Consider the following 216,178-nt stretch of genomic DNA (forward strand, 5'->3'; position numbering starts at 1 on the left):
CTTAAGTGTTCTTACCACACACCAAAAAATGATAACTATGTGAGGTGATAGATATGTAAATTAACTTGATTGTGGTCATCATTTCACAATGTATATGTATGTTCAAACAGGTGCTACCCTATCCCAGTCCATTTTTTAAGGTCCTCACCATCCAAGGAAGCTGGCCAGGTCAAAAGAACAGGGATCCCAGTCAGAGAGCACCGAGGCCTGGCTCAGAGATGGCCCAGTCAGCACTAGGTGGGCCCCCCCTGCTGTAGTAGAATTGCCCCAGTGCCCAGCCTTTGACCCTCTGTATATAGGTCATGTGACTTGAGGCCATGCTGTGGTTCAGGTGTGACCAGTCATCCAGGTGTGCTTCCTGTGACCGCTGAGCAATTCTGTGTTGTAGACAAGACATCTGACATCCACTTGACGTGCATTCCCTTGTTTAATCTTCACAGCTACCCTGAGAGACCCGTGAAAACTTAACCCCATTCTAAAGATAGAAAACCAGAGTCCGAGAAGAGTGGTGACATCCTCCGGGGACAAACTCAAGATGGGGGCCTGGATGTAGCTGATTCAAAGGCCTAATTCTTATCCACTACATGTGTGTGTGTGGGGGGGGGAGACCCCAAAGGGAAGTTTTATAAGGGTCTTACCTAATTCTATTTATGGCAACCATGGCAATGGCCATTATTGGATACTTAGGGTTTTACAACTGTTGCACCGTCATGAAGGTTGGTGTAGTTAAACATTCCTGCCCTTAGAGCATTGTCCAAATCTTTTATGTCAGGCCTGACCTGTGGGGGTGCAACGGATAGAGCCTTGACCTGGAATGCTGAGGTTGCTGGTTCAAAACCCTGGGCTTGCCTGGTCAAGGCACATACAACAAGCAAGCAATGAACAACTAAAGTGAAGCAACTATGAGTTCATGCTTCTCACCCCTTCCCCATGTCTCCTCACTCTGTAAAATCAAAAAATTAAATCGTATATAAAAATAAAAAGGTATAAACAAATCTTTTACTTCAGGAAAGCCCCAGGAGCCGCACTAGTGGCATTGAAGGCACATGTGCTTTCGAGGCTCTTAAGACTGACATTTATCAATTGCCATGTCACTTTCTAGAAGGACTAGTCCCATGGAGACTCCTCCTGGCAATGCCAATGGAAACACTTCCTCACAGCTGGTTCTGTCCACTGGATCATCATGGGAGGTAATGAGCACCCCATCCCTGCAGGAGTTCAAGTAAGGGCTGCTAGGGTCAGGAGGGAACTTGCATTGGTTGCAGGTGAGACTTGAGCATCTTAAGGGAACTTCCAAGTTTCTGAACCTCTTGGACTAAGACTGAAAGTTCTGATTCTCTTTCTCTTTTCCCTTCCGAGTTCCCCCACCGCCTTTACTACTTCTGCTTATGCTTTCCCCAGGTATTTGCATTGTTCCCAGAGCTGCAACCCACGCATTTGCCTCCTGAACGGGGGTGCTCAGTGTCAGGCTGATCTGGCCTTCTGAGTGATGCAGGACCATGGTGGTGGAGGGAATTCACTTGGTGTCCTCCAGACCTGGGTGCAAAGCCTGTCTCTGCCACTTCCAGGTGGGTTGCCTCAAGGACAGGTCGCCTTATCCTCCTAAATCTCAATTTTCCTCCTCTATGTAATGGTGATCACAGTAACCTTCATGCCACAGGGCTATTAAATGGGACAAACATGGGAACACTCACTATAAATTTAAGTTTATAATAAAGTCATTATTTCTTTTCATTGGTTCAGGGTTTGTTCATAAAAGGTTAGGACAGGACCTGCTTGCACGTGATGCTGTAGGCCACTTTCCACCCAATGGGAGTTGAGGGTCCTTTTTCCGCCTACCTGTAAAATATAGCTCCCTTTTGATGCTTATTATGTTGCCTAAATATCCTCTATTCATCACCTCTTGCATTTTCCAAACACAGACGCATCAAGAGCTTGGGGCTTTATCCAGGGCTGTTTCATCATGCAAGGACCCCATGAGTTAGGCTCTATGGTCGTCCCGTTTGACAGGGAAAGAAACTGAAGCTCAGAGAGTCTAAATGTCTACCAAAGGTCAAAAAGGACCCTGATGCTCTGAGATTCCAAACATATTAAGCGGGGAATTAGAAGTATGCTTTCTTTAAAGGTGTGAAACTTCAGGTGTGGAGGGCAGGGAGGAAGGTGGAACACCACCTGGAGGGGGTGGCATTTGAGCTGGGCCTGGCAACATGCGTAGGAGTCCATTAGGTGGAGGAGGAAAGGGCTGACATGGGGGCAGAGGACTCAGAAGGAGCAGCGGTGTGGCCATGTGTAAGTAGCAAGGTGTTCAGAGAATGGGGATCATTTCCGGGGCCAGAGCAGGAGACGACGGAGGTGGAGGTAAAAGTAAGTCGGAAAGGGGCTCGAGGGATGGAAGGCGAAGGGCCTCAGACGCCAGGCTCGGTCGGAGCGGAGCCTCAGTCCTGGAGGCGAGGAGGAAGCAGGCAGATTTAGAGGTTGTAGGATTAGATGCGTGCTGGGTGTGGGCTGGAGGAGCGGCCTGAGAGGAGGCGTTGGCTTCCAGCCTCATCACCCTGGTCCAGCCCTCCTCCCACCCCCGTGCTCTCCCCACGCCAGCGGCAGAAAGGACGCAAGTGACCAGAACTGCCCCAGGAGCCTGGGAAAGTAGAGGATCACTGTCATCGGTCAGGACGAGATCACTAACTTCCCAGTCTTGACCTATTTGCCTTATTCCTCTTAAAAGCGATGCAGCTAGAGGGAAGTGCTCAACCCAGTTAAGCATTTCAGTGAGGTCAGCTGGATATTTGTGAGTAAGACGGGACCCTCCCCACGTGGGACCTTCTTCAATACTCCTTATCGCCATCCATTACTAGGCATCTTCTTGCCTATCCCACCTTCGGGAATAGAACCCCTTAGTTTCACCCTCTAACTTCCCCTCTCCCGGTCTCCTGTTGCCTTTACCCGTCTGGTTTCAGCTTCGCTTCTGCTTAAGCGGCGAAAGCAGAACCTATGAGCAGAGGGATCAGAGGACCGTTCAAGTGTTAGACTCTCCGGATCTCCCCAGGTGCATGTGCCTTTAAGCAGGGGCGGGGCGAGTCCAAGGGGACTTGTCCACGGGCGGGGGAGGTGTAAGGGGCGGGGCCTGAGCGGGGCGAGCCAGAGACTAGCTCCCGGATCAGCTCCGGACGCTGCAGAGGGCGGGGCGCCCAGGGCCGACCGTGTCGGGGCGGAAGGTCGGGCGGAGCCGGCCAGCAGGCGGACTGGGAAGGCCGCGAGACCCCGCAAGGTCGAGTTTGGGGGGTTATGGGTTCGAGGCCCAGCCCGAGGTAAGAGGAGCCTGCGTCCCTGCTAGGGCGCCGCGGGAGGACCCGGCACCCGGAGTTCAACTTCTCAACATCTTTGGGGATTGGGAATCTGAGCACGTTGTTCTCGGGATATCGCACCTACAAAGTGCAGCCTCAGAGGTGGTGGCTGCCGCAGTTTGCTGCCCCCGCATCTTCCTATGAGAGCTGCAGAACTTCCAAGCGTCTGAGCGCTGGACACCGGACGTGCGCACAGGTGGGCGCTCAGTTAATACCTCCTGTGAATGAGTATGAGAAATCCGCGAGCAATAGAGAGGAGACGCGTGCGGATCCTCAAGTTGGGGGCACCAAAGGCGCGAGCATTGGTTGAACCCTATTGTATGCTGATGAGCCAGCATTTGTCTCCATTTTACGGGAGAATTAGAAGCTCAGAGAGGTGAAAGGATCTCCCCAACGCCACACAGCTCGTGTCTGGCACTGTATTGGAAACCTGGAGTCTCCTGTTGCTGGTCAGCGCTTCCAAGTCGGTGACAAGTGAAGCTCAGGAGAACGACAAAAGAGGTTAGAGTCAACAGGTTAGGAAAGAGTGCTGGGATCGGCCTCTTTTGTCCCCTTCTCTCCCCTACTCTTTTTCACGGCCTCCTCCCCCTGCCAGGGGTTGAGAAACGCCGTGCAAAAGATTACACACACACACACACAAAACCAAAAACGTTTTCTGGGCTTTTTTCTTGATGGCAGAAATTAGACATCCTTATATACAACGTGTGGAAGAGCTAAAAGAAGGAAATTAGTGTACCAAGGATTTTATTTTCTTTTTCAGCTTAATTTCTTCAGAAGAAAAATGAAGTCATTTTCCCCTTGGTGTTGAGGGATAGGCAGAGTGCAGCGGAATTTGCTAAACGCCTGTGTGGCTTTGAGCAATTCGCTTGCCTCTGGGCCTCGATTTCCCTATCCAAGACACGGTTGGCTTCGTGACCTCCTTGCTGTGTGACCTCAGACAGTGTAAGGAATTCCTCTGACCCCAGCTCACTCCTTTGTAAAAGGGGTGGGGATAACAACCTCTCCAAGTTGTTCTGAGAACTAGATGAGGGAGGCAAGTCCGGGTGGCTGAGAGTGAGGAAACACCTGGCTCTGTGCCGGTTTGCTCATCTGTAAAATGGGAGTAACAGCAGTGCGCCCTCTAGGCGAGTCGTGGGGAATTAAATGAAGTCAGCGGTGTTAAGGGCTTGACTCATTCATTATAAGACAAAGAACAACAAACAGCATTGCTTAGTAGTCTCAAACCGGTGTGGCCCAGAAGCCAAGTCCCCTCCCAAAAGTATGTTTTTTTTCCTTCTGAGGATGTGCAGAGTCCCCAGCACTGCCCACTTCCTGTATTTATCTAACCCAGCTTGCCCCTGGAGGCAGCAATCTCTGGATTCTTTTATTTATTTATTTTTTAAAGATTTTATTTATTGATTTTATAGAGAGGAGAGAGGAAGAACAGGAAGCATCAACTCATATAGTTGCTTCTTGTCTGTGCCTTGACTGGGCAAGCCCGGGGTTTCAAATGGGCAACCTCAGCATTCCAGGTCAAGGCTTTATCTGCTGCGCCATCACAGGTTAGGCAATATCGGGATTCTGAATCTCAGGACAGCCCCTTCCAGCCTCCACATTCTGATTTCAGGCTAGGGGGGAGGGCCCTGGGTTTCCATGGGTACGTTACTGGGGCACTGGAAGAAGGGCCTATCTAATCTGTTTGCTGAATAAGCTGGTTGGGAGGGGTGTGGCCTGGGTCCTTCCAGCAGCCTCCATCCAGAATGTGGGTTTCTACATTGGTTTTCCTTTGGTAAGGGAAGGAGGGGGGACTTTTTCCCCAGTTGAAAAAGTTGTCAGGCCCCTCCTGCTGGGTCTTGGGGTCTTCAGTGACACTGTTCCTCCTTCTTACTCCCAACCTGCAGGTGGCTGGAGCTGCTAGCTGTTTGGAACTGAAACACTGCAGAAGAGGAAGCAGAGGGTGAAGGCCAGGCCCGGTGGGGGCTGATGGCCAACAGGCAACTGAATCTGCACTGGGTGTTATGTTTGCTCTGTGTGCTGCTGATGGTGGAGACAGGGTCCCGGGCCAGTGACCCATCTTCGGGGGCCCACACCAGCCCCCCGTTTCCAGCCTCAGGTGTGAACCAGACTTCTGTGGTAGATGTGAGTATCCAGGTGGGAAGCTGGCATAGGGGGGTGTATTTATCCAGTAAACAAATATTTATTGAGCATCTACTATGTCCTAGATACTAAACTGAACAGTAGAAACAAAGTCCTTGCTGTGTTGGAGGTAACAGTCTCCTGGGAGGTCAGATAAAGAAGTAAATATGTAAAGTTCATGTGGTAAGATGCTGCAAATAATGGGGTCAAGTGGTATTGGGAGATGGGAGTGTAAGGGGGGATATATTTACAACTCTTTCAGATTGAGTGGTCACAGATGGCTGCTATGAGGAAGTGACCTTTGAGCAAAGCCCTGAATGAAGAAAAGGAACCACTTGTACAGACATCTGGGGGTAGAGCATTCCAAGCAAAAGAGAACAGCACATGCAAAGGCCCCGGTGCAAGAACAAGCTTAGTGTGTTCCTGTAGCAATAAGGAGGCCAGAATGCCTGGAACAGAGTGAGGGGAAGAAAGTTAAAGAGATGAGGATGGAGAGGTAGTGGTGGCCAGATTATAAAAGGCTTTATATTGCTGAGGCTAGGAGCTTAGATTTTTTTTATGATACTGGGGAACCAATTGTGGGTTTTAAGCAGCAGGATGTAAATATCAGAGTTTATCTTTGAAGGATCTCTCTGGCTTCTCTGGGGATGATGGATTGAGAGGGGTGAGAGTGGCAGCAAGGGGACCAGTGGGGTGGCTGTCTCCTTTAGCTATCCAGATGAGTGATGATGGGTCTGGGAGATAGGAAAGAAGTGGTAAGACTTGGGATAAATGTTGGAGGCACAGTAAGTGGGATGTACTAATGAATTAGATGGTGAGAGAAAGAGAGGAGGCGAGGATGGCTTCAGATTCCTGGCCTCAGCCATTGCGGGGATGGTGGTGCAGTTGACTTGGGCGCACAGAGTGGGAAGCAAAGGGGTCCTTTGGGTAAGAGGCAAAATGGCTTCCTCCTGGAGCAGGGAGGGTATAAGGCCATTGTGAACTTGCATCATTTCATTCTGTAAGGGGAAGAGAGGTCACAGTGGTGAGTGACTGAAGGCAGGGGACCACAATCCCCTCCAGCTGCAGGGAGCTCAAGTTCTGCCTTGTATTTTCTTCAGGGGGAGAAGGTAGTCACATTCCTCCCCACGTGTACTAGCGGGCTTAGTGTTTAGCGCCCACAGCAACTTTATGGGGCTGCAAAATGCTTTCATGCCCACCCTCTGAGGCAGGTGAAGAGTTAATGACACCATTTTACAGATGGCAAAGTGGTTTGTGGTTACTGTGGTTACAAAATTGCCTGCTGTATCTTGGGGGCAGGAAAACTGGGGTTAACTGTAGTTTGTGCAAGAGTTTTGCTATGCGCTATGGAGCACTGTGCCGAGCTCGCCAAGTCCGCCCTCAACCCCCAAGATGGTAATGATTACCTCTGTGCTATATAGATGAGGAAACTGAGGTTCAGGGGGAGGAAGTTGGCCACAAGGGAAGGGACAGAATCAGGAATTGAACTTGTGGCCACCTCGTGCTGAATTCACGCCTTTGCCCTGTAGTCTTCCACCTCCCAGGACAGATGCGGCAGCTGCCCCTCTGGAAGTCCCGCCAGTCTCTGGGCCGCCACTGTCCAGGGAGCCTGCAGGCTGGGAAAGGCCACCTGCTCCTCACCTGGATCCTTTCTGAGCAGTCATCTATTCAACAAGTGTTAATTGAGCACTTACTATGTGCCAGGATCAGTGCCACATGCTGGAGGTATAGCAGGGAGCAGAGAAACACGGTCCCTGTCCTCATGGAGCTCACCCTCTAGCGAGGGACACGAATGAGCAACACATTAACAAATAAACCAACAGGATAATTTCTTTCTTTTTTAAGACTTTATTATTAATTTTAGAGAGAGGAGAGTGAGAAAGGTGGGGAGGAGTGGGAAGCATCAACCCATAGTAGTTGCTTCTCGTATGTGCCTTGGCCCGGCAAGCCCAGGGTTTCAAACTGGTGACTTCAGCATTCTACTGCACCACCACAGGTGGGACAATTCCACTTGGTGGTGAGGACATAGAAAACAGAACAGGGATGTGATAGAGTGAGATGGGGAGGGACAACTATCAAGGAAGGCCTGGGTTTTCTCATCTGTGAAATGGAAACAATTGTATCAACCTCTTAGGTTTGTTATAGGGACTGAGTGAGTTGATGTGTATAGCAAAACAATTACGATGATCTACTGTGTGCCCTGCACTGTGCAAGACTTTGATGGGAGAGGCAGGAATTAATCACATCTGTGATCCTACTGGGGGATTTCAAAGTCCTGGGTGATGAGAACTTATAAGTGGGGTTTCTGATGGGGGATGGGGTAGTCAGGGAAGGCTACCTGGAAGAGGCATTTTGGCAAGTAAGAACTGGAGGGTGAAATGTGGATTAGCTGGGGGGAAAGCAGAGCGGCTTACCAGGCAGAAGGAACTGCACAGGAAATAGGTAGAGTGGGTTCAGTGTTGCAGCCATAGAGAGCCAGTGATCAAGGGATGGGGAGATGGCCAGAGGGTCGGAGACAGGAAATTTCACCTGCAGTTTGATGTTGGTGAGAGTTCAGAGTGGGCTTGTGGAGAAGGTGGAAGTGTGATTGGCAAAGCTTTCTAAAAAAATTATGGTAGCCTGACCTGTGGTGGCGCAGTGGATAAAGTGTCGACTTTGAACGCTAAGGTTGCCAGGTTGAAACCCTGCACTTGCCCGGTCAAGGCACCTACAAAAAGCAACTACTACGAGCTGATGTTTCCTACTACTCCTGCCCCCCACTTCTCTCTCTCTAAAAAAAAATTGTGTTAAAATGTACATAACCTAAAATTCACCATCTTAACCATTTATAAGTGTACAGCTCAGTGGCATGGAGGACATTCACACTGTTGTGCGACCATCACCACCAGCCATCTCCTGAACTTTTTTTTATCTTGCCGGACTAAAACTTTAAACCCATTAAATAACAACTCCCCGTTTCCTTCTTCCTTTACCCCCTTGCAACCACCATTCTGCTTTCTGTCTCGATGAATTTAACTCTTCCAAGTACCTTATACAAATAGAACTGTTGTCTTTTTGTGACTCACTAACTTCACTTAGCACAGCATTCTCAAGGCTCCTCCACGCTGTAGCACATGTCAGAACTTTCTTCCTTTTTCAAGGTCGAGTAATATTCCATTGTATGGATATGCCACAATTTGTTTATTCCTTTATCTGGCGATGGACTCTTGGGTTGCTTCCAAACCCTTTGGCTCTTGCGAATAATGCTGCTGTGGACATGAGTGTATAAATATCTCTTTGAGACCCTGCTTTCACTTCCTTCTGGTACATACCTAGAAGTGGATTTGCGGGCTCATATGGTCATTCTACTTTTAATTTTAGGGAGAACGGTCGTGTTGTTTGGCATAGCAACTACAACATTTGACATATCCACCAACAGTGCACAAGGGTCCGATTTCTCCACACCTTTGCCAGCACTTGTTATTTATATATTTATTTTAAGCAGGGACTTTAAAAATTTTTTTATTGATTGATTTTATAGAGAGAGGAAGGGAGAGAGAGACAGAGAAACAGGACATCGATCTGTTCCTGTATGTGCCCTGACCGAGTATCGAACTGGCAACCTCTGCACTTCGAGATAATGCTCTAACTAACCAAGCTAACTGGCCGGCGCAGTTATTTATTTTTAATAGTAGTCTTTCTAATGGATTCGAGGTGGATTGATGAAGTTTTTAAACAAAAAGTGTAGGAAGGGAGAATGTCTAGGCTGTTGAGGTGCCTGTAGAGAATTTTTATAAGGGTTTATTTGAGCCAAACTGATGACATATTTGGGGAGCAAGATTTTAAATGCTGTGGATCAACGGTTTTGACTGGTGTACAGCAAGAATTTTTAAAACATGCAATAGCTGTCTATTTAATTTTTTTTAGATTTTACTCATTTTTAGAGATAGAAGAGAGGGTTGGGGGAGGAGCAGGAAGCATCAATTCCCATATGTGCCTTGACCGGGCAAGCCTGGGCTTTCGAACCAGTGACCTCAGCATTCCAGGTCGACGCTTTGTCTACTGCGCCACCACAGGTCAGGCACCACCTGTCTATTTAGTCAGAAGCACTGAACTCTTTTCCCCTTAGATTGTCAAATTTAAAAGAGAGAGAGAGAGAGGAACCAGCATAATAATAGCCAACCAGTATTTAAAATATTGCCAAAATTGCCAAAATGTATCACGGAGACATGAAGTGAGCAAATGATGTTGGAAAAACGATGTCGATAGACCTGCTTGGCGCAGGGACAGACCTCAATCTGTAAAAAAGCGCAGTATCCACGAAGCACCCTAAAATGAAGTATGCCTGTAAATTCTCGTCTCGTCTCTGGGGTGCTTCTGGAGGCACCCTGACTAGGATCTGCTCTGACTCAGCACTTTCACTTCTAGAATCCTCTCTGACAAAATATTCTAGCAAGTGCTCCAAGAGTCACGTGCAAGGACGTTCACTGTTGGAATCATTGGAAAATTAGACACACCCAAATGCCCACCAGCAGGGAAATGTTAGCTCTACTGTGTGTCGTTCGTAGTATGAAATACTATGCTGCTGTTAAAAAAAGCCTATGGTGAGGCAAGGGGGTGTGATAGTAAGAATGGGGGTTCTAGAATCTCATATGGCCTGCCTTCCAACCCTGACTCCACCACGGTGTGGACCCAGGACACTGTCTTAGTCTCCTTATCTGTATGATGAGCATGATAATAGTCCCTTCCTCTCAAGGTTGTTGTGCAGATTGAGATACATGAATTTATTTAAAAAAAATTTTATTTATTAACTTTTGAGAGAAAGGGAGAGACAGACAGACAGACAGACAGAGAGGAACATCCATCTAGTCTCATAGGTGCCCTGATGTGCTTGAACCAGCAACCTCTGCACTTTGGAACGATGCTCCAAACAACCGAGCTACCCAACTAACACTAGGGCAACTGAGATACACTTAGGTTCCTAGCACTGTGCCTGGCATCTAGAAATCACCCAGAATATTTTGACTTTTGTTGCCCTCTTCATCATTGTGTATCAATATATTAGTATATGACATATATGTAAAGAAGTTAAAGCAAATTGCAGAAAAAAGAGATTTCTGTAAAATAAACCAAACTGTAAAATAGGATATATGTCATATATGTATGTATATATACACACACACATATATGATCTATATGTGACAAATATATATATATGACATACATATACAGTGGTACCTTGAGATAAGAACAGACCAACATATGAATTTTTTTTAAGATACGAGCTGTGCCTCAGTCCATATTTTTGTTCGAGATCTGAGCGAAATTCCGAGATACAAGTCATGATTCGGGAAGCTGCCACTAGTTGGCGCGTTGACTCACGGGTCCAGTATCGGCAGTTTGATATACGAGTTGACTGACTTACGAGCTCGGTTACAGAACAAATTAAATTCGTATCTCAAGGTACCACTGTACACAAATGTCATGGAACTGAGCAATGTCTGTAAGGGTACGCTTCAAACTGATCACGGCAGGACCTCTGGAGAGAGGCTCGATTGTGGAGGGCAAGGATCAGAAGGGGAAATTTAGAAATCTTTGTATATTATCTGTTTTTGTTTGAAACAAACATGTACTCACGAATTGCTTATGTTCATTTCAAACAAGTTTATTTGATTTAAAATACCGTAAATATTTCAAAATTAATTTTAAAAAAATTAAAGTATGCAGTTGGTACCTGGAGAGAATGGGAGGCTTAGAGGCCAGCCTGAAGGAGGTTATCGTGGGCTGCTCGGACGGGCCTGGTCTAGCTGTCCCCCTCTCCCTTTCTTCCTGCAGTGTCGTGATGTGTGTGGCCTGAACGCTTCTGACCGCTGTGACTTCATCCGGACCAACCCTGACTGCCACAGCGAGGGGGGCTACCTGGACTACCTGGCAGGCATCTTTTGCTGCTTCCCCCCCAGCCTCCTCCCTCTGGCCATCACCCTCTATGTGAGGCCCTGCCTCAGGGAGCTGGTGGGCAGGGCTGGTGGCCCCTGCTGGACTTAACGCTCCCTTCCCTCTCCAACCACCCCCCACCAGGCTTTCTGGCTGCTTTACCTGTTTCTGATTCTGGGACTCACCGCCGAGAAGTTGTGAGTTTGGTCCTGGACTCATGTCCAGCTTGTAGATGGGCAAACGAGTCTTGGGAGGTTGACATTTGGTCAACCCCAGGTTTGGGGGGAGGGTAGGAGCCTGGGGTCACTTACTTTGGAGTCCTCACCATTTGCCTTTTCTCCGTAGCTTCTGTCCTAACTTGTCAGCTATTTCTACTCTGTTCAAGCTTTCCCACAATGTGGCAGTATCCTTTTGTCCAGATCCTGCACCCTGGGGGGTAGGGGGTGGGGGGTGGCTGGGGCACAGGGTGGCAGCACATGGCCCAGGACAGACCCGGGCAGGCTGGGTCCTCTGCACCGACCCCTCCTTGACATGCGCACCCATGGCGTCACCTTCCTGGCATTTGGGAACGGTGCACCCGATATCTTCAGTGCCGTGGTGGCTTTCTCGGACCCGCACACGGCCGGCCTGGCCTTCGGGGCATTGTTTGGTATGAGGGGCCCTGGCTATGGGTGGCAGGGCAGCAGGAGGAGGCGCAGGGTGGGCTGAGCCTGACATCCTGTCCTCCAGGCGCGGGCGTGCTGGTGACCACCGTGGTGGCAGGTGGCATTGCCATCCTGCGCCCCTTCACGGCCGCCTCCAGGCCCTTCCTCAGAGACATCATTTTCTACATGGTGGCCGTGTTCCTGACCTTCACCGCACTCTACCTCGGCAAGATCACGCTGGCGTGGGCCCTGGGTGAGCAGCCATAGGGCTGGGGCAGGGGCATCCTGGGGCTGACGGGTTGGGGGCCCAGGGGGACAGAAGGGAGGGGCCAGCAGGGCACAGATCTCCTTTGGTTCAGGGGACAGAAACTCTACCCAAGACAGCTAGAATGAAAAAGAGAACATACAGTTCGGATAACTGGTGGGGCAGGGCAGAGCCAGGGGTGATGTTCAGAATTCTCACAATTTCAAATCCTAACAAGCAGTAGAGCCGGGATGCTAACTGTGGGCATCGGCTATCAGCAGCATACACAGTCCCTTCAGATGGTTCAAGGAACATGGGTGGAGGCACAGTTGGCAGAGGGTTAAGGAAACCAACAAGGTAGTCTGAGATGCACAGGGACCCACAGCAGCGGCAGCCGTTCCCCCTCCCAGGTCTGAACAGGCAGGGAGTAGGATGGCTAGAGCCTAGTGAGGACTGGAGGCCCGGGGCTAGAGCCATCCAGAAGAGCAACAGGGTCGCCTTCCGCAGGGTCACCGGCTAGAGAGGCAGCAGGGTGTGGAGGGGGCGAGGAAGGAATAGCCCAGGCGGGCCCTCTCTGGCGGCCTCCTCACACGCTGCCCGGTCCCCGTGGGCTGGAGCCACCAGAGCTCCGGGCTGCAGCCTGCGGTCTGCGGGGCTCAGCCTCCCGGGGCACAGAGTGGGACGCTGACCCTCAGCACCTGAATGGGGTTTGGGGGCCCCTGTGTGTCAGGCATTATGTCCGTGATGGCTGGATTGTTAGAGTGCGGGGTGGGAAGGGACAATGGCTCAAGGAACCTCCAGGAAATGGCCATTCACTGCTGCCACTGGGCTGGGGAACACAGAGCCACCACTAGCAGGCACCAGCAATAGAACTGCTAGCCCTTGTTCTCTGGGCCCTACAGCCAGGGTGGCACTGATGACACAGCCTGCACCCTTGTCTGCAGGTTACCTAAGCTTCTATGCATTCTACGTGGTCACTGTGGTTCTCTGCACCTGGATCTACCGATGGCAGCGGAGGAAGTCCCTGGTCTACTCCATGCCAGCTACTCCAGGTAAGGGTCTGTGTCGGCCCCCCCAGAGAGGGCCATGGAGGCTGTCACCCTCCACACCCTCCCCTGCCGCCTTTTGTCTCCGGAGGCCTTGGCCATCACCCCTCACCTCTGTGCTTTTGCTACTCCTTCTGCCAAAGGCCACCTGCGCCTGCACCTGCATGCTTTTTCCGGGCTGGGGAAGCTCCTGATCTGTTCTCTGTCCAAGTTTACTGGTTATAACTTTGTCTTTGAAATGTTTTGTGAGTTAGACTTTCTCACTCTGAGAATTCCTGAGCCTGCGTGGTGATTGCTGAGAAATCCAAAATGCAGAGAGCCTGGCCCCTTGCACCCTGAAAGCTGCCCAGAGCAGCCCTACCCTGGCTGTGGAGGGTCTGGGCCGGCTGGCTGGCTCATGTGACACCCTCCCCTCTGTCCTACAGAGATGCTGTCAGATTCTGAGGAGGATCTGGTGTCTTCTGCTACCAACAGCTATGACTACAGTGAGTCCAGGGCTCTGTGGCTAGCTGGGTGGGTGTTCCCGGGCTGGGTAGGTGGAGAGGTGAGTCCAAGGCCCTGTGGCCAGCTGGGGCCGGAGTTCCAGGGCTGAGTAGGTGGAGAGGCTCCAGGCACCAGGAATGAGGGTCAAGGCTGAGCAGTGGGCCAGGCTCCTCTGCCCCCCTGGCCAGGTATTGGGTTTTCCTCCTTCCGAGGGCTGGGAGGACTGAAGGCGGGGAGACTGTCCTGGAGGCTGAGCCAGCCCGAACCCCAGTCCCTCCCTGCCTTGCACACCCAGGGGAAGACTACCAGCCACTGCTTTTCTATGAGGCGACCACGGCCCAGATCCTGGTCCAGGCCCTCAACCCCCTGGATTACAGGAAGTGGAGGAGCAAGCCGGCATACTGGAGGGTCCTCAAGGTGTTCAAGGTAGGAGTGGGGACCCTGGAACTGGGCTCCTGGCTTCATGACAGTGGCCACTCAACCTTCTCTAACTTAGTGAGGGGGAGGGAGGCCTGCTGAGAGCCTCTCAGAATTATATAACGTGGGACTTGATGGGGACACTGAGTCATTGAGCTTGGCTGATGGACCGACCTGGGACGCTGTCCCTCATGGGAGGAGCGCATCTGCTCAGGAACAGAGAGAGGGTGAGGGTAGAAAACGGGCTGGCGTGAGGTGGGCCACGATGACTTCCCATGAAATCACCTGTTGCTTCCTTGGGCTGAAAGTCCCCTGAGGCCCGGATATGAGCAGGGGTACCCAGGCTGGTGTACATCAGGCACAGCTCCAGCTGCCTTCCACTCACCAGGACCAAAAAGTCGGTTGTCACACCTCACAGCCCTTCTCCCGGACACAACCTAGAAGCCTCCATCGTGTGTACAGTTTAGGCTTCCTCAGTCCCAGGGAGCAAATAGTGAACTATGTTTGTACCCCACAGTGGCTCTGGCTGCTTCACGACCTTGGGCAAGTCACTTCACCTCTCTGAGCCTCTGTTTCCTCCACTGTAAAATGGGGATAATGATACTACCTCTCTTCTGCAGTGGTTGTATCAGCAAGTTATTGCTGCAACAAAGCTGTGTAATGAAAGGCCTCGGAATCTCACTGACTGATGAAGACAGTATTTAGGTTTGTAGGGTGACTGTTTTCAGGCCATAGTCAGTGTTCAGGTCTGCTCCACATCTTATCCTGGGGCCAGGGGGTACTTGGGACCATGCTGTCTTTTTGGAGAGACCAAGGAAAGTTTCACAAGCACATTTTAAACCTCAGTTCACATCACATTCACCAACAGCCCTTTGGTCAAAGCTAGTGACATGGCCAAGTTCAACACAGAAGGGACAGGAAACTACATTCTGCAACATTCTAGTCATTTCACAAAGTGTGCAGGTATTTGATTCAGTTACAGGAAGGGATTAAAGAATTGGAAATAGTATCCAGCCTACCACAGTTGTTGTAACAATTTAATATGTGAGAAGGGCTTAGTGTCATACCTAGCATATAGTAAACACTCCTTAAATGTTATTACTGATTTAGTTACTGGGTAAAAACACAAGATGTGGAATCTTTCAGAGCTGGCCCTGTATCCTAGCTGCATATACCCGCTGTGTGGCTTCAGAGAGGTTCCTTAACCTCTCTGAGCCTCAGTTTCTCCATCTGGAAGGTAGGAAAATAATAATTCCTATGCATCAGGTTGTTGTGAGGATTCGTGGATGAGGTGCTGTGGTTGGCTGAATAATGCCCCCCCAGATGTGCCTGTCCTGATCCCCATAACCTGTGGGTTTGCTACCTGATGTGGCAAAAGACTTTGCAGATGTGAAGGAACTTGAGATGGTGGGATTATCCTGGATTATCTAGATGGGCTCAGTGTCACCACAAGGGTCTTTGTGGGGAAATAGGAAGTCAGAGGGTGACCCCAGAAGCACAGCTTAGCATGGCATGGGGCCAGGGAATGTGGGCAGCCCCCAGGAGCTGGAAAAGACAAGGAAGCAGGCTCCCCTCCAGCCTCCAAACAGAACTCGGCTGACACCTTGCTTTCAGAACGTCCGCCCTCCAGAGCAGAAGGGGATAAATCTGCAGGGTGGGGGCTGTCCATGTGGCATGTGTTACGGCAGCAGTGGGAGCCTAACACAGGCTCTCAGCCGGCCTGCACACACAGATGGCGCTTCTGCACAATAGCCCTGTTCTTGAGAAACAGAGCTGGTGGAGCCAGCCCAGATGAAGGTCCTCCTGATGACACCTTCCTGCCTTCTCAAACTGGACAGCTGCCCGTGGAGTTCCTGCTGCTCCTCACCGTCCCCCTGGTGGACCCTGACAAGGAAGACAGGAACTGGAAACGGCCCCTCAACTGCCTGCAGCTGGTGATCAGCCCTCTGGTCTTGGTCCTGACCCTGCAGTCGGGATGCTGTGAGTATCCCCTCCACTTGGCCAGCCCACGTTCCTTCTCTGAGCTTTCTTCTCAACCACACAGGGGGCCCCAGGCCAGCAGCAGAATCCTGGACATACAGCAGGCACTTAATACGTGCTTGTGCCTGTGCCGTCAGGGACTCCAGCCTCCTAACAGCCAGCTGGTCCAGTCTTGCGGGCTCCAGATGGAGGCTGCAGCCTGGTGACCCTTGGACCAAGTCCAGCCTCTCTGGCTTGTTTGCCTAGATTTTAAAAATGGAGATTTCACATCAAAACCCTGGAAAGTTTGGGCTTTTTTAGAAAATTGGGGCCACATTCCTGGAGGCAAATGGCTCGAGCTGAGGATGGGCACCCTCCCTCTCCCCTGTGGGGATGCCTGCCATCTGCTCCATCACACGCCCCTCCATTGCCTATTAGGTGGCTTCGGTGTGAGCCGGCTGGTCCCTGCCACATTGGAGTTTTCTCCGTCTGCCCAGGGGGGCTTTTCATACCTGTTCTGGGTAGAGCAATGCCTGTCTTGCCAGGTGTGTTCTAACTCCTGCAGCTCAGGTTTTTCCTGTTGTCTAACTAGTCTCATGCAGCCCATTCCCGTCTCTGTCATTGGCATTACTTGCTCTGACAGTGTCAGGATGAAATGGCTGTCAAATTCCCTGTGAGTTTCTTCCCTGATTTATAGGGGGACACAGGCAGCCAGGGAAAGGGGAGTTGGACAGTGTGACCCAGAGCTGAGAAGGGCGCCCCCTAGGGGTTGCCAGCTGCCACTGATGTTTGCGAGCCAATGAGCCGGGACTAGAGGAACAACAAAGGAAAGCCTGGTTGCAAGTTCCGGATGGTCCAGCCATCCGTTGCCTTTAAGATCAGTACCGACTCCATAGTGGTGAAAGGGTGGTGTGTGGAGAATTCTTGAGTGGCCTGCCTTCCTGCAGGGTTCCTTCCCTTTATTCTTATATGAAGCCTCTAGAACCTTCATAACTTTATGATGAATTCGTTTCCCCAAACCAATCCTGCCTTATCAGGAGAATAGGTGCTGGGCTCCAGAATTAGTGGGTTGGGTTCAGCTCACGGAGCGATGCCCATCCATTGGTAATGCCTGGCTGGAAGGAGCTGCCTTGAAGTTCAGTTGGACAGAAGCATCATGATTGATTAATGATGTCTGCCATGGGTGTGGTATAGGGTAGCAGTGGTAAGTCGTCTTAGCTGTCCGCACACTAGTTTCATAACAGAAGGCTGGAGAGGGTCTGTTTTTCATGTGTCTGTCTTATTTCCTATATGACTAGATTGAGGGCAGGAGCTGTGTCTAATTTCTCTGTTCCCCAAAGTGCCTAGAACAGGGATGGGCACCTAGGAGGGATCTGTCTTGTATCCAAACAATTGAGTATAAGTGGGTTTTATTCATAAGTCTCACCCCCCAGACCTCCTCAGTCATTCTGGGGGGCCTCTAGGAGGAGGTGCCAAGTTGAAGTGGTGAAGAGTCCCAGCTTCCTTTCTCATCCCTCTGCAGATGGTGTCTATGAGATAGGCGGCCTCTTTCCTGTCTGGGGTGTAGTGGTGATCACAGGCACGGCCTTGGCTGCAGGGACCTTTTTTGCCACATCTAACAACGAGCCTCCCAGGTTTCACTGGGTAAGAATCCTGGGGTCTCCAAGCTGGGAGAGGGGACACTGAGGTCTTCCAGGCAGATGTCCTCTCTGCCAGTCTGGGGTAGTTAGGCCAGTAGTCAACATTCTGCAAGAACAGGTCTTTAAAACCACATTTGAGAGTTACTGTACCGATTCAAGGTCCTCTTGTGTGTGTGTCTGTTTTGGTAACAGCTTTATTTTATTGAGATGCAATTCCTATACCATAAAATCTGCCCATTTGAAATGTACATCTTAGTGGGGTTTTTAGCACACTTGACCCTTGAACTTATAAGTGGACCCACACAGTTCAAATCTGTGCTATTCAAGAGTCAACTGTATTCTCATCCACAGTTGGGAATCTGTGGGTGCCAGGAGCTGGTTGTAATTATATGCAGATTTTGGGCTGCAGGGCCCCTAACTCCTGGGTTGTCCCAGGGTCAACAGTATATTCACGAGTTGCACAATCATCACCACTGTCCATTTTCAAGCATTTTCATCACTCCAAAAAGAAAACCCAGCAATCACACCCCATCACCCCTCTTCCTCCATCCCTTGACCACTGGCAACCTGCTTTCTGTCTCTATAGATTTCCTGTTCTGGACATTTTCTATAAATGCCATCCTATACTATGTGATCTTTTGTGGCTGGCTTCTCTCACTTATTAGCAAAATGTTTTCGAAGTGTATCCACATTGTAGTATGTATTAGTAAGTATTTTTCATGGCTGAGTAATATTCCATTCATATGGGTATAGACCATTTTGTGTATCCATTTACCTGTTGATGGTCGTTTGGGTTGTTTCTGCTTTGGGGATATTATGAATAGTGCTACCCTGAACATTTGGTAAAAAACTTTGTATGAACATAGGCTTTCATTTCATTTGGGTGTATTTTTAGGAGCAGAACTGCTGGGTCAAATGGTAACGGTGTGTTGCCCTTCTTGAAGAGCTTCCAGACTTCTGCCACACCAGCCAGGATACACCTGGGTTCCTAATGATCTCATTCCAGTGACAGAATGAATGATTTGGTCTCTGTGGGTGTCTTTTTTCCCATTCTGTTTGTTCTGCAGAATGCAAAAGAATTTTTAGGCAATTTGTCCAGAAACAAAATTTACTTAAAATTGTCATTTTTTACATTTTTTTTCTTTTTTTTTTTTTTTACATTTCAATTTTTATTGATAAAAGTGGTTTTTATTTTTAGAAACTGAATGGATGTACCAACCCTAGGGGGGTCGAATTTTCAACACGTTGATCATTTAGAGCAGTGGTTTTCAGTCAGCATTTCTTCCCAGTCTTTGAAGTCCCGGCACATGCTCCTACAGGGACTCACCTTGAAAACATTGTGCCACATGAACACGTGGTCGCAAAGGACCATGTATTGTATAAATAATGAGGCCATTTATATGACATGTCTAGAATGGGCAAGTCCATGGAGACAGGAAGCAGAGTGATGGGGCTGGGGTGAAGGTCAGGGGGATGGGGTGTGAGTGCTAACAGGGGGTTCCTTCTTGTGATGGGTGACATTTGGTCCATAGACAGGAAATCCGATGAAAGCTTTGTGAACCTAGTCTTCACAAAATGGTAATATTGAGCTAACATTTTACTGATTACTATGTGCTCGGCTCTAATTTCTTTACATTTGTTAACTCTTTTTATGTTCGTGACAATCTCATGATGTAGGTATTATTATTATCGCCCCATTTTACAGATGAGTAACTGAGGCTGTGTCCCTGTTGGGGGCCGGCCTTGGTCCCATTTGCACACGGTTTTCCTCCCCAGATCTTTGCTTTCCTGGGCTTCCTGACTAGCGCCCTGTGGATTAACGCAGCTGCCACCGAGGTGGTGAACATCTTACGGTCCCTGGGCGTGGTCTTCCGGCTGAGCAACACTGTCCTGGGACTCACGCTGCTGGCCTGGGGGAACAGCATCGGAGGTGACTCAGGGCCGAGCGGGGTGCTGGGATGAGCAAGCCACTTCCCTGCCCTTTACTCACCTAGCCGGAACTGCGTGTGGGCTGAAGGATCCTAGGCACTTGACATGCCTGCACATGTCACACATACATACATACATGCTTCCCTAGCTGCAGATGCCAGATAGGGGTGGCCACGTTGTGCGCTGCATGAGAGCATCCAGAGAAGGGGTCAGGGGAGCCGAAATCTAGCATTTCTTTCACTTACCTTTGGGGCACCTTTTCCTAATTTGCATGGAGATTGTGTATGAGCTAGAGCAGACGTGACTGGGTGAAAAATGGGTGGTGGCGTGTCACACCCACAAAGTTGCCTCTGCTGAGAAAGAAAGAATGGGGTTAAAGTAGGGGTCCCCAAACAACGGCCCACGGGCCACATGCGGCCCCCTGAGGCCATTTATCCGCCCCCGCTGCACTTCCGGAAGGGGCACCTCTTTCATTGGTGGTCAGTGAGAGGAGCATAGTTCCCATTGAAATACTGGTTAGTTTGTTGATTTAAATTTACTTGTTCTTTATTTTAAATATTGTATTTGTTCCCGTTTCATTTTTTTTACTTTAAAATAAGATATGTGCAGTGTGAATAGGGATTTGTTCATAGTTTTTTTTTATAGTCCGGCCCTCCAACGGTCTGAGGGACAGTGAACTGGCCCCTGTGTAAAAAGTTTGGGGACCCCTGGGTTAAAGGAATCAAGGAGGGCATTGTGGCCTATCCTAGCAGCCAGTCGGCTACTGCTGGATCCAGGGCGCGCTTTATCTGTGTTTGTTGACTGAATATCTCTGGGTAGGAAGGAAGGCGTGAATGACCAGGAAGGGCCTGGAGCAGCCACTCCCCCCTCAAGGTCTTCTCTCTTTTCCCTGCAGATGCCTTCTCAGATTTTACGCTGGCCCGCCAGGGCTACCCGCGGATGGCGTTCTCAGCCTGTTTTGGTGGCATCATTTTCAGTATCCTTCCTGGTGCTGGTGGCATGGGCTCTGGAGAGCCACGGGTGTGCTCTGCTCCCACCCTTTCAGGATTGACTCTCACTGGTACACCTGGGGCAGGTGACGTGGCTGCTGGAGCCTCCTCTTCCTTGTCCATAAAATGGGATTATGGAGAGGACGGACCTCAGCAGGGTGGTTGTGAGGATTGGATGAGGCAACCGAAATGCTTGGCACCTGGTAAGCACCGAGTGGTTGGCAGATATTGTCAGGGTTGGTATTATGAGTAGATGCCCCCACGTGGAGTGGATGTGTGCCCAGTGGACCGCCCTTGCTTATAATTCATGGTCTGTAGATGTCAGAAGTCAGCAAACTTTTTCTTAAAGGGCCAGAAGTGAAATATTTGAGTCTTTGTGGGCCGTAAGCTCTCTTTGGCTGCTGTTGCTGTCCTGTGAAAATAGCCACAGGCCATACATGCACAAATAGGCGTGCCTCTGTCCCAGTAAAACTTGATCTAGAAAAGTGAGCAGGGGGCCGATTGGCCTGCGGGCAGGCTCAGCCGCAGGCAGCTGTGAAGAAGAAAGCTTCAAGACCAGACAGTTTTGGGTTCCGGTCCCAGCGCTGCCACATGCCCAGGTGGCCCTCGAGGCTTTGCACACATTTTTGCTATCTCTGTGAACTGGTGTGGTCAGCACATGGCCTGTATCCAACAAGTGATAGATGTTGCTGGCTAGTTGCGATGTTCTTTAAAAGCACTAAAATGCTGCTCCGCCCGAGCCCCTGTGGGTGGGTGAGCTGAGGTGCGGGCATGGTCAGAATTGGGGACCGTGCAGGGGAACCCGCCCTTTGTAACTCCTAGTGGCCCATTTCCCACTGAGACCTGTTCCTGACTGTGGCCTCTCCTGACCTCTCAGGTTGGGGTGGGAAAGAGGGTGCCCCTCCTGGAGCCATGTTCCCTGAACAACCGTGGAGGTGGCCTTGATTTGCTCCATCACCGGTCCCCCTGTGGACGATGGGCAGCTACTTCATATCACCTAGCCTCAGTTTCTCCATCTGCTGAGTGCTTACCAGGTACCAAGGATTTAAAAATATTTTTTATTGATTGATTTTAGCAAGAGAGGAAGGAGAGAGAGAGAGAGAGAGAGAGACGTGGACATTGATCTGTTCCTATATGTGCTCTTACTGGGGATCAAACTGGCAACCTCTGTGCTTCGAGGTGATGCTCTAACCACCCAAGCTATCCAGCCAGGGCATTACTGAGCATTTCTGTTACCTCATTCTATCCGTACAGATTGACTGCTAATGCCCACTGGACATTAAGCTTCTTAGGGGCATTAAAACTGGCCAGGGTCTCTCAGGGAGGGATTTGGGGCTGGGGTGGGTAGGTCCTAAAGAAAGCAATGGGCTCTGTGGTCGGGGTTCTGGAGTGGTTGTTCCAGTGCATTTCCTGAGCCAGGCGGCAGATGTCCTGGTGGGCGTGGGACTGGGCTGCCTGCTCCACATCTCCAGGGGCCACACAGAGGTCAAGGTGAGTGGCCAGACGCCTCTCCAGGGGCCTTCCTTACGATGCACTCTCCCTGTCTTGCCCTGGTCCTATGGACGGGAGACCATTCACACCTGAGCACTTTACCCTTCCCCAGAGAGACTGGTCTAAATCTATGACAAGTCTGATTTGTAGACTATCTTTAAATAGTTTGAATGAAAGGTTGGGGAAAAAAAATGTATTCCTTACAAATTCACAGAGTAATAAGATGTAGCATTGCAGGGTGGGGCAGGAAGTCCCTGGATTCGAGAGTAAGTCCCATTAGTTACATCTCTTGCTATATGACGTTTAATGAATAGACATCTCTGAGCCTCAGTTTCCTCACCTGTGAACTGGGGTCGATGACACCACCCCCCACCATGGATAAGCACGTATGAGGTAAGGGCCAGGCTGAGCACCTTATTCCAACACTGCCTGCACAGGATGGGGTGGGAGAGAGAATTACTGTATTTCCCCATGTATAAGATGCTCCCCATCTATAAGATGCACCTTAATTTTGGGGCCCAAACTTTAAAAAAAAATGATGACAGAAAGTTATTGGACTCAAGTTTTATTCATCATAAAATTCATACAACTCCTCATCCACTCAAAAAAGTGGAAATGCAAGTAAAAAAAGCTACAACCACTGTATAAGATGCACCTAGTTTTAGACCCCAAATTTTTCAAAAAGGGTGCATCTTATACATGCGGAAATATGGTAAGAGGCCATCTGTTGAAGACATCCCTAGACTGGGGGAGCCCAGCAGGTTTGGAAAAGGTTGGAGACACATGGAAGGGCAGAGGTCTCAGGCTTCCAGAGTGTTTGAGACTATCTCTGGGGGCAGGGGTGCCAGAGACCTCCAGACTGAAGCATTCCAGGGTGTGGGAACTGGATATTTGCCTTTTTAAGTGAGCTCTCTGGGGCCTAATGAAGGAGGTAGGACACTTGAGGGACACTGTTAATAGGTGGAAAATTCAGAGCCTGCCTCTGGCCCAGGCAGGTAATGGAATGGCTGGTGAGCCAGGTGGGCTTCCTGTGGCCAGGTAGTCTAGATTCTCTAGAGAAGAAGGGAACAAGGCTTCCAGGTGACACACCTGTCAGAATGGCATTCATTACAAATCAACACACAGCAAGGGCTGTGTTGAAAGGTATGGAGGAAAGGGAACCCTCCTGCACTGCTGGTGGGAATGCAGACTGGTGCAGCCACTGTGGAAAACAGGGCGTTTCCTCAAAAAATTAAAAATGGAACTGCCTTTTGACCCAGCCATCCCACTTTTAGGAATATATCCGAAGAATCCCAAAACACTGATTCAAAAGAAGATATACACCCCCATGTTTATTGCAGCATTGTTTACAATAGCCAAGATCTGGAAACAGCCCAAGTGTCCATCAATGGACGAGTGGATAAAAATGCTGTGGTCCATATACACAATGGAATACTATGTGGCCATGAAAAAGGAAATCTTACCTTTTACGATGGCATGAATGGACCTGGAGATTATTATGCTGAGTGAAATAAGCCAGGCAGAGAAAGAAAAATATATGATCTCATTTATATGTGGAATCTAGTGAGCATGGTGAACTGAGGAATGGAATAGAGGCAGAAGTGGGGTCATCACAGGAAGCAGAGGGACAGCTGTCAGAGGGAAGAGGATGAGGGGATGGGATCAAACAAGGTGAAGGGATGAGTGAAATTATATATACATAACACAGAGATACAGATAGCAGGACAGCAAATCCCAGAGGGTTGGGGGGCAAGAGGGGTATAATGGCACGTTGTTGGGGGGTAAGAGTGTTATATTGAGTGGGACACTTGAATCCATGTTAACATAATAGATTTTAAAAAATTAATAAAATAGCCTGACCAGATGGTGGAGCAGTGAATAGAGCGTCAGACTGGGACACGGAGGACCCAGGTTCAAAGCCCTGAGGTCACCGGCTTGAGCGTAGGCTCATCTGGTTTGAGCATAGCTCACCAGCTTGAGCCCAAGGTCGCTGGCTTGAGCAAGGGGTCAGTCTGCTGTAGCCCCCGCGGTCAAGGCATATATGAGAAAGCAAACAATGAACAACTAAGGTGCCACAACGAAGAATTGATGCTTCTCATCTCTCTCCCTTCCTGTCTGTCCCTATCTGTCCCTCTCTCTATCTCTGTCACAAAAAAATAAAATAGCCTGACCAGGCAGTGGCTCAGTGGATAGAGCATTGGACTAGGACACTGAAGACCCAAGTTCGAAACCCTGAGGTTGCCGGCTTGAGTGTGGGATCATACACAGGACCCCAAGGTTGCTGGCTTAGGCAAGGGATCACTCGCTCTGCTACAGCCCCCTGGTCAAGGCACATATGAGAAAGTGATCAGTGAACAACTGAGGAGACTAAGGAGCCACAATGAAGAATTGATGCTTCTCATTTATCTCCTTCCTGTCTGTCAGTCCTTGTCTGTCCCTCTTTCTGTCTGTCTCTGTCACACAAAAAAATAAAATAGAAAATAAAAGGATACTAGGTGAACTCCCCCCCCCCCTTTTTTTAAATTATTGATTTTAGAGAGGAAAGGAGAGAGAAACATCTATTCCTGTATGTACCCTGACCCAGGGATCGAACCTGCAACCTTTGCGTATCAGGATGACGTTCTAACCAACTGAGCTATCTGGCCAAGGCGAGCTTTCTCTATTTAAAAATATTGCACAGGGCAGACTGCACCCCGTGCAAGGCAGCAAGTTTGCTTCTCCTATCCCAGTATCTACTCTGAAGGACTGGAATTCAGAGACCAAACAGGAAGATTAAGATAGGGAGGGATATAGCCTAGGGCAGGGGTCCCCAAACTACGGCCTGCGGGCCACATGCGGCCCCCTGAGGCCATTTATCCAGCCCCCGCCGCACTTCCGGAAGGGGCACCTCTTTCATTGGTGGTCAGTGAGAGTTCCCATGGAAATACTGGTCAGTTTGTTGATTTAAATTTACTTGTTCTTTATTTTAAATATTGTATTTGTTCCCATTTTGTTTTTTTACTTTAAAATAAGATATGTGCAGTGTGCATAGGGATTTATTCATAGTTTTTTTTTTATAGTCCGGCCCTCCAACGGTCTGAGGGACAGTGAACTGGCCCCTGTGTAAAAAGTTTGGGGACCCCTGGCCTAGGGGATGGTGTTAGGGCTCAGCCTGTGAAAGCACTTGGACCGTCCTGAGGCTGAGAGATGGCGCTGTTGATGGGAACAAAGTCCCCCAGCTCTTTCTCCTAGCCTCTAGGTCTTGAATAGACTCTTGTGGCTGACTGGTAATTAGCAGCGGACAGGAGGGCCAGCCTTTCACAGTGGCCACTCCCAGAAGCAAATTGCTACTTATCCTTGCTTGAAAAGTTTGCTTTGCTCAAAAGTAAACACCCTCCCAGCAGTTTCTGTTTATACACTCCTTGTGTTTAATGGCTCCTTTCATTATTGATGCTCGGGCAGTTCCAGATAATGGAGCTGTAGGGTGGGCCCCCTGAGGGGCCTGTGTGTGCGGGTGCATGCCAGCATTCCAGCACCTTTGAGTTGTTTAGGGAAAAAGAAACTTTCCTGTTAATTGAGACATCAAGCACCCTGGAAGGTCATGGAGGGACGCTGCTCTTAACCACTAACTCGTAGGAGCCCAGTTTTCGGGTTTGATGGGCAGGTCTATATGTATGTATATGCACAGTGAGCGTGTACATATTTGTCACTGTGTGGGGAGGCAGGACAGGGTATCAGTTAGGTGCTGGGACTTCCAGGTGAGCTCTATTACTTACTAATTACTCAGCTTCCTCATCCGGATTGGTGAAGGGCTACCCTTGGGGTGGTCGGGAAGGTGAAGGCTGTGAGTGTTAAGTCCTCATGTATGTTAGCTATATGCTAAGTCTAGAAGGAAGAAAAGGAGGGTAGGGGCCTGGCCTGTTGTGGTGCAGTGGATAAAGCATCGACCTGGAACGCTGAGGTCACCGGTCCAAAACCCTGGGCTTGCCTGGTCAAGGCCCATATGGGAGTTGATGCTTCCTTGCCCTGCCCCCTCTATTCTCTCTCACTAAAGTGAATAAATAAAATCTTTAAAAAAAAGTAGGGCAGGGACAGTTTCACTTCTTGTTGTATTGGTGTTCTAGGGCTGCCCTAACAAGTTAACCACAAGCTATGTGGCTTACAACAGTGAAGGTCAGGGTGAAGGCATGCCACCCCCAGGGCGGGTCAGTTTGGTTGTTGGGTGTGGTGACTCCTCTCCCGTGTTCCCGCCCCAGCTGGAGCCCGACGGACTGTTGGTGTGGATCTTGGCCGGCGCCCTGGGCCTCAGCCTCGTCTGTTCCCTGGTCTCGGTCCCGCTGCAGTCCTTCCAGCTGAACAGGACCTATGGCTTCTTCCTGCTCCTCTTCTACGTGACCTTCCTCCTTGTGGCCCTGCTCACGGAATTTGGGGTGATTCGCATGAAAAGTGAGTGAGGCCGTGTCTGAGTCCCCCTGGTGGTCGGAAGATGTCACTGCAGGCAGTGCAATGGAAGATGATGATGGAAGCCGCCTGGGGCCTGCACAGCAGGGAGTAGGGCTGCACGGGGCTGCTCCGTCCCTGCTGACGGTTCCCAGGCTGACGGTTCCCAGGCGCTGCTGTGTGTGGGGAGATCAGTCCTCCTTTCTGGGACTGGAGACGGGACTTCACTGTGGGTGGACGGGAGACGTCCTTGAATTATCTCGAGCCTCTTGAAGGTTGGGGTTTGGGGTGGAGGGGATGACTGGGTGCCTTCCAGGCTGGTATTGGAAGACTTGTGAAGTGTTCCAGGCTGGAGGCAACTACAGAGGCCCAGCCCCTCCCCACAGGTGTGTCTTCTCAGGGCTCAAATGGCTACCAAGCCCAGGTGTACGGAGTTGGAGCAGCTGGGGCCTGGTGGACAGAGCGCCTTGTGGGCCTTGCCCATTGTGGGCTAGTTCTAGAGCTGCACCGTCCAACAGAAACAGAATATGAGACTCACACCTAATTTTGAATTTTCTAGTCACCACATTAATAGGGCCAAAAGAAACTGGTGAAACTTTCATGGTCGTATGTCACTGAACCCAGTGGCTACAGCGAGTCAGCCTGCGGCGCTGGCCCGGTTCACGGCTGCCATACTGGATGGCACAGCTCTAGACTGGACCTGTGGGACCACCCACGGCTGCCAGCAAACTCAGTGCCCTGCATCTCAGGCCTCTCCAGCTGCAAAACAGGAGAGTTCTGCCCTGTGCCTACCTAGGGGGGAGCCCTGGGCCGGGTTCCAGTGCCTGCAAACTGGGGGAGGACAGGAGACCCCAGCCCCACCTGCTGTTAGTGACCTGCTTCATTAAGCAACTGAGTATTTTGCCCCATTGTCTTATGCCAGCAGTAAACGGACTCGTCCTTTTTTCCATTGAAAAAGTTATTAAACAGTTCAAGTATACAGAAAATAACATACAGCTCTCACCAGTTCTTCCTTTCCTGGGTCAGGTGATGGGTGGTTGGTTCTAGGACTGAAGGATTTGGGGTCTGATTTATCAGCTTTAGGGCACGTCTAGGGGTAGGGCTGAGGTGGGGTTGTGGATGGGACCTCCCCACACGCCTACACTACCTGAAGCCACAGGATGGCACCTGGCTGATGTCACGAGGCACAGCCACACTTACAAAGCAGAGGCGCTTTTATTAATATGCCAGAAGTCCAGAGACACAGTGGGTTCTCTAGGTAACAGATCACCAATGTACAAAACCGTACAGGGTTGTTCCTGCTATCCATACAAAATGATTGTCGCGTGGTGTGGAGTAAGGCTGGGGGGGGGGGAGCGAGGAGAGGCCGGATGGCGTCCCACCCAAAGCATGGCAGAGGCACAGGGCCATCAAGGCCATCGACAGGTTTGCTCGACCCAGGACAAGTTAGCGAGTCTCAGGATGGTTTCACTCAGCTGTGACATGGGAAGTGAGGGCACCTGAGCTGGATGATGTCCTGGGTCCCTCAGAGCTCACAGCCCTGGGTGACACTCGTCCCCAGCTCCATGAACGGGATCAGCTATCCTTAGCCTGACAAAGGTGCTGGCCGGCGGCTGGAGTCTGGCCTGTCAGTAGTAGGGGCCCTCTTGCATTCATCCTGTCCAAGCTAAAACAGGGCCTTTCCCAGGACAGGGTGAGGGCTGGACCGGACCCCCTTTCCTGGTACCAGCCCTCACACTGCAGCTCCTCAACGCCAGTGACCTCCAGGTGCAGAGCCCCTGAGCGCAGAGGAAGGGACTAGAATGAGGCTCCTCGAAGTTCTGGTTGGGAGACACCTGTTCTCTTCTAGAAGCTGCCCCTCGACTCCTGCTTCCAAAATGCTCATTTTAGTACACAAAAGCTACAAGGCACACAACTGTGCAAATGAAGTTCCTTCTCTGGACAGAGGAAGGGTTTCTGGCCTGGGCTCGGTGCCAAGTTGCCCGTCATGGCTGCTGGCCCTCTGGAGACAGAGGATGACGTCAACCTCCTAATCCCTGTGGGAATCTGGTTCCCAGTGATCCCTGGTTTCCCCAAGGGGCTGTGCTTTAAAAATGAGAATGCCCACATTTCTCCTCTGGGGAGGGACAGGGCTGTGCAGTGTTGGCTGTGGGGATCAGGCTTGGCGTGGGGAGCTGGGTGCTGTACCCCACAGCTCAGGCCCTGCCCTGCTGGGAAGAGGACAGGGAGAGGGAACTTCGGCCCATCTGCCTTCCTAAGTCTCAGCGGCTGTGGAGGCAGCCAGAGAGCCGGGGTTGGACCAGGATGGCCAGTGGGGGGGTGTCCCGATGTCCCCGCCCACCCCTGCACCCCACCACCTTGGCCTCCTGCATCATGAGGGCTGCCGCTGGGGAGAGCTGAACCAGAACCCCCTTCTCTGACCCCGCTTCTGCCGGGGAGCTGCCCACTCCAATCGCGCTTTGAACGCCTGGGGTACCGATGGAACACGGGGAACTGCAGCTTCACCTGAATCTGCTTCTGCATCTGCATCAACCATTTGTTCAAGTGAGACCGCGGGTGCACTGGCCCAGGGCGCACGGGTTTGGCCACGGAACTGCTGTGGGCGGCCCGCAGGGTGTCTAGGCTCTCCACCCCCAGCAGGGGAACCTAACGCACATGTGCGGAGGATCTGTATGTCGTCAGCAGGATCCTGAATTCACCGAGTCTTTTTCGCTTGGACAGGACAGTCCCAAGCAGAAGGGAATGTCCAGCCCATTTCAGGAGCCAGCCTCCTGCTCTCTCCCCTCCTCCTGCTGGGCCTGGATTCCAAACGAGGCTCTGTTAGGATTGTCAGCAACACAAGCTGGAACCGAACCAAAGGGGGTGAAGGCCAGGCGGCGTATGGAGCCAGGGCACGGTGCTGGCTGGGGTCTGATGGCGGGGCATGACACGCCTTCCGGTGCCCCTTCCCACTAGGGCCTGGGCACTGCTCCCCCCAGAGGAACGTCTTATTTCATTATCAGAGACGTAGAGACAGGAACCCCAAGGACGTAGGGTCTCTCCTTCGTAAGTGGTTCTGTCCCTCGAGTAAGACCGTGCCGTGGCCACGGGAAGTGAGCAGGGGAGCTGTCGGCTGGGACGCGGGTCCGAAAGCAGCGTCAGGAAGATGGTGTGGGTGTGGATGTAGCCTAGGAGGGCTGGCCCACTTTGAAGACAAGCCCTCGCAGGTATCGGCCGAATCTATTCCAGTGGTGTTCTTGGGAATGGGGCCTTCCAGAGCTTTCTGGGCTAGGAAGAGCTCCTAGGGGCCTGACTGCCCCCCAAACCAAACTGACCTCTGAGGTTGAGGAAGACAGGGCAAGGTGGTGACAAACCAAACCCCATCTTGTCTGTGTCTTCCCTTCTCTCTATAAATAGGTGCATATATGTGTGAATGTGTGCACGTGTATCTCTGCACAGGTTATGTCGAGACGTCGTAGTAAAATAACACTATTGAGTTATTGCATAGAAGAGCTGGCTCGTGTGCGCTGCGGCTAGGTGATGGTCTGGGAGCGCTGGCGGCTGCCTGGGTGCTGCTGGGCGGCAGGGACACCGATGCCGCTGAGCTGTTCCTCCTGCTTCCGGGCGTGTTCCTCGTACCACTCCTAGAGCGCGGGGTAGACGGGGAGCTGAGTGGGCTGCACCCCTGCCGGCCAACCCCGCGCCTCCCTCCGGCCTGACAGTCACCAGGCCAGGCCGTGCTGTGACCCTCCAGCCCCACCCAACACGGGGACTGAAAAGGCCCCCTGGTCCCCAGACCCGCTGGGAATTCTGCATGTGGCCCCAGATGAAAAAATGACAGTAGAATCGCCCCCTAATTGATTAGAGGTTTGCCAACCACCTTGCAAAGTGGGCTTGGCATGTGTCAGATAGTGACTATCACCCTCTACTTGTGAATGCCGTCTTTTGCCCCCACCTCGCCTCCTGTTAGCCCTTCTGAGCGGAGCAGGGCTCGCGTCCTCATTGGATGCCTGAGAAGACCAAGTGGACGGGCTGCAGGGCTGTCTAACTCCCTCCAACGCTGCCAAGAAAGCAGCTGGGGGGGAATTAAACCACTTACCCGCCTAAGGCCATCACCGTCAGACATTTTCAGAGACATGGGGAGGCCAGTAGTCAAGGAGTTAAAAAATACACAGTATTTTTTTTTTTTTTGTATTTTTCTGAAGCTGGAAACGGGGAGGCAGTCAGACAGACTCCTGCATGCGCCCGACCGGGATCCACCTGGCATGCCTACCAGGGGGCGATGCTCTGCCCATCTGGGGCATCGCTCTGTCCCAACCAGAGCCATTCTAGCGCCTGAGGCAGAGGCCATGGAGCCATCCTCAGCGCCCGGGCCAACTTTGCTCCAATGGAGCCTTGGCTGCGGGAGGGGAAGAGAGAGACAGAGAGGAAGGAGGGGGGAGGGGTGGAGAAGCAGATGGGCACTTCTCCTGTGTGCCCTGGCCGGGACTTGAACCCGGGACTCCTGCATGCCAGGCCGATGCTCTACCACTGAGCCAACCAGCCAGGGCTACACAGTATGTTTTGAAAGCATTTGAACCACAGAACTCTACAGCTTAAAAAATACCGAGGCAGCCTATTCTGTGCCCCCTCACTTTATGGAGGGGAAACTGAGGCTGGGAGTGGGTGGACAGGTGAAGACTGCCCCCTCCACACAGGTGAAAGGGCCGAGTGACCTGCCCAAGGTCACCGAGCCAGGAGTCAAACTCAGGGTCCTCGACACTGAAGCTCGTTAGTTCCACGTCCCCGTGACGCCCAGTTCAGGGAGCCACTGTGTATCTGTACCCCTTGTGTTGTCACAGAGACTATGTGAGTCACTTTGGTGAACGGCCGCCTCCCAGCCCTTCGGGTGGGGACACTGGTCATGACTGTCCCTGTGAAACAGGGTTTCCAGCTGTGAGGATGCCGGGAAACAACAGTCATGCTGGCCGGTGAGGGAGACCCCCCTTGAGGCCTGGGGCCCGAGGTCCCTGGGCTGGGAGGAGAGACCCAAAGCTCGTCAGCTGGTGGCCCATGGGCCACAGGCTCTGTCTGGGCCGCAGAGTGCCAGCCATGTGCTGCTCTGCAATGTTTTACTCAGCCGCCAAAGTGGGGAGATGGGGATATTTTGCAAGAAAAAAAAAAAAAAAACTGACCTCCCTTCTCTTAACTGAGGAAACACCCAGTCAGAAAGGGACCTGCGGGCACTGCATGCCTTACTTCCATCAGCAATGTTTGCCGACCTGGGAAGAGGCGGTCCCCCTGCCCGTTACATCTCCTGCTGTGTGCGTTTCCGAGGAGGAACACAGGAGGCTCTGGAGGATGCACAAGTGGCCATGGCACATATGAAAGACCCAACAGGAGAGGGGCCTAACAGGGGGCCAGAGTGGGGGGCAGAGCCGAGGGCACCCCCAAACCTGACCCCACGAGCCCCGAGGGCACCCCCAGACCTGACCCCACGAGTCCTGAGGGCACCCCCAGACCTGACCCCACGAGCCCCGAGGGCACCCCAGACCTGACCCCACAGGTAGCGGTCCCAGCCTGTGACCCCGCATCCCCGCAGAGTCTTCCCCGCTACTTAGGATCGGGCCGGAGCGCAGCCCCGCTCAGCAGCAGGCCCGGTGCCAGGCGAGGGCTGGGGCGGCGTGGCGGAGCTCCTACCTGAATCTCCTCTTGGTACATCTTCAGGCTCAGGTCGCTTTTGGTCCTGGATCTCCGTCCCAGAAACACCACAGTGTTTTGCTGTGGAAGGAAGAGCAGAGGCTGCACCCACCGCGCAGGCCTCGCCTGCTCCTATGCTTTTGCTATGATGCCACCCCAAAGTGTCACCAAAACTTGAGGACGATGGGGGCAGGACCACACTCGGCTACAACCCGCCCCCTCACCAGACGGGGCCTGTTGCGCCTCACCTCGCTTCTCTCCAGCTGGGAGAGGACCTTGAGCAGCTGGGGAACGTCTGGGGCGGCCCCCCGCACCTCCTGGTACAGCCTGAGGATGCTGAGCAGCTCGTCCTTGGACACTTCCTTCTCCACGGTTATGCCACCGTCCACTGTGCGGGGGAGGGAGTCTGCGCTCAGAGCCCCCAGTCTGGCCTGTTCTGGGTCGGCCATCCTCCCTGCTGTCCCTACAGGGGTCCTAAGGTTCCCTCTCTGGGGGGCACTCCTGTCCTTCCCCTCCGTCGCTGTGGGTGTGAGGCTCCACGGTCAGGCCAGCAGCTCACAGGGGACAGGGTTATGGGAGGGAGTCTCCAAACAGAAAGAAAGTGGTCAGACAGCCTGACACAGCAGAGATTTGGAAGCAAGTGACAGTGGGATGCGGCAGTTCTGATGGAGAAAGAGTGTGGAAAGAACACAGGACCAGAACGCAGACAGCTGGGCAGTCTGGGAGAGGCGAGGCGGCTCCGAAAGCCAGGGCCCCGGGCTGCAGGGTGAGTGCCGTGGGCTCAGCAGTCTGCGACGTTCACACCCTTTCTGCCCAGGGCTGTGGTGTGAAAAATTATTTAGAAACGTGAAGGTAAGATAGGAACTAAAAGGAGGAACCGGTGTGGGCCAGAAGCCCCTAGGAGAGAGGAACAGGTATGACACTGGCTGTCTCTGCTATGTGATTTTTCTTACAACTATGACCTGTATTGTTTTTACTTAACAAATGAGATCAACAGCATGTTCCTGTCATTTGAACATCAATGGAAATGAGAGATGTAGAAAGACAAGCTAGACTGATGAGCTGAACTGTTGGGAGGCTGGACAACCAGACAAGACAGACAGATAGATGGACAGGCTGAGAGACGCTGCTGCACAGACCTTCCGAGTCCTGGTTCTTGCGGCTGAAGTTCATTCGGAAGACAAAGGCCTCGAGGATGAAGGCGACGATGATGGTCATCACCACCTGGCCAGCACAGAGGGGGTTGGAAGGAAGGATGGAGGAGCATGAGCGGCTTCGGGCCCCACACCGAGCAGAGCCGGTCTGACGGGACCCCAGCCCTCTTGTCCCTGAGCTGTGCCCAGTGAGCAGGGGTGGCTGGAGGCTCGGACGATGAAGCAGGGAGAGTGTCTGTGGCCCCGGACCTACCATGGTCACGATATAAAACGTCATGAAGTAGAGGCGGCTCCAGTGGGAGGTCTGAGAGGTGACGCCTTCCTGGGGACAGAGGCAAACGGCCAGTGAGCGAGCACCTGGGTGGGGGTGCGGGGTGGGGATGTGGGGTAGGGCCAGGTGGCCATCAACTGAGGCTGGTCCATGGCCCAGCCCCGCCAGGCTTCCTACAGACCCTCCCTGATTGCTTCCGGTTGTGGGAGACACAGGAGGGACACCGCGGTCCCCAGATCTAAAAATTCCTCTGTGCTGCACAGGCCTGGACGGCCCCCAGGACTAACAGTCCGGCCTCAGTCAGGGGGGCCCGTGGAAGAGTTTACGGAATTTAAACAAAAACCAACCACCCGTGGCACACTGTTCCTTGATTGAAAAGGCTCTCCACGGTGGGGGCGGAAGGACAAGACCCAGAGGCTAACGGGAATCTCCTGGCTGCCAGGAGCAGTGTGGGGAGCAGGGGCAAAAGCCCAGTCCAGCTGAGGGGGGGCCCCCTGTGGAACCCCAACCCTGTGCCCCCCAAGGCCCCCCTGCAGGGAACGGGAAGAGCCATGGACCCCATGCTGGGCAAGGGGACACCCAGAGCTGGCCCCAGGATGGTGGGAAGACATCCCCAGGAGCTGACCAAGGCCCTTACCATGATGATGTACCAGTTGTTGACAACTGTGAGCTCAAACAAGGTCACTGCCGCAGGGAAGGGAAAAAGAAGAGCATCTTGATCAGCCCACTTTTTCTAAGTCAGTTAGTTTCAAGTGGCCTCTTTCCTGGGTCCCCTGCACCTAAGTGATGGTGTCCCCACCTGCCAGCGTGGGCTGTGAGCTCCAGAAAGATCAGCCACGGCCCTCCCTGAGCACCCGCCCCACAGGGGGCACTGCCATCTTGCCTGTCCCCCAAAGGGTGTGCCCTTTGCCTGAGCAGCACTGGGGGGGGGGGTTTACGGGGAGAGAGCACACAGACCTTCCTCGGTACAGATCCGGGGTGCCACGAGGCTCTCCCCTCCCTCGAGAAGCTGTGTCTGTCCAGGCCGCTCCCCTCCCCCTGTCCCCACCCTTCCACAGGACCCAGGAGCAGAGCTGTGTGGCCTGATCTCAGCAATGCAAGGGCACTGTGGCAGGCTGGTGTGGCTGGGACCCACCCGGTGACTGTGGAGTTGAGACCAGGGGCCTGCATCAGGCTGAACCCCTCCTAGCAAAGCATGAAGCTCTTCCGCTCCCTGACACTGAGGATGTATTAGAAGAGGAATAAAGCTGGTGGCTGAATGAGCCCAGGACCAGGCCTGGCCTGCGCCCCTACGGCCGGGCACAACACACGCTCCCCCGGGCCAGAGAGGACTCCAGGAAGTGTGGCAAACAGCCGAGGGCAGCGAGGGGGGAGGGGGAGGCAGACAGCTCTGCTCTACCACCCATGAGACCTACAGTGACAAGGGCCCAGGGAGTGTCCCTCCTGAAATTTCTGTACTCACCAAAACTGTTCAGGATGTTGTCAAAATTATTGAGATAATAGTAGCCATCCTCCACAATGGTCCTGTTGTCCACAGTGTGATTGAGCCAGCGGTAAGCATCTGCCACCGTACTTGTGCTGGCCAGGGAGACAAAAGGGCAGAAGGGTGGTCACAATACAAATGGTCACCTGGACAGTGGACAAAATGTTTACACAAACCCAGGTCTGACCAAGAAGCACTGTCCTGGTGGCTTGGAGGAAGGCAGAGGTCATGGGGGGTTGGCTCCCTATACTCTATCCCTGTAACCACAGACCTTCCCACAAGTCCGTATGTCATGCTACGCGGCCGCCCCTGGAGAGACGTGGAATGAAGCCATGGGCCTCCAGCCCTTGGCCCAAAGGGTGAGCGAATGGAGGCCTGGAAACTTGCTCAGCTGTCCTCACTGCAGAGACAGCCCTGCTTCCAAGTCCCTCACTTAGCTACTGCACTGAACCAGGCCCTGGGAGCCAAGCAAGGTGACTCTGGGGGCTCGTAAGGGTGCTGTGGCCCAGAGAGGCGTGCCCCTGAGGACCCTCAGGCTGAGAGGGCCCTGTTAGCCGGGGTGAGGTGGGCATGCCGTTGGGCTCTGTTCCTTAGGAATACAGGCCGCCCGGACTGGACCGGGCCGGGCCAGGGGCCCTGGGGTGCACTCACTTGCAGCAGTTGGGGTAGAGGATGCCACAGAAGAACTCCATGCCCACGATGGCGAACGAGTAGTAGAAGATGAGCAGGGTGAGGCCCAGGCTGGGGAGGAGGGGGAGAGGGACAGGGTGACTCGGGGCCAGGCCGGAGAGCCCGCCTCCTCCGGCAGCCGGCCTCCTCAGACCCCTGAGCTGACTGGTGGAGAGCCATGCCCCTGGCCAGGTGTGCCACCTGGGAAGTGCCTGCAGGGAAGGGGCCTGGTGATTCAGGTCTGGGGTAAAAAAAAATGGCTCGAAGGAGGACTCTCTGAACAGATGCCCCGTGACCAGAGATTCACCCCTTACCTGTGAAGGTAGACTCACAGGTGACCCCTTACCTGTGAATGTAGACACAGGTGGTAAGTGAGTTGACAGCTCCCTGCCCTCCCTACTAAATATCTCAGACGGGTCAGTGGAGGGATGTGGTGCCAGGGAGACCTGTGGTGGTCAAGAGTTCAGTCTCCTTGAAGACCCGCCAGACCCCCCATTTCAGTCCTTTCGGGACTCCTCTCCCCCCACTACCACCCCACCGCCAGCCCCTAGGGGGTGCAGGCCTTGGCGCCTGGCCCTGGGGCCTGGAGGCAGGGCAGTACCTGGCCATCCGGGGCAGCAGCTCGAACATGGTGTCCAGCACGTTGCGGTAACGCTTTTTCAGTTTGAACAGCCTGAGCGAGGGAAGGGGGCCAGGTCACTCAGATGCAGGGCATGGCCGTAGCCCGCCCTCGCATCCACCTGACCGCTGACTGCCCCCACTCAGGTGACTCACGCCCCTGGGGAGGGGCGGTGGTGGCCCCAGGACATCGGGGCTGGACAGACCTGTCCCTGAAGGGACACAGGGCCATGCTGTCAGCCTCTTCCTCGAGTGAGGAGGGAGCAATGTGGCCGTTCACCAGTTTACAAATGCAGCCAGAGGGCTCAGAGCAGGCGAGCCTCGCTCAAGACTCTGGCACACCCGAGACAGAGGGGACAGAAGCCCCCACCGCAGAGGAGCCCGCAGTGTGGTGGCTGGCGGGTAAAGAAGGGTGGCGGTGTGGGGAATTGAAGCGGACATTTCCCTGGCTGGCTGCCACCACCAGGGCATGGCAGCAGTTTCTGCTACAGAGAGATGCCACCCAGGACCAACCCACACCTCCCCTCCCCCCAGGAAGGACGGGACGGGACGATGGACACGTGTAGGACCGCAGCTGGACTGTCAACAGGAAAACCAGTATCCTGAAGATACAAAGAGCTCCAGATCCCTAACAGTGAGGGACCCCGTCCCCGGGCCATGCTTTACTGAGTCCCTACAAGGGTCCCTGGGGAAAAGATCAAATGAGGGTTTTTCTTGACAAGAGGCTTTTCCAGAAAAGCAAGGGGGGGGGGGGCATCAAAAGTCCCTTTGGACCCTCAGAGGCTGTGCCTTCTGGTTTAGGACTGTGAGGTAAGGACATGTGTTCTGTGGCCACAGAGGATAGCACCACAGGCCAAGTTCACCTGGGCCGTGTTTCCCTTCCACAGTGAGAGGTGACCGGTCCCCGGTGACATGAGGAGACAGTGGCCCCTGGCTGCTTCTGCAGGGGGCACTGCAGTCTCTGACCCCAGGCCTATGAGTCTTCTGGCTCGTTCCAGTCACTTCCCAGACCAGCCCCCACGCTTTCCCCGGCCTCCCCCTGCCCACCTGTCCCTGACCCCAGCTCTGCCCGTTACCTCAGCAGCTGGAGAGGACGCAGGACTACTATGAAATAGAAGGGCTCCATGTTGAAGGCCAGAGCCAGCAGTCCCAGGAAGGCGAACACCGTGACAGAGAAGTCGAACCTAGAAGGAGAGGAGCGCAGTCCCGTGGGCCTGCCCCGGCCTCCCCCCGCGCCACACCGGCCTTCCCCACCCTGTCTCTGCACGCCCTGCCAGGGAGCCCGCCAGCCAACCAGAGCAGGGGCGAGAAGCAGGGGCGTGCCCGGCAGGGGCCCGCTCCTGAGGATTCTGAGGTCGGCGTGGCCAAATGCCATCCCAGCACACGTCTCAGGGTCAGGAATGCCCGGCACCCCCAGCCCCGAAGGTCCTGCACCGGTCCAACAGCAGACACTGGCTACACCGGCTACACTGGCGACTGCCGACCCTGATGGGGCCACTGAGGGCAGCAGCACCGGAGACCAGCGAGCCACAATCCCAGCAGAGGGTCTCTCTGCAGCTCTGCACCAGAGCCCTGGACTGTCTGCCCGGACTCTTCCGCTGAGTAACTTGCTTCCCCTCACAACCCAGACCTCGGGAGGGTAGCCTGACTTCACGGGTGAGTTAACTTGAATGGACAGTGAGTGACCTCTTAAGGTCTCAGTGGAACAAGAAGGCCCAAGCGAGACGGTGGGGCTTCCTTCTCTGTGGGCAACGTGGTTTTCACGGCAAAAAGCTTAGTCGTGCTGGGGATGGTGTGGAGGTTAAGTGACCGAGGAAGAGCCCCCAGCCTCAGGGTCCTCAGAGGCCACGTGCAACAGGGACAGGCGTGGGTGGCCTGAGAGACGACGAGAGCCCGGGGAGTCCCAGAGCCGCAAGCAGAGCAGCGGGAGAGACTCCGTGACAGCAGACACGGACACGGTGTGTGTGCTGTGGGTGTGGTGGGCGGGGGGAGGGGTGGTGGCTTCGCAGGCGTCTGAGACAGAGCTGAGACACACGCTCCCCACTTACAGATTCCATCCGGAGGACAGGTATTCAACAGGGCCCAGGCCGGCCACCTGCAGGAACAGCTCCACCCCGTAGACTGCGGACAGGAGCAGGCAGTGAGCAGCATGCCGACACCCGGACTGGCTCAGCTTCCTCTCAGAGACCCTTCCGAGGTCTCCAGCCACCCTCCCCCGCAAAAGGCCGTCTAGACGGCCATGTCACAGCCCTGCCCACTGGGGGGAAGGCAGGCTCCAGGAGAGGGCCGGGTCCAGATGCCAATCATCAGGGGCCACTGGCTAAGAAGAGAGGCGCTCCCTCCTCCACCCCGCTCTGGGACTGACCCAGACATCCCTCCTTCCATCCACCCAGCAGCTATTTCCTGCACCTTTCCCACGCCAGGCCTTGTGAAGGGGCTGGGCATGTGAAAGGGACCCACGCAGTGCGGTGCCCACTCCCACAGAGCTCTGAGTGGAGACAGAGGGAAGGCTGCGAATGGGTCATGACGACCCAGTGTGCTCAGGAATACAAGAGGAGGAGGAGGAGGAGGAGGAGGAATGTCCTGCATGCCGAGGAAACATCGTGCAAAAGTAAGCAAGGGCATGGGGCACTCGGGAGCCAGACACTGGTCAGGAGGGCTGCAGCGTGGGGTACGGGTGGCAATACTGGCAAAAGGGGAGGCCAAGGAGAAGGCTGAAAGGACCCCGTGCGGCCAGGCGTGGTGAGCACGCCCAGAATGGAGACTGGATCCGGAGGACGAAGGAGGACCGTGAAAGAGTTCGAAATGGGGGCGGGGTGAAACCAGACCTTCCCAAGCACCTTTCCCATTCTAGAGCCACGCACATTCTAGCCAGCGGGTAAGACAAGCCACGTCAGAGACTCACTAGTAAGGAAGACGAGGTAACTCCAGGGCACGTGCTTGGAGAAGAAGTTCCCATCTGTAGGACAGAGGCAGCAGCTCAAGAGGCAGGCCGGGTGGGCCCACAGGACGGGCCAGTCCCCCTGCCAGGCTCACCTTTCAGCATGAAGGTCTCCACGAGGACCCAGATCCCATTGACTGCCACCACCAAGTCTGCAATAGACAGGCTCATGAGAGACAGAGAAAGCAGAGGCGGGCATGGAAAATCTACAGGTCACAGCCCTGGTTAACTTCCGGGCAGCTCCGGGAGGTTCTAAGGGCAGGGCCACTCCACACGCTCTTGTGACAGGTGGCTTCTTTCCACTTGGTGCTTTCCTCACATGAGCTAAATCAACTGGTGGTTTCGCTGAGAAACAGCCACGGATTTCTAAATAACACCCTCTGTGTCAGTAGGGATGCCAGTTCAGATGTTTCAGTGAAACTGACAGGTTATTCTAAGTCAGTATCAACCGTGGACAATATACAAAGGGTTTGGGGGTTGAGAGTATTTGTTTTTCTGGAGAGAGGTTTCTGATTTTAAAAATGACCGCACAGCCTGACCTGTGGTGGCGCAGTGGATAAAGTGTCGACCTGGAAATGCTGAGGTTACCAGTTCGAAACCCTGGGCTTGCCTGGTCAAGGCACATATGGGAGTTGATGTTTCCAGCTCCTCCTCCCCTTCTCTCTCTCTGTCTCTTCTCTCTCTCTGTCTCTCCCTCTCCTCTCTAAAATGACTAAATAAATAAAAAAAATTAAAAAAAAAATGACCACACAGTTAGCAAAATGCCTGTGCACCTGGCCTTTCACTAAGCAAGACCACTGTGTGGAACTCATCCCAGGGAGACAAGTGGCAAAATCACAATGCTACATGCACAGAAAACTGGCCACTTGATGATGGCAAAATGCCAAAAAACAACCTAAACAACCAATAAGGTGCCAGTTGAATAAACCATGATGCCATCATGAAGAGCTGTCCTATCGACTATAAAAAGAAACAAGAGACATCTCTGAGTATTACTAGGGAGTGGTCTCCAGGATATATCATCAACTGAAAAAACCAAGGTGAAAAAGAAAGTACACCAAGTAGGCTATCATTTATTTAAGGCAGGGAGATAGGCATACCTATGTACATATTTAGAGGTGTTTTATTTTAAATGGATGAATAAGGCATAATAAAAGTTACCCACTGGGGGAGGTGACGAGATGTAAAGGAGACTTCTTTGAATCTACCTTTTTTTTTTGGGCAGATCAACTTGGAACCATACGAAGCAAAATTAAATGTAAAAAGCAATCTCTAAAATGTTAAAAACAAAATGAAACAAACCTAAATGTGTATTTAGTTTGTGACAATACCCACACGAACAGGATTCTGACTGTAATCCCTGGAGTGGTGTTTCTGGTGATGATATGGGTGGGGTTGTGTTGGGTGGTTTCTTGGAGGATGCTATGTGTGTGCTGTGGGATAAAATGGATGAGTAATTGTATCGGTGTTGCTGTAAACCAGGATGTTAAGGCTGGGAGTCTGGATAGGAAAGGATGACCAGGTTAGGTAGCAACCCTATAGTCCTGAATTTAAACTAGGAATATCAAGTTAAACTCATAATACAGTTTATCTTTTAAAACACCAAAACCCCACCTCTGTCCAGGGAAAAGACCTAGAAATAATAACCAACCCTAAGCAGTGAACACCTCCAGCATCTCAGGTTGTGGTCTCTAACACCACTTCCCACTAAAAGCACCAGCGCACCTTAGAAAGACGGACTCCAATCAAGCCCCTAGATTTGTACTGTCTAAGAGAACTGTGATGATGGAAATGTCCTCATCTGTGCTGTCCATCGGGGGTCATTAGCCATCAGTGCATCTATTGAGCACTTCAAATGTGAATACTTTGGGAAACTGAATTTTAAATTTTCACAAGCTGAAATTTTAAATAGCCTCCTGTGGCTAGTGGCTGCCACAAGGGACAGTTCAGCTCTAGAGAGTACTGCTGCATTACAGGAAATAAGTGACAACAGGAAAAACAAAAACAAGACCAAGGAACAAACAATCCTGCTTCTTCAACCACATATTGCAAGAGGAAGGAAAGAGATGGGCCCTGGCCGGTTGGCTCAGTGATAGAGCGTCGGCCTGGCGTGCAGGAGTCCCGGGTTCAATTCCCGGCCAGGGCACACAGGAGAAGCGCCCATCTGCTTCTCCACCCCTTCTTCTCTCCTTCCTCTCTGTCTCTCTCTTCCCCTCCCGCAGCGAGGCTCCATTGAAGCAAAGTTGGCCCGAGTGCTGAGGATGGCTCTATGGCCTCTGCTTCAGGCACTGGAATGGCTCTGGTTGCAACAGAGCGACACCCCATATGGGCAGAGCATTGCCTCCTGGTGGGCATGCCGGGTGGATCCCGGTCAGGCACATGCGGAAGTCTGTCTGACTGCCACCCTGTTTCCAGCTTCAGAAAAATACAAAAAAAAAAAAAAAAAGAGATGGAGGAGGAACCTACAGATTAAAACAGCTATAAGGGACAGCCACCAACCTTACTCTGTGGTTCTGGACTTTGCTTCCAAAAACTCCCAGTCTACAGAGGGTACAGTGAGCCAGAGCGAGGGTGTGGGTGCACAGGAAAGACTGGCCATTGGATGGTAACTGTTTAAGCTAAGTGAGGGGTACATGGATGCTCATGATAGTCTCTCCACTTCCATATTTGCCTGGAATTTTCTATAATGAAAAGTCAAAACCATGACTGCAGAACTAATCAATCCCTCGGCTCTCCACTTTCCGGAAGAATGAGACTTGGGAGGAAAGGGGCCCAGAGCTGTGATATTTCGCACTTACACATGAAATACTGAAAGGCTTTGGACTTCACGAGGATGTTAATTCCTGTTGGAAGAGGGGAATTGTTAATGTCGGAATCTTCTTGTGCAAGTACACACTCCCCCACCACCTACTTCATGCAAGTGAGCAACCAGGGTATTGATGCCCAGGAGTAAAAAAGGAAGGGCTGGCTCTGTGAGTGACACAGACACCCGGACACAACTGCACGGACAGCAGCTGCTCCGGGACAGCCTGGGCAACCCGGAGCTGGGACGAACAGCTTGAAGCGTTGCTGACCACTGCTGAAGCCTCTGTTACTGCTGGCCTCAGCCCGGGGCGATGGATTCATCCCCTTGAGTAGCCATCATCCCAGTAGAATGAAAAACCCTCCAGAGACTATGGAATAACAGCTGTGCCCAAAAAAGAATCCATCATCTTTACTCGTGTTCATAATGGCCTGGAACCAGTTTCAGGCTTTTTACATGAGCAACTCCCCTGTGAGCTAACCACACCCCCCACGTGGAACTGCACATCTGCCATTTAATAAAGGGAGGCCTATTAGGTCAATAATATGAGCACGCCAATTTTAATTTCTTGAATTTTATGCTATGCAAGGGATCCTCTGCACAAGGTATATACCCCACCCCAGGAGGATGAGCAAAATACACTATTAGATAAAAAGGCAGGTTTCAGAGCAGGATATACAAGTGCAATCCCATGACTGTTTTTAAAAGGCACAGGAAAAAAAATAAACATCAGAAGGAAACGCATTAGGAAATGAACACTAGTTATCTCTGGGTGGTACATTTTCCTTTTCTTCTAATTAGCAGGCTTGGTCAATTTTCTTTAACGAATGAAATGTCCCACAGATGTCTTTTGGTTTGGTTTTTAAGTTACCAATTTCCTTCCTAGTCCAACACTTATTTCCCTGCCAGGGTAATCACACTCTTTGTCTTATCTACACACACACACACACACACACACACACACACGCATGCACGCACACACACTCTTCCTTTGCTCCTCTGTGGTCTCTGTCCCCAGCTACCAAGACACCATATTTGGGTGAAGCTTACCTTTGAATATGAGAAATGCTGTCCTGGGAAGCTCATCAAACCAGTGTTCTCTATTTTTCTTTGCCTGGCCAGGGAACAGGGCCATGGGAGAGGGTGTTAGGACCAGGGACCAGAACCTCACTTTTGGGGGGTCAGGGTGCCACGGTCCTTCCCTGCTCACCAGCCTAACTTGGGGAACAGTGAAAATGCTCAGGGATCTAAGTAACAACAGGCCACCAACGGCCACTGAGCCGGTCCATGGGCCGTGCACGTACATTATTGTAATATAATCCTGAAAATAACGCTGTAGGTCGGAACTGTCGTTAGCCCATTTCCCAGGTCTCCCTGCAGCGCCCAGAACTGAGCTGGTCCAGCCCGGAAGACCTGCGTCTGGGTGCCTCTCGGCCTCATCCCCCCGTGGAGCACCTGCCCGTCCCTCTCCTGCCTCGCACGTGTCCTCACCTTCCACTTCAAGGCGGCAACTTCGTAGATATCATAAAAGTCCTTCAGGCTGTCACAGTAACACGAAAAGGCAAAAAAGTCAGAATGCCTCCACAAAGCTTCACCTCTCCCACCTGCCTGGGGTCACCTTTAAGGGGAGTCCCAGCACCTCAGCACCCAGGAGACCCTCACCTGTAGGCATTTTGATCTCCTTCTCTCCGGAGCTAGGAACACGTATTCCACTTAGTCTACACGGAGTGACAGCCTCACTCCCCCTGGGTTACTATAACTCAGAGGTCCCCAAACTTTTTACACAGGGGGCCAGTTCACTGTCCCTCAGACCATTGGAGGGCCGGACTATAAAAAAAAACTATGAACAAATCCCTATGCACACTGCACATATCTTATTTTAAAGTAAATAAAAAACAAAACAGGAACAAATACAATATTTAAAATAAAGAACAAGTAAATTTAAATCAAGAAACTGACCAGTATTTCAATGGGAACTATGCTCCTCTCACTGACCACCAATGAAAGAGGTGCCCCTTCCGGAAGTGCGGCGGGGGCCGGATAAATGGCCTCGGGGCCGCATGCGGCCCGAGGGCCGTAGTTTGGGGACCCCTGCTCTAACTCGTACATAGACGGGGACTGAGCCTCCGCTGGCCGAGGACTTAAGGGAACAAACGGCTGAGAGTTCAGCCCAAACAGACCTTGCTCACTCTTGTCTCTATGGCCGACCTGCTTCTTTTCAAATTGAAAACAGGGTTTGGGTCATCAGCAGTCAGAACCAGACTGCGCATGGGGATCTCGGGGTGTGTATGTGTGTGTGCCTCTCTGTGGATCCGCTCACATGCAACTACCTGACCTCACGCTCAGCTCGAAGGTGAGCAGCTGGGTCAGTCTAGTTCACGATCCAATAGTCCTTTTTTGTCATGTCATCTTGAATTAACTTTGGGTGGGACTTCTGTCACTCGCAGAGGGCATCCTGACGAAGACGGTCTACACGTGTGAGAATCTCGAGGAAAAGGCAAGTCTCTAACAGGCTCTGCCCGCCTACCTCCCGGCGCCTGGCCCAGCTCCCTGTCCTGACTGCCTCAGGGGGCCACAGCGCCCCCACCTGGCCTGAGCTCTCACCTGAGCAGAGGTGTGCTGCTCTGATTCAGGGCCTTGAAAGTCAGATAGCGCTCGCCAGCACTCATCCGGGGCTTGTAGAAGCGCATCAGGCCCTCAAACTGCCTGTAGGAGATGCCGGCAGGGGTCTGGGGGAGGGGACGGACAGCAAGGTCAGCACAGGGAAGTGCAGAGCCCAGACGCCCCTGCCCCTGGGGGCAACCACTCAGGGGGCATCCAGCACAGCATGGAACTCAGGATGCCCGGCCCCTCTTATCCTCCCAAGGGCAGAACTCCACTTTCTAAAGCTTCTGGCCCTGCCATGCCAAGGGGCTGCCCGGAGCCAGAGATGGGGAGCAGGGACCCTCGCCCTCCCCACCCAGCTGCTGCTCCTCCCTACCCTCTGGCTGATGAGCAGGCGATAGGCGTGCTGGATGGCGGTTCGCTTATGCAACAGCAAAGACTTGAACTTGCGTTTCTCGATGTCATTGAAGGTGTCAAACACCACGGCCAGAAGCTGTGAGGGAAGAGCAGAGAGACCTGGCTCCCCTGCGTGGCAGAACCTCTGCCTCCAGAGGGCGCTCTTCTGCAAACCCCAGAATGGGCGTGGGGTGACCCTCCCTCTAAGTGACTTGGTCTCTAAGTCTCAGCAGAGGAAGGCCATGCATGGCCTGGGCAGTTTTGTACAGTGAGAAGAAAGCAGGGACAAGCATGCTGGGCTCTACGCCCACTTCAGCTCACTACGACGACCGAGGACAACCGAGGACTGGGGAGGCCATGTGTCCATCTTGTGCCCTCCCGACCTCGGAGCAGGGAGGAGCATCACTGCCAGATGCTGCCTCCAACTCCATCCCCCTGTTCCCTGTCCTGGGAAGTCACAGCTTCAAACACTGGCCCCAGGAACCAGGGGAATGAGGGGGCCTGCCCTCTAGGGCACAACATTCTGGAACTGCCAAACTCCAAGGTCAGCATATTAACAACACAGCCTGCATTACCAGAGGGCCATGGGGGAGGGGGAGGCAGGATCTGAAAAATGCCTTTTAGGAAGCACTTCCTTTTTCTTACAAAAATATTTTGAGGGAAACACTCTTGTCCTTTTGCATCCCTTCAAACTGGCCCCCCTCCCATTTTTTCCCCTTTAGATCAAGATAAGTTCAGCAAACCCTTGTCTGTAAAGAGCCAGAGAACAACTATTTTAGGCTTTGAAGGCCAGATGGTTTCCGTTGAAACTTTTCAATCCTGCACTGGAGCACGAAATCAGCCACGGAGGATGCGGAAACAAATGGGCGTGGCTGTGTGCCAATAAAACTTTATTTACAAGTGCAGGCTGCAGTCCTGCAGACCCCTAACCTGGGTTTTCACAAACTAAAATATATCAATTTCACATGGTACATCTTTATAATCCTAAATTATCGACAGTACAGAAGAACTATAGTGAGTATGAAGAGATACCCAACATATTTCTTTTTTGGTTTTGAGAAATTAAAAGAAAATTTTTTCCTGTTTTTAAGACTTGCAAATTTTTAGATTTCACAGGTCTACCGGGCCTGACTAAGAGGACTAGGGTGAGAATGCTCTTCAGAAGTATAAAAATACAAGACTTGATAAGAGCCTCTCCCTGATGGTTCTGGCAATGACAGGTGATCTTGGCACTGGCCTAACGGTGACCGGCTGATGGCAGGAACATGCCTGGTGGCCAACCAAGCCTCCTCGAACACCTCCGAAGTTCCCAGGGTGCACGGGGACGTCACAGTCTCCTCAACAGAGTGTGTCCTGTATAGGATTTCTGACGGTTCGTGATCAGTGGGGTGGAAATACGCAAGGTGTTCCAGGATGTGGGTGCCGTGAGACAGAGTGGTTAGGAAGAGCAGGGTTTGGAATCAGACCGGATCGCCGGGCCACCCCGAGCCGTGCAGCGTGGGCACGGCACTCTACCCGTGACCCTCCGGTTCCTCATCTACAAACTGAGAATCGTACCAGGACCTCTTGCGTTACATCCTTCACTCCACTTTGCACGGTGCCTGGGTTGGGCTTAGTCAGTGCCAGCTTTTATAGTTATGTGTTTGCTAGAAGAATGAAAAAGTCCCAGGGGAGCCCTGGCTTAAACTCCAGCACCATCAGCAGCAATGACGGTAATAACCCAGGAGGCCGCTACTGCCAGGGTGTTCCCCGCCACACCACACTGACGACATCCGGGACCCCCGGCTCCCGCTGACAGCAGCCCCTCCTTCCCCATTCCCACAGGCCCAGCACTGCACTGACGGCTCCGGCGGTGCGTAGGGCATGGTCACTCACCAGGTTCATGATGAAGTACAGCTCGATGGAGAGGTACACGATGAAGAAGACACAGGACCAGGGGTTCTGGGCGTAGGAAGGCATCATCACGTCTGGGAAACTGAATTTGCAGAGCGTCACCCGCCGGGCCCCGTGTCTGCCTGCCTCGGTCTTCTCTAAGGACGTCTCTCTTTTCTGCCTTCCCAGCCCCTGCCCACCTTCCCCGGCTCCCAGGCCACGGCTTCCAGTCGCCAGGCCTCCCCCATTCACTCCTCCCAGTTCCCCCAAGCACCTGTCTGGGCTGAGAAGAGAAGACCCTGGGCACTAGCAGACGACAGGAGTCAAAGCCGAGCCCCGACTTACTTGGCTGTGGTCAGAAGGACGAACAGACTGACAATGCTGCTCTCCAGGGTGCTGAAGTACTGTCCGGGGAAAGGAGGCAGAGGACATGCTGGTGCCAGCCCACAGGCGCGCCCCGGCCTGGAACAGGCCGCGATGGGCTGCCTGGAGCATCTGCCCATCTCCCTCCCAGAGAACCCCAGAGGGTGGCTGAGAAATGAGCAAACAGGGAATAAGGACCCCGCCTTCCTGAATTCTCACTTCTGGCAGAAGCGGACAACTGACTGTGGGGCTTTTCTCCAAGAGAATCACATTTGCACAATTAGCTTGGCTCTCCTTCGTTGTAACTGCCACCAAAACGTTCCCATGTTCCAAATCTGATCCTGGAAACGTGGTTCTCAGGATGGGAAAACATGCCCCTTAATGCTCAGGGAAGGAACGGCTCAAATCTGGGTGCCAGGGACTTGCAGGGGCCACAAGCTGTGATGAGAAGCCAGGCAGGGCCTCCCTTCCTAATGCGGCTAGGGAGTCAGTCCAGCCATCATGTCAGAGGGGAAAGGCCTCACATAAAGGAAGAAACAGATGAAAATGGTGATTACTTACGGGGTCTGAAGGATTAGAGGAGAACAAGTAGAAACCTATAAGGCAGTAGAAAATAAATTGAAAAGAGGGTTAGAGTAGAGGTCCAAAACCCAAATGTCAAAGGGATTGGACCAATAAACATGAATGAGAGCAGTGGGCAGAGGGGGAGCAACAGGGAGTGGTGGGGACTGCGGCACTCAGGGGAACACATGTTCTGTCTAAATGGAGCAGGTGGTTACCAGGCACTGAGTAAATGCAGCTATTTGGACATGTGGCCTGAGTGTCACTAGTCTAGTATAAAAACGCTGGAAATCTCCACCTAACCTGGCTGGCACAGTGAATAGTATCAACCTGGAATGCGAAAGGTCGCTGGTTTAAAACCCCAGGCTTGCCCCATCAAGGCACATACAAGAAGCAACTACTACTGTGAGTTGATGCTCACCACTCCTCACCCCACATTTCTCTCTCTCTCTCTCCCTCTTCTGTCTCTAAAAATCAATAAAATCTTTTTTAAACACTGCTGGAAATCTGTATTTTTGTATAAAACTCTAATTTTAAGACGCTGGCTCAACATTTATACACCAAACAAAACTGAACCATAGGCTGGATTGGAATCCAGACTGCTAGTTTGCAACGCTGGTTTTGAGAAAGTAATAATTCCAAAGGGACTCCATTGTTCCTCTGTAGCCAAGGATCCGGGAGTGGAAACACCACTAATTTCCTCCCTCTGGGGGTGGGCTTTTTTCCTGAGACCCTGAAATCCTATGGGAAAAGCGAGAAAGTCGGCCCTTGGGGGAAGTCAGCCCCTTGCAGCACAAAGAAAGTTGCACCGAGAGTGGGTGGAGGGGACGTGAAGAGGGAGCCAAAGGCTCAGGACAATCAGTCACGAAGGCGTGGGGGAGGTCCTAGACTAGAGTCAGTATTATGGTTCCACTCCTCTCCTTGCCAGGACTAGAGAAGGGACCTCAGGCTTCCTCACCGTGTTCCGGGATCCCCACTATCTCAGCCCTGCATCTGGATGGGGTGCCGCACCAGCACGTGCCCTTATCTGAAGAGGCAAGGCCTCCTCACAGCTAGAAAGACTGTGGTCTTGCTTTTGTATCCCATGATGCTGCAGTGTGCAGACCCCAATGTCCTCCACACATAGAAACTCTCACACGTGTCCGTTAGGACACACACGAGTGTTCACTGAAGGGTGACTTGTGATAGTGAAAAACGCCCACTAACAGGAAAGCAGATAAATAAATCTGGGTGTACTCATTACACTCCAGTGAAAATGAGCGAGTGGCACCGACACACATACACACGAATAAACCTCATATACGTAGTGTTGAGCACAAGGCACCTTGCAGAAGGGGACACTCACATTACATAACCATTTATGCAGATTTTTGAATATGCAAAGTAATAATAGAATGTATGTGTTGCTTAAGGAAACATAAAGTGAATCTACACAGGCATGCATGGCAATGCTCATCTCTGGACATGGGTACCTCCATGGGGGGAAACTGAGATCATGAAAGGCTACAAATGGGCTTCCATTTTCTTTCTAAGTCTTCATTTCCTGAGTTGGAGTCCCTGGGTGTTTACACCATTTGTAAAACCTTTCTGAATTCCAGAACTGCCAGAGCAAATTTTTCTCCCTCTGCGACTTTGCTCTTAGAGCCCGCCAGGTCCTGGGGCGCAGGGAGCTCACCGAGGATGGCGAAGATGATCATGAAGAAGAGGAGCAGCAGGAGGATGTCCATGAAGGGCGGCAGGGACTGGAAGATCTGCCGCAGGTTGCTGGGGAGAGAGGGGCAGGGAGGGGTGAGGCGCAGCCCAGGGCAGGCCCCGAGGATGCTGTCTGGGACTTCTCAGGGGGCACGAGCTTATCGAGACCGGGGTCCTGTGCTCCTGACTCACAGAACACTAAATACCACTGCATCCTGGCTAGTGATATCACACTTAGTGTTGTCCTGGAAGACTTGCACTCAGCAGGTGCCAGGGAGACCAGAGGCAGATGTAGCACAGACAGCCACCTCTTCCTGCCTCCAGAGCGCAAGCGGGAGAGCGCCCTGCACTGGGTGGGAGCAGCAGAAGGCCAGGTGCGTGGCTGCAGGTGCAAAGGTCAGCTTCCATGAGAAGTGAGATGCATGAAGACAGTTCAGGGCCACCTGGTCCTTGGACACTTGCATCCAGCTTTAAGGATGGGCACACAGAATGAATTGCTAGCTCATTCTTATCAGCTGTACCCCACCAACAGATGTTCCAGATGGAGTCTTCAAAGCTGAGTTTAACTCTAGGCCGATGGTCTGGTTTGAGTGCAGTCCCCTGGTGACGGGGGATGTCCCGGGACAGCCTGCAGAGTCATGTGGACTTTATGCTAAGTTGCCTGTCTTAGGCGCTGCCACTGCTGTGTTCGGGCAGATGATGTGCTTCGAGAGAAGAGCCAGCCCCAGAGAGTTGTAAGATGGGAAAGAGCCCTGGGCCTGGAGTCAAGACACCTAAACTTCGGCTGGAATACCACCTTCCTCTCGGTGTGGGTAGAATGGCACGGGAAGTGAGTGTGCTTAGAGTCTACCAATGTGCAGAATGGGTCTTATCACTACTTGACTCACTGGCTCCTGCTCCACCGGCCCAGAGTTCCAGGCCAGGCCATGATAGCGACTATCTGAGCAGCTCCTCCCCCAGGCCTTACCGCCGGACGCCACCGCAGTACCGACAGTCCACCAGGAAAATGCAGCGCAGTGCCCGGGTCACCCGCACGTGGGACGTCTGCCGCACCAACACCACGATGGCCTCGACGAACTGCACCACCAGCACGGAGGTCTGGAGGTGGATGAGCACAGAGCACCGTCAGCTCCTCCTCCCAGACCCCCTCCCGAGTACCCTGAACTCAGGGCTGGCTACATACTGCCCACTCTGGTCTCAAGAGGCCTGTCCCTTGTCTCCAGCGCCCTTCCCCAACAGCAAGCAGCCCCTGGAGAAGAGCCCTCGGCTGCTGGCACAGATGTGTGGTCCCAGGAGGATGTAGCCAAGGGGGATGCCCCCAGCAGCTCGTCGGATGGCATTCACAGAGCAAAACTGCCAGCGTGCCTGGCCCCATCTACCAACCCCCTGCCCTTGGCTCTCCTGACTGCGCCATGAAGACCTCTGAGGTAGGTCTGTCGTGCGCCTTGACGCCCAATTCCTCGGGCACTTTCTCTGGACAAGTATGTATGCTTTTACGCTGCAAAGGGCCACTCTGACACATTCCTACTTGTGCCTCTCTCTGTTGCACAAGAACGTGGACGATGCTGCTTACAGATCAGCGTGGGTTTGAATCCCATCCTCTGCTGGATGTGAACTAGGAATAGTAACGCATCTCCAACAAAGGTTGCTGGGCCATGCTTCGCATGCTCCAAATACCGAATCACATTAGCGACTGTCAGCATCGCCCTGACCTCCAGGGCACGGCGAGGACGGGGACCCAGGGTTACGCTTCTGAGTGCAGGGGGATTTGGAACTGAACTGAAGAGACTGGCTCGAGGGGGATGTGGGGGGAAAAGCTGCAGGGAGATGGACATGTCACCTTGACCATGGTCCGCCTGTGCCGGACGAAGGTGTGGAGGCCCAGCCACCGCAGCTTCATGCAGAGTTCAAATACAACCACCATCAGGGCGAACAGCTCCAGAGTCGCATGGACCTGCAACCAAAGGGTGTGGAGGCGTGCCATCACCCCCCCCCCCATCCTCCCTGCTGGCGACCACACCTGACTGCCTTTTCCTCTGAGGCTGGAAAGAGCGGGTGGGACTACTAGCAGGTGTGGTGCCCACCTGCAGCCAAGCTGAGGCCACTGGTCCTACATGAGGCAGTCAGACGGCACCCTCCCTGACATTTCCGCGTGAGCCAGAGTCACAGAGACGGGAAAGTGCATTCACACCACAGGCGACCCCCACGCAAGACCAGTGAGTGAGTCATCGCTGCTCCCTGAGGCTTCTAGGACCTCTCAGGGCCTCTCTACTCTTCTAGAATGTTCATTATTCAGGCTCACATTAGCCCGTGTGACAGTTTCTGGTGCCTGACCCCAGAGAGCGGTGGCTCCCGGCCATCCAGACACTCACATAAATGCCGAGCCGGAGCGCAGGGACAGCAGGGGCCTCGCACAGGGACAGCAGCAGCAGCAGCAGGGCCGTGGACAGCTCCATCAGGTAGAAGAGATGGTTGTGTGCAAAGAGGTAGGCCGCCAGCGCTTTGGCGTTCTTGGGGTGGGTGAAGAACTTGTCATTATTCTCACCTTCCTGAAGAAACAAGAGCCATGTGGGCGGGCACGCCCCTGAGACACAGCACCCAGGGTGTGCCGTGGGCCGGGGAGAAAGGAAGGGCCTTGGCAGGTCACAGAGGAGTCCGGCCGGAGCCAGATGCTGATGGGAATATAAAAGTATCATGGCCACAAAGCTGCGCACCTTCTAGGCACCCCCTGGCTGCTGATGGGCCTTTAAAGACTTGCCGCTTCCTAAAAACCTCTTGGAGGAAGCGAAGATTTAAAAGTCCAGAGAAAATAGAGAAGTGGGCACAACTGGGCCCTTTAGAGGCCAAATTCTCACAAATATCTGTAGGACGTAAAGACCGGGGGAGGGATTCTGGGGTACACAGCACGGCTTCCTCACTCCTCCCTGGGTAACGGTGAGAAAGTTCCTCCATCTCTCTAGCTGTCAACGAGACAACACTAGCCCTTCCTCATACAGCTTTTACAAGACACTTAGGACAGTGTCTGGAACACACACTAGGTGTTTAATAAATGTTTAAGTAGAATGAATCATTTCTGCAAAAGGTCATCTCTCCAGGCCCCAGCCCAGCCAGGTGACAGTCCAGTACCTGGGAAATGAAGAAATCTGGCCTTTACTGTGGTTTGCAGAGTAACTTTGAGCAAGTCACTTCCCTGAAGCTGGATACGTCACTACCCTCATTACCAAAAACATTAAAGCAAACCACAGACTCGACAGGGGCAGGCCCCACAAAGGGAACAAACGCCCCGGCAGTCAGAGGGCAGGCCGGGCAAGCCACGCTCACAGCCCTGTGATCTGCGTAGGGCTGTGGTTTCCGCTGCCGCCGCCAGGGCCGGAGGGACACCCACGGTGGCCTGGACGCTTCTGGTTTGGATTACTAAAGAATGCAATTCTGGGGGGAAATGTCATCCTACAAACAGCCAGGGATGAAGGTCTGGCTAGAGGAAACCCTGACATGGAGGGCTCAGTTTTAACTCTTGGACTTGGAATTGCCACAGAGGAGCCAGAAGGTCTCCAGCACGAAGTGAAATATGACCCATGTCCCCGGACTCTGATCCAGACTCCCGAGGAGAACACTGGCCTAGCTTCCTGGCTGCTGATCACGAATGAGATTAAGAAGAATAAGGAGGCGAGCCAGTTGTCTGCGACCTCTAGGCCTTCGCTCTGGGCTCCCTGGGGCGGAAGTCCACCCAGTAAACAAGAACTGCCTCAGACACGCTGTAACTGCTGAGCATGTGGCTCCCGAGGGTGAGTTCACGGATGAAATTTGGGAAGAGGAGAAACTGCAGGGACCAGGTATCCTCAAAGTGGCGAGGGGCCGATGACCCAAGCATACCGGCAACCTGGTTCCGGCTCTGTGCCGCAGCTCAGCGGCAGAGCAGAGGAAGGGAGACCATCTGACAGCAGCTGGACCTCCCTCCAGAAACAGCTGCAAGCTGCTGCTCACGGACACCAGAGTTTGGCTTAGATTAAAAAAAAAAAAAAAAAAAGATGTATTTTTGGCAAAAAAAAACAACAAAAAACATTCAAGTAATACACAGGATCATAAGGTTGTAAAACCTACATCAGCTAAGGATAAAATCACCTTTAATACTGAGATAAAACAACTTTCCAGATGTGAACGACCAACTGTGCAAACACACAAACATATACAGATATCTGCTGCCATAGGTACATGCATGTACCTCTGTACCTGTTTACATGTGTGCATATGTAAATGTTACTGAAAAATGATCATACTATTAACGGCTGTTCTGTAACCTTTTATTTCCCCACAACTTCATGGCTCATTTCCAAGTGGATACATGTGGTAGGGTGTAGAAATGAGGCAACAACATCTAGAAGAAAGAACATTATTTGGAGGCTAGATGGACACGGTTTAAATCCATGCTCTGCAACTAACTAGCTGGGTGGCTTTGGACCCATCGAGCCTCTCTCAGCCTCAGCTGCTGGGCTATAAACAACCCCTTCAACGGGTTGTTAGATCAGCAAGTGCCCACTTAACATTAGATATTTTTATTTCTGATATTCCCCTCCTGCATAAGGAAAGAAGCAATGATCGGATTTCTGAAGTCCCCCAGGCCATTCTAATTCTGGGTCTGGACCCGTCCCACACTCTCTTCTAGCACCTGTTCAGCCTCAGAGAAGGTGACAGCGCCCAAGGCGCCTTGGGTGGCCCAGACAGATGAAGAGGCATGCCTGAGCTTGCTACGAATCAAAACTCATTGTTGAGGAGCACATCAAAGCATTGAAACTTGTTTACAAGAGTTACAGTAACATGTGGAAAAAAGCAAGCTGTATACAACCATAGATACCACAGGACTAGAATCACCTTAGAAAACACAGAAAGCCTGCATGTGACTCTTCAAATAAATAATGTTCACAGCGCCTGCCTTAGGGAAAGTTTATTTACATCCCCTTCATACCTATACTTCTAGTAATGAGCATGTATCACTTTTATAAGAAAGCCTTATTTTTACTAAAAAACAGAAAAACACCCAAGCATGAAACAGGAAACACGAAAGCAGCAGAAAGTTAAACAGGAAGAGGAATAAGGTCTCTACATTTCCCACGCTAGGTCAGCACCCTGCTATAGCAGTAAGTATAGAAAGAAGACGTCTCTCCTGAGAGAGAGAGGCAGAGAAGGCCGCAGGGGTAGGTGGAACCACAAACGGGGGTCACCGGACAAGCCCATGTACATTGCCCTGCACAGAGAAGCTCATGCAAAGAGAACCAAAGCCAGGACTGAATTTCTGGGCATCCAACAGAGCCCCAGTTCCGCTCCTCCACCAACGGGTGCCAAGAAAGGCCCAGCTCCTGACCCAGAGAGCCTCACCTGGAGGTAGACTGCTGCCTCTTGATAATTCATCTCCCAGTTGTGTCCAGTGGGGCTCGAGGGGAAACTCTCAGCCTCTGAGCTCAGGCTGGGGGCCTGGGAGTCCTGCACGGCGCAGCTGCCTCCATCTGCATTAGAAGAGGAGAGAGGTTCATTTACAGCCCAGGCTTGAAAGAAGAAAGACACCGTTCACCGGAAGAGGCTGGCAGTCACCTCCCATGCCCCTCCGTGTATACCATTACTTAGAAGTCAGAGCTCCACCCCCCACCCCACCCCCATCCTAAGACTGCAAGAATTAGTATGGCTAGTTAAAAATGTGCTCCTTGCCTGACCAGGCAGTGGCACAGTGGATAGAGCGTCGGACTGGGATGTAGAGGACCCAGGTTCGAGACCCCGAGGTCGCCAGCTTGATTGAGCATGGGCTCATCTGGTTTGAGCAAAAGCTCACCAGCTTGAACCCAAGGTCGCTGGCTCCAGCAAGGGGTTACTTGGTCTGCTGAAGGCCCGCGGTCAAGACACATATGAGAAAGCAATCAATGAACAACTAAGGTGTTGCAACGCGCAACAAAAAACTAATGATTGCTCAGTGGTAGAGCGTCGGCCTGGCGTGCAGAAGTCCCGGGTTCGATTCCCGGCCAGGGCACACAGGAGAAGCGCCCATCTGTTTCTCCATCCCTCCCCCTCTCCTTCCTCTCTGTCTCTCTCTTCCCCTCCCGCAGCCAAGGCTCCATTGGAGCAAAGATGGCCCGGGCACTGGGGATGGCTCCTTGGCCTCTGCCTCAGTCGCTAGAGTGGCTCTGGTCGCAACAGAGCGAGGCCCCGGAGGGGCAGAGCATCGTCCCCTGGTGGGCAGAGTGTCGCCCCCTGGTGGGCGTGCCGGGTGGATCCCGGTCGGGCGCATGCGGGAGTCTGTCTGACTGTCTCTCCTGGTTTCCAGCTTCAGAAAAATACAAAAAAACAAACAAACAAACAAACAAAAAACTAATGATTGATGCTTCTCATCTCTCTCCATTCCTGTCTGTCTGTCCCTGTCTATCCCTCTCTCTGACTCACTGTCTCTGTAAAAAATAAAAAAAATTAAATTAAAAAAAATGTGTTCCTTTCCCTTATTAAGTGAAAACAGCAAGTGCAGAAGAGCACACCCATCTTTTGTGTGAGGAAGGGAGGAAACAAGGAAACACACAGCTATCCTCGGGAAAGCGAAAGGAGAACTCAATGCACCTGGGTACCTACAAATGAGGTGGGGCACCGGGTAGAAGCGTTGCTCAGAGGGAGTGATCTTTCTGTTTACTTTTTATTTTTTGTATTTTTCCGAAGTGAGAAGCCAGGAGGCAGTCAGACAGACTCCCACATGCACCCGACTGGGATCCACATGGCATGCCTACCAGGGGGCAATGCTCTGCCCATCTGGGGCATTGCTCCCTTGCAACTGAAGCCATTCTAGCACCTGAGGCGGAGGCCATGGAGCCATCCTCAGCGCCCGGGGCCAACTTTGCTCCAATGGAGCCTTGGCTGCAGGAGGGGAAGAGAGAGACAGAGGAAGGAGAGGGGGAGGGGTGGAGAAGCAGATGGGCGCTTCTCCTGTGTGCCCTGACTGGGAATCGAACCTGGGACTTCCACACGCCAGGCCAACGTTCTACCGCTGAGCCAACCAGCCAGGTCTCTGTTTACTTTTGACTTTGGAGGCATGTGAATATTCATGGAACATTCAAACACGGGCAGCTGCTGGAGGGCACAGCAGGTGGGATGGGCAGGGCCCACAGGGTAGACCCCACATGCAGGGTGTTAAGAAGAGCGACTATTTTGTATAAGAGGAATTCAGAGCAGAGCCTTAAGTAGGAAAGAAAGAAAAAATACGACCTGAACTGCTGAGGGGAAGAATGGACTTGGTTCCGGGCTTCTACCCACTCAACCTTGCACTGGCTCAGAAAACAGACCTTGGTTTGCTGACCAGATCCTGACAGGCAAAGCCTGAGAGCTGATTTGCGGCTCTTATGTGGGGAGAGGGCTGCAAGGCCCTAGGTGACAAGGGAGATGAGGGACGCTGAGGGGCTTTTCAAGGAAGCCACGGTTGATTTCAAAGAGCCCCCTTTACCAGGCCTGAGCGGCGAGGCAGTGTGCATTTAGCAGGACGGAAAGGGCGCTGATGGATGGCGGGGCCATGGCCCTCCCGTTCCTTTCATTTGCAGCCCTCATGCAGCGGGGACAGCTTTACAGCCAAGTCCAGCAGCACTCGGAGTGTGCTGCATGTGCGGGGGCTGGGCACCGTGTGGGTCCCGGTCCCCTCCCCCTTTGCTCCTGGAGAAGTGGCCAGAGAGGTGATGGACACGCTCCAACTCCCAGGTGCTTCGCTGCTGCAGTTACGAGGAATGCTGAAAGGCCTGGGCCTCCCAAAGGGAAAGGACAGTTATGGTCTGTAAAACAGAGGACGGCAGGAGGCCCATCAGAGGCCAGGGGGCCACCTGACTGTCCTCTAGTTCAGGGGGGGAGGGTGTCCAGAGCAGAGGTCCTGCGTACTGGGGAACCCACCCTAGGGGCTTCCTCAGATGTACTCCCTCAAAGCAGGTGAGAGCTGCGGGGGACTCCCCACTTCCCTGGTCACCCCTGGGCATGAAGTCCCAGGGAATGGTCTGTCCCCACAGCCCCACTGAAGCTCACTGAGGCTACCCAGGTCACCTGCCTGGGGAGTCTCAGAGCCCCATGACTGTAAGCACCCACCTGCCCTGGTGACCTGATGCCCTTCTACCCTGATCTGCTCCTGCCCACCTGGGCCGACTGTGCACTTCCTGGGAGAAAAGGCCCCCTAGTAAATGACTGGTGCTGGCATCTTTTGGCACGTCCCTGCTCAGGAACAGTCCTGGCCACCAACGCGGTCAAGTGGGCTCTGACCATAGCACCCCGGGTCCAGCCCCATCCTGTGAGCTGGACCGGCTCTCACACTGGTGACTAACAGAGATAATGGAAGAATCGGCACGTATGACCTAGGACTTTGGCACCGTCCTTACCCAGCGCACGGCAGGGTCTTCGAGGAGAGCTGGGAAGGCAAGAGAGGAGCATACCACAGAGGCCCCGCTCCAGGAAACAGGATGACCTCAGCATGGGGCTGTCGGGGGGCTGGCCCTCCACCACCTCCTCCAGGAGGATGACAGCTGGCCCGGGCCTCTGCATGTCCACCTTGGCAGCGGGCCGGGAACGGAGAGAAGGAAGAAGGGAAAAGACACACAGCAGGCCGGAGGGTGGCAGCTGGCCGGAGGATGAGGGGAGCCGTCTTCTTGGCTCTCAGGCGAGCCAGTTTCTCTGCTTGCAGGACGTTTCAAAAGGGCCAGACGAGGCTGACCAGGAACAGAGGAGGCTGACCAGAAACATTCTTGGCACCTGGGAAGGTCCCATTCTGCCTTCGGGGCAAGTTCTCAGAAGGGAAACATCTTGTTCTGCACTTTTGGTGCCCAGGGCAGAGAGCACTCATGTGAAAACTAGTCAGTGGCCTTTTCAGGCCCCTAGACCTTAACCACTGAAGGTTATGCAACACCCACCCATTACCTACCCTCTCTGAATCCTGGCCATCAGCCCATGGAGGGGAACTAATAAAAATCACGGGCAGAAGAAAGAACTGGGGGGGGGGGGGCAAACTGACAGGCATCAGGATTCAAAACAATAACAGAGATTGCTTCAAAGTGTGAGAGAGCAGCTCCCCATCCAGAGGACGGGCAGACAAACCAGGATGACCTGTTTGCACAGATGGTGACGCTGATGTAACAGGGCCCAGACGCTCCCTGCAAAACAGCTGGCTGCTTTGCATGCAGCCTCTGAAACGGCCCTGCGGGGAATCCGAGGTTTCCGTTCGCTGGAGCACAGCATGCAGCAGCATCCTGGCGCTGCTGGGTAAATAGAAACAGTTTCCATATGCTGGCCATAAAGCTGCACCAGTGAGGGAAGGGGAGGAGAGGAGCCAACAGAGCAGGGGCTCCTATGACCCCCCACCCCCCACCCAGCAAGGGCAGGGTCTGCTGGACTGGGTAAACCACTCTGGGGCTTCCTTTGGGGCCCAGGGCAGGAGGCTGCTTTGGATAAAAGGCCTGTGAGCTCCTTCTTCGTAGGAGGCATCTCTGAACAGAAAGCACACAAGGCAATGATTGATCTGGGCCGGCTTATACTGAGGACCTGGCCTCCGTGCAATCCTCCCTCCCTTTCATTCTCTCTTCTGTGTACACAACCTTACACATCTTTAAACACACACACAAACACACATGCGGGCACAATCCGGCACATCCTCTTCAAGACAAAAGGTAGCTCTGTTCATCCAAGTTCACTCACAGCTCTACCCCTCCCCTCCCCCAGTTCACGATCTAATCCCCCAGAGCCTCAGTTTCTTCATCCATTAACTGGGACCGGTGCCAGCCGTGCTCCGGGCATGGCAGAAACAAATGCCAATACCCACAAAGCGCTCAGGGCCCTCTGGAAACCGGTGCCCACCAGAATGACAACAAGCAATCGCCCAACCATTCGCCAGTTGTCGCTGAGAGCCCCACTCCATGGGAAAAAGCTTGAAAGGGACAGGAAAATAAGCCAGAGTGACACTGACAAGTTTTCCAGGCGTGGCATACCCACACTGCTTCCAAGCTGGCTGGCTCTGCAAAGGCGCCCAGACAGAAACCGGGCGAGGGGCACTCTGCCGAAGGAAAGCGCACACGCTTCCTCCTGCTCGGGCCTCCTCCTGCGGGCGACTGGTTGCAGGACGGTGTTGGCCCACATCACGCACGCACATCAGTAACGGCTGCAAACCCAGGGCCGAGCCCCGGCCAACATCCCGACTTCCAGAAAGGCGAGAGCTGGCACAGAGCCCTCCCTGTTGAATTGCTGGACTCAAGCCCAAAAGCCATCCTGTCCAAGGCACAGACCAGAGGCGGACAGGGAAAACGAAAAGCTCAGCCAGGCCGGCCCAGTGGGTCAAGCACTGCTCTAGAAGGAGGAGGTCTGGTTTGGAACTGGCCAGGATAATGCCCGGCACCACCTCCAACTTTGTTTCTGGCCAGCTGACAGGGATCAAAGCGGCCAAACCCAGAGGGGTTCGCTGCAGATATATGAGGCTGGCGTGGAAGGGTCTAGGACAGGCTGGAAAGCTGAGAGCAGGGAAGGCAGGAGAGGCTGGGAAGATGAGCACCCCTTAGTGACCCCGGGTGGCGATCGCTGCCCCTGGGGGCCCACCCCCACACTGGCCGCACAGGAACCTCGCCTCCTGGGACTGCAGATGTGACCTTGAGAGCAGCTCTCTAGTCTTCTGGAATCACGCGGTAAATTTGGGGGAGCACAAGGGGAGGGTGGAGTTGACAAAGGCTGACTGTCCAGATGCCAATAAACACGGTTTCATTTGAGGAGACGTTTACTCAGCACCTACTGGACACCAGGCATTGTGCTAGCTGTCGAATTTCTGAAAAAGTAAAACCATGACTTTTGTCCTCACGGGGTGACTCACTATCAGGGGACGAAAGAAGGAATGTGATTCCGATGCATGAAAGTCATTTGTTCGTTACAACAGCCTAGGAGAGGACATAACAATTGCTACCCTCCACAGGGGCTGATGGAGGGGGCTGATGGACGGAGGCAGGGAGGGAGGCAGGGAGGCAGGCAGGCAGGGAGGCAGGGGTGATGTCTGTGCAGGCTTTTGGAGGATGAAGGATGAAGAGGCGTCACAAGGTGGATGGGGCTGGGGTAAGGGTACATTCCAGAGACGAGGAAGGTCATACATAAAGCACAGAGAAGCAAACAGCCGGACATGTTTGGGCATCCAGAATGTTCAGTAATCTTAAAGCTTAAAGAGCTGGAGGCAAGGCCACCATTGTGGGAATGGTAACAAGAACTATAGCTCACCCTCAGCCCTCAATGTGCACCAGACAGAGTCCTAAAGGTCAAAAAGCCCCATCCACCAGAGACTGATAATCACCTCCAATTTACAGAGGGGGAAACTACAGCCCATAGAGGCTAAGTGATATGCCCAAGGTCACAGAGCACTCCACCCTCTTTCCCACACCTGCGGGAGCAGCTTGTAACTGTGAGCCACATTAAGGAGAATGGACTTGAACCAATGGGTTCTAACAGCAGGACATTCTGACCACGCGCACCCATGGAAAACTCGTAGCCAAGGTGGTCAGTCTTGGTAAACATCGTAACGCCAACTACAAACATCCTGCTCAGGCAAAATGCAAGTTCCTCTTTCCAGGGAAGCCGCAGTGAGCTCACCTTTACCAGGAGCCACAAGGTCACTTCTGTCGTTTAATCCTCCCCACCAGCCTTTGTATGAAGAACCGAGCCTTGGCACACCCTCCACTATCTCTCTGGCCACGGCAGAGAGAGGACAAGCGGTCTGCAGATGCCTACAGGCAATTGTGTGGTGGGGAGGTCCTGATTTCCACCTTCTCTACTCTGTGCCTTTCAAGGCTTAACTTGCCATTGCACTTCCTGCTCCTGTGCCATCAGGTTTACTGTGAAACACAAGCCTTCACTCTCCTCACTCACTCATCACGCAGTATTTATTGAGTACCTACCATGTGCAAAGTGCTTCTGACGCTTTGAGGAAAACATTTGTAAAGCTACGCACATCTCAAAGGCCCTATGCTTCACACACACGTGTGCGCGCACACGCACACATACACACACACACACAGAGGCATGCAAACTCCATTGTTTACCCAGTGAAGAGCGCAGCACCTGTGCGAACATCTGTCCGTGTTCACTCGGAAGCATCAGAAATGCTAATTGTGGAACACATGGGGATGGAGACGGGAGCGGCAGAGGAGCAAATGGAGATGGAAGGCATTTTTCACTGCACACGGGTACTCCCTGGGCCCCTGCGTGGGGTCAGAAGACCCAGCAGTGCTAGAGGATCAAGGCCGGCCCTGAGCCACTCTCTGTGCAGGCTACTGACGTGTCCTGCTGGTGCTGTCCACTCAGCGCAGATCACAGGTCCGCTCTAGCCCCTACCTGGGAGCACCCAGGGCCTGGCTGGACCGGGTTTCCAAGAACATTGGCCACGCCCCAGCGTCTGGATCTTCTACTCAGAAAAGCAGAGACCAGGAGGCACGGGGCCTGGGGGAAGTGACAGTTGGGAGGAAGTCTATGTCCTGCAGAGAGCTTCATGGCCAAGGTGTGCCGCTATTCCAGGGCCCTGGGCTTGCTGGGCCGGCACTGCCCCCAGAGGAGCCGGCAGGGGCTGGAAAACCTGTCACTGGGCTCAGCCTCTTCCTCCTCCTCCTCCTCCTCCTCCTCAGTCGAGGGCAGAAGGCAGCCCAAAAGAGGCCTCACGAATAAAGAGAAATATGAAAAACTGAGAAGCCATCCTCAAAAGCAGGCAGAAGACGGAGCTGCTGGCATCGAATCACCTCTGCCGCGCTCCCCAATGGAGGTCAAGGAAATTACCGCAATGGTCCCCCATTTTCCACAACCAGGTCCTTAGGGAAATGCAAAAACCGGCTAAGGTCCCTTAAGCAGAAGCCAAAGACTTGAATAAAAGGAAGAGGGAGCTCAAGTCCTCGATTCAGTGTCAGATTACTGACTCAGGGGCTCTGGAAAGGGTGACATTACTACTGTGTTGAAAATGGAACCCTGATACTTTTACTGTTATTTAGAACTTCCACTTCCTGAGTTGGTCCTCTGAGATGTTCTGTGGAATTTCCCACTTAATCTTTATGTCAACCCTGAATGGAGACACTCTTATGCCCATTTTACAGATGAAGAAACTGTGGCTCAGCTCCTCATTCAAGGCTGCACAGCCCCCAAGAGGTGATGCTGGAAATTCAGCCCCATCCTTTGCTACAGATGGAGAGACCGGAAAAATATTAGAATGCTGTTGAGTGTCCACATATAGAATCACTCCCCCAACATACACATTTCTAACAACCTGAGAGTTCTCCCAAGCCATCTCCAGATTTGTGAGCCTGACACACCCTGGGACAGGGTCTGATCTGACAGGAAACAGCACAAAATGACATGCAACAAAGACCAAAGGGAGCCAACGGGCCTGGAGGCGGAGGGGGCTTTGGTTCTGTTAAAATCTGAGCCCTTGTTGAGGCGACCAGTCTGGCTCCAGTGTGCGCAGTAAAAGCTGTGATTCCAGACAACGAGGCAGGCCAGCCAAGTGTGAACAGCCGAGCCTGCAAGAAGAGGGGACCCTCGAGAGCCACAGAGGGAAGACATCACGCCTGTCAACGACCACCCACAAGTGAGAGCCAACGCATCCGGCAGCTTGGAGTGGCTCCAAGCCATTAGCCGGCACGGAGCACAGTCGCTCTGCCCGAGCTGATGTTCAGCAAGAGCTAAAAGAATAAGGGGGGGGGGGGGACCAAGCTAACAGAAAGAGAGATTAACAAGACAGAAAGGCGGCCTGCGAGGGACAGGGTGGTGGTGGGGTGAGCTTAGACATGAGGAAAGGAGGGAGTCAGCCTCCCAGGGCTGAGACGGCAGTGACAGGGCACATGTGGGCTCCTGGAGAGCCGCAGAGCCCTAGAAACAGCAAAAAAAACATCCACAAAGTAGGCGGCTCCTAGAGGAAGCAGGGGCCAGGCCCTGCCTGGGCTATTTCTGACCTGATCACATGTGCATGAGTCAGGGTCCCTGTCAGCCCAGATGGCTCCAGGGGTAGGCCAGGCCATGAGTGACAGAGTCACTTGGGACTCCCGCAGGTGTTTTTTGGAATCCGGTGACTCACTCCCAGATATGTTACTTGATGTCTTTTTATTAAATGCCCAGGCTGTGTGCAGAAAAAGACACGGTCCCTCCCTTTGCTAAACTCATACCAGAAAGAGGCATGGTTATATAACACATCAGGACCCAACACCACAGCAGCCATGAGGCGTGACCTCAGATGGGCATCAGAGAGGCACGAGAAGGAAACCCACACACAGGTTAAACCTTGATGGAAGGGAACGCGGTGTACAAAACCCACCTCGGCGCTGGAGGGGCCAAGGGGCATTAATCACCCTATGAAAGAACGCTGTGCCCAACTCAGCCCTCTTGCCCATGTTTTAAATTATCTACTTCACCAAAAGTCCATTTCCCCACAACCTTTGGGAATCCATCATGGCCCAACGCGAACTCCGATTCGGCACGTGACATTAATCAAATCTATCGCATGTAGGGGCTGGGGGCCAAGCACAGAGAGCAGAGATGGCAGGGACATGCAGCCACCACCCTAACCGGTTCAGGCAGGTGAGGAGAGGTTCCGGAGGGGGACAAAGGTCTTCAGCTGAAGTGGAGACAAGATCAGAAGCCAGAGAGAAGCAGCCCACAGGGAGGTTGGGTTGTGCAAGTGGTTTAAATAAGAAAAAAACAAGATGATGAGATTCTCGAATAAACAAGAGCATAGGAGCAGCCTCCTGCTTTAAAATGTTTGATTATCGGTTCTGATTTCTAGGGCAGAGTGAAAGAAGGGAGGGCAGTCCGCCAGCAGGGTAACGGAGACGAAATTTGTCATGGCCTGGAAAAGGCTGGGGCCACGGCCAGGCCTCTGGGGCCCGGCAGGGACGGAGGGTCAGGGTACTCGGTCTTCTTCAAGGGCTGCGCCTGTCACTCGATCCAAGTACCTTGGCCCAACTCTCGACAGGTGAGCAGGTCTAAGTTTCCTTTCTCTACGCAGAGGTTACTGAAACTTTCAAGGTCACCGGAGCCTGGGCGGAGAAATGCTCCCTCGAGGCGAGGCCCGGGAAGAGGTGGCAGGGCTCTGAGATTAGGGAGCATGCCACACGCCTGCCCGGTGCCCGCCTGGTACGTGGCAGACCACCGACCCTGCCCGCGCCTCCTACTGCACATCTGAAAAGTGGGGCTAAATTCCAGTACTTCACAAGGGCTGTTAGGATAAACCGTCCACATAAGCATGACTGCACATGTCCCTTCCAGCCACAACGGGCTACCTGCTGGCCTCTGACGGGAGAGTAGCGAGGCTGGCTCTGAGGAAAACTAGCAATACTCTAAGGTGGCACAAAGGACACTGATTTGTAGATTTGTAGCTGCCGGCTTTGTGGCCGGGCCAGGGAGCAGGGGTGGAACCCACAGAGCACTTGTGGGAGATATTTCGGAGTGTTCCAAACACAGGCAGAAGCAGCCACCAACCTTCACCTTATAAGACTCCCCAACCAGTGGGGGCTTCCCCAGAAAAACATAGCCCCTAAACCAGGCCTTAAAAAAACAAGCAAAAAATAATAATAAAATAAAAATGGGGAAAAAAAACACTGCTGCAATGTTATGCTACAGCTTGCTTCTGTAGCTAAAAACACTTGGGAAAGAGTTCAAAAGAAAAGTGGGGTTCTTTTTTATATTTGTCATCCAAATACCCCAGGTGCATTGTAAGATGCCAATTCTTCAGTCCATGAAAGGGTGGTTATGAGGACAGAACCCAACCCCATTTTCTCCTCTGAGGGAAGCCCGAGCTCCAAGGCTTTGCTGCGGAGGAGAGAGTTAGATCCACAATTCCTGGCGTACTAAGTGGAGAACTTCCTCATCAACCCTGGATCCCAACGGACTGTTTAGGAGGTTGTGCTGGTGCCCTTGAACAAAGCAGCTTATCTCCGGGATGCCCGTCGGATGTCGTCATGGTGGGATCAGGAGAGGCATGGTGGGACGGGGGTAGGGCCACAGGAAACACAGTTATCCCACCCACCCCCTACTTTCTCCTTGCCAGATACAACCATCTTCAAAGACTCAGCACACTCCAGTGTTATCGAAAGCCTTTCCTGATCCTTCTTCCATCCCTGAGTCAGGGCAGAATGACCCCACCTCCTGCCCCATGTCCTACCTCCTTGCTCATCCCTCCTCTAGATCTTTCCACAATCCTAACACGTGCCACAAATTCAGCGTGTCAGGTACTCGCTTGTCTCACCGCCAACCAGACCGTGAAGCCATAACCGCCGTCTGCTCCGTTTCTTGTAACCTCCGCGGCAGGTGTTGTAAGTTCTTTTAAGAAGTAACACACTGGCCATTTGAAACACTGTTAAGTTTTCCAGTTCCCAAAAAGGTGATGATTAAAAGAAGAATTAGAAGACAAAGACTAGCTATTAAACTATTACTTTTTTTTTTTTTTTTTACTCCTAATGACTACTTGAATCTTTATTTCATATCTCCAAGTCAAAGCTAAAACAAAGTCCCTGCCAGCTTGGACCAATGGCTAAGAACAGAGGAGATGGCGGGGTACCCGGACGGAAAGCAGATAAGGAAGACTGAGGAAACAGGCCCTCCAGCGGAGAGAGAACCCCGTGAACTACAATGACATGGAGGGCGAAAAGGATACACAGAAAAGGAAGATGAAGGGGTTCGCAGGAGAGGCGCCCACCTGTTCCGTTCTCTCGTCCTCACTGGCCTGCCTTGACTTCCACCCTCGATTCCACACATGAATGAAATCTGTCTTTCTCTAGGCAAAGCACCTAGAGACAGGGCATTCCCTCAGCCAGTTCTGACTGCCACTGAATGCCACCACCCAAAGGTGAAGTGTGCCCCTACCTGGGGCTGTGGAGAGTTCGTTGATTGGACTTGTACTGTTTTCTTATTTTGAAGTAGTTTGTTTGAACAGAAAACAGCTGTTCTAGTATGTTCTATAGCAGAGACCATGAAGGCTGAACTGGTATGTTCTATAGCAGAGACCCTGAAGAGGCAAACCCTTGATCAGATTTGACTTGCTGACTGAGTTTAACAAATATGAATTAATTGCCAATATTTAAAAATCAGAAGACTCCTGATTAAAAGTACAGAATCTGACTTCCCTTGAAACATCGGAAGACGTGGCAACGACCAGCCTGGGATCCCACAGGGTCGCGAATGGCTAGAGCAACGTAGCAGCTGTCCCCTGTAGAGAGCGCAGCACATGGTGTGTCCCAGAGCCGCTGGGCCCAGGGCGGCCGAGCTCTCAGATCCTTGCTCCGGGGTCCCTTCTGCTGAACCGGACCCTCAGAGGTGGTCTGAAGAGAGGAAGAACTACATACACATTTTTACAACTAGATAAGACCCTCTAACAAAGAATGAATACAGCAAAAGGGCCCTCCGCCCCCCAGTGCAAAAATGCAACCCAGGCAACAATGGCCTACGTCGGTCACCCAGTCCCAGATCCTTCTCCAAGCAAGTCCCAATGTGGGGCTCCAGCCCCCTGGGAGCCTGTGACCTCGGCGGTCACCGTCTTTAGCAACCCCAGCTGGCCTTGTGAGTCTCATGTCCCGACCCAAGGCTGGTCCCCCATTGTCCTTCCTTACCCATTCCCAAATCTTGACTCCTGTGCATCCCCACTTTTAGCTCTAGCTGTCTTGTTCCAACCGCCATGATATAAAATTTAGTCGACCACCTACGATGGGAAGAGCTGGGGAAGGGCACACGTGGAGGAGAGAGCTGTAGGTTTCACGGCAGGGTGTGACCATGGCTGTCCCTTTGTGCTGGTGTTTTTCCCCCATTTGCCCGTGTCTTCTAGTTTCTCTGTGATGATCCAACACAGCTTGTACAATGAAACCCCATTGGTTTTGCTATTTTTGCAATATGAAAGGGAGTACTCAGTATGGAACTCCAACATAGAATAAATGCCTTGTAGGAAATAAAAATTTAATAATAAAATTTTTTAAAAAAATGACGATAAAGATGGACAGCAGCTTTCTTTGAAAAACCAAACTCACCCTAAAATTCCGCCTCTCCCACACAGCGTTACTTCCTGGAGTGCGGCACATCAGTTAAGGGCTGGAGTTTTGCAGCCAGAAGGCAGGGGGTTCAATGTGGCCACTGGCACTTCCTGGCGGCGTGAGCTTGGGTACGTTCCAACCTCAGAGCCTCAGTTTCCTCTTGGGGTAACAAAAGCACCCACGGTGCAGATATGCGGTGAGAGAGACGGCACAGGAAAGGACCTGGACACTGCCTGGCCATGTGGTCAGGGCTCAGTGCCCACAGACACTGTTCTTTTTTGTTTGTATGTGACCCTCCTCAGCTTCGACTGGAGGGAGAGAGTCAGGAAATATCCGAATCGGGGAATTCACCCAGCAAAGGGTTGAGATTGGGGAGCTGCCCCTGTGGGCTCCCTGAGCACAAATTTGGGGTGGGGGCAGTCCCGGTCCCTCAGAGCTCCCTCTAAAAGCAGGGTCTTCTTGCCTGGGCCACGGTACTCGAATCTGAGGCAGCCCTAGGGAGGGCATTGAGACCAGAAGCCACCAGAGGCACACTACTGGGAGCCATCAGAGCCTCCCACACTCCCTGCCCAGCTTGGAGGCTGAGAAGTTGAGTGTTCTGGCTCATGAAACTCTCAGCAAATGTGAACTCGGCCCCCCTAAGGCGACGGGGGAGAGCCATGCAGCCGGCGCTCCTGCCCGCACCCAGCTGCCACCGCCGCCGTTTCCACGCGGCAGCTATCTGCATGCGGAGGGGAAAGATGGCATTTCGTGGCAGGGGGGCCCGAGGCACAGACAGGATCCCCCACAAAGACGCAGAGGGCCGAGGAAGTGAAAGGCTTCGAGTTGCGGTTACGAGGCTGGAACCCAGCATGTCGAGTGCTTGCTCATTTTAATCGGCGCCTCCACTGGCCTGGTGACACCCGCATTCTGCCTTGGCGAGGCCCTAGGAAAGCCAGGGGAATGACTCCGGCGGAGCCCAATGCCACGTTCCCTGGGAGGCTGGGAAAGTCTGATTGCTGTTTGGTCTCCAGCTGCCACGCGGCCTCCGCTTCCCAGCTGGGCTGCAGCCCCCGCTGGGCCAGGAGCAGAGCAGAAGGACTCGGATCTGGGCCTGGGTTCAGGACTCCTGCTTGTGTGCCACGACAGTCCAAACAAGCCGAGGCTCTGGCTGTGATAAAAATGCCTAGGACTGGTTGCGCACGTACATGGGGCATCACACATACATTAGCTCACTGAATCCCCCCCCCAAAAGAAAACACAGCCCTCCTGGGAGATGGAATCACAGTAAGGGCAGGTAAGGAAGCTGACCTGGAAGCTAAGCCCCGGACTCAGCGAGGCTGGGAGGCCTGGAGCTCGACTCCAGAGCCCACAGGCCTGACCACGCCACCACCCAGGGTATCACAAGTGACAAACACTATGCAAGTCTTTCGGGCTTCACTCTCCAGCAAGTACACGGGGGACACTGGGTCAGAGAAAGAACCACGAGCACAGACCAATGTGACAGAGCCCCCCCGGGGCTTGAGCATCCTGGGAGCGATGCACGCACTGCTCTTTCCAGCTCATCTTGGCTACATCTGCCCTAAAGCCAAGCGCTCTGGCCCACTGCGACACAGCCTGCTGCCAAGGGGCTCTGGCTGCATGAACATTCTGGAAAGGGAGCCAGAGTACCACATGGTGACCCCCTGCAAGGAGACAGTAACCTTCCACATTGCTAGATACCACATTGGGTTCCAGGTAACTCCCAATGGCACAGTAGGCTATCAGGGTGAAGGAGGGAGTGGTCCTCCTCTGCTCTACTGCCTTAGGCCTTACCCACACGTGGCCTGTCACCTGGCAACCATGAACCAGTGGCACCAAAGCAGCACGAGACTAAGTGCCCTGCTCAAGCCTCAGCCACCTCCCTTGCCCGCAATCCCTTTTTCACCCAGAGAAGGCACATTGCACAGGCTCATCTTAGGCAGCTGTTGAGTTTAAAGGCAAGGAAAAGGCAAAAACTGAGCGTGGCCAGAATTCCCCCGGAAACCCCTTGTATTGTCCACAACATTCAGACTGTGTGATGCCCAATGCATGGGCTATCGCTAAACTGCCCTATCAAGCCCTAACCGGGTAGCTCAGTTGCTTAGAGCATCATCCCGACACACCAAGGTTGCAGGTTCAATCCCCGGTCAGGGCACATACAAGAATCAACCAGCAAATGCATAAATAAGTGAAACAACAAAACCAATGTTTCTCTCTCTCTCACTCAAATCAATAAATTAAATAAACTAACTAAAGAAATCGCACTGTCAAAAGGCCAGCCCTGCTGAACTGTGTTCAAGGTTATTCCTAATTGCCAGGCTTTAAATACCTGTGCTCATTCTTGCCTCCTTTATCAACCTGACACCTTCTGCCTATGAGTCACTCATTAGCATTTCAGCAACCTCCCATATAGCCAAGAGATGTCTAAGTCTTGGATAAAATCCATCCTTGCCCATATAAGAAAAAAAAAATCCAAACCCTCCAGTGTCCTGCAGGGATAATGCCCCATCATAGGTCATCCTAGACAGGATTAAATGTCATAGGGAGCACAGCCAGGTTCCTGAGTACCTGCGTCTAAGCAAAGGACAGGAGTGTTAGGGGCTGAATCGTGTCCCCCCTACAATTCAGTGTTGAAGTCCTAACCCCCAGGCCCTCAGAATAAGGCTGTATTTGGAGATAGGGCCTGTAGAGAGGTAATTATGGTGACATGAGGTGACAGAGGTGGGCCCTAATCCAATCTGACTGGTGTCTTTAGAAGAAATGATTAGGACAGAGGCACGGAGACGGAGGGATGAACACATAAGGAAACAGCGAGAAGACGGCCGTCTACAAGCCGAGAGAGGCCTCAGAAGAAACCAAGCCTGCCACCGGCCCCTTGCTCTTAAGACTTCTAGCCTCCAGAGCTGTGAGAATATAAAACTTCCTGTTGTTTAAGCCCTGCAGTCTGTGGTCTTTTGTCATGGCAGCCCAAGCAAACTAAGACAAGGAATATGTAGCTACAGAGCCAGAGGAAGGCACTGTCGACAGCTGCTGGGTCACGGCGGAGGCCAGGCTTAATCAAGCTCACGCCCTTAGAAAGCCTGCCTGGTTCCCAGTGCCTTGTGCCCAGGGAGCACCAACTCCACTGAAGATCTCTGTCTGCGTTCTGCCAGCTCCTCACTACCCCAAGGTGACATCAGCCACAGAGTGCGGGCGATGAGGGCAGCCTCTAGGACAATCAGCCCTGTTGGGAGAAACGAGACTCAACCCACTGGGTAGGAGAGGCAGGAGGGGAGGCTGCCCTCCTCGGACCAGGACCCTCAGACAGCCACTCCCATGACCCACAAGGCTCTGGAAACCCAACTAAGGTTGATTGTGACCATGACTTGAATGTATCATCAAGCTAGGTGATAACAAAGATGAAAGGAACCCAGGGCCTAGGAGGTGATCAGATGGCTAAATAAGTAATTACCACACACAGTAAGCTACTTGTATTAATGGAAGCCTAATCAAGATACCAACGCAGAAGAGAGCAGTAATTAGCCCTGTCAGAAAGGGAAGTTCAAAGAGACGGGATTATCAGCAGGATTTTCAAGACAGAACTGAAGTTCATGGGCAAACAGGCTGGGAAAGGCAATCCAGACTGAGTTACCAGCAAGGTGAAGGGGGTTAAAAATGCACGGAGGACTCACAGAACTAGAAGCAGTGTGCCATTGTGGGCCAAGGCAGGAAATGGGACAGGTCGGCTCAAAAGGTCCTAGAACACACCCAAGGCCTCGTCTTCAGCCTAAGGAGCTTGGCCCTCATCCCATAGTGGGACGGGAAGGCCCTGGAGAATGTCAAGTTGGGGAAATGACCAGGTTGGACTTGTGTTTCAGACGGGATGTTCAAACAACAGGGAAGGGGGACGTTGAGTGTAAGATCAATAATAAAACCTCCAGCATGAAATAACAAAGGCTGATCCTAAGGGAGAGAGGGCCTCTGAAATCTCTTCCCCAGCCTGGTCCCAGCCACGCCTGGTGCATCACAGCACTCGTTCTCAGCACCACCTTACTGTGCAGAAAGCATGACTCCCCAGGGCCCTGTCAGTTTTCTATTTTTTCTTAAGAAACAAACCCAAATAAGCCACCGACCTTGCTAGGATAAGGAGAGTCTCTATCCAAAGGACAGCCTATCTAAGGTTAGTTTTATTATTATTTTTTTTTTTTTTGGCCTGTTTCCTATTCAAGTTCCGTCATTGGTTCAAAACCTGATTTTGACACAGGACTAGGTTGCTCTTCCCACTTGGATCCCGCAGGAGAGCTGGCCACCCTGTCATCAGCTCTGATACTTTGGAAGGGCTTCAAAGCGGCACCCGTGACAATGATCAGGATTCTGGTTTAGAATCTTAAGCCTATTTCCAAAATGATACAGACCCTTATCAGGTCAGCCACCCTCCCTTGCAGCCCATTCCCTTGATGGCCATGGATGGACCCCCTCACTCGGGGGTGCCTTACTCTGAAGTGAGACCGTGCCATACTCACTCCAGCCCTCTCCCAAAGTGCCTTACACAGCGGCATAAGAGGGGAGGTCAGAGAAGCACTGCGTCCTAGCTGTGTGACCTTAGACAAGTGACCTAACCTCTCTGAGGCTGTTTCTACCTCTATAAGATACGGATAATAACAATAACTCTATCTTGAGGTTATATGATGAGATTAACACATGTAAATGCTAAAGGCCAGTGCTCACACTTATTGAGGGCTTATGAAGAAAAAAAGAAGAGGAGGAAAAGAAGTAGGAGGAGAGGATAAAAGGCAGGAGGAATCAGGGAAGGAACTTGGGAATCACACAGTCCTAGCTTCAAATCTGTGCTCTGTCCCTTGCCGGCTGTGTGACATCAGGCAAGTTCCTTACCCTCTCTAACTCACTGTTTCCTCCTCTGTAAAACAGGGATAATATTGCCTACCTTGCAAAAGGACCTTAGTTAAGGTAACAGATAAGCAAGGACCTAACGTGACCTTGTAAGCTTCAGGGCATTTAAGGAGTGTGCCTGAACTCAGAGGCACTGTTCTGCCCACCCTGGTTTACATTCTAGCCTCCCTGGACCACGCAGGTTCCTCCGCCCTAGACGGTGAGGATGTGCCGAAGCAAGGAGAGGCTGGTTCCTAGAGAGCCAGCCAGGCTTCCCACGGCACTCCCGTCCACAGGCACACTGCCCTCCTCATCACTTCCAAGGGGGGCCTGCTGAGCCCCCTGCGACCCAACTGGATTCTCTCTGGACAAGAGAGATGGGAGGGCCAGGCTCGTCTTTCCCTGGATCCAAGTGTCTTCACCTGGGAACTGGCGGAGAGAAATACCCCTCCGTCCTGGCTCAGGCACAGAGCTGGTGGCTGAAACACCTATTTGCTAAGGGGACCCTAAAGCGCCAGTCCCTCATGTCTTCGGACCTTCCATAAAAGGCAAGTTATTTTAAGCCTCTCCTGTGCCCAAGGCCTGAACAAATGAAGCAAATGGCTTTGGGACAAGCACCAGAAAGGTTTTAAGACCTCTCACTCTGCCAGAAACACACTTAAACTTTAAAAAATTTAAAGCTCACAACCTCTCCGGGGCTCACTTTGTGCTAGGCTGTGCTTTAGAGGAACACAAAGCAAAACCCCAAACCCTCAAATCAATGGATCATGACAAACATCTGCCCCTTCCACCGGGTCCTGGGCAATGCAGGGACAGAGCCCCCGCGGGGATAAGCCGTCAACTCTGCCTTCCTGCCAAAGGTTTCGGGTTGGAAACAGACGAAACCCGGTGTTGAAATTTGTTTCTTTTTTTTTTTTTTTAAATAAGGAATGAGGCAGGGAAACCAGCCAAGGAGCAGGTGTGCCTGAGGTCCCCACCAAGCATCCAGAAGCACAGCCAGGGTGCCTCAGTGCATGGGGGACAAGGCACTGAGGAAGGTAAGGAGGGCTCCTAGAAGCACCCCTAAATTGAGGGTACAGGATTAGGACCCTGCAGTCTCCCAGAAGTTTGTGTCAGATCCTGGGGATCAAACACAGGGTTAGGCATTCGGGTATATGTCTCTACTGTCAGACCCTGAAGCCCACAACTCACCCCGTGAAGATGCCCCCTACCCCCACCCCACCAGCTTACTTCTGTTAGGCAGCTCCTCTTGGCCCAGGCCATCAGAAGGAGCCAGCAGGACACTGCCACCCTCCTCCAAGGTCAGGATGAGGGGAACGTCGTCATCTAAATTCATGGCCATGTTCTTCTCTTCCGCGGCCCTCAGGAGGTGCTGTCCAGGGTGGTCAACGGTCTCTGCTTTGAGCTTCCTTTCAAAGCCACTGGCCCAGAGGTGCTTCTCAGAAACTCCTCCATTTGAGGCATCTTCTGGGATTTGGGGGATTAAAAAAAAAAAAAAAAAAGACAATTGTTAAAAATACAACCACAACTGGTGAAAATGCTCTACAATTAGATAGTGGTGATGGTTGCTTAATCTTGAGAATATACTAAAACCCACCGAACTGTACCCTTTAAAATGGTGGCGTATTACAGTATATAATAGCGTTAAAAAATGAGAGGAGAACTCCTCAAGAACAAACACTGAAATTAATGGTAAATATGTCTGGAGATTGAGATTATAACCAATATGTTCCACCTCCACCTCTCTTTGTCCTTGTTTGTGTGAGTTTTGTAAAGATTTTAAAAGACTTTAAAAAAATACAACCATTAAAATAGTAGTTAATACTCAATGAGCAATTACTACGCACCAGGGACTTTTCTAGCAATTTTTAAGTAAAACTCATTGAAATTGAAACTTCATAATAGACAGGTAGGATCAGTATCCTCCATTGCAGAGGGGGGAGGCTTTAGGCTCAGAGAGGTTAAGTAACTTGCTCAAGGAGCAACAGCTAGAAATCCAAGATTTGAACTATGAAATCTGATTCCAGCCCCGTGCTCCTACCCACTACACTACAATTCCCCCAAGTCCAAGTCCCGGTATTTAGGCAGCACTTAGCTCCAATGACCTGTAAAACGATAGTGTGCCAGTTCATGGACACTTGCCCATAGCACTTTTATACAGGCATTATTCTCCTAGATCAGGTGTTTGAGGAGCAAAGGGAAGAAGACCAGCATATTTTTTAAGCAATGTCCAGTCACACAACAAAGCCCTCCTCCTGAGCTCTCAACTTAAAACACTCAGAATGAGCCTGTTACAGTTCCTATTTATAAACATTCCCATTTCCGCTGGGGAGGACCAAAAGAAAAGCAAACTCAGCAGATCTGATGGCAGACCTTTGAACTTGGAAACAACAGCAGGTTCCTTCCTCAAGCTGCAGCCTTCTGAGCTCAATCAACTTTGCCTCCAGGCTAACCCACTGAATGGCAACCCCGCAATTTACTTCTTTCATAAATCATCAGAATAATCCCAAACAGGCACCCGGACATCAATTATCTTCTTAAAATAAGGCAGCAAAAGTGAGCCCCATTCCACTTGCTGCTAAACCTGTGGCTCTCTGCCCCGCAAACTTCCTAGATTTTGTTTCCTCCAGATCTGGGAATTTCTTTTGCTTTTAAATCTCAGTACTGAGGAGACAGAAGGGGAAACCCCAGGTGAGACACCACCATTTGGCTGTCTTCAGAATTATGTTTTCTTTTTGGTTCAACGTTTTCCCAGATATCTCCAAACATACTCAAAAGTAGAGAGAGCATATGTAAATGACCGCCCTTATAGCTTTCACTCAGTTTTCTCTCCTGTATTTATTTTGAAGGTGGGGGAATCTGCTCACCCCTTCAAGTCATCAAAAAGTTTCCTAATGTTATCATTATTATCATAGTGGTTAGTGGGTTTTATTTTAACTATTTAATATATGACTGTTTCTTTGCATACACTGGCTTAGCTCAGGGACTCTCAACTGGGGTTATTTTGACCCCCTTCCCAGGGGACACCAGCACTGTACGGAGGCATTTGTGACTGTCACAACAGGGGTGGGTGTGCTAGGAGGTCGAGGCCAGAGTTGACAGAAACATCCTACAAGGCACAGATGAGACCCACCACAACAAAGAGATTAAGCAGCCCAAAATATCAATAGTACTACTGTTGAGAAATACCCACTTCACAGATGAGGAAACTGAGGCTTACAGGGCTTAACTGAACTTGCCTCTTATAAGTACACAGCAGGGAAGTAGTAGAGGCCAGGTCTCAATCCAGGCAGTCTAAATTTAGGGACACCCCCTTCCCACCCTTCTGCGGAACCATTACCCTACACCTTCTTCCAGAACCAGTCCTGTAATCTGAATTCAGTCACGCCCACCCTTTTATAGAGGGAAAAGTAGGGCCCAGAGCCGGGAAGAGACTTGGCCAAGGTCACACAGTGCAGGACTCTGGGGGGGCGTAGCCCGATGCTCCTTCCGCGGGCTTGGCTGCTCGCTCTGTAGAGCACTCAGAAGGAAGGGTCACCCCCTAGGGGACAGGTCCCAGGAGAAGGGTCAGCAGACATCAAGCTGTCTGCTGACCAGGTACAAGTCTCTTGGCAGGGTCGCCTGAGGGCGTCAGTGCGACGAACAGAGCAGGAAGAAGGGGAGGGAAGAGGACTGCTGTGCTGGCTCCAGCTCCACGTGCTGCCAGCCCCTGTCCGGCCCCCGCGTGGGGGTCGTCCCAGGAAGCCGGGAACTAGGAGAGAGGGTGCAAAGCCCCGGCCTGGGCTGGAGGGAGAGAAGTGTGTGATGATTCCCCGCAGTCCCTCTGGGCTTGCCCCACCCGCCTCCCACACTCAGGTACCCAGCTGCAACCCCTTACTCCGCGCCCTCTGACCCCTGACCCTGCCCCAGGCCAGCCCTCACAACCCTCAGATTCTTACACGCGCCGCCCCAGCAACCCGGACCGCGCGCCGGGTTCGGCACCGTGCAGCTCAGCCTGCCGGCTCCGCCGCCAAAGCCCCGAGCCTGTAGCTGTTGCAAAGACCGCCGCCGCCGCCACTTCAGCGGCTGCCACCAAGGCAGCTGCGCCAGCTCTCCCATCCACCGCCTAGCGTCTCCTCAACCCCGCCAGTCCCGCCCCATTCCCCTTTCGCCGCAGTCTATTCGCTAGTTAGGTTGCCATGATGAGTTATGATTGGCCAAACCTCAAGTCCTTCCCCAGCTCTCGCCTGCTGCCGATGCAGGACTCCCCGCCCGCCTCCCAGCGAAGGGGCGGGACTAAGAAGCTCCGCCCCTTTCCCCTCACCTCCTGCCCGCCTTACACATTCCGCCCAACTGAGAGAGTCAGAGAGACCGTGCCCCTGATTGGTCAAGCCTTGAGGTGAAAGTAATTGCGCGGAATTAAATGGTGAAAAGGAAAATCAGTCAGGCTCTGAGTCCCGCCTTCTGAGGTTGGCGGGTAACCTAGCAACGCAGGACGGGGGACACACACACACACACACATACACACTCACGACACACACACGCGCGCACACCCTCGTAGGTAGCTTTGGGTAGAGAAACCCGGAACCTTCGGAGCAGGTGAGTGACCAGGTGCGGAAGGGCTGTGGATGACGGGGAGGTGCGGAAAGGCGTCTAATCTGCTATCTCTTAGCTCTCTGAGGAATCAGTGAGCCCCCAGTGCAATCCCGTTCCCGCCCCAGGTCCCTGCTCTCCAGCCCCTGTCTACAAGGACCACTGGACATCTTCAGTGTCCCTGCCTGCACTCTGTCCCTCTGCTTATCATCTTCATGGTCCCCCTTTCTCATGCCTGAAACGTGGAGTCAAGTAGAGTCACATCGTAGTTAACTAATTTCAAGTCAAACATAGATGCTGGGGGTTAAGAGGGTAGGGTATATTATAGACTCTATAATTTTCATACAACATCAGGGTGGGTAGTTAACTCTTTGGCGGACCGCACTGGTCCACTCACCTATGGTGTTTAAGCCCTACCATTCCGCCCAACGGCCATACATTCCGGGGTAAGCATGCAATGAAAGGCATCTCCATTGAATGCGTTTAAATTAGGTCGTTTTGATTATGCCAATTTTTGCCTTTGGTGCTAACTTTAAAATCTAATTCCCATCCTTATCTTTAAAGTGTGGTTTCATTTACATACTGAAGACCCAGGGTTTGTTGTGAGGATTAAATGAGCTTGGCATAGAGCCAAGGTAAGTGCTCAGTGAAAAGTAGCATCCCCCCAAAAAATACATCCAGTTTTACCTCTTCCTGCTTAAAATACACTGCTCACAAAAATTAGGGGATTAGGGAACGTGCAGATACCCCAGTATTTTCAGCATATGAAATAAAAGTTGGTTTTGCATCTCATTTGCATAATCGAACAACTTTCTTTGACTTGTCATTTCCTTTTCTGTTCTTGTTTAATTTTAAAAAATCAAATGCTTCTTTTTTTTATTGCTTCATATTCATTTTGAAATATCCCCCGTCGGCCTAGCGTGCGGAGGACCCGGGTTCGACTCCCGGCCAGGGCACACAGGAGAAGCGCCCATTTGCTTCTCCACCCCTCCGCCGCACTTTCCTCTCTGTCTCTCTCTTCCCCTCCCGCAGCCAAGGCTCCATTGGAGCAAAGATGGCCCGGGCGCTGGGGATGGCTCTGTGGCCTCTGCCTCAGGCGCTAGAGTGGCTCTGGTCGCAACATGGCGACGCCCAGGATGGGCAGAGCATCGCCCCCTGGTGGGCAGAGCATCGCCCCTGGTGGGCGTGCCGGGTGGATCCCGGTCGGGCGCATGCGGGAGTCTGTCTGACTGTCTCTCCCTGTTTCCAGCTTCAGAAAAATGAAAAAAAATAAATAAATAAATAAATAAATAAAAAGAAATATCCCCTAATTTTTGTGAGCAGTATAGTTCCAACAGTTATCTCTTTCCATGCTCTAAATGTTCATATATTTAACAAGTATTTGCTGAGTGCCTACTATGCCTGCTACTGGGTGCAGGAGTGGAGCAGTCAATAAAAGAAACTTCATTCCTTCCCTCATGGAATTGGTCTAATGTGTGTGAGAGAGATTAATCAAATACTAAAATACGGATAAAATGTGAAATTACACCTGCAGAGATTCACTTCCTGAATGATGGAGTGAGGAGGTCAACAAACCCTCTCCTAGAAAAGTAATGAAGAAAGCTGTGATGGCTGAATTTTCTAACCGAATCAGGGAGACTCTCTCATCCTGTAGTTCCCCTGTAAGGTGATCAAGAGGAAGTGAGACTCATAACTAGAATTACCAGGCCAAGACAGGGCAAAAGGTCAAGGACTGAAAGGGGTGGGAAAGTCAAGAATAAGAAGGGGTGTGAGTTCTGAGGACACTGTTCTTGTCTTGTCTGAATATAAAAACATTGTTAGTAGAAGCCAAGGATCTAGCCTGCTGATCCCTTTCCCAGATGTCACTCAGAAAGCCCCAAACGGCCTTTTGATTGAAAGCAGCTCTAACAGAATGTGCAGGATCATAGGATCAATCACCCCACCTCTGAGCTGGCTGGGCTACCCAGGGCACCTCAGACAGAGCTCTGCCCTGGCTCTGCCCATGGCCTCCCTCAGGAACCCATTCCAGGCATATGTGGTCCAACATAAATGCCAGAGTTTTAGCCTGGGGTTTTCACTTGGTCAGCAGTGAAACATGCAGTTAAAGGGGTTAGTCTTTCCTGCCTGCTCAAGTGCTAGCTGCCCCTACACACTTTCCTTTTTCTGTAGGAGAGAGGAGCTTAGGGCACTGGGGCCAATGTACCTCCTGAGCCATGCCTGAACATATTATAACACTTCCCTTTGAAGAGGGCTTTTAACTCTCCGAAAAGCTTCCTCATATATCAAATCATCCATCCTCACCCAGCTTCCTTTGAAGTGGCTAGCACAGGTGTACCTCCAGGTGACAGAGAGATAAGAGTCTTCCCAGACTTATTTCCAGAGCCTCTGATAGTGGCGAGTCGTGCACCCAGGTCTCCTAATACCATCTGTGACTCTGATCTTGGTTCTGTAACTGATGGTGGCTTTAAATAACACAATGTCAGCCTGTCAGATAGAGCTGGGCCAGACTTGAACAGGCCTTCCTTTGAACCTGGAAGGGGCACTAGACTTGGGATGGGGAGGCCAGCAGTTATATAGCAGAGCAAGGCCATTGTGGTCTAGCCCAGTGTTTCCCAACTAGGACACCCCCATACCACACTCCCACCCCCGCAGGCACATTTGGCAATATCTGGAGACATTTTGTCTCCTATGGGTCAGAAACTGGGAGAAGTGTGCTACTGGCATTGAGTAGGTGGAGGTCAGAAATGCTGCCAAACATCTTACAATGTACAGGACAGCCTCCACAACAAAGAATTATTTGACCCAAAATGTCAATAATGTGATGATTGAGAAACTGGGGCCCTGGCTGGTTGGCTGAGCATTAGAGCACTGGCCCAGTGTGTGGATGTCCCAGGTTCAATTCCCAGTCAGGGCACACCAGGGAAGTGACCATCTACTTTTCCACCCCCTTTCTATCTCTCTCTCTCTCTTCCTCTCCCACAGCCATGGCTGAAATAATTTGAACAAAGTTGGCCCTGGGCACTGAGGATGGCTCCATGGCCTTGCCTCAGGCACTAAAATACCTCAGTTGCCAAGCAACTGAGCAGCATCCCAGAAGACAGAGCATTGCCCCCAAGTGGGCTTGCTGGGTCGATCCTGGTCTGGGTGCATGTGGGAGTCTGTCTCTGCCTCCCCACCTCTCACTTAATTAAAGAGAGAAAGAGAGAGAGAAACTGGTATTTTTATGCAAGGCAAAAGCTACACACAGACACACACATACACACACACACATATACACACACACACACACTCCTTTTCCCTTCAGGCCCTACTGGAACTGAAAGCAAAAGCAATTACAAATCAAGATCATTTGAAATACAAAGAATCAGGAGAAAGTATCTCTTTGACCTTAACTCTCAAATATCAATAATAGCAGCAGGTTACATCCTATAACCAATCTAATGCCTTTAACAGGAAGGCTTATGAACACAGGTTGTTTTTTATGACCACAAACCAATGAAATACTTTTTCTTTCTCGACCCAGCAGACACATGCTTAATTACAAATGAATACTTACTACATGCAATGCACTCTAATATTTTCTATTCTCTTTATTTTTAACTGGCAAATTGATTTCACTAAAAAGGTACAACCCTCGGTTTAAAAAAAACACTTCTTCAACATAATCTCTCAAACAGGAAAGGCCAGTGTTTTGCATTCTATAAGCTTCTGATTTAAATATTTTTTAAGCAAGGGAAGTTTATTTTAGAAGAACTCTAACTTTATTACTAGAAAAGTCTTCCTTCTATCTGAAGCAACCAACATGTTACTATCCACAATTGGATATAACTTGAAATAAACAACTTCTAAAGCTACACTTTAACCAAAAGAGGAATTAAACATCATGATGAATTAATTTGTAAGGAGGAAGAAACTGGAGAATGGTGAGTAGTTTAATGGGTCTCTATTCTCCTCCATCACTCACAGAAAAACATGGATAATGTAGAACAGGGGTCGGGAACCTATGGCTTGCGAGCCAGATGTGGCTCTTTTGATGGCTGCATCTGGCTCGCAGACAAATCTTTAATAAAAAAATAATAACATTAAAAATATAAAACATTCTCATGTATTACAACTCATTAATTTCCTACCACTCATGTTCATGGTTGCGGATGGCTGGAGCCAATCACAGCTGTCCTCCAGGACACCAAATTTTTATTGGATAATGCATAATGTACACGGGTCATTGTGAGGTCAGGAAGTAAACTTCCCTCCTTTTAATCAAGTAGTCAGCTAGCTAATTCCAGAAACCCTTTTGACGAAGAAGATGGCTAAAAGAAAAAAAGATGAGGAGTATCGTACTTTTCAGCAGGAATGGACAGAGAATTCACCTTTGTGGAGAGAGCAGGTTCTACAGTGTGTCTAATATGCAATGATAAAATTGCATCAATGAAACAGTCAAATATAAAGCGGCACTTCGACACATGCCATACTACATTTGCATCAAAATATCCAGCGGGGACAGCAGGAAGAAAGCATGTCAAGAGCTACTGTGCAGAGTACAAGCTAGTCAGCAGGAACTCTGTGTTTGGACCCAACAAGGTGACTGGAATTCGGCTAGCTTTGCTGGTGCTTTAGCAATTGTGAGAAACGGAAAGCCATTCACAGATGGGAGTATGCCAAAACATTCATGCTTGATGTTGCCAATGAACTTTTTGACAACTTTTTGGATAAACACAAGATAATCAAATGAATAAAAGACATGCCTCTGTCGGCAAGAACTGTTCACGATCATACCATCATGATGGCAAATCAAATTGAGGCAACACAAGTGAAGGACATCAATGCAGCACCATTTTCTCTCTCGCTTTGGATGAGTCAACAGACATAAACCATTTATCACAGTTCAGCATGATTGCAAGGTATGCTGTCAGTGATACACTACGTGAGGAAAGTCTTGCTGTTTTGCCTATGAAAGAGACAACAAGAGGGGAGGATTTATTCAAGTCTTCACTGAGTTCGCTAAAGAAAAAAATCTACCGATGGATAAACTTATTTCGGTGTGTACTGATGGTGCTCCGTGCATAGTGGGGAAAAACAGAGGATTCGTAGCGCTTCTTCGTGAACATGAAAAGAGACCCATCCTAAGTTTTCACTGAATCCTACATCAGGAGGCGCCTTGTGCTCAGATGTGTGGCAAGCAGCTTGGTGAGGTGATGTCATTGGTCATTCGGGTGGTCAACTTTATTGTTGCCTGAGTTTTAAATGATTGCCAGTTTAAAACACTGCTGGATGGGCCCTGGCCGGTTGGCTCAGCGGTAGAGCGTCGGCCTAGCGTGCGGAGGACCCGGGTTCGATTCCTGGCCAGGGCACACAGGAGAAGCGCCCATTTGCTTCTCCACCCCTCCGCCGCGCTTTCCTCTCTGTCTCTCTCTCTCCCCTCCCGCAGCCAAGGCTCCATTGGAGCAAAGATGGCCCGGGCGCTGGGGATGGCTCTGTGGCCTCTGCCTCAGGCGCTAGAGTGGCTCTGGTCGCAACATGGCGACGCCCAGGATGGGCAGAGCATCGCCCCCTGGTGGGCAGAGCGTCGCCCCTGGTGGGCGTGCCGGGTGGATCCCGGTCGGGCGCATGCGGGAGTCTGTCTGACTGTCTCTCCCTGTTTCCAGCTTCAGAAAAATGAAAAAAAAAACAAAACAAAACAAAAAAAAAACAAAAAAACAAACAAACAAAAAAAAAAACACTGCTGGATGAAGTTGGGAATAATTATCCTGGTCTGCTTATTCACAGCAATGTGCATTGGTTGTCAAGAGGGAAGGTGCTCAGCTATTTTGCAGCTTGTCTGAGTGAAATCCAGACTTTTCTTGAAATGAAAAATATCGAGCATCCTGAGTTAGCTAACACTGAGTGGCTTCTGAAGTTCTACTATCTCATGGATATGACTGAACATCTAAACCAGCTCAATGTGAAAATGCAAGGCGTTGGAAATGCAGTCTTATCCCTTCAATAAGTAGTGTTTGCATTTGAAAACAAGCTGGAACTCTTCATTGCCAACACTGAAACAGGTCGTTTACTACACTTTGAAAAACTGGGAGAGTTTAAAGATGCATGCACAGCAAGTGACCCTGCTCAACATCTTGATCTCCAGCAGCTAGCGGGCTTCACATCTAATCTCCTGCAGTCATTCAAAGCACACTTTGGAGAATTTCGTGAGTGCACTCGTCTTTTTAAGTTCATCACCTATCCACACAAGTGTTCAGTGGACAGCGCCGACCTGAGTTACATCCCCGGTGTCTCCATCAGAGATTTTGAGCTACAAGCTGCTGACCTGAAGGCCTCAGACATGTGGGTGAATAAGTTCAAGTCACTGAATGAAGATTTGGAAAGACTTGCATGACAGCAAGCAAACACAAGTGCAGAGAAATGAAAAAACTTCAACCTGCGGACCAGCTGATTGTCAAAACTTGGAACACGCTTCCCATCACATACCACACACTGCAGCATGTGAGTATTGCTGTACTGACAATGTTTGGCTCTATGTATGCATGTGAGCAGTCTTTCTCACATCTAAAGAACATTAAGACCAACCTGCGATCACGTTTAACAGATGGAAGTCTCAACACCTGCATGAAGCTTAACCTCACCACGTATCAACCAGACTACAAAGCCATCAGCAAAACCATGCAGCACCAGAAGTCGCATTAATGGTAAGAAGTACTTTATTCATCATTGGTTAGCAACAGCATAACAACGTTATTAAAAAGAATTCAGAGACTTATTGTACTTTAAAAGTGTTGGTCTTACATAAAATGCACACATTTACTTGTATTTAGTGTTAAACATTGTATGGCTCTCATGGAATTACATTTTAAAATATGTGGCATTCATGGCTCTCTCGGACAAAAATGTTCCCAACCCCTGGTGTAGAATGTAGAAACCAGAAACATTAAAAACAAGTAGTCAAGCCTGACCTGTGGTGGCGCAGTGGATAAAGCGTCGACCTAGAAATGCTGAGGTCGCTGGTTCAAAACCCTGGGCTTGCCTGGTCAAGGCACATATGGGAGTTGATGCTTCTAGCTCCTCCCCCCTGTCTCTCTCTCTCTCTCTCTCTCTCTCTCTCTCTCTCCTCTCTAAAATGAATAAATTTTAAAAAAAATTAAAAAAAAAAACAAGTAGTCAAAAGGAATAAAAAGCGGTTCCATTTTGGCTCTTATAAACCTTTCTCACAAAGACATATATACTGTTTTGAGAAAAAACACTATCTTCTCATTGAAGAAGTATCCACATGTTGATATTACAATATATCATATTTGAGGTCATAATAAAAGTGATAAATGCTTAAACATTATTGAACGAGGACTTCATTTCATATTCACTGTCCTGTCATGGTTGGGTCCGCGTACTGTCTCTATTTTGCAGATAAGGAAGCCAGCTTAGAGAGGTTGCTTGACTTGCCTAAAGCCACACAGCAAGGATGTAACAGTGATGCGCTGGGATTGAACTCCAAATTGATCTGACACCAGAACCCACAAGCCTAATCACTGTGCAACAGGCTCACATTTTTTTCTTTCCCTTTCAGCGATGAGGGCCCAGGAAGTCAAGTGAATTTGCTTGGCTACAGCTGTAGCCAGTGGCAGGCAGAGAGTTCTTCATTGTAACCAGCATTTTAGAAATCTGTCCTTGGGAACACATTCCCTCCCAACCTGGGTCACTGTTCAGTGTCCTCTGTCTCCAGAGCACTGGACCATATTGGAGTCACAGCCACAGAGCCGTCACCACGGTTGAGATCCCGCCTGTTAACACTTCCAGCGCGCTCACCACAACAGTACCAGCCTGGGAATCGTTTGCAAACTCAGTATAACCCACGAAATACGGGTTCTCAAAAAGGACAAAAGAGCACTGCGGAATAGTTCAAAAATGGTGATAGCAAAGATGCAGCTAACGAAACTCTGAAAAAGCAAATTAGTTTTAAACCCTTTCTTTTAAAATACCAAGTCCCGAGTCCAGGGATGGAAAACAGCCCACGGGCCAAACCTTGGCCCACCATTTCCACGATTAAAATATGATGCTGTTTTCTGGTTCTGACTCAGGAGGTAACCCGTTCTCTGAAATAACATTATTGTGCCAACACCTCCCTGTGAGAAAACAGAAACAACAAGGATTTCTGGGTTTGCCATCGCTTCATATTGAGCACCTACTATGTGGTAGATCAGCAATTTTCAACCTTTTTCATCTCGTGGCACACGCATTTTTTAAACAATCTGACAAAAAAAAGTGAGGTATAATTTTGATTTGTTCACATTGGACGGTTATGGTTGTGTTGGCATTATTATTATTATTATTATTATTATTATTTGACAACTAAGGGTAAATAGGTCAGTGGCCTGACTAAATAGTCAGGTATTGCATGTTTTAAAAGTCCTGAGGCGCACCAGTGTGCCTTTTGAAGCACACCAGTTGAAAACCTCCATGGTAGATACTTGGGATACCAGTCTTCATTGTGAAGACTTCCCAATCCCTCTCTTCCTTGGAAGGCTCAGATAAGCAGAGAGAGTTCTTCTGAAGAAGGCTGGATATATGGTTTGCAGACCACGGGACCCTCCTGAGGCCAAAAGGAAAATTTCTGCTCCTTCAAAGAGACAGCTTCTGCCTGTTAACTCAGCAAGGAGGCAGTGGAATCAGAACCGAGCGATTCCTTACACATTAGGGACTTCCTTGAGTCCTAAATAGAACATCAGTGTAAGGATGAAGCAGACAGTGTTAGGTGCCAGGGGCACTGGGGTGGGGGTGGGGTGGACATTGTACCTCTCAAAACCACGACAACTGTCACAAGTACATGAAATCAGCTACACAAATCGTGAATTCCGCAATATGGCTTTATTCATTCTGTAATTGTGCACAAATTACAAGATTAGGGGAGAAGAGACAAAGGCCTTGAGTTCTATTTCTTGTAAAAACTCTGCCTTCTCCACCCCAGCCATACTTCCTACCCCAAACCATTCTTTCTGAGCTCTCTCACATCTTAGCTGAAAGCAGTCTTCTTTTTTCCCCCCCCAAGCCATGGGAAGTACCAAGAATGGAGTCCTGAAGGCACAAGATCTCAATCAGAGCTAAGAAATCAATGAGGAAATATCTAATGACCTAGAAATACATGTGGACTTTCAATAGAAGGCTGGCACTAAGGAAGTGTTTGTCTGGTTTTGGAAGAGGTGTACACACATGACACTAAAGTGATTTACATTGATTCCTGGGGTGAGCAGGCTGTGCCGAAGACCCTTTTCAGGTCTCTTCATTCCAGTTTCATCAGTGAGAAAGTCTCGGCTTGGTGTTAGTAAGGATTTTGTATATTAACCTTATATCCTGCAACTTTGCTGTAGTTTTTAATTCCAGGAGAGTCTTTGTTGCTTCTTTGGGATTTTCTACATAAACAATCATGTCACTGGTGAAGAAAGATAGTTTTATTGCCTCCTTCCCAACTTGTATACATTTATTTTACTTCCATTTCTTGTCTTGTTGCATTAGCTAAGATTTCTAGTACAGTGTTGAACAGGCGTGGTGAGAGGGTACGTCCTTGCCTTATCCCTGAGCTCGGGGCAGAAACTCCTATTCCCTCACAAGTATGATGTTAGGTTTTTTGTAAATGCCCTTTATCAAGTTCCATTTTATTCCTAATCTGCTGAGTAGGGTTTTTTCTTTCTTTTTTCTTTTTTTTTTCTTTTTTTTTTTTTTAAGATTTTATTTATTCATTATAGAGAAGGGAGAGAGAGAGAGAGAAGGGGGGAGGAGCAGGAAGCATCAACTCCCATATGTGCCTTGACCAGGCAAGCCCAGGGTTTTGAACCAGCAACCTTAGCGTTTCCAGGTTGTCACTTTATCCACTGCGCCACCACAGGTCAGGCTTTCTTTTTTCAATCATGAATGGGTGCTGGCATTTGTCAAAATATTTTTCTATATCTAGTGATATATTTTTTTCTTTTGACAGAGACAGAGACAGAGTCAGAGAGAAGGGCAGATAGGGACAGACAGGAAGGGAGATGAGAAGCATCAATTCTTCATTGCAGCACCTTAGTTGTTCATTGATTGCTTTCTCATACGTGCCTTGACCAGGGGCTACAGCAGAGCAAGTGACCCCTTGCTCAAGACAGCAACCCTGTGCTCAAGCTAGATGCCTGCACTCAAGCCGGTGACTTCAGGGTTTCGAACCTGGGTCCTCTGCATCCCAGTCCAACACTCTATCCACTTCGCCACCACCTGGTCAGGCCCCCTTTTTCTTTTCTTAACATGATGGCTTACACTAAATTATTCTTTTTTTTTTTTTAATTTTTCTGAAGTGAGAAGCAGGGAGGCAGAAAAACAGACTCCCACATGTGCCCAACTGGGATCCACCGGCAAACCCACTAGGGGGTGATGCTCTGCCCATCTAGGGTGTTGCTCTGTTGCAACCAGAGCTATTTTAGCACCTGAGGTGGAAGCCATGGAGCCATCCTCAGTGCCCAGGGCCAACTTTGCTCCAATGGAGCCTTGACTGTGGGAAGGGAAGAGAGAGACAGAGAGAAAGGAGAGGGGGAAGGGTGGAGAAGCAGGTGGGCACTTCTGTGTGCCCTGGCCGGGAATTGAACCCGGGACTTCCACATGCCGGGCCGATGCTCTACCACTGAGCCAGCCAGCCAGGGCCACTAAATGATTCTTAAATGTTGAACCAGCCTGCGGACCTAGGATAAACCCCTCTTGGCATGGTAGATAATACATTTTATACATTGTTGGATTCAATTTGAGAATATTTTACTAAGGACTTTTGCAGCTATATTATAAGATACATTGGTTTGTACTTTTCCTTTCTTATAATGTCTTTGTCTATTTTGGTTTCAGGGTAATGCTTACCTCATAGGATCAGTTAGAAAGTATCCCTTCTGCTTCTGTTTTATAAAAGAGATTTCAGAGAATTGGTATCATTTTCTCTTTAAATATTTGGTAGAATTCACCAGTGAAATTATCTAGGCATGTGGCTTTCTGTTGTAGAAGGTTATTAATTATTGATTCATTTAAAAAAATAAATATAGACCCATTCAGGTTAGCTGTTTCTCCTTATATCAGTTTGGGTAGATTGCGTCCTTCAAGGAAATGGCCCATTCCATCTAGATTATCAGGTTGGTGGCCATAGAGTTGTTCATAATATTTCTTTACTGTACTTTGAACATTCATGGTATTAGTAGTTACAGCCCCTCCTTCCTTCCTGATATTAGTGATTGGGTAGTATGTTTTTGACATCTCCCTACCACTTGCTAACCTTGCTTTTTGACAACAGAGATGAGGTCTCAAACTCATTGTTCCTGCTGTAATAATATCTAGCTAGAATGAAATAATATCAGAATGTAGACATTATTATCTTCTCCTAAAGGAAAGTGATACAGATTTTTCAGTTACAGAGAAAATAGAAAGTTTCCTTTTTAATGAAAAGTACTTAAGAATGAAAGTATACTTAAAAAAATTAAGTTGAAAACAGTACAACTTGGTCTATAGATTTGGCATAAATCACAAAGGTGGCATGCTAATGAGAGAGACTTGGGCAACACTGAACTAGTTCTATCCCTCATGAAGGCCTCTTTCCTCATCTGTATGGTGCGGCATCATGCCACCCACGATCCCTGTGTTGTGATCAGTTATAAGATGTGTCTTAGTAATTCCTTGAGACTAAGTTCCAAGGTATTAGGAATGATTGACTCAAAATATAAAAATCAACGAGAGGTGATTCAAGCTTCCCCTAAAAGAACATAGTCACTCTCACTCACTTGCATTCTGATAAGCTTCCTTAAGGAGAAAGGGATGGGATAACAGCTCTATTGTTGCAAACTGTGTCTAATCCTGTGTGTCCCCATGAGAACATAACACCAGTAGGAGCACTTTGTAGCAGTAGAAAGATCAAGTTGTGTGTGTGTGTGTGTGTGTGTGTGTGTGCATACACATATAAAACAACTTCTATGAATATTCATATTTGTAGTTGTTAAGGAGATTGGCTGCTATAGGAACAGAATCTTAAACACTTCTGTTAAGACTACTTGGCCCTGCCCGGTTGGCTCAGCGGTAGAGCGTCGGCCTGGCGTGCGGGGGACCCGGGTTCGATTCCCGGCCAGGGCACATAGGAGAAGCGCCCATTTGCTTCTCCACCCCCACCCCCTCCTTCCTCTCTGTCTCTCTCTTCCCCTCCCGCAGCCAAGGCTCCATTGGAGCAAAGATGGCCCGGGCGCTGGGGATGGCTCCTTGGCCTCTGCCCCAGGCGCTAGAGTGGCTCTGGTCGCGGCAGAGTGACACCCCGGAGGGGCAGAGCATCGCCCCCTGGTGGGCAGAGCGTCGCCCCTGGTGGGTGTGCCGGGTGGATCCCGGTCGGGCGCATGCGGGAGTCTGTCTGACTATCTCTCCCCGTTTCCAGCTTCAGAAAAATAAAAAAAAAAAAAAAAAAAAAAAAAGACTACTCAACAGGATTCATTGAAAGTGGACCAGCAGCCTGACCTGTGGTGGTGCAGTGGATAAAGCATCGACCTGGAAATGCTGAGGTTACCGGTTCGAAACCCTGGGCTTGCCTGGTCAAGGCACATATGGGAGTTGATGCTTCCAGCTCCTCCCCACCTTCTCTCTCTGTCTCTCTCTCCTCTCTCTCTCCCTCTCTGTCTCTCTCTCTCTCCCTTTCTCTCTCCTCTCTAAAATGAATAAATAAAATTTTAAAAAAAGAAAAAAAAAGAAAAAAAGGAGCATCTCATATTAGTTAATAAAAGAATATATTTAAAAAAAAAAAAAGAAAGAAAGTAGACCAGCAAAGAATCATTCTGGGTCCACCAGAGAAGTCAATCTTAAAATAGGGAGACCAGACAGAATTGTTATGGGTTGCTTGCTCCTGAGACAGCCGGCCTGGGCTGAAATCCCAGCTCTATAACTTACTAGCTGTAAATTAATAAAAACATCTAACCTTCGTCTGCCTCCCTTTTCTCGTCTATAAAATGGAGGTAATAAAAGCTCCTACCTCATAAGGTTGTTGTGAGGAATAAAGGAGTTAATTCATGCAAAGAATTTAGTATAGTGTTTGGCACAGAGTATGTTCCCAAGAATTAACCAATATTAAAATGGCACTCCTTAAAACGAGAGACCCCTCTACACACACACTTCCTCCAGTTTTCTTAACACCCTCTGACTTCTCCACGCACCTGTTAGATTTGTGGGGTGGTTGTAAGGTTGGGTTTTCTTCCCCTTTTTCCCTGGAAGTTGGGGGATATAATTTACCTCAAACCTTTTCTTTTTTTCCTTCAAAATGTTCTGAGAGTGAAAGTAATAAAATACCCAACCAGCCCACTTGAATGAAGACTCGAAATAATTTGCATGATAAAGATATATTTCCATTTATAAAGTTCATCAGCAGAATTAATGACAAATAAAGGGAAGATCCAATTAAAGTTCCCCATCCATTAACAATCTTGCTTCAACTCTCAGGGCAGGAATTTTCAAAGGAGAGGATGAAGTTGGAAATTATTTAAATATTAAGGTTGGTGGCATTAACAAGGACAAGAAATGATCATATTAGAATTCAAGGAAAAGAGATTTTCCAGTGATTTTTGTCATCAGAATCAGACGTGTTTCCCCCAATCCTGGTTCCACGGGCTTCTTCTTGTTCACTCAAATGAGCTGTCGAGAACTGATGGGCGTCATCATAATCAAAGAAAACAAGTTTGCCCTTTAGAGCAAAAGAGGTAATTTGGCTGAAAGCAAATTGGAAACATTTCACATCACGCTTGCATTTCCAGCCGCCATCCCCAAAGAACTTGGGTGTTTTGATGTGTGCCTGCGAGCTTTGGGGGACGATGGGGAGAAGAAGTGTGTTTGTTAAATGTTTTGGTCCCATTCATCCTGTGGCCATGGGGCAAAGACCCTTCATCCTCAGAGAGGATGGTTCACGGCTGTCCGTAGAACGTCATTTTCAGGAAAAACCTTACAGGAACTCAGGAGATTGAAGGAAGAGAGCCGGAAGCGGGTGGGGATGGGAGGGATGCTCTTCTCTGGGTGCATATTCCCAGAGGCTTCTAATTTGGGATCCATTTTTGCCTGGCCAAGGAATGAAGCTGCCTCAGCACTCGGTCTGGTTGCTCTTCTTCTTCCTTGTTCTTAGTTGCTTTAGGTGTTTCTTTGATTCCCTCCCCTTCCTGTTTACTCTTTGGTTTGGTGAACTGAAGAAGACGTCTTTTGTGCCTTCAGATACCACTTCCTTCTCCCTGGCTTTTGTATCTCCATCCCCACGGTCTCCCGGGAGCCCCCTCGATCCTGTGTCGTCAGTTGCCTAGGTCGCCAGCTAGGGTTCTCTGATGGCAAGCAATAGAAACCGACCCTGGCTGAAGAAAACGGTGCTAGAAAGGCTGGCAGCGAACCGGCCCTCAGAGAGGACAGCGGCTGAGGAGGTTCTGCGGATCTTGGCAGCAGGATCTTCAGGAATCCACCACTGGCATCCGGCAGCCCCCACCATTTCCTACCTCTGTGTCCCTCTTCAGAGTTCCCAGGAGGGAGAAAGCGGGGCGCTCTGATTGGAAGTCCCACTAAGACTGCATGCAGTGGGAGAGAGGACGCATTTCTCAAAAGAAAATCGGGGACCTATCACCTGACAAAGAAGAAACAGATCATGGGAAGCCTAGACATCCTGTCCACAGTCTGCTCTAGTTACGGCAGCTAGAACACAATGAGTTTAAACCTGGTGCGATGGGCAGGGTCAGTGCAGAGGGCAGGGGCCGTGTGCAGAGGGCAGGAGCTGTGTGCAGAGGGCAGGGGCTGTGTGTGTGGCCTGGACCTAATGACTTTCTAGCCAAGATTGTAGCAAAATTATGTGTCACACCCAAGGTCAGCATTCATTAGACACATCTGGATCTCCAGTGGGGCCCAGAGACTCAGACTGGGATATCGCTGAAGCCTGGGCTAATAATATTAGTTATTTACTGTGCACTCGCCATGCCCAGGCCCTGTGCCAGAAACTTCCCATTGAATCTGAAGATCCCCATCTTATGGCTGAAGAAACCCAGGCTTAGGGGGAATAGATAACCAGCCCCAGGTCCCCCAGCAAGAATCTGAACCCAAATGGGGCTGCTGCAAAGATAGTTCTCTCAGCCATCAGTCACGCAGGCAATGCAAATTATTGATTTCTGATTGCCCCCATAGATATTTCTGAAGCAGTTTTTTTTTTTTTTTTTTACAGGAACAGAGAGAGAATCAGAGAGAGGGATAGACAGGGACAGACAGACAGGAATGGAGAGAGATGAGAAGCATCAACCATCAGTTTTTCGTTGCGACACCGTAGTTGTTCACTGATTACTTTCTCATATGTGCCTTGACCGTGGGCCTTCAGCAGACCGAGTAACCCCTTGCTTGAGCCAGCGACCTTGGGTCCAAGCTGGTGAGCTTTGCTCAAGCCAGATGAGCCCGCACTCAAGCTGGCAACCCTGGGGTCTCGAACCTGGGTCCTTCCGCATCCCAGTCCAACGCTCTATCCACTGCGCCACCACCTGGTCAGGCTGAAGCAGTTTTTTTAAATAGGCTTTTTATGTTGTAATAGTTGGAGCTTTACAGAAAAGTTGCGCAGCACAGAATTCCTGTATGCCCTTCATTGGGCTCCACCTACTGTTAACATTGTACATGACCATGGCATGTTTGTCCAGACTAAGAAATTAACACTGATACAATGCTAGTGATTCAACTATCCACTTCCTTTGGATTTCACCAGTTTCCCTACTAACCGTCCCTTTCCCCTTCCAGAATGCAATCCAGGATTCTATGTGGCATTTAGCAAAACAATGTTTTATTAATTTATTTTTATAGAGAGGAAAGGAGCGAGAGAAACATCGATTTGTTGTTCCACTTATTTATGCATTCATTGATTCTTTCTCGTGTGTGCCCTGACCAGGGATCGAACCTGCAACCTAGACGTATCAGGACATTGCTCTAAGCAAAACAGTTTTTAAACATTGTATTTTAAAGTCATTTGAAGTCATTGTTCACTCCACCCCAATTCTCAAAATCCGTGCTTAAATACCTGCGCAGGTGTGCTGTGCTGGTGGTCCTAGTCCTAGTCCCATTTGCTCTGTCCTTGTCCTCTGCCCCCCCCCCCAACCCTCTGGGAGGCATTGGTATTAGATGCAGGCGTCCCCAAACTACGGCCCGCGGGCCGCATGCAGCCCCCTGAGGCCATTTATCTGGCCCCCCACCGCACTTCCAGAAGGGCCACCTCTTTCATTGGTGGTCAGTGAGAGGAGCACTGTATGTGGCAGCCCTCCAACGGTCTGAGGGACAGTGAACTGGCCCTCTGTGTAAAAAGTTTGGGGACCCCTGGTAGGACAAAGAAAATATCTAGAGTATTTCTTCCCTCTTTGCTTTGGGTTATGTTTCTGGCAGTGGCCACAGGTCCTAGGGGCTGCAGTTCTTCCTGGACAGGAAATGGCTGGGGTTCCAGCTTCCTCTGGGTGACCTTTATCTGGAAGCTCAGTACCTCCTCCCTCTGTGGTGAGTTTCTGCCGCTGACAATTGCTGGGGGTGTGGGAGGGGAGAGCTTTACCTTGCCCTGGTTGGCCTTTCAACTCATCCATCACCTGTATGACCAGTTTTCTGTATTTAAATACTTAGAATGATGTCAGCATTCCTGGTTGATCCCTGCCTGACACATGTGCCCAAGACCCACCTGCACGCTTGGCCTTCCTATCCTCAGGGCCCTGACACTGTCACAAAGCTACAAACTGCTTTCAGTGAGAGGCTGAGTATAAAAGCTTCAGAGCCATGAAGAGGAGCCCTCAATGTCAAGTTTATGGTTGCTATGGCCATACCAGCCATACTAATGTCTCCACAGCTCTGCTCACTGCTTCCTCCTCCTTTTTCCAGGCTGTCCAGAGCTAATACAAGCGGGAGACCCATCTAGTCTACCAAAGTCTCTGTCTCCCAGGGCATACAGAGACAGAGAAGTCTGCTCACAGAATGGCTGGAGACATCCTCACCGTGGTCCCTCTCTACCAAGGCCCTCACATCAGCAGAATAAGACTGATGGCGGAGTCACCCAAAAAGCCAGCCTCCCCACTAAAACCCTTGGTCCCCTCTATGACCAAACTCACCACTATTGAGACCAAGAGGATCATGTCCGTACTGGACGAGACCATCCACAAGGTGGAGTTGGTGACCCTGCTGTCATACGTAACGTCCAATAAAGAAGACCTGGAGAACGTGCTGGGAGAGGACATCACGAAGGCGGTGAGAGAACACCAGGACCTCTGCAGGGTCCTCCTGGACCACATCAGTTACCTGCAGGAGGAAGAAAGGCGGCTGCAGGGGGAAGACTTCGAGGAGGAACCGTGGCTCCAAGACCACCGCTCCTCCCTAGAGCTGCAGAAGTCCCGCCTCTCCCCACTTATGCAGCAGGTCAAAGAATCCACCAAGAATATCCTGAGGCTCTTGCTCACTAACTCACAGGCCACCAGGCTCTTCCAGACGCAGGCACTGGGCATAAGTGCGGGAGCCCAGAGTCTTATCGACAGCCTGATAGAGCTCCGGGGTTTCCTGTTTGAGAAGCTACTCACCAGTCCCATGGAAGCTCGAGACAAGGCTCAGTTCATACAGGACATCACTAAACGGAACATGAGGAACCAAGAAGTCATCGAGGGTCTTGAAAATGAATTGGCGGAGAGGATGAAGACCAGGGCTGCGGAGGTATCGCTTACAGTATTGGTCAAGTTATAGAAGGAGCCACACGGAACAGCTCAAATCTTTTGGCAGCTGGGTCTCCTCCCAGTGATTTACGTAGATGTTTTCATTTATTTTACGAATGTGGTCTTGTGTACTTACTAGATGCCAGGTCTTATAAATAAGCCCACATGGTCCCAGCCTCATGGAGCTCACAGTAAGGAAGGTAGGTCTCAAAGAGCTGATTCAATGATAGTTTTGAGACATACAATGAAGGGTAAGTAGAAAGTGCTAGAAGGGAGAGCTATAGGAGAGCTGCACTCAGACCACAAGGGTCAAGGATGGTAAAATCAAAACATGAAGAATGAAAGGGAGCGAGCCAGGCAGGTGAGGCAGAGAACACCCTTCCAGGCCAGGGGTAGGCACACTTTGTCTACAAAGGGCTGGAGAGTAAACACTTTATAGACTTGGGGGCCAGGAGGTCTCAGTCACAACCGCTGAACTCAACTCTGCCATTGTAATGTGAAAGCGGCCACAAGCCACCCATAAATGAATGGACTATGTTCCAGTAAAACTTTATTTACAAATACAGGCAGCCAGGTGGACTTGGCCTGCGGGCCTTTGTTTGCAGAACCCTATCCCAGGTGGAGGGGAGTGTGTGTACCTAGATCCCGAGATGGGAAAAGGCCTGGCTGGTTCGAGATCCCCCAAAGTCCCAGGCCTCTCTGGTGGCCTCACTCTGCATGCCTGAGCCCCTCACTCCTGCCAGGAAATAGAGCAGGGTGGTCCAGAACCCGGGCTCTGGGTCAGACAGACCTGGCTTCAAATGCCAGCTCAGCGACACCACCCTGAACCGACAACTCAATCCCCTTCCGCCTCCGTTTCCTCGCCTGCACTCAGGCTGTCCCTGTGCATATCGGGGTTGGTGATAACGCAGTAATGGCCAGCTTCTCTTGTGGTGACTATCTCTTGTGGTGACTAATGGTCACTTAGGTATTAACAGAGTCTCTCCTCTTCCTGTCCCAGGTGGAGAAGGAGAACTTTGTGGTCCGAGAGCTGAAAAACCACCTGCACCAAGTGCTCAAGTTCTCGGAGAACAGCCTCCTTCGCACCAAGCAGGAGGCTGAGAAGCAGCAGAAGACAGACTTCCGGGCCTCACAGGCCAGAGTGGCCAAGATCCAGCAAGAGATGCTGCAGCTGCAGTCCCAGTTCCACAACCTGGTCAACGAGAACTGGGAGGCGGAGCAGGCGCTGAGGAAGGTGCCCAGGGAGGCAGGGAGGAGGGGACGATGGAGCCACTGGGCAAGGGGGCGGGCAGAGGGAGGTCCGGTGTGTAGGGCAGGGCTGCCCCAGCCAGCCAGGATGCCCAGCATTGAGTACCCCTCAGGAGGCAGGAGGGTGCAGCACACAGGCCCCGGGCCTGGGGGCAGAGAGCCGGGGCTCTCCTGTCCTGCTGCCCGCCCACTCTGTGACCTTGGGCAAGTTCCCTCACTCCTCTGAGCTTTGCAGGGAGGATGTAACCCTCCCTGTCGAATACCAGACAGGAACTGAAGATGCAAACACACCTCTGGCCAATTACTTAACTCCCTTCGAGGCTCAGTTTTCACATCTTTAAAATGAAAGTGATCAAATCAGTCTTTGTGTGTTATTATAACACTTAAACAAGATAATAGCCTGGCGGGGGTGGCACAGTGGCTAAAGCATTGACCTGGAATGCTGAGGTCACCGGTTTGAAACCCCAGGCTTGTCTGGTCAAGGCACATATGGGAGTTGATGCTTCCTGCTCCTCCCCCACTTCTCTCTCTCTCAAAACGAGTAAGTAAATAAAAATAATAAAAGCAATTAAAAAACAAACAAACGAGATAATAGAGAGCTGGTGCAGAATAGGGGCTACTTTCTGTCTCAATGGATTGGCCTGTTCTAGACATTTCATACAAAAGGAATCACACACAATGTGGCCCTTGTGTCTGACTTTTCTCACTCAGCATCATGTTCTCAAGGTCCACCCAGGTGTCAGCGCTTCATTCTTTTATATGGCCAAATAGCATTCTTGTATATGCACAGGAGCTGATCTTTTTTTAAGTTTTTTTTTTTATTTTTCTGAAGTTGGAAACGGGGAGGCAGTCAGACTCCCGCATGCGGCCGACCGGGATCCACCTGGCATGCCCACCAGGGGGCGATGCTCTGCCCATCTGGGGCGTTGCTCTGTTGCGACCAGAGCCATTCTAGCACCTGAGGCAGAGGCCATGGAGCCATCCTCACTGCCCGGGCCAACTTTGCTCCAATGGAGCCTCGGCTGCAGGAGGGGAAAAGAGAGACAGAGAGGAAGGAGAGGGGGAGGAGTGGAGAAGCAGATGGGTGCCTCTCCTGTGTGCCCCAGCCGGGAATCAAACCCGGGACTCCTGCACGCCAGGCCGACGCTCTACCACTGAGCCAACAAGCCAGGGCCCAGGAGCTGATCTTTTAAAAGCAAAATTAGCCTGACCTGTGGTGGCGCAGTGGATAAAGCGTCGACCTGGAAATGCTGAGGTCACCGGTTCGAAACCCTGGGCTTGCCTGGTCAAGGCACATATGGGAGTTGATGCTTCCAGCTCCTCCCCACCTTCTCTCTCTGTCTCTCTCTCTCTCCCTTTCTCTCTCCTCTCTAAAATGAATAAATAAAATTTAAAAACAAACAAACAAACCTTCCCCCCCCCAAAAAAAAAGAAAAGCAAAATTAGATCACATCCTTCCACTGTATCTAAACCCATTCAATGGCTTCCCCTTGCCCTTACACTAGAATCCAAACTCCTCCCCCTGCTGACGCTCTGTGACACAGCTTCTCACCCTGCCCTCCCTGGGACCATGCTCCTCCTCAGCCACCCCATTCCAGACACAGGGACTCAATTTCTTGTTCTTTAAGCAAACAAGCTTGTTTCTACCCCAGGGCCTTTGCACCTGCTGCTCCCTCTGCTTAGAATGGTCTGGGGCCAGAATGCTGGCTTCAAAGCCAGCTCTACCATTCCCCAGCTCTGTGTCCTTGGGCAAGGGAGTTAGCATGTCTGATCCTCAGTTTCCTCATCAGTCAAATAGAGGAGAAACTACCTTGTGTGGATTCATAGGCAAAGCATCCACCACAGGGCTGGCTGAGGCGGAGCGTGCTTGGTATTGTTCATTCTAGTCCGTCAAACAATGAATAATTGGACTTTTTTTTTAGAAGAAATATAAAGTGGAGACGGAAATCGAAAACTGGATCCAGAAATACGATATGGAGATGGGTGAAAAGCAGGTATTTGTCACTGCATATGTCTCTCGCAAGTGTATTTCCCAAGATCCTCTAGGAACAGGAGGATGGGAGGAGAGGCCCTGCGATAGTCCATCGTTTAGGCCAAGTTCTGGGCCTCCCCAGGGAGGACTTGGAACAGAGGCCTGCAGTAGGCCCTTTCCTGCCCCTTCTTTAGCCTCAAGGGTTTGTCTAGCCTGGAGCAGTGAGGGGAGAGGTGGGAAGGAAAGGATTGTGAAGCGTGAGCCACTAAGAAGTGCTTGACACCAGGCCCAGTGATCCTGGCTCCATCTAGTATCCACATCCCAGACTCTGTTCCCTCCTTGCTCAGTTCCTGCCAGCACCCAAGCCAGGGCCTCCCCATCGGACAGAGACATGAGCTTGCTTCCACCACTTGTCACTCAGAAAGCGTCTTCCGAGCGCTTGAGGTGTGCCAGGTGCTGGGACGCAGCAGTGAAGGAAAGCCCCGTTAGCCTTCGGAGGTTCTACTCTAGTGTCACTCACCAGCTGTGTGACCTGAAGCCAGGGGCTTGACCTTTCTGAGCCCTTTTCTGCACGTGATCAAGAGGCAGTCATACCTACGCTGAGACCATGGTGGGGATTCAGTGAGGCCCCGCTGTTGCAAGTGCTTGTCCTCAGCACAGGATCTGGCCCTGAGAAGTGCTCGGGGAATGGCAGCCAACAACACGGGTGCCCATACGCCCTACACCCAGTTCTGTGACCATCTCAGTGGCACACAGCCCTGGTTTCCGGGCCAGGGAAACCTGGTGAGCACTGGAGGTGACATCAGCCTCTGAGTGGTCCAACGCCAGGTGTGCTGCTCAGAGGGCAAGTCAGGGTCTGGCTGGCTGACCACGAGTGCTACAGCATGGGGACACTCCACAGGCTGTGCTCTTCTCTCTCTGGTCCCACTGAGGGGGGTGGGTTCCCAATCAACTCTGTATCCTCTGCAAATGCTTCGCTTCTGATAGATGCTTGGTAAGCACTAGTGGAAGGGAGGGAGGAAGGCAGGCGTGACTTACATACAGCAGGAGAGACTGTAGTTAGACATAAGGAAGAACTGTGGGACTTGGTTACCTGAGAAAGCTCGACTCACAGTGCCTTTGTGAAACAGACAGCGTAGGTGGCAACAGCTTGCATTTTTTTATGTCCCCATGTGTGCCTGGCACCACATCCAGTAAGTGCGTCCATCCCATCATTTAATCCTGGACACAGCTCCCACCCTTCCCCCTCCTGGGTTTGGAATTGTCCTCATGTTTCAGATAAGGAAAAATGAAGGCTTGTCCAGCTGTGGTCGAACTGGGATTCCTCCTCAGTCTGGCCAACCCACAGGCTGTGTTCTCTCCCCGTTCCTGGGATTATTTCAGTTGAGTCCCACCGCGAGCTATGGTGAACCCCATCACCTCTCCCACTCTCATCCGGGCCTTGGAGGCAGAAGGGCTTCGTGCTGGGGTGGAAGCCCCTGTGGGAAGGGTGGGTGCACGCGGAGGAGGGTGGCAGGCTGGCCTCGACGCCTGGTGACCCGGCCCCGGCCCTCCCCAGGAGGAGTACGAGGAGCTGGACAGCATCCACAAGGAGGAGAAGGCCCAGCTGGCGGAGCTGAGGCTCAGACACAACGTGCTGGTGGAGGAGTTCGCCCAGATCCGGGAGGAGCGGGAGAGGTACGCCAAGAAGAGGATGGAGGATGAGCAGGAGCTGCTGCGCATGGTCCGTGCCGCCACGCTCATCCAGGCCGTGTGGAAGGGCTACCTGGCCCGCTCCATGCTCAGGTCCAAGAAGAAGAAGCGGGGAAAGGGCAAAGCGAAGGACAAGAAGGGCAAAAAGGGCAAGGGCAAGGGCAAGAAGGGAGCCAAGGGCAAGAAATGAGCCCTTGCCCCACAGCCCAGCCCTGCCCTGCGCACTCACCGCGCCGACCTCCCGGAGAGCAGGCCCGGGAGCCACTGGGACAGGGACGCCTGTGATCACGGCTTTCACACTTTTTAAAATTAAAAATAATTTTCAACCACATCCTACAAATAAATCTCATTTGACCCAAGGCTGTTGGCTGTATGCACGTCCATGCCTGCAAATGCCGCTTCCGTAAGGGGAGCGTGCGGGCCAGGCTGTCAGCACAAAACCTGTCCTTCCTTCTCCTGCACGGGGAGCCACATCCCCAGCGGCAGCCCCCTCGGTCCAAGCCCAGAGCACCATGGTAACGGTGGACATATCGCCCACCACGGCTGCCCGCAGTGGGTTTGGGGCAGGCAGAGAATCCCAGGAGGAAAGGCTTCAGGCTGCCCTGAGTACCTGCCCTGGGACTGTCCATTTGCCCACATCTCTCTCCCCCACCCAGCCTGAGAGCTCAGGGGTCCCAAAAGCCTAAACAAGCTGCCTCACATTGGCTTTATTTGGTGCTCAGGTAGTTGAACAATAATATATCTTTTTAAAATTCATTGCTAGCATCGAAAAAAATCAGGGAGCATCACACAGAAATCCAGCTTCCTGCCTTTTCTGGAAAAAAAGTCTCATTATCCAGCTACTCTGGGCCTGCATGTCTTCTAGAGCTGAGCTGCAGCACCTGTTAGATGGCAGAGACTGTAGGCTGCCCCAGTCCCCACCACTCCCAACTGTCTTCCCAGACACAGCAGCCCCTTATCATTACATTCAGGCTGTTGCCTCTCCTCTAGTTTGGTCAGGAGGAAAGAAAGGTATTTCCGGCCCATGTCTATTTAAATGGGGAGGGCATAACGGAAATGAGAGCTGGGAGGAACTAATTCTTTGTAAAAGTTCTAGGAAGTTGAAACATCCTGCATGTTTAAAACGCAAAGTGTTTTTGCCAGGAGAGCAGCTGACTTGCTTCCCTCAGGCCCTACCAGCCCCGTGCTGCACGTGCATCCCCGGTCCTGGCCATTCCCGGTCCCGGCACTGTAGGTCTCTCTCAGACTGCTACCCAGATGTTTCTGCTCTTCCCTTCCCCAAGAGGCAGTGCAGAGCCAGTGAGGGGGCTGCCAGCTAAGGTCTTGCAAAGGCCTGTGTTTTCTGCAAGTTCATCAGGAGAAGATGGACACAAAGCGATGTCCAAAGTCCAGACCCACCAAACCCACCAGGATGCTGGGATTCCGGCTGCAACTCCATCTGAGCAAACGCTCTGCTGTTGTTTGAAAGTGAGCCAACCCAGGTGACAAGCAGCAGAGCAGGAAAGGCCCCGACCCCTCAGGCCTCGACCCTGAGCGCCCTCCAGATGCACGTGTCACTTTCTGGCCTCAGATCCCCTCCATTTGGTCAAGTCCTAGTCACTGGGTTTTGGTTTTTGAAAAGGTGGGAAATGTATGAAACTCTAGCCCACATTCTGGGCTCAGGAAGACCCCGCGGACTCACTAGCGAGTGGTTATTAGCTGAAACCGATGGGAGGAGGAGCCCAGTGTTGCCTGAGGCTCGTGTGTTCAGTTGCCCACTAGCCACTGTCAAGATTTCTGCCACTTCCTTCTTTTATTAACGTTCTTTAAATCAACTCAGGTCTAACACTGGCCTTTCTGCTAAGGAAAAAGAAATTAGTAGAAGCCATGGCTTTGATGAGCTACTGACATATTTAATACATGAAAATAAATACATGATTATTAAGGTAAAAAGTCCACCCACGTGTCACCCCGGTCCCGTGTCCCTCTGTGGCCCACACACTACGCCTGTGAAACTCCTGAGGCCTCCAGACTCGGATGGAAACTCATCCTGAGCAGGAAGATTGGCTTGAAGGGGGAAAGAAGGAAGCCTCCAGGTTAGCAACCATACTATTTATTCTTATTTGGAGGCAAGACAATGTGTGGGACATCCCTGGGTTGGCACTGATACAGCCTGTGGCTATGACAGGACCGGAACAGGCATCTCAAGGCATGGCCCTTCAACCCACATGGAGGGAAGCAGGGAACAACTCAAGATGGTCAGGACAGAGGGGGCACCTGACCACCCTTGCTGTCTGCCTCCACGAGTGCTTCTCCAAAGCCTGGTGGTCTGTCCAGAAGCCCCCAACCTGTGCCAGCCTCTGCAACTGTGCCCCTTGCCGTGACCCCATGGACAAATGATGAAAGGACCAAGAAACTCATTTCCAAGGGGGTCTTGGTTTCTGGGCACTGCCAGCCCGTTGGGGGGTAGCTGGCACCGAAACACTGACTGAATGAGCCCTGAGAGTCACCAGGGGGCTCCGGAAGGTCACCCCCGATGACAAAGGCCTGGGCTCCCGAGGCCCACTTGTGTGGCGGCCACTGGTGGGTGGGCGGCCTGTGCTGGGGACATCCAGGTGAGTGAGGGAATAGGACCGCTCCCGCCTCGGGGGGCGTGGGGAGTCTACCCTATCCAAGGACAACTTCCAGGAATCTGGCCTCACCCTGGGCTCCATCTTCGAAGGACCAGCTGGGTGAATGGCACGCAGCGGGGTCTCCCTGGGGAGGGGTGAGTGGCCCCTAGGGGTAGCCGGGGGCGTCCAGAAGAGAGTGTGGAGTTTCGCAGCATGCCCCTTCGCCATCCCTGGGGCCTCCCAGCTGGCGCCCTCAGGTCGGGAGCCAAATAGCGACTCATCACAGTAAGAAGGAGTGTGGCTGATCAGTCTGGTAAAGGGAAGAAAATTGCAGTGAGCAGATGGAGGGAACAAACCCTGCAACCTTAACTGCCACCCCCACCCCCCACTAGGCTCCTGCAGCAGGAGAGGGTTGCCTGTAGACCCCAGAAGTCCCTATCTCAGCCTGGCATCCACAGTGAGGCTGCAGCCCCCTCATGCACCACTACCCCATCTCTGTTACTTTGCCCCTGCCAAGCATCCAGTCCCCCTACTCCCTGGCATGCGCCCCAGGTGTGGCCACACTAATTGGCTCAGGAATGGCCACATGACTCATTCTACCCGATCATTTACTCGATCAGTAAATCAGACAAATATATGCCTTCCAGGCCTCTCATCTTGAATTAGATTCATCTTGCAATTATTTTTTTAAATTAGTCCCACAAGTATTCATGGCATACCTGTGAGGTCCATGGTTTCTGGCCAGGACTGCAAGTGCTCAAATTCCCAAACTTCAAGTCTTTGAAAAGTCAACCTTCTGACACTTGATTTAACTTCTCACTTTGTATCTGGTTGAAGCACATGTCTGTCTGGTTTACTTAATAACATCTCTACTTCTTATGCACTTTCTCACATGACATCCTCTACTCAACATCCAGCATACAACTCCATCTTTCAGGAGAACGTGGGGTTCACTATAACCTCCCTTGTCATGAACACCATACTTCTGTTAATGCAGCCTGCGTTTACATCAATATTTTCAGGCAGTGCTGCCAATGTCAACCTGACCCTTGACAGACTGTGGTCCATGGACTCTGCTGGGACAACACCCTCAACCTAACATAATAATAATTTGCTTTTATCTCATTAAATTTTATGTTTTTAAATAGGCACCAATCCCTTAAAAAATTTTTTTTTAAATTCATTTTAGAGAGAGAGGAAAAGGAAAAGAGAAAGTGAGATAGGAACATTGATCTGTCCCTGTATGTGCCCTGACCAGGGATTGAACCTCTGTACTTTGGGAGGAAGCTCTAACCAATTGAGTCATCGGCCAGGGCACCAATCCCTTTTTTTGATCAAAATATATCCTTCTTGGCTTAGAATAGATCCTAAATATGATTGACTAGTTGTTATAGACTGAATTATGTCCTCCTAAAATTCACACTGAATTTTAAAGAGGTAACTATGGTTAAAAGAGGTCATGAGGGTGGGGCCCTAATATAATAGGAATAGTGTCCTTTTAAGAAGACACCAGGTGTATACACACTCATAGAGAAAAGGCTATGTGAGGACACAGTGAAAAGGCGGTCTCCTGCAAGCTAAGGAGAGGCTTCAGGAGAAACCAACCCTGCTGGCACCTTGATCTTAGACTTCAAGTTTCTAGAACTGTGAGAAAATAAATCTGTTGTTAAGCCTCCCAGTCTATGATATTTTGTTAAGGCAGCCATAATTGACTAATATAGCGGTCTCTGCGTCTGTCCAAACCACTGATAAACAAACAAGAAAAAACCCTGTGGCCCACCACTAGATACCTCCTTTTGGGTTGATACTAATTTGGAATAATCCAAATAATCTAATTCTAATCTAATTACTTTACAAACATTAGCATCAACTCCTGTTTTTCAAACTTGTTCATGAAAATGCAGCATGAACCATCTTCAAAATGACTTATGGAACCACCACATCTATGTAATTTCATGGATCAACCACACTAATAACCTTATGCAAATTGCTCTGCAATCTTGGGTCAACTCTGACCTCTCTAGGCCTCAGATGTTAGTCAGTCTGTCATATTTCAGGATGCATGTTCCACCATCATAACCATCATCGCTATCATTTATCGAGGGCTTCTTAAGTGCCAGGTTACAGTGCCACGCATGTACACATCCCATCTCACTTAATCCTCTCAACAATCCCACTATTCACAACAGGAGGAGACTGGGGTTCAGAGAGGTCAAGGGGCTAGCCCTAGGTCACGCAGCATATGAACAACAGGTGGCTACACTGAGTGCAGGAGTCCTCATGCTGTTACCTGTATTTGTTCTTCTTCCTTGGAGTGAGGGTTGGGGTGCTGACCCTGGAGGAGGTAGTCTCACAGCTCCCGTTGGCCCCTGTAGCCCATGAAGCATCTGTGCCCGCTCCTTTGGTCCTGCTGGCCTTCTCCACCCAGGGTGGGTCAAAGTCTGGTGGGGTGGGTCGGGTGCCTGCAGGGCTGCCAAACAAAGTCTCATCCACGTAGGATGCCCTGGCCTTGACCGGATGGCTGCCCCGGCAGCGGTGCTGACGGCGGAGGGTCTGCATACCACTGGTGGTCAGCTCCACAGGGGTCTTCACGCTGCCCGCAGTCCCAGGTGACAGCAGGCATGTTCTGCCCACCAGGCCCCACCTCCAGGGCTCCCTGGGAAAGGGAGGTCAGGGTGCCACCCCTGTCATTGGCAGTGCCACCAGAGAAAGACTGGCAGACTAAGTCCCCACCCCAAGGGCAAAAGGGTCAGATTTTCCCTCAAGCAGTTCTCCTCAAAATGGAACTGCTAGTCTTGGGACATTTCAGAAATGTGTTTGACTTTTTTAAAGTTGTGGCTAAGATGGGGAGGGGGAGTTACAGGCAAATATTTAATTAATATGTATTTTTAGCATACAGTGTGTACTCAAGAAATATTTACAGAATGCCAGGGGGACGAAGGAGAGTTGGGGGCTTGTGTCCATTTTGGCACAAACCGCAGAACAAACTATGGTGGGAAGGGGAAGACAACGCAGGTCCCGATATCTTGCGTTATGTTTATGGGGCAGGAAATAACCAGCTTTAATCTCATGCCTACCTCGTGCAAAGAGCTTTAGAAGCATTGTCTCATTTAGTCCTCTCATCAATTCTGTGAAATAGCTTTATATCCATTCTACAGATGACAACACCAAGGCTTCAAAAGGTGACATCACGTGTGTAAGTCACACCTATAAAGCTAAAACAGAGGAAGCGTAATTTTAACCCGATAGGAGTCCGGAGCTGTGCACCATTCTACTATAGAGGGATCACGTCCCCTTCCCAACTGCCCCACATATCCCCCCATCCCTAAGTCAAAATTCAGGATGATAACCGAGGACCTACATTGTTATTTCCTACCTGAGCATCTCTGCTCTCTGACGTTGGCAGCAGCCCTCAGTGCCCCCTCCCCATCAGGTCTGGACTCCTCTGCGGGGGTGCTCGGGCACCCGCGGCGCGCGGTGCATCCGTAATCCCAGTTTATTCGGGGCCCGGAATCCCGGCCTCTGGTCACTCAGGCCGCCCGGGTCCTCGCCGGGGGCCCCGCGCGCACCGACCCACGGGCGACAACCAGGCCCTGGCGACCTGTGCTCCGCGCGCGCATCAAACAGCAACCAGCCAGCGTCCGGGCGGGGCAGCCGGAACCATTCGTGCCCGTGGGGGCGCCCAGTTCCGGACGCTGAGTTCCCCAAAGCCTTGGAGTGGCACCTCCCACGCCAGGCGGGGGAGTGTGTGTGCACGCCAAGCCTCCCAGGGCTGCGGAAGGGGAGGCACGCAGCCAGGCCGCGTGGCCACGGTGTCACCCCCGCCAGCCACGGCGTGGTACGTTCCCGCAAACCCAGCCCCTTCCCGTGTTGCTGCGCCGGGGCCCGCATGGCTGCCGGAACGCGCCCGGCGGCTGGACCGCGGCCCCGAGCTGCCATGGCCCAGCGGAGGAAAAAGAAGGGGTTTCGGAAGCGCCGGGGCGCGGCCTCCCAGGCCCGCAGCAGCGACTCGGAGGACGGCGAGTTTGAGATCCAGGCGGAAGATGACACCCGGGCGCAGAAGGTAGGAGTGCGGGGCTGGGACACACGTTGGAGCCCGAGCACTGGGTCGTGCGACGCCCCGCAGCCACAGGGGCCCCAGCTGGGGAGTGGTCACTACTGAGGGCGGGGAGAGGTCAGCTGGCAGGGGGTCAGGGGCAGGACCGCGGGTCTCAGCATGTTTCTTTGGGTCACTCCAGTCCGGGTTCCGACGGCCGGAGACAACGCGTTTCAGAGGTTGGGGCCTGCGGGCCTTCCGGGCCGGCTTTTGGTTGCGCTCTTCTTATTGGCTCTCTTCTAATCTGGGGGCGGGTCCTAGTTCCCATTCACCCAATGAAAAGTGCAGATGCTGAAGCTCTGACTTGGAGAGTTTGAATTCATGTGAGGTTGAATTAAGGGAGGCCAGACCCTGTATCTTCAGACTGTGATGCCCCTGAACCTGTAGGAAGCTAATAGTAATAAATTAAACTTGAGTTTGTTGACCGCTTACTATGTGCCAGGCTCCGTGCTGGGAACTTTACAAGCCTTATCATTTTTTTTTTTTTTTTTAATTTCAGAGACAGAGGGAGAGTCAGAGAGGGATAGATAGGGACAGACAGACAGGAACGGAAAGAGATGAGAAGCATCAATCATCAGTTTTTCGTTGCAACACCTTAGTTGTTCATTGGTTGCTCTCTCATATGTGCCTTGACCATGGGCCTTCAGCAGACTGTGTAACCCCTTGCTCGTGACCTTGGGTCCAAGCTGGTGAGCTTTTTGCTCACACCAGATGAGCCCGCGCTCAAGCTGGCGACCTGGGGTCCCGAACCTTAGTCCTTCCGCATCCCAGTCCGACACTCTATCCATTGCGCCAGCACCCAGTCAGGCACAAGCCTTATCATTTAATCCTGATGCCAACCCTGTAAGCTAAGTATTGTCATCCCATACTCCAGAGAAGGAAACTGAGGCCTTGGTTGGTCAAGAAACTTGACCAAGCCTGACCTGTGGTGGCGCAGTGAATCAAGCGTCGACCAGGAATGCTGAGGTCACTGGTTCAAAACCCTGGGCTTGCCTGGTCAAGGCATGTGTGGGAGTTGATGCTTCCTGCTTCTCGCCCCTCTTCTCTCTCTCTCTCTCTCTCTCTCTCTCTCTTCTCTAAACTGAATAAAGAAATAAATAAATAAAAAAGAAAAAAAGAAAAGAAACTTGACCAAGACCTCCAAGAACCAGGATTCAAACCGGGGGACTGTCTGGTTGCAGGGCCTGTGCTATTTCTGCTACTAAGTGCCAACTGTTATGCAAACGGGGAAGGAGGGAAGTAACCCATTGTGCTCTGCCAGTACCTGAAGTCTGAGAAGGCTCCCCAGAGGAGTTGTCTGGCTTAGACTTAGCTGTGCTAGGACACGTGAGGGTCCTGGATGGGCAGAGAAGGCAGAAACAAGAGGGACCAGAGTTGGGTTGGGGTGATGGATCAGAAAGGCGGTTGAACCTGACCAGGCAGTGGCGCAGTGGATAGAGCATCGGACTGGGATGCGGAAGACCCAGGTTCAAGACCCCGAGGTCACCAGCTTGAGCGCAGGCTCATCTGGTTTGAGCAAAGCTCACCAGTTTGGACCCACGGTCACTGGCTCGAGCAAGGGGTTACTCAGTCTGCTGTAGCCCCACGGTCAAGGCACATATGAGAAAGCAAAAAATGAACAACTAAGGTGTTGCAACAGAAAACTGATGATTGATGCTTCTCATCTCTCTCCATTCCTGTCTGTCTGTCCCTGTCTATCCTTCTCTCTGACTCTCTCTCTCTGTCTCTGTAAAAAAAAGAAAAGAAAAAGAAAAAGAAAAGTGGTTGAGAAGAGGGGGTTTAGAGGAGCTTGAAAAAATCTAGTACCTCACACATAGTAGATGTTTTGATTGGCTTTCTAGAGTTTTTCATTTTGAGGGCTTTGAATGACAGCCCAGGATGATGATGATGGTAATGATGGTGGTATCACCATCAACATACTGGGTGCTGTTCTGAGCTTCACACTTACCCATTCAGAGTTCACAACACCCTGTGAGGCCTATGCTCTTGTCGTCCCATTTCCCAGATATGGACACACAGACTCAGGAAAGTTGAAGTCCCTTGTGTGAGGTCTCACAGCTGGAAGGTGACAGAGTGGGGATTGAAACCCAGGCAGTCTGTCTGCCGAGCCTGCTCTCTGCCCCTCTGCCCTGTCCTGGCCCAGTCAGAGGCGGGCCCTGTAGCAGAGAAGTCATGTGATCTGGCAGGAGAGTATCAGCTTGAAAGGGGTGCAGAGCATCAGCAGGACAGCCCTCTCCCACCCTCCCGTTCCCTGCGCTGTGATGGAGCCTGGACTGATGCTGCCTCTGTGCTCCTCCCTCCTAGCTGGGACCTGGCAGACTCCTGCCCACCTTCCCCACCTCGGAATGTACCTCGGACGTGGAGCCAGACACGCGGGAGATGGTGCGAGCCCAGAACAAGAAGAAGAAGAAGTCAGGAGGCTTCCAGTCCATGGGTGGGTGAACCAGGCATCTGGGGGAATTGGGGAAGTAGCAGCAGGGGCCCAGCCCTGTGGTAGGTATTGGGTAGACTTATCTACCCAATTGAGGCAGCAGACACAGTCTCATAGCCAGTCAGGGGTAATGGGCCTGACACAATTAAAGAGCAATTAGAGCAGGACTCAGAGCATTGCTGTTGCAGGAACAAGCAAAGACATATGGGGATGTACTGCAGGACGCCAGCGTTTCAGAGCAGAGCGGACAAGATACCCTACCTGGGGATCCGGGTAGGGTCTGGATACCCAGCTAGATGGAAATAAAGCCGAACTCTCTTGCTATTTACAAATCAGTAGCATTGGAACAAAGATTTAAATATAATGTATGTGTTTATAATCTTAGAAAGGAAAAGAAGACCTTTCTAAGTGTGACCCAAGTACTGTGACTTCGTTTTCAATTAGACGTGTGAATGCCCAAACTCACTGTAAACTAAGTTAAAGAAAATGCTGCTTGATCAGATGGTGGCGCAGTGGATGGAGTGTTGGACTGGGATGTGGAGGACCCAGGTTCAAGACCCTGAGGTCGCCAGCTTGAGCGCAGGCTCATCTGATTTGAGCAAGGCTCACCAGTTTGAGCCCAAGGTCGCTGGCTCGAGCAAGGGGTCACTTGGTCTGCTGTGGCCCCCCAGTCAGGGCATATATGAGAAAGCAATCAATGGACAACTAAGGAGCCGCAACAAAGAATTGATGTTTCTCATCTCTCTCCCTTCCTGTCTGTCTGTCCTTCTCTCTCTAACTCTGTCTCTGTCATACACACAAAAAAAGTTAAAGTAAATGCTAATATCAGGAGTATCTTTTAACCTATGGGATAGATGAAGGGTAAATATGCCTAATATGCAAAGAGCTTTCACAAATCAATAAAAAACAGACACCCCAATAAGACTTGGATGAAGAACATGAATAGTCAGCTCACAAAAGGAATCTAAGCAACCTATCACTATATTTAAAATGTACTAAAATTAATCAGAAATCAAGAAAAAGGGCACTTATATGTAGTTTTTTTTTTTTTGCTTTTCTGAATCACAAAGATAATTGACTAAAAAAGCAGCTAAAACCATGATGATTTCCTGTCTCTAGGCCTCCCACTGTCCTCCGATCTCCACAAGCCCATGTCACATCCTGTCTCCACAGGCCATCTCCTGCCCCTTATGGTACCATGAGCCTCATTTGTCAACATCTATGCCTGCATGTGTCACAGGCCCTTGTCATATAACACCGATTTCTTCTAATTGTACATTTCAAACATAGCAAATAGAATATGGTGAATCTCTACCAACCCATCACCAGCTTCAACTGTTTTCAGTCTTATTTTTGTGTGTGTGGTGACAGAGACAGAGAGAGGGACAAATAGGGACAGACAGACAGGAAGGGAGAGAGATGAGAAACATCAATTCCTCGTTGTGGCACCTTAGTTGTTCATTGATTACTTTCTCATATGTGCCTTGACCGGGGGGCTCCAGCAGAGCGAGTGACCCCTTGCTCAAGCCAGTGACCTTGGACTCAAGCTGGTGAGCTGTGCTCAAACCAGATGAGCCTGTGCTCAAACCAGTGACCTCAGGGTTTTGAACCTGGGTCCTCTGCGTCCCAGTTCGATGCTCTATCCACTGCACCACTGCCTGGTCAGGCTCAGTCTTATTTTAGACACACCGCACCCACTTGTCCCGTCATCCTGGAGGATTCTGGAGCGAGTCCCAGGCGTCCCCTTCTTGTATCCCTCTTGCTATTTATTTGACAGTGTGAGAGTCATTTGTCCTGTGTGTGGTGCCGTGGGGCTCCCCTGACCCCCGGTCATTCTGTGTCTTTCCCAGGCTTGAGCTACCCAGTGTTCAAAGGCATCATGAAGAAGGGCTATAAGGTGCCAACACCCATCCAGAGGAAGGTATGCAGTGGGGAGGGCTGATGGGGTTGGGAGGAGGGGATGAGTGACTTGGCTCTTCACTCTAACCTCTTGATAGACACCCCATGTCCCAGCTGTCACATCTATTGTCCCTCTTAATCTGAAGCCCCGCAAGCTTGCCCGTTTCACAGCCGGGGAAAGTTGGGCCCAGCAGAGAGGAGAGTTGACCCTGGGCCTCTTTGCCATTTGCGGCTGTTCACTGTTGGGGTCCTGTGGTGGCAGCTTGCAGGCACCCTGTTGTCCCCTGGGGCTCATGGTTGTTGTCCTCAGACGTTTAGCTGAGAGGGAGACATTTCTCTGGGGTCCTGAGAAGGAAGGGTAGGCAAGGAGGTAGAGTGTAGCTTAATCTGAAGAAGGATGTTCCAACAGTGGAAAGAGTTTGGAGGGTGGTGAGCTGCTCGTCCCTGAAGGTGTACAAAGAAGCTAGAGTGAGATCAGGGCTGGGTGACAGGCCCCTTCCCACTCACTGAGATGCCCTAGTTCGCCCACTCCCCGGGAACCTGGAGCTCTGGATCACGTGGTGTCTGGGTGCCAGGAGCTAGCCCCGCCCCTCCCCCATTCATGTCTCTCCAGACCATCCCGGTGATCCTCGATGGCAAAGACGTGGTGGCCATGGCCCGGACTGGCAGTGGCAAGACAGCCTGCTTCCTTATCCCCATGTTCGAGCAGCTCAAGACCCACAGCGCTCAGATGGGGGCCCGTGCCCTCATCCTCTCGCCCACCCGTGAGCTAGCCCTGCAGACCATGAAGTTTACCAAGGAGGTGTGTCAGGGCGGGGCGGGGGGAGGCTGAGGCTGAGCAGGGACCAGTGGGGAGGCCTGGGTGGACTGAGTCTTCTCTCCCTCGCCCTCTTCCAATCTTCCTCTCTCTCTCCCCCCACAGCTGGGCAAGTTCACTGGCCTCAAGACTGCCCTGATCCTGGGTGGAGACAAGTAAGAGCCCCCCTCTCCCCAGGCCATGGCCACCCTCACCCCACCCCCATGGGAGCGCACCCCCTGCCTCCAGGGTACCAAAGTGAAGGAGCCTTTCTGGCTTACTAACGATAACAAGTCCTTGGCACATTCGAAGGAAACGAACAAGAAAAACAGGCAGTAAAACATGAAAAGAAATTTCCCATGCAAGCGCCGTGAAGGTTCTGATGCTCCCAGAAGAGAGCTGGTAGCACACAGGTCACCTCCACGGGTGGCTTTGCTGTGTATGTTTTAATGTGCCTAATTGTAGGTTTTTAAAGCAGAATGCACAAAAGTCATACACACAAAAGTCAAGCATGTTTGTAATAGCTCAGATTTGCAAAATGTATTTTTCCTGATGTGCTGGTACCATCCTTCTGAGGTGGCAGGCGCCACACCTGTTTTACAGTTGAGCCAGCTGAGGAGGCGATGGTCCCAGAGCCATGCAGTAGCTTGTCTCGTGCTGTGTCCCTTACCCATCCCATAGCTTCTCCCTCCCAGGGCAGCCCCTTCCTTATTCTCCATGTCACTGTCATCAGTTGCTCTCAATTCTGAGTGTTTTGCTGTCCAGTGATCTTAGCCTACATTATAATTTATTATCTCAATAGTTGGTGTTTGTGAGCAGTGCCTCCCCAGGCTGGGCCTGGCCTAGAATTCTGGCTCCCACAGGTGTCCCAAAGGTTTTTCAGAAAATGACTAAAATTAGGGATGTGTGAGCATCGTCTTGAAACACCAAGGCTGTGGGTTTGATTCCTGATCCCTGGTCAGGGCACTGTGGAACCACAAATAAATGCTTCTCTCTCTCTCTTTCTCTCTTTCTCTCTCTTTCCCTCTTTCCCTCTCGCTCCATCCCTTCCTCTCTCTGTCTCTCTAAAATCAGTAAGTAGATTATAATAAAAGGAAGGAAAAACAAAGAAGCAAAAAAGAATAAGGGCAGAGAGATCCAGGAAACTGGACTCTAGGTGCAGTTGGTAGTTCCGAGGTAGTTGCTAGGTGGCGCTGTGGGTCAGAGGCAGCTTTGTTGCAGCCTGGAGTGAAGGAGTGAGGCGGGTTCTGAGGCTGAGCCCATCCTTTTGGGGAATTCTTTGCTGTGTCAGTCCTTGTGTATGTTTGAACTTGTATATCTTATCAGGGCAGTGCCTTTGCCCTAGGACGTCAGCAATAGCCTCTCTCCAGTTATAAGTCTAGGGGTTGAGGAGTGAGACTCACCTGGGCACTTAGTATGGGAAGGGAGAGGGACTAGACAGAGACCTGTTCCATCAAGCTGACACCTCCCCTTCTCTCTAGAATGGAAGACCAGTTTGCAGCCCTGCATGAAAATCCTGACATGTGAGTTTAAGATTGGGGATAATGCTCTGGGCTCACTTCCCAGATGGCCAACGGCTGGGGAATGAGAGGAGGGCTCAGCTGATGGCCCTGAGTGATCTGGCCTACACACCCCTTCCAGAATCATTGCTACCCCTGGGCGCCTGATGCACGTGGCTGTGGAGATGAACCTGAAGCTGCACAGTGTGGAGTACGTGGTGTTTGATGAGGCTGACAGGTGAGGCTGCAGGTGCACCCCATGCGGTGTCCAGCTTGGCCCCGAGGCTGGGAAGTCAGGTCCGCCAGGGGAGACCTGTGTTCTGGGGCCAGGCCATGTTTCCCCAGATGTGGGCCACATACACCACAGGTTTTGCTAGAGTTAGATAGCTCCCTGGACCAACAGTTTTCCTTTGTATTATTTTTTGGGGGAATAGTGGAAATAATAATAAATAATTTCAAAGTCAGGAAAAGTTGAGAGCACAGGTAGGATCAAATTCCAGTTCTGTGAACTTGGGCGAATCACTAAGGGGCCTGGGGGCCTGGACTACAGAGTGCGGATAAAGTGGCATGTGCCTCCCCGGGTGCCAGGAGGACTCAGGAGCTGTTCTGTAAAGTACTCAGAACAGTGCCTGACTCAGCACGAGGGCTGCTGTCATTTATTTCAATATGAATTTGTGGGAACCAGAGCAGATCAGACCCAAGATTTCAAGGTCATTGTTGCTTAGGATGAAGTTAAGTAGAGAAGAAGTGAACGGAGTTAAAGACGCATGTGAGGCACACGCCAGTCCACATGGAGGAAGTGTAGTGGGGGCGGGACGACTGAGGTTTGGAGCTCACTGGAACAGGAGCCCCACTCCTGACCCTGTCCTGCCCTCTGGCCTCTGCCCTCCCAGACTCTTTGAAATGGGGTTTGCAGAGCAGCTGCAGGAAATCATTGGCCGCCTCCCTGGGGGCCACCAGACGGTCCTGTTCTCTGCCACGTTGCCCAAAATGCTGGTGGAGTTTGCCCGGGCCGGTGAGTGGGCTCGGGGAGCAGGGCTGCGGACTGGGACTCGGGTCAGGGTCGGCTGGGGGCCTTTTCTTTCTGTGGCTCAACCCTCCACCCTCCTCCATGTCCGCTGCAGGCCTCACGGAGCCTGTGCTCATTCGACTGGATGTGGACACCAAACTCAATGAGCAGCTCAAGGTGAGGTGCTGCCTGTGCCCCTCTGGAGGCCTCTGTCCACAGCCCTGAGAGCCAAACCCAGGCCCCTCTCCCTGCAGACCTCCTTCTTCCTGGTGCGAGAGGACACCAAAGCTGCCGTGCTCCTCCACCTGCTACGCAATGCTGTGCGGGCCCAGGACCAGACGGTGGTGTTTGTGGCCACAAAGCACCATGCCGAATACCTCAGTGAGGTGAGAGGGCCTCGCAGTGATGAGTAAGCAAGAGACCAGAGGGACTATCTCCTGTTGGGGTCCTGCGTCTTCATTAGCTTGGGGCTGCAGTTCCATGTACAGACACCAGAGGGCAGCACCAGAGCGGGGCATGGGCCTGATCCAGGCTTGGTACTTGAAACATAGACATCTCTACTGCATACTACAATTAGAAAATAGCATAATGAACTCCTGAGTCCTCAGTTACCAATTTGTGGCCAGTCTTGATTCATCTATTACTCCCCCTTCCATCCAGGTTATTGTAAACTATTTTGCAGCCGTCCTATCATTTTTCTATAGATCTTCAGTGTCCTGACTGTTTCACTTTTTAAAAAATGAGGCGTACCCTGCATGCAGTAAGCTATGTAAAGTACCCTTATCATATGTGAACAGCCTGATGAGTTTTTCCATATGTGTACACCTGTGACCCTCAGCTATATCAAAGCGTGGGGGTTCTCATCCCCCAAAGCCTGCTGGGGCCCCTCCCCTGGTCAGCCACACCTGCTGTCTGTGATCTGAGGACATGGTTTGCTGGGTTTCACTTACTCATTATACACTTAACGGTGCTTCCCCCTTGCATGCAGCTGCTGGGGTCACTGATGAATGAGACCAAAATAGTAATTTTCGAAAGGCAGTTAACACTTTCACAGGGCTTCCTATATTCTGGGCTTTGTTCTCAGCACTGCATATGTATTAACTCATTTAATCCTTATAGCAAAGCTACAAAGCAGGACTAATTCTCCCTGCTCTATAGATGAGGGAAATGGAAGCCCAGAGAGGTTAGGTGACTTGTCCAAGGTCACGCAGCTCGTACAGTAGAGTCAGGACAAGGCACCCCAGTACCATCAGGATGACCACTGGGTCACGGCATCCTGCCGTGGCCAGGACTCCTCTCTCTCTGACAAGTCTCTTCACCCCGCTTCCTCCCACCCCATCTTGGCTCTGAGCAGCTGCTGATGACCCAGGGCGTGAGCTGCGCCCACATCTACAGCGCCCTGGACCAGACGGCCCGCAAGATCAACCTTGCCAAGTTCATCCATGGCAAGTGCTCCACCCTCATCGTGACCGACCTGGCAGCCCGGGGCCTGGACATCCCGCTGCTGGACAACGTCATCAACTACAGCTTCCCTGCCAAGGGCAAGCTCTTCTTGCACCGTGTGGGTGAGGAGCTGGCTGGGGTGCAGGGCTGACTCCTACCGCCATGGGCGGAGGAACCGAGCCCGAGGACTTGACCTATAAATTAGGGTCCATGGGGGGCGGTGGCCGGCACGATTCTGTGGGCAGCCTCATGGCTCTAAGAAGGCGATTCTCCTCTTTCTGGGTTCCCCAGTCCTGACTCCAACTCTCTTTCCTGTCATGGTACTTGATGACATGGCCCCTCAGCCCCCTCCTCTCAATAAACCTGCCCTTTCAGCGCCTCTCCTGGGACCTTTGCAACCTTTACATAACACCAACGCCTCAGCCCTCCAGGCCATGTCACTCCGTCTAGTTTTTCAATTACAGGAGTAAGACAGGCCCATGATAGGCCTATTGGGAAGTGAAGCAAAGCAGCACGTCACGCGACCCCGTGCCTGACGTCACTGACCATGACAGTGACGCTGCTCGCCCAGTACCCCCGCGGGCCCTGTCCAGGCACTGCTTATCATAGCAGCCCCTCGTGTTCTCACAACAACCCGGGTAGTGTGTCCAGCCATGTGAGAGCCACTCGGCAGGTCGGGACCCCGCGGCCAGGAGGTTATTAACTGGCCTGGTCTCACAAAGGCGGCACAGCAGGGCGGCTGGGATTGGAACCCGCTCTTCAAAATCATTGTCTCTCTGATAACACGGCTGTCACTTCGGTGTGTCCCTTGCCCCTGCCACCACCTTCTTTTTTAAAACTGTAAAATGCACATAACATACAATTACCACCTTAGCCATTTTTCAGTGTTAGTTCAATGGCATTAAAGTGTGTTCGCGTGACTATGGGGCCGTCACCACCACCATCTCCAGAACTTCTCCACCATCTTCCCGAACTGGAACTACCCATCAAACACTGACTCCCTAGCTCCCTCTCCCCTGCCGCCTGGCTCTGCCATTCGACTTCCTTTGCCTTCTTTTAATTCATAAACACATTTATAAATACAGGTGCATTAATGTATGGGAAGAGAACCTGGAAGGTGGGGTCCTTTGGTTTTATCTGCATGTGATTAGATCTCAGTGAGTAAGGCGGGTCTGTCCTCCCACACTGGCCCTGAGAGAGGTGGTTTGACCGCCAGTCAGGGCCCCGTCTCCAGCCACGGGCCTGGGGTCTGGTGTCCCTGTGGGTTGCAGCTTGCTGTGCCCTAGTTCCCACTGCTCTGGGAAGAGCTGGCTCTGTGCGTCCCCAGAACCCCCACAGGAAATTTCTCACACATCTCCTGACCAATAGTATCAGACCGCCCCAGACGAAGCTTCCAGATGCGGTGACGTGCTCTAAGCTGCAGAAAGGACCTAGCACGTAATGCTATGCAGGGATTCATTCAATGCAAACTTGGAGTCAGGTGGGGCCTTCTCTTCTCTTGCGTCTGTGTACTCACGCAGGCTTTCCCATTCACCATGAAATGCCACTCTGTGACGGGTCAGCAAGCTGTATCTGTAAAGGGCTGGGTGGTCAACACTGTCGGCTCCAGGGCCCACACCGTCTGTTTCTGACCTTGGCCCTTACTGCATAGAAGCAGCCATAGGCGACATACAGATGACAGTGTGCCAATAAAATGTGACACACACCAGTTGCTGGGTGGCTGTGGCCTCTGGGGCTGTTGGCGACCCCTTTCCTTTGCTGTATAATCTGCACCATGTGGTCACCAGCTAATAAATTTATCCAGTAAAGCCCTGAAGTGGGTTCCAGGTGGGAGCTGTTCCAAACAGAACTGCAGTAGACATTCTGTGTGTGAATCTTTGCATCCTTGGTCGTTTCTTTGGGGGAAGTCCCCAAAAGTAGGGATGCAGAAGGCTTTTGATATTGACAGCAAGCAGTGCCTTGTCTGTATTTCTGCTGACTTCCCAGAGTGCTGTGTTGGTTCATGCACTCTCGTGCTGGTAACCCTGGCGACCTTCGGTGGGGAAGCCAGCTCTGCGAGGTGTGATCTTGACCTGGTTTGCTCCCTTTGGGTGGGGACTTTTCCTTTGCTGAAGTTTGACCAACTCCTCCCACAGGTCGTGTGGCCCGGGCTGGCCGAAGTGGCACAGCCTACTCCTTGGTGGCCCCAGATGAGGTCCCCTACCTGCTGGACCTGCACCTCTTCCTGGGCCGTGCCCTCACCCTTGCCCGCCCCTATGAGGAGCCCTCAGGTGAGCCAGGCAGGGGCGGGGCTGAGGTCCTCCCTGAGGTTCTTGATATGGGAGGGGGGCAAAGCCGTCCTGGCTTTGGTGGGGGGCAGGGCTGGGTCTGACCCCAGGAGAAGGTCCCTGTACCTTCGGTATCCACAGTGGACTGCTTCCAGGACCCGCTCAGATACCCAAATCCACTGGTGCTCAAGTCCCTTATGTAAAGCAGTATAATATTTTCATATAACCTATACACATCCTCCCGTAACTTTAAGTCGTCTCTAAGTTGCTTACAATAATAACAGTGTGAATGCTATGTAAATAGTTGTTTAGGGAACAATGACAAGAAATAAAAGTCTCTACACGTTCAGTACAGACGCAGCTATCACAGGCCTAACTACATAGTTCTCGTCGGCAACCACGGGGACGGATCTGTGACTCGGGCTGGTGTGGGGCCCGTGAGGCGGGGCTAGGCTCCAGGCAGGTGGACCGGGCAGCAGGCCCCTGACCGGGCTCCATGTGGGGGGGCAGGTGCAGTTGGCGTGGATGGCGTGCTGGGCCGCGTGCCACAGAGCGTGGTGGACGACGAGGACTGCGGCCTGCGGAGTACCCTGGAGGCATCGCTGGAACTGCGGAGCCTGGGCCGTGTGGCCGACAACGCCCGGCAGCAGTATGTGCGCTCACGGCCGGCGCCCTCGCCAGAGTCCATCAAGCGGGCCAAGGAACTGGACCTCACGGGGCTGGGCCTGCACCCCCTCTTCAGTGAGTCCCCCCGCAGGGCAGGGGCTGCAGGCAGGCCATGCGGAGCCGAGCCCTAGCCTCACACCGCCCCCCGCCTCCCTCCCCCTGCCAGGCTCGCACTTCGAGGAGAAGGAGCTGCAGCGGCTGAGGCTGGTGGACAGCATCAAGCAGTACCGTTCGCGGGCGGTGAGTGAGCGCCTGACGCCCCTTTCCGCCCAGGGTTTCCACCTGCCTGGGGTTTCCGTCTGAGCTGCGCTGCTCAGTCTGTGTCCCTGGCTCTGTGAGCATCGCTGAAGATGCCCCTCGTTCTGGAGCCATCCCTGCTTGTCCACAGCAGGATCCCCACGTGGCGACACCTCAGCAGGGTGCTCCCACTTACCAACGGGTAGACTGAGGCTCACAGAGGGAGTGACATGCCCCTGGCCCGGTAGAAGCCCGAGGAGCTGGCTTTCCACAGCCTTTCATTCCCTCCCCCGACTCCCACCGAGCACGCCATCTTGTCCCTGGGGGTGATGTGTCCTAAAGCAGGAATGGGCTGTCCTGGGGCGGGTCAGCCTGCCAGCCAGCCAGCATCCGGGAAAAGGGGCTGGGGTGTCACAGTGTAGAGCACTGGTTTTGGAGCTGGGTGGACCTGGGGCTGGAATGCCTGCTCTGGCTTGTCCCAGCTGTGTGACCTTGGGCAGGTGAGTTGCCCTCTCTGGGGCTCCCTTTCTAATTGTGAACTGCAGATAATGAGAGGACCCATCTGGTAGGGTCGAAAGGTCTTCGAGAGGAATGCAATAGAGAGCCCACCAGGCTGGTGAGGGTGGAATTAAGGAGGAGAGGCCAGTGGGCGAAGGACTGGGGTGTCCCCTCCACAGACCATCTTTGAGATCAATGCCTCCAGCCGAGACCTAAGCAGCCAGGTCATGCGTGCCAAGCGGCGGAAAGACCGCAAGGCCATCGCCAGCTTCCAGCAGGGGAAGCAGGAGCGCCTGGAGGGCCTGGCTGGCCCAGCCCCAAGCTGCTCAGCACCGAAGGAGAAGCAGCCTGAAGAGGAAGAGGAGGAGGAGGAGGAGGAGGAGGAAGAAGAGGCGGGAGAGAACGTGGAGGTACAGACCCCACCTGGGGACCCTACAGTCTGGCACTGGGTTTGGAGGGAGGGGCAGGTCAAGCCCCAGCAGCTATGGGGTTGTCCTCAGGGTTTTGAGCAGTTGCTGGGGGTAGATTCAGTGATTTCAGTCCCACGTCTAACATTTATGGAAATCAGCGACTCAGTTTTTCTGTCTGTAGAATGGGTTTGTGGCACTCATCCACCATTCCTTGCCTGAACCCTTGGGGATCAGATGTGTTTTGGGATTCAGAACCTTGAGGGTGGGTGTGCTGTGTGTGACATAACACCTCAGCAGGGTGTTACCACCCATCAGATGCATCAGTTTCCACCACGAGACACTCTAATCCCCACACTAGCTAGATAGCCTGTCGGCAGCTTTGGTGGGCTTCTGCCACCAAGTGAATTTCAGGAAAGTTTTCACAACATTGGACTAGGGCCCTGCAGCTGAGTGACTGTGGCACTCGGGCCTGCTGGCAGAGGCAGGATGGCACATGTGGATTCCCAGAGGTGGCTGTGCCGTTGTCATCGTGACAGCAGTATGAGCCGGAGATCTGGGGCAGGTGGAAAGGGGCAGAGCAGAGACTCTTGGCAGCAGCGAGGGCAGGACCAGGGCAGTGTTAGTTGCTGGGCTTTAGTGCCAGACAGGCTGGGGGACCACAGAGGAGGAGATGGAGGGACACCAAGCTGGACTGGTGTTGGGGGTCAGGCGGGCTCCCAGGGGCTGCAGGTGTGACTGGGCCTCGGTCTGCCAGGACATCTTCACGGAGGTCGTGGGCCAGAAACGGCAGCACCCAGGACTTAACCGTGGAGCCAAGAGGCGCAGGGAGGAGGCCCGGCGGCGGGACCAGGATTTCTATGTTCCCTATCGGCCCAAAGACTTTGACAGCGAACGGGGGTGAGCGGCCGGCTGGCCTGTGTGCGTGTGCGTGTCACAGCTGGGGCCTGACAAGTCCCCATCAGCCCTGCTGTGTCTCTCCACCCTCCCTCTGTAGCCTGAGCGTCGGTGGGGATGGGGGCGCCTTTGAGCAGCAGGTGGCAGGTGCTGTCCTTGACCTGATGGGGGACGAGGCCCGGAACATGACCAGGGGCCGGCAGCAGCTCAAGTGGTGAGTAGTGTGCCAGCACAGCCCTTCCATGCCTGCCTGTCTGCCATGCGGTCCCACACAGCCTGTCTTGACTCCCTTTTGATCCCTAGAGCAGGAGATATGCCACCTCCCCATTAATTCTGTACAACACAAATTAAGATCTATGGCCCCCCATCCTATCCCTATGTGGTCACACAGTAAGGACAATGAACCCCATCCCACCCCTATTCAGAGCCAGGAGGTGGCAGAGTGGGGGTTGGGAACTCTGTCCCTACTATAGGCCCCCAGTTCCAGAATACCCACACTGCTTTTGAAACCTGGGCTATGAGGGAAAGGCGAAGAGGGGCAGGGGACGCACCTTTATTGAGCACCTACTGCATACCAGACATGGCCACACTTCTCTGGAATCCTCCACTACCCCAGAGAGGAAATGGGCCCTGTGGGGAGCAGCCCACCCAACTTTCTCTCCTGCAGGGACCGGAAGAAGAAGCGGTTTGTGGGACAGTCGGGTCAGGAGGACAAGAAGAAGATCAAGACAGAAAGTGGTCGCTACATCAGCAGCTCCTACAAGCGGGACCTGTATCCTGAGGGGCGGGCCTGAGGGGCTTCTACCCGCATCTATTGGGGGCGGGGCCGAGCACCTTCTATGGGCTTATCTTCTGTGTGGGGCCTGTATTTGCTGGAGGGGACTGGCAGACTCCCTGCCCAGGGGTCTTACGGGGTTCAGGATCCTTCAAGCAGCCTCCTTAACTGGGCCTCCCAGCTATCAGAAGTGGAAGCAGAAACAGAAAATCGACGACCACGACTCCGAAGAGGAAGGGGCATCAGACCGGCAAGGCCCAGAGCGAAGGGGTTGGAAGCGGGGCCGAGGTCAAGGTAGGATGTACCTCAGAACTTTGGCAGATTGGCAAGTGGTACATTTGGTCCTCTGATCCTGCCTGGGTCACTCAGCTGGTGGCGGCTACAGGGCTTTAGACTGCTCTGTCTGCCAGACCCTGTGTTTAAGGGCCGCAGCAAGGGCCAGCTGCCCTGCATGCAGGACCTCGGTCTGCCCCTCAGGGCTTTGATGTGCTCTGTAGGGAGGGGACTGGATCCTGTCCCAGCCCCCCTGAGCTTGCTGTCAGAGGGCTCCCACTTGTGTGGGGCCAGTCTTTGCTAGACACTCAGCACACATGACCTGGGCGGAGAAGACTGAGAGAGCCCATCTTACAGGCAAGGATGCTGAAGTGGGTCACGAGGGCACTGACTGACTGTGGGTCACCCTGCCACCTGCCACCTCCCACCTGGGCCTCCCCTGGAGAGAGGGGAGCTAGGGACTGTGTCCTGAGCCCTCAGGTGACCTTGGCCCTGCTTGTCCTGCCCCCACCCGTTGCAGGGCTGGTCCCCGCCTCATCCATGTCTCCAGGAGTCTGCGTCCTTCAGCCTGTGGCTCGGGCCTCCGGTGCTCCCTGCATGGCCTCCTCTTTGTGTCTGATGTCATCTCCTGTTTCCCCCAGCTCTCTCTCGGTTCCTGTCTTTGATTTTCTCTGATGCTTCCTCTCTCTGTCACTCTCTATGTCTCTTTGTCTCTTTCCATCTCTGACTCTGTTTCTGTCCCTCTGTCTCTCTTTTTTTTCCTGCTGTTTCTCCTTCTTCCCATCTCTCTTTCTTTTGTCTGTTTTTCTGTATCTCTCTTCATCTGTCTCGTCTCTTCCACTGTCTTCTCTCTACACACACACACACCTCCCAGCCTTTGTGTCTCGTTGTCTCTGTCTCTTGTCTATGTGGGTGCTCCTGCCCCACCGCACCCCTGGCCCTCTCACCCTTGCTCTGCAGCTCCTGGTTTTACCTGGGCTGGATCAGGCTGCTGCTGTGGGCTCGCTGACCCGGGGGAGGGGGGGCAGCCTGAGACTCTGGGAAAGGCAGCTGTTTTTCTGTGTTTTGTCCTTGTGGGAGGTGATGGGTCCCTGTCAGGTGCCCTGGCCCCTGTGGGGACATCTGAGGCTGCCTTAATGATTATATCTGGGATCCCTGTAAAGCTCACCATGGATAGGGAGGAGCCAGCAGGGAGAGGGAGTGTGGGAGAGGAGGGGGACGCGTGGACACGAGGATGCAGTGGTGAGCGCCCTCAGAGACCTGGAGAGCAGGCTGGGTGGGGCACTGCCCTCTGCTGCTGCCCCTTTGCTGTGTGACTTTGGACAACTCCCTTCCCCTCTGGCCTTTGCTGTCTCTCCTGCCAAAGGAAGGTTATGCTACCGCCACTTTTCACTTGACAAGCCTAGAGCATGCAGCCACGGGGACGGGTTGGGGTCTGTCTCTGTCACTGCCGGGTCCCCTGTGCCTGGCATAGAGGAGGTGCTCAGTCAAGCTTTGTTGAAGTATTTATAATCATAATGATTATACCGAGGAGGTCCTTACTGTGGGCTAGGCTTTGTTCTGAGCACTGTATACTTATTAACTCATTGACTCCTCATTAGGACCCATGAAGTAGGTGCTATTATTCATAATTCATAGAGGTGGAAACTGAGGCACAGAGAAGTGACTTGTCCAGGGTCTAAGAGGGGACTGGATCCTGTCCCAGCCCCCCTGAGCTTGCTGTCAGAGGGCTCCCACTTGTGTGGGGACAGTCTTTGCTAGACACTCAGCTGGGATTTGAACCCTGGCAGTTCTGGACTGAGGTTCCATGCTATTGACAGTAGAGTACTTAGGCTTTTATTAAGCATCTACTCTGTGCCAGAGGCTGGGGCCACAGTAATGAATGCAGATGGGAGTGGGGCAGGGGAGCAGTCTGTAGGTTCCTGGGAGGAGGAACATCAACCCAAAGGCTGAGCTCCCTGGACCTCTGTCCTGGCAGGTGCCGCCCAGCCACGCACCCCAGGCACTCCCGCAGGCCACGTGCGCTCCGAACTCAAGACCAAGCAGCAGATCCTGAAGCAGAGGCGCCAAGCCCAGAAGATGCGCTTCCTGCAGCGTGGGGGCCTCAAGCAGCTCTCTGCCCGCAACCGGCGCCATGCCCGGGAGCTGCAGCGGGGCGCCTTCGGCCGCGGCGCCCCCTCTAAGAAGGGCAAGATGAGGAAGAGGATGTAAAGATGAGCCGGCTCCATGGCTCCTCGCTTGGCCCAAGTGTGGACATCAGCAAATGCTCCCTGTGTACCACTGTGCACCCGGCCCTGGGCCAGGCGTTTGGGGAGCTCCCTGCTGGGACCACTGTCCGTGGAAAGGAGGGCTGGCGGCCAAAGAGGGGCAGCAGCTGCCTCCACCTCAGACAAGGACATTTGAGCAAGGTCTCGAGGGTGCACAGGAGTTCTCCAACAAAGCCAGGCAGGCCAAGATCTGAATTGGCAATGGCTCCTGTTGCTTCCATTGTTCTGGGTTCAGAGGTGGTGGCTGCATGGGTCTAAGCTGTGAGTGCCTAAGGCCCAGTGATGTATTTTTAACATAATAAACCTTCGTTGAGCATCTCTGGCAGACCAGGAGTGCAGTGCACTCGAGTTGGAAGGGACAGGCTCAGACACTGAAAATCCAGGTAGTGTGCTGGGTGAGTCGAGAGTGTGTGGGTAGGTCCTGTGTGATCCTTCCAGGGATCCCCAGAGGGTGGGTTCTGTCAGTGCCCCCATTTTGCAGATGAGGAAAATGAGGTTCAGAGGATGAGTCAGTTGACTGGGAGAGCCTCAAGCTGGCAGCCGGTCCCCTCCCTCCGGCCAGGCCAACCTCACAGTGGGGCGTGGACCGTGGGAGGGAGACAGGCTGCCGGGTTGAGAGGGGCACAGCTGCCCTTCTCTGGCTGGGAAGGGGCTAATACTGCCCCACGACACGCACACGGTTCAGAACCTGTCCTGCCCTCGGTGCTGCCCCAAGGCCTGTGCTCCTTAGCCCCGACCGGGCCCCAGGAAAGTCCAGGGCAGTCTCCAGCAGCTGGATTATCAAGCCAGTAGTTACCAGGTCCCAGTCCACAGTGGCCTTTGTGAGCAGGTGTCCTGTGAATGGGTACTTGCCCCCAAGACCTCTTGCTGGTTTTATTGATTGTATTTGACTTACCAAGTACAATCATCTAGAATTTACCAGAATTTGCACCAGATCCCATTGCAAGCAACTCACAAACACCTGCTTGTTTAATGCCCCCATCTGTCTTGGGGGAAGGGCCTGGCCCCAGGCCCGGTAGTGGATGTGGGGTGGGTGCCCCATGGAGCCCACGTGTTTTGGTGTGTACTTGCTCTATGCCCCTCATGTCACATCGCAATCTGATGGGCACGGCCCTCCCATCTTCAGGTGAGAGCCACTGAGCCCCCACCCCAAAAGAAATGTGCCCCTTCTGCCTGGGAGGATCCCCTCCCCCACTACTCACCTGGGTCGGGCTAGGGGCTTGGGGCTGCAGGTTCGGTCTAAGGAAGGTTGGCCAGCATGGCACTGAGGTCCAGGATGAACAGCTTCACCTAGGGGGTCCCCAACACAGCCAGAGTCAGTCCCTGAGTGTCCGGTCCCCACCCCCAATGCGTGGCATGCTGCAAGGCAGGGGTCAGGGCTGGAGACCCCTTTTAAAAGACAGCTGCTGGTGGTTCCCAGGGGCAGCAACCTGGCCCAAACTGCATTTTTAAAGCTTCAGTCAGCCTCCCAGATAATTCCTTAGCAGATGCCTTCACAGTTTGCTAGCTATCACCTGTATTATAATTAAATTCATATTTTCGCTTACATCAATTTTTTTCCTCTTTTAATTGGATCAGTCATATTCATGGATGTGTGACTTACCCTCATCTTCTCCACAGGTGGCCCTCCTTTATTTTGTTTTAATTAACTTATTTATTGATACGAACTTAATGAGCACCCCTGGGTCCACTGCCAAGAACCAGAACACGATGGTGAACTTCCCCCTGGGCTTTCCTTTCACATTTGTCACTGATATAAACATATGAGAAGGAAACTACCTCCACCAAGAATGGAAAAGAGTTTAAGTCACCCCTGTCATAAGTAGGGGTAACTGGAAAAATAACTACAATGGAAACAGAACTGTGTTTCTGAATTCCTGCCAGCTGCCATTGCCAACGGGGTGAGTCCCAGGTCCAGAGACCAGGGAGCGATATAGGGGTGGAAGGCTAGTCACCCCCATGGAGCATTTTTCTATGTTGGGGTCAGAGTTGGTTGAAAAGAGACCAGCTTTTGCTGTTACTGTAAAATCAAGCCTCCCTCCCAGTGTCATCGGGGTGTGTAACTTGGTAACTGAGCTACACTTGGAAGAGCAATGGTCCACAAAAACCCACCCAACTCAAGAAGTGGTACAAAGGTAGGCTCCGAGGACCCAGTTCTTGCCGTTTGGTTGGAATCTTGGCCATTGGATGCAAGTCAGGGGTGGGATGGGTGGGGGAAAATGTGGGTACCTTTTTTCTCCCCACTTCTCTAAGGTCATGCTTTCGGGACCACCTAAAAACTTAACAAGTGTCTCTGAAGTCAGAAACCCCTCCTTTGGCTATAAACCTTGCAGATGTGAATGATAGAATAATGGTGTGCTTGGTCCACAGTGATACTTGTGATGCCATTGTGTCAGACTACAGCATGACCCTTCGCTCACCCTCTAGGGAGGCCAAGCTGTGTCTGGGTGGGGAGTTAAAAGTGAGTCTTGATCTGGTTTCTTATCGATGTCACTTGTTTGGGCTAGGACAAAAGAAGGACTTGGCATAAATGTATCAAGTCCATCAGTACACACTCTGCACAAGCAAGGACACTGACCCAGAGGGGCAGGGCTTCCTTCTGGCCACCTAGATAACTGTCAGAACCAAGACCAACTTAGGACTCTTAGGCAGGGGACCTAGGGGGCCATCAAGCCCACATCTATTGTGCTAGGAGCCTGGCCTCTGATCACAGAGGATTTTGCTTAACTCGGGAGAGGTGGGGTTTCAGGCACTGTGATGTTCCGAAGGTTTGCGTGCTGGAGGTGACAATAGGGGCCCTCACCTGCTCCAGCTGTCCCTCGGTGTCCTGGATGTCCAGGGCAGGTGGCTGCTTCTGATGCTGGCACACTAACTGGAACAGGTTGAGCGTAGACAGCCTAGTGAGTCCCAGGAGCAAGGTCTTCTCAGCTGCTGTGTTCTGGATCTGAACCCACTTGGATTCCTGCAGAACGCCCCACCCCTTCCGGATTAAGGAGTGCCCACAGGGCGGCGCCTCTTTCCCATTTTCTTCCCACTGGCCAGGCACCCATGGGCACTCTCTGGGAGAGGAGGACAGGTATGGTGTCAAGTACTGATAAAACTGGCCTCCTGTGCCCTAACATGCTTTCTGATGCCGGAGACGGGCGCCTGAGTGCCGTTGCTTCTCTGCAGTAAGCATTGCCCGTCTGTTACCATCAATCTGGGCCATCTATCCTGGCAGCAGAATGCTGGGGCGCCGGCGCCCACAGGGCCGTACCCAGTGCAGCGTGCGCTCCCGCGCCGCCTCCAGGCGTTCCAGCAGCTGCGCTCGCCGCTGGCCCTGCCTGAGCAGCTCGTCCTGCCAGGTGGCCCGCAGCCCCTGCAGTCGCGCGCGCGCCTCCTCCAGCTCAGCCCGCCGCTGGCGTTCCGTGAGCCTCAGCGTCGCCAGCGTGTCGGCGAGGGTATCGAAGCGTGCCACCAGCTCGGGGACCTCCTGGAACTGGGATGGGGCCCAGAATGGTGCTCACCGGGCTTGTGGCCCCGCCCTCCTTATGCCAGCATCTCCTCCGCCCACCTGTGAAATGCGGGCATCACACAGCCCCCGCCCTCCCCATGCCACCTGGCTCTCCAGCATCTTCTCTGTCCACCTGTGAAATGGGGGCATCGCACAGCCCCTGCTCCTCCCAACAAAGCCTAACTGCCTGTGATTAATATTAATTCACTGTTTCATTCAACAAATATTTACTGAGTGCCCGGAGCTACCCTTTTCCCCTCCCCAACCCCTACCTGCCTATGTGTCCTTTAGTAAGAGTTGCCTATTTTAAATTGAATTTATTGGGGTGACACTGGTTAACATAAGAGGCACTTTTCTGAATCTCGGTTTCCCATCTGTAAAATGGAGTTGCCAATAACAGGACCCATTTCACTGGGTCTTGGGGAGAATTCAAGAACAAAGCGTGTCCCTGGCATACAGCTAGTGCTCAGTAAGTGGTGATTCCTGGCATACAGTCGGCGCTCCAGTCGTGCACCCTTCCAAAGCCGTCCCTGAGGCCATCAGAGACTTGCAAGGTGGCCCTGAGCCCCAAACCTGCCTGCAGGGCACTCACCTCCGGCAGCTGCTCCAGCACCTGCTCCAGCAGGCGCGCGCAAGGCTCTAGGTGCTGCAGCCCGCGCCGCAGCCGCGCGCGCTCCCGCCGCAGCTCCTCCAGCTGGGCCCGGAGCCGCAGCGCCTCGGCCTCCTGGCGGTCCGCCCGGTGTCGCTCTTCTGCCGCCCGCCGCATCGCGCGGCTGCGCCGGGACTCAGTGTCCTGGGGCGGAGGAGTGGGGAGGCGGGGTGGGAAGGAGGCAAGGACCCTCAGAACTTGGGAGCCTGAGGAGCTCGCCGCTTCCACCCAGCTCCAGCATTAGCTTGTTGAGCCTTGGATTGCAAACACATGGTCCCGGGCCAAACTCAGCCAGAATGTGATTTTGGCCCCTCACTCCCGCACATGTGGTTTTTGTTGTTGTTTTCTTTTTAAAGCAAGAGAGACATGCCTGACTAGGCGGTGGCACAGTGGATAGAGCGTTGGACTGGGATGCCGAGGACCCAGATTCGAGACTCCGAGGTGCCCAGCTTGAGCGCGGACTCATCTGATTTGAGCAAAAGCTCACCAGCTTGAACCCAAGGTCACTGGCTCGAGCGAGGGGTTACTCGGTCTGCTGAAGGCCCGCAGTCAAGGCACATATGAGAAAGTGATCAATGAACAACTAAGGTGTCGTAATGTGCAACGAAAAACTATGATTGATGCTTCTCATCTCTCCGTTCCTGTCTGTCTATCCCTGTCTGTCCTTCTCTCTTTCTCTGTCTCTGTAAAAAAATAAAATAAAATAAAATAAAGCAAGAGAGACAGACAGACAGACAAGCAGAAAGGAAGAGAGATGAGAAGCATCAACTTAGTTGTGGCATTTTAGTTGTTCATTGATTGCTTCTCCTATGTGCCTTGACAGGGCCTGGGGGGGTGGGAGCAAGCCTGATAGGATTGTGAGTTTGTGACCCTGTGACCTGCTTCCCCCAGCAGGCTCCACCTACCTTCAAGAACTTGTCAAAGCGGACAAAGGACCCCTTTAGCTCTTGCTCCTTCTGTTCCAGCTGTTCCCAGCGCTCTCTCAGGACTGCCATGCTGGTCTGGAACACCTGAGGTGTGAGGAGTGGGTGTCTGTGTGTGTGTTTGAGGGTTTGAGTCATCAGTGCCTTTAGGTTCACACTTTTCTCATCTGTGGTCCCTGATCTTGTTGCTGCACCGCTGCTCAAATCTACCCATGGCTCCCACCCCCTGTGCTGAAGCCCAAGTTCCCTCTGGCAGCCCCTTCATGTAGTGTCCCTGCCCTTTCTTCAGGCCTCATCATAGCCTGTCCTTTCTGACGCTCTGTCATCTGGCCACTGGACCACCTGTGTTTTGTCCTTGCCTTCCAGTCTTTGTATATTCTATTTTCTCTATTTCTTCCTTCTCAAACCATCTCCCTTGCTGAAGCTGACTTGCCCTTCAGCAATCTCTAAGACATCACCCCCTCCAGGAAGCCCTCCTTGATCACCCCCATCCCCCATGTGGAAATAGGGTCTCTCTCTGGGCTTCCACAGTCCTTTCTCAGTGCTTTCCCCGTCATAGCAGCCACCAGCTGGATGCTGGTCTGTGTCCTTCTCTAGACTGTGGGCCCCATGACAGCCAGGACCATGATGAGAGCTCTAGATCCTAGTGCAGTACCCTGCACATAGGTGCTCAATGACATTAAATTGCACCAACAACTGGTCTCATTTGATCCCCATTTGACAGATGAGGAAACTGAGGCTCAGAGTGGTGAAATGACTTGTCTCAGACCTTGGCGCTAAAACGTTGGCTCCATTATTTCCCATTCCCCTGCTCACCACAATTTTTTTTTGGTCTGGGTCCCCCCAAAAGTATCAGGACCACAGGGGGGGGGGCTCACCTCCTTCTGTGCCCGCAGGCCCTGGTCTGCATCCTCCAGCTCCCGCCTCTTCTCCAGGAGACAGAGTACTGGGGGGAAGTGGTTGGGATTCTGCTCTGGGATTTTCCTGGTAGGGGTTCATGGAGGAGGTAGGGATGAGGGAGGCAAGAGTCAGGGCCCCCAAACTCCTCCCTAGTGACTGAAGTGCTCCCGTTAGCTACCCCTTGGTTGTTGAATTCTTCATTCATTCAACAAATTGTACTGAGCACTTAGAAAGTGCCAGGCACCACTCTAGGCACCGAGGCTGCAGCTGGGAACAAGATTGACGAAACTCTGCCCTGTGGGAGCTGGATTCTGCCGGGGGCCACAGGGAACAAACCTAACACATCATAATAAATACTGCAAGGACATGGTCGGTGCTAGGGTGGAAAATCCTTCAATGGGGAGGTCAAAATTCTCTCGAGGAGGTGACAGTTGAGCAGAGATTGAAATTCTCTCTGAGGAGGTGACAGCTGAGCAGAGATTGGAAGGGGAACGGGGAGCCAGCCAATGTGGATATCTGCAGGGAACAGGTTCTAGGCCAAGGGAACTGCCACTGCCAAGGCCCCAAGGGAAGGACCTTGGTAAGCAGAAGGAGCAGCCAGAAGGCCTACATGGCTGGAGGGGAGGGAGGAAGGGAGAGGAGTGATGGGGATTAAAATCAAGGGCAGGTTAGGGACCTGGGCTACTGCCCCAATGTGCTCTAACTAGTCTTGAGACCTTGGGGAAGCCACTGGTGCTTTGCAAGCCTTGTTTTTTCATCTGTAAAATGGGTGCAATGATCTCTCCCCACTAATAGCCCTAGGAAGCCGGGATCCAGGGGTGAGGAAAAGGATGGGCCACCCTACCCACTCCTGCCCTCCTTCTGGCCCTCCCTCCCACCCTGCTCCACTCACAGAGGTGGCTTCTCTTGCAAGGCCGGTCGGAAGTATTCCTTCCAGGGCACTGCCATTCTCCTGGCGTTAGGTGATTGATTGCTCTGCTTTCTTTCCACCTGGCTGGAGTTTGGCGGAAGCCTAGGAGGCCCTGGGGGGTCTCAGACGGAGGGCAGTGCAACAGCGTTTTCAGTACTCCTAGAAGGCTGCGACTAGGCAGGCCCTGGTTGCCCAGGCAACCACCGACACAACATTCCACTGCGTGGCTGAGGGCCCCGGGAATCCACCCTGGGAGGGACCAGGAGGGAGCTGTAGGAAGGGGAGCAGCCTCTGCCCCTTCCGGAGAAGGCTTTACCCCCCACTCCAGATTCGGGTGCCAGAAGAGAGGACGTGGGCCCCTCAGCCAAGAATTGACCCTTCTTGATGCCCCATGTCTGGTCAAGCCTCTTGGCTGAATGGGATGGGGCCTCACTAATGTGGCTCCATACTCAGTTGGCTTAAAATAAAATGATTGGGTATCCACTGCTTGCCTTGTCTTGGATGGGGTCATTTACTACACAGAGAGGTGCAGAGGGCCTACCGTGTTCCTGCCCTTTGAGAGCTCACTCCCTTTGCTGGGAATGGTGTTCCCCTGGCCGAGTCTCAGGGAGCCTCCAGCCTGGTTAGAGGGATAGGTAGGACCAGCTGGAGGCCAGCTTGTGCGAGACCATGATCTGGATTAGGAGGGTGGGGGCAGGGAAGAAAGAATCTGACATAGCTGGAGCAATTACTGTGGTCCAACACTGTGTAGGCACGCTACAGATAGTACAGTATCTGGTTTGATACTTAAAACAGCACTGTGGGGCCTGACCAGGTGGTGGCACAGTGGATAGAGCCTTGGACTGGGATGCAGAGGACCCAGGTTTGAGACCCCGAGGTTGCCAGCTCGAGTGCGGGCTCATCTGGTTTGAGCAAAAGCTCACCAGCTTGGACCCAAAGTCGCTGGCTTGAGCAAGGGGTTACTCGGTCTGCTGAACGCCTGCGGTCAAGGCACATATGAGAAAGCAATCAATGAACAACTAAGGTCTCCCAAGGAAAAACTGATGATTGATGCTTCTCATCTCTCTCCATTCCTGTCTCTCTGTCCCTATCTATCCCTCTCTCTGACTCTCTCTCTCTGTCCTTGTAAACAAACAAACAAACAAAAAAACAAAAAAACACAACAACAAAAACCCCAGCACTGTGGGGGTAGCATTAGGAAAAGGTACCCAGAGCAAAATTACAAATACCCATGGGGTTTCCCCCTTGAAATAAAAAACACTACCATCTTGTTATCTTTGCTTCTAATCAGTTTAATTTTTCCAGTTTTCTTTTGTTTGGTTGTTTTTTTTTTTTTGTATTTTTCTGAAGCTGGAAACGGGGAAAGACAGTCAGACAGACTCCCACATGTGCCCGACCGGGATCCACCCGGCATGCCCACCAGGGGCAACGCTCTGCCCACCAGGGGGCGGTGCTCTGCCCCTCCGGGGCGTCGCTCTGCCACGACCAGAGCCACTCTAGCGCCTGGGGCAGAGGCCAAGGAGCCATCCCCAGCGCCCGGGCCATCTTTGCTCCGATGGAGCCTCGGCTGCGGGAGGGGAAGAGAGAGACAGAGAGGAAGGAGAGGGGGAGGGGTGGAGAAGCAGATGGGCGCTCCTCCTGTGTGCCCTGGCCGGGAATCGAACCCGGGACTTCTGCATGCCAGGCCGATGCTCTACCACTGAGCCAACCAGCCAGGGCCTGTTTGCTTGTTTTGACAAAGACACAGAGAGGACAGATAAGAGTCAGACAGACAGGAAGGGAGAGAGATGAGAAGCATCAATTCTTTGTTGCAGCATCTTAGTTGTTCATTGATTGCTTTCTCATATGTGCCTTGACTAGAGGGCTATAGCAGAGTGATTGACCCCCTGCTCAAGCCAGCAACCTTGGGCTTCAAGCCAGCGACCATGAGGTCATGTCTATGATCCCATGCTCAAGCCAGCGACCCTGCACTCAAGCTGGTGAGCCCGCTTTCAAGCCAATGAGCCTGTGCTCAAACCAGTGACCTCAAGGTTTCGAACCTGGGTCCTCTACATCCCGGTTCGACGGTCTATCCACTGCACCACTGCCTGGTCAGGCTATTTTTTTCTGTTTTAAATAGTTTATTTTTTCATGTAAAGAAATGCCTTTTCTTTCCTGTGTTTTATAGAAATGTATTTTCTTATTGCAGGTAACACTATTAAAAAAAAACAACTATGATTACTTGTAATGCCTTAAAACAACCCTAAGCATTTTATTAAAACATATTTTAAAAATAGAGCTAAAATAATGTACATTCTGTCTTTGAGCAGTGTACATTAATTGCATGCACTATCAGCCTGACCTGTGGTGGCGCAATGGATAAAGCATCCACCTGGAATGCTGAGGTCACTGGGTTGAAACCCTGCACTTGTCTAGTCAAGGCACATATGGGAGTTGATACTTCCTGCTCCTCTTCCCCTTCTCTCTCTGTCTCTCTGTCTCTCTCTCTGTCTCTCAGTCTCTCCTCTCTAAAATGAATTAATAAAAAGAAAAACATGTCTAAATTGCATGCACTATCTTCATAAATTGCTGTGAAGTTATAAGATACATAATCTAATTTTTTTAATTTAAAAATATTGAGGTAAATTTACATAAAGTAAAATTAATATTTTTTTTACTTACAGTTCTGTGAGTTTTGGCAAATGCACCACCAAGATATAAAACATTTCCCTTACCCCCCCCCAAAAAAAGTCCTCATGTCCTTTTGTAATCAACACATGTCCCTAGCCCAGCCCCTGGTAACCACTGACCAACATATTCTCTGTCCCTATACTTTTGCCTTTTTCAGAAAATCATAAATAAAATTTTATTTTTGCAGCCTTTCGAGTCTGGCTTCTTTCACCTAGTGATATTCATTTGCAACCCATTCATGTTGATGTGTGTATCAGTAAGGTACATTCTTTTACACCGCTGGATAGTGTTGCATTGTACAGGTTTGTTCATTCATCCTCCAGTTGAATTATTTCCAGTTCTGGGCAATTATAAAAATAGCCTGTATTCACCTGCAGTGTGTGTGTGTGTGTGTGTGTGTGTGTGTGTGTGTGAGTGTGTGAATATAAACTTTCATTTCGCTTGTGTGAATATGTCAGAGTACCATTGTTGGGTATATAATAAGTGTACATTTAACTGTATAACATTTTGCAAACTGTTTTGCCGTGTGGCTTACCATTTTGATATTCACACTAGCAATGCACGAGAATTCTGATCAGTCCATATCCTTTCTCACCAGGAGTTGGTGTTGCCAGTGTTCAAAAAAGTCATTCTGATAGATGTGTAGCTACGTGAATTACTTTTTGATTCTGAGATTGTTATGGATTCACCTGCAGATAAGAAATAATGCAGAGTTGCCCTATTTCTTCCACCCCGTGTCCTCTAATGGTGACTTCTTGTACAACGATGGTACACTATCACAACCAGGAAATTGGCATTGACACAGCCCACTGACCTTATTCAGGTTTCACATGCACTCATTTGTATGACTGTATTTAGTTCTGTGCACTTTAATCACATAGACTTTTGTGATCACCAGAGTCAAGACATGAAACATTCACCTCAAAGATCTCCTGCTGCCCTTTAATAGCTGCAACCCCTCCCTCCCTCTCTAACCCCTGGCAACCATTCATCTTGTGTGGTTTTGTCACACAAGGATGTTATATAATTGGAATCATATAGCATGCAACCTTTTGAGAATGGCTTTTTTTTTTGTCTTCACTCAGCTTCATTCCCTTTGAGAGCAATCCTCATTGTTACATGTATCCGTGTTTGTTCTTTTTGATTACTAAGTAGCGTTCCACAGTATGATGGGCAATATTTGTTTAACCGTTCAGGTTGAAGGACATTTGGGTCGTTTCCAGTATGGGGCTATCATGAATAAAGCCACTCTGAATTCAGGTCTTGGGTTTTGTGTGAATATAAGTTGTCATTTCTCTGGTATATCAGATGCCCTAGAGCAGGGGTCGGGAAACTTTTTGGCTGAGAGAGCCATAAACGCCACATATTTTAAAATGTAATTCCGTGAGAGCCATACCATGACCCGTGTATGTTATACAGTATCCAATAAAAATCTGGTGTTGTCCTGGAGGACAGCTGTGTTTGGCTCCAGCCACCCACAACCATGAACATGAGCGGTAGGAAATGAATGGATTGTAATACATGAGAATGTTTTATATTTTTAACGTTATTATTTTTTTAAAAAATTAAAGATTTTTTAAATTAAATTAAAGATTTGTCTGTGAGCCAGATGCAGCCATCAAAAGAGCCACATCTGGCTCGCGAGCCATAGGTTCCCGACCCCTGCCCTAGAGCACAATTGCTGGGTCCTATGGTAAATGCATATTTAGTGTTTTTTTTTTTTTAAAGAAACTGCCATATTCTCTTCCAGAGTAGCTGTGCCATTTTACATTCCTACCAGCAATGTGTGAGTGACTAGTTTTTCTGCATCCTCGCTATTACCCCTATTTTTTAAAAGACATTCTGATTGGTGTATTGTGATATTTCACTGTGGTTTTACTTTGCATTTCTCTAATGATGATGAACATTTTCTCATGTGCTTATTAGCCATCTGTATCTCCTCCTCCACATCCAAATATCTGTTCATGTCTGCTGCCTGTGTTCTAATTGGATTCCCCTCCCCCTCCACTGGTGAGTTTTGAGACTTCTCGATGCATTCTGGTTGCGTGTCTACATGTTCCAGATAATCCCCTGTTGGATATTTATTTTCTCCAAGCCTTCAGCTTCTCTTTTCATTCCCTTCACATGGCCTTTTGCAAAGAAATGTTTTACATTTTGATGAGGTCCAATTTGCCACCTTTTCCTTTAGGGAGTGTGCTTTTGGTGTCCAGTCTGAGATGGGACTTGAACTCAGGCCATCTGGGTATATAGAGCCAGCTTTCATATGTACAACAGTCCAGATACAGGTGAGCCCTTCTTGGGTCTTCCCTCCTCAGGCCCTTTTCCTTTCTTCCCTCGCAGAGGATGCCATTGTCCTGAAGCCAGTGTGCCACCTTCCTTTCTTAATTTCTATTGTTTTAGAGGTGCATTTTTGCAAATGTTTATTGAGCACCTACTATGTGCCAGGCACTGTGTGAGGATGCAGAGAGGTAAGAAAAAAACCTGCTCTCATGGGGCTTGCAGGCTAATGGGGAGGTCAGGTGAATTAAATAGTCCTGCAAATGGGTCATCATACTGTGATAGGGTGAGGAGGAGAGGTCGAGTGTACTGAGGGGGCAGGAAGGCCTCCTTGAGGAAGTAATATGTGAGCCCAGACCCAAAGGAGGAGGAGAGGTGATTAGAGAAGAGGGAGAGTATTCCAAATAGAGAAAACAGCTTGTGCACGGGCCCTGAGGCAGGAAGCTGGGCCCCTCCTAGAAGAGAACCAAAGTCTGTAGGTTGGTGTGCAGAATTTAAGGATGGTGGGATGGGTAAGGATTGGATAGGGCCCAGGAGTGGCCTGACCTGTACTACAAGTGACAGATGAGGGAGTTATTGAGGTGACTCCTCCAAGGACACAAGGCTGAGAAGTGATGGGCCCTGGTATTTGTTTACACAGAGATCCCTCCACCCATCCTCGCTCTGGAACTGTTCACACCACAGAGGGAAGGAGAGAAGGTCCCCACACAAACGACTTGTCTTCAGAAGTCTGGAGCTGTGGCTTTAGCTCTGAGGCCAGCCACTCCACCCCCAGGCCTCAGCATTCCTCTCTGTTAAATGGGATGCTGCCACCAAGTCCTGCCGCTGCTGCTCCCCTGCCACACTGCCGAGGCTGAGGTCCCAGCTTCCCACCTGTCTCTGTCCCCATATCCTGAGGGATGGGTTGGGTAGGCCTGCTGGAGGACAGGACACAACTTCTCGGCTGGCCTTGCCCTGGGTCACAAATGTACAAGCTGTGGAAATATCCACTGTCCCCACCCTCTTACCCCAAGTCTCAGGCTTCAGTGACTTCCCCCTTCCTGCTTCTCCATTCCAAGGCAGGGGTGCGTGCGTGCAGTGGCGGGAGGAACTTTGGGGAGTAGGGCTGAGGAAGGAGGAAGCGGGATGTAGACTGACAGACACCTTTATCTTCAGGCCGCGGGAGGAGGGGACTTGCTGCTTCCTCGGCAGCCAGCCCACAGGAGGGGGTTTTGGAAATCCTGCCCACTCCGCCCACCGCTGCCTCCTGTCCCACGTGGCTCCCTGCCCAGATTCATGCCCAGCGATCACAAACGGGGCTTTGTGTTCCCAAGACAAAGAACATCGTTCTTACCCCAACCTGGACCAGGGCTGGTCTACTTTGCTCCGATCTTGGCCTCGGAAGAGATGGTGCCACTTCCCAAGAGGGGAAACTGAGGTCTAGAGAGGGACGAGTCCGTGGAGCCAGAGGAGGAGCCTGCCTTCTGGTTTGGGGGCGAAGACAGAGGGGGAGGTGGCAGGTTGGCAGTGATCAAGCTGCCATCCTAGGCACCGTGGGGAGAAGGGAAGTGAAAAAGAATATGACAACTGTCATAGTCCAGATTCCAACCCTTGCGGGACCTAAGTCCTATTAAACCTGGCAGAGTGTGTGTTAAATTTTTCTTATGTGCCAAGCGGTGTGGGAGGCGCGGCATGAATCAGACATTGTCCCTGACATTTAGGAAAAAAGATGAGCGTGTAGATCACCACAGAACAAGAGGACGAGAGACCAGGGTCACAGAGCAATGCCAATGGGCGGGGGTTGCCGGGTAATCGCCGCTGCCTTCCCAGCCGCCATCCAGGGCTTTCTGGAGGTGGGGAGTTGAGCTACATAGCAAGGGCAGTGGTGCCTTCAAAAACCAGATGGAGCAAAAAAAAATTTTTTTTTGATTATAAAAGAAGTACATGTCATAATGTCAAAGAAAGCCTTCCAGCTCTCCCCCGTGCTCGCTCTGCTCTATAGCTTCACACCACTTCCTCCTTCCTGCTGAGGGTACTCTTGACTACGTGTTACTCTCATCTATTTCCTAGCTTTACTGAGAGCTCATTAGATCAGGGCTGTCCCACGCCTCACAGTATCCCCACTGCCGGGAACACAGTAGGTGCCCAACACATATTTGTTCAATTAAAAAGAGTACTTTAGGCCCTGGCCGGTTGGCTCAGCGGTAGAGCGTCGGCCTGGCATGCGGGGGACCTGGGTTCGATTCCCGGCCAGGGCACATAGGAGAAGCGCCCATTTGCTTCTCCACCCCCCCTCCTTCCTCTCTGTCTCTCTCTTCCCCTCCTGCAGCCAAGGCTCCATTGGAGCAAAGATGGCCCGGGCGCTGGGGATGGCTTCTTGGCCTCTGCCCGGGGCGCTAGAGTGGCTCTGGTCGCGGCAGAGAGACGCCCCGGAGGGGCAGAGCATCGCCCCCTGGTGGGCAGAGCGTCGCCCCTGGTGGGCGTGCCGGGTGGATCCCGGTCAGGCGCATGCGGGAGTCTGTCTGACTGTCTCTCCCCGTTTCCAGCTTCAGAAAAAAAAAAAAAATTAAAAAAAAAGAGTACTTTATATAAAAATATACTTACGGCATCAGGATCAGGGTGTACATATGGTTGTGTATACTGTGCTTTTCCCATTACTTATGTGAGATTTGTATATTTTCTTTTTTGCATTTTCCCTCTTATTAAATAGTCTTTGAGACTCTCCTTTTTAACAGCTATATAGTATTCCATTGCCTTGATGTCACGTTGTCTGCATGTTATTTCACCCCACCCCTCACCCTTCCTGCTCTTTATTCAATTGTATCTGTAGGACCTAAACAAGGAACTAGGTAGGAAAAGGAATGTAAAGGTTTTTCTGGTAGAAGGGACTTGTAGGGAAAAGGTGGAGGTGGGGGTGGGGTGGGAATAGGAGTGAAATCTTAAGGGTGTTGAATTCAGGAATGGTGTCTAGAGGGTTGTGTGGGCAGGATAATTTGTGTCCACTGGTGTATTGTTAAAACAATTCTCCCCCCCCCCCAAATACAGCACGTATCAATTACCATGGTATAAAATCACCTATCATGGTTGATTTGATGTGTGTGCGTGTGTGTGTGTGTGTATGTGTGTGTGTGTGACAGAGACAGAGAGAAACAGAGAGAAGGACAGACAGACAGGAAGGGAGAGAGATGAGGAGCATCAATTCTTTCTTGCGGCACCTTAGTTGTTTATTGATTGCTTTCTCATATGTGCCTTGTCCGGGGTGGCTACGGCAGACTGAGTGACCCCTTGCTCAAGCCCATGACCTTGGGCTCAAGCTGGTGAGCCTTGCTCAAACCAGATGAGCCTGCACTCAAGCTGGCAACCTCAGGGTTTCGAACCTGGGTCCTCCACATCCCAGTCTGAAGCTTTATCCACTGCGCCACCACCTGGTCAGGCTCATGGTTGAATTTGAATTCTCGACATAGCATTACTGAACATAGAGTTGGGAGGCAGGGGCATGGTCAGCCCTCATGAGCCAGTGGAAGCGGCTTTAGCATACCCCTGCCTGATCCCTGCTCTGGGATGAGTAGCCCTCTCTACTCCATGTCTGTGAGTTCCCCCAGGGCCCCATCTCAGCATCTCAGATGAGGGGGAGGGCTCAGTCCCTTAAAGTGGGGTCCATCAGGGTGGCAGAAACCTTATCTTGGGATCTCTCTATCAGATTTCTTAGCTGGATGCAAACGTCCAGATTCCCCAAGCTCAAGAGTCCGGAGCCGCATTGGCCACTGAAGTGTGGCTGCTCTATCCGTCCCTGGAATTCAGGGCTGTGCCTGGCGCTCTGCCCCAAGTGGGGCTCAGTGTCAGGCACAATGGTAGGTTCAAGACGTCACGCAATGGCCGTGACACTTCATGAGCACTTGCTGTATGCCAGGCTGGTAAACATCTGACATTTATTATATTCCATCCTTACACCCAGCCTATGAGGTGGGCACTATTATCCCCAGTTTACAGATGGGGAAACTGAGGCACTGAGTGGATAACTCACTTGCCCAAGAACATCCAGCTCTTAAGTGTAGGTGCCAGGATTCAATCCCAGGCTGGCTGGGTGCTCAAACCTCTGCTTTTAAATCCCGAGCTCAATATCTCCTCCTGCTTAAGGCTTTATGAAACACCCGCTTTGTCCTTGGCATGGTGCTAGACCATGTAGGGAGTTGGCAGTGGTCATGGGTTTGTCTTTAAGGACCTTAGCAGAAGAGGAATGGGAGGAGGTTAATTTCTTGAGCACCTACTGTGTGCCAGGAATGATGCCAGGTGCTTTACATTGTCGTCCCAATTAATTCTGACAATAATCCCATAAGAAAGGTAAGACCCTTCCCACACGACAGTCCAGGCCTGGGTGCTCATGAGCTTGCCCTCCCTTCTGACTGGGTGGCCTCCAGGAGATCACATGCCTTCTCTGGGCCACTTTTCTCCCTTTGGTCTCTTGACAGAGGCTGAGGCTGTTCTAGGAGACCTCAAACCCCCTGCCAGTTTTGGATCAAAGCTTCTCACGATAACAGGAAGTGGCCAGGCCATTTGGAAAGTTTGGGGACTCTGGCCATAGCCCCAGGTGAATTGCAGGGTCAGATGCCAGATATTAGACAGGTGACAGGGCTGGCTCCCTAGAGGCCTGGCTGGCCTTTGTATCCTCCCTGGGGGTTCGGGGAGGGGTGCCTGGGAATGGGACTTCCTGTTCAGCTCCGGAAGACGGGCTGATATGGTTGGTGGCAGTTTGGCTGGCATCCCAGGTGGCCCCAGAACCAGGCCCCTCAGGTTCCATCACAGGTCTCCAGGGGCTGGGTAGCTTACTGAGGTCTCTGCAAGATCTAAAATAAAAAGCTTCAGCCAAAAGCTCCCACTTAGGTTAGAGGAAAAAGGCCAGGACACATGTCTTAAAGTAGCACTCACAAAGCAAGTACCACTTTCCCCTGGCGAGGTCTGGGGTGACTGATAACAATTATAGGGGCATGCTTTAACTACTTCCCTGGGGCTAGCACCATTCTGGATTCAACTCTGGATTACCCCTCATCCCCATCATAAGGATGGTGCAACACTTCAAAAGCTTGGGGCCAGTTGTGCTCGACCCATTTCCCAGAAAGGGTAACTGAGGCTCCGTCTTTGGAAGTCGGAGGGCTCACCAGACAGTGGCCAAGTGGGGAGAGAGTTCTAGGGATCTGAATCCCTCATGAGACTGTCTGGGGTGCTGGGTGGGCCGTCACGGAGGGAGTTTGGGAAGCAGATCACTGGGTTACTGCTGTGGCTGGGCTGGGCCCTCCCAGTCCTGCCAGTCTGGGCGTTGGCTCCCAGGCTCGTTCAGCAGGGGCCTTCCCATTGGTGCCCAGCCCTGGGCTGACCTGAGTGACTCAGGCTCAGCAGCAGGCTTCTAAGAGCTCTTAGGTAGGTAAACACTAAACTCACGGGGAGAAATAGTGTGTGTAAGTATCTGCCCTGGGACAGGCCCTTCTGGTCATATATCTCATTTAAAGCTTGAAAAATGTACAAACCTGGAGCTGCAGGAGCAGAATAAAAAGGAAGAAAACTTCTGCCTGGGGCAGGAGGATATTCTGGAAGACTTCCCAGGAGAGGTGACATTTGAGCTATGCCTTGAAAGACAACAATAATATCAAACACATTTTGAAGCTTCCCGAGTGCTTGTCACTGATCTGAGACCTGGGTAGCTGCCTCCTTCACACTTGCTTTATCTCATCGAATGCTCTCAAAATTTTGTGAGTTAGGCACTATGTTCCCTAGGAACAGATTAGAAAACCAAACCAAGGCACAGAGAGGTTGACTTGCCCAAGACCACACTCCTACCCAGTGGCCAGTTAGGATTCAAATCTAGGAAGGCAGACCAATGACTGTCTGAGACCTGCCTGAATTTATTCAACCCCTCTGAACCTCCGTTTATCTATCATAAAATGAGGGTAATAGTACAATAGTGCGCAGCCCACAGAGTTATTGTGAAGATCAAGATGAGGTCATCCCCATAAACCGTTTAGAACAGTGCCTGGCACACAGTAAGTGTTCAAACAATTGTAGATGACTTTTTTCATCGCTGTAGTGGTTGTTCCCCTCCCCCTCCAGCAGAGGCTTCCTCCCCCGCAGTGCCAGCCCGTGACGTGGGTGCTGCCGCTCACACCGTCTGGGTTTAATTGGAAACTAAAAGATGGAAGGGGATGATTAAGGCCCCTCCCTTTGGCTCTGAACGGACCCCCGAGGAATGCGCGACTCTCTCTCACTAGCGTCACCTCCCGCTGGCCGCGGAAATTGCTCCGGGACAGAGCAGAGTGGTCGGACCGCGGAGGTGGCGCCGGGATGGTAGGCAGGGGAGGCCTGGGGAGATGTGAATGTGTTGAAGGGAGGGCAGGCAGGGGACACACCACGTTTTCTGAGCCCAATGCCAACTCACCAGGAACCATTGGCCACGCCCATCATGGCCGTGGGCCGCTCCCCACCTGGCAGTCCCAGCCTCGGCGCGCCCTGGTATCCGCGGCCGGTGCGCTCCGGTGCTCTTGGCTTGGGTGCCAGCAGAGAGCGCGCGAGGGGGCCCGGGGACCCGACGGATTGAGGGGAGGGCCCTGGGCCGCCCCCTTCCGCCCTCTGCCCGCCCTGCCCGCCCACCAGGAGCTCCAGACTAGGAGGCAAAAGCCGGCGATGCTCCCTGCGTGCTCTGCCTGCTCCATGCACGGCTCCTACCTGTAGAGTCCGGGAGTAGGCGCCCCCTCCCCGGACAACTATCCTTCCTTCCTCCCTCGAAAAGCTCCCGTTCAGCTACCCGCGTCTCGGACAGGTGGCACTGGGACCCCGGGACAGGGCGGCAGGCTCGCAGCTGGTGACATGTAGACTCCCTCCTCTTCCCCCCGCGGTCCAGCCTCAGAACCTGGGCGCCCTCCAGCCCGGAAAGTTTGGGGTTGGGCGCCATGGCCAAGAGCAGCTCCCTGAACGTCCGCGTGGTGGAGGGCCGAGCGCTGCCCGCCAAGGACGTGTGAGTACTCCGGGGGCGAGCCGGGAGTGAGAGGCAAATGCAGCATGGGGTGGGGTGGGGGTCGCCCATTCCGCGTGCCAGGGACAGTCGGGGAAGTGGGCAGGATGTGCTTGTCTAAGACCCTAAGACCCCGTATTGGGGCAGATGGGCCTTCATCGGGACAGACCCCATGCTCATCGCTGTCCTGGTGGGAGGGGGCGCCCAGACTTAGCAGATGTCTGCTCCCCACTTCCCGGAAGGGGGGGGATGACTTTGTTCCTGGAATGTACAAAACGGGGTCTTCCAGAGCGTCAGTGCTGGAGATTGGAGGGTCGGATTCTGTCGAAGCTGGGGAGGGGCATGATGGGGGATGGTTCTTTTTTATTTCAGGCAGGTGTCGGAGGTGGGGCTTCTCCAGGCTTGGGTGGGCTTCTGTCAACAGAACCCTGGGGAGGAGTCTCAAAAGGCGGAGGATTCAGATGGCCCCAGCATTCCTCTGTGTGCATCTGGGATTTAGGTTTGCAGAGCGTCACCAGATGGCCAGCTATCCAGCCTTGTGGGAAACTGAGGTCCCCTTGAGCCTTGAGCTTCTCAACCTATAGCTCCCAGCCCAGGGTGGGCCTTTCCTGAATGCTGAGAGGCTTGAAGAGCCAACGCCCCCTCTGCCACCCCCTCCCCAGACAGGTGTGCTGGGGCTGGAGAACTCCTGGGCCCCCTGAGTACCAGTCCTTGGCTCTGTCTGCTTCCCCTGGGCTGAGTCAGCAGTTGCCAAGTCAGCAGAATGGTGGGAGGGGTCCCCTTCCTGCTTGGCCTGGGGCCCAGAAGGGGCTCCGAGGGTGTTGGCACCTAGGACTGGTATGGGATCCTTGGCAGGACATGAGCTGTTTGACCTTGACCCTGGTTCTGTTGAGTCTCAGTCTCCCATCGGTGCAGTGGGAGCTCTGGACAGGGTCTCCAAGCCCTGGGCAGCTGTGAGGGTGGAGAACCTGTTAGGGTTGACCCCACGGCGGGGGTAAGCAGGACCTGGACTCTGAGCCTTTGCACAAGTAGAGGCTGGGGCTTAGCTCTGTCCTACCTCCCCCAGCTGTGGCCCCCCAGCAAGGAGTACCCCGCCTTTGATTTCATGGCCCCCCTCCCCAACACAGCAGCTGTGTCAGGGGGAGCTGCTTACAGAGCCCTCCATCCTCATCAGAGACCCCAGATAAACACCCCCCCCCCCCAGGTCAAGACAGCGGGCTTGCTGCGCTAACGAACGCAGTATCCAGTATCCTGACAAGCCCCCTTGCTGCCCTTTCAGATGTCCTCCCAGAGCTCCGAGATGGAGAGGTTCTAGAACCCGTGGGGCAGTGAGGCCAGGAGCGGGGGCCTCGCGGCTGGTGGAGGGCTGAGGGGACGCCCTTCCTGAAGCCAGTTTTCCATGTCCCTGTGCTGTCTCCCCCCAGCCAGCCCCGGGGAGGGCCACGGGGGAGCTCCTCCTGCCTCTCCTGAGGAAGGGGTTGAGTCGTGCCTGGGCCCTTGGCTGTCCTCCTCCAGCCATATTCCTGAGATGAGATGAGCTCTGAGGTTGACCCTAGAGCTCGGGCAGGGAGTCACTATGTCCCACTTGAGGCTCCAGCCACCCTGCCTCGCTTTCCTTAGCTGTTGGCTTTCTTCTTCAGAGGGGCTCTCTGCAGAGCATGCGGGGATCTCCCCACCTGCGGGGACTGGCAGATGTGGTGCATTCTCTCTCCTCTCTCAAGGAAAAGGGTCTGATTCGGCTGAAGCCTCACCAGATTCTGGGGGGGAGGGGGGTTGGACCTGGTATAAGAGGAAGACTCAGTGCATAATTTTAGAGTTATTATTATCCTTAATAACAACAGCTCTAAACCCCTGAGGGCTGACTACGGGCCAGGCTATAGGCTTAACTCATCCTATGATTCTATTAGCATTTTCCATTTTACAAATGGGAACACTGAGGCCCGGAGAGCCTAAGTCACTTGTCTAAGGCCATGCGGCTGGGATTGGAAGCCTGACTGCTCCCGTGCAGGTACCAGACTGGGCAGGGAATAGTTGTGGGCCCGCTTTCCCACACTCAAGGTGGGGCAGGGGCTGTGGGAGAGGCCAAGGGTCTGGAGAGATTGAAGGTCTGGAAGGGACAGCCCCCTCCCGCCACTCTTGCCTTCTGCCATTCTTGCCCCTACGTGATAGGAGACTGATAAGGCCCTTGTGCGTCAGAGCCCCGCAGCTGACGTATGAGCTTGGCTCCCCTGAGGGGCTGGGGGTCAGGCAGGGTCGACAGGAGGGGGCGTGTCCCCCAGCCCTTTGCTGGTGGGATCCCAGCCCACATCTGCTGCTGTGAAAACTCAGGAAAAGGAGCCTATCTTGAAAAAGCTGAGGGATAGAGAACCCAGAGAAAGAATGAGATGTAGGGGATTACCCAGCCCGAGGCACCCAGGGGGTTGGAGCCAGGTGGGGAAACTGAGGCCCTTGGAGTTACTCAGCCTAGGGCACTACACAGAAGCGGGATCAGAGGTGAGAACCTAGACTGGAACTCAGCGACTCAGGCCACCGCTCAAGCTGAGGGTTCAGGGATGGGGACCAGATAGGAAAACAAAGGCATTGGAGCACCCAGCAAAGGGGGCTAAGGGTAGGAATCCAGAGAGGAAACTGAGGCACAGGGAGAGCTCAGCCAGCAAACAAACACCCAGCTCCTGGTGCCAGTGTCCTGGTTTCTTGGAATTCCTGAGGCGTTTATGGATTGGTGACAAGCTGAACCGAGAGGGGGTGGCAGAGTGAGAGAGGGTAGGGGCTGGGGCGTCGAGGGAGGGGGACATGTAGGGAAGGAGTCCTGAGCAGGTCTGGAGGTGGCCTTGGTTAAGAACATGTGCACTGAGCCCTACAGACCTGGGTTTAGGTCCTGACTCTGCCAGGTGGGGTGGGGCAGGGGGATACAGGTCCTCCCCCAAGGAGCTCACAGTTCAGAAGTTTCAGGGAGCTGGGAGACAGATACTTGACACAGAAAAAAAAAAAACAAAGACAGGATGATTTCAGATGCTCAGAGGCATGGGAGGTCATTTTTACACCAGACAGTGGTGGTCAGAGAGGTGAGAGTGAGATCTGAATGATAGGATGAAGCCAGCCATGACAGGGTGGGAGACAGTGTCTTCGGCAGATGGAATAGCAAGTGCAAAGGCCCTGTGGCTGCACTGGGCTTGATGGAAGACAGAGGAGGCCTGTGTGATGGGACAAAGGGAGGAGATGGGATGGACTGGTAACTCTTATTACGAAGCGAGGATGGAGCTGGCTTTGGTTGGCCAATGGCTCATGGCTATTGAAGGGGATGGGGTACATCTGTCCTGTTGGTTGAGTTTTGAGGTCTGGATGCCTTGGGCTGTGCCTGCAGAGAGATCTGCTGAGGTCCATCCTCTCTGAAAGCTGAGCAATGTGTGTCCCCTCCCCAGAGAAATCCCATTAAAATGACATGCTGGGGAGGGCAATGCTCATCCCAGAGGGTGCGCTAAGGCCCCTGGGGGGAGACTTCTGGGGTGATGCCTCCCACCGTGCATTGTCTCTTCAGGTCCTCCAATGGCCCCAGGAGGTGTGCATTAATATTATGCCTGATTTATAGAGCAGAGGAACTGAGGTCCTTAGAGGGAAGGAGACTTGCCAGGGTCCCACAGTCAGCAGTGGGGAAGCCAGGGGACTCCCCAGCACACACTTGTGACCTCTGTTTTGGATTTCCTGGGACTGAGACTCTGAACTTGCTGCTTTGTGCCTCAATGTTCTATTTTTGTGGGTGGACACCCAGGGAGCCCATGTGCGGTGGGTCAGGGTCACAGTGGGTGGGCTGTGCAGACACGACATCTCCTGCTGGTCCCCTGAGGTCCTGCCTCATAGCTGCACTTGCTGTGTGACCCTGGGCAAGTCCGCTCCCCTCTCCGGGCCACAGCTGTGCCTCTGTATGAAGGTAGCTTGGGGCTTCCACCCATGACTGCCCTCTCAATGCCCCTGGTGAACCTTCTCCTTCCGCAGGTCTGGGAGCAGTGACCCCTATTGCATAGTGAAAGTCGATGACGAGGTGGTGGCCAGGTGAGGAGTGGAGAGCCTGGCCTGGGGCCAGGAGAGCAGGGCAGGGGAGGGGGGAGGGGCTCCTTCTATACCCGAGAGTCCTGGCACAAGAATTCACAGGAATAGAGGAGCTGGGGCAGGGCCCTGCTTACCCCAGGGGAGAACATGCAGGCTTGATGGGGGTGCTCTGTGTCCTTGGCTCAGGACCCGACAGCTTTGGCTGCCAGTTCCTCTCCCCATCCAACTGGCCCACAGCTTCCCCTGGACTTGCTGATGTCCCTGCTGGCTCCTGGGGCTGACTCAGCGGCTGCCAGCCTGTGCCTCCCATGGTGGCCTCCCCGGGGGCGGGCATCTCATGCTTGGCTGGGCTGGTTGGTTCCGGGCCTGCCGGGTGCTGTGGGCACCAGGGAGTGTGTGTGTATGTGTGCGTGTGCCCAGCTGGGTCTGCTTGTGAGTGTGCCTGCGGGTGTTGGAGGGCTGGTGTCCAGATGTGTGTGTCCCTGTGGGTATGCAGGCTCACAAGGTCACTTTGTGTCCGAGTGTGTGGTCTGTGTGTGTGTGTAGATGTGTGTGTACACACACGTGGGCTGTCCTGTACACACGTGTGCACCACAGCCTGCTTATTTGGGTACACAGGCACCAATGTGAACACACGTGAGGATGTGAGGGTGTTTGGCGTGTGAGTGAGTCATGGCAGGGGGACATCAGGCTGGGTCATGCTTGGCTCCCACCCCCGCAGGCCGTTCAAGGGACAGCTAGCTCTCAGCCCCCGCAGGTCTGAGGGGTGTAGGTGGGCGGATGGCTGAGGCCTTGGTTCCTATGGAGACAGCAGGATTCAGGATGCTGCTGGCGAGGGTTCTGGTCCAGATGGGCCGGGAGCTGGGGGAGGGGAGCTCACATAGGGGAAGGTCAGCCCACAGTACCCCAGCCGACCCCCCATCGTTTTCCCTGTGCTTTGCAAATTTGCGCACTGGTTTTCTGTGTTACCCTGGCCGCTGTCTCCCCCTCTCTGGGCTCTGAGAAATGTGTCAGCTCAGGAGCCAGGGAGCCTGGGGGACATCCAGCCAGGAAAAGGCCAGGCCAGGAGGAAGAGGGTGTTTGGGAAGAAGGACCCGTCTGATGGTGGTGCCCTTGGCGGAATTAGAAGACAGTGTACCTGTATGTATGTGTGCACGCGTGTGTGTGCATACACATGTGTGCACAAGCTTACATTCTGTTGGGGAAGAGTGTGTGAAAGGAAGGAGGAGAGGCGTGGCAGGTGTGCAAACCAAATTTTGCAGCTAAAAATTTGGGTGTGTCTTTACTGAACAAGTAGGTTCTTTGAAGTACGTCCTTTGTTCCCTGTTGGTTAAAAGGTAGTGTGTCTTCAGGGGTGTCGCGTGAAGATGATCTCTGCTTGTGTCTGTTTCCGAATCTGTCTTGGTCCCCAACTCTCCTGTGTTTCCCCACTGCTTACTGACTGCTCTGTCTCCTGCTGACTTAATGGTCTTACCCCTCACTCTCCTCCCTTTCCCAGCCAGCACCTTACTGTTCCTCAAACTCACTAAGCTCATTCCTGCCTCAGGACCCTTGTACATGCCACTCCAGCCATTTGGAATACTTGTCCTCATCCTCTCTCCCCATTTGCCAGACTAGCTCTTGAAGAAGCCTTTCTTGAACCTTTCTATCCCCACACCCAGACCCAACCAAGCACCGTGGAGCTAACCACAATAAGAGGACTTTTCTCACTGAGTCATAAGGCTCAGGAGAGAGCACTGCCTGCTGAGGGGCGCTCTGTGGGAACACGGACCTTGGCATCTCTTCCTCTAATCCCCCTTAACCCATATGGCTTGGCACACAGTTGGGGTGTTTATGAAGTGAATGAATGAATGAATGGATAGCTGGAATTGCGTGTCATTGTGTGTTTGTGTGTTGTATCTGCTGTGTATAACTACATGTGAGTGTGTGTCTGTGAGTCTCTGTGTGTGTCTGAGCACTTTTTTGCCTGTTTTTGTGTGAATATGTGTTTTCTCTGTGTGTGTCTACATGTGTTGGTATGTAGAAACACAGAGGTATGTATTTCTGGAAATTTCTGAGGCTGCATATGTGTATCTGTGTAGGTGTGAATGTGTTTCTGGCTTCTTTGGTGTATCTGTGAGTGTCTCTGTTTCAGCGAGTATTCCCGTGGGAGTGAGTGTGTGTGTGTGTGTGTGTGTGTGTGTGAGTCTGGGTGCCCAGGTGTCTGCCGCCTGTATGGCCCAAGTGCCCTCAGTCCCCTGTGCCCCTTTGTAGGACAGCGACTGTCTGGCGGAGCCTGAGTCCCTTCTGGGGGGAGGAGTACACGGTGCACCTGCCGCTGGATTTCCACCATCTGGCCTTCTATGTGCTGGACGAGGATACTGTGGGGTGTGTGTGCTGGGGACCCAAGCCTGGGTATTCAAGGGGAGGTGGACACCCCAAAACAAAGTACCCTCCCACCTACCCAGCCCTTGATGTCTGTCCCTACTACTCCATGGGCGGGGCAGGGGACCCTGACTTGGACCGTCACCTGCCCACCTTTCCACAGGCATGATGACATCATTGGCAAGATCTCGCTGAGCAAGGAGGCTATCACAGCCGACCCCCGAGGTGGGCGAGGGGCACTGGTCGTCAGCCAGGCAGAGGGAAGAGGGGGTGGCCATGCCCAGTATGGGCATTTGCAAGGGCATTTGCAAGGGGAAGTACAGAGCCCGCAGTGGAAAAGTATTTTGTTGTTTGTTTTTAAACAGGACAGAAACATGGGGGTGGAGGTATGTGGAACATTACTGATATGAGAGTAGATATGGAGAGGCAGGCAGTGTGGTCAGAGAAGGATTTCTGGAGAAAGGGGAATGAGATGGTCCTTAAAGGCTCTTTGGCAAAGATGCTAAGGTGCATCTCTATGGATTCTCTTCTAGGGTCAAGTGTAGGTCAGGCAAGATGGAGTATTTGGTGGGGGTTGATTAGAGAAGGCACTAGGGGGCAGAGCAGAGTCTGAACATTTCTCTGGAGGTACTAGGGAGCCATTGATAGTCCTTGAGAAAGACAATGAAGAGATTGGGCCATATTATAGGAGGGATGAACTGACAGGAGAGATTAGATACATTTTCAGAAAATCTCTGTGCTGCCTTGTGGGTACTAGATCACAGTGGGACAGGAATAGATCTGGGGGTCAATTTGTAGTCTGTGCAATAACCAAGTGGGAGAAAGCTGATGGCATCCTGGACTTGTGGGTAGGAGTGGAGATAGAGAGAGGTGAGATGGAGCTTTCAGTTCCAGTAGCATCTTCAGAAACGTCCTCCTGCCATATAACAGTGAGATCCTGAATTAGATGGGATTTCTAATACATCGTTGAACTTTCTGTAAAGAAGAAACATACCTCAGCATTCTCCCATCCCCCAGTCATGAGTAAAACCTAACAGGGAGTGATGAGCAACAGCAACAGACCAAATCCTGAGCTAGGGCCAAGGTAGATAGTATTGACCCCAAGACTTCCCCATTAGACCAAGATCCTTAAAGAAGCCCAGAATAAGCAAGGACCACTCCTTTCCAGGAATAAGTGTTCTCATGTTAGGTTTCCCACAAAATGAGATCAAACAAACATGAATTCACAATCAAAGATTACCACACACACAATGCCTAGTACATGGTAGGTGCTTAATAAATGTTGGAACCTGTGTTCTCACCTGAGCCATGTGGGCCACCATGAGTAAGAGTCAGCAGAAACAATAGCCCTCAGAGTTAGACCCACAAAGACTTTAGATTTTGTAATTATGATAAAGAGAATAAAAAGAAAATATTTAAGCCAATAAAAAAATGTAATCACCAGAAAGGGCCAGCAATAACCACAATACATTAAAAAAAATAAACAGACTTAAAAAAGGACCAAATCAAAGTTTTAAATATAAGAAGTATGATTACTGAGGTTAACAACTAAGTAGGTGATTTCAACAGCAGATCATTCAGAGCAGCAGTGAGAACTAGTGAGCTAGAAGTGAGATCTGAAGAAATGATTTAGACTTTAGCCCAGAGAAACAAGAAGGAAAAGAGAAGAGAGAGGTTTGGAGATATAGAACATAACCAAGAAGGTCCAACATGCATTTAATTGGAGTCCTAGAAGGAGAGAATAGAAAACAATTGGGAGAAGAAATAATAATGAGAAAAAGACAATGGGGAGAAGAAATGATGAAAAAAAAAGAAAAAGTTGGATGACCTGGAATTTCCCAGAAATCAAGAAAGAACATGATTTTATAAATAGGAGAAGCATAACCTGTACTAAGCAGAATAAAAAAAAAATCCTTATTTAGACACATGGGGAGAAGGAGGGGGACCTGCCGAACATCAAAGGCGTAGTCTTTGCAATTAGAGAGGAAAGATAAACCGTTTACCCAAGAGCATGAGCAGGCTGAAATGACTTCCCAGTAACAACAATGGAAGCTAGATGTCAATGGAACCATGTCCTGAAAGGGCTAGAGAAATGACAGATGGACATTGACATTGAGATTGACTTGACTGATTCAGGAGGTCGAATGGTCCCCACGAAGGCTCGGAGATAGGAATGCCCAGGATCTTTCTGAGGGAAGAGTATGTTGGGACTAAATGGTTAAGGGCATGGGTCCTAGAACAATACTGTCTGTGTTCAAATCGTAGCTCTGCCATCAACCAGCTGTGGGGTCCTGGGCAAAGGTTTTCCCTCTCTGGGCCTCATTTTCCTCTTCTGGAGGTGGGGATAATTACAGCTCCTGCATCAGAAGGCTATCATGAACAATCCATGCTTTAATACATTTTAAATGTTAATTAAATGTTTAAGTTAACACAATGTCTAGTACATGATAGGTGCTTAATAAATGCTAGCATCTGTGTGTCCCCCCTGCCCCCCAGGAATTGATAGCTGGATTAACCTGAGTCGTGTGGACCCGGATGCAGAGGTGCAGGGTGAAATCTATCTGGCTGTGCAGATGCTCGAGGATGGGCGGGGCCGCTATGTTCGCTGCCACGTGCTCAAGGCCAGGTATGGTCTCGGTGGGGTTAGGGGTGACCGTCTGAGAATGGGCAGGAATCCCCTGATTGCCTCCAGCTCCCTTGGCCTTTGAGAACTCCTTAATCCTGGGCCACTTCTGGACTCACCACCAGGATCCCACATAGGCAAACAGTTCAAACTCACTGGGTTGCATCTTCCTGAGGTCAAAGCACAAGAAAACTCCTTGTTGGGTTCCCAGTGACCAGCAACAAAGGCCAGACACTCAGGATGGCCAGAGAGATGAGTGTGGAGGTGTATTAATCAAATTGTAAGCAGTAGATACCCAAATCATACTGACTTAAGCAGACTCTCATATGAATGACATGTAGTGTCAGGCATGGCTGTATCCAGGTGCTCAAACGGTGACTTTTGTGTTAGCTTCATTCTAAGTCTCTCTCCCCAGGTGGGGGCAAAGATGACCGCAGAGAGCCTCAGCTGCCATCCTAACAGTTTGGCAGCTCCAACTGAAAAAGAACTCTCTCACCGTGTCCAACCAATGCTTTGGGAATAATTCTTATTGGCTCAGTCTGGGGCATATGCCTGTCTCTGAATCAATTGCATTAACTCTGATTTGTCAGGGCTGAGTCACAAGCTCACCCCTGGAGTGGAAGGAGGGACGAGCCCACCTAATTCATGTGGGCTGGGAGTGAGAAGGGGAGATCCTGTCCCAAAGAAACATCAGAAGGAAGCCCAATGCAGAACCAGCAAAACCCACAAATGCCAATCCATGGGCACCAGCTCATGTGATAGCCATCTTTCCTTCTGCCTGTTTGTCTCTCTGTAATCCCCTTTCTCTCTCTCTCTGAGCTCCTCCATCATCTGCTTCCTTAAACACTTTCTCCCTCTCATCCCCCATCTTGTCTTTCTGCTTTTTTTTTTTCACACCTTACTCCCCTAACTATCACTTTTAGGCCCAGGTTGGGGAGGATGTCTATTTCTAGCTTGCTGTGTGACTTTGAAGTCCTTTCTTGCCCTCTCTGTGCCTCTCCCACCACCTCCAGATTTCTGCTGCACTCAGCTGGGGATCCCTGGAGTCTGGATGAAGAAGTACGGGGGTGGTGGGAGCAGGGGACAGGAGAAAGGACTCAGCATGAGGCAGGGGTCCCTTATCTGCTTTTTGCCCAGGGCCTCCTCCCCAACCACTTGGCTGTGCAGGATCCTTACAACAGGAAAGGGACCGATTGCTGTCGCTTAGCAACTGGGCTGGCTCCTAGGAAACCAAAGAAGGCTTTGGATGCTGAACAGGGGTGGGAGAGGAACAGCAAGAGGAAACAAGCAGTCCCTAGGGAGGAGGTGTCCCTGGATTTGGGGACCTCAGGAAGGAGGAATGGGAAGGCTGACTAGGGTGAGACTTTTGGGTTGTTATGACAACCATAGGCAGGGGTCCCTGCCTTATGCTTTTTCTTGGGTCCTAGGGAAGGTGTGGGCATGTTTGTTGAATGAATGACTGAGCTGAGCCCTCACCACCTGCCAGCTGCTATGCTAAGCCCTTTTACACATACCACCTTCTTTAACCTTGGCCCTGTGAGGTTAGTCTGTTTTTACTCCCATTTTCCTGATGAGGAAACTGAAACTCAGGCAGGTGAAGTGACTTTCCCCAGTGTCACTCAGCCAATGAATGGCAGAGCTAGGTTTGAATCCTGGCATCTGGTCTCCCATCCATCCAGGGTCCCAAAGAAACTGAAGCTCTCTTCCCCTCCCCACTACAGCTTCACCTGCTGGGCTTAGTCATGCAGGACTTGACTTTTATGTGCCTCAGTTTCTTCATCTGGAAAATAGGGGCATTATCAGTGCCTCTTTGTAGGGTAGCATGAGTCAATAGGAAGATGCCGGGTTTGGACAGGCACGGGGAGGGGCACTCCTCCCTGGGTCCCTGCAACGGAGCAGTTCATTACTGTGGAAACTAGTGGCATTTGAATGGTCCACCCTAGACCCCTTTTCCAAGGTCTAGCTGGGGTCTTGGTCCTTGAGAGTCCTGTGTTTCCCATTTGTGTCCTCATCTGTCTCCAGGGACCTGGCCCCCCGAGATATCTCTGGTACGTCTGACCCATTCGCACGTGTGTTCTGGGGCAGCCAGAGCTTGGAGACTTCGGTGAGTGATGAAGGGGTACTGGGAAAGGGCGGGGCATCTGGCGGTGGGCTCCCCGTCAGCCCTGTCTCCCCCCTCCCCCAGCTGTGGGCTCCCAGTCAGCCCTCTCCCCCCCCAGCTGTGGGCTCCCAGTCAGCCCTCTCCCCCCCCCCCAGCTGTGGGCTCCCAGTCAGCCCTCTCCCCCCCCCAGCCAGCCCTCTCTACCTTGCCCCTCCCCCAGACTATCAAGAAGACCCGCTTCCCACACTGGGATGAGGTGCTGGAGCTGCGGGAGATGCCAGGCGCCCAGTCCCCACTGCGGGTGGAGCTCTGGGACTGGGACATGGTGGGCAAGAATGACTTCTTGGGCATGGTGAGCACCCCTGCCAACACTCTCCATGGCTCCCCACTGCCTGCAAGGAGGCAGGAAGGGAAGGTGGGCTGGGCATCCTGGGCTCAGAAGGGTAGATGTGAAGTGTGCCTCATCAGGTCCAGGGTGATGGAGTCCTATTGCTCCACTGTATGCTTGAGGAGACTGAGGCACTCAAAGGAGCCAGACCTGCCCACAAGGTCACAGGGTAGGCCCAGGTTCTAATTCTGAGCTGACAGTACCCGGGATGACCGTGTGCTGGCCCTGGGCTAGTTGCTTCTCCAGCACAACCTTATTTACCCTCACAGCCACCCTAATAGACTGGGACTGTTGTCCACATGTTACAGATGGGGAAACTGAGGTTCTGAGAGGCTAAGTGGCTTTCCCAAGGTCATATGACTGAGAAATGGCGGAGACAGGATTTGAGTGCAGGTCTCTGATTCTAGAATGTAAGCCTTTACGTCCTACTCCTGGAAGCATTGGGTCAAGATCTTTCTCTTAGACCAGGGGTAGTCAACCTTTTTATACCTACCGCTCACTTTGTATCTCTGTTAGTAGTAAAATTTTCTAACCGCCCACCAGTTCCACAGTAATGGTGATTTATAAAGTAGGGAAGTAACTTTTCTTTATAAAATTTATAAAGCAGAGTTACAGTAAGTTAAAGCATATAGTAATAATTACTTACCAAGTACTTTATGTCGGATTTTTGCTAAGTTTGGCTGAATAAATCTTTTTTTTTTTTTTTTTTTTGTATTTTTCTGAAGCTGGAAACGGGGAGAGACAGTCAGACAGACTCCCTCATGCGCCCGACCGGGATCCACCCGGCACGCCCACCAGGGGGCAATGCTCTGCCCACCAGGGGGCGATGCTCTGCCCCTCCGGGACGTCGCTCCGCCGCGACCAGAGCCACTCTAGCGCCTGGGGCAGAGGCCAAGGAGCCATCCCCAGCGCCCGGGCCATCTTTGCTCCAATGGAGCCTCGGCTGCGGGAGGGGAAGAGAGAAACAGAGAGGAAGGGGGGGTGGAGAAGCAAATGGGTGCCTCTCCTATGTACCCTGGCCGGGAATCGAACCCAGGTCCCCCGCACGCCAGGCTGACGCTCTACCGCTGAGCCAACCGGCCAGGGCTGAATAAATCTTTATAAAACAACTTACTATAGTTAAATCTATCTTTTTATTTATACTTTGGTTGCTCTGCTATCGCCCACCATGAAAGCTGGAACACCCACTAGTGGGCGGTAGGGACCAGGTTGACTACCACTGTCTTAGAGCCTCAATTTCCCCATCTGCATAATGGGTGGGATTATCCCTGCCTCTCAGTGCTTGTGGAATATGTCAGGGCTGACAGTTTTTGAAAGGAGCCAAGATTAGAGCAAAAAAGAGGGAGATTCTGTTATGCAATGCTGCCAGTACCTCAGTTAAAGACAGAGTTACCACATGACCCAGCAATTCCACTCCTAGGTCTCTACCCAAGAAAGTATACATGCCCACACAAAAACTTATACAGGAGTGTTCACAGCAACATTGTTTATAATAGCCAAAGTGGAAGCAACGCAAATATCTATCAACAGATGAATGAATGAATGAATGAATGAACGAACAAAGGTGATATAGCCATACAGTGGAACATCACTCAGCCATAAAAAGGAACAAAGTACCAATACATGCTCTGACCTGGATGAACCTTGAAAACATGCTAAGTGAAAGAAGCCAGTACAAAAAAAGAAAAAAATCCCACACACATTATGTGATTTCACTTATATGAGATGTTTACATGGGTGAATATATCTATGAAGACAAAATAGATTAGTGGTTGCCTGGGTCTGGGGGCTGGGGAGTGACTGCTAATGGGAACAGGCTTGTGCAGGGCTTGTAGGAAACGTTCTGAAATTAGTAGTGATGTTTGCACATATCTGAATAAACTAAAAGCCATGGAATGATATACTTTAAATAGGGGAATTGTATGGGATGTAAGTTACATCTGTATAACGTTATTTTAAAATGGGGGGCCTTGTGGACTGTCTTTAAGCCTTTGGTAGATGCAGTTGTGTCCCTGAACAGAGATAAGAATATACTCCGTCTGACATTCTGTGTCTAGCAGCTGTGTGACCTTGGGCAAGTCAATCTACCTCTCTGAGCCTCAGTTTCCTCAAATAAGTGCTCCTGGAGGTCCTCAGTGCCCTGGCAGGATTAATCATTTGAGACTGGGGGAGGGAGTGTTTCTGCTGTTGTCTTTATGGGATACAGTGGGGGAGGATGAAGGGGCCCCTGGCAGGCTATGCCACCCTTCCTTGGGTGGGCAGCCTGAACTCTTCTTTCAGGGCTGGGTGGAGTGGGGCAGGGCTCAGCCTAGGGTCTGTGTGTCCCCCCCCAACAGGTGGAGTTTACCCCAAAGGTCCTGCAGCAGAACCCACCCAATGGCTGGTTCCGGCTCCTGCCCTTTACCAGAGCTGAGGAGGATTCTGGGTAAATGTGAGGCTGAGGGAGGAGACCAGGCTGGAATCATGTTGGGGACCATCTTCAGTCTGCGGCAGGTCCTCATGGATGCCCACGTCATCCCATAAGCTATCACTATATCACTTTGTTCATTCCTTTAACAGATGTTTGTGACTGTCTCGCAATGTGTGTTTATATATATATATGTCCAGATGAGTTCACCTTTTACCTATCCACCTGCGGACATGTCAGTTCACACTTGTTGATGTGTGATCAGAACCCTGGGTCCTTCACACCCATCCACACCTGTTCACACAATCCATCCCTGTACATTTGTTTATACTGGTCACACTGTTCACACTGTCTGCACTTGTCCATTCCTTTTTATAACTGTCAATATCTGTTCACACCTGTTTAGATTGGCCACACCTGTCACACCTGCAGACACCTGTCCACACTCATGTAGTTTTGCAAATATTCATGCTCCTTACCTGTGTTCACATCTGCCCATCTTGGCTCTAGGTGTCTGCCCATATATACTTCCAAATGTACATACCTGTGATCTTTCCCGGTCAGGGGGAACCTGGGCGCTCTGCGGCTGAAGGTGCGCCTCGTCGAGGACCGCGTCCTGCCCTCACAGTGCTACCAGCCACTCCGGGAGCTGCTCATGGCGTCTGTGCTGGGGCCGGCAGAGGTGGGTGCGTCATACAGGCAGTTACGCTGGGGGTCTAACCGGGGGTGGGGGAGGAGCTGGGTCCTGGCCTCCCCCTGCTTCGGGGTAGCTAACTGGGCTCTTCCGCTTTGGAGTCCCAGGGCCCCAGGCTACCTCTCCTGCCTCCTGTCCTTGCCCAGGAGGATGTTTCTAGCCCCCTGGCTGTTCTGGAGGAGCTGACCTTGGGGGACTGCCGCCAGGACCTCGCCACCAAGCTGGTGAAGCTCTTTCTTGGCCAGGGTCTGGCTGGGCCCTTTCTGGACTATCTTACCCGGCGTGAGTTGGCACGGACCAGTGAGTTGCCTGCATGACCTCTCAGACATCATTCCCCAATGATGTGTTGGCAGAGGGATTCTGGGGGACCAAGGCAGGCTCTCAGGCAGAGAGCAGAGGCTCCTGTGTGTGTGTGTGTGTGTGTGTGTGCACATGTGCATGGAGGGTTTCCTGTACTGTGCATCCCAGCCAGCTGGTTTTTGTTACTCTTGAGTTGTGTGACCTTATGCAGGTCACTTAACCACCCAGGGACTCAGTACTGTGAATGGAGTTGATGTTACAGGTCTCCTCGATTGCTGAGGCTGAAAGGATCCTGACCTCCTTCTTGGGTGGGTGGGGTGTGGTGTATCAGCCCCTCCAAATCCCAGAAAACACTTCCTTCTGCCCTCCCAGCCGACCCCAACACCCTCTTCCGTTCCAACTCCCTGGCATCCAAGTCCATGGAACAGTTCATGAAGGTGAGTACACGGAGCATGGGGGGGGGGGCGATGGCGGCTTCGTCAAGGGGACCTCCTTCCCAGTGTTTACCTGGACCCCAGAGCTTGGCTGACTTCAAGTGGCAGCGGGTAGCTGAGCAGGAGTTCTGGTGATGGGTGCCTGGCCTCTCACCCTGAGTGGCACCCAGGGTTGTGGTGTCACCCCATCCTTGAATGTGCCTTGGCCTTGCCCTGAACCTCTCCCTGCATGGTGCCCCTGCCCCCAGCTCACGGGCACGCCCTGGCCTCACCTTCAGCCCCACCCCGTGTGGTGCCCCCTGCCCCCAGCTCGTGGGCATGCCCTACCTGCACGAAGTCCTGAAGCCGGTGATTAATCGCGTCTTCGAAGAAAAGAAGTACATTGAGCTGGACCCATGCAAAATGGACCTGAGCCGTTCCAAGTGAGCAGAGCCAAGGGGCGGGAGAACCCTGACCCCCAGACAACCCCCTTATCCCCTCCGGAGCCGTGTCAGGCTGGGTCCGTGCCACCTGCCACCCCCTCAGGAGCCCTGCATTACACCTCAAGGTCTCGCCTGTGAGCACCTCTGCCCTTAGGCTGCCTAGTGAAGCGGTTCTGGGCAGGACTTGGAAATCTGAGCTCCTGGTTTAAAATCCCAGTTCTGCCGCCACTGGTGTGCATGTCACTTTACCCCTGTGGGGCCAAGAGAACTCACTGAGTTAAACACGCACAGCCCTGCTTTAACTAATAGTCCACAGTGCTAGGTATTTCTGTTACGTGGCGGCTGGGGCGCCTGGGGCAGGGCCTGCGTGCGCCTGCGTGCAGAGGTGGGTCCTGGAGTGCTTGATGAGATTGGACCAAGCAGAGCAGTGGCTGGGGGTCATTCCGCTTTTTTGTGGGCTCCTCTTCTTTTTCTGGGACACTTCCCCACTCCAGCCAGGGCAAGCGGGCTTGCTCCCACCAGGCCGTGAGAGCTGGCTACCGGGTAATCATCAGGGACCATGGTGGGGACAAGAGAGGGTCTTACCTTTACTTTGGGCCCCGCCCCGCACGTGCTGCCCACACTTTCCGACCACTCCGAAGGCAGGCATCAGAAGAGGAATGCGAAGGTGGGATGGGAAGGTGGGTGCTGTCTGGGCCCAGTGGGGCCGCTGGAGGGTTAGGCGTGGGCAGGGCTGGGCTCCCGGGCAGAGCCGCTCCGCTTGCTTCCCCAGGAGGATCTCCTTCAAGGGCACGCCCTCCGAGGAGCACGTGCGGGAGGCCAGCCTGGGTCTGCTGACGGGCTACCTGGGGCCCATCGTGGATGCTATCGTGGGCTCCGTCAGGCGCTGCCCGCCTGCCATGCGCCTGGCCTTCAAGCAGCTGCGTCGGCGTGTGGAGGAGCGCTTCCCACAGGCAGAGCACAAGGTGGGCCAGGTGTTCCCATTGAGCAGGTGGGAAAACTGAGGCAGAGGATGGCAGTAGCTTGTCCAGGGTCATGTGGAAAGTCTGGGCAGAGGTGGGAGAGAAACTAGGCTGCCATGCTAACGTACTCTGTGTCCTGGCAGAAGTGGTGACAACATTCCTGAGGGGGCCCTGGGACCCACAGGGGTGATAACAGTAATAATAACAACAACAACAACAACAACAGTATTACTATATGCAGCCCTTGCCGTGGGGCCAGACCTTGTTTTACATATTTTTTACCTCATCTAGTCTTCACATCCACCAAATATTATTCCATTTTACAGAGAAGGAAACTGAGGCCCAGAGAGGTGAAATGACAGTTAATAAGAGGAGGTGCTGGCTCCTGAATCTATGCTTTTAAGCTTACAACTGCCAAAAAACAGTATGGCACAAAGTGAGTGCTTCCTTAATTCTAGATGTGTCTGTGCATGCGTGCACATGAGGGGGGGGAGGGGAGAGGAAGGCGTTCAAAAGCCAACACCCAAAAATAAAGTCTAAATATAAATTCTGCATGAGCTAGTGCTTTTCCAAGATTGATACAAAATTTGAAAACTCAGGTGCTGCAGGGTTTAGGCAGGTGAGGTAAAAGAACAAAACAGTCAGGGTGTGGGGCAGTAGGGAGTGGTAGGGACTGTGGCAAACTGGAACTCCCATATATTGTCTAAAGGGGACAGCTCTGGGCAATCAGTTATTGCCAGATCTTCAGAGGTTTTTGTGTGTTTTTTTAAGCCAACATTCTGGACTTTTTTTTTTTTTTTGTATTTTTCTGAAGTTGGAAATGGGGAGGCAGTCAGACAGACTCCCACATGTGCCGACCAGGATCCACCCATGCCCACCAGGGGGCGATGCTCTGCCCATCTGGGGCGTTGCTCTGTTGCAACCTGGGCCATTCTAGCACCTGAGGCAGAGGCCATAGAGCCATCCTCAGTGCCCGGGCCAACTTTGCTCCAATGGAGCCTTGGCTGTGGGAGGGGAAGAGAGAGACAGAGAGGAAGGAGGGGGGTGTGGAGAAGTAGATGGGCGCTTCTCCTGTGTGCCCTGGCCAGGAATCGAAACCAGGACTCCTGCATGCCAGGCCGACACTCTACCACTGAGCCAACCGGCCAGGGCCAACATTCTGGATTTTATATGAGATCAATCATTTAAAAAATGTTGGCAGTTAATCACCTGAGAAACTCCAACAAAACAACACTTTGAGCCAACCATTACACAATTGCGGCTGGACGGGCCCGTCGGTTATTAGTTTGAGATCCCTGGGTTTAATGCTCAGCACACTTCCAGATGGCTGATATCCTTGCTCATGAATGACATCAAGTGAGGCAAACTTACCCTGTGCTGTCATAACAGAAATGTGGACTCGGGTCCCCTCTGCAGAAGGATCCAAGATTTAAATGTTGGGGATGTAATGGCCCTTCCCTGGAGCCTGGGTTAAGAGCTCTTGGTTTATGCCACATTGCTCCCCACTTTCTGCTTACAGATGGGGACACTGAGGCCCAGAGAGGGAGAGAGCCTTGGTCAAGACCTCAACTCTGGGCCGCGGTCTCTCCTTCCTCCCTTTCAACCCCTGCTGAGGAGTGCCCTCTAAACTAGGACATGGCTTGATTTACTCCCCACTTTGCTGGGCTCTCCCTGCAGAGGTGCTAAGTGGAACACAGCTGTGGCAGGGAGGAGGGAAGAGAAGGAGAGGCCAGTGCCCCAGACAACTTGGCCCTGGTGGGCGGAGCCAATATTAGTGACACCCTAGCGTCCACAGTTCTCAGTCCCACAGTGGGAAAGGCCTTGGCAGGGAATAGGGACTTTTTCAGGGCCTCTAGGGTGGGTGGGGTCAGGGGAACCCAGGGGAGCCCCTTTCTGACACCTGTTCCTCCTTCTCAAGAAAGCAGGAAGGAAGTCATGGGCTGATGCCAAAGCTAAAATTACCCTTGACTATGGTGGGAGAGGGGTGGTAGACTTTGGGGGCAGTTTCGGTTCCAGACAAGCGCCCTCCTTCTAGGAAGCTCCAGGTACACAGCCCTTGGCAGGGCTCACTATCCAGGCTGAGGTGGCCCAGGGAGCTGGCACATTCCCAGGAAGGTATTGTCTCATGTGTGAATACACCCCCTAAATAAACCCTGGAGCACATTCTCAGGCTAAATATAGCTGGGCAAGTGTGAGAGGTGAGTGAGGCGTGGCTCAGGGGAGGCCAGTGCACCCAGGATGGAGACACACCCTCTTTCTGAGTCCCGTCTGTGGCCCTGGGGGAGCTAGGCTTGCCTGCAGGTGGCCAGGCCTGGGACTCACATGGACAGGCACCACACCTTAGAGTCTATACAGGGCAGAGGCTGGGGGCTGGGGTACACACAGGACAGGCTCTGGAGTCAGTACAACTGAGTTCACTACTGAGCCTCAATTTCCTCATCTAGAAAAAGAAGGTAATAGTTTCTCCCCCACAGGATTTTTGAAGATTAAATGTGATAGTTCAGGCTTAGTTCCTGACATTCAGGGAGTGCTCCACAGTAGCGAGTGTTGAATGCAAGAGAGTGTGGTGGAGAGCTGAGAGTTTGAATCCTGCCTGGGCCCAATTTGGGCTCTGCCATTTACAACTGTGAGGCTTGGGGCAAGTGACATTCCCTCGTGGGGTTTCAGTTGCCTCCTCTGTAAAATGGAGCTATAATACCGCCTGGGGTGAGTATCACATAAACAAATGTACAGAGAAGTATCTGGTCTGTCACTGTTCATTATCATAAATCATAGATCTGGGTTTGAATCCTCCCTCTGTTACTCATCAGCTGTGTGACTTTGGGCAAGTTGGTTGACATCTCTGAGCTTCTGCCTCCTCATCTGTAAAATGGGAATAATGATGATGCTTCCTTCATAGGACTGTGACATCAGCAGACTCCAAGGATGTTTGGCTAAATCTGATTGTGCAGTATTGGTATTACTACTTCATTTTGCATATGGAAAAACTGAGGCCCCAAGAAGAAAAGCCTCCTGGCAGACCAGAATGACCTCTGGATGCACCTCCCATTTCACTTCCTCTTGCACCACCAGTCTGTAGTCCTGGCTGCCTCAGTTTCCCCAGCAGGGAAAGGGGTTTGGGGGCCCCCTCTCACCTGTTGCTTTTCTTGGCAGGACGTGAAGTACTTGGCCACAAGTGGCTTTCTCTTCCTGCGATTCTTTGCACCTGCCATCCTCACCCCAAAGCTGTTTGATCTCCGGGACCAGCACGCGGACCCCCAGACCAGCCGCTCACTTCTGCTGCTTGCCAAGGTGCCAGCTGTGGGGGTGCTCTGAGCCAAGGGACAGCATGTTAGGAACAGAGCAGGGAGGCCAGACCTGCAGAAGACCCAAGTGAGACTCAGAGAAACCTGTCTGAGACACCACCCTTAGCGTCCATCCTGAGCTTGGAGGCATTTATTATGCTCTCTACTTTCTTCTTTTGAATCAAAGACCCAACTCTTCCAGGAGGAAAGTGAGAAGCAAGCTCTAGTAGTCATTCACACCTTAGTATTAATTAGACCATGCTTTGCCAAGGGGTTACATTTTGAGGTTCTGATGGGCTCCAGGGTATGCATGAAAAGATCAGGCAGTCCTGGGTAGGTGGACTGGGGCTCGGGAGGGAACAGAACAATGAGGGCACTGGGGGTGTATATCTGTCCAAAGGGAGGGACAGACACTGCCCGGAGCAGGTGCTGCTATGAGTCTTCTTTCTTTGAATACTGATGTGGGCGCCAGGACTCCAGGGCTCTGTTCTGGGTCTACAGAGGTCCACAGTGACCTTGGCCCTGCGTCTCCTGCTTCTTTCTTCCAGGCTGTGCAGAGCATCGGAAACCTGGGCCAGCAGCTGGGCCAGGGCAAGGAGCTGTGGATGGCCCCCCTGCACCCCTTCCTGCTGCACAGCATCTCACGTGTGAGAGACTTCCTGGACGAGCTGGTGGACGTGGGTGGGGAGGAGGGTGAGTTCCTGTGGCCCCGCCATGTCTGGCTTTGTCACTTCCCTAAACCCTTGGGACCTGCCCTTACCCCACCCATAGCACTGAGACTGTGGACCTGTGTGTCAGCTAGTCAGTCAACTAACATTTCCTGGCACCTACTGTGCCATTCCAGCCAATGTGGAGATGTGGGTAGGGATTGTGGCATGTTGTCCATGCAATCGACAATATCTATTAAGTGCCTACTAGGGAATAGGCATTGTTCCATGTGCTAGGGAAACAACAGTGAACAAGACAGGAGAAACTCCTGCTCTTCTGGAATTTTATTCTAGTGGAGACAACAGGTTGTAAATAAGACAAATTAGCAAGTCATGGTGTGTTAGGAAGTGACAAGAGCTAAAAAGAAAAAATAGAGGAGGGAAAGGAATGTTGTCGTGAGGGTGACAGGTCAAACTTTTAGATAGGGTGGCCAGAAGTAGTCTCACTAGAGTGAAATTAAAAATCTGAAAGAGGGCAGAGAGTAAGCCATGAGGCTCCTGGGGAAGAGTGTTCTAGGTCTGGAACAGCATGTGCAAAGGCCCTGAGGTGGGGAACAGAGATCAACAGTAGGAGGCTAGTGAAGAAGAGTGAATGAGGTGGAACAAAGGAGAGATGAGGGGGCCAGACTGAGTGGGGCTTTGTAGGCAGTGAGAAGGATTTTGGCTTCGACCTGTAGTGAAATCGAGCCACAGGACAGCTTTAAGCAGAGTTGGGGTTGAGTCCATATCACAATGTGGTGCCTTGATCATGAGATAGTTGGGTCCGAGTCACATAGAAGCAACCTGCTGAAATGTGGAGGTTGTGGCTTGGAGAGGTAGGTCCCTGTGGTGCTGGTGAGGAGCCTGGTCTGGGCTCCCAGAGGGTGATTGGATCTCAGTCACTCCCAGGACTGACTCCATAAGGCGTGGCTCCCCCTGCTGGCTGCCTGCAGATTTTTCAGGTAGGAGAGGGCTCAAGGCCAATTGTGTGCTCCCTGCCCACATCAGTGATACCATTCCCTGGAGTGTATGTGTGTGTGTGTGTGTTTTGGGGGGGGGGGAGGTGAACAGGGCAGTGGACTCATCCTCCTGCCTCTAGAGGAGGCCTGAGCATGCCTCCTGGACAGGAAGAATTCACTTTCCCCCCTCCTCATTTCTCAGAGGCTGGGGGCCCAGCCAGGGCCTTGGTCCCACCCTCGGTGACTGTTCGAGAAGGCTACCTGCTGAAGCGTAAGGAGGAGCCTGGCAGTCTGGCCACACGCTTTGCCTTCAAGAAGCGTTACTTCTGGCTCAGCGGGGAGACCCTCTCCTACTCCAAGAGTCCTGAGTGGCAGGTGGGGCTGCAGTCCACAGTGGAAGGGTTTCCTGTGCTGGTCTCTCTCATAGAGTGGCCCTTTTGCATCCAGAGGGACAAAGGCCTAGGATGAGGCAAGGCCCCATAGTAACTTTGGCAAGTTCAAATTCTCATGCCAGGCTCTGCTCACACCCTTGGGCCAACATGGGCCCAGGCCAAGGACAGGCATACACTTACACACACTCACCATCAAACATCCTTCAGAATGTGCACTTGGAATGGCCTGGACATACCCTCCCAGATGTGGACATGCACAGGACGGGGACAATGTCTAAGCACCCTCAGCTGTTCCTAATCAGCTCTATGCCCATATACCATTGAGACTCACATATGCTCACTCAGAAGTATATGTCCGGCTGTTAGGAACACAAATCCAGGCATTCTCTCACTCACTCATTCATTCATCAAACATTTATTGAGTGCCTACTATGTACCACGCAGTGTTCTAAGCATGGAGATGCAGCAGTCCACAAGACAGAATCCCTGTTCTCATGGGGCTGCCTTTTGAGTCTAGCACAAGCAGAGCCACATACTGGAATCTGCCCATTTCTGTGTACGCACCAGAAATAGTCATCGCTAACATTTCTATTCTGTCAGCAGAGTGTAGATTCTGGAGTTCAACTCCCTGGATTCCAAGTCTGGCTCCACCAGATGAGTGACCCCGGGAGGGTCATTTATTCTCTTGTGCCTCAGTTTCCTCATGTGCAAATTGGGAAGAGTAATAGACCCAGCTTCAAAAATGGGTTGGGATGATGAAATAAATTGATAAATGTGAAGTGCTGATAACCACATCCCAAGTGCCATGTCAGTGGTGACAAGGATGATGGTGGTAGAAACTGACGTCCAGAGAAGTTGTCATTTACTTAGACAGTGATGGGGCAGGACTTCAGGGCTGATGGAACAGCTGAGTGGACATGCACGCACACAGATCACATGTACACGGGGTTGAATGTCCCCACCCTCCGGGACACCCCGTGAGGCACACAGAAGAAACTGCCCCTGGGGCGGCACCGGGCTCGGGCCCCCAGCCCACCCTGCAGTGACCATCTGGCCTCCCAGGTGCGCTCCTCAATACCCGTGTCGCACATCCGCGCCGTGGAGCGCGTGGACGAGGGCGCCTTCCAGCTGCCGCACGTGATGCAGGTGGTGACGCAGGACGGCTCGGAGACACTGCACACCACCTACCTCCAGTGCAAGGTGAGGTACCGCAAGGGTGGTTGGTGGTGGTGGGGGGAACGGAGGCGTCCCCTGAGTCCTGCCTCGCCCCTGACCGCACTCTCCCGCACTCCCTACAGAATGTGAACGAGCTGAATCAATGGCTGTCGGCCTTGCGGAAGGCCAGTGCTCCCAATCCCGACAAACTGGCTGCCTGCCACCCGGGTGCCTTCCGTGGCGTGCGCTGGACCTGCTGCCTCCAGGCGGAGCGCTCAGGTGAGGGGGCAGGGCGGACTCAGGCTCCGCCTTCCCCATCTGTCAATCAGCTGTCTGGCGGGCTGTGCGACAGGAGCAAGTAACTTAACCTCTCTATGCCTCAGTCTCCTCAAATGTGAAGTGGGGTTGATAACAACGCCTACCTCCTAGGGCTTTGTGAGGTTCAACGTGAGGTATTACAGTATTTTGTAAGCACCTACTATGCTCCAGACATCTGTGGTACACAGGCAGGTGTCCGGTTTGCTTTCAGGGAAGACAAGAGAATAACCAGACACTTGTAATACCACTGCCCGAGTGCCAAGATGAGGTTTTTGAGACTCCAAAGAATGCCTCTGACCAAACCCCAGGGTAGGAGATCAAGAGGGCTTTCTGGAGGAGGTGCTGCTTAGATGTGATCTGAGAAGAGTAGGAGCGAGGCAGCGAAACTGGATTCAGGGATGGGGTAAGGAAGAATGTTGCAGGCAGAGCAAATGTTGAGAGCAAAGGCCTGGACTGGAGACAGGCAGCAGAAGGACTAAAAAGTTCAGTCTGGCTAGAGTCTTGAGGGTACAGGCAGTGGGGCCTGATGGAAATAGGTTTACAGAGTGATTTTAGAAGCAGAGAGGCAGGGCTTGCTGACAGCCTGCTATGCAGGCTTCTGGAGGGGGAATAGGAGGGGTAATTGATGATGCTGTGTCCCCTCAGCTGCTGGCTGCAGCCGCACGCACTCAGCTGTCACCCTGGGAGACTGGAGTGACCCTCTGGACCCCGATGCTGAGACCCAGATGATATACCGGCAGCTGCTTCTGGGGCGGGACCAGCTCAGGTGGGTGCCCCTCTCACCCAATTTCATCCCCTATGACCACTTTGGCCTCCCCTGTTCATTTAGTCATTCTCTCCATGTGCACCAGCTGAGGTTGGGGCAGGGGCAGGGGTAGGGGCAGGACAAGCTCAAGGTGAGGATGGGGAAGCATCCTCAGGTGGGCCCTAATGCAGAACAGGATATTAGCATCTTTTAATACCTGGGGCTCCAGAGACATGGGAACAGACCTTGGATGTATCCCTTCCCCCTCCTGGCCTCAGGATCACTGTTATTTATTCAGTGACAGAGATTTGTTCCAACTCATTACAGAGTCGGTTTTGAAGCTGGCCTGCATGGGTTCAAATCCTAGCCTGGCCACTTACTGGCTGTGTGATCTTGGGCAAGTTGCTTACCTTATCTGTACCTGAGTTTCCCCATTTGGAAACTAGGGTTAGTAATAGAACCTACTTCATGGGATTGTCTGGAGGTAAAGCTCTGTGTAGGTGCCTGTCCACATCACTAACTTTCATTAAACGGTAACTATTATGATGCTGTGCAACTTTAGGCAAGTTATTCTACCTCTCTGTGTCTCAGTGATCATCAATATAATGGAGCTGATAGTAAGTACCTACCTCAGGTGAGGTTTTTGTGATAACTGGAGGAGTGAATTCATGTGAAGGGCCTAGAATAGTGTCTGGGACCCTGTAAATGCTGGCTGTGATGAGGGTGTTGGTGGTGCTGGTCTCCTGCAACCAGCAGAGAATCTCTGGGGTAGAGAGTAAAGTTGGGATTCAGGGATCAGCCTTGTCTTTCTCTTCCTCAACTTCTAGGATAAAATTCTTGGAGGAATCCTACATGGATACAAGTCCAGAGGCAGACACAGGGAAGGACACCAGTGCCACAGAAGGTAAGGGTTTAGTTAAGGAGGACCCTTTCCTTTGCCCTCTCTGGCACCTCCCACAACTTGCCAAGTACACTCTTGTGTCCTCAAAGTCACTCTCCTTTTTCCAGCCCACCAGCAGGCCAGGGGTCTGTGTGTGTGGGCTCTGGGAAGTTTTAGAATTCTCAGGGCACATGGCAAATCTGGAGCCCAATAAAGCTGTGGTGGTGGCAATCTTCCCTGGCCTGGCTAAGCCTGCCTGTGGCCCCCTTGTCTCCCTCCCAGGGGCCTATCCTGATGCCCTGGCCCAGCAGAGAGAAGCCGCTACACACCTGCTGGAGGTGCTTGCAGATCTGGATCAAGCCCACGAGGAGTTCCAGCGGCAGGAGCGGGGGAAGCTGGTCCCAGGTCCCCTTTGGCCCTGACAAAATGCCACAGCCAGCCTGGGAGAAGAATAAGGCGCCACTGGGCCCGTTTCAGTGTACCCTGGCCCAGGAGTCTCCTTGTGGCTGTCCTGTACCTCACGATCCTGTGGGTTGAAGCCCTCTGGAGATCTGCTAGCTAGTCCCAGGTGTTCTAAGCCCCAAACCTGGAGCGTGGAAGCAAGGGGCCAGCCTTGCACTGAATGAGGCTCACTGTCTGGGTTGAGGCAGGTCGGGGTGGCTGGGATAAGGAACCTGACTCATTTGGCTCAGCCTGAGATCTGTTTCATTGGACTGGCCCCTACCCACACCAACAAGGCCAGCTTGACCCTGAGCTGCTGGATACAGCTATACCTGAATCCCTGCTGCCCACATGGCCTTGTTGCCCCAGACAAGCACTAAACCAGCTCAGTCCTTCCTGTTTTCATGTCTGCCAATCACTGTAACTTCATTGATCCTCCTGAACCCTGCCCTTTGCTGACGGTCCTAACCACAAGCTTTCAGAATCAGGTGCCCTTAGGAAGAACTGGCTCAGAACCCAGTGTACAAGTCTCAGACCCTTGGAGTCCGGGAGACCTTGGGCCAGCCTCCTTTCCCCTCCTGGAGCCTCAGTTTACCTTGTATAAAATGAGGAAGGAGTGACTTAGATGTGTGATTTTCAAATTGGGTTCCATAGAGGTAGCCCAGGAGCCAGGGAGGGTTTCTCAGACTGAGGCCCAATCCCCTTCCCCTGGGGTGTCTGCGAGGAATGCAGATCCCTGGGCTCCAGGCAGATTTACTGCATCAGAAACCAAAGGAGTGTAGGGCAGGACTCAGGATTCTTAGTTCCTCAGGTGATGTGGATGAACACGAGATTTGAGGATCACAGGCCTGGGCAATTTTATATATTAGGGTTAGAGGTGAGAATTTGTTTGAAAATGAGTCACACAGGATAAAATGTTTGGAAACACCCAACTGGCAGAACGGGAAGGGCCTCCAAGGACTCATTTCCGGTTTTATGTGACTAGGGTGGAACAGAAATTGAAGCTACCTGGCTGGGGAGAAAGTGGCTAGACCAGGATGCCGCGCTATCCCACGGGTGGTCAGCAGGGGTCGCTTGGAGCCGCAGCATCCACAACAGCCACCTGGGCATTCCGATATGTTGCAAAGGCTGAGCAGAAAAGCTTGTTGCTGTTCCTGGGATCTCTGTCCCGGTCTCTCCCTAGACAGAACCTGGTCCTCCCCAACGGTGAAGGCTGGGGGTCTGACGTCCCAAGGAGCTGATCATGTTGTCTTCCAGCGTTCTTCCATATTTTCCCAGAGGCTCTCAGCTCCCAGCCTGAGTTCCTCATTCCTAGTAATTGTACCGGCAGCACTGCATGTATTGCCTGGTGCAAGTGGCCCAGGACGGAACTTTAACCCCTGCCCTCTAGGAGACTAGGGCTGGGAGGTCTGCCTTTGCCACCATCACATCTCCATCCCTAAAACAAGAGAAGTATGGGCACCCTGTTTCTCCAGCTGCCCTAGGCTGAGAGGGGCAACGGTCATGGGGTCGTTTGTTGCAGCTACTTTATGGGGTGAACCAAAGGTCCCCAGGAACAAAGCCACCCCACCCCCTCCTTCCTTAGCAGGAAAAGGCAGGGCAAGGAGGAGAAAGACCGTTTATTTCTCCACCCACAGTGGGACTGGTAGGTTTTCAAAAGAGCAATCACTGGCGTCCCTTTAAATCTTGGCTGACTTCCATCGCGACAGCCAATCAACAGAGGCGGAGCTGGTGAGTTGCCTGGGCAACAGGCCCCTGGTTGGCCGAGACCATCAGCCACCCCACTACCCGCTTCCAAGTAAGGGAAATGGACTCGGCTCTCGGGTCTGCTTTTTAGACCTACAAGGCCTCCTCGCCTCGCTCCTGAAGCCAGAAGCTCCAGCCTTTGGATCTCGACATTGGGAGCGATTTGGTGGGGAGGCTGGGGTGGGAAGGAAAGGATACCAATGCTTTTATCTGGGACAGACAGAGGCCTGGGGTTGGGGGCGAGGGGTGGGGGGAGAAGGAGGAGGAGGTCAGGGTTTCAGAAGGATGAGGAGACACAAGCACAAAATATGATGATACCTCTAGTCCCCCTCTCTCTGGCCCGCCCCATTGCAAAACTGCTCAATCTGGGGGCAGAGATAGGTGACAGAGATGGGGGTAGGCGGAGCTTCCCAAGTGCCCCTTTCTCCCCTAAGAGCCCCCGCAGGCCCCTAAGTGCTTAACCTGAATCCTGCTGGCAGACAAGCCTGTACAGATGTGACAGAGACACAGATGGGATTCACATGGAGTGTCACAGGGGTCTTCTGTCTCTTCCCCCCAGACTGGGGGTAAGTGGAGGCACGTGGGTGTGCGTGCATGTGTTCAACAGGACGCGTGTGTTTGTGTGTGGGGTGGGGCTCTGTCTTTTTGGTAGGGAGGTCGCTGTGGTTTCTGGTACTCTCCCTGCGACCCTCTCAGGGTCGGAGCTGGCTGGCCTGCCGTCCTCCCATCATTCCCAACGGCCACCAGCCAAATCCCCAGAACGCTTCCGGCTTCTTCCGTAGGCTACTCCCCAGCCCTGAACTTGGGCCACCAGGAGGACAGCCCTGGTGGAGGGAGGCCTATGCCGGACCAGGAGCAAAGCAGGACGGAAGGTGGGCGACCTGGGGCCTCAGGCCTTGGCGGGGGCCTCACACACACCCTGGGCTGTGAGCTCGGCCAGCACGTTGTCTAAGTAGCTAGCGTCCGGGTAGCCATGGCCCGTGAGGTTGGATCCGAACTCGGTCTTGTGGTGAATTTCGTTCCACACCACGGTGTCCGACTCGCCCGTGGTGTTGGACGTGCCAATGGTGAAGATGAGCCTTCGCTCCCAGGCGGTGATGAGCAGTCTCAACACCTAGGGGCGGGGCGGGGGGCGGGGCTGGGTCATAGGCAGCCCTGCCCGAGGCCTGAGCCCAGCCAGCCCTGCCTCCCCCTACTCCCCTCCCTGCCCCGTTGTCGCTCCTGCTAAGCTCAGCAGGATGCCCTGTGGCCACCGGGCTTGTCCACTTCCTTCCCTGGACTGACTCCCTCAGTACAAAGCTGTTTCCAAGTTTTCTGCCTGTTTCTTTGGGGTGAAGGAAGGGTCTCAAACTGATGGCCCACCACTGTGTTTGGTTTGGACCGCACACTGTATTAAATAGTCTTTGTGACTGCGTTGGTTATATTAAAAAACCTGGAGATTTTACACAAAAATCAGAATTTCTGGCTTCTCTTAAAACACAAAAAAGTAAAAGCAGACAAAATCTATAATGTGGTAGTGAAGAGCCAAGACTGCTTGGGTTCAAATTCAGGCTCCACTACTTACTAGCTGTGTGACCTGGAGCAAGTTACTTGCCCTCTCCGAGACTGTTTCTTAATCTGTAAAATGGGGTAAGACCTTGATCTCAGCAGTGCCCGCTAGGTTGGATGCACACTAGGTGTTTATGGTCAATGCTGGCATGGGGGTGGGGGGAATGTGAGAGCAGGGACTGGGGTTAATGGGTACCACAGGCCTGCGCTCACAGTGGCTGGGGCCCTGTACCCTCATGACACCCACCTTCCGGCCCTTCTCGTTGTTGGGCAGGTAGCAGTGGCGCGGGAAGCCTCTTGCAGTGAACTTCTTGCCTGGGTTGGGGTGCTCAGGGCCCTGTGGGGAGGGGCGGTAGGGGCTTAAACTAAAGACAGGTGTGGGGGGGCCTCTGGAGGGGCCAAAGGTGTTGAGGTCAGGAGTCCAAGGAGGGGCTCACCTGGATGCCTGTGGGGATGTCATAGACAATGCGGATGGTCTGGGTGTCAGCGAAGCCGGGCAGCGAGTGGGGGATAAGGTGGAACTCCATCTTCCCAGGTGGCTGAGTGCCCGTCTTCTCCCCATAGATGGCCTTGCAGGTAGGGCACTGCAGGCTCCCATCCTGTGGCAGGGGAGGCTAGGGGTGAGGTCCCCAAGTGTTCTGGTCCCACTAGACTCCCTTGCCTGCTCCCCCTCCACACCCCCCCAGCCGACCTTGTTGCCATTGGAGTACATGGCCACGAGGCACAGCAGGTGGTACATGTGGCCGCAGCGGCCCAGGCGGCCCACGAGCTCAGGCCGCACACCCTTGTGCCGAAGCACGCCCTCGTAGCCGGATGCCGTGACCAGCCGCTCCATGCAGATGGTGCAGTCCTGGGGGGAGGGACAGAGAAGGGAGACTGAGGCCTGGGTGGGGCAGACACCCCTTCTTGGGCACCCATTTGATACCCCATTTACCGAATTCAGATATATGGGTCCCTCACACCTCGTCCAGAGGAATTAAAAGACTATCAAAAGCAAAACTTAGGCCTGACCAGGCGGTGGCACAGTGGATAGAGCATCGGACTGGGATGCGGAAGGACCCAGGTTCGAGACCCTGAGGTCGCAACTTGAGTGCAGGCTCATCTGGTGTGAGCAAAACGCTCACCAGCTTGGACCCAAGGTCGCTGACTCGAGCAAGAGGTTACTCGGTCTGCTGAAGGCCTGCGGTCAAGGCACATATGAGAAAGCAATCAATGAACAACTAAGGTGTTGCAACGAAATACTGATGATTGATGCTTCTCATGTCTTTCTGTTCCTGTGTGTCTGTCCCTATTTATCTGACTCTTGCTCTGTCTCTGAAATAAATAAATAAAAATAAATAAAAAGGCCCTGGCCGGTTGGCTCAGTGGTAGAGCATCGGCCTGGTGTGCAGAAGTCCCGGGTTCGATTCCCGGCCAGGGCACACAGGAGAAGCGCCCATCTGCTTCTCCACCCCTCCCCCTCCCCTTCCTCTCTGTCTCTCTCTTCCTCTCCTGCAGTCGAGGCTCCACTGGAGCAAAGATGGCCCGGGCTCTGGGGATGGCTACTTGGCCTCTGCCCCAGGCGCTAGAGTGGCTCTGGTCGCAACAGAACGACGCCCCGGAGGGGCAGAGCATTGCCCCCTGGTGGGCAGAGCGTCGCCCCTGGTGGGTGTGCCGGGTGGATCCTGGTCTGGCGCATGCGGGAGTCTGTCTGACTGTCTCTCCCCGTTTCCAGCTTCAGAAAAATACAATAAATAAATAAATAAATAAAAAGCAAAACTTAAAAAATATAAGTAAAAATAAGTTACAAAAATTGTTGATCACTAAAAGATTGATACCTGTGGCCCTGGCCGGTCGGCCCGGCATGTGGAAGTCCCAGGTTCAAGTCTTGGTCAGGGCACACAGGAGAAGCGTCCATCTGTTTCTCCACCCTTCCCCCTCTCCTTCCTCTCTATCTCTCTCTTCCTGTCCCACAGTCAAGGCTCCATTGGAGCAAAGTTGGCCTGGATGCTGAAGACAGCTCCATGGCCTCTGCCTCAGGTGCTAGAATAGCTCTCATTGCAGTGGAGCAATGCCTCAGATGGGCAGAGCATCGCCCCCTGTTGGGCATGCCAGGTGGATCCTGGTCGGGCGCATGCGGGTGTCTGCCTGTCTGTCTGCCTGCCTCCCCGCCTGCTTCTGACTTTGGAAAAGTACAAAAAAAAAAAATTTATACTTGTGGTTCTATTAAACTTCAGCATTTCTGTTTATCAAAAGAATTGCAAAAAGAGTAAAAAGGCAAACCTACAAACTGGTAGAAAGGACTGTCATACTGAGGAGTGGGAAGGAGAGGGGAGGAGAGGGGAGGGGGCTCTCTATCTCTGCAGGCAAAGCCTTGGCCCTCCCCCAGGTCTGTACCTTCCCCTGGGACTCACCTCATCAGGTGGGTTCTTCACCTTCTGCATGTACCTTCGAACCACATCCTCAGGGTTCTTACCTGCAAAGACACAGGAAGTGGGCTTTAGGGTATCCAGAGTCTACTCCTGAGGGCTTGGCTCAGGATGAAGTCAGGGGTTAGATAGGTGGGGCTGGCAGGGGTTAAATGTCAGGGGTTGCAGTAGGTTCGATGTAACTGGAGTTGGTGGCATAAGAGGTCAGGCAAACGGGAATTGAGGTCAGGAGATGAAGGTGAGGTCATGAGTCCCAAGAACAAATTGGAGCTGAGGGGTCAGGAATTGTGGTCAAGGGTTAATAGGGTTAAGTTCATGGGTCAGGGTGGGGTGTGGGGTTAAGTTCACGGGTCAAGGTGGGGCGTGGAAGGCATACTCTTCTTGAGATGCTTCTTCTTGGTCTTGCGGCACACCCCAGGCACGCCGGGCACGGGCTTGACGTCGCTCTTGCTCACCGGTGGCGGGTGCAGGATAGGTTTGGGGGCCCTCGTCAGGCATACGGGCAGCCCAGCCGCACACAGCAGAATCCCGGTCATCCCTGGGGGCGTGGCCTGAGCAGTCAGGGGCGGGGCGCATCCCAGGCCCCGCCCACCGCACGTTGTTGGGTGGGCGCATGGGGCCTCTTCCTCAGACTCCACCTACCTGCTCCCTCTCAAGGATCCCACGATCCTCAGGTGGATGAGCGGGGTGTGTGTCCTGGGCCCCACCTCTCAGCCCCACACCAGGTTAAAGCCAAGTGGAATGCCTTTTGTGATCCTCAGCCACCCTGATGCCATGGCCCAATGGGAGAGGCGTTTTCTCTGGGTCCCGCCCACCAGCTCGTTAAGGGGCGGAGCCAAGGGGCCGACAGGTGGGGCTGCCTCCTTGTGGGCCCCGACCTTCTTTGGAGTCCTGAGCTGGACCTCACCTGCCAGGGCTGGGTGGACAGGCCCGGTACCATTCAAGTTCTTCACTGGGAGCGCGGGGACCCTGAGGGGAGAAGAGAAGAGGCTGCAGCTGGATTTCAGCCCTAACACCAGAGGATCAGGGGACAATGGTTTGCCTTCGGGCTTTGGCTCCTGGGCATTGTCTGACCCCTTTGTGCATGTCTAAGTCATTTAGAATGATTCCCAGGGAGCTGGATTCTTATTCTGACATCCTTCTATAAGGTGGGGTGTGACCAGGACCTCACCCCGGTTATAATGGAATGAACCCCTAGACTTGCTAACGACTCTTCCCCATTCCACAGCTGGCCTCCTTCCTAGTGAGAGCACTTGGGTTCCAAAAGCTCTTTTTCACTGGCCACTGTGCCTGAAACCCAACTATTAGTGCTTTAGTCATTCCAGCCTCTCTCAGAGTTTGCTGTATGAAGCACTAATCCCCATAAAAGATTCTGGGGAAGAATTCAGGGATCCAATAAGTTAGGAAACACTTCAAAGTCTCCCTCTGGGAAAATTCACAACATATATGAGCATATTAAAACCTCTGAGAAGTCCTGCATAAGGACATATGATTAGCGATGGTAAAGCCAGGTTTTCCAAAGACATTTGATGATTATTTTTTTCACCTCTGTAATAGCTACTGATGTCAGTCCGAGACTTAGGCATAGTCTTCTCTTCAAATGAAGAGACGCCAAGACAGTGCAGGCTGCTGCTTCTCTTCGCCCTTCCCCCAAAGAGCTCTGACCTTTGTAATCAGCCAGAGCTGCTTTCATATCTTAGCTCAACGGCTAACCAGCTGGGTGGACTCCCAGCACATCACACTTCTCATAAACCTGTCTCCTCTGTGGAACAGGATAATGTGCCACCTCCCTTGTGTTTGCTGTGAAGAATCAAAGAAATTCTGCACATCAAAGGCCGAACACAACTCCTGGTACCTAATAAAGATGCTAACAGCATTAACCATCATTGTCACCATCATTACTTCCCAGTGTGACCTTGAATGAGCAATTTCACCTTTGCACACCTCCACCCACTAAATCATAGTGAGACTTCTCTCCGTCTTGGAGAGGAAACCATGTACGCATTGCAGTGACAAGGCAGGGCAAGTCACTTAACCTCTGCGGTCCTCAGTTTCCTCATCTGTCAGATGGGGACAATAATGCCTCACCTATAAGGTTGTTGGGAGGGCTGAATGAAAAAGTCTGCTGTGATCTGTACGGTGTGCCTGCCTGAGCCTCCACGACCTCAGTGCTTGGCTGTTGATGGGCGTGGTCCCTGAATGGCTAAGTTTCGATGAAGGAGTGTGTTCTGAAAGCTAGGGCAGCCTGATAGGCCCAGGGGCTGTGCCAGGATGGGGTGTAGGAAGGGATGGGGTGCAGGAAGGGATGGGGCAGTGATAGCTGGGGAAGAAGCTGCTACAGCCCCCTTAGTGTGCCTGCTAAGGACTGAGCCTGGCCACTGCTGCCTTGTCACCGGCCCCTGGCAGGCATAGTTGGCACCAGGGAACTGGCTTCAAGCAAATAGTATGGTTGGCAGGCTTGGGTGCAGCTGCAGTGGGCCCAAACACACACACACACACACACACACACACACTCACACACACCCTGGATATGTGTGCTATATATATATGTGCACACTTAAAAAATATATACACACACATACATGGAGAACACAGCACAAACAGGCACCCCCCCCTGGGAACATGCTTCCCACATGTGTACACACACAGGCACACAAACACACTCTCCAGGGAGCCCCCTCCCTACACACAGATATACTGTATGTATATGAACACATATATACTGCACGGAAACACACACACCAGGGAGTACATAATATGCACACGTATATACAGATACACTCAAACAACATCAGGGAACATACCCCATGAACATACACAGATTCAGACACACACACACTTCTGCATGGAGAACACCATACAAACGCATACACATACACTCCAGGAAACACACCACACACATGAGACACACATGTATACACACTGCAAGGACACTTGATCAGACAAGTGATGCTAGCTCATGCAGGGTGGCACACTTCCAGCCAGGGCCACCTCCCTGAACACACATGGCCGTGGAAACACAGTCAGCAAATTCAGGAAAAATGCACCTCACACAAGCACCTAGCACTATGTAGCCAGCAAGGGGACCTCACAGTCTTATGAGGGTCCAATGAGTTAAAACACGTAAAGCTGTTTGGTGCAGGGGTATAAGGGGAGGTCTTAATTTTCTTCTTCCTGCAGCCTGCTGGAAGCCAAGAGATGGGACTGAGTATATATCTGAGCCTTCTCAGGGTCTATTTTAATACTCTAGGACCTTCCTGGGGGTATTGCCACCCTGATCTTATCCCTTCCCACACTCTTATAGGAAAGCAGAGAGGCGTGTACCTCAAGTCCTCCTCTTCCCTGTCCTGTCCTTCAAAATGCTTCTATTGTAGACACATTGTTAAGGTCCTCAAGATAGATCTCCCCAACCCCTTCTTTCCCTTTTTTCTCATGATAAAACATTCCTCCTTCTCTCCAGGGCTTTCTGTAAAACTGGTGGAAACTACTTAGCATATCCTCACATCTGGTCTCCTGCCAGTGGCAGACATCACTAATCCATTACAGCACACTCTCAAGCTAAGCTAAATTCTCAGCACAGTGCTTCAGACAGCCTCCACCAATCAGTAAGGACAGTGTGCTAACCCAGGTCAATAAAATGCCCAAAGGCTAGTCCAGCCCATGACTCTGGTCTTGCTGAACCTTTGGCCTGGGAGTTAGGCAGGGGAGGAAGCCCCAGATGGGAAGGTTTTAGGTCTCAGCTGCCCTACAATTTCTGGTGTTCAAAGGTATTGCTCCTGGGAAGAGGGTGGTGAGTGGAGCATGATGGTGGGGCTGTTTTTTATTTACCTATCAGTGAGCTGGGACAGTCCCAAGGTGGCCCCCAGCCCTTCTCAATCTGCAGGTCCCCTGCGAGAACCTAGAGTAGCAGGGTTCCCACGACACCCAAGCGTGGGAGCCACCTGGGCCCCCTTTTGATGTGGGAAATGTGCTGTTTCCTCCCAATCAGTGAGAACATCTTCCTGCCCTGGACAAGAGACCGCTGCCTGCAGGTCTCCCGGAAGTGGGGTCGGCTCTTCACTCTCTGTTCTGCTCTTTTGGGGCCTAGCCTGGGAAAGGGTCACAGGAACCCTGCAAGCCCCCCTGAAATCTGCTCTGAGCAGAAGCTTGGCCTGGGCACCCCACGGTATAGATGGGTTGCACTGCCATGCTGGTCTTTCTGCTGCCATTCCCACGCCCATCAGATCTGGTCTGTCCTCTGCCCTCAATCCCCTGTGGCTCCTACATTGCTCAGGGTAAATCTGACCTCCTAATAGAGCCAGTATCTACCCCTGCAACTCCATTTTTCCCATGCTCAGCCCCCATTCCTCTACTATAGCTTCCCTGATCTCCCTGCTGCTCCTCAAACATTCCAGGCACATTCCCACCCCAGGGCCTTTGCACTTGCTAATCCCTCTCCCAGAATGCTCTTTCCCAGATTTCCTCATGTCTTGCACCCTCACTTAACATAGGTTTCTGCCCCAATGTCTTCTTATCAGAGAGCTTCATTTTTTTTTTTTTTCATTTTTCTGAAGCTGGAAACAGGGAGAGACAGTCAGACAGACTCCCGCATGCGCCCGACCGGGATCCACCCGGCATGCCCACCATGGGGCGACGCTCTGCCCACCAGGGGGCGATGCTCTGCCCATCCTGGGCGTCGCCATGTTGCGACCAGAGCCACTCTAGCACCTGGGGCAGAGGCCAAGGAGCCATCCCCAGCGCCCGGGCCATCTTTGCTCCAATGGAGCCTTGGCTGCGGGAGGGGAAGAGAGAGACAGAGAGGAAGGAGAGGGGGAGGGGTGGAGAAGCAGATGGGCGCTTCTCCTGTGTGCCCTGGCCAGGAATCGAACCCGGGTCCTCCACACGCTAGGCCGACGCTCTACCGCTGAGCCAACCGGCCAGGGCCTTATACAATACATTTTTAAATAAAATATGTATTTCCGATGGCTTTAGGCGACCCCTGTGTTTTGGTCGTTCGACGCCCGCTGGGGTCGCGACCCACAGGTTGAGAACCGCTGCCCTAGAGACATCTCTGTCTTTGCCCTTGACTTACTTCAAAAATGTTTTTGTCATAGTGCTAAACATAGCCAATATCATAAAGTCTTTGGTGGCCCTGGCCGGTTGGCTCAGTGGTAGAGCGTCGGCCTGGCGTGCAGGAGTCCCAGGTTCAATTCCCAGGCAGGGCACACAGGATAAGCGCCCATCTGCTTCTCCACCCCTCCCCCTCTCCTTCCTCTCTGTCTCTCTCTTCCCCTCCCGCAGCCAAGGCTCCATTGGAGCAAAGTTGGCCCGGGCGCTGAGGATGGCTCCATGGCCTCTGCCTCAGGCACTAGAATGGCTCTGGTCACAACAGAGCAATGCCCCAGATGGGCAGAGCATCGCCCCCTGGTGGGCATGCCGGGTGGATCCCGGTCGGGTGCATGCGGGAGTCTGTTTGACTGCCTTCCCGTTTCCAACTTCAGAAAAATACAAAAAAAAATAAAAATAAAAAAAAAATAAAGTCTTTAGTGTGACCAGGCCCTCCCTGCCTCTGTGACCTCATCTTCTACCCCTGCGTCTCTCTGCTCCACACACACCTGCTGCTGCTCTAATGTGCTGAGCATGGTCCCCTTTCAAGGCCTTTGCACCTGTTGTGCCCTGTGCCCAAAAGGCTTTCCCATCAGATGCTGAATAGTCACTTAGGTCTCTGCTGCAACGCCACCTTGTCAGAGAGACCCTCCTGATTACTCAACATCGACATTAGTATCTAGTACATAGTAAATGTTCAGTAAACACTTGTGTGAGTGAATGAAGGAAGCCTGGATTGTGTGGGAAGGTTCCAAACAGAGGACTCATGTACATGAATATCATTAATGGGCACACTGTTCCCATACATTCTCTGCACACATTTGCAGTGAAACCCAAGCAGGAGTCCCAGAGAAACACCCTCTGCAGCTGCTAGCCCCCCGGGGGTCTTTGCCAACACTCATTGGCACTCAAAGGAAGCATCTTATGTGGGCATCTTGAGGGAACAGCCCAAGCAAACTTTCTCTAAGAAATTCCCAGGAATGCTCCCCATCTAGTTTGAGGCAGGAGTTCCATGGCAAGAGCTTGGGGAGCCCAGACATTTCATATCTGTCCTTTGAAGACAGCTTCAAAGGTCACTGCCTTCAAGAGGCCTTTTCTGATCTACCACAAGCAAATTCATATCCACTCCTCCTTTTAATTCCCAAGGAACTTCTGAGTTTTCAGTCTTGCTTTCTTGTTGTGTGGTTCCACTCCTATAGCTTCCATCAGATTGTGAGCTTCTGGAAATATCTTTGACCCAACACTGTGACCCTCAGATTGAGGATGAAACTCAGCACACATGGGTGCTCAGTGCAGCACTCGGTGGGGGAACCCAACGGGGGGGGGGGAGGGGAGAGGACGGGAGGGAAGAAGAGGGGAGGATGGGGCTGGAAGTTCCCACGCCTGGGGTGGCATGTGCAGACAGGAGTGTGTGGTTTGGCCTCCCAGGGAGTGGGACAGGAAGTGCTTCAGGTCTGTGGGGTGAGGTGGGGGTGTTTGGTTTGACCTTGTGATGAGGGGTGGGGAAACAGAGCAAGAGGGCGGAGGGCAGCCCGTGAGGCCGGGAAAAGGGGGAGGGGGGGCGGCCAGAGGCCCAATGGGGACACGGTGAGGGCGAGACTTTTCATGTTGCTCTTTTCAGTACTTTTTTTTATTTTTGAAGCATTTAGATGTAACACCTATTAAAGAACTGCAGAAACAGAATGTGGACTCTTTTAAGTAAAAACGTACAATCAGTGCTAGAAATAAAAAAAAAAAGAAAACACTGACACACACCCACCACATGAAAGCCCACCTCCCCACGGGCTCCTGCCTTCTGCCTCAGCCCCACCTGCAGGCTATGCTCAGTACCCGGAGTGACCCTGTCACAACAAAGTCACAACAGTCTCTCTCCAGCTCACAGTTCCGCTAGCTTCCATCTCATGCACAAGTAAAAGCCAAAGTCCTCCACATGGCCCTTCAGGGCCCTGGAAGACTGGCCGCATTTCATCTCTGACCTCCTCTGCCACTGCTTACCCCCTGCAGCCTCTCCAGTCATACTGACCTCCTCAAACATACCAGCTGCGCTCTTGCCTCAGGGCCTTTGCACAAGCTGTTCCCTCTGTCAAAAACTCTCACCCAAGCTACCGGAGTGGACTGCTTCTTGATCTCCTTTAACTTTTGCTCAAATATTGCCTTCTCAGTGAGACCTTTTCTGACCTCTTTATTTAAAATCATATCCTTCTCACCGTTCCCTACATCCCTTCTTGTCTTTATTTTTTTTAACCCTGTAGCTGGTACTACTCTCTACCATATTCTAGAATTTATTTTGATTATTGTTTGTATCTCACTAGAATGTGAGCTCCAGCGAGGCAGGGGAGGTCTGTTTTGTTCATTGCCGTATCTCCAAGGCCCCAAATAGCACCTGGTATACAGTAGTTGCTTAATATAGATGGATTAATTAATTAATTAAGAAACAGATGCCAGGGGAGAAGGTGTTTGAAGAGCATTAAAATAAGAAGAAGGGAAAAGAGGGAAAAGAGGAGGGGATGAATCAGATATAACTGCACAATTCAAGCTTGAATCCTTCCTTCAAGATCCTCCTTCAAAAGCAAAGTGTCCCTAACCTACACTAACCAGCCCGAACTCTGCGTTAGTTGCAAAGCGTCTTGGGAAAGAGAAGTGTGGAGCACAGGTTCGTGTGCAAGGTTCCAGGAGAGAAGCGTGCATTCCAGAGCTGAAATACAAGGTGCGTTGCTTTGGAGAAAAGGCAAAAGATATAAGGTATAACTTTGGTTTTTAACATATACTGCAATTTTATTTATTTATTTATTTATTTATTTATTTATTTATTTATTTATTTATTTTATTTTCTGAAGCTGGAAACGGGGAGAGACAGTCAGACAGACTCCCGCATGCGCCCTACCGGGATCCACCCGGCACGCCCACCAGGGGCAAGGCTCTGCCCACCAGGGGGCGATGCTCTGCCCCTCCAGGGCGTCGCTCAGCCGCGACCAGAGCCACTCTAGCGCCTGGGGCAGAGGCCAAGGAGCCATCCCCAGCGCCTGAGCCATCTTTGCTCCAATGGAGCCTTGGCTGCGGGAGGGGAAGAGAGAGACAGAGAGGAAGGAGGGGGGGGTGGAGAAGCAAATGGACGCTTCTCCTATGTGCCCTGGCCGGGAATCGAACCTAGGTCCCCCGCACGCCAGGCCGACGCTCTACCGCTGAGCCAACCGGCCAGGGCCTATACTGCAATTTTATACCAACACTTTTCTTCCCTCCCCCAACCCCCTAACCATATGAAACAATACCAATTGTACTAATAAAACCAACATCATAGAACCTGAAAAAAAAAAAGAAACAGATGAACATAGGGTACAAAGAAGGTACCAGCGATGCAGCAAACTGGGGAAAGATGACAAGATAAAGGGTCGATCCCCTCAACCCAGAAGGGGCACTTGCAGATCAAGGAGGATGCAACAAACAGCCCAAGAGAAAGGCAAGCAGAAGAAAGAAACAAATAATTGACAAAAGAAGGAACCACGGGGCAGCCCAGTAAAGGAGGAAGTTCTCAGGCTCGGGAAGAAACAGAGGTATGAAAACTCAAATGGCATCTCCATGGCACCGACGAGGCTGGCAATGTTGTCTGCGTCTGACAGGGTGGGAGGGAGAGGTGCCCTTTGCCCACTGCGACGGAGTGGGTACAAATGACAGGGACCTGAAAAATGCCGCCACTTGGGCATTTGGCCTCAAGCTGGACAATGGCCTGCGTTGCCGGCCCCAATTCTCAGGTGCAAAAGCTGAGGACCAGAGAGGGCACTGAGCTCGGCTGGGGTCACACAGGGGAGGAGATGCTGAAGCAGGGCCCAAACGCAGCCTCTGCAGGCCCCCCCCTCCTCAGGGTCCCTGATACCCTGTGGAATCAGGGCTGGGGCGTGCTTTCTGGGATCATGGCCCGAAACTTGGAGTGGGCAGGCAGGGGGCTGGGCCACCCCAATACTCTAGCTGGTGTGGGGGGGATGACTTCGAATCACAGTTCTAACTGTGTGACCTGGAGCAAATACCACACTTTGGGAGCCTTGGTTTCCTCATAAGAAAAATGGGGATACTAGGACCTGCCCTCTTGGGTTTCTGTGGGAATTATGAGGCGATGTCTGCACAGCCACAAAATGGAGCCTGGGACGACATCATGAGTGCTCAGCACGGGGAAACAGGCCTGCAGCTCTCCCCCCTCCCCACCACCACGTGGGGTGGAAACTCTGAGTCTGCCCCACAGCTGTGTTCCAAAGGGCTGGAGGCTGCCCTCTCAGGAGACAGGGCGTATCTTCCCCACCCCTGCATGTCCCCCAGGCCCAGGCTGCCAGCTGGCTCCCTGCCCGCCCGCCACAGGAGCGAGTGGAAAAACCCCGGCCATGGAGATACTCTGCCCCCGCTGGCTGTGTGGCCTTGGGCAAGTCAGTGGCTCTCTCTGGGCCTCCGTACTGTTGCCCACCCAGGGCTGAGATGAGGATGGGTGTGAGGACAGAGTCAGAGCTCTCTGAAGAGCCCACTCCCATGCATACTGATCATGCACAGCGATTTTAAATGCACGTGTGAGGGCTAGTGGTTTTAACTCCGTTTGGCAGATGGGGAAACTGAGGCTAGGGAGGGAAAGCTGTTCGCTCAAGGTCACCCAGCTGGTAAAGGATGGAGGTAGGATCAAACCCTGGGTCTGTCTGAGTCCTGAGTGGGAAAGAGGGAGGGTGGAGAGAAGGGAGCAGGGGAAGGGAGAGAGTTGAGCAGGAAAAGGCAGAAGAGAAGGAGCAACAGACAGACAGACAGACAGAGACCAGGAGACACAGACCGAAAGAGACCAAGACTCAACTATGAAAGAAGAGTTATCAAGACTGTTCCCCGTTGAGTCATGCTCCCCAGACCTCATCTTGTTAAATCCCTAACGCCCAGCCCCTAGACACTTTGGAGACAGGGTCTTTGCAGCAGTGATTAAAATGAGGTCATTAGGGCGGGCCCTAACCAACAGCGCTGGTGTCCTTTTACGAAGAAAATTTGGACGCCATAAACACAGAGGTGGAGATGGGGGGAGTGCCATGAGGATTCTAAGGGTGCTGGGGACCAGCGTGCGAGTGGGGGGCCTGGCTCTGCAGAGACCCCATCCCTATCCTCTCATTGGCTGCACCTGGGACCTGACTGCCTTGGCAACGGGAGGCTTCAGCTGGTAGGCACCAGTCTGCCGCCCCCATCCTGCCTTCCTCATACTCCCCTCACTCAGCAGCAGGCTTCATGAGCCCTGCGCCCACCCCCCCACTCCGAGCCAGGGGTATTGTCAGCCGGTGTTCCTTGGAGATGAGGGTTGGGGGACTCAACACAGGGGCAGGGTCCCTGTGTTGTCTTGCAGGGGGAGGGTAGATGAGAGGGGCAGAGGTGAGACAGGTCAGGTCTGCATGGTGACGAACAGAGGGAGGAAGGAGCCCTTGTAGGTCCCTATGCCTCCCTTCCAGGACAATGTCTGGTCTCTGAGAGGGTCAGAAAGAGCTCCCAGGGGGAGGAGGAACGGAAGGACATAGACCATGGCTGGGGAGAATGGATTTCTGGCATGTCAGAGGGGACATGTTTAATGATCAGCACTCCCAGGGAATCATCTTTCTTCTCCCCACATTCCTCTTGAGCTCAAGCACACTCTATAGCTCCCTACAGCTGGAAGCACCAAGCCCAGGCTCCCCTAATGCCCCACAATCTGGCTCTGTAGTTCCTCTTGGGAAAAATCTCAGCCCCTGCCATTCCAGCAGGGAACACCCTGTGTGGTGTCCCAAACTTGCTAGGTTCATTCCCACCTCCCCCTTTTGCACTTACAGTGCTCTGGCATGGGTTCCCCTTCCCCTTCTCACATTCCAGCCCTCTTTACACCTCCAGCCCTTCCCTGAACATGCCATGTCCTTCTAGCCCCATTAAAGTTGTGCACCCTCTCCCCTCTGCCTGGAACAGCCTTTCTCCAGACCTGGCTACCTGCACAGAGGGGTCTGCCTGCCCACTCCATTCCTTCTTGGCCACACCACCCTGTCCCACTTCCTCCCCAGCACTTCCCTCTCTCTCTAGTGATTGTGTTCATTTACTTGTTTACTTGTTCTATGTCTGTCTCCCCATCAGTCTGGACCCCGTTTGTCTTGTTCGCTCTGTGAACCCCACACCCACAGTGCACATTTGGAGAATTAATATTGAGTAATAAAAGCTGAGTAATTCCCAGCCTGCTCTGAAACAGTGGCTCTTACAAATTTCATCAGTGAGTAAGACATTCATTTCACCTGGCAACCCGCTAAACACAAGTAGAACTGAGGCAAGAGGTTCATGGAACAATCCTTACCATCACTATGTGTGATACAGACTAGTATTTTCTACTCTACACTATTCCATTCCATTCCAGGAAAACTCTGGTTACAACCTTCTGATTTCATGATCCACTAGTTGGTTACAACAACACAGCCACCAAGGGAAGGTTCTCAGATTCTTGCTGCAGAGGTCCCTGGAACTTTCCTGGTTCTGCCCCCTTCTGCACCCACTCCAGTTGTTGTCCCTCTCTTCTTGTCATCCTGGGGCCCTCCATCCCTCCCTTTTCATCAGGAGCCAGGGCTAGGTTGCCATCTACAAAGAGCTGGGCCAGGTTGCCATCTATGAAGAGCTATAATGAACACTCCAACTCCTGGGTCCCCAGGTGGGCGAGGCCCTCCCTGACCTCCCAAGGTTTCCTCTCTGTTGGCACTGGGCCTGTCTGAGAGGAGTGCCCTGGAGGGGAAGGGAAGGGTGAGGCAGGCAGATGGCAACTGCTGATCTCCCCATGGAAAGTTACAGAACCCATGCCCCCCATACCAACCTTCCTACGGGATAACAAAAGTAGTCCTGTCACTGCTGAACTATCGGGATGCGTAGACGCTGTGTTCAGGTTCACAGCCTCTCCATAAGATGGGGAGTCCTGCTCCCATTTGACAGATGATGAAACTGAGGCTCGATGAAGGGGAGGGACTTGCCCCAGATCTCACAGCTCAGAAGTGGCCGTGAGGGGATTTGAACCTAGGCAGACTCTCAAAGGGACCAAAGGCCAGAAGCGGATTAAGGTTGGTTGAGGCCCCGGGTGCAGAAGAAAATATTGGGCCCCTTACGTTAGAAAAAAGTGTAAAATTGGGGTTTTGCGGGGCCCTTCAGAAGTTGGGGTTCAGGGCATGTACCCTGTGCGCCCGCTGTTAAATCCGCCTCTGCCAAAGGCACCCTACTTCCCTTCCCAAGGCCTCAGTTTCCTTTGGTGAAAGGGGAGGCCTAGATGAGGTGACCTCAAAGATTGTATCCAGACAGGTCCTTTGCTGGTCTCGGGTCATCATGGTCAATCCCCTAGGCCATGCCATAGTGTACAAGCAGATCTGGCTTTTGGTGCCTGCCCTTCCTCTTGGGCATCATGGTCCACACTTCACCTGGTCTTTTCCCTTCTGGGCTGTCCCAACGTCAAGGTCTTGGCTCCTACCTCTTATTCCCACTCCCCCAGGGCCTGGTCCTCTGCTGAAACTGACTGAGTCTGGGTGAGCAGCTGATAGGCTCATTGGGTCCCTATCCTGGGGCTTAGCTGCCAGGGATTTCCAGTCTTGGTATGACCTGGGTTCCTTTCCTCAAAGCCACTGGGAAATCCTGCGGATTCACAGAAGAGATTCTAAAAAGGGCCGCTCTGGTTAAAACAAGAGCAAAGAGGCTGGCTCTTGTGTGCCTGACTTCTCCTTATCCACCACTTCTCCTGCCACATTCTCAGGTCACCCCAGGAGTCCCTGGAGCCTAGTTTGAAAATCACAGTATTAGCCCAAAGTAATACTACAGGTCTGAGTTTCAATCCCTGCTGTCCACCTGGTGACTCTCAGAAGGTACCACAACTCTCCCAGCCTCAGCCTCCCCATCTGTAATTTGGGCATGATAGAATATTTGGAATAATTAATAAGATGATGTAGATAAAGTTTAGCAAACAAACATGGGACCACATACCCTTATTATTGTTGCTACAGTCCCACCACTTGTGAACGGTATGATCTTGGGAAGTTAGGAACCCTCCCCCATCAGTGCCTTCATCTGTTAATTGGGGGTGATGCTGGTGCCCACCCTCATAGGTGTTCGTGTATGGAGGTAAATTAATGGGAACCCATTAAGGTGCTTAGTTAATACATGATTGTTATTACGATTTAATTCTTGGCTCCTAGCCCTGCTGGGCAGCCACCCCTGTGCCAGGGGCCCATCTTACCCGGGCGGGATGGAGGCACGTGCGCTCACGGTGGTGGCGCGCTGAGGACCCGGACGGTTGAGGTTGTTCTGGCCCGGGGTGGGCCCGCCACTGGGGGCGCTCGGGCTCCGCGGGGGCACCCCAGGCGGCTGCGTGGGTTCGGTGGGGCCTGTGGTGGGCGCGGCCCAGAGCGCAGCGCCAGCGAAGGTGGCGCTGGGGCGCACAGCGAGCGCTCCGGGTGGCCCTCCAGGGGGCGGCGGGGGTGGCAGCGGCGGGGCAGCTGGGGGCGCCTTGCGACGCTGCGAGGCCAGAATGGCGTTGGAGGCGGCGCGCGTGCTGTTGACCAGCAGGCACTGCTGGCACGAGCAGGGCTGGCCGGAGCTGGCGCCCACGGGCCACGACTGCGACTTGGGGATGGAGCCGACGGTGAGCGGGTAGGCGAGGTCCAGGCGGCGGCGCAGCCGGCGGCGCCTGCGCGTCTGGCGGTTCATCTGCGACATGCTGTTGAAGTAGATGAGGTAGCAGAAGCCGAGCGATGAGAGGTCGAGCCACGGGTGCTGCTTCTCGTAGGCGTTCTGGATGGTGATGCAGATGTCCATGTCGTAGGCCGTCCAGGCGCCGCCATCGTTCTCCCACTCCCACACGATGCCCTTGCCCGGCGCCGAGGACGGGTCGTAGAAGTTGCGCCGCACCGGCCGCATGGTGCCTGTGTTCAGAAGGGGGAGCAGTCAGGACCTCCACGGAGGGTCAACAAAGGTGGTGTCAAGGCAGCATGCCATGCACATCAGCAAGGCATGATAGGGGCAGGACAGGCAAGCTCCCCCTCCCTCAGGGTCAAGAGTGGCACTGAAATGTATTGGTCATCACGGGCCCTGGGGGGCAGGAGGATGTAGGGGGCTGGGGTCTCTTCAGGCCAGGAGGACAAGCAGAGTCAGCACCTGGAGTGGGACAGAGATCCATGCACACACGTGGGTGGCATGCAGACCTTCATTAGTTCACTCATTCATTCCATAACCCTTTCATTAGCTCATGCACTTATCTATGCCCTTGTTCACACGTTCATGTATTCCTTGGTTCATTTATTCAGTAATCCTCCCATTAGTCTGTTCACCTTGCAGTTGGTCACTATGCTTCTCACTCCTTCGCTCACTCCTTTATCTGTGCATTCAATTATTCCTTCATTTACCACAATTCTATTTTAAATGTGTGCCGGTCCACATGTTCCTCCCCTTCTCTCCTTCTTCCTGTTTTTCTCCATCTGGTATCCTTTCTATTTTACCTATTTGTCTTGTTTTCTGTCTCCTCTCATTTGAATGTCACCGCCACAGAGGAGGGGACTTGGTTTCATTCACCACTATATCCCCAGCGCCTACACACAGTCGGTGCTCCATAGATATTTGTTGAACAGATGAGTAAATTCATGAGTTCAGACACTGATCCGTTTTGGACTCAACTATTCTTTTATTTCCTCATGCCTTTTGCTTATCCCCGGTACTGGTCCATTCCTTCGTCCACTGATTTGTTTTTTCATTCAGCTGTTCATTTGCTCCTTCCTTTAACTAACATTTGCTGGCTGACTGCTCTTTGGAGGGCTCCATGTTGAGTGCTCATTTGAAAAGAACATCATAAACACATGATAACTCAGCCAGGTGGGTATTCATATCCCCGCTTAAAAGATGAAGGCACTGAGGCTTTGCTCCCAACCACTAGTCTATGACTCCCGAAGCTCTAGGTGTTCCCTGAAAGCAAGGCTCCATGGGACACTGAGTTAAGCAAAGATAACCCAACATCCAGGCTGCAGGACTTCTCAGAGCCTTTAGCCGGCTCTGTGCCTGGGGCTGGTGTGGAAAGATTCTTTGGCTGGGTTTGTCTGGCACACCTGCAGGGAAATTACACACTTGACTGCTCCTCAACTCTGGGCAAGTCCCTTAAATCCTCCCAAGGTCTCTGTGGCCCCATCTCGAAAATGAGGGTGATGATGAATGAACTCGTGATCCACCCTGCCCCTCTCACAGGGCTGCTGGGAGGATTTGGTGAGAAGAGCCAGAGAGCACAGGGTCTGGGCAGGGCCCCAGGGCTAGGAAGCAGACAGACCTCGTTTCAAGTCCTGAACTGCCTAACTTTCTAGCTCTGTGACTATGGTCAAGTGACACAACATCTCTGAGCCACAGTTTTCTCATCTCTAAAATGGACACAAGCAGGCCTTCCCTGCGGGGTTGATAAAAGGATCATTTAAGACAGGGGTCGGGAACCTATGGCTTACAAGCCAGATGTGGCTCTTTTGATGGCTGCATCTGGCTCGCAGACAAATATTTAATAAAAAAAATAATGTTAAAAATATAAAACATTCTCATGTATTACAATCCATTCATTTCCTACCGCTTATGTTCATGGTTGCGGGTGGCTGGAGCCAATCACAGCTGTCCTCTGGGACAACACCAAATTTTTATTGGATAATGCGTAATGTACACGGGTCGTTGTATGGCTCTCACGGAATTACATTTTAAAATATGTGGCGTTCATGGCTCTCTCAGCCAAAAAGTTTCCCGACCCCTGATTTAAGACAAGTACTGTCTTGTCTCTGATGATTCCAAAATTTGTAATTCCCAGGCCCGTCCTCTTTGCTGAGAGTTGGATCTGTGTGTCCCATCACCTCCTTGGCAATGTCCCATGGAGGTTCCGTAGGCACCTCAAACTGAGTCTTGCCCAAGTGGAACTCCGATCTTTCCCTACCCCAAACCTGCTCCCCCTGAAGTCCTCTTCATCGTGGTTAGTGGACGCTCTGTCCTTCCAGCTGCTTGGGCCACCAACCCCCCAAAACTTGGACTTTACTTCTTACCTCATACCCCATGGCTAGTTTATCAGTAAATCCAGTCACCTCTACCTTCAAATACTGATCGCTTCCTCTCCCCAATGAACCGATTCTACCTATTCCCAGCCACTGTGTGTCTCCCGCGTGGACTGTTGCAGTCGACTCATGGCTGGTCTTCGCTTCTGTCTTTGGCTTCTGTAGTCGGTTCCCCACATGGGATCCTGTTCAATGCAAGTCAGATCACATCCTTCCTCTGCCCCAAATCCCCCATGGCTCACGTTCACTTGGAGTAGAAGCCAAAGTCCTGGTCATGACCTTCAAAACCCCACATTGTCTGTAAAGTCCTGCTCTCACTCGCTCCACTCTAGCCACCCTGACCTCCTTGCTGGTCCTCAAACATCCCAAGGGCTGTCCAGCCTCAGAGCCTTTGCACCTGCTGTCTCTTACCTGGAATAGGACCCTGGCATGCATAGATATTCTCACAGTTTTCTCTCCCCTTTCCTCTACTCTAGGTCTCTCTGCTCAAATGTCATCTCTTTGGAAAGACCTTCCCAAACCACTAGAACAACTACCCTCCCATGCTCATCCTCCCAGCCTGCTTTATTTCTCCTCCTGACACTTAGCACCGCCTGACATGATGTGTTAATCTGCATGTTTTCTTTACTCTCTGTCGCCTCCCATTAGGCTGTCAGCCCACAAGGATGGGCATCTTGACCATTTTGCTCATGGCTGTATCCCCAGCATGGAGCACGATGCCTGCACACAGTAGGACCTCATGACTGTTTCCATTTTTGAGGGGCATCCCCCACAGGGTGCCTGGCCCAGGAATCTGCAGCCAGATGGCTGGTGACACACCATGGCCTCCCCACACTCCACCTTACCCAGGTTTCTTTCTCCTGAGCACGCACTCTGACTGTCCTTACTTGGGTCCTTACTCAGGGCTGAAACAGCTTGTCCTCTGCACTCTCTCTGTTAGAATTTAGAACCCAAAGGGGTATGGACTTTCTCTGCCCTGTGTCCACTGCCCAGACCCTGAGAGCTGGGGAAATCAAGGCCCAGAGATGTAGCTGTTCATACCAGAGAAGCAGGGAGGGGGGGGGCCCCCCGAGCTCCTCTAATGTTCCAGCCAATCATGTGGAAAGTTCCCTGGGGCCTCTGGGGCGGCCTCATCCTGATGTCTGATTTATCATTTTAATTGAGTGTGTGCATATTGATTTTTTTCCCTTGACAACAGTGTTCTCTGAGAGGGGAGGAGTTACAGGGGAAATCCTGGGTCCTGTTCCTGCCTCTCCTCCTGAGTGCTGGTCTTCTCCTCCCAGGGCCTCAGTTTCCCTGACTGCAAAATGAGGGTTTGTGATAGACATCTTCAAGGTCTGATGTGTCCCAAGTACTGCCATTAGCCTCTGCTGAGCATTAAGGTGCTGTGTTACCTGGAAGGTGTGACCCCTGGGTGGGAAGGAAGGGAAGGGAAGAGAAGGGGAGGGGAGTAGGGGGGGAGGGGAATGAAAGGATGGGAACTTGTTTTATTTAACCACCTCTGTGTACCAAGCCTTGAACGGGCAGAGCAGGGTCAGAGGTGGGAGGGGCAGAGTGAAGTGGTTGAAACAACTCAGAAGTCTCCCAGGAGATGTACAAATTTGGGCTCCACACATAGCCTCAGTGTTCTCATTTGTAAAATGGGGGTAGTAGTACTTAGTGTGGGACAAGATAAGATAATGTATGTCATATGCTTAGCAGAGCACTTGGCTATAGTAAATGCTTGGTGACTATTAGCTAAGATGGCTGTTGTTATTACATACATGCACCCTCTCCCAGCCCTTGTGAACTCCTATTCATCCAACAAAACCCTCCTTATGCTCACCTCCTCCAGGAAGTGCTTTTCTGTTCTGCTGCTATAGTTGGCATACAGTTTTTTTTGTTGCATGTCTATCCTTGCACTGTCATTCAATTACTCGTTTTTATTCTTAATCTTCCTCACTGGTTGATAGCTTTCAGGAGGACAAGTACCAGATCAGTGTTACCAGCACCCGGCACAAAGCCTGGCACAAAGGAGGCGTCTGCAACTGAAACAGGCAACCTACTTGGCACAAGTCAGGGCGCAGATGCAGTGGGAAAGAGGAGGAGTTGGTCTTGATGGAGAGGGAGTGGAGACTGGAGCAGGAGCCAAAGCATACAAGGGGCCCCCTGGGGTGGAGGTGGGGACACGGTTCCTAAGGGCAGCATTGGCCAGCTCTGCAACAAAGGATTCTGGGAGCATCTCGGGGCCAGGTCAGGGCCAGCCAGCCCAGTCGTCCCTCTCTCCAGGGCTCTATTTACCAGGTATCGATTTTCCTGCCTGTTTACTGGTAGTTATTAAAGGCTGCGTCCCTGGAGTCCTTTTCAAACGAGGTTGGAGCCCAGAGAGCCGGAGTAATTAGGGCAGCTGCTGTCCTCCCCGCTGGGCTCCGCACTCCGCAATGCCCGCTGCTGCCGTCTGCCTGCCCGTCCACCTCTCCCACTCCCGCTGGCCCTGGACCAGGCCGAGGGGGGCCAGCTGCCTCCCTGGTGACCTGCCTGGGCTGCGATCTCGAGATTTCCAAGGGAGCAGAGGCGGAAATATTCTTTCTCTTCCACAGTGGCCTTGGCCTAGATTTTCAGCCAGAACAATGGGTCTAAGATGGGCCTGGAGGTTCTTCAGCCTGGGAGACGGGAAGGGCCTCAGACTGGCGGCCCAGAGACTAGACTGAGCTTTCTTAGGGACCCATTCTGCGGAGTGTCCTTGAGCTCCCCCCTCCCCCACCCATGCCCCATGGGCCTCAAGGGCACCCAGCTGCTCTGGCCACGAGGTCCCCATGGCTGTCAGGAATCTGTGTCAGGCACGTACCCTTTCTGGGCCTGTTTTTATGCATCTGCTTTTGTTGTCTGTCCCCCGCCCCCTCCTTTGTGTCTTAGGAATGTTTGGTTGAAAAATTCCAATCTTGTTCCAGCAGAGCTGAGGGGAAAGGGGCTTTGGCCAAATGTCAGCTGGAGGCTCGCAGGAGCTGGGCCCCTGAGTCCGGGTGAGGGGACGGCTGTGGCTGCTCATGCTTAGGGCAGGGACAAGAGAGAGATGGATACCCAGGGGGAGTGAGAGAGGGAGAGACAGAGAGACACATGCGAGAGTGCCTGAGAGGCCATGATCTAAATGGGAAACGCTGAGGCAGAGACAGGACAGCTGGAGGCAGAAAGAGAATGGGTTTGAGAGACATAAACAAAATCCTGAAATGCAGAGGCTAAGATGATCGGAGAGAGTTAGAACGAACAAGAGAGCACAGCCAGGAGGCAGGGGAGAGTGGAGAGGGGAGACCATGAGGGCGGGCAGTAGCTACCGAAATGTCAGCTCAGCCAGCGTTGGCTCAAGGTGCTGTGCTCAGTACTCTCCTTGAACTAACTCACTTTATGCTCCCGGGGTTCCTCCAGTGAGAAACCAGAGTTATTCCCATTTTACAGATGAGGCAACTGAGGCCCAGAGAAGTATAATCATGGGAGGTCTGGGAAGGGTGCTCCATTCATGTTGTAAAAGAAAGGACAGGATGGACTGGTTCTAAGTGGTAGCCGAGCCTAGGATACCTCCAGCAACGGGGAACTCACTACCTCAGGTTTGTCCTCAGTTGTTTTGCTGTGAGAGGTCTCTGACCCAAGAAGGTGATCCTGATCTGACCCCCTGCCCATAGGTGGATGGATGTGTGGAGTCTCAGTCCCCAGCTTTTTGCCTTAAGAAGAAGCTGCCTCTGTAGAGAGAGGGGAGGCCCTGAGCTCTCCTGCCTGCCCCTTGGCCTCCAAAGGGTTCCTCTCCGGGCTGGGCCAGCCCCCAAGGCCCAGCAGGGAACCCCTCCCTCTGGAGTGACTTCCTGGAGGGAAGTGACCTCAGCTTGGGAGCACCCAGACCCTGATGGGAAGGGGGGGCCTGTGAGAGGTAATCATGGGACATCCTGTCAGGTGAGGGGAGTCCTGCCCCAGGCTGTGGCCTGTGACCACAAGTTGGGCAGTGGGTTAAGCATGAATTGAGCACCCACTGGATGCTGGGCCTCAGGAAGGGATTTTACCGAATGCTCCACCAATCCAGAAGTAATCATAATAACAACTGTTTGCATTCAGAGAACATGCTCTGTGGCCCAGGCCTCTTCCTTAACTCCCACCCCCTGACTCCCTGACTGACGACCTGCACAGCTGGCCAACTCCCAAGGCCCCTTGGGAACACATGGAAGTCTGGCTCAGGCCGTGGCTGAGCTGGGACTCGAACTGCAGTCTACGGATAGGGCACCGCCCCTCCCTCCCTGTGATCAATAATCCGCAGTGTTCTGTTTCCCACCAAACTCTCCCAGCGGACTCGTCAAGCTGAGCAGCAGCCCATTAGCGGTTTCTGCACGTTTGATGCCAGCTCAGGATCCCCAGGGTCTGCTGGCCTCCAGGCCAGGGCAGGGGAGAGGGGGAGGGAGGGGGGCAGTCTCCAGACATGCCAGGGCTGCAGGGCACTGAGAGAGGTTACCACCTTGACATTGGTTTTAAAAGGCCCTCAACCTGGAGGCTGCTGGCAGCTGGCCATGCCTACTTTATGGGGGCTCTGTGGGGGCTTCCTGGTCACCCAGCTTCCAATCCACTTGGGTCCAGACCCCCTGACACTGTGGCTACGTCCAAGAGCAGGAAATGAGGGGGTGGGGAGCAAAGGGAGCAGACACCGTTCTGTCTCCTGGAGCCCTGTGTGCGCCGGGGCAACTGATCCGACCTTGCCAGTCCTCGCCTTCCTCCTCTGTGAAATGGACATAGTAGAAGCGGTAATAGAAGTGGTAAGCACAGAGTGCCTACTGAGCGCCAGGCATCGTGCTAAGCGCTTCACATATATCAATGCAAGCCACACAGTACCCCGCAGAGCAGGCACCGTTGTTATCACTACCTTGCAAAAATGCCGAAGCCCAGAGAGGTGAAGAGACTTGCCCAAGGTCACAGCTACGAAGCTAGGAAGCCAGGATTCAACTCAGCCAGATTTGAAATTCTCCTCACTGTTCATCTTGGTTCAGGCCAGCATTACGGTTTGCCTACCCTAGACTACTGCAGTAGCCTCTGTCCTGTGTCCCACCTTCCACGCTTTGTACCCTGTAATACATTGTCACATAGCAGCCAGAGGGACCTTTCATAAACTCAAATCTGACCATATCACTCCTCTGCTTAACCTCCATCAATAGCTCCCTAGTGCCTTTAGGAACCAGTCTAGGCTCTTTCTCTCATCTTTGGGACTCATTACAAGCAGTCTGTACAGCCTCGCACCTTGACCACTCCAAAGTTCTAGTTATTCTCTGGGCACATCATGCACAGCTATGCCTTTGTGTGTTTGCACATGCTGATCTCTGTCTGGAATGTCCTTCCACTCACCCATCCCATTCTCCTTCCTGCTGAGTTTCTATACAATCTTCATGGTCCAGTTCAGGCGCCATCCTTTCGGCATCTTCCCTGCCATGCTTAGGGACCATCACTCCCTCCTTGGGGCTCCCATAGCAATCTGTACCCGTAGGACTCCCATTAAAGCTCAGAGCTCAAGAAATGTTGAGGCATCTGTGTTCTCTCCAAAGATGGGGCTGACTTCCAGCTACCTTAGCATCCCTCCATGGCCAGGAGCACAGGGAAGTAGGCACTTGGAAAATGCCAGCAGAACGAATGAACGAATGAATGACCAAATACACACAAGTGAACCTGAGTGTGACAAATGACTGGGCTGGAGATGACAAGTGGGTGCTGGGTGTGATTTTCTTTTGGTCTGTATACTATTTACATTTTTAAAATATAACGGACCAGGCATTTAAAAATTGTAGTGGACTTACTTAAGTCTGGATTTCAACAATCTCAAAATATCTACAAGAACTAGCTTTGTTGGCAACAGTTAGCAGAAGCTGGGCCCCAGTCACCCCGTTTGTGTCTTCCACTATTTTATTGAGCATCTACTGTGTTCCGGGTCCCAGAGAACAACAGTTGAAAACCCTTGCCACCCCTGCTGCTGCACACACTTCTGTTAGCTCACAGGCCTTGTAACCATCTGCATTTTCAGTCTCTGTCTGGCCAGGGAAACTGGGTCTGAGGGGGGGGGACCTGGCCCAAATCCTCTACAAATTAGAGCTACCTCTTGACTCAAGGCCCCTTGACTCTCATTTCCACAGTAACTAATACCTTGAAATGAATGAAGCTTTGCTCCCTATATGAGAGGAACCAAGGAGGGCTCCATAATAGCACAATTTTGGGTAAATTCTATGCTCTCCCTGGCAATGCTCGCCTGCAGTCAAGGGCTCAGTGGCGGCGGCGGCCCCGCCTGTCGCCTGGAGAAGAGGTGGCTGCGCTGCGGCTGCTGGCAGGACTGTCTCGGGCGCCAGCGCGGCCTCGTTTGATTGCTCCATCCTTTGTTCTGCATTTCAGGGCGTTCAGCTCTGGGGCCTAGTGCCAGACTCCTGCCAGTACCCTCACCTGCCTGCCACTGTTGCCCAGGCAGGTGGAGGTGGCAGCCTAGAGCCGCTCCAGAGGGACAATGGGAAGAACCCAGAGAGGGAGAGGCATTTGGCAAGAATGGATGCAGCCCACGAAGCCCCAGGGAGACTCAGCCTGGCAACCCCTGGGTCCCCAGGTCAGGAACAGCCCCACATCCCAGCACCTCCTCCGTGTGTAGTCTCCTGTATCACACCTATCCCCCTTCCCACAAACAGAAGGGCTTTGAGGGCAGCAATCTGTGTCTGTCCTATTCACTGTGGCACTCCTGGTACCAAGGACAGTGTCCGGCACACAGTTAGTGCTCATTAAATTTCTGAATGAATGAATGAATGAATGAATACTGGCCATAATCCCACGAGACGGGTGCTGTTGCTGGACCTGTATTACAGAGGAGACTGAGGCTGAGAGAGGGAGTGTGGTTTACCCAAAGGCACCCCCCCCCATCACTAGAGAGCGGCTAGGAAGTCTGGAGTCTGCGTTTCACCAACAGGCTCCTTGAGGCAGACAGTTCCAGATTTGGGGCACCACGTTCTCAACTGCTATCAGTCAAGGGCAGCTGGGGGTTGTGGGTGTCTGTGTCAACTGGGAGGCAGGGTGGGCTGGTGGGGGGCAGCTGTCTGGGGCCCAGAGGCTGTCCCAGGCAGCCGTTCCCACTGAGTGGGATGTAGGCATGAGTGGAAAGGAAGGAAACACAGAGGAGAAGGGAGGAACATCCGGGAGGGCTCTGAGAACCCGCCACACATACTCTGATGACACCATGCTGAGAAGGAGGCTAGGGACCCGTTGACCGTGGCCTGAATGGTGCCTCCGCTGTGACCAGTCCTGCCCCATCACCTTCCCACGCTGGCCCCTTCTCATTACCAACTCATCACGTCCTCTATCACCTCCCCATAGGACACCCATGCCTCTGCCTTCCCTCTGTCACCTGTCACACCACCCCTCACAGCCCCCAGCACACCTAGTGCTCCCCCATCACGACAGACACTGCTGTTACCCTCCCCAGCTGGCCCCTTCACCATGCCCTCCACCCCGCGCCACCTTACACTTCACAGCTCCAATCACAGCCCCTGTCACCGCGCCATCCCCTCCCCCAGCTCAGCTCTCTCACCTTCCCCATCCCCTCCCCGTCACAGCTTCCATCACCTCCATCAGCTCTAGGCTCCACTCTACAGCTCCCTTGGGCTGAGGAGGCTGGGGGGTGAGGTGGGAAAGAGCAGGAGAGGTTGGAGAGGGGGAAGTGGGGACGGGCAATGTGAGAGGAGAGAGGGGTTGGGAGGAGGACCTGACCCAGGATCCTCGCTCCTAACCCTGCGGAGTGGGCAAGGCGCGGCGGCGCTGTCCAAGGTGCTGGCAGAGTCCGGCCTGGCGCGTGGGGCAGTGCTGCAGACAGGGATCTGGTCCCCCCCCCCCCTCACCTTTTCCTAGCTAGGGCAGGTGGCTCCATCCCACCCCAGCCCGAGCCTCAGCTTTGCTATGTGTAAAGTGGGCTGATGCCTGCTGGCTGGGTGGAGGGAACCAGACAGACTGTACGGAAGTGTCTACCAATCCCTGCTGCCCAGCCTGCTCCAGCTCTGGCCTCTGAGGACCTGTAATTAACGAGGCTGGTTCTGCGGGGTAGCTCTGGGTCCCCTGGGGCCTGACCACTAAAGGGAAGCAGCTGGCAGTCCATCCAGGCCCCGTGGGACTCAAGAGGCCCTATTCACCCCCTCACTCCATCTCTCTTCTCTAACAGACTCCCTCTACCACCCAGGCCTGAGGTCTTCTCCGGGACCTTGCTGATGTTGTTGCCTTCCATCTCAAAATGCTCCTCAAATGATACAGATCCACAAAGGACTCCTCCTCCAGGAAGTCCTCCCTCTCTGAGGCCTCAGGCACACACTGCTCACATCACCTAGTCAAAGGCTACCTGCACCACTCCCATGAGGCAGGTGAACATTTTTCCTGTTTGAGCATGAGTGCTAGTTATGTGCAACGTGATCTTCTTTGTGCTTTACCTGCATTATCTCATTTAATCCTCACAACAACCCTCTCAGGCACACACTAGTCTTATTCCCATTTTACAGAGGAAGGAATGGAGGCTCCTAGAAGTTAAGGGGCTGGTCCATGGTCCCAGAGCCAGCCAAAGGCCAAGCTGGTGTGCAGATCTCTATCTGTGGCCTCATGAGTCAGAGCATTCAATTGCTATTCCTACCACATGTCTCTGCCTTTGCTGCCACTGGGCTCTGAAATCAATTAGGCAGGGGTCCTGTCCTTCTGAGTCCCCAGGACCCGGCCCAGGGCCTGTCACTGAGTAGGCACTACTGACGGCCCAATAAAAGTAAGGATGAATGTGTGATATCAGAAGAGGTTCCCAGAGCCGGACGAGCAGCCAAAGCCAAAAGGGGCGTTGTAATGGTGGAAACGAAGGCAGTATGACAGGCAGGAATGGAAGACCCTCGTGTATGGATTAGTTGAGCCTGCGCCACCATGGACACCTCCCACCTAAACATGCATAATCTTCTTGCTCTGGTGTCAGGCGCAGCCCCAGGGGCCTCCGAGCTTGGCTGGGAGAGGGTCCCCAGGGGTCCTGTAACTAGGGAGCTGGGCCTGCAGGCCTCTGGGATTGCACAGGCTGTTTCTGGCTCGGTAGAGACCCTGACAACAAGTCGCAGCAGAGCTCTTAGGGAGAAGAGGAAGGGGAATTTCTCAGCCCCACATTGAATGTCACCTTGTTCTATATCCCTGAGAACTGTTTAAGAGGCCTGGGCTCCAGCTTTGGATGGGTCAGCTGTGTTACCTTGGGCAAGTTACTCACCCTCTCTGGGCCTCAGTCATTTACCTGTACAATGACCTTCCTGGGAGGCTAAATTCTGGCAGTGTTTGCCCTGGTGATGACTGCTCTTCCATCTGGGTGGCCCAACCCAGTCTCCAACAGCCTGAACATGTCTTCAGATAGGCTGTTCCCATAAGGGCAGGGACCAGGCCTGAGTGGAGCTCAGGCCACCACAGAAGAGATGATGTAGGCTTGGGAGGTGCTGAAGCCAGTGGCCACCTGTTGCCCAGCCTGACAGCTTGGGAGCGCAGGCACTGTTGTGTTCTGAGCCCAGGGGACAGCAGTTGTAGATGGTCCCAGCCAGGCCTCCGCCAGCCTCAGCTGCCCCATCTACAGAACAGGCAGAAGGCTGCTGTCAGTGCTCCTAGCAGCAGAGGGAGAGGAGGGTGGGAGACAGCCGTCAGTCAGCAAGGTGGCCCTCCCCTCTGCCACCAGCCATCGAGTCCAGGGAGGAACCTGGAAACGCCTGGAAAGTGGCTAAGTTGCATCTCTGTCCAGCTGTGGGGACTGGATGGAAAATCCAGGCTCTGGGTGAGGTCCACGGTGGGGGTGGGGGTGGCAAAGGACCCACAGGGAAGTTGTGGCCTCACAGGGGGTCACTACACTGAGTGATCTAAGATCATGTTGCCCAGGGTCACAGCACTCCCCCTGCACACGGCTTCAAAGGAAACCTCACACACTGTGAGGAGCAATGAAAACAGCCCAGCAGGGGAGAGGTGAGGGGGCACCGGCTGAACAAACAGCAGCCCCCACGGGACCTGGCCTGGCCTCCCCGGCTGCGGTCCAAGCCTGACACCTGGGCTTTTTTTTTTACCGCCTGCACGACAGGCACATAGGGCACTTGTGTGTCAGCGGTGTATAAGCGGTTGCTGCTGTGTGCGTGTCCCCATGGGCACAGGCACCTACCTCGGCACACACCACAACACACACGTTTCAGCATGTGCTGTGCGGGGCATGCGTGGCACCAACACTGTCTCACTCCATGTGGGCAGGTTGAGAACACAACAGGGCAGGGTTGGCCAACTGTAGCCCGCGGGCCAAATCTGCCTTCCGCCGGCTTTTGCACAGCCCAAGAGCTGAGAGCGGTCTTCACATTTTTACATGGTTGGAATAAAAGAGAAAAATATTATTTCCTGACCCACAAAAATGATATGAAATTCAAATTTTGGGGTCCACAGCTAGTTTTAGGAGAACACAGCTGAGTTCGCCCACTCCCATTCTGCCCCTGTGGCTTCTATGCTCAACGGCAGAGTCGAGCTGTTTCAACAGAGACTGGAAGCCCACAGACACTACAACATTTACTCTCTGACCTCATCAGAAAGTTTACTACCTCCAGTGTTAGGGCACTAACAAAAGCTGGGCATGCTGCTAGATCCCCCAAATTCAAAGTTCAGCTTCAATGAACTTATCAAGAATTTTATAATTATAAAACCTAGATAGAAGAAGCTGTGTTCATTTCAGTACATATATGCAAGCTTTTGGTTTTTCAACTTTATGGTGTTTTGTGTGTGTGTATATGAAAGAGATAGAGAGAGAGAACAATAATCTTTTTAAGAGTCAGGCTCTCCCACTTGTCTCTTGTGCATCCATTGTATTCAGCACATGCTAGGCACATGGTGAGTGATTACTCAGTGTTTCAGAAAAAATAACAGGCTTGATTTTCTCCATCAACCCAACAACCTTGCTAGCAAAGCGATGCTACTGTCCATTTCACAGATGTAGAAACTGAGGCCTGGAGAGGTGAGGACAGCTGCCTGAGGGTCTTCTATGGGCCATTACCAGTGAGGATGAGACATCCTTTCTTGAGATTTTTTTTTGCTCGAAGTGGGGTGCACACTACGACATGTCTGGTGGGGAGGGAGACATGGTGCCCCTCCCTCCAGCAGTTTTCCGGGTAGTCTAGGCCCCCCGCCAGCTCCACAGGTTCCCAGGCCTTCCTCCCTTGCTGGGGGTCTGGGCAGGCTCCCAGAAGCCTAGGGAGGGATGAGGATTTTTTCCCTTTTCCGGCAAACAGGGGCAGGTGTGGAGTGAGCAGCTTCGGGAGGGGGTGTGGGGAAGTGGCTGACCCAGAGAGGCCAAACTGTGACCAACCTGCCACTGAGAGGAAGGGGCCTGTTCAAAGAGGGGATGAAGGGAGTTTGGGGAGCTAGGAACCCAAGTGGGGGTGCTACAAATAGAAAAGGGCCCCCCAAAGGGGGGGAATCATAGACAAATTAGCCAGCTAGGCAGCCTTGGGTGGGGCTATTCTTGTTCTAAGGACCACCCTCTTCCCCAAGCCAGGCCCTGGAAAATTTCCACCCAGCCTGAGCTTGGAATGTGTAGAACACCAAACACCAAGCCAGTGAGAAAGCCCATCTCCTCCTGTGGTCTGACCCCTGCCTTCTGGGAAAAGCCAAAGAGAAAGTAGCAGGGATTCTCACTTCTCCCTCACGGCTCAGCGCCTCTCTGGAAGAACAGGTACGAGGACTCGATGGTGATTTGCTCAACATACTTAAAGCCCTTTTTGTGGCTGTTCAGGCCACCCTCCAACCTCATCTTGTATCACCTTTCTCACATTCATGGCACTCCAAACATAATGGATATGAATGTTCTCTGCTCCTTCCTACCACAGGGCCCTTGCACTGGCTTGTTCCCTTTGCCTGGAGCACTGCCCCCTCCCCTTATTCTTCAGACTTCAGTTCTAACATGTCTTCCTCAAATGAGCCTTCCATGACTACCTTTAGGCTGAGTTTATTTCATGTTCTCAGACCTGTAACTGATTATCTGAGATTGCGTGTTTGTTTGCTCCCTGACTGTATGAGGATCTCCAGCATCGCTCCTCCAGTGGTAAACCTCTTCTCAGGACCCTGTCTGCCTGGCTCTTTGCAGCAGTCTAGTGCTTAGCACAGGGTTGGACACACAGCAAGAAATCAATAAATGATCGTATGATATGAATGAAAGCGTGGGAACCACCAGGGACTGCAGTCAATGCCTGGAGTTACGGAAACGTAGCTGTACTGAGAAGTAACACCAATAAACCATTCGTTGGCACCAAGTAGTGCTCTAGAGCAGTTACCCACCAGAACTTTCTGCAATGATGGTGGCGTTCTGGATCTGTGCTGCTCAATAGGTCAGCCAGGAGACACGTGTGGCTGCGGAGCCCTTGAAATGTGGCTTGGGGAACTGAGGAACTGAATTTCAAATTTCATTCCATTTTAATTATTGTAAATTTAAACAGCCACATGGGGTGAGTGGCTGCCATGTAGGACAACACAGCTCTAGAGAGAAGGGACGTGTCCTACTGTCTCCAAGGCTGTTACACGCAGTTCTGCCACCCAGGGGATCACAGGAAGGCCCCCAAACCTCCATTGGCTAGTCCTTGGGATGAGACATGACAAGGATTCTTTGGCAGCCTCCATGAGGCAGGGACTCACCATCCCTCACTGCCCACCAAGCTTGTCACAGAGACAACCACTCAGAGAGCTCTCCCCGGTGACGGCACATCTCCAGAACAACAAATGCCAGGACTGGACCTCACCATCATCACCTACTACACGACCACCAACACCTCATTCTATCATCTCACCACCCCCAAGACAACCACCAACACAGCCTTTAGCACCAACACCAATTCCACAATCAGTACTCCCACTGACGTCACCACCAATACCATCTCCTCCAGCATTACCAGCCCGCCGCACCATCAACACCACCAGCACCCCCTTGCCCCATCATTACCACCAGCATCACACCACCCTCAACACCACCAACCCTCAGAGCCGGTACAGGATGCCAGTTAAGGGCTTTGGCTCTGGAATTCAATGGCCTGGGCTTAAATACCAGCTCTGAGTTTAAAATCTCTTAGCTTCTGTGAGACTCAGTTGCTTCATCTGTAAAATGGGACTGTAAAATAATAATAATAATAATAATAATGATAATGATAATACAATAATAAAAAAATAATACAATAGTAAGACTTCCTGCCTGTGCTTGCTGGAAAAAAATAAAAAAGAAGTGCGTAGAAAGTCCTATTACTATGATAATTGAGTGATAGCGTTCTACATTCTGCGCTCAGTGAGCACAATTTTATTTAAACCTTACATGGCGGTGAGAGCTAGTAATCCATTCATTTTACAGATGAGGAAAATGAGTCTAAGAGAGGTGATGATGTAACTGGACAAAGGCCCTCCAACTAAGAGGCTGGAGTGGAACTGAAGTTGTAAGTAAACTGGATGAGGCTAGGCTGTCCCATTTTGGGGGAGGAGAGGGAAGGCTGGATGTGGGGATTGGCCTTCCTGAACTTCCGGGGATGCTGGGGGATTTCGGCATCCCACCAGGGCAGGTGTGCTGTGCTGGTGCTGCTGGTGGTGTCTGTGTCTCAGCCTGGCCTGGCGGGTGGGGTGGGGTGGGGTGGGGTGGGTAGCACATCTACTCACCTGTGTCCTGGCGGAACTGGTGCATGGACTGCAGGTCGATGATGTAGGGCACCAGCTGGGCATCCACCTGCCCCAGGACCACAGAACCGCGGGCATCCTCCTTGAGCACATTCTCGATGTGGTGGCACACGGTGGCGGTGTAAGGCCGCCAACGGTTGTGCTCATTCAGCCACTCCCACACCACCACCCGGGCCACATTCTGTGGTGGGAAGCCCAGCCCATTCACCGGCATCATGACACCCTGGCCTGGCCGTGACATGGTCGCTGCTGCCTCAGGGGCCAGGACCCCCCTCTCACTGGCCCAGCTCCTCCTGGGCCTGGGAGCAGGCGGGGGACTTCCTCTCTTCCCCGGGGAGCAGCAAGGACTGCCTGGCCTCCTTCTGAACTCCCCAGTAAGATGAGGATGGGGTAGTGTTCCAGATTCCAAGGACCCCTTCCCGCAGGGCTCTCCAATCAAGGTGTGGCTGCAGAAAGCGACTGTCTTTCTTATAATGGGGGACACGTTGCTCTAGATTCCTTGGATCCCTCGGCTCAGATAACGGAGTGAGGCAGCCGCCTCTACTTCTAGGTCCAGTCTTGCCTGCTGGTCTTCCGTCCTTCTTCCCGGTCAGCGCGCAGGGCCTGTCACCCAGGAGGCCGGGCCCAGCCTGCTGCTCTGCGCGGCGCCCAGCCAGCCCTCTGCGCTGGTAACTGCGTCTCAGACCCTGCGCCTGGCTCTGGTGGGGCTGCTTGGATCCGCCCCCCGACGGCTCCTGCTGAAGGAGGCGTCCCTGTCCCCTTGGTCCCTGCTCCACTGCGTCCTGGAAGGCCTCAGGTGGCTGAAGAATGCACGGGGGAGGGGTGCGGCGCGTGTCCTCGGCCCTGCCGCCGGGGCTGCGGCTCCGGAGCCTCACTGGGGGACGAGGGGGGCGGGGGCCCGTGGGCACGCCCCACCCCACTCGTGCTCGCGACCTGCCAGGAGACAAGGAGAGGGCCCTTTAAGAATAGAGCGCGGCACCCCCTCCCCCTTCCCAGAAGAGCGATCGCCTGAGAACAATGGGGAACCGATGGGGGGGCAGCAGGGGCTGAAGGGGGTCACCGCTTGCGTTCCCTAGGGGCCGGCCTGAGGCAGGGCTGGGGCGAGAGAACGATTTGCTGAGATTCCCGCCTGCGACGCCCCCTCCTCAGCTTCCCGAGCGCTCTCCTCCCCGCGGCCGGGATGCAGGGTTCGCGGGGATGCGCGGCGCTGCAGGCTCGGCCCAGGCCCCTCGGGGGTCGCGTCACGGAGGAGGCAACGCCGGAGCCGGGCGTCGTTGGCTCCCGCCTGGGGGTAAAAGCCCCCTTCCCGACCTCCCCAAAGCGCGCGCGGGCCCCCGCAGGAGCCGGGGGTGGGGTCCCTCCGCACCCGCGCTCTCACCGCTCTCCTCTCCTCTCCTCTGCTTTTCCCCGGCTCCGCTCGCATTCAGCGCCGCCACCTCCTGGGCTCCCCCCAGAGTGGGAGGGAGCCGCGGTCCCGCCTCCGCGCCTTTCCCTCCCAGGCCCCCTCCCCCGGCCGCAGCGCGCCGGGACGCTGGGCTTTCCACGCGCGGACGGACTACGCCGGCGACCGACGGCGGACGCATGAGCCGGCTGCCGGACGCCGGGATCCCGCGGGTGGGAGGCGGCCGCCGCGGCGCTCAGGGGAGGGGAGGAGGAGGGGGCGGAGAAGGAGGAAGGGGAGGAGACAGATCGCGGCCGTAAGCACCGCGGGCGCTGACACGCGAGTCCTAGGGGCTCCACGATCCTTTGCTAGGCCCACCTGAGACCCCAGGACGTCTCCTTACCCCAAGCAGGGCGCAAGGCATGGAGTGAGGTGTCTGCGGGTCGCGTGCTGAACTCTTGGTCATCTTTCCATTCCCATTGCCCAGTCTAGGACCTGGCACATATTAGGCGCTCAATAAATGTTTGAATGAATGAATAAGATCTACAGATTGTCTAAAGAAAGACTTTAAAACGTTCAAGGATAGCCTTCTCTTCTCCTTCAACTATTCTGGGGGTGGGGGTGGGGGTAGGGATGAGGTGGGCCTGGTAAGGCCCATTTCAGAGCCAAATGGAATCATGAACTCTGAGGTGTACATATAGGGACACTGAGGCCCAGAGAGGGTAAGAAACAGGCCCAGGATCACACAGCAGTTTAGAGAAGTGCCCAGACATCAACCCAGAGGGATTCTCCTCTCAGGACCCAATTAGCCAGCTCAGAGCCCAATTCCATAAAGCTCCCACCTGCTCACAGCACCCTGCCTAGGGTGTGGGGTGGGGGACCTAGGCCAGGAGGCAGACCTTGGGAGAAGATAATGGCAAGCCCTCTGTCATCTCATTCATGGTGCTTGCAAACAATAGGTGCTCAATAAATGCCGGGTGGAAAGAGTGCGGGTGATGGCAGCAGCTCAAGTGTTAACGGGCTGGCCGGCTCTCCCTCCTCTGGCAAACTGGATGCAGCTGAGCCACACACATCAGCCGGGAGGGGGCGGACCACCCAGAGCCTGCGGGTGTTTAGATTAGGGAAAATGAAGGATGCATCCATCCGGGAACTCTAGTCTGGGCAGCAGATGGGGGTCAGCGGCCTGCTTGGGAGCCTGCCCAGGGTGGCCCACGCTCCCTTTCCTCTCTGGGGCAGATGGTGATAAACTAGTCGAGGTCATGCGCAGGCTGCGCAGGGGCGCTTTCCCAGAACCGAACTCTTGGCTACCCAGCCAGCTGGAGTGACCTCCCCGCCCCAGGTCCCTGCTCTGTCCTGCAGCCTGGTGCCTGATGGGCTTTTCCAGATTGGGTCAACAATTCTGCTTGCTTGCGCCTGCTGCAGACTACAGAGAGAGGTTCTGTGTGAGGGCCCGGCCAGCTCTGCAGTGATAGCACTCTACCAGGATCTCCGAGCTCTGGGATTTCAGCCTAGGACCCACCGATGGCTTTCCCAGGACCTATGACAGTCCCCTCCCCCCTTACAGACCAGTATGTCTGTGCTTTTTTCTGGGAAGAGGGGTTCTGGCTTTCAGAGATTCTTAAAAGAGGCTGTGGCCCCAAAGATTCAGAGCTGATTCTTAACAACCTGCTATAACAGAAGGGGCCCTGGGGACCCCAAGGTGAGGAAAAGACAAGCTGAAGGTCACATGGAAATTTAGCAGCAAGTTAGAAAGAAGAACCCAAGACACCAGACTGTATAAAGCCCTTTAAAGTCTGACTAAATGTCACCTCCTCCGGGAAGCCTTTTCTGAACTCATTTCATCTCTGTGCTCCTTTGCCCATCCCTTGATGTGACACCCCGTATCACAATTGGCCACTTCAGTGCTGTCCCTGCTAACGTGAGATACCTGTGAGATCAGGGACTGTGTCTTATTTATCTTGTATGGTGTGGCTGGCGCTCATTACAGGATGTTTATTGTGTGTTGAGTATCTAGGATGTGCCAGGCACTTTCCTAAGGCTCACTACTCTTCACAGGTGCCCCACAAGGTCAGCAGTATTGTCCTCATTTCACAGATGAAAAAAAAAAAAATCCTGAAGCTGAAAGAGGTTAAGTGGCTTGCCCACATTCCCACAGGCAGTAATGGCAGAGCCGGGATTAGAACCTCCAACCCTTTTTGACCTTCCACCGTGGCATGCTGCCTCTATGTTTACTCAGAGGCTGATGAATGGCACCCAGCTGAGGTCTGGGGCAGCAGCAAAGGGATTCCAAGGAGGGGAAGGGAATTTGGCCTTTAAAGAGCCCCCAGTCTGCTGGGAAAATGGCTCGGCACCAAGGGAGAAGCCAACAGAGCAAATACAATCGTGAGCTGTTTGTTTTCATTTTTGTGTTTAACTTGTATGTGTGTATGTATGCAATTCCCCAGAAAACAAATCCCAGCATCTTCTCTGTGTGTTTCCTCACGGCCCGGTACTAGCTGAGGTCATCAAACTAGCAGTGAAATCAAACTGCTGAGACAGGAGAAGATTATTCTTTCCTAGATCTGTGAGTTCCACATCGAATCTGGGGCGGGTCACACTTGTTTAACCTGCACGTGAGTGAGGTTCACGATTTTCTCCCTCTGTGATCATCAAGGATTTGAATTTGCCAATGTAACCATCCTTTATTACCATAACTAGCCACTAGAGGGCGGCTTTGGAACAGGACCCAAAGGAACCTGGGGGTTGCCTCTCTTCTCAGCCTTGTTGGTGCTCTTGAGACCATCTGCCAGCCGTTCACGTGCACCATTATGGTGGAATGAAAAGATGGCAGAAGGAGATGAACTCAATTTTTTTTGTTCTCTTATCCATCATCCATTCATCCATCCATCCATCCCTCCACTATACATTTATCTGGGCAAGTACCCTCCCTCCCTCCTATCCCTTCACCTATCTGTTCATCCATCTATTCCCAAATACTGGACCCTGTCTATGTGCCAGGCACTGGGCTATGTGCTGAGTGAGACATAGAGAAAACCAAAACCATCATGGGTCCTGCTCTCCTGGATCTCAGTCTAGTGGGAGAGCGAGAGACAAATCAGAGAATTACACAAAGTGTGATTACAAAATTTTGCAAGAGCCATGAAGGAGAAGTTCAGGATATCACGATGATCTTGGGAACCAGGGAGGTCTTCTCAGAGTAGGTGACATTTCAGCTACTCTCCAAGGGGTTCATAGTCTTAATGTGGCTAAGCAGAGGAAACAGGGTTGTGCAAAGGCCCAGAGGCGGGAAAGAACTTGGTGTGTTAGAGCAATAGAGAGGAGGCCGGAGTGACCACAGAGATGGAGCAGAGGGCATGGAGCAAGGTGAAGGGGACAGGGTCACCATGGAGGGCTTTATAAACCCCAGCATGGGCTTGGAAGTTTTATCCTAAGAGCCATGAGAATTATTGAAGGGGAAGTCTCACCTTCAGAAATTTTGGTTCAGTCTAGCCATCAGTAGTTTTTGGCCAATGGTCCTTTTCCTGGATTGGGGGTGGGGGAGGATTGAAAGAGAGGGCTGAATTAGCCCATTTCTAGGTAATTAGCCCATCTCCAGGTACACTTATGGGTTCCTGGTCTTGTATTGGGCCATCACCTTGTTTATTCAATCAGAAGATGTTTATTGAGCATCTACTATGTGCTAGTCACCAACCTAGGCACTGGGAATACAGTAGTGAACAAGAGTCCAAAATTTCTGCCCTCCTGGTGTTGACATTTTCGTGTGTGTGTGTGTGTGTGTGTGTGTGTGTGTGTGTGTGTAGGGGGGACAGAGAATAAATAAATAAGTACATAAGTAAAATACATACTATATCATAAGGTGTAAGTGCTCTGGAGGAAAATAGACATCTTAGGCATTGTTGGTGGGGATGTAAATTGGTGCTACCCTGTTCAACTACAGTCTGGCTTTATGTCCTAAAGCTGAGCATGCCCATACCCCATGGCCCAGCAATTCTACTGAAAGTATGGAGCCTGGAGAAATTCTTGCCCATCTCCAACAGGCATCACATGGAAGAATACTCACAGGGGCTCTGTTCCCAGAGGCCAAAATCACAAAGCAAACCAAATGCCCAGCCACAGGAGAGCAGAGGAATAAATTCCCACAGTGAAATATTACATGGCAGTCAAAAGGAAGGAGCTATGGCCACACATTGTGGTAGGGATGGATCTCTGAAATAGAAGAGCCAGAGAAAATGTCCCATGGCATGAACATGATGCCTCTTATATAAAGCTAAAAGCAACTAAAATTATACACATATAATATGTAATAATAAACTTGAAAAGGAATAAATAGAGATTCAGGATGAGGATTATGATGGAAGGGGGATGTGATACTGGGGCGAGGGAACCATATAGTTAGGTATAGGGGATTGTCAAAATTATGGATTTTGTTTGGGGGGGGATGGTTTCCCACGTGTTTATTATTAAAATTAATCATTGAAAGCTGATGCCAGTGAGTTATGAACCAAGGATTATGATTAGCCCTGTTTTTATGTGTGGACACAGGCAAAGAGGAAAAGAGTAAGCAAGCAGGGGAGGGAACTACAGCATGCTGGGATGGGGGAGGGGGCTTGCAATAGTCAATCAGTTGGTCAAGGAAGGTGCCATGGAGGTGACAGCTGAGCCAAGACTTGAAGGAGGGAGTTAGTGAACCATGGGGATGTCTAGTGAGAAGTGTCATAAGTAGAGGTCACTGCAAGTACAAAGGCCCTGAGGTGGCCTGCTCTAGGAATGGCAGTGAGGTCTGTGGGCTGGAGGGAGGGAGGACAGTGAAGGAGGCGTCCTGAAGATGTTCTGCAGGGAGGGAGAGAAAACTAGGGGAGGGGAGGGAGGGTGTTCAGGGTTCCCCAAAGAGTCCATACCCTTAATTTGTTCTTTTTGGTGATTTGCTGTTCAGTTTTTTGAGGGGAGGGGGTTCCATGAGATGCTTCAGTTTCCTTGAAGTGGTGTAAGTGGGTTTCTGCTACTTGCAAGTTAGTGGTTAAATCACTGACACTGTGGCCAGAAGGTCATGGTTTGGGTTTCTTCAGGAGAGGTTTCTTAGGAGAAAATGCAAATTGGAGATATAGAAAACCTCTGGGATAGGAAAGAGACGTGGGCCAGTGTCTGACGTGGGTGTGGGATGCTTACTAGCCTATTCATTGAGTACTTTCTAGGCATCAGGGATTTTATTAAGCTCTTTCAGTCTTCCCAGGTATTATTACAGATTTTACAGATGAGGAAACTGAGGCCCAGGGGAGCTTATGACATGCACAGTGAGCAGCCAGACCAAAAAATCCCAGGTCTGCTTGACCTTGAAGCTCTTGTCTCTATCACAAGAGGTCTGTGGCCCATTTACACTGCGATGTACTCTCATCTTTGGGTAACCTGGGGGCTGGTGAGCCCTTGTCACCTCTCACTCTTCTCCAGCACCTGGGCAATCTGAAGACCTGAGGACAGCTGGGTGGGGTGAGCTCACAACATCCAAAATCACTGTGTCTCCACCACAGGGGGAAGGACCCAGAGGAAGAATGGGGTTCAGAGTGAGGTGGGACAGGGTTGTTCCAGGAATGCCAAGCAGCTCAGGGCTAATGCAGAGCCTGTTCATCTGGGAATGAGGGCAGGAGAGAGGAGAGAGATCTAACTTTCTCCAGAACGTACTGCTTTTTATCTCTCTAGAAACCACCACTAAAATGACACGGGAGTGGGTGCACAGTGCCCCCTGGTGGCCATTTTGGGTCTATTTTTCTCTAATGCTAGAGGGATTTCCAGGTAATTCACTTTTATTTGTTTTTATTGTGGTAAAAACACATAACATTTTACCATTGTAACTACTTCTAAGTGTACAGTTAAGTTTAGTGGTGTTAAGTAATAGTCACACTGTTGTGCAACCAATCTTCGGAATATTTTCATCTTGCAAAACTGAAACTGTACCCATTAAACTCGAACTTCCCATTCTTCGCCTCCCCTGGCAACCAACATGCTGCTGTCTCTATGATTTTAACTAGTCTAGATACTTAACGTAACTGGAATGATACATTATTTGTCTTTCTTGTGACTGGCTTTTTTCCTGCTTAGCTGGGGGGTGGGGTCTTGCGTTTTCATTTCATACTGATCTCTCCAAATTATGGAGCCGGTGTTGTCTACTGCTGACAGCACTGAGGTGACTGTTGACACCAGTCCAGGAGGCTTTTAGTTTTCCATAAAGTCCTGACCATAGAAAAGCAAAGGCCTCCAGCTATAGAAGCATCCACCAGTGAACTGACCACTATGAGTTAGCCTGCACACATCCCTCCGCGCCGAACCCTCAGGTGGCTGTGTGTGCTCAGCTTTTGGTGTTTACAAGTGAAGGATACCATTTCATTGGTGGTGGGGGGAGGACAAACAGAACCTGATTTTGTCTCTGTCTTGAGGGTTAGCGATTAATTAGAAGGTAATATATGACATGGTAACATGTTATATCAAATAAGCTTATTTTTGTAATTCTTATTGTTATTTTTCAAGCTGGGTCTGTAGTCAACTGTGTCCTCTCACCCCCCATTTATTATGACAGTCTTGGTTCTTGTTTTAAGTGGAGTCATTAAAGTAGTCTTTCTCTAGTGCTATTTATTTATTTTTAATTTTTTATTGTAGTAAAAGATATATCCCATGAAATTTGCCATTTTAAGCGTACAGTTACTACTCTTTTTCTTTTTTTTGTATTTTTCTGAAGTTGGAAACGGGGAGGCAGTCAGACAGACTCCTGCATGCGCCCGACCGGGATCCACCCGGCATGCCCACCAGGGGGCAATGCTCTGCCCATCTGGGGCATTGTTCTGTTGCAACCAGAGCCGTTCTAGCGCCTGAGGCAGAGGCCATGGAGCCATCCTCAGCGCCCGGGCCAACTTTGCTCCAATGGAGCTGTGGCTGTGGGAGGGGAAGAGAGAGACAGAGAGGAAGGAGAAGGTGAGGGGGAGGGGTGGAGAAGCAGATGGGCGCCTCTCCTGTGTGCCCTGGCCAGGAATCGAACCCGAGATTCCTGCACGCCAGGCCGACACTCTACCACTGAGCCACCCGGCCAGGGCCCAGTTACTACTCTTAATTACATTCACACTGCTGTGTGATTATCATGTCTATTTGCAAAAAATTTTCACCATCCCAGACATATCATATATTCTGTATCCATTAAGCAATAACTCTACATTATTTCCCCAATCCACTCCCCTGGTAACCTCTCATCTACTTTGTGGTTCTAAACTTGCCTATTCTAGGTGTTTTATGTAAGTGAAATCATACAATATTTGTCCTTTTGTGTCTGGCTTCTTTGACTTAGCATACTATTTTCAAGGTCCATCCCTAATGTAGAATGTATTGACCCTTCATTAATTTTATTGGCTAATATTCCATTGTGTGGATAAACCACAATTTGTTTATCCATTCCTCATCTGTTAATGGACACTTGAGTTGTTGCCACCCTTTGGTGACTGTGAATAATGCATCTCTGTACAAATGTCTGTTCTCCTTTATAAAGGCTGTTTTGGCTAGTCTGGGTCCCTTGAAATTCCATATACATTTTAGGATGAGTTTTTCCATTTCTATAAAAAACTACTACTGGGATTTTGATAAGAATTGCATTGCACCTGGATGTCGCTTTGGGTAGTATTGTCACCTTAATATCAAGTCTCCCAATCCATGAACACAGCTCCATTTATCATTTTTTTTCTTTTTAAAAACATATTCTCATCGATTTGAGGGGTGGTGGTGGAGGGAGAAAGAGAAGCAACAACTCGTTTCACTTAGTTGTTCCATTTAGTTGTGCACTCACTGATCACTTCTTGTATGTGCCCTGAACGGGGTTTGAACCTGTGACCTCTGGTGTGCCCGGTGGACGCTTTATCTCTGGAGCCACCTGGCCAGGGCCAGTTCCATTTATTTTTGAGGATCTTCAGCATGAACATTTTAATAGGGGATTCATAACAGTGGGAATGCCTGCAGAACTCACAGACTTGAATCCCTAAAGGTCAAATTTGAGGTCAATAGGAAAGACCTGTCTCTGGAATATGCAGCATAGAATGATTTCAGAAATGCCACAGTGGATTAATTCAGTAGCATCTGTCCAGTCGGTGTCCCTAGGCTGGTGGGAAGTCACATGAAAAGAAAACAAAGTTGTTTCAGAGCCACCAGCGAGCTCTTCCTTCTCCGCTCTTAGCGAGTGGCTCACGAACACGACGTGGTCCTCACAGATTGTTGACGATGCCTCATTGCACGGATCATGATTCAGAAGGAAGCTCCCTGCCCTGATCACATTGCAGGGGCTTTAAGCATCCCTCCCCATTTTTTAGGACTTTCCCCTGTTTCCTGCTCAGACGAATTTCATTCTGTCAAATACCACCAGGTGACAGTCTAAGCAGGGTTGGGAAGAGCCTCGTGCAGGAGTCGCCAAGATCAGGCACAGGAAAGAAGGGGCAAGATGCAGGGAGAAGAACCAAGAATGAAGGATGGGGGTGTGTGGGCAGGGCAGACACAGCTCCGCGTGGAGGGTGCCCCCGGAGTTGCACCCTCGGCGGGCCTGAGTGTCAAACTATCCGAGGCACGTGGGTTGACATGCTCCCAGTAACATGAACTTGTTAGAAAACTAATTATTTTCTTTTAACAGTGGGAATGGAGAAAGCAAGGGGGAAATGAGGGAGAGCAAAGAACTGTCTCCCACTCCCCTTCCCTCTTGCCTTCCCACCCGGCCCCTCCCTGTGGCCCCCCACACCGAGACAAAAGGGGAATCCAGCCAGGAAGACAACCTTCATCTGCATTGTAGCCTTTTGTAATAAACCAATAATCTAGCAAGTAAACTGTCTTTTCTGAGGTCTGTGACTCATTCTAAGGAATTGTTGACCTGAGGAGGAGCATGGGAACCCCTGTTTATACACGTTGCTTAGAAGTCCTGGAGGCCTGGACCTTGGGCCAGCACCGGAAGGGGCGGTGGGGGCAGTCTTGTGGGACTGAGTCCTTAACCTGTGGGATCCAACACTGACTCTGGGTAGATAGCTTCAGAAGTGAACTGAACCTGACCTGTGGTGGCACAGTAGATAAGACCTCGATCCGGAATGCCGAGGTCACTGGTTCGACACCCTGGGCTTGCCTGGTCAAGGCACATCTGGGAGTTGGTGCTTCCTGCTCCTCCCATCTCTCTCTCGCTCTCTCTCACACACACACACACACTCTCTCCTCACTAAAATAAATAAATAAAAAAGGAGTGAATTGAATCATTGAATTGTGCGACACCTGACTAGTGTTGGAGAATTGGTCAGCCTCCCCCCCCCCCCCCACACACACACACAATCTAGTGTCAGAAGAATTGAGGGCAGGGGAGAAAAACAGTTTTTCTTTCCACATGTGACTTGCCTTCCCTGGACACAGGCTGGGCAGGCATGGAGCAATGGTGGTCCTGCAGTGGGGGACACAGACTGCCCAAGGGGTCTGGTCCCCAAGCTGCTTCCCGCTGCCCACCCCTGTGAGACTGATAAGTGTCAAAACCAATGACCAAACATTTAGTGGCTTTAAACAAGGCAAGGTCGTTACCTCACCGTTCGCAGGTCAGAGGCCCAGCAGGCCTGTCTGGTTTCTCTGCTGGGGGGAGGGGACAAGTCCAAGTTCAGGGTGTTGCTGGGCGTTGTTCCTCACTAGAAGATCTGGGGACACTCAGTTTCCAGGTTCACTCAGGTTGTTGGAGGAGCCCATTTCCATGTGACGGCAAGACTGAGGTCCCTGTCTTATTGCTGGCTGTCAGCTGGGGGCGGTCTCAGTTCCCGGAGGCCACCCCCAATCCCCTGGTTCACATCCCCCCCTTCAAGCCACAGCAGTTCAGGACCCTCTCCTGCCTCTTCTTTGGCCAAATCTCTCTAACTTCAGGTGGGAAAAGGGCTGGTGTGATTAGATTGGGTCCACCTGACTAATCCAGGACACTCTCCCATCTCCAGAGCCTGACCTTAATCACACCTGCAAAGTTTCCCTTTTGCCATGTAAGGTGACAGAGTTGTGGGTTCCAGGGTTAGGATGTGGACATCTTTGGGGGGTGGGGCTGTTATTCTACCTTACACACCCTTTCTGCTTTCCCAGGCCTCCTGTGGGTTAGTAGCATTTTCTCTCCCACTGTGAGAGCTCCTAGTGGTCACCTGCTGGCTCTCTCATCCTCCCATTACTCTAGCCATGACCATGGCCAAGCCTTGGGGAAGCATCTCTTTTCCAGAAACGGCCCCCACACCCAATAACTGAGCCTTTCTTTCCCCTTCACCTGGTGATGACTTCCAGCCCCATTAACGGGAACCTTGTCCCTCAGAACGCAAGAAGTCTTCCCGGCGATTTCCAGCCTGGCCCCACGATAAAGGGAGGGACAGGGGTCTGGATTCAGCACCTCTCCAACGACCTCCTTCCAAGGCGAGCATGCAGGCATCGCGGGTCATCTCGGATCCTCACATCTTGCTGCCTCTGTGGACTCCCTCCCTCCATGCCCACGGCCCATGCTGGGCGCTGGGTGGACCCAGGTTAGCTCACACCCTGTCCCCTGCTCCGAGGTCCCTCTCCGGCACTGAAGCCAACAAAGCGAACTGAAGAGTGATGACGTTTTACCTGCTCAGATGTGACCAAACTCAGCTGGAGGAGCCTCAGGTCAGAGCAGTGGCCCTCCGGTGTTGGGGTTCCAGAAAACCTTTTTACCCACAAATTCTCCCCATTAGTGGTCTCTTTCGGGGTCTGCCCATCACATTCTTCCAAACTCCTCTTGGGCCACTGCCCACTTGCCATGTGTGGCCCTGCTTCTAAACATCACTGACTTTTTTTGATGTAAGGGGGATCCATGTTGCCAGGGTAACCAGGAGCGGACAAAGGGCCTGGGATCTTGACCTTTAACTCCATTTCATTGGATTCTTCCTGTTCTCATCCATTGCCCTTTGTGATTGTAAGAAGACACACCTTTCCACCTTTCTGTCCTGGGTTCTCCTTACTTTGCTGTTCTCTCCCTCTGAAGTCTGTCTGGGCTACACATTTT

The 216,178-nt window shown here is 52.2% G+C and overlaps 8 protein-coding genes across 18 annotated transcripts; 4 read left to right on the forward strand and 4 right to left on the reverse strand.

The window, feature by feature from the left end:
• Window positions 1–3,171: 3,171 nt before the first annotated feature.
• SLC8B1 (solute carrier family 8 member B1) lies at window positions 3,172–27,621 on the forward strand. The gene is made up of 16 exons (XM_066370838.1): window positions 3,172–3,856; window positions 5,222–5,459; window positions 11,271–11,423; window positions 11,514–11,566; window positions 11,715–11,771; window positions 11,912–12,018; window positions 12,099–12,266; window positions 13,202–13,309; window positions 13,729–13,788; window positions 14,082–14,212; window positions 16,042–16,183; window positions 17,685–17,806; window positions 19,579–19,732; window positions 20,627–20,707; window positions 22,147–22,211; window positions 26,447–27,621. The coding sequence occupies exons 2-16, from the start codon at window positions 5,304–5,306 to the stop codon at window positions 26,642–26,644; spliced, it is 1,755 nt and encodes a 584-aa protein (XP_066226935.1). The 5' UTR covers window positions 3,172–3,856; window positions 5,222–5,303; the 3' UTR covers window positions 26,645–27,621.
• A 205-nt stretch (window positions 27,622–27,826) lies between these two features.
• Window positions 27,827–76,717, reverse strand: TPCN1 (two pore segment channel 1). 4 transcript variants are annotated; one of them, XM_066370839.1, is made up of 28 exons: window positions 76,537–76,717; window positions 73,829–74,062; window positions 55,089–55,216; window positions 52,088–52,264; window positions 51,556–51,669; window positions 50,683–50,813; window positions 49,699–49,787; window positions 48,024–48,058; window positions 47,445–47,503; window positions 47,103–47,202; window positions 45,208–45,324; window positions 44,832–44,956; window positions 43,719–43,767; window positions 43,278–43,341; window positions 42,223–42,267; window positions 39,520–39,576; window positions 39,389–39,442; window positions 38,532–38,604; window positions 37,560–37,667; window positions 36,467–36,538; window positions 35,848–35,937; window positions 35,176–35,291; window positions 34,351–34,397; window positions 33,696–33,764; window positions 33,428–33,512; window positions 32,537–32,676; window positions 32,289–32,369; window positions 27,827–30,253 (listed from the first exon to the last, which is right to left on the reverse strand). In XM_066370839.1, exons 1-28 carry the CDS (start codon window positions 76,694–76,696, stop codon window positions 30,143–30,145), a joined length of 2,730 nt encoding a protein of 909 aa, XP_066226936.1. In that variant the 5' UTR covers window positions 76,697–76,717; the 3' UTR covers window positions 27,827–30,142. The 4 variants fall into 4 exon arrangements, 3 of the variants coding, with proteins under 3 accessions (XP_066226936.1, XP_066226938.1, XP_066226937.1); XM_066370841.1 differs by having other exon boundaries at window positions 73,829–74,065; window positions 76,537–76,672; XM_066370840.1 differs by lacking the exons at window positions 73,829–74,062; window positions 76,537–76,717 and adding an exon at window positions 58,094–58,238.
• A 368-nt stretch (window positions 76,718–77,085) lies between these two features.
• On the forward strand, window positions 77,086–100,148 carry IQCD (IQ motif containing D). 4 transcript variants are annotated; one of them, XM_066370852.1, is made up of 5 exons: window positions 77,086–77,188; window positions 94,043–94,861; window positions 95,861–96,094; window positions 98,031–98,102; window positions 99,639–100,148. In XM_066370852.1, exons 2-5 carry the CDS (start codon window positions 94,136–94,138, stop codon window positions 99,960–99,962), a joined length of 1,356 nt encoding a protein of 451 aa, XP_066226949.1. In that variant the 5' UTR covers window positions 77,086–77,188; window positions 94,043–94,135; the 3' UTR covers window positions 99,963–100,148. The 4 variants fall into 4 exon arrangements, with proteins under 4 accessions (XP_066226949.1, XP_066226947.1, XP_066226951.1 ...); XM_066370850.1 differs by having other exon boundaries at window positions 77,086–77,176; XM_066370854.1 differs by having other exon boundaries at window positions 77,086–77,176; window positions 98,034–98,102.
• Window positions 100,149–101,848: 1,700 nt separating this feature from the next.
• On the reverse strand, window positions 101,849–105,018 carry RITA1 (RBPJ interacting and tubulin associated 1). The gene is given in 3 exon segments (XM_066370856.1): window positions 101,849–102,673; window positions 104,654–104,946; window positions 104,948–105,018. Coding segments are annotated over 3 exon segments (837 nt in total). The 5' UTR covers window positions 104,987–105,018; the 3' UTR covers window positions 101,849–102,168.
• Window positions 105,019–105,745: 727 nt separating this feature from the next.
• On the forward strand, window positions 105,746–125,598 carry DDX54 (DEAD-box helicase 54). The gene is made up of 20 exons (XM_066370843.1): window positions 105,746–106,426; window positions 108,764–108,893; window positions 110,741–110,811; window positions 111,403–111,591; window positions 111,712–111,761; window positions 113,067–113,108; window positions 113,227–113,322; window positions 113,978–114,099; window positions 114,209–114,270; window positions 114,348–114,479; window positions 115,448–115,658; window positions 117,672–117,806; window positions 118,314–118,544; window positions 118,636–118,709; window positions 119,384–119,614; window positions 120,369–120,511; window positions 120,609–120,722; window positions 121,176–121,280; window positions 121,465–121,577; window positions 123,535–125,598. Exons 1-20 carry the CDS (start codon window positions 106,253–106,255, stop codon window positions 123,765–123,767), a joined length of 2,658 nt encoding a protein of 885 aa, XP_066226940.1. The 5' UTR covers window positions 105,746–106,252; the 3' UTR covers window positions 123,768–125,598.
• On the reverse strand, window positions 125,034–130,852 carry CFAP73 (cilia and flagella associated protein 73). Its single transcript, XM_066370855.1, has 7 exons — window positions 130,681–130,852; window positions 129,767–129,872; window positions 128,871–128,975; window positions 127,909–128,109; window positions 127,080–127,301; window positions 126,627–126,785; window positions 125,034–125,113 (listed from the first exon to the last, which is right to left on the reverse strand). Exons 1-7 carry the CDS (start codon window positions 130,734–130,736, stop codon window positions 125,063–125,065), a joined length of 900 nt encoding a protein of 299 aa, XP_066226952.1. The 5' UTR covers window positions 130,737–130,852; the 3' UTR covers window positions 125,034–125,062.
• A 10,984-nt stretch (window positions 130,853–141,836) lies between these two features.
• RASAL1 (RAS protein activator like 1) lies at window positions 141,837–168,641 on the forward strand. Of its 4 annotated transcripts, none has more exons than XM_066370845.1 (22): window positions 141,837–141,960; window positions 142,514–142,627; window positions 146,618–146,674; window positions 148,925–149,038; window positions 149,199–149,260; window positions 151,532–151,661; window positions 153,681–153,762; window positions 153,980–154,111; window positions 156,484–156,572; window positions 157,119–157,236; window positions 157,356–157,530; window positions 157,921–157,985; window positions 158,292–158,404; window positions 159,177–159,369; window positions 162,520–162,657; window positions 163,199–163,343; window positions 164,498–164,670; window positions 165,750–165,887; window positions 165,986–166,121; window positions 166,806–166,926; window positions 167,733–167,809; window positions 168,068–168,641. In XM_066370845.1, exons 1-22 carry the CDS (start codon window positions 141,863–141,865, stop codon window positions 168,205–168,207), a joined length of 2,610 nt encoding a protein of 869 aa, XP_066226942.1. In that variant the 5' UTR covers window positions 141,837–141,862; the 3' UTR covers window positions 168,208–168,641. The 4 variants fall into 4 exon arrangements, with proteins under 4 accessions (XP_066226942.1, XP_066226944.1, XP_066226941.1 ...); XM_066370844.1 differs by having other exon boundaries at window positions 141,838–141,960; window positions 157,356–157,548; XM_066370846.1 differs by having other exon boundaries at window positions 141,840–141,960; window positions 157,395–157,548.
• A 1,186-nt stretch (window positions 168,642–169,827) lies between these two features.
• Window positions 169,828–205,368, reverse strand: DTX1 (deltex E3 ubiquitin ligase 1). Of its 2 annotated transcripts, none has more exons than XM_066370848.1 (10): window positions 205,141–205,368; window positions 203,745–204,695; window positions 187,238–187,922; window positions 174,836–174,897; window positions 174,305–174,466; window positions 173,914–173,975; window positions 172,212–172,370; window positions 171,958–172,119; window positions 171,768–171,857; window positions 169,828–171,086 (listed from the first exon to the last, which is right to left on the reverse strand). In XM_066370848.1, exons 2-10 carry the CDS (start codon window positions 204,001–204,003, stop codon window positions 170,862–170,864), a joined length of 1,866 nt encoding a protein of 621 aa, XP_066226945.1. In that variant the 5' UTR covers window positions 204,004–204,695; window positions 205,141–205,368; the 3' UTR covers window positions 169,828–170,861. The 2 variants fall into 2 exon arrangements, with proteins under 2 accessions (XP_066226945.1, XP_066226946.1); XM_066370849.1 differs by having other exon boundaries at window positions 205,129–205,368.
• Between the last annotated feature and the right edge of the window lie 10,810 nt (window positions 205,369–216,178).

Source organism: Saccopteryx leptura, chromosome 2 (assembly GCF_036850995.1).
Source record: "Saccopteryx leptura isolate mSacLep1 chromosome 2, mSacLep1_pri_phased_curated, whole genome shotgun sequence".
In the NCBI taxonomy this organism is placed as follows: domain Eukaryota; kingdom Metazoa; phylum Chordata; class Mammalia; order Chiroptera; family Emballonuridae; genus Saccopteryx; species Saccopteryx leptura.

Coding starts and splice junctions, on each gene's coding strand:
- SLC8B1 (XM_066370838.1), top strand. CDS start 5,304: ATGGCCAACAGGCAACTGAATCTGCACTGGGTGTTATGTTTGCTCTGT. Junction 13,310..13,728: donor CTCCATGCCAGCTACTCCAG/GTAAGGGTCTGT, acceptor TCTGTCCTACAG/AGATGCTGTCAGATTCTGAG. Junction 22,212..26,446: donor GGGGCCACACAGAGGTCAAG/GTGAGTGGCCAG, acceptor TTCCCGCCCCAG/CTGGAGCCCGACGGACTGTT.
- TPCN1 (XM_066370839.1), bottom strand. CDS start 76,696: ATGGGAGAGCTGGCGCAGCTGCCTTGGTGGCAGCCGCTGAAGTGGCGG. Junction 32,370..32,536: donor CCCAGCTGGAGAGAAGCGAG/GTGAGGCGCAAC, acceptor TTCCTTCCACAG/CAAAACACTGTGGTGTTTCT. Junction 30,254..32,288: donor TGTACCAAGAGGAGATTCAG/GTAGGAGCTCCG, acceptor CCCGCGCTCTAG/GAGTGGTACGAGGAACACGC.
- IQCD (XM_066370852.1), top strand. CDS start 94,136: ATGGCTGGAGACATCCTCACCGTGGTCCCTCTCTACCAAGGCCCTCAC. Junction 96,095..98,030: donor CGGAGCAGGCGCTGAGGAAG/GTGCCCAGGGAG, acceptor CTTTTTTTTTAG/AAGAAATATAAAGTGGAGAC. Junction 98,103..99,638: donor TGGAGATGGGTGAAAAGCAG/GTATTTGTCACT, acceptor GGCCCTCCCCAG/GAGGAGTACGAGGAGCTGGA.
- DDX54 (XM_066370843.1), top strand. CDS start 106,253: ATGGCTGCCGGAACGCGCCCGGCGGCTGGACCGCGGCCCCGAGCTGCC. Junction 114,480..115,447: donor ATGCCGAATACCTCAGTGAG/GTGAGAGGGCCT, acceptor GGCTCTGAGCAG/CTGCTGATGACCCAGGGCGT. Junction 121,281..121,464: donor AGCTCCTACAAGCGGGACCT/GTATCCTGAGGG, acceptor TGGGCCTCCCAG/CTATCAGAAGTGGAAGCAGA.
- CFAP73 (XM_066370855.1), bottom strand. CDS start 130,736: ATGGCAGTGCCCTGGAAGGAATACTTCCGACCGGCCTTGCAAGAGAAG. Junction 128,110..128,870: donor GCTTTGACAAGTTCTTGAAG/GTAGGTGGAGCC, acceptor CCTCCGCCCCAG/GACACTGAGTCCCGGCGCAG. Junction 127,302..127,908: donor TGCTGGAGCAGCTGCCGGAG/GTGAGTGCCCTG, acceptor GCCCCATCCCAG/TTCCAGGAGGTCCCCGAGCT.
- RASAL1 (XM_066370844.1), top strand. CDS start 141,863: ATGCGCGACTCTCTCTCACTAGCGTCACCTCCCGCTGGCCGCGGAAAT. Junction 159,370..162,519: donor TCCCACAGGCAGAGCACAAG/GTGGGCCAGGTG, acceptor TTTTCTTGGCAG/GACGTGAAGTACTTGGCCAC. Junction 166,122..166,805: donor CCTCCAGGCGGAGCGCTCAG/GTGAGGGGGCAG, acceptor GTGTCCCCTCAG/CTGCTGGCTGCAGCCGCACG.
- DTX1 (XM_066370848.1), bottom strand. CDS start 204,003: ATGTCACGGCCAGGCCAGGGTGTCATGATGCCGGTGAATGGGCTGGGC. Junction 187,923..203,744: donor CCAGTTCCGCCAGGACACAG/GTGAGTAGATGT, acceptor TTCTGAACACAG/GCACCATGCGGCCGGTGCGG. Junction 171,087..171,767: donor ACAACGAGAAGGGCCGGAAG/GTGGGTGTCATG, acceptor CCCCGCCCCTAG/GTGTTGAGACTGCTCATCAC.